This window comes from Euleptes europaea, chromosome 6 (assembly GCF_029931775.1).
Source record: "Euleptes europaea isolate rEulEur1 chromosome 6, rEulEur1.hap1, whole genome shotgun sequence".
NCBI lineage: Eukaryota > Metazoa > Chordata > Lepidosauria > Squamata > Sphaerodactylidae > Euleptes > Euleptes europaea.
Genome location: NC_079317.1, coordinates 20,402,962 through 20,691,319, shown reverse-complemented (window position 1 = coordinate 20,691,319; position 288,358 = coordinate 20,402,962). Strand labels below are relative to the sequence as shown.

At 43.7% G+C, this 288,358-nt stretch overlaps 1 protein-coding gene and 1 non-coding gene across 6 annotated transcripts; both read right to left on the bottom strand.

Annotated features, from left to right (window-relative positions):
- Positions 1–114,363: 114,363 nt before the first annotated feature.
- BCL11B (BCL11 transcription factor B) lies at positions 114,364–287,802 on the bottom strand. Of its 5 annotated transcripts, XM_056852248.1 has the most exons (5): positions 287,693–287,802; positions 268,540–268,908; positions 203,548–203,754; positions 120,337–122,139; positions 114,364–115,344 (listed from the first exon to the last, which is right to left on the bottom strand). In XM_056852248.1, coding segments are annotated over exons 1-5 (2,439 nt in total). In that variant the 5' UTR covers positions 287,751–287,802; the 3' UTR covers positions 114,364–115,342. The 5 variants fall into 5 exon arrangements, with proteins under 5 accessions (XP_056708226.1, XP_056708224.1, XP_056708225.1 ...); XM_056852246.1 differs by lacking the exon at positions 114,364–115,344 and having other exon boundaries at positions 119,625–122,139; XM_056852247.1 differs by lacking the exon at positions 114,364–115,344 and having other exon boundaries at positions 119,625–122,139; positions 268,540–268,905.
- On the bottom strand, positions 252,797–252,871 carry TRNAA-CGC (transfer RNA alanine (anticodon CGC)). The gene has a single exon. It is a non-coding gene; the product is annotated as a tRNA-Ala (tRNA).
- Positions 287,803–288,358: the final 556 nt, after the last annotated feature.

Sequence of the window (288,358 nt, the reverse complement as noted above, 5' to 3'; positions counted from 1 at the left end):
GAAGATAGTTGGTTGCCTAGACTGACTAGTTAGGGGACTTAGCGTTACCAGCACTGCCTCCGTAAAATGCCAGGAGATTAAGTGCCTGGGGAGAGTGGAGTTTGGGGAGGAATCAGTTCCAGGTGAAGCTCTAGGATTTTCCCCTAATCTCGATGGTAAAGAACATAGAGATGTGGGGAAATTCCTAGAGCATCACTGTGAAGGCCATTTTCTGGAACTTTTTTCTCCCCCTCATCAGTTTCTCAAGGGTGGAATAGTGGAGATGAGAGCAGGGGTTACACGACACAGGTAGGCAAATGACAAGACTAAGGGGACTTTTTTGCTGCTTCTCTTCAACATAGTTTAAGGCAAAGCATGTTGTATAGCCCTCCATCCAACAAGGTCACCATTTTTCGGTCAAGAAATCTTAGGCCTGACATGTGCTGACTGGCGCTAAGGAAAATCAAGGCCCTGTTAGCTAAAACAGATGTCTGTGAAAACTAATCCCAGAGCAAGAATTAAAAGCAGGAACACAGATTTGCACCTCTTCCTAAATATTTGCTTACTTCCTCCTCACTTTCTAGGGCAGTATGGTCCGAACAGTAGATGCCATAACAAAACAGGCGTGGCTCTTGCCAAGGGGGACTGAACAAGCCTGGGAGGAGGAAGGGCAAAAAAAGAGCCAGCTGGAAGAATGGTGATGCATGGCTCATGCATCTTTTTCTATTTTATTTTTTGTTACACACTCAGGAAAATGGGCCCCAAAAAACACAACCCTTCCCAGTTTCTCCATGGAAACTTTGGAAAGGCAGCTTGTTCCATGGGAATATCTACCCATCCCGACGCAAAACTCCTGTCTGGGAGCGAAGGGGAGAGCATCCCAAGCCATCAGTCATATTGCAGAATTCAGATCAATTGTAAACCAAAACAAATGTGTTCCAGTCCCTTCTCTTTGTTACCGTATCAAGGAGTTACAGACCCCAAAGGTATTTGTGTCTGCAACCCTTTCTCCTAAGGTACAAACACTAATCTTGGTGTGTTTGTGTGTGTGTGTGTGTGTGTGTGTTTTCCTGTTTCCCAAAGAAGCTTCCAACCTATCTACCTACCATAGAAAAATGCGGAAACTCATTATCGTGGTTCAGCTTTAGAGATTTACATTAGAAACAGGGAGACTTATTTCAGCACAGTGTATACAGTGAGCAATATGTTAAGAGCAGAAGTGAATTTATTCCCCAGATAAGTCATTTATTTCTCTCCTCAAAGGAAAAAAAAATCCAATATCCTCAGATCAGATGCATATTGAAGCTCGACAGAAAGGGAATAAAACCTCAGACTTGGGCTGGATTAACGTGTTCAAAATTGGACATTTCACCATCTGTATGCTCCACAGAGCTTGGTTTGTACATAGCGCTTAGAGTATACAGTGCATGAGTCTGGGAGATCTTTTTTTTCAGAGCGCGGTCTGTTGTTTCGAAATTATTTACCTAGCAAATTATTTATGAGTGCCTTGTGTTTCTTGTCATGTCAAACTTTTTATTGTCTTGTTGTTTAATGCTTTTGTCAATGACGAAGTGAATATAAAGAGGCACATTTCATGTATTATGTGTAAATGCGGGTCATGGTTGCCCACCATCTCCTTTTAGCAAGAAGAGGAAGGGGCCATTTGGGATCAAAGAAAAGTAAGTACCCTTTCTTACCCTACCATGGTAAGTACCCTACCATTTCCCCGTTTCCAATTTCCTCCTCCCTTTTGCCCCAAATAACTGGAAGGAGGGAATTGAACCAGAGAAGTGGCAGGAGGAAAAGGAGATAAATTCTCCTCCCCAAATAGGATTGCCAACTTCCAGGTGGCACCTGGAGATCTCCCGCTATTACAACTGATCTCCAGCCAATCAAGAACAGTCCTCCTGGAGAAAATGGCTGTTTTGGAGGGTGGACTCAATGGCATTATACCCTGCTGAGGTCCCTCCCCTCCCCAAACCCTCCCCTCCCCAGGCTCCACCCTCAAAATCTCCAGGTATTTACCAACCCAGAGCTGGCAACCCTATCCCCAAACCAACCCACTCTGTGCTTTTCCACTCCAGTGCATATGTATTCTTGGAAACATTTTTCATCCTATGCCTAGGGTCACCAGATCCAGCTTGGGAAATACCTGGAGATTTTGGGGGTGGACTTACAAATTTGTAAATTGATATACACCCCTACACACATACCTGGGCTTTTGTAATTTTGTTTATATATTGTGATACATTTGTATATTGTTTGTGTGTGCAATATATAGGATTGTATCTGACCACTGATGAAGGCGTTGCCTGAAACACGTATGCTGCGTGGTTTAAGTTTATCAGCCTTAATAGTTGCTTTGTTTTATCAATTTTAATGTTTTTAACCCTGATATAAGCGCCCTAACATAAATATATTTCTATATAACATTATTTTACTTTTCTCCATCCAACCTTTGGGTACCCAGCTTTTGGTTTTTCAGGTTGGGTCTTCTTTCCCCCCCCCCTTTTTTTTTTGTATGTATTGGTTTTGGGGGTGAAGCCCCAAATGGCAACATTTGGGGAGGGGAGGGACTTCAATGGGGTATAATGCCATACAAGCCCCAAATGGGAACGTTTGGGGAGGGGAGGGACTTCAATGGGGTATAATGACATACAGTCCACCTTCCAAAGCAGCCATTTTCTCCAGGTGAATGTATCTTTGTCTCCTGGAGATGAGTTTCATTTTAAGCCAAGCATTTATTTATTTTTTGCACTACTTGTTGGAGTACTTTTGATTCCTAATGGTACTTTTACCATAAATATACTCCTAGTTTCTGTGTTTTAAAAATTCTCCCTTTTCCTCCAATACCAGTGTATCTAATTTGTTTTCATGCAAATGTCTAAGTAGCATGCATAATGACATCATTCCCCCTTAGGGATGGTCAAGGAAAATGACCTTCCATTTAAAAAAAAAAAAGAAGAGGATTAATTTTTATTGTCTGCCCAAGTTAATGTGTGTTTAGACATAAAGGAGCCATCAATATGATGGAGCGCATAGCGATTTTGCTCACAGTAGTTTCTAAAAGACATTTCTTCTGAATCCATTTTTATAAATCACTTTAAAGGCCTTATTGATCTTTAATAGGGAGAGCCACCTAACCACTCTAGTGTAGGGACTTCCTAACTAGGGTTCCCCAAAACAGCTCAGATGTCAAAGTTCAGGCAGCACTGGCTCCTGCGGTCACAGAACCAAAATGGACCAGAACTTACTCTGTGATGCACATTGCTCAGCAAATCTCTAACAGAGGACAGGGACACCCTAAAGGGGTCATGATTCTCTTGCAGGAGATCTGCCGGCCAGGAAGGAGGAGGAATGGGGTGATCTGGCAACAAGCTGAGGAAGTTGGGGAGGGGGGGGATTTTGTGCTGATTTTGCACAATGTATGAAATGGCCATGAAATACAACCTGCAGATCAGTGGTGGTGGAAAGTCATGCCAAGTCGCAGGCATGGCTTTCCAAGCAGGAGACAAACAGAGGCGGTTTGCCATTGCCTGCCTCTGCAAACCTGGACTTCCTTGGTGTTCTCCCATCCAAGTACTAACCAGGGGCGACCCTGCTTAACTTCCGAAGTCTGATGAGATAGGGCTAGCCTGGGCCATCCAAGTCAAGGTAAATTTCAGTAATCCTATATGTTAATAAATACTCCAAATAAATGTATGAACTATTTCAGCATTAACTAATATGCAGTTCTAGTGTTTTATAATGGGAATGGGGAAACTAGCATGGAATTACTTTGTAAAGTGGATTCTGAAAAGTACAGCAAGTTTAACAGTTGGTCCAATTTCAAAACATCTGAGAACACTTAACATAGCTAATTTTATCTATTCATCTTGCAGTGTCCCAATGGACAAGGAACCTAATGTTCTTATGGCACTGAACATGCAGGTAACTGTTACTTGAACTAAACTTTGGACACACGGTTAAATCCTCTGAAGAAGCAGAAGCAGAAGAAGAAGAAGAAGTAGAAGAAGAAGAAGAGGAGGAGGAGGAGGAGGAGGGGCAGAGGCAGGGGAAGGAAGAGGTTTGGAATTTGGATACCCCACTGACATGCTGAATAATGCACTTTCAATCCACTTTCAATGCACTTTAACAATCGTTTGCAAGTGGATTTTGCCAAGTCACACAGTAAAATCCATCTGCAAAGTACATTGTAAATGGATTGAAAGTGCATTATTTGGCATGTGTGAAAGTGCCCTCAAAGCTGCTTACAATCGCCTTCCCTTCCCCTCCCCACAACAGGCACCTTGTGAGGTAAGTGGGGCTGAGAGGGTTCTGAGAGAACTGTGACTTGGCCAAGATCACCCAGCAGGCTTCATGTGGAGGAGTAGGGAATCAAACCCAGTTCTCCAGATTAGAGTCCACTGCTCTTAACCACTTCCACCATGCTGGCTCTCCTAGGGTTTCCTTTACAATTTTGGAAAATAAAGAGACCAATCCTAAAGAGGTCTACTCAGAACCCTACTCAGGTCTATTCTGTTGAACTTAATCCCAGAAACGCGTCCTAAGGATTGCACAGAAACTCCTTGGCTGGGATCCTATGAACAAGTTTTGAGCACACTATGGCCAAAAATGCATGGTCGCTTAGCCAACTTTATTCCCTGTTTCAGCCAGGATCAAAATAATGCGGGTTGGAGAAGAAACTGTATGCATTACCTGGAATGAGCAAGGACGAAACTGTGTACAAACAGATTCATGTAAACAGAAAATGAGGGTTCCGTGGAATTCCTGCTGAGTAAGCCCTCCCCCCCCTTGCCCCAGCTCCTAGTGATTGGACCTTTCGAATTGACCAATGAAGGCTTTTCTCAACCAGCTTGTAATTTAAAAAGCATTTTAAGAACAAAAAACACAAAACGGAACAATCTGAAAGGGGGGGATGCAAGCCTCGTTTTAAAAAAGCCTTTTTTTTTCTTAGAAAGAGCTCCGAGGTAGCAGGAAGCAAGAAGCGCTTTAATCCCTGCTTCGTGATTGGCTGTGAGAGATGCCAATCTTCTGTGCTTCCCCTGGTTGGCTGCCAGAAGAGGAATGGGAAAAGCCGGGTTCATTTTGCCTTGAAACAGGGTTGAGCCAACAAGGGATGAGGTAACGTTAGTTCAAAAAGATTTAATCCAGGGCTGAGACGAGATAACTCCTGGCTGAAACAGGGAATAAAGTGGGCTAAGCGACCATGCATTTTTGGCCTATATCTCTGCCTCTTCCTCTTCCACTAAACATCCGTGAAAAGCATTGATGTTGCACAAACAGATGTTTCGGCAGAACAGGAAATACCCTGCACAGCAGAGATTATCTAGCATGCACAGAATTCACTGATATGATCCAAGCCATATAGATATATAATGTGATCCCAGATTCAGAATCCTTCAGAATACTATCCACCCAGCCAATGTTTTATTCTTTGTGAATGTGCATGCGCGGCAGCCAAGAACACCTATAAAAAAAATAACAGGACGGGTTCCATACAGTACATGTTTATACAAAAGGCTAGCCAATCCATTGTGACGGAATCTTCATTTCTAAGGGCTTCTACAAACCGGGAGGTCAGAGTAACAGAGCACCTAATATAGTGGGGAATGCTCTCACCATAACAGGGAGATAGACTGTATGGCAATTGTTATTTTCTGCCTCACATTTCTATGAATCTCTGATCGCCAGAGCTGAGACGTGTTTCCCATTTTTATTAAGCATCAGCAGAATTTGCTGGTGTGTGTGTGTCTGTGTGAAGATGGTGATGTCAAATTTTATTTATTTAATTTATTTTATTCAATTTATACCCCGCCCTTTCCCAACCAAGCTGGGCTCAGGACAGCTTCCAACAGTTAATATATATAATACAATTTTTTTAAAAAGGTAAAGGTCCCCTGTGCAAGCACCAGGTCATTCCTGACCCATCGGGTGATGTCACATCCCGACATTTACTAGGCAGACTATGTTTCCAATATGGTTTGCCATTGCCTTCCCCAGTCATCTACACTTTCCCCCAGCAAGCTGGGTGCTCATTTTACCGACCTCGGAAGGATGGAAGGCTGAGTCAACCTTGACCGGCTACTAGGGCTGTTGAAAAAAAAATTCAGCAAAGTTCAGCTTTGGCAAAATTCGGCCCATTTAAATTCGGGCTGTGCCGAAGTCCAAACTCCCCCGCTTCAGATCCGCAAACTTTGGCGCGAGATCCGGAGTTCGGGGGAAAATTCGGCCCTTCCCACGGGCCTTCACGGGGTTTCCATGAAGGCGTGCGGGGGCTCTTTAAACAGATCTGTGCCTTCCAGCTGGAAGCCCCCTGAAGGCGTGCGGGGGGGGTGTGTGGAACAGATGTGTGCCTCCCGGCTGGGAGGCACAGATCTGTTTAAAGAGCCCAACCCGTGCGTCTTCATGGAAGCCCCGTGAAGGCGCACGGGGGGGAACCCCGAATCTGCCGGATTTATTCGCCGAACCTCCGAAGTCGGCAAACTCGGCTCCCGCCTTTTTTTTTAGTTCGGTTTTTAGTTGGGGGAATTCGGCTGTTTTTCAGTTCGGGACGAACCGAATCGACAGCCCTACCGGCTACCTGAAACCAACTTCTGTTGGGATCAAACTCAGGTCGTGAGCAGAGCTTGGCCTGCAGTACTGCAGCTTACCACTCTGCGCCACAGGGCTCCTTTGATATAATATAATACAATATAATTAAAACACAAGTTAAAATAATTACAAAAAATGCTAAATTATGCTTCAGATGACTATCCAACAAGGGAAGTTGCTGATCAGCATAGAAAGCTCTCACACATTACAAAATGAAAGGAACTCTTCACCATGCTGGTCAAGCAATAGATCCAGAATTATGTATCTGTACCCATATGCATATAAGAGATTTCATATTGATCTGCTTGAAAAGACATGGAGGATAGTTGAGATGGCAAAGTCAAGGATTGGCCATTCACCGAAATGAAGAATCTAGTAACTTCCTTGCAAAGCAGATGCAGCTTTACAATGCCATTTAAAAGTTCAACATTTATAAGTTCAAAAACACCCACATTGCAAATTATGGGTCAGATGCACGGCGATTACATAGGCGGCAAACTCTGCTTCTTTATCTGTTTACACGTATCCCCATTCCTATCCCTGGGGTTCACGATAAGGGCTATCGTACCAAAACAGCAGCCCTAATAGCCCAGACTAGCCTGATCTCATCAGAGATTGGAAGCTAAGTTCTTGGTGGGAGACCAACCAGGAAGAACCACCAAGGAAGAACAGAATGCTATGCAGAGGAAAGTGACAGCAAACCACTTCTGCTCACCTCTTACTTGAAAACCCCATGAGATGGAACTTTATGTGGCCAAAATATTGTCGAAGGCTTTCACAGTCAGTCTTCATTGGTTCTTGTAGGTTATCCAGGCTGTGTGACCGTGGTCTTGGTATTTTCTTCCTGACATTTTGCCAGCAGCTGTGGCAGGCATCTTCAGAGGAGTAACACTGAAGGACAGTGTCTCTCCTGAAGGACACTGAAGGACAGTGTCTTTATGTGGCCAGTTGGCCACCATGAGTCAGTTGCAACTTGATGGCACACTTTACCATTACTAAAATGTTTCCAAAATATTACACTACCTTTATGTATTTTGCCCGTCTCTATGTATCGGTCAGCCTACCTGCTATCCAACCGTTGCACAAACAATGATGTCCTCAACAGAATTATATCCTTTTGCATCCACTGAAGGCTAGGGGCTTTGAACTGTGCTTAGGACGGCTCTGCCAGTACTTGTGACCTGGTGTGATGTAGTAAATTGAAAGCCGGCCCGGAACTGAAACCTGGACTTCAGCTATGAAGCTTGACAAATCACTGTCTCTTAGCCTAAGATAACCTTATGGGAATTTTTTGAGACCCTACATTGAGATCCTTGTAACCGACTAGGAAGCAAATCCTGATGAAATGGTACTTTATCATTGGCACCAAATATTTAGATTAAAACATGTTATTTTTATACTTGCTACCCATTCTTTGCCCTGACCTGGATGGCCCAGGCTAGCCTGATCTCGCAGATCTCAGAAGCTAAGCAGGGTCAGCCCTGGTTAGTATTTGGATGGGAGACCACCAAGGAATACCAGGGTTGCTGTGCAGAGGAAGGCAATGGCAAACCACCTCTGTTAGTCTCTTGCCATGAAAACCCCAAAAAGGGGTCGCCATAAGTCGGCTGCGACTTGACAGCACTTTACACACACACACACACACACACACACACACACACACACACACATTCTTTATTTTAAAGAACTATTCCTTACTTAATTTTAACAAAAGAGGGGCCATGAGATGGATTGGCTCCGTAAAAGAAGCTACTGCCTTCAGTCTGCAAGACCTGAGCAAGGCTGTTAATGATAGGACCTTTCGGAGGTCATTAATTCATAGGGTCGTCATAAGTCACAAGCTACTTGAAGGCACATAGCACACATACACACATGGGCTTGCAGGGAAGGGGAAATCCCAATTCCCTGTGCTTGGCTTGCTCCCTATCACTGCCATTCACTCTTGGTCAGTTCTCCTCCACCTAGGGTTGCCAGGTCCCCCTGGCGGGGGATGAAAAGTAGGGTTGCCATATCCAGGTTGGGAAACTCCTAAGGATTTAGGGATGGAGCCTGGGGAAAGCAGGGACCTCAGTGGGGTACAGTGCCACAGAGTCCACCCTCCAAGGCATCTAGTTTCTCCTGGGGAACTGATCTCTGTAGTCTGGAGATAAGCTGTAATTCCAGGGGATCCCCAGGTCCCATCCCTACCTCCACCAGACCACTCCTCCCAGTAATGGCAAACTACCTCTGCTTCTCACTGGCCTTGGAAGCCCCTCGCTGGGGACACCATAAGTCACCTGAGACTTGACAGTACTTTACACACATAGTCTTAATAAGATAGATCATGCTGGGTAGCCATGGTAGTCTGTCTGTAGCAGTATAAATGAGCAAGTGTCCAGTAGCACCTTAAAGACTAACAACATTTCTGGCAGAGTATGAGCTTTCGTGAGTCACAGGTATCTGAAGAAGTAAACTCACAAAAGTTCATACCCTGCCAGAAATTTTGTTAGACTTTAAGGTGCTACTGGACTCTTGCTCTTTTCTACTGCTATAGTCTAATAAATCACTGTCAACATTCTGACCAATGTAAAACAGCATTTCCTGAACAAACACAATACTGCCAAGTTCTCCTGATGGTTTGCTCGCTACTTTCCACGGATCCAGTTTCTTGCTCTACTCCTGACTTCTGTCCTGCTCCTCATTCTGATTCTGTCCTTCGTCCCTTCTACAGAATGACATTTAGCATTTAAATAGCCCTTTCAATAACAGGCCTGTTATATTATCCCTGTAGTATAGATACAAAACTTCCACTGATGGAGAATGAGTTTGTGGCTGAAATGAGACTCGAACCAGCAACCTCCCTGGTCACAACACATTATCTTACCTTCTGTGTTAACCCATCTACTGACCTCCATGGAACATGGATTCCTCTTGTGGTTGCCGGCCCCTATTCCTAACGTCCTTGTGGCCAGTGCCTTGTGCCTTTGAAGAGACACTTGTTTCTGCCTAATACAGCCAACATATCAGAATGGCACCCATTAATACTTCTCACTAATCCTCGTCTTGCGAAGCGTACATGAACGACGACTATAAAAAGATAGCATAACAAGCCAACTGTCCTATGAACCCTTGCAGTCAGATTGCAGATACTGACAACAGACTAGTTCTGTGATGAAAACAATGAAAAATATGTAATGTATAAGCTGTCAAACACTTCAGGAATCTTAAAAACAGAGCCAGAAAAAATTGATAAATGTTGTTACTGTTGTCATTATTACATATTTTCTCAACATTCCAGCCCTTGTGCATACCCGGGAGCCTGCCAACAGTGCTGATTGGGAATCCATGCTACCCATAATCCTCCTAATATGCACAATCGCCATGTTGTTGGAAAGGGGCAATGTGCAGATCTTGCATGCATGTACAGAGTCTGCACATGGTGTATGAAACACTGGTTTGGTCTGCACATGGCGTATGAAACACTGGTTTTTCAGGGTTCTGGTTTGCATAATCTGTGCTTTGCCTCTTTTAGACAGCATAGCGACATGCATACAAGGAGGATCTCTATGTGGTTGCTGCCCACCCAGTGCACATGGACTGTAATGTGTGAAAAGAGTTAGCTTAGATATTGTGGGAATGGGAAGTGCTGTCAAGGAACAGGCTACTTCTGGCGACCCTAGAAAGGAGCTTTCAAGGCAAGAAGAAGAAGAGTTGGTTTTTATATGCCGACTTTCTCTACCACTTACAATCACCTTCCCTAACCCTCCCCATAACAGGAAGGTGGGGCTGAGAGAGCTGGGACTAGCCTAAGGTCACCCAGCTGGCTTCATGTGGAGGAGTGGGGAAACAAATCCAGTTCACCAGATTAGCGTCATGTGGAGGAGTGGGGAACCAAACCCGGTTCTCCAGATCAGAGTCCACTGCTCCAAACCAACTCTCTTAACCACTACACCACACTGGCAAGTGAGAAGCAGAGCTGGTTCGCCATCACCTTTCTCTGCAGTCTACCTTAATGGTTGCCCTTCGAAGTACCAACACCACTTAGCTTCTGAGATCTGAGAAGATCATGCTATAACTGGACCACTTTCCCTCCCAGCCTAGCTATTACATGGTACAAATTAATTACTCAAACCATACTTGTGGCATGTTCCTTTCTGATTTATTCATCTCAGATATTCAGGAGACCTCTTAGTAAAACAATAGGACCAAAACCTGGTGACTGCATCTGAGGGGAAATTAGAAGGATATCTTCTTTACTTATATTCTTCTTCAGCTAGCTGGCTATTATTCTTATGGTGATTTCTATTGCACTGTTCTGAGGTCTGGATGAAGGATGAGCTGATATGGTCGTTCTTGTTTTGCTGTGATTCTGTACGTTATCCTTACCACTCATTTTGGTCCACCTCATTTTTTGTTGCTGATTATTCTTTTGTCTGTTTGGCAGCATTTCAAACCACTCCTGTGCCATTTCAACACATCATACCTATCATTCAAAAAATGCATACATTTTAACAAGAAAAACTGACACAAGGAAACAGAAAATGGTTCAAAACTAATGACTCATAGGCTCATTTCTCTCAAAAGCAAGGCAAAATCAGACAAAGCGATGTTTGACTTGAAGCTGCAAGCTTGCAAAATTCACTCATCCCTACTTTGGATCTCTTTTCAAGCTTTCTACATTATGTGCTAGGCAGAATGCAGCATCTCATTATTCCATGGTCCTTTTGTCTATATATTTACTTCTGGTTTGTTATGATCAATTGTTTGGGCAGCATTTGTAAGCTTGTTCCAATAGATCAGTGGTTCCCAAAGTGGGCAGTACCACCCCCCAGGGGTGCCGATTTTAAAAAAAGAATTGTCTCCTGCAGGTATGCAGTGGGCTGGTGGTAGGGATGCCAGCCTCCAGGAGGGACCTTAGGATCCTCCGGAATTACAGTTCATCTCCAGACTACAGAGATCAGTTCCTCTGGATAAAATGGATGCTTTGGAGGGTAGACTATGGCATTGCACACCACTGAGGTCCCTGTCCTGCCCAGGCTCCATCCCCAAATCTCCAGGACTTTCCCAACCTGAATCTGGCAACTCTACCCACCATCCCCCACAGGTGGCCAGGTGGGGCCTGGCAACCCTAGCTGGTGGGCAACAAAAATTGAAAGACCAGTAGGTCTCCCTAGTCCTACTTCAATTACCTACCCCAGCATTCATCACCGTAAGCAAGTGTTATAAGTGAACCACCTTAAAACTAAAACAATCTTATGCAAGCCATCACCAACCAATGTATTCTCAAATTATGGCAATACGGTGCTGCTTTTTGCCCAACTGAGTGGGGGGGAAGGTTCCATCTCCAGGACATTTCTGCTGTACAAGTTTAATTCACCTCTACGGTGTATGTGCAGGAGCCCCGTGGCGCAGAGTGGTAAGCTGCAGTACTTCAGTCCAAGCTCTGCTCACGACCTGAGTTCGATCCCAACGGAAGTTGGTTTCAGGTAGCCGGCTCAAGGTTGACTCAGTCTTCCATCCTTCCGAGAGCGGTAAAATGAGTCCCCAGCTTGCTGGGGGTAAAGGGAAGATGACTGGGGAAGGCACTGGCAAACCACCTTGTAAACAAAGTCTGCCTAGTAAACGTCGGGATGTGATGTCACCCCATGGGTCAGGAATGACCTGGTGCTTACACAGGGGAGCTTTACCTTACCTTATAGTGTATGTGCAGGAAACTCGTACAATATCAAGACTTGCTATGTTGACCCTTTGTGCCCGAGCAATGCAACAAATATCTATCAGTTTCATGGCCTCTCTCAGAGAATCCTGGATATTGTAGTTTGACGAGAGTGCAGGTTGTTAGACATTCCAGCCACCCTCACAGGAGTACAGCTGCCAGGATCCCCTGTAGAAAGGGAATGAATTACCAGTTTAAATTTCTGGTGTAAAGATGTGCTGGGTGTCTCCACATCATGATCACGACGGGTGTAGAATCAGAAGAGAATTCATCCCCAACCTTGCTTGTTCAAGAATGCGAAACTGCGCGATGCAAATTGGCTTCACAGTCCACGATGCTTGGAGCGCCACTGCAGTGAAAGGAATGACAAATGAAAGGGGGGGGGATATAAATAATAGAAATGACTAATTATAATAAGGGGAAGGGGAGGGGAAAGAAAGAGCTGAAAAAGAAAAGCTCACAACAAAGATCTCTAATATTACTGGTTAAAAACCAATTGGACAGTAAACTTTAATTCATCTACTAAATGTCATGCGCTATTGGATGTAGCAGCGGTTGCCTCACCTCTCTGTGTTATTAATATACGCTTAGCTACAGTGGAAATTAGAAGGTCCGTAATAATAGCCTTCCAAAAACACTTCAGATGGAAATTTCAGTTTGAAATTTGCCGAGAATTCTATTACTGTAGTAACGAGCTCTATAAAAGCTAAATGTTAGGATAGAAAGGCCTTTCATTTAGATCAGCTTAGTTTGTGACATTATACGTTTGTGTTCCTTTTTTCTTTCTTTCTTTCTTTTTTTCCCCCCAGGAGACATTGAATTTCACCAGTGTGCAGTCCGGTTCGACAAGAAACATCTAACCCAGGGGTCCCCGTTTCTTTGAAAGCCGTTTCATTTCCTTAATACGGAGAAAGGCGGTGTTTGACATATGTGCCACGGGGCTTTGTCGCAACGACCTTTTGTGAAAAGTGAGCCAAACATTACTATGGGGGGGGAGTTGCCTCACCAGTATATAGAAACCTATGTGTCTTGATGCCCCCCACAAATGCAATTGAAAGCTGCTTAAATTATGATTCATACATTAAATTCCTCACTTCCCCCCACCCCAAGGCACACTAAGGTTTCAGAGGCTCCGGACAAAGGTCCTGTATGTAATTGTGTGTGTTTGGGTATCAGTGGAAATGGGCTAGGGTTGCCAACCTCCAGGTGGTGGCTGGAGATCTCCCAGCAACAGGGATCAGGAGAAAATGGCCGCTTCAGAAATTGGACTCTATGGCATTGAAGTCCCTCCCCTCCTTTCCTTTTATTTCAAGCTCATCCGACCAAAGATCTTGAGCAAAACATACATTAGAAAGTCTCTCCCCTCTTCAAACCCCGCCCTCCTCAGGCTCCACCCCCAAAATCTCCAGGTATTTCCCAACCTGGAGCTGGCAACCCAAAAATGGATAGAGACAAGGGGAAAGCTAAATGTTATTGAACTGGAAAGGATAGTGCGCCAGGTAAAAATAGTCTAATTTAGTTATGAGTTCAGTGTTCCAGTTAAGTTTTAACCTACAACCTTGCGGAGGGAAGCAAAAGTAAAACGCAAAGATCGTTGACGGGGGTCAAAGGAGGAGGGAACAGTACAATAACAGTCTAAGCCATATAGCTGTTTAATCGCGTTAAAGTCACTGACAGATGGCTCCAGAAGAGGAAAAAATAAATAAAAATCCCCTAACTAGAGGAGAGGTAAACAGCACATTGTTTATGATAACTCAGGCATAACGAAAACCGAGGGGAATATTTCAATTTCGTATTGAGGACTGCGTGATTAAAAACAAAACCAAACACCCCACCTTGAATATCAAAACAGAAGGAGCGGAACAGAAAGATGACTGGAGAAGTGAGAACTCTGATTTTGCCCTGCAGGCATATTCTGGAGTTGGGTGGTTTCACCCTAGACCACCTTTGGTGCTGAAGAGGGCCACAGACCATGATGAACCCATTCCTGTGGTTCACAAACAGGAAGAGAATGAAGGGGCTGTTGCTACAGAAACAAAGAGAAGCCAGGCTACAGGCAACGGATCAAAGACGCAGTGGTAATGGCCGTGGCTGGAAGAAGGTAGCCACAAGATGACTATGAATGCATCACTCTGAGGCCATTTATGCTTGGGAATTAGCACCGCGTTCCAGGCTGAATTACCCCGCATGGTTTTTTTAGTTTCTCAAGGTGAACCGTCGTTCAGGAAGTGACTGCAAAGCCGTCGCATACCTGCTTCGCATCACTTAAGAGCCCCTTTAACAAGACCTTTTGTGTTTGCTCCGCAGCCGCTGCGAAGAATCCCCTCAAGGAAACATGCGAAATCACAGCTGTGTGTTAGCTATGCAACTGGCGATTGCTAATGGCTATGCAAACAAGGAGCAGGCGAGTGTGTGGGGGGGTGGAATTTCTCCTTTTGCATCGGGACCGTGAATAGTCATTTTAAAGGTCGCATTCAAAAAAAGAGCTTTGAGCAAGCTTCAAAATTGACCCTGCATAAATGGCCTGAGAGTGGTGCTGATTGTTTCACTGTGTTGAGAACAAGTGTATGATTCTGTGGCAAAAAAAAAAAAACATGCAGTTTAGGTTTCCAATGCAATGGAAACTGAGTGTGCCATATCTGCCTGTGAAGAGCACCTCTTGTTTGGTGTCCTATGATGTCACAAGTTTACCTCTCCCACACAAGTTTGGCTCAAGGCATTACTGTGTCAGAGTCTCTGGAGCTCATCTTGAACCAAGATGGTGTGGTTGTGGGATAATTCTGAGAGGTGACAATAGGCATAAGCCACACCTACTGCCTCTTGCCATGTTTGCTGCCCTCCTCCAGCTGTGGCACCTCAAGCAGCCAATTGGATCACTTGTGCTGTGAGGCGGCCATACCTGGGTCTGAAAGAATCACCATGTTTAGATGCTGGAGATTCCTCTTCCTTTTTATACATAGAGAAGAAATTGAGGGTCCATCATCTGTCCTCTCCTGGTTGTAGACCACATGCTGGTTCAAACCATAATGGGCTTTAAAGGGCAACATCAGCACCTTGAACTGAGCCTGGAAATTAATTGGTAGCCACCGTAGATGGACCAAGAATGGAGTCATATAGACCTTGCAACCCACTCCAGTCAACAGTCCAATAACATTATGCTGGCTTGTGTCAAGCAATGGCTAAATTAATTAAATGGTGTTGTTGGTCCATTTGCCTTAGTAGTTCTTTTTCCCACAGCAGGAACCAGAGCTCCCCTTTTTGTTTTCAAGCTGAGTGCCTTTTCCCCAGTGAGATCTTTTAGACAAAACAGGGCTGCTTGTGTAACACGGTGCAGTTATGTCTTCTCTCCTTGCTTACCATGGTGTCTCTGTTCCCCCATGCCTTAGCCTTTTGCTTCTCAAGGCTTCAGTCCCACAATGAGACTTAAACCCTCACTTGGGATGTCCAGTAATTACCACCCTTTGCGCTGGTTTACCTTCAGCATGAGGTTTATTGGAATTTAAAAATGAGAAGCACATGATGATATTGTTAGACATGGACCTTTAAGGCTAGGTTTTAAAAAATTTCATCACTCCGCCTTAATCTAGACTCACTGTGTAATTTTGACCGAGTCACTATAGCCTGAACTGACCCTAGAAGCTAAAATGACTAAACTGAGGCTATTGTATTTTGGTCACATTATGAGAAGGCAAGAGTCACCAGAAAAGACAGTCATGCTAGGAAACGTTGAGGACAGCAGGGAAAGAGGAAGACCCAACAAGAGATGGATGGACTCAATAAAGGAAGCCACAGCCCTCAATTTGCAAGACCTGAGCAAGGCTGTCAAAGATAGGACATTTTGGAGGACGTTGATTCATAGGGTGGCCATGAGTCGGAAGCGACTTCACGGCACTTAACACAGACACACTATAGTTTTTTCTAACCTACCTATCAGCGTTCTTTTGAGATATCCATTTACTTCGTTTGTACCCGTTCTTCCCTACAGGAACTCAAACCTTATAGTCGCTTAGCTATGGCCTACGAAAAACTGGAATCAGCCATGTGCACAATACAGTTGTTTGGTCTTGTCTATCATCCTATGATGATCTTATGAAAGATCTCAAACCTGTTTTCCTGAAGGTCCAACTTAATTCTTTCAGGCTAAGGAAGCAACCACAGAATGCCATCGCAATTAGTGGCAGCGCTAAAATTGCATAAATGATCGCAATAATGTCCATAAAACTAAAACCACACTGACGTTCCACTTTTATGGAGTTACACCAATACTGGTTGCTATAATGTTGGGGGCCAGATCTATAATAGGATATTACATAATGACCTGAAATCTATGAATATAGCTATCTGGAGATGAAGTTAGGGTTTAGCCCTTCCTGGCTCTCCCAGGCACTAAGTTAATAACACCCACACACTCTTCTGTAGCCTGAATTTTTACTACATGCTCTGCTTTTCAGAGGTCAACAACATCTCAGCCTATAAACATTTGCCAGGAGCTGAAGCTTGGTGCTCATAATGTCACCACAAGAGAAGCACTCTTTTTGTGAAATATGGTTTACATTATTTGGCAATAGTTTTTAGGTTACAAGAGTAGCAAAAAATACAAAGCATTGTGGTTTCACACTTTTAAAAATGGTTTCAAAGAAAAAAAACTTTTAAAGCCATGCATGTTTTCCGAATATATTGTCTGAATATTATGGAGGATGAATGGGGAAAAACCTGCCTCATTTGTACCAAATGCTCCTGCAATTCCTTGGGTTTGAGACAGCAAGATAGACTTCCTCTGAATGTGGAGGATCCACTTAAGTATTCTGATTTAATAATCTGTGATAACCTCTTTTCCTTTCTGTAAATGAATTGAAATGTATTAAGACAGCAAGGGAATAGGTTGTTGCTGGGCAGGATAACTCTGTGTGTGTGTGTGCTAAGTTAGTAGGGTAAATGTCATGGAGAAGTCAGAGTGAACAATAACATAACTGGATGGAACCGCTGAAGCTCTTAGGCTCCAGACTATGTAAAACAACCAGATAGGCATGGAATGTTGACACGTCCTGTCAGGGCATGGAAATGGAATAAAAGTTCTCGCCCCAGTATAATCGGGGCCCAGTTATTTTTGCTTGTTAGAGTGACTGGGTGACCAGCTGGAATAAAACTGTTTTTCTTGATAATGATCTCTGGGTCTCTTTCCCACCTCCCCCGAACCCCTGTTTTCTGCAATAGGTTGGACTAGATTTTATGAGAAACTCAGGGCTGCCGCCAAAAAGGGCAGTCCCATGTCATTTCTTCCCCCCCCTTCTCAATAGTGCTCTGATTTCATTATGCGGTACACGTCACCATCCCCAATCCATATCATTACCTCTTGATGGCTGGGTTGTGAAAATATCAAGAATAATGATACCTAGACAAAAGATAAGTTGCACACAGGGCTGCTGCCTTCAGTGGCAATCCTGGGTTACTTACATAACCCCACCCAACATTTCAGACTGTAATGGCTATTGGGGGTGTGCACCGAGGGGTTTTTGGTAAATTTTTGGGTTCAGGTTTATTAAACCTGAACATTTTTTAAAAAATCTGGAAAACCTGGATTATTCAAACAATTTCCGGTTAATAAACCCGAACCCAGAAAATGGCGAAAAAATTCAGCTCAGATAGGAAGGCAGGGGCATTCCTTTCTCCACCACATGCCTGGGAGATTTTCTCCACAATATTGCAGCCCATTTGGAAGTGACAGGTAGGAATACCTCTGAAGTTTGTAATTACCAGCTTCAGAAGGTATATATGTATGGCACATAATGCTCAGATGCATCCATTTCCATCTTCAGCTGGGAATGTTAACAAAACTAAGAATGTGTGGGTCAGAAAGCAACCATAGATCAGGTAGCTTCCAAGGAGCCTAGATATCTAGACATGCCAGAAACCAGGTGGGGCCCGGAGTTCTCCTAGAATTACAAGTGATCTCCAGATGACAAACATCAGTTCCCCTGGACAAAATAGCAGCTTCACAGAGCAAGCTTTCTGGTATACCATAGATTCTAGGTGAACTCTCTCCTGGCATGACCATTATCCTAGACAGTTAAATGGGTTTATGTGATAAGTGTGCATTTCAAAGGCACAAATCCCTTTTGCTTAAAAAAACAGACTGAGCCAGCCTGCACTATAGTTATTATAAGAAATGGAAGACATTAATTAAAATGAATTTTCTTACATCCATTGCTTTTATTTTTTTAATCATCTTAACCTTGAATGTGTCCACAAGCATTGCTGAGGATCTTGATCCCTTGCCGTGTGCATAAAACCAAAAAAAAAATGGCACCCCTGACTGAGAGATGGTAACAAGGAGCGCTTACTGCATGAAAACAGCTGCCACAGATGGCAGTACGAAGCAGCCTGTGCATGGTGAAATCTGCATGCCCCGAGAATATTCTGGAAGCTCCTGTCACATAAATGATCTTCATTAATAAGCTGAGGTTGACACTCTGTCTCTGAATTCCACCTCCCCACCCCCCCGTGAACATTCACGCAAAAAAAAACCATAACTTTATATTTCTTGGCACTCCTCTCACTTGTAAAATGATTTAAATTAATGAAATGATTAAAAACAGATCCGCGCATCCTTTTCTTAGAAGCCAAGGCTTCTGGCTTGCCCTTTTTTGTTTGTTTCTTTCTTCTCCTCCGACCCATTGTCTTCAATTATTACCCACACCACGAACAATAACCAACGAAGCAGCAAAAATCCAGTGCAATTGTCTGGAAAGCAGCAGCAAACCCCGCCGTACTTCGAAGGATAAGCAGGCCGCGGCGTCAACATCTGCACGGCAACTTTATCAACAGTTGGAAAGGGAAAACAGAGACATACGCACTCCCTGACCTTTCCTCTGGAAAAAGGCAGTAAGGCTTCCATTTAAAAACCCAACACAAAAACATATACATAAAGGTGAAGGTGGCAGAGAGACTGAATTGAACATCTGGGTCACCTCTGCGAGCAAATGCTCTGTACCACCATGGCTTGCCTTGTCTGAATTGTTCACAACAATGCACACAGACCAAGAGCAAAGCATAACAAAAATGGATTGATTTTGGGGGGACATATATATACACACACGAAAGATCTCAAAGGAAAGCAAGAAATCAATAGCTTCACATCTAAAATGCCAAAGAAGACAGAAGAATGGTGTACCTCTTCCTCCTCCACCTTGTCTTCTTCCTCTTCCTTGTGTACCTCCACAAGTCAATGTTCCTTACTGAGCATAATAAGAAGGAGGGGAGAAAAGGTAAAGCATCAGCAGTTGTTTCACTGAGACATACTTTGTGTTTATGGTCACAGGCATTCGGAGCAATATACGCACCTCACTCTCCAGGACCTAATTGGTTTGTCAGCAGACGGTGTTGATGGTCACACATCTTTCCCGAGTTCCCCTCCACCCAGCGTAGGGTTGCCAGGTCCCTCTTCACCACCGGCTGGAGGTTTTTGGGGCAGAGCCTGAGGAAGGTGGGGTTTGGGGAGGCGAGGGACTTCAATGCCATAGAGTCCAATTGCCGAAACAGCCGTTTTGTCCAGATGAGCTAATATCTATCGGCTGGAGATCAGTTGTAATAGCAGGAGATCTCCAGCTAGTTCCTGGAGGTTGGCAACCCTAACCCAGCGGTCCTTTGTGACCCCCCCCCCCAGGAAACTTCATTCTCAAGGTTGTGGGATCAGGAAGCTGGTCAGGCGGCTGCAGTGGGGAGGAGAAGAGGACAAAAAGCACCTTTTGTGCCTCTTCCGTCAACACGGCTCCAGTGAAAGAAGAGAAAAGCGAGGCTGGTTTCTCAACGCTATGATTTCTCAACACCCCTTCGCACTGCAGCCTCCTAACCAGAAAGCAGACGGTCAGGTCATGTAATTAAATGACACAGGGACGGTGGAGGGACTACATCTCCCATAAGTCTGTGAAAAAATGTGCATATGCAAAATAACCTCGATTAGCACACATTTGGCTAAATTCTAAATAGTAAGACTTTTCTAAAAACGCAGGATTTATAATCACTGGCTGACCGACTAGTTTGCTCCCTCTTTATTTGATTTATTGTTTTTTAGTCTTATATCCTGCCCTCTTCCAGCCAAAGCCAGCACAGAGCAGCTCACAACAGATAAAACAGCATCAAGACAGAGTAAAAACACACAAAATTACCCCAATTAAAACTGAACCATCTCTGGATTCAAAACAGATGGGGCTCATTTACCAGCACACAGGGGCCAAGGCCGGCTCGGGTCCCCTGTTCCAGGTCTAATAGAAAGCAGCAAGTGGAACAGGAACGGAGGCCAGCTATGCTGGGATTTATTTAAACGATTTATTTAAATGACTGACTACCGAATGGGTGATGACAAAGACCACAGAAATAACTAGGCTAATCAAAACACAAGTAAAGGAGTTGGACTCCAATGGTACATTTGTTAGGGCTAGTAGGGTATGCTCCACATCCTTTTTGAGTATTGCCCTCCAAAAACAACTGCTGAAATATTTCTATCATCCAACAATACTAAAGCTAAGGTTGCCAGATCCCTCGTTGCCACCGGCGGGAGGTTTTTGGGATGGAGCCTGAGGAGAGTGGGGTTTGGGGAGGGGAGGGACTTCAATGTCATAGAGTCCAGTGGCCAAAGCGGCCATTTTCTCCGGGTGAACTGATCTCTATTGGCTGGAGATCAGTTGTAATAGCAGGAGATCTCCAGCTAACGCGTGGAGGTTGGCAATCCTAACTAAAGCTCAGAAGAGCTTTTACTTTGGCAAGAATGAATGCCCTTCCTTTGGCAGTTCTGGAGGGCAGATATAACAAAGTGCCATACTCAGATAGAACATGTAGGTGCTCACATGACTATCAAACATATTATCATGGAGCGTCCAATATTTAATGAGCTGAGGTCCAGTTTAATATCTCCTTTATTTAAAAATTTGGAAATGTCCAACAAGACATCTGGCAGTACAAGGGCGCAGGTGACGTGGCTTTATTGGACATAAATGATTTTGTTACTCTATCTGCGGCAAAAATTATAGGAGCAATAATTAAACATCAGAAGAATAGCATTAATTCAATAAGTAAGGCATTTTTTGTGTCTTTGTTTTCTGCTGAAGGCGATGGATGGATGGATGGATGGATGGATGGATGGATGGATGGATGGATGGATAGATAGATAGATAGATAGATAGATAGATAGATAGATAGATAGATAGATAGATAGATGATAGACAGACAGACAGGCAAGCAGGCAGGCAAGCAGGCAGGCAGGCAGGCAGGCAGAGAGCAGTTCCTCAGTGGAACAGGCTTCCTCGGGAGGTGCTAAGTGCTCCTTCCCTGGAGGTTTTTAAGCAGAGGCTAGATGGCCATCTGTCAGCAATGCTGATTCTATGACCTTAGGCAGATCATGAGAGGGAGGGCATCTTGGCCATCTTCTGGGCATGGAGTAGGGGTCGCTGGATGTGTGTGGGGGAGGTAGTTGTGAAATTCCTGCATTGTTCAGGGGGTTGGACTAGATGACCTTGGTGGTCCCTTCCAACGCTATGATTCTATGATTCTATAGATAGATAGAGATAGACTGCTGAATGGCACTCAACAATAAGTGGAGGGGACTAGGACTCTCATTAGACTATGTGAAAACACGCAGGCATGAAACACTGCCTATTGCACCATGCTGCAAAACAAGTGAGCCGCCCATACAGGCTTCAGCTCCTCACAAACAGCCAGACTTCTCAGTGAAAACCTGCTCCCTGCTCGCTACTGGTGAACAGAACATGAGCCGAACCGATGGGTGTTTGGAAATCATTAGCTGGCCGCAAACTAGAAAAATGGAGTGGGTTTGTTCTTGTGCCCTTAACTGGGGGTTCACTGAGCCCAGTTGCAGAGGAGGGGCTGTGGCTCAGTGGTCAAGCATCTGCTTGGCATGCAGAGGGTCCCAGGTTCAATCCCCAGCATCTCCACTTAAAGGGACTAGGCAAGTAGGTGATGTGAAAGACCTCAGCCTGAGACCCTGGAGAGCCACTGCCAGTCTGAGCAGACAATACTGACTTTGATGGACCAAGGGTCTACTTCAGTATAAGGCAGCTTCATGTGTTCACCTGAAAGATCAACAAGATTTCCAGGCTAGAAATTTTCAAGAGTCAAAGTTTCCTTCGTCAGATAAAAGTGAGCTTTGATTCTGGAAAGTTTATACCCTGGAAATCTTGTCTGTCTTTAAGGTGCTACTGGACTTGAATCTTGCTCTTCTACTGCAGACCACCATGGCTACCCAAGTGAAATTAACAGTGGCTTGATACAGAAGAATTATTGGATGAGGCTTTTCCTCTCATGGTGGTACCCAATGTCACATATCAAAATCCTCACAGTAAGCTGATGTTCAAGACACAGGCACAGTGACCCATTGAAAAACTGGTCAAAGGCCATGGGTTTCGAAGGGTATCGTTTTTGCGCTCTGAAAAGTCAGATAGCAAAAACTTCTGCTGTCTCAGGAAATAGCCATAGCAAGCTCTTTCTTTCTCATTCTACCTTTTTGACATTCTTTTTGCTCGCACTTTTCAAAACAAGATTTTCCTCCTAATAAAGTCTTTTATTAGTATTATTCACCTGTCATTACACAGCATTAGACAATTATGCAACAGAGAATGAGTCCTAGAAGAAGAAAAAAATCCTCTTCTTTGACTCTTCAGAAAAGGGAGGAGGAGGATCAGGACAAAGGAAAAGCGCATTTCATCCAAAAGTACAGATGAAGCTTTCTCTCTCTTTTTTTTTAAAAGTATTGGCAATGCTGCCACCTATGCTTTTAAAAACTTTGTTATCAGAAGTCATTGGTGTGAGCCAAAAAAAAAAAAAAAAGCAGGGTGGGGGTGGGAGGAAAGGAAATGGGCATGAAACAATCTCCACTCCCGTTTTGATTGCCAGGCGATTGACAAAATAATTTGTACCCGTCGATTTTCATGAAGGAATTTTTTTTTTACAATGGATTTGCCAAGCAGATTTTTAATTTTAATCAGTAATGAAAAAATGACAACACGGATCACAACAAGGCATCAGCCGTTAAATGGGCTTCTGCGGCTGCTGTCAGGACGGCTCCATTAGAGAGCCGTACCTTTGCAGGCATCAATCACGTTCTTCAAACTCTTGTACATCTTCGAGATCTAATTAGACATTTAAGTTCTTTACTAGCAATTTGCAAAACTGTCACTTGCTAACAGGGCAAAACACTAAAAGAAAATAGATATGTCTATATGTTTCTTAAGAGCCCGGGGAGAGATTGTTTATCTCATCCCTGCGAAAGGTTTCTAAATTAACATTAACACTCACAAAGAATCTGACCAGTGACAGTGCTTTTACTTACTAAACACTTTTCGCGCTGATCTTTACAGATCTGTGTAGAGGACTGGCAAACAGAAAAAGCTGGGAATCAGGAATCTATTGATTACATTTTTAGGCTGCTTCTCCTGTAAAGAGTTCAAGATTACCATGTAAAGTCAGTAAGGCTGTAAGATGGTGCCTGACCAAGGTTACCCTTGGCTTCATGTCTAAGAGGCATTTGACTGGGTCTCCCAGAACCCAGGGTCTCCCAGACTCAAGTTGGACACCCTAACCATTATAGCAGTGGTCTTCCGCCTTTCCAGACCTGGGACCCATCCTTCCTTGGACCCACTGAGATGCCAGCAGGTCACAGGAAGTCATGTGACACCAGATCCATGCGACAGGAACAGAAGGAAGCAGAAGTATGACCACGGTAGTATTATGGGCAGCGGGGCCAGGGACATAGGCAGCAGACAAGGAGAGCTGTGGACAAGTATCGCCAGGAGCTGCACTGTGGTGAGGAACAGTGGAATCCTTTTCAATGCTGGGTGACTTCACCTTGTTGACCAGCTGATCCTCTCAGCAGGCATGCAGAGAGAGGCTGGCAGCATACTGTTGCTGCTCTCTAGGCATTAGGGTCACCAACCTCCAGGTAGTAGCTGGAGATCACCTGCTATTACAACTGATCTCCAGCAAATAGAGATCAGTTCACCTGGAGAAAATGGCCACTTTGGCAATTGGACTCTATGGCATTGAAGTCCCTCCCCTCCCCAAACCCCACCCTGCTCAGGCTCCGCCCCAAAAACCTCCTGCCAGTGTCGAACAGGGACCTGGCAAGCCTACTAGGTGTCTGTAGTAGCAGTAGAGTCTTCAAAGAAAATGCTGAAAAGAGAGGCCCTGTGACTAGGGTTGCCAACCTCCAGGTAACAGCTGGAGCTCTGCTATTACAATAGATCTCCAGCTGATAGAGATCAGTTCACCTGGAAAAAATAGCCACTTTGGCAATTAGACTCTATGGCATTAAAGTCCCTCCCCTCCCCAAACCCTGCCCTCGTCAGGCTTTGCCCCTAAAATCTCCAGGTATTTCCCAATGCCTAGGCCTTTTTTTGCTGATGGTAAGTCCCCCACCAGCCAGCTAATCAACACTGGGGTGAAGGGCCCTGGAGCAGGGGATCCCCTGCCCCTGGGTACTAGCTGGAGATCTCCTGCTATTACAACTGATCTCCAGCCAATAGAGATCAGTTCACCTGGAGAAAACAGCCGCTTTGGCGACTGGACTCAATGGCATTGAAGTCCCTTCCCTCCCCAAACCCCACCCTCCTCAGGCTCCACCCAAAAAATCTCCAGGTATTTCCCAACCTGGAGCTGGCAACCCTAATTACAACTGATCTCCAGTCGCCAGAGGTCAGTTCACCAGGAGAAAAGGGCCACTTTTGAAGGGGGACTCTATGGAATTATGCTGCACTGAAGTCCCTCCCCTCCCCAAACCCTGCCCTCCTCAGGCTCCACCCTGTACATCCTCCAATATGGCAATGGCTCAAACCCTAATCCTATACAAGGGAACATGTAAGTATAATTCATTTTCTTTCTTTATGGAACTTATTTCCAAATCAGTGTCCATAAGAGTGTAGTTTGGCACTGTAATCATAAATGCAATTACTTGCAAGTAAGCTCAAAATTGTCACTACGAGCCCCAAAGGAACAAGATCGGTTTCTAGCATATTTCATTCCAAAGTGTTCTAGAGACAAATTAATGACCATTTCTCAAGTGTTTAGGATAATTGTCTAACACATTTAGTCAATCAATTTTCTGCTAGTGTCATAATTCTACATTTCTTTCTTCTTTATACTTGATTCGTTCACGTCTTGCTCTGGACATGGGAAATGGCCCTATTATTTCCAATTTGATTAGGCCCAAACTCAATGTGAATCTACCACATGCCCAACAACAACAAACCTCAGTAAACAGTATCTGACTTCTCCCTTCCTTTCCATACCTTCTGCAAGTAGATACATATCATGATGTCCTGGTACTCCTCATATCTGATATTAGAGTATCATCATTTCACAACACCAGTAACTCCTATTAGTATTTATATATATGTAAAACATGCAATTTGCCCTGACCTGGATGGCCCAGGCTAGCCTGATCTCGTCAGATCTCAGACGTTAAGCAGGGTCAGCCCTGGTTAGTATTTGGATGGGAGACCACCAAGGAATACCAGGGTTGCTGTGCAGAGGAAGGCACTGGCAAACCACCTCTGTTAGTCTCTTGCCTTGAAAACCCCCAAAGGGGTCACCATAAGTCAGCTGCGATTCAATGGCACTTTACACACACACACACACACACACAAAACATGCAGTTTAGGCCTACAGGCCTGTGACCACTCCAGCAGCCATTTTATGGCATCGACTAGTGGTTCTTTCTCCCAGACTCTTCCAGGAGGCAGGTGTTTATTAATGATATACTCTGTATATATACTGTATACTTTTTACCATACTTAAGAAAAGTTCCTACTAGGCCTTTTCTGCATGGTCTGTTTCTGTTGGATCTGCTGCTCTCTAACTGCACAGTATTTGCAGTCGAATTCTCAAAACATTATGCACAGGGGATTTTTGCCCCGAAGAAATTCCAGAAGTATTTTGTGGTCAATTATGCATTCTCAGTGAAAATGCAGAGCTTCTGAATCACATGTGAGTCCCTCCTCTCTGAAAACACTGCTTTGTAATTGGCTGTGGTGCATTTTTTTTTAATACGTCACCAGCCCCAGCCAGCCCCGTAGCGGGATTCTTTCATTTGATCTGAACCGAGTGGCCATTTTACAGCCAAAACAAAGAAGGGTACGGATACTCACAAAAAACAGCAACAACAAAAGGCTTTCATGCCGATAAAAGGATGTGCATAAGGGGAGGGTGGCAAATCTGCCCGGCCCTGTTCCATCCTGCCGAGAACTGAAATTAACCCACATTCACTATGAAATCCAGCATTATTCTCTCACTATTGCACTCGTAAATGGCTTCAAGGGGAGGGGTTGGATGAGGGGGACAGACATGTGGGAGGAAGAAGAGAGAATGGGCGTGGGGAGAAAAACCTGAAGTGACAAGTATGCATAGGACCGGCTTTCGATTTGGGATCAAGGCAGACTTTAAAGTTGGGGTAAAGCAGCATCCTGAAAACATTGGGAAAATGTGAGGGGACAGCGAGGCAACTTCTGAAGGTTGGAAAATACAAGCATAATTAAAACAAAGCCCTGAGGTTGCTGGGGGGTGACAACAATGGGAACAGCCCATGTATGGGCTGGCTAGACAATGGTCTAACTCAGGCAGTATGGGACAGTGCCATGTATTTCCCGGTCACCATAGATTGAAAAAGGGTCATATGACTCCACCATGAATTGAAAAAGAAACAAAGAAATTTTGCTTATTACCAAATCATTCCAATCCCTTAGTTTGTCTTTTATGACAGAAAACAACAAGGCAGATTTTAGCCTCACCAGTTACTTTTGTCAGCATTTCTCAAAATGGATCCTCTCCAGATCAGATCTATTTTCCAGCCAGCGCGAGGCCTCCAGCTATGAATGCAATCCTTAATTAAGGCCTCTTCCTAAGCAACATGTTCAAGTTTTACTGCTGTCCCTTCAGGACAGCCAAACGGCTTTTTGTGTTTCAAAATCTAGGGAGGTTCTTCACTCAGCAGTGAATGACACATGTAAGGGGCCGAAAGCCGTTGAGGGACTCTTGCACAAGGGAGGCGTAAGCTTCTTATGCACCTGATGTAACTGGCAGCCTTTGCACTCTGCCAGCCGTCGAAATAGTGGGAATAGTCAGGCGCTCAGGTGAAAAACGGAACGAGTAGCATGGAACCCCCGCCTACACGGCACACTTTGGGTTATACAAGACAGCAACTATGTCAGGCAAAAGTTAGAGCTGGGATCAGCAGCCTTTCGTAATGAAAGAGCCAAGCAACCATCAAACTCAAAACAAGAGGTCAGGAAGAGCCTATGCACAACTTAAAGGTTTTTTATCATTGACAAGCTGATTAATAATCGATGAAGTTTCTATAGCCCAAACACTGGTTGTTTATGAATCCTTTATTAGGAAGTGGGACACATGAGGTCTCACAAGAATTCATCATCATCATCATCATCATCATCATCATTTTATTTTATTTTATTTATACCCCAGCCTCCCCAGCCAAAGGCCTAGGATTGCCAGGCTGAGCATGGCAACCAGTGGGAGGGGTGGGGGTGGGGGGCCTGGTGGGGGCGAGCATCATAACCATGATGACATCACTTCCAGGGGAAATCAAGAAGCAACAGTAGCAGCTGTAGGAACTGCTAGAAGATCTATGGTTTTAGGGTTCTCAGTCCCCAGGTAGTGACTGGAGATCTCTCAGAACTACAAGTGGTCTCCAGGTTACAGAGATCAGTTCCTCTGAAGAAAATGGCTGTTTTGGAAGGTGGAGTGTATGGTATTATTCCCCACTGAGGTTGCTTCCCTCCCCAAAGCCCAATCTTCTCATGCTCCACCCCCAAAAACTCTAGGTATTTCCCAAGCTGGAGTTGGCAACCCTAACTGAAGCCATAGGGAGAAGCAGAGGCACGGGGAGAGGCAAGCCAGCCCTCTGTTAAAACACACACTGACCCTTCAAGAGATCTTGAGGGGGTAGCTCAAATGCCAACACAACATGAAAATGACTTCCAACGAAAGAGCATTCGTCACTGCTGGAATGCCCCAATTGCATAAAGCCAGACTAATAGGTGCGCTCTGAGGGATAGGTGGTTCTCACCCCTTCCTAGTCTCTCTGGCAGCTGGCAGAATACCATGGATTGATGCAATGGTGTGTCCACCCTTTGGGCTTTTTATGGCCAAATCCTGAGGTCCCAAGCAAAATTCCCCTTGAGTCAGTAGGAAGCTTTGCCTGAATCATAAGCTGAATAAGATTGTTGAGAAACCACCACGCCTTTGGCTTAATGGACTAGATGACCCTGAAGGCCTTTCCTTCTTTGGTTTCAGTGGGCCAAAGGAGGAGGCCTGGGAGAATAGGCTGGATTATTTGGAAGGGAAGATCAAGGTGAGGTGCCTCTAGGCTTCCAGTCATTTGAACATCATAATTTTTGTTTCTCCACTGGCAGTGGGAGGGGTGCATTAGGAAGTTGTGTTTTGTTTCATCTGAGAACAATTTCACTCAGCAATGTTTCCATAACAGATGGCCATTGCTTCAGCCCACACAGATCTAGCTCTTTCTCTCTGTCAAGGCCACAGGCAATTTTGGATGGCTTCCCTTCCTTGACATTTCAGTTGCACCTTAATAGCAAACTCGGTTGAGTGCTGGTGACTCACCAGGTCTGTTGGGAGCCAGCGTTCCAGCTCCTGATTTCTGAACACTTAATCACTGAACATTTAAGGACTGGCCACTTAACGTGTGAACAGAGAGGACAAATATCTTGGATCTCCATCAGACTGAAAACAAAAACCTAAACTGAGTGAGTGCACCGTTGCAAGATGGATCGGATCGCAGGAGAAGAGGAGACCAGATTTAACCTTTAAGCCCCTACTTGGTTTCACTAATTGAAACTGAGCTCTTCTTATAGGCTTTCTAAGGGGGGAAAGATGTCCCAATTAAATCCTGCCTTTTTCTCCTATAAAATGCTAGTAATAGCACAGGGAACCTGATTTAGATTAGTAAAACCAAGGAGAGGTTAAATCCTCTCTTCCCTTCCCACATGGCCCTGAAGGTATATGTAAACTGTTTTGCAAACTGACATAGATCCATGATCTTCACTATGTCTACTTGTGCCTTGAAAAGCATAGCACTTGAAGATATATGAAAATCTCACATGTATCTGGGACAACGTTCTCCGCTTAATGCTGCAAGACATCTAGTGAGGGGCCTGTTTTCTTAAACCATCCCTTAGTATGGGCAAAATGTGAGAGCAGTGAAATGGCCTGTCAGAGTGTTCTACTACATGGTCAGACTTGCACAGGCGTTGAATTCTAGAAACATGTTGAATACATAAGAACTTGAGAGTTAGAGCGCATTTAGGCCCCAGAGCTCCCCCACCCAAAAGGTAAAACAGAATTGTGCCTGAGGGTTGACACGCAGTTACTCCCACAATCCCTTCTTCCCTGTGACATTCGTGTATGCCATTTCACTATCCCTACTAATAGCAGCCAGTGTTTTGAAGTGCAGACCTGGAAATGATATGGATAAATCCGGCAGGAGGTTATGAGGAAAACGTCCTGGCTGCTACCTGTCAAGTGCCACATGTGGTTCGCTCTGGAGACAGATGCTTCCTAGGCATACCAGGCAGTAGCTCTAGGAATCACTGTTAACTAGGGTTGTGCAAAAAAAAAAAAAAAAAAAAAAAGGTCAATTATGGGTTTATTGGGCCCAATTTTTTCCCCGTAAACCTGAAATAAGCCAAATACCTATACTGGTAAATTTCGGAATTCAGCTTATTTTTGGGTTTACCAAAACATTCAGGCCCATTATAGTCTATGGGGATTTTTTTCAAAGCTCCTGGGGGCGGGGGCGTTTTTGGAGGTAGAGTTCCCAAATTTGCAGTGTGGCTGCAAGGGCCTCTCTTTAGATGGTCACCAAAGTTTGGTGAACTTTGGGACAGTGGGTCCAATTTTATGGGTCTCTTTTTATGGGCCTCTTTTCAAGCCGCGTGGGTTCACTTTGAACTGTGCTACTGCTTTAGGAGCGTTCATGGATTCTTTGGATAGTTTAGGACTTTCCTAGGGCACTTCTGATGTCTGTTGATGTTCCTTTGTATTGTTCTGTTGTGTTGTTTCACTATTGTTCTGTTGTGTTGTCATTTCCTTATGCTGCTTACACTGTATTATCTCTTGTATACTTTATATAATTTTTGTATTTGAATTTGAGCCTGCGTGCTGTTTTGTTATTTGAGCATTACCTGGAGGTTGGCAACCCTAGCTGGGGATAAAGCTGCTTGCTTCCTCAGTGTCAGGCCAACCACTCGAGATGACATAGCCCTCATCTGCTCTGGGACTTCTATGCTTGTTGGTATCAGGAGCAGCCCTTGGGCTCTTGTCCTTCTCACCCTAACTAGAATGTATCAGCTGAATTGGGAGATACTGTGTGAATCTGAATGCAGAATCTTGCTGATCCCGTGAGATAAAGCCGTGGGGCCTTGATCATGGGTTCAGAAAGATTCCAGGTTCAACAAAGGCAGAAGGCATTCATGTGCCCGAGACCTGCTTCTCATCTCACCCTGCCTAGAGGTTCCCAGGGGTAGGTGGAGTATTGCCTGCACACGTTTTCAAGGGCCTTGTTTAATCACACTGACCGTCTCTGCTGCTTCCAAGGGAAAACCCTGGAGGAGATCTAGGAAGAGCAAGTTTGATGACAAAGATTGCTGTCACCGGAGTATGAAAGAGGTTAATATGGCAGTAATAAGACATGCAGTCTCCATCGGTAGAGCAATGCAGATTGTGTACAGGTGAGAACAAGTCATCTCTGTGAGGGTGTAATTGCAAAATGTGAAAAACTTCCTATGTCAACTCAGACCGGTGACTAATAACAAAATAGCCCTAATGCTCTCCTGTCTGAAGTTTGATGCACCAGTTCTTTGTGCCAAAGGGCCTATATGAAAGTTGAGAATCCCTCCCCTTTGCCTCACCATGAAAGAAGGAAGGGGGAAAATCACTTCTAAGGAAACCTTCAACTTGAAAATAACTCTGAGCTGTGCATTTTTTGCCCCGGGCACATTTTTTCAGCGTTGAGTAATGGCTTTTCTCACAATCCACCTTTCATATTAATTCCTATAAGGTTACACGGCAAGCTAAGGTTCCCTTAAAGGAGACGACAGCATTTGTTCCTGGAAATATTCTAAGCCAAAGGAGAATAACTTTCTTCAGATAACAATATCCTTAAATACATGAATTAGAAATGAGCCCTGATGATTTCAATGGGATTAACTTCCAAGTAATATTTGTAGGCTTCCAGTTACCAGGGCCAAAAAGAGCTAGATTTGAGTCCAAGTGCACCTTAGAGACTAACAAGATTTTCAGGGTATAAACTTTCGAGATAGGGGTGCCAGTTCCTTCCTGTCACTGGCAGGGGATTTGGGGGCGGGGCTAAGGTTACCAGATCCAGGCTGGGAAACTCCTGGAGATTTGGGGATGGAGCCTGGGGAGGACAGGGACCTCAGTGGGATACAATGCCATAGAGTCCACCCTCCAAAGCATCCATTTTCTCTGTAGTCTGGAGATGAGCTGTAATTCCATGGAATCCCCAGGTTCCTCCTGAAGGCTGGCATCCCTGTTTCAATACTCAAACCTACCATGTCAGAGAGCTTTGACTCTTGAAAGCTTGTACCCTGAAACTCTTGTTAGTCTCTAAGACCCTATGAGACTTGAATCCAGCTCTTGTACTGCAGACCAACATGGCTACCCTTCTGAAACTGTCTGCAGGGACTTAAAAAAACCCACAATAAAGATCATTAGGATTGCCAACCTCCAGGTACTAGCTGGAGATCTCCTGCTATTACAACTGATCTCCAGCCTCTAGAGATCAGTTCACCCGAGAAAATGGCCCTTTCGGCAATTGGACTCTATGGCATTGAAGTCCCTCCCCAAACCCCAACCTCCTCAGGCTCCGCCCCCAAAAACCTCCGGCCAATGGCAAAGAGGGACCTGGCAACCCTAAAAGATCATGGATCTCTGTCTGTCTGTAAAAACATGCAGAAATAAGTTGGATCAGGGCCCATGGGAAGGGGAGAGAGGATCTAACCCTTCAACACCCCAAAAAACAGAGAGGGGCCATGGCTCAGTAGCAGAGCATTTGCTTTGTATGCGAAAACTCACAGGTTTAATCCACAGCATCTCCTGTTGAAATGACCAGGTAGCAAGTGAAGGGAAAGATCTGTGCCCAAGACCCTGGAGAAAAAAAATGGGGTGGGGGTGGTTTTGATGAAAAAAGATGAAGGGTTCCTAATGATTTTTATTATTATTATTACAGATGATCTTTTATAGTAATGCCAGTCAGGTTACACAATACTGACCTTGATAGATCAATGATCTAGGTCAGTATAAAGTAGCGTCATGGATTTAATATAAGCCCCTAAAGAGGTCCTATGAACCCCTGTCTGAGGTCAATGCCTCTGCCCCCAAGCTTAACCCAGGGGACTGCAAGCCCCACCAAAGGCGGGCTGCACTAGCAAGTCCCAAGGCTGGGGAAGTCGCCCGTCAGGTTGCAGCAGGTGTGGCCTTGGAGCCTACTAAGGAGCCAACTAGCTTGAAGGAACCCAGCCGGTTCTCAACAGCAGGCTCAGCAGCAGAAGCCAACCCACCCGAGTTCCTACCAGAGATTACCCTAGCACTGAGATCCAGGGGAGTTCTGACACAGGGGCAGGAAGAGCAGGCAGCACTGACTTTTTTAGAGGGGGTTGGGCAGGGCAGCCAACTGCTTAAAGAAGTCCAGGGGGAAGCTCCAGTGAGTTCATCTCTCCAAGAAAAGTATCCATTGGTTCGGGGGCTTGTCAGTCCCCAGGAATGGATTGGGGAAGGAGGATTGGCTGAGCTCAGGGTTGGCCCGCCCTTGGGGGAAGCATTTAAAGGGCATGCCCAGGAGCAGCCAGGGAGGAAGAGACAGATCTATTCCAACGCAGGTGGGAATAGGGCCGGACAGGGCAGAGAAATAGGGTGAAGAGAAATTCTGTGCTCTTGCTCTAATCTGATGCTTGATCCTGGGGCACTTGCCCAATTAAAAGCAACCCTGGAGTTGGAGAATGAGACAGCCCTGGACTCAGACCTGGCTCCAGCAGAACCTGACAACCCCCTGTAGGGCTGCCAATATATTTAAATTACCAACCTTCTTCCCATTTGATACATAACATCTCCATTTAATGTCTGGCATCTTGTATGTGTGTGTAGTTGTCAAGTCACAGCCGATTTATGGCGGCCCCAACAGTGGGCTTTCAAGTTGAGTGAGAAGCAGAGGTGGTTAGCTGTTGCCTTCCTCTGCAGAGTCTTCTTGGGTGGCCTCCCTTACGATCCTGCTTAGCTTCCAAGATCTGATGAGATGAGGCTACATACCATGCTGCATTCCCTCCCGCTAGTATCTTGTACTCTGTATTAATTATGGTTGGAGGGTACCCGGGGTGGGAGCTTTTTCTAGTGCCAGTCATAAACTGTAGTAATCCCACCCTTTAGAGCTGAAGTTGGCGATATCCATGGAGGCCTCCCAAACTGTGATAAAAAACCTGGACGGACTTCAGTTTGGATTAAGGTTGAAGTGTCTGTTTTCCATTGATTTTGAGCAGTTAATTATTCCTGTGGTTTCATGAACTTAGTTTTTATTAATCCCATGTATAATGGAGAAGTTTATATACCCCATGTACACTTCTTTGAGCACCAGTTCTGCTCAAGCAGTTAATAAACTAAAAGAAAACAAAGTAATCTACATTAGCAATCACCCTACTTTAGGACCCACAATCACACAAACATACTCTATCCATTTACATGGATCCAAAGTTGTGGCAAATAAATAATCCAACCATTTTTCTAGCTTCTCACTTTCTACATCTTTAATTGCCTCCCCCCCCCCCCATCACAGCTACAAAAGATCCGGCTATTACATATGCAGAACCAGAACTTCTGGAAAATGAAGCACAAAGCAGTGTTGAATCTCCAAGGCCAATTACAACCCCTCTGATTTTAAAGGATTACAGTGAAGCCGACTTTGTGCAATAATTTCCAGACTAATTACAATTGAGAAAGCATCTTCATTGTTGTCAAAAAATGTTTAATGTGCCTTGGCATTAGCAAATAATCTAATTCATTTTTTATTATTATTGTATTTTACGCGGTCACACAGCATGATCACATACAATTCCCAGAGCTATTAAACAAGAGAGAACGTTTTCATTTGCAACTGTGATCTCCGGCTTGTTCGGAACTGGTAATCAAATGTGATTATGATTTTGCCGAAGTTCGGCAAGTCCACGTTCGCTAATCATCAGCCTATGGGAGTGGAGCAAACTCTTTATGAATAAAATCCAACCAGAGGGAAAGAAGGAGGGGGGATGGCCTGTCTTTAGTAAGGATTATTTGCTGTCTAATAGAGGTCAGCACCCCAATACGGTTAAACAATATAACAGGAATGCACCTAAATGGATATGTCAGTTTTTACAGTATTAAATTATTTAGCAATAATTACCCCAGCATGTTGATACTATAAAATGTAGGTCTTAGGAGGATAAGAAAACAATCTGCTTTGTTCATTCAAATTGATGTTTGCCAGCCCAGTTGTAGAAGGCAGTGAACGACATACGCAACGGACAGTCCGCGGACAGGGACTCGCAAGCTTAGCTTCACAATAAGTACTAGAAACTTGTCGATATTTAATTAGCAAGAGTTGAAATTATCAGGATGCCGAGTTCTAATATCAGAATCCCAGGGTGCACACAACCTGCACAAATTCATCTTAACAAAAAAAAAATTTTTAACGGTGGCTCACTTTATGACGTGACAACTATCCAGCTCTTCAGGCGAGCTTTTCCTCCCCTTTACCCTGTATGCTTCTCTGAGCTGTCAAGTAATTGGACAACCATTGCCCTTTCTTCGTGTTACAAGTTTGATTGAAATGGCACAGGCCAGATGCCCAGTTCTCTCACAGATTCTTTAATTAGAGGGTCTCCTGAACCTCCGAACCACTAGCATAAAAAAGAGCAATTAACACTTTTCCAGGGCCCCCTTCGTCCATCTGTCACAGCACAGGTGGGAAAAGAAAAAAGATAATGGATCTTTTCTAAACAAAACGCTGGACTCCAAGTCTCTGTCCCCCACCTCCCCTTCTTTCCCTTCATTCTTCCAACCATCAACAGCACTCCTGTTTGAGCCCCTCCCTTCGCAAGATATGGCATGAAAAATGAGATACCATGCCTGTAGTTTTCATAATATGCTAAGTAAACTCAGTGTCATCTTTGGGAGAAATGTGTGTGGAAAGTAGAGAGATCGGCACAAGTTTGTCCTCTGTCAGGCAGAGGGAAACCCTGGCCTGTTTGGAGAGATATGATGTCTCGACATCGGAGGGCATTTGACGCCCCCGCTCCCTTCTCTAGCCATGTTGAGTGCCAAATGAGTGCATCAGCCTTAGTCTGATGATAACAAAATAATTATGTGAGTTGACTGAGAATGGCCGCAGTAGATCAGTTAGATGAATGAATTCTCCTGGCCACAACACAAATGTGCCATCCCTGGTCTTTGTGAAGCCTGTCAATATTTTTTTTCTGTAGGGATGTCTGATTCCAGGAAACAAATCATTCAATCAGAAGCATCATTAAAAATAATGACAATGAAAACAGTGATAAGGAATGGACATCTTTTTGGCTCAGATGTATAGACAACCTGGACTGTAGAAATTAGGACTCTATGGATACGTTGGTCCAAGGCATTCTCCAGGAAACATCATGTATAATCTTCCTAATATAGACCTACCTGACCAAAGAGACCAAATACAGTGCAAGAATTTGTTTTAATTAATTAAAAACATTTTGTGCCACCTTTCCACTTGCAGGAAAAATTAAAACGAGTTTTAAAAATACATAATATAGAAAATGATTTAAAATAATTAAAACACATACACAGTTAAAATACATACAGTATTAACACATATACACAGGAAGGAGGGTCATTATACAAAACCAAATGAAACAAATAAGTCTTCACCTACTGGCAGAAGACAATGATAGAGAGGGGGCAGATGGATGTATCTGGTGTCACAACTGAGAAGACCCTTTCTCATGTTTGTACCCATCTGGCCTCAGATGGTGAGAAGATGACTGCAGGGTTGGATAGGTTTATATGAGAGTAGGAGGTCCCTAAGTTATTTTGGCCCCAAGAAATATAGGGCTTTAAAGGACAATACCAGCTCTTTAAATTGGACCTAGAAGCTGATTGGGAGCCAGCATAGACCTCTACACCCATTCCAGTCAGCATTATGGCTGCCACATTCAGTACCAATTGTAGCTTCTGAACAATCTTCAAAGGCAGCCCCACAAACAGCACATTGCAATAGCCTAATTTAGATGTTACCAGGGCAAGCAGCACCACAGTGGCAAGATCTTTTTTTGCCCAAGAAAAGCTGCAGCTGGCTCACCAGCCAAAGCTGATGAAAGGCAGCTCTGGCCACCACTGTCACCTGTTTATCCAACAGGAGCAGGAAGAGGAAGAAGAAATGGGTGATCTCTGTCATTGGTTTTTATTTGTCAACTTTCTCTACCACTTAAGGAAGAATCAAACCGGCTTACAATCACCTTCTCTTCCCCATAACAGTCACCCTGTGAGGTAGGTGGGGCTCAGAGAGCTCTAAGAGAGCTGTGACTAGCTGAAGGTCACCCAGCTGGCTTTATGTGTAGGAGTAAAGCCATTTGTACCCTGCCTTTCTCCCCAGTGAGGGCATGTAGTGGCTTACATTGTTCCCCTCTACTTCATTTTACCCACAAAACAACTGGGAGTGGTAGGTTAGGCGGAGAATGTATGACTAGCCCAAGGTCACCCAGCAAGCTTCCATGGCAGAGTGGGGATTCAAACTTTGGTCTCCTAGATCCTAGTCTGACCCTCTAAACACTACCCTACACTGGCTCTCTGGAGTAGGTCTGGAACTCAGATCACCTTATCCATTGTTTAATCCTTAGTCCACTGCTATCTTGGGTACCTTTTCGTAGATGTGTAGGAACGTTTGTGCTATAAAAGTGGAGGATCAACTTATAAAGCAAAACTTAATGTTTACTGGAATTAGAAGTCAACTCCTGGGTTCCGTGGGTCCAAACTTTTGCTTCACCCTTCCTGACAGGTGCTCATCTTTGTCAAGAAACAAAATTATAAAGCACCAAAACAGATCTAAAGCTAATATGTATTTCTCTCTCCACAGAGGCTTTTACCAGTAAATGTCACCTTAAGCCTCAACCTGGAAGCTCTTAATTATGGAGTAATAGACACAAGTAGCTAACACTCCCTTAACGATTCTCTATCTGTGGGTTTCTTCCTTAACAGCCTTTCAAATCGAGTCGTCTCAAAGGTTCCCCACAGCCACTTGTAACCAGCTGGGATGGGGATGAGTGATCATCAGGAACCCTTGCCTCAATCTCCGCAATCGTCAACATCAAGATTCACTCATAAATTGAGGCCTTCCAGCATATCTTCCCCGCAATACCCCACAGAGAGCAGGATCCTTCGCCAGGCACCGGTAAGGATTCTTCAGAAGCACATTTAGTCAACGGCACTCTATACTGTGTCACTCAGATGACTCACTAGATAATATACCCGCACGTGTTTCACTGGCAGGGGATTTGATCATCAATGTACTGCTTACTTATTTCTAGTCAGGGGGCCATTTTGGTTTATCCAATGACAGAGATCACCCGCTTGGGTGTATTGAGTTGGGAGGAGGAGGGAGAAAGAAGCAAATCTTCGCATTCGAGATTAATCATTACGATTCTTACTTTAGAAGTAGGTGATGGTTTAATCAGAAGTGGAGTGGCAGCTGCCTCTTAAAAGAAAAAAAAATCCTGTGTTGATGAATTTTTGTTTCTTCCTGTGTAGTGTTTTGTGTCATCCTAAAAGCCTGATCCTTTAAAGCCACAGTGATATCTGTATTTATTTATTTTTAACCTCCGGACCAGAGCGCAAGCATAAATTCACTCAGCCTGGTACAGATTTCTTAAACTGCTGCTATTGTACTGCCCTTGTACAAATCTATGGTGAGGCCACACTTGGAATACTGTGTACAGTTCTGGTTACCATACAGAAAAAAGGATATTGCAGAGCGTGAGAAGGTGCAGAAAAGACCAACCAAAATTATCAGAGGGCTAGAGCAACTGCCCTATGAGGAGCAGTTAAAACACTTAAGACTGTTTAGCTTAGAAAGAAGGCGATTAAGAGGAGATATGATAGAGGCCTATAAAGTCATGTATTGTATGGAGAGAGTGGACATGGAGAGGCTTTTCTCCCTCTTTTATAATACCAGAACCCAGGGTCATCTGCTGAAGCTGGAGGGTGAGAGATTCAAAACAGATAAAAGGAAGTATTTTCACACAACACATAGTTAAACTGTGGAACTCCCTGCCCCAGGATGTGATGATGGCTACCAACGTGGAAGGCTTTAAGAGGGGAGCGGACATGTTCATGGAGGAGAGGGATATTCATGGCTACTAGTCACAATGAATGCTAGTCATGATGGTTTTTGGGGTGGATCCTGAGGAGGGTGGGGTTTGGGGAGGGGAGGGACTTCAATGCCATAGAGTCCAATTGCCAAAGCGGCCATTTTCTCCAGGTGAACTGAACTCTGTCGGCTGGAGATCAGTTGTAATAGCAGATCTCCAGCTAGCACCTGGAGGTTGGCAACACTATATATATATAAAAGCACAAATCATCAGACCCCGGTAAATGGTACCCATTTTCCTGCCCCATGCTTGAGATCTCTAGGGACACATGAAATAATTTGTGTTATTTCACTTATTTACTTTAATTGTAGCATACTTTTCTTGCTGAGATACAAGGTGGATTACAAAATAAACAAAAAACCCAATCCAATCATACAGCATAAGATATCCAATGAACAATGCAAATGGAAAAGGATAAGAAGACAATGCAAACAACAAACTGCCTACACAAGTATAGTAGAATTACAAAGGTAGAAGATAATGCAATAAAACAAGATGATACAATTTATTCTATTATAAGGGCTCCCCCTGAACTGTTCCATTCTATTATAGTTCTAACCAGCTCTCTCCTAGCCACCAGCAGGGAACAGGGGGGAGGGAGGGTTGCCAGATCCAGATTGGGAAATCTGGGGAGGACAGGAACCTCAGTGGGGTACAATGCCACAGAGTCCACCCTCCAAAGAATTCATTTTCTCCAGAGAAGCTGATCTCTGTAGTCTGGAGATGAACAGTAATTCTGGGGGATCCCCAGGTCCCACCTGGAGGCTGGTATCCCTAACTGCGTACACATGAACACATGAAGCTGCCTTATACTGAATCAGACCCTTGGTCCATCAAAGTCAGTATTGTCTACTCAGACGGGCAGTGGCTCTCCAGGGTCTCAGGCAGAGGTCGTTCACATCACCTACTCGCCTAGTCCCTTTAACTGGAGATGCAGGGGATTGAACCTGGGATCTCCTGCATGCCAAGCAGAGGCTCAACCACTGAGCCACAGCCCCTCCCCTACCTCCAAAGCCAGGCAAGGCCAGAGTAAAGGGGTGCTACAGAAAATCTAGACATGGAAGATATTTTTCCATCTCAGGATTCCTCAAGTCCCTGGCTGGATGCTGGAAAACAGTGAGCAGATGATACCGTTCTTCAGATATAGCAGGCCGGGCTATGTTTACACTTGGCCTGACCAATCTAGAGACTTCATACTGCTTGCCTATTACAGGGGCAATATTGCACAGCTCTTATTCCCTTCCGTATTTGAGGCCTGCACATAACAAAGTCCCTGAAAAAAGCCCAAAGCTACAGTCCTCTCAAGCTACCTGGATCTCCACCTGTTAAACTGTAGTTGAAGGTAACTTTTCCAGCACAACACCATGGCCACTTGTTCAACATAGAGTTAGGTGGCAACAACTAAGAAATTTAACTGAGAATAAATACTAAAGGAAAATAACTTGTGCACATACACTCTCAGTCTGGTTGTCCTTTTAGGAGTTATTTATAATTCCCCCCTCCTCTGCCTAACCTCGCTTCTTATTTTTCCATCTGACACACCAATCTTTGCTTTAGAAAACGACTTCAGATTGTTACAGGGCTTGGAGCTATGAGAACTGGGATGCGGATTGTTCTATAAATGGCAGGAATGCTGATTGCTGATATCATGTGTTAATTGGTAATATCTGTGTTCAGTAGGTTCCAGCAATATGTGTTATATCACATTAACTAGCCACATGCCCATGATATCTGATATTAACTATTTGGGTAGGGGGGGGGATCAGTGCGCCTAAGAAGGTAGCATTTGGACCTGGGAGATTTGTTTAATTAGCCTTTATAGACTGTCAAAATGTGGGATGTGAAACAGCCTCCATCCAATGTGACAGACTGTCAAAAACAGGCAAAGCAAAAATCCCTCTCTCTCTCTCTCTCTCTCCCTTAAATAATATCGCCAGGAATAATTCTTTTCTTTTTAGCCTCAACAACATCAATTCCACTTTTGGGCCATACCTGCTGTAACACATTGGAACCCTTCCCAGAGCCTACCAATCAGGAGCGAGTACTACCTAATATCATCCTGACAGGCACAGTTCCCATGTTGTGTGAACGGGGTCAATGTGCATCTTTACTTTGTGCATAAAGCCTTGGTATGCGTGAATGGAAACCTTAAACAATCCAGGGATCAGGTTGCATGTACCAGAGCTTTACGCGCATGTCAATATACACCTTGCCCCTTAGGAAGATCTATGCCTAGTTGGTAGACTCCAGGAATGCATGATTATAATGTCTGCACTGGGCTTGGGTGTTTCTCATTTGGAATCAGGTTCAGAACCAGACTGTTTTTCTGCTAGTACAAGTAGTACTTGTAGTAGTAGGGTAGTAGCATTATTACTCGCTAATGAGAGTGGAGATGGGACTTGTAGCGTCATCTGAGGTATACCATTCTAATCCCATTGATTTCCATTCAACAGACTGGGAAGGGTGTATCTCTGCTTAGGATGGCACTGTAAATGAAGTAATAGTATGCTCTTCCTTCAGCCATTTGCCTGGCACCAAGTCTTAAGGCACCCTCTGAAAACATATTTCTTTGCCTAGTCTTGCTGCTGCTGTTTGTAAAATCAGATTCTCACCCTTTAGCCTGACATTTCATAACTTTGTTTTTTTCACACTCAGTGTTTTCTCAATTTTTTCTCAATATTTTATTAAGCGGATATGTGTGTGTGTGTGTGTTAAGTGCCGTCAAGTCGCTTCCGACTCATGGCGACCCTATGAATGAAAGTCCTCCAGAATGTCCTATCTTTGACAGCCTTGCTCAGATCTTGCAAACTGAAGGCTGTGGCTTCCTTTATTGAGTCCATCCATCTCTTGTTGGGTCTTCCTCTTTTCCTGCTGCCCTCAACTTTTCCTAGCATGACTGTCTTTTCCAGTGACTCTTGCCATCTCATGACGTGACCAAAAGCGGACATAAGCTACATTAATATGTATTAGTGCTTACTGCTGGTTTTTGTGCATTTTGGTTCAGATGGTTATTGTGATGCCAATACATTTGTATGGTATTTTCCTGCTCATTGGTTGTTTAAAAAATGGAATAGCTTTGTGAACTGCCCCAAAAACAAATTTCAGTTGAAGAGTTAATAGAGCAGCCTTAATAGAGCCTCATTTTAGTCTGCTGAATGCTGTTTTATACTTTTTTGTATGTCATGGCTTGTTTTCATGTTATTGGTTTTATAATTTTATTGTTTTTACCTTGTGAGCAGCTTGGAGGAGGACTCTGGAGAGGTGAACTATAAATTTTCTCAATAAATAAATACTTATATAGATTAATAAAATCATAAGACGGGGCTAAATTCTACAGCTGGATTTGAGAGGATAAAGAATAACACATGGAGCTATCTGATACTAAATTAGACCCTTTCCTTCTCAAGTCATCAATCCCCCAATGACACTCAGGACGAGAGACCATAGCTCTGTGGTAGAGCATCTGTTTGGTATGCAGAAGGTCCCAGGTTCAATCCCAAGAATTTCCAGCTAAAAGGATGAGATGATAGATTATGTCAAAAGACCTCTAACTGGAACCCTGAAGGGCTGCTGCCAGTCTGAGTAGACGATACTGATCTTAATGGACCAATGCTCGTATTCAGTATAATGCAGCTTTGTGTGAGTGTAAGGTTGCCAGCTCCAGGTTAGGAAATACCTGGAGATTTGGGGGGGTGGAGCCTGAGGAGGGCAGGGTTTGGTGAGGGGAGGGACTTCAATGGGGTATAGAGTCCACCTTCCAAAGCGGCCATTTTCTCCAGATGAACTGATATCTGTCGCCTGGAGAGCAGATGTAATAACAGGAGATCTCCAGCTACAACCTGGAGGCTGGCAACCCTATGTGTGTGACTTGGGGTGGCCATTTTTTTCCTGGTAGATTCTCTTGTAAGTGATTTGTGAACACACATGCACACATGCATGAAGCTCTCTTATACAGAATGAGATCATTGGTCTATCAAGGTCAGTACTGTCTGTTTTGACTGGCAATGGCTCTCCAGAGATCTTTCATACCACCATCTCCCTGAGCTCCTTAATGGGAGATGGCAGGGATTGAACACATGAAGCTGCCTTATACTGAATCAGACCCTTGGTCCATCAAGTCAGTATTGTCTACTCAGAGCAGCAGTGGCTCTCCAGGGTCTCAGGTAGAGGTCTATTCACATCACCTACTTGCCTAGTCCCTTTAACTGGATATGCCGAGGATTGAACCTGGGACCTTCTGCATGCCAAGCAGATGCTCTACCACTGAGCCACGGCCCCCTCCCCTAAACCCGGTACCTTCTGCAAACAAAGCAGATGCTTGGCCACTGAGCCACTTCCCCACCCTGACAAGTTATGTGTGAACTGTATTCCTGTAGTTGACAAACCATGACTGCGGCAAGGATTTGTCACCAGCTTATACTGTCTTGTGCAGACTGGTTTGTACAAAAGGAACATCCTTATGGCACATTAGTTGATGCCTTCCATACATAGAAGAAAATGGGAACTGGGGATGGGGAGTGTTAAAAACTACACTGTCCTTGAGCATAGCCCACCTCATTCTGGACACAGCTCTCTCTCCTCTGCATCAGCATTCGCTCAAGTACCTTTCCGGGAGTCAGGGAGACCTAGTGGGTGAAAACTGCTTAGTACCTGCTGAGCATTCTCCAGTTTCCCACTGTCTTTCAAATGTCTTTTGGTGTCAGAAGCAGACGCGTGAGGTTAAACCCTATCAAGCTCCGTGAGGGTATTAACATTTCATATAGCATCTGTTTATTATGGGACTACAAAGGTGGGAGGGAGGAAAGGCAGCGGAACCTTGTGCCTTGCCAGCAAGAGTTAAGGTTTTACTCTGTGCATAAGCCTTATTTGCATAAGGACATGCTGGAGAGAAAAGACTCATATAACTACTCTTGTCACTCATCTTTCTATGGTTCAGCCCTCACAGGTCTCTCTCTCCCCCCGCCCCCAATGTCATTCTCCACCTTCCATTCATTGTTCATACAACCAACGCTAAGGCACGGTTTGAGCAAAACCACAACTTCCACGCCCCTCGTCTCCATTGTGATTCATGTGCTCCCTTTGACTGTTGTCACACGAATTACCCCATAAATCGCATCGTTCTATAACCGTTTCCAATTACACATCACTAATTCAGTTTTCCCCCTCGCTTTCCCTTTATTTTAAACGGCGCCAAATTAATTGCGTCGATTATCACTTAAAAAGATATTCACTTCCGTCTGCCAAGCTCACCAAATGCCTTTTTTAAAAAAAATAAAAAATGTTAGCTTGGTAATGTTATCAGCATCTTAAACTGTATTTAATACTTTGGAGTGGGGCAGAGAGAGAGGGGGAGACAACAAAAGTCAAAATAATTAATTGTGTGGCACAAATCTGTCTAATAAGGAGTTCTGCTTTTCTAATAAGCTGATTTATTTGCCGCCTGATGGCTTTTGCACATCAGGGTATATTGAACAACAGCAGTATTAGAAAACATTATTAATGGTGGAATTGAAATCAAAGTTAGGCAAAGAAAGTTAGGCATGCTTAAATGCCATTAACATCAATAATATTAATAATACTTAACAGTGCTCTCCTAAACAGAGTTACACCCTTTATAAGCCCACTGATTTCAGTGGATTTTAAAGGGTATAACTCTGCTTGGAATAGCTCTTTTAGCTTTTAGAGTTCAGAATATTGAAATCATTGCACACATATTTTCAAAATAGTCCTTGTAAGATAGTTTGCCAGGAAAAGTTGAAGGCAGCAGGAAAAGAGGAAAACCCGGCATGAGAGGGATTGACTCAATAAAGGAAGCCACGGCCCTCAGTCTGCAAGACCTGAGCAAGGCTGTTAACAATAGGACATTTTGGAAGACATTGATTCATAGGATCGCCATAAGTCGGAAGCGACTTAACAGCACATAACACGCACAAGTTAATAAGTCGTTAATTATTATATTTTATCCTGCCTCTTCCCCACGGTACTTGGAGTGGTATATATGGATCCCTCCCAACATTATCCTCACAACATGGACTCATCCACATGAAGCTGCCCTATCCTGAATCAGACCATTGGTCCACCAAGCTCAGTATTGTCTACTCAGACTGACAGCAGCTCTCCAGACTCTCAGGCATAGGTCTTTCACGTCACCTTCTCCCAGATCCTTTTAACTGGTGATGCCAGGGATTGAATCTGGGGCCTTCTGCATGCCATGCCGAGGTTGTACCACTGAGCCAAGCCCCCTCCCCATGTCTCTGAAAGACTGTGACTGACCTAGAAGAAAAAGGAGTGTACCACCCAGGAACCATCTGGCCTTGAGTCTGTACTTACGGTTGCCAGGTCCCTCTTCGCCACCGGCAGGAGGTTTGGAGGGCAGAGCCTGAAGAAGGCGGGTTTTGGGGAGGGGAGGTACTTCAATGTCATAGAGTCCAATTGTCAAAGTGGCCATTTTCTCCAGGGGAACTGATCTCTGTCGGCTGGAGATCAGTTCTAATAGCAGGAGATCTCCAGCTAATACCTGGAGGTTGGCAACCCTGTCTGTACTCAGGAGCCACTCAGCTCAGATGTAGGGCTGTCGATTCAGTTTGTCCCAAACTGAAAAACAGCCAAATTTCCCCTGATTCGGTAGTTTCTAGTTCGGGACGAAACGAACTCAAAAAAGGAGGGAAAACAGGGAGCCGAATTCAGCGGGTTCGGGGTGTTCGGGAATAAATTCAGCAAATTCGGGGTTTGGGGCAGCAGCAGAGGAGTGGGGGTCTTTAAACCCCTCTGCGCTGCCTGCGCAGACAGCGCAGAGGGGCTTGGCAACCCATCCCCTCTTCCCGGGAGTCCCGGGAAGAGGGACGGGGGGTCTTTAAACCACTCTGGGCTGCCTGCGCAGACAGCGCAGAGGGGCTTGACAACCCACCGCCCCTCTTCCTGGGAGTCCTGGGAAGAGGGGCGGGGGTCTTTAACCCCCTCTGCGCTGCCTGCGCAGACAGCGCAGAGGGGCTTGACAACCCATCCCCCCTCTTCCCAGGAGTCCCGGGAAGAGGGACGGGGGGTCTTTAAACCGCTCTGCGCTGCCTGCGCAGACAGTGCAGAGGGGCTTGACAACCCACCGCCCCTCTTCCTGGGAGTCCTGGGAAGAGGGGTGGGGGTCTTTAACCCCCTCTGCGCTGCCTGCGCAGACAGCGCAGAGGGGCTTGACAACCCATCCCCCCTCTTCCCGGGAGTCCCGGGAAGAGGGGCGGGGGTCTTTAAACCGCTCTGCGCTGCCTGCGCAGACAGCACAGAGGGGCTTGTCAACCCACCGCCCCTCTTCCCGGGACTCCCGGGACTCCCGGGAAGAGGGGCGGGGGTCTTTAAACCCCTCTGGGGGCCCCAGCGCCTTCACGGAGCTTCCCTGAAGGCGTGTGGGGGGGCCCTTTAAACAGATCTGCGCCTTCCAGCTGGAAGGCGCAGATCTGTTTAAAGAGCCCCCCGCGCGCCTTCAGGGAAGCCCCGTGAAGGCCCGCGGGGGGGCTCTTTAAAGACCCCCGCCCCTTCCAGACTCTTTGAAGTGTAGGGTGCCACCTGGGCAGGCGGCACCCAGCACTTCAAAGACCCGGCCGAATTTTTCTCCGAACTCCGGATCTCCCTCCGAATTTCGGGGATCCGAAGCAGAGAGTTCGGACTTCGGCACGGCCCAAATTTAAAAGGGCCGAATTTTGCCAAAGCCGAACTTTACCGATTTTTTTTTTTAACAGCCCTACTCAGATGTGTTCAGCAATAGCAACAATTGACACTGGAGAAGGCAACTAGTAAGCTGACACTAATTAGTGCTGCTCCTGAATGGTCTGAGCCAATCAACTCCTGTAATGCTGGTGGGTCTTGGCTCTGCATGTGTTTGGCTGCCAGCAGCCCTCCAGGGCAGGGGCCCACCAGGAATTGTCCTGAGCAGGTAGATGGCCAGTCAACCATCCCAGCAGGAGCACAGATTCTGCTCCCCGAAGTCTTGTTCCAAGGACAGGCATTTTAATTTGTGTCATGTAGGCCTTTCTTTAAGGAATGAGATGTTGTTTTTAGAATTGGAAAAGTTTCTGTTAAAAATAATGTACGACAGCTGGCAGACCCCAAAAATGGTAGCACACCAAACCGCCCACCCAACACATCCAGTTCTGCCCACCTAAAATTCTCACTGGTTCAGATCACTATTGCCCTTATTATTAGAGTTGCCAACTGCCAGGTAGTAGCATAGGGTTGCCAACTGCCAGGTAGTAGCAGGAGATCTCCTGCTAATACAACTGATCTCCAGCCGATAGAGATCAGATCACCTGGAGGAAAATGGCCACTTTGGCAATTGAACTCTACGACATTGAAGTCCCTCCCCACCTTAAACCCTGCCCTCCTCAGGCTCCACCCCAAAAATCTCCCGCCAAGGGCGAAGAGGGACCTGGCAACCCTATATAGCAGGAGATCTCCTGCTAATACAACTGATATCCAGCCGATAGAGATCACTAACCTATTAGAGTTTTTTGAAAGCATCAATAAGCATATGGACAGGAATGAGCCTGTGGACATGGTGTATTTGGATTTCCAAAAAGCTTTTGACAAAGTCCCCCACCAAAGACTGCTAAACAAACTTCATAGTCATGGGATAAGAGGACAAGTCCTCTTTAGGGCTGTCGATTCGGTTCGTCCCGAACCGAAAAACAGCTGGATTTTCCCCGATTCGGCAGTTTCTAGTTTGGATGGAACCGAATTTAAAAAGGGGGGGGACAACGAGCCAAATTCAGCAAGTTCAGGGCAATCACCAAATAAATTCAGCAAATTTGGGGGCTCCGAATCAGCAGCATAACCATAAAGGCATTTAAAACACATTCGCTTCTTTCCACGGCTCTGGGGGGGCATGTTTGGAGGTAGAGGTCCCAATATTTCAGCGTAGCTTGAGGTGACCCTTCTTGCAAGAACCCCCAAGTTTGGTGATGATTGGGGCAGAGGGTCCTGTGTTATGGGGCCTGGAAGGGGTCCCCCCCAAAATCATCCACAGGAATAAAGATATTAAAAACACATTCGCACTTTTCCGTGGCTCCGGGGGGGGGGTATTTTTGGAGATAGAGGCCCCAAACTTTCAGTGTTGCTTGAGGTGACCTTTCTTGCAAGAACCCCCAGGTTTGGTGATGATTGGGGCAGGGGGTCCCGTGTTATGGGGCCCGGAAGGGGTCCCCCCACCCATCTGCCCATTACAGCTTTTCTCTATAATTCTCTATAATTTTTTTCCTGTGTGTGTGTATGTGGGGGGGGGGGAGATTCTGTATGTGTGGGGGGGAATCCAAAGGGGGTGGGTTTACCTGTTCTGCTGTGGGGTGGGCTTGATTGCCTCTGTGTGGGACTGTGCTTTCTTTTTTTTTTATTATAATTTTGTATTGAATTTTACAATATAAAAAAAAAAAAAAAGAAAAGAAAAAAGAAACAAGAAAAAAAGAAAGAAAAAAAATACATATATAGATATAAAAGGGTATTCACATAACATATTGAATACATTTCATTTTTTAATACATTCATCAAAAGAAAAATACCCTTTCCCCCCACCCACCAAAAGTGACCCATCACCATGACTTCCATAGAAGTGTCCGGTAGCTTTATTTATTTATCTAAATTCTAATATTGCTTAAAGAATAATTTTCTATAGCTCACTAAATAACAAAGTAAAATCCATTTTTGCCAACTTATCCCAATATGAGGTAGCCTTAAACCATGTTAACTTAAATTCTTCCAAATCATTTCCATGCAGAATTTCTGTTAATCTGGCCATCCTCATATATAACCACACTTTCTCTCTCCATTCTGTAATTGAGGGTTTACTTGTTTGTTTCCATACTCTCGCTATCACAATCCTTGCAGCAGCAAAACTATATTGACAAATAATCCTATCCCGATCATGAATATCGTTTGTGGGTATTCCCAATAAACAAAATAATGGTTTTCTTTTCACTTTACTATTAATCAAATTATTTGTTTCTTTTATTATTTTTTTCCAAAAATTTTTGATTTTTTTACAAGTCCACCAGACATGCATATAAGTTCCTCTTTCTTTTCCACATTTCCAACAGATTCCTTTATCTTGACTGTTCATTTTGGATATCATAAATGGGGTTATATGCCATCTATAAAACATTTTATAGAGATTTTCTCTAATTTCATTAGTTATTGTAAATTTAAACTCCCTCTTCCATAAATTTTCCCATTTATCCAGGTCTATATTGAATCCTAAATCCTGCATCCATTTGATCATGACTGGTTTAATTCTTTCTTGTTCTAAATTAATAGTCATCAATAATTTATACATCCTACCAATCAATCCTTTATTTCCTTTATCTAATATCTTTTCTAACTCGGATTTATTTTTACTGAATCCAAGTTTACTATCTTTATTAAAAATATCTTGTAGTTTATAATATAAAAACCAGTCTTTTATATTTAACTCTTCCCTGCTTTTTAAAGCCCATTTACTCTCCTTCCATTCAATAATACCCCTATATATCTCTATATCTAAGTTTAATTGTTTTCCCCTCTTCATATAAGCTTCTATTGGATTAATCCACCCCGGGGTCGTATTTTCTAAAGTCTTCTTATATTTTGTCCAAATTTGAAATAACCCAGCTCTAATAATATGAATTTTAAAATCTCTGTTTACCTTTTCCTTTTCATACCACAGATATGCATGCCAGCCATATCGAAGATTATACCCTTCTAACTCTAATAATCGATAATTTTCTAATTTAATCCAGGTTTTTAACCAGAGAAAGCAGGAAGCCTCATAATATTGTTGCAAGTCAGGTAAACCTAATCCTCCTGTTTCTCTTAATTGAATCAAATTTTTATACGCTATTCTATGTTTTCCTTTTCCCCACAAAAATTTTTGAATATCCTTCTTCCAAATTTTAAAAACTTTGAACCCCTTAATAATCGGTAAATTTTGAAATAAAAAAAGCATCCTGGGTAATACCATCATTTTAATCACCGATACTCTACCCCACAATGATAAGGGTATTTTTTCCCAATTTGTCAAATCGGTATTTATTTGTTGCCATGTTTTTTCATAATTATTTTTAAATAGGTTAAAGTTGTTAGGAGTTAACCATATTCCCAGATATTTTACTTTATGTTCTATACCAAAACCTGTTACTCTCGCTAATTCCTGCTGCTGCAAGAGTGTAATATTTTTGACCAATATTTTAGTTTTATTTTTGTTTATTTTAAAGCCTGCAAGTTTTCCGTAAACCTCAATCATTTTGCTCCATTCAGCTATCTGAGTAATAGGATCAGTTAAAAAACACACTAAATCATCTGCATATGCCTTAACTTTATAATGATTTCTCCCTATTTTATAACCTACAATCTCTGCATTCATTCTAATTTTTCTCATCAATACCTCTAAAATAATAATAAACAACAGTGGTGAAAGAGGGCACCCTTGTCTGGTGCCCTTTTGTATTTCAAATTGTGATGATAATTCTCCATTAATTATTAGCTTAGCAGTTTGACAAGTATAAATATTTCCAATAACCTTTTGAAATTTATCACCAAAACCCATATATTCTAACACTTTCCTCATAAAATTCCAATTTACATTGTCAAACGCTTTTTCTGCATCTAAAAATATCATTGCAAAAGGTGTATTATCAAATTCTGCATATTCTAGTAAGTCTAACACAACTCTAACATTTTGATTGATTAACCTCCCCGGAAGGAATCCTGCTTGGTCTTCATGTATAATACTATTAAGAATTTTCTTCAATCTATTCGCTAAAATCATCACAAACATTTTATAATCATTGTTTAATAATGATATTGGTCTATAGTTTTTAACTTCCATTAAATCAGCGTTTGGTTTAGGTATTAAAACTATATTTGCTTTCTTCCAGGTATTTGGAATGGATCCTCCCTGTATACAATTATTCATAACTCTCAATAAATTTGGTGATAGTTGATCCATAAAAGTTTTGTAATAAAGATTTGTGAAGCCATCTTCTCCTGGTGCTTTGTTTAATTTACTTTTCTTTATTACTGATTTTAACTCCTCTAATGTTATTTCTGCATCTAATAATTCTTTCTGTTCCTGTGAGATTTTATCCCATACAAATTGTGTTAAATATTTTTCTATCTCTTTTTCTAAAACTATTCCCTGTGTATAAAGATTAGAATAATAATCTATAAAAGTTTCTGTAATTTTTTGTTTATCTAATAAAATTTTTCCATCCTTCCTTATTTTCAATATTGGCTTTCTCCTCTCTTTATGTTTAAGTTGCCATGCTAACATTTTGCCTGGTTTATTTGAATGTTCAAAAAATCTTTGTCTATTATATAATATTTTTCTTTCTATATCGGTAGTTAATAAAATCTCATATTGTTGTTGCCAAGTTTTTATTTTATCAATCTGTTCTTGTTTAAGTAATTTGGTTTGTGCTTTTCTTAACTGTATTTCCGCCTGTTTAATTTCCTCCAGTATTTTTTTCTTTTTTGACTCTCTTTCTCTAAACCACCGCGAGTTTTGTTGTATTAAAATGCCTCTTATCACTGCTTTCCCCGCATCCCAGACAACATCTTCAGATGTGCCTTTATTTATGTTATCTTGAAAATAATGTTGTATTTCTACTTTTATTTTGTCTGTAATTTTCTTATTTTTTAATAAATATTCATTAATATGCCAAGATTTGTTTTTCTTAATTCCCAAATTCATTTGCAACAACAGTGCATTATGATCTGAAAGAACCTTCGGTAAAATTTCAAGGTCATCTAGTTTGCATATAATATCTTTAGATAGCCAAATCATATCTATTCTAGAGTGAGATTTATGTCTTGAAGAGTAAAAAGTATATCCCTTTTTATTACCTTTTTTCATTCTCCACGCATCAAACATTTCCCATTGTTCTGTTAAATGATCAAAAATACCAGGTATTTTACCTTCAAATTTCCCCTGTTTTTTTTTTGCTGATCTATCTAAACGAGGATCTGTTACTCCATTGAAATCACCCATCCATAACATATTTTCCGTAGCATATTCAGCCAATGTCGATATTAGATCCATATAAAATAATTTTTGGTTATTATTAGGTGCATATATACCGACTAATACTATTTTTTGGTAACCACACAGAACCTCTACCATCAAAATCCTCCCTTCCCTGTCTTTATACAACATCTTTGGTTCAAATATTAAAGGAATGTACATAGCTTGTGTGGGACTGTGCTTTCTACTGTTTTCACTGGTTGCCAACTTCGTGTGGAGTTAACGGTGGGTCAGTGAGTCTCTCTCTGGCTGGTTCCTATTGTTTCCAATGGGCTGTGCAACCGCTCCTGTTGTTTCAAATGGCTAGCCTGTAATTCGTTTTAGTACATCCCCTGTAATGTATTTCAGCGGAGTCAATGCAAGTCAACCGACATTCCCCTCTCCCATTATCTTCAATGGGCTGGGTCCTCTCCCATTGCTTCCAATGGGCTGACTTGTCATTCGTTTTAGTACATCCCTTTTAATGGCTTTATTCCAATGGGCAGATGGGGGGACCCCTTTCGGGCCCCATAACTCGGGGGGGCCTGACCCAATCTTTACAAAACTTGGGGGTTCTTGCAAGAAGGGCCCCCTCAAGCTATGCTGAAATTTTGGGACCTCTACCTCCAAACCCCCCCTTCCCCGGAGCCACGGAAAGGCGCGAATGTGTTTTTAATGGCTTTATTCGGCCGAATATTTTCCCGAACTCAGAACTTGGCGCCAAATTCCATGGATCCGAATCGGAGGAGTTCAGACTTCAGCATTTCCCGAATCAAAACAGGCCAAATTTTGCCGAATCCAAATTTTACCGAATTTTTTTTTCAACAGCCCTAGTCCTCTTATGGATTGAGAGCTGGCTGAAAAATAGAAAGCTGAGAGTAGGAATCAATGGTCAGTTCTCACAATGGTGGGATGTGAGCAGTGGGGTGCCTCAGGAATCTGTGTTGGGACCGGAGCTTTTCAACCTGTTCATCAATGTCCTGGAGTTGAGGTTAAACAGTGAAGTAGCCAAGTTTGCAGATGACACCAAATTATTTAGGGTGGTTAAAACAAAATCGGACTGTGAAGAGCTCCAGAAGGATCTCTGCATACTGGAAGAACGGGCATTAAAATGGCAAATGAGATTCAATGTGAGTAAGTGTAAAGTGATCCATATTGGGGCAAAAAATCCCAACTTCACATATACACTGATGGGATCTGTGCTGGCAGCGACAGACCAAGGAAGGGATCTTGGGGTGGTAGTGGATAGCTCAATGAAGATGTCAACCCAGTGTGTGGCTGCTGTAAAAAAGGCAAATTCCATGCTAGCCATAATTAGACGAAGAATAGAGAATAAAATTGCTGATATCATACTGCCCTTGTACAAATCTATGGTGAGACCACACTTGGAATACTTTGTACAGTTCTGGTCACTCACCACACCTAAAAAAGGATATTACAGAGCTTGAGAAGGTGCAGAAGCGAGCAACCAAAATGATTAGGGAACTAGAGCATCTGTCCTATGGGGAACGGTTAAGACACTTAGGGCTGTTTAGCTTGGAAAGAAGGCGGCTAAGGGGAAACATGATAGAGGTCTATAAAATTATGCACGGTTTAAAGAGAGTGGACAGAGAGAAGCTTTTCTCCCTCTCCCATAATACTAGAACGTGGGGTCATCTGCTGAAGCTGGAGGGTGAGAGATTCAAAACTGATAAAAGGAAGTATTTTTTCATACAACGCATAGTTAAATTGTGGAACTCCCTGCCCCAGGATGTGGTGATGGCTGCCAGCTTGGAGGGCTTTAAGAGGGGAGTGGATATATTCATGGAGGAAAGGGGTATTCATGGCTATTAGTGAGAATGGATACTAGTCATGCTGCATACCTATTCTCTCTAGTATCAGAGGAGCATGCCTATTATATTGGGTGCAGTGGAACACAGGCAGGATGGTGCTGCTGCAGTCGTCTTGTTTGTGGCTTCCTGGAGGCACCTGGAGGCACCTGGTTCACTGTGTGAACTGGCTGCTGGACTTGATGGGCCTTGGTCTGATCCAGCAGGGCCTTTCTTATGTTCTTATGAGATCACCTGAAGAAAAATGGCTGCTTTGGCAATTGAACTCTATGGCATTGAAGTCCCTCCCCTCCCCAAACCCCGCTCTCCTCAGGCTCCATCCCAAAAATATCCCGCCATTGGCGAAGAGGGACCGGGCAACCCTACTTATGATGAAGATCACTATAATGCTTGTTCCCGCCCCCCCCCCAAAAGTCATCTTTGGCTGCTCTCTGTTAGCATGCTAGAATGCTTAAAGTGCATGACCAACCACTTCACCCGAGAGCCAGACCCTTCCAAACCCTTTCATACCATTCACCATTGTTCCTGATTGGCATTTGACTACACAGAATTTTAATAAGTTTTTTTTTAAATTAAAGTTTTGAAAAGTTCCAAAAGGGAAACACACAAAGGCAATGTGAGATGAGAGGAGAATGAGAATAACGGAAGAGGTGGTCATAGGGAAGGAAAACCCACTCCCTCCTGTGCCTTATGCTGAACAAAGCATTCAATGTTCTCCAAGCAAGCCCACTGATTCTTCAACGGAGAAAGGGCTTCACTTCAAAAAGGATGTGGCCAGAATGGAGCAGGTGCAGAGGAGAGTGATCAGGGGCATGGAGGCCAAGCCCTATGAGGAAAGGTTGAGGGACTTGGGAATGTTTAGTCTGGAGAAGAGAAAGTTGAGGAGGAACATGATTGCTCTCTTTAAGTATTTTAAGGGCTCTCAATTAGAGGGCAGGGAGCTGTTCCTGTTGGTACCAGAGGATAGGACTCACAATTATGGGTTTAAATTGTGGGCGGAAAGGTACCAGCTGGATATAAGGAAAAACATTTTTTACAGTAAGAGTAGTTCAACAGTGGAATCAGCCGCCTAGTTACCCAACCTGAATTTCTTTATTTATTTATTTTTGCCATCCAGTCACAGCTGACTTATGGTGACCTCGTAGGGTTTTCAAGGCAAGAGACATGTGGAAGTGGTTTTTCACTTCCTGTCTCTGCCATCGCCCTGGTATTCCTTGGAGGCTTCCCATCCAAATACTAGCAAAGGTCAGAACTGAGAGTGTGTGACTGGCCCAAGGTCACCCAGCAAGCTTCCATGGCACAAGGAGGGATTTGACCTGGGTTTCCCACATCCTAGTCTGACATCTTAACCACTACACCACGCTGGTTCTCATACCCAATCTGAATGCTGCCATTTTAAAGAGTGGAACCCTCACCCGATTAACCTTTTCATGCTCATCCTCGTTGGCTGAAATGTGGGTGGTTGCTCCCCCCCCACAAGTAAAACTCCTAATGAACGAGCAAGTAAAAGATGGGTTTTTCTAAAGCTTGCTCAAGAATGGTAGTGATCAGCAAGAGTGACTGAGTACTATTATCACCCTTATGTTACAAAACAAAATATGTAGACACCAGTCATTCAGTTCAAGGTGTTTGTAATTAGTTTTCTGAGTTAGCTGATTTTCATATGACCTGCATAATTACCTCCATAAATCTGTCTTTTTAACCCGTTTTTGTTCACTTAACGAAAGTGTCCCTTATAAGTAGGTAAAAGCTTCTGACCTTAAAAGCAGTGGGGGGGGGGGGAAATCTCACATTTTTGCCATGAACAATTCATAGTTAGTAAGGGTAGAACTATGTGCAATTCCATGACTATTACAAAAAATCTCCCCCGCCCCCTCGTTGAAGAGCAATAAAGGCAGTGGAGCAGTCTAAGGCCCTTCCCAGCGAAAGCTACAAGGCAATGGCAGAGGACACTGCTACTTTAGCCATGTGCATAGGTTTACCAACCTCCAGGTGGGGCCTGGAGATTTCCCGGAATTACACCTGATCTCCAGGCTACAGAGATCAGTTCCCCTAGAGAAAATGGAAGCTTTAGAAGGAGGGCTCTGCGGCATTATACCCAGTCCACACCCTCCTCAAATTTCACTCCCTCCAGGCTCCGCCCCCAAAATCTGCAGCAACTTTCCCACCCAGAAATGGCAATCCTAACCAGTGCACAGATGCAAGGTTGCTGATTGGCTACCAGTAAGCTGGGTGGGCTTTTTAATGCTAGGCACCACCAGACACTCAGCAACCACCTGCCTGCATGGTGCTGGTGCAAGGCAGCTGATTGGCTAGCAATGGCTGTGAGGGCCTTTGATGCTGGGTACTTCTAGATGCTCAGCAGCCACCTGCCTCCATGGTATTGACACAAGGCAGCTGATTGGCTAGCAGTGGCTGGGTGGACCTTTGATGCTAGGTCCTGCTAGACGCTCAGCAACCACTTGTCCTCCAGGATGTTGTGCTAGTGACCACCTTGCAATCTTTTAGGGTCTGCTGACCTCTTGAGCAGTAAGCAGCATATCAGCGCAGCCTGATCGAAACTGGATCGGTGGAGATTGGTCATCTCTTTCCTTCTTGGATTTCTATACTGATAAAGGCTGAGATGAACAGAAGCAGAACCAAGTAGTTGCATCTGGACCAGCCAAAGTCTTTTCATGCTGCTCTGTAATCTCAGAACTGTAATGCATCAGGGACATGTTTCACCAGGCAATAATATATTGTTTGGTGCTTAACATTTATGAACTAACCAGATACACACAGAGTAGGTGCACAGCTACATTGTGAACAACAATATCTTATTTCTCATTTTGTTTTTAATTAGAAAATGTATTTGTTGCATTTATTTTTATGCGTTTGTGTATTTTTTTATGGTCTAGCCTTTCGCCAGGGGAAATCAAGCTCTCAAACAAAGACTGATCCTGCACACTTCCTTATGGTGGGTTGGGGAGTGAGTTGTGGAAGCACAGCTGTATAAACAATGAGGATGTACGTACATGTTTCTCATGCCACCAACTTTCTTCAAAACTATTATGCATTTCCAGTCTATCAAGTGCCGCTGAGCTTGTCACGTGGTGGCGGAAAGGGCCATCAAGTCGCAGCCAACTTGTGGAGACCCCACAGGGTTTCCAAGGCAAGAGACTAACAGAGGTGGTTTGCCATTGCCTGCCTCTGTGTAGTGCTGGACTTCCTTGGTGGTCTCCCATCCAAGTACTCACCAGGGCCAACCCTGCTTAGCTTCTGAGATCTGACAAAAGTAGGCTAGCTTGGGCCATTTAGGTCAGGAGAAGACACCAGTTCAATATCTGAATGTTGACAATCATAGGGCTTAAGTTGCTTCCAGATGGAGCTCTTCATCCACATCCACATCACACACACACACACACACACACACACACACACACCCCTCCGCAAACAGCAGTAGTCTTCTTTTGGGCTTCTGCACAATCACCCACCAGGTTTTCATAGAATCATAGAGTTGGAAGGGACCACCAGGGTCATCAAGTCCAACCCCCTGCACAATGCAGGAAATTCACAACTACCTCCCCCACACTGTGGGTTTGCTCTGGTTGTTTCAGAAATGTGCTTTAGATCTTTCCTGAAACACTGGTCTTGATCAGCCCTGGTTCAGCTTGGGGGTATAGATCATCATCAGAGTCTTCACTGCCCACTGGTGGGGGATGGGGGGGTAGGGTTTCCAGATCCAGGTTGGGAAACTCCTGGAGATATAGGGATGGAGTCCGGGGAGGACAGGGACTTCCATGGGGTGCAATGCCATAGTGTCCACCCTTCAAAGCAGCCATTTTCTCTAAGGGAACTGATCTCTGTAGTATGGAGATGAGTTGTAATTCCAGGGGGTCTCCAGGTCCCACCTGGAGGCTGGCATCCCAGCAAGTTGTAGTGGTTAAGAGTGGCAGACTCTAATCTGGAGAACCAGGTTTGATTCCCTGCTCCACTACATGAAGCCTGCTGGGTGACCTTGAGCCAGTCACAGTTCTCTCAAGAACTCTCTCAGACTCATCTACCTCAAAAGGTGTCTGTTGTGGAGAGGGGAAGGTGATTGTAAGCCATTTTGAGACTCCTTAAAGAAGAAGGAGGTTTGCCATTGCCTGCCTCTGCATCATGACCCTGATATTCCTTGGAGGTTGCCCATCCAAATACTAACCAGGGCTGACCCTGCTTAGCTTCTGAGATCTGCTGAGATCAAGCTAGCTTGAGGCCATCCAGGTTAGGGTTAACAATATACCTATCATCTATTTTTTTTAATGGCAAAAGCTTGTTAAAGGTGAGGCTGGGATGGCATGTGCAAGGGGAAAGCAAGGGGGAAATCCCTATGCAGAAGTTCCACTACCCCTATGAACGCTTTTGCACTTGAGGTGGAACTGAGAGCAAAGAGAGGCATCGCCCACTGCAGAAGCCACTGTATAGTCTTTACATAGCAGTTCAGAATGTTCAAAAAATGAAAATTGCCTTGAGCACGATCATTGTTTCTGGAGTCGAGCACCCCTGATAATCACACATTCATAATTTAAAATGGGCATTGTTGTGAGCTGTATTTTGTATCTGCACCATTTTTAGGACTCAGCAGGGCAACCGGCCAGGTAGGCGCTGCCCAGGCAAGCTTGCAATTTGCCAGGTTGCTGGATTAACTGTGCCCCTGAGTCATCTCTGAAAGGTCACGGATAATGTAAAATCAGCTACATTTTGAGTGTACGTTCTGCTGTTGCGCTTGTGCAGACGGAAGCGCGCATCCGGCGACAGCCCGCTAATGCACACTCCAAACTTACCGGATTGAACTATGGCTCCCAGAAGGGAGCAAAAGAACACACAACATATTTACAATCAAGTTTTGAACACTTGCAGTCCAATCATACAGAGGGGTACTCCAGTCTAAGCCCTACTGGAATCAGTGGGTTTAGACTGGAGTCATTTCGTATAGGACAGCTCTGTTAATGAACAGGAACATTCTCAGTGTTGGGAGTCTGCCAGGCAAAATGAACAATACATCCCGGTTCCCCACAAAGAATAGTACCCCAGCAAGATGGAAGCCCTGCACAGATGACACACACACATACCGTGTGTTGACTGAATGCACAAAGAGGGAAAGTGGGCATGAATGTACTGGTCCCTACCCCTACCCCCCCCACCTCACATGTTCACACCTGAAGCCGCCTGACACTGAATTGGAGCATCGGTCCATCAAGGTCAGTATTGTCTACTCAGAACACCATGAAACATTTTCAGTACAACTTAGAACAATTCTGAGAGCTCAGTTAAAAATGTTTTTCAAGCATTCGAGATACTGTATGCAGGTTGCAATCAATGGGCCAAGCTACACGTTTGGGTTTTTAATGAGGGTATATCCTTCTTTTTAGTTGGAGGGTATATCCTTCTGGATGAGACTTGGTGAGCCCTGTCTTTTTTTAAAAAAAAAACCTTATGCTTGATCCAGATCAATCCACTGAAAGGTTGGTCAGACCAAGTTGGCTCCAATTACACAACCTCAAAAGGGCCCCAACTATGGTGCCCTATCAAAACCGGTCAAAAAAAGATAGGAAAATGAGAGAAAGCACAGAGCAATGCATCTGAGCCAAGGCTAATAACCGAACCTGAAAAAGCTGAATATGTATTCAGGTTTTTCGGGAATTGCCTATTCGGCTTCAGGGAGAGCCCCAAGTTTTGGCATTCGGTAAAACCAAAACCTGAATATTGCCAAAATGGCTAATTTCAGTTTTATTTTTGGTTTGGGTATATTGATATGCACAACCCTAGTGTTCGCACATAGCTGGTTCTAATACATTATCTCTGTATTGCAGATGGGAAATAGCCTGAGAGAATAGTGGCTCACCTAAGGACAGAAGACGAGTGTACAGGGCAGATGACTTTTGAACTGGGGGCTTCTGGGTTCAGAGCTCAGATGCCTAGCCATACTTGTTTTCAAGGCCAAATTAAAATGTAGAGGTAAGATCTAACATGTGCGAGAGTACGTTTAACCTTTGCACTATAGACCGATTTGAGCACACAATTATTTAACCCTCCTGTGTGAATATATACAAAATGTATATGTATTATGCTCAGCAATTAAACACCCCGGGTGAACATGGCTGCCCCCTGCCTTTCCCAACAATGCCAGTGCTCAGATTGTTCCCAAAAGAACTCTGGGGAGCTGAATGCCGGCGCAGATTGTTTTGCATCTATAGAGGAACAGTGGAGTGAATGGCGGTTCAAAAGCTTAAAGACAGAGAGGGCCTTTTATCCCAGCATATCCAAGGTCAGAGTAGAGCTTTGCAGCCACTCTTGGAGTGACAAAAAGCCCACCCATGGCCTTTACACATTTGCATATGTAAATGCATGTTAACATGTATATAGAGGTTTTAGAGCTGTTCCCTGTTTGCCATTGAAGCTAAGCTCGAAAGGGGGGTGGGAATTGCAAAAACAAATCTCTATCTATCCAGCGGATAGATTGGCAGGGCTGGCACCAGCATGTCCTGAGGTGGGGCATCTGCCAGAGCCAAGAGTAGGGTTGCCAGGTCACTCTTCACCATCGCCGGGAGGATTTTGGGTCAGAGACTGCGGAGGGTGGGGTTTGAGGAGGGGAGGGTCTTCAATGACATAGAGTCCAATTGCCAAAGCAGTCTTTTTCTCCAGGTGAACTGATCTCTATCAACTGGAAATCAATTGTAATCACAGGAGATCTCCAGCTAGTACCTGGAGGTTGGCAACCCTAGACAAGAGCTTCTTGCAGGAACCACTTCCACCGTCCCCTGCTTGCAGACCTATCCCTTTCCCATGCTCACTTGCAAATTATCCCCCCTCCTGTGCTCCTGGCTACCTGGGCTACCCAACAACTAGGGTTGCCTCCTGAAAAGGGCAGGGTTTGGGGAGGGAAGGGACTTCAATGCCATAGAGTCCAATTGCAAAAGCAGCCATTTTCTCCAGGGGAACTGATCTCTATCGGCTGGACATCAGTTGTAATAGCAGGAGATCTCCAGTTAGTACCTGGAGGTTGGCAACCTTATCAACATCATCAGAGAAGAGTGTGATGGTCTCAGCCACGGCACTCCCAGCCACACACACAGCCCGGTGCTATTGAGGAAAAGGCATGCAGGTGGCAGAGAGTGTGGGTGGCAGGAGGGGTCATGAGCAGGAAGGGGAAGGACACACAGGCAGGTGCAGGGTACATGGTGGGTGCAAGAAGGAAGGTATGAATGGGGGTCCCGGTGGTGATCAGAGGAAGGGAGAACATTCTCTGTCCTGGGCCCTTCAAAACCTGGAACTGACTAGATAGTTAGATGGATGGCTATCCCAAGCTGATACAGTTCCAGGTGCTCACGACTTGGGGCAACTTGCTTGCTCCCAGTGGATACACATAGGTTTCTCCAGCAACCCCAATAATACCTCCCACAGAGTGTTCAGGTTGGGGAAATGGTACAGGAGGGGAAGGCGGAAGCCCCTTCTCCACCTGCACCATTGTCCTGAGCCCAATCAGGAACCATGCATGTAAGAATACAGGTGAACCCACCATTCACGCATGACTCTGTTACTTCCAATGCAAGCTGGGGACCCAGATCCAAACTGTATACTCCAAAAGAGTACCTTTGAGTTCATTAGATCTTGCGTAGATCTTGTGCAGGCATACATATGATCAACATAGAATCCAATTCAAACCCTCTCCAAAAAAAAAAAAAAAGCCAGAGGGGTGATCTGGTGAGGGGTTCAACTCGGGTTTCCATGATCACAGCCACTTCAAATGCTGACGGCATTTCTTGCAAAGTTCACAGCTTCTCCAGTTTCGATGCACCCCAATAGGGACAATATCTGTATCTTCTAAAATCGGCTACCTTTTATCTTCCCTTCAACAGCTAATCTACTTAAATAGCCATTATTTAAGGAAATTTTATACTGCTTCTGACCTGCTCGATGTGGCTTACAAGTAAAAACAATACCACAAGACCATAAAAACAGCATAAATTATCAATATTAAAGGCAAGTCATTAAAAATAAGCCATGGATAAAAACAGCAGGCTAAAAGATCCAGAGAAAAGACTACAGGCTAGAAGTAGATCATAAAACAGTTAAAATTATAAGACCCTCCACTTAAGTTAACAGCCTCAGGAATAAAGAAATGTTTTGGCTCGGTGCCTAAAAGATAGTATCGTTCGGCATCAGGCAAGCTTCAGTGAGGAGGACATTCCAAAGACGAGGCGCCACCACTGAAAATGCCCTGTCTCTAGTCATCACCGACCTGGTTTCTTCAGGCAGGGACACAGTCCGCAAAGCTTGGGAGGCAGATCTGAACTGGTGGGCTGGACAGTACCAGAGGGGACTATTGTGCACTGCCTCTTTAAGACGCTATCTTAGAAAGCCTCAGTGCGAGTAGGAGAGAAACAACAGTACTTCATTTTCTGGTAACCTCCAGGAGCGACGGCCCTACACATAAGTGCTCAAATGAAGCCAGGACAATCCTGGGCCTACTGGAAAACAAGGAAAGCTTTAAGTTAAGTGTTATTTCCTTTTCAAGCCAAGTTGTCTGCCCTGAAGTTTTCAGTGGTGTTAAAAACAAACCATTCCGTTAAGAAAGCTTGTTGCTCCACTGTGAAATAGAAACAATGCCCCCCTCTTCTCTATTTTAAGGATGTTACCGATGGCTGGGGTTACCAACCTCCAAGGGACTGGGACAGGTAGAGTAGGAATTTCCTCCCTCTGCCCATCAGAGCAGGAGCTAGGGGTGGGAGACCACGAGCCCCTAGTGGGAAACTGGAAACCCTAGCGGGAGGACATACCCAAACAACATCCCATGATATCATGGCATCGCTTCTGGCCGTGTAAACAGAAGTGACATCACCGCCCTGAGGGATCTCTAGGATTCAATGGAAACTCTAAGGTTTCTACCTTTTTCTTTTCTCTCTCCCTAAGATGAGTTCCCCAATGGATGCTAGCCGCATTCCATTTTCTCCTCCATTCCCCGCTCCAGAAAAGTGACTTTTGGGCCCTTAATCTCATTATTTGTTTTGCTTTACTACTATTAACTTTCTGTAAATCGCACATGACTGTGCCTTTTGATTGCACTATTTCAGCTAAGCCTAGATCACTTGAAATTTAATAGTTCAACACCGCTGCTTAGATTTCTTTTACAAAATGGCTGAACCCGTTTAAAAGTTTATGACTCTCTCTCTCTCTACCGATCATAAACATTTCTAATGCCGCTCCAACACTTCAAATTTGGTTTAAACCACTTCAGTTTCAAAGTGATTAGAGGCTTGAAATGTGTAGTTTAAAATTTAAATTAACCAGCTTAAAATTACTAGAGCACTTCACACATCTTAAGCAAATAATTATAATTTTTTTAACAAACATCTCAGAAATCTCTGTATATATACATGTTTATTAACCATCTACTGGATAAAATATCCAGGAATGATATTCCAGTGCAGTGAAGGGTATTATCTGGTAGCAGAAAGTTCCTGAAGTTCCATTAGGGCAAAGATTACCCCCCCAAAAAAAAGTCAGTAGATATGCAAAGATGAGATGCTACGGTTGTATAATTATCACGCATGGTTTAAGCTTCCATATTAAGATATTAGTTTAACCCTCAGATTGTCAGCCCCCTTCCTTTAAAGATGTGTGAAGACTAGAGCAAAATACATAAAGTTACAAAAGTCTTGTGCATATGTTATATATATGATAACCATCTTCAAGTACTTGAAGGGCTGTCATATAGAGGAGGGTGCCGAGTTGTTTTCTGCTACCCCAGAAGGTCGGACAAGAACCAACGGGTTGAAATTAAATCAAAAGAGTTTCCATCTAGACATTAGGAAGAATTTTCTAAGTCAGAGTGGTTCCTCAGTGGAACAGACTTCCTCGGGAGGTGGTAAGTGCTCCTTCCCTGGAGGTTCTTAATAGGGCTGTTGAAAAAAAAATTGGTATAGTTCGGCTTCAGCTAAATTCGGCCCGTTTTTATTCGGGCCATGCCGAAGTCCGAACCCCCCCGCTTCGGATCCCCGGAAATTCGGGGGGATCCGGAGTTCGGGGAAAAATTCGGCCCCCCACGCGCCTTCAGGGGGCCCTTTAAACAAGCCCCTCTGCGCTGTCTGCGCAGGCAGTGCAGAGGGTTTCCAGACCACCCCCCAGCCCTGCTGGGACTCCCGGCAGGGCTGGCGGGGGGCTGGCAAGCCCCTCTGTGCTGTCTGCGCAGACAGCACAGAGGGGCTTGCCAGCCCCCCGCCAGCCCTGCCGGGAGTCCCAGCAGGGCGGGGGGGGGCTTTAAATAGATCTGTGCCTCCCGGCCGGGAGGCACAGATCTATTTAAAGGGCCCGCCGCGTGCCTCCAGGGAAGCTCCCTGGAGGCGCACGGGGGGGGGGGAAACAGATCTGTGCCTCCCGGTCGGGAGGCACAAATCTGTTTAAAGGGCCCGCTGCCCTCTGTTTAAAGGGCCCGCCGCCCTTTAAAGGGCTCACCACGCGCCTCTAGGGAAGCTCCCTGGAGGCGTGCGGGGGGGGGGGAAACAGATCTGCGCCTTCCAGTTGGAAGGCGCAGATCTGTTTAAAGGGGGGCTGGCAAGACCCTCTGCGCTGTCTGCGCAGGCAGAGCAGAGGGTTTCCAGGGGCCCCCCCAGCCGGCAGGGCTGGCGGGGGGCTGGCGGGGGCTTTAAATAGATCTGTGCCTCCCAGCCGGGAGGCACAGATCTATTTAAAGGGCCCGCCGCACACCTCCGAATTCGCCAAATTTATTTGGGAACACCCCGAACTCGGCAAATTCGGCTCCCCGGTGTCTCCCCTTTTTGAGTTCGGTTCGTCCAAACCGAAAAACCGCCAAATTGCGGGACCGAACCGAATCAACAGTCCTAGTTCTTAAGCTAGATGGCCATCTGTCTGCAATGCTGATTCTATGACCTTAGGCAGTTCATGAGAGGGAGGGCATCTTTACCATCTTCTGGACCTGAAGTAGGGGTCACTGGGGGAGTAGTGGGGAGGTAGTTGTGAATTTCCTGCATTGTGCAGGGGGTTGGACTAGACGACCCTGGTCGTTCCTCCCAACTCTATGATTCTATGATCTTATGATAAATGCATGAGAAGAGGCTAGTGCCCATGGTCATCAACCCCTAGCCACACTCATTCAATCGAATGTCTGTATATTCACACATCAAGTATACAAGTGCAAGTTTATGCACATAAAGACTACCTGGGAGAGTGCAACCTTATGCATAGCATAATACTAGAATGCGGGGACATCTGCTGAAGCTGGAGGGCAAGAGTTTCAAAACAGATCAAATGAAGTATTTCTTCACACAATGCTTAGTTAAATTGTGGAACTCCGTGCCCCAGGATGTGGTGATGGCTGCCAACTTGGAAGGCTTTCAGAGGGGAGCGGACATGTTCATGGAGGAGAGGGGTAATCATGGCTACTAGTAAAAATTGATGCTAGTCATGTTGCATACTTATTATCTCCAGGATCAGAGGAGCATGCCTAATATATGCTGCAGTGGTCTTGCTTGTTGGCTTCCTAGAGGCACCTGATTGGCCACTGTGTGAACAGACTGCTGGACTTGATGGGCCTTGGTCTGATCCAGCATGACTTTTCTTATGTTTCTTATGTGACATGGCCCCCTTCCTGCCCCATGATCCCATCTTATATATACAATAGCACAAATCATCAGGCCCTAGTAAATGGTACCCATTTTCCCTCCCCATGCTTGAGGTGTCTAGGGACACATGAAATAATTTGTGTTATTTCACTTATTTACTTTAATTGTAGCATACTTTTCTTGCTGAGATACAAGGTGGATTACAAAATAAACAAACCAAAAATGCCTATGTTGATGCGAATTTAAAATGAATGCAGGTAAGCATAATATGATTGTGCAAACTGTATGGAACAACTGGTTGCATTTGACAGTTCTCTTTTTTCAACACAAAGAACATCTGTGCTTAATTCTGCAAAGGTGCCCCCTCCATCTTCATATCCCACCCAGCTTTTTAATACATGGACTTTGGGTGTCCAAAAAAATAGAAGCCTTATGTTTAACCATTTTGTCTGACTGCTCACAGTAAGTAGAAAAAGTCCATAGGCAACTATGTAAAGACGTTTTTCAAAAACTGGGTTTTCTTGCCTTTTTAGATCCCAAATCACTGGCATACTTCCCTCTTTACACATGCTGAGTAGTTTTTTTAAAAAAAGGCTAGTAACAGTTGGGGGTCTATTTTTATGCTCTATTGTAACTAGGGTTGCCAACTTCCAGGTAGTAGCTGGAGAGCTCCTGCTATTACAACTGATCTCCAGCCGATAGAGATCAGTTCCCCTGGAGAAAATGGCCGCTTTGGAAATTGGACTCTATGGCATTGAAGTCCCTCCCCTCCCCAAACTCCGCCCTCCTCAGGCTCTGCCCCGAAAACCTCCCACCAGTGGCGAAGAGGGACCTGGCAACCCTAATCGTATCTTTTCTAGTCAAGGCATTGATTCTGAAGAATATTTAACATGGTATGTATTTCAAAACTGGTAGAGGTAGCAAGTGTGTGTGTGTGTGTGTGTGCCATCAAGTTGCTTCAAACCCTATGAATTAACAACCTCCAAACCATCCTATCATGGACAGCCTTGATTAGGTCTTGCAAACTGAAGGCTGTGGCTTCTTTTACTAAGTCAATCCATCTCATCTTGGGTCTTCCTTTTTTCCTGCGGCCTTCCACCTTTCCTTGCACTCCTGTCTTTTCCAGTGAGTCTTGTCTTCTCATAAAGTGACCAAAGTATGATAGCCTCAGTTTGGTCATTTTAGCTTCTAGGGAGAGTTCATGTACCAATTATTTTATGTTAAATACTTTGTCCCCAAATCAAAAGTTTATTTGCATAATCTGAACACTGTGTTGTTACTTAACTCCGTATTTTGATATTTAAGCTGTATATTTATTTCTTGTCAAAAACAAATCCTGTAATGCCAAACTATTTTTTGTCCTCCTCTTGATCAGTATTCTTTCAGGTCTCAAGCACAACATGATGCTGTAGTGCAGCCATAATTTATTTCAAGACCTGAAAACTACCAATGGGACACGGTTGAAAGAGAACACTAGACATTCTTGTAGTGGCTTCAACTTTGTTTGGGGTGTTTTGGCATTGTAATGCTCAAAAAACCCTGACCTGGATGGCCCAGGCTAGCACAGTCTCATCAGATCTCAGAAGATAAGCAGGGTTGGCCCTGGAATTCTAGGGTTCCAATGGCCATTTATGCATGGAAGGTTTTGCCTTGGATTTGCCGCTCTCTAGATGCACATTTTCCCCATCCAAATTCTCAAAACTCTGCATGGGGGGCTTATTGTTGAGTTTTGAGAATTTGGATGGGAAAAATGTGAATCTAAAGAGTGGCAAATCCATGGCAAAACCTCCCATGCATAAATGACCTATGCCAGGGTCGCTATGCCGAGGCAGGCAATGGCAAATCTCCTCTGAACTACTTTTGTCTTGAGAACCGCATGAGGGATCACCATAAGTCGGCTGTGACTTGATAGCAGTTCCTACTAACAATGCTTAAAAGCAGGTAGTCTGCTTTTAAGCTATCAAAAAAGACCTAACTCTGAAGATAAGGAACATTCATCCAGAAATAATCCTAGTGAGTCTCAAGGTTAATGGCTTATTACTTGGCATTTTGACTTGTATAATTGCAGTTACAGCTATGGTTAATAATGCCAATGAAGAAATTATCTATAGCCCTATTTTTGGGGGGTGGGGGTGGGGAATAGAATTTGTGTTGAGTCCTTGTCTGTAGAGGGGATGTTAGCATCACACTTTAAGTGGGTGCCCTTCTAGGAAGCCCTGCTCACCTGGGCTGGTCACAGGGCCAAGGGCAATCTTGTCTTGTAACATTCTGTGATATACCAGTTTCACTCCTTTTTCTGAAATATTATTGGTACCCTGCTATCATTGCCTAGCAAAGAGACGTACCCTCCCTTGTTCATGAATAAAAGCTCAAGAACTTCTCCATTATCTCCACAGACATAATAAACTGCACGTCTTTTGCAACGTTTAATGTTCTATTTCTACTGAGACTTCCTTCTTGGCCTCAAATAGTTGCACACAGAGAGACACACAATCTGATATCTGTGAGTACATCAAACCTAAGGGTAGCCATTGTTGAGCTACAGTTATGTTTTCTACAAAGAAATACAGGTTGTTGGAACCTACCAGGTCAGCATCCGATAGTGCAGTTTTCATTGCATGCCAGTCATATTAATGGGTCTGCCAAACTGCAATCATTATTGGGAACACAATCTGACTAAAGGAGCTCTGACTGATGAAAACCGATGCTGAAAGAAATGCTGTTAGTCTTTAAGGTACCACCAGACTCCTGTTGTATTTTGCTGCACTAGATAGTTACCCCTGTGGAATTAGCAACCCACAAAGCTCCTCCTTTATATCTTTTGTATTTATTTACATTTGCATTCTCAGCCCCCAATCTGAAGGGTCAGAGAACAGCATATTCAAAAATGGATGTACTGTTAATATATATATATATATATATGCTCAGATTCAGTTAAATATAGCTAAAAATGGGGGAGGGGGGATCCTACATCCCCAATCCTCTGATGGCTTCACCTCAGTTTGCCGGACCAAATATAGAAACCTAAACGAGGCTTCTGAAAGACGATCAGACATAGACTTTGATGACTGGATGTAACTTAATGAAATTCTGAATATTTTAGTATATGGGGAGTGAGATGTCATGTGACAACGGAAATGTGCACATTTATGGCAGCTCTGTTTGCCACAAGGAAACGTGTGCGTCGAAAGCCCTTGACAGGGCATGTTGTTAGACCACATAGAGGATTGCCTGGTTCATGTGACCTGATCTTTCTCATACCAGAGACCCTTGCGCACGGTACGTACCTATTTCTGCCCATCAAAATCCCAGAGGTATTAACCTTATTGAACCATTGCCAGCTCACTGACAGGAGCCCTGCGTTAATGCCACTCTCGATTCTGTTGACATTAATCTCGGTAGGGTTGAAATGCGGCTAATACTCACTTCCTAAGCGAGGTAACCCCTTCAAAGGCTGACATGCACCACCTCGCCATGTTCATCAAACATATAATCTTACTAAATGCTGTAATCTTAAATCCCAACCTAGAGTAACTACTAGCACTGCTTACATTATCTTCCTTTTTTAAATTTAAAGTTCATCTAAGAGTCGGCAGTGAGCCTCCTTAATAGTTCCAGACATTAAAGATAACCCAACCTCAACTGAGGAAGCCCTTCGCGCTTTTTAAGACCCCTAAGTAAACTGCTCATTTGGCACCATCTCCCGTGTGCCGCGTGTTTAATTAATATTCATGTGTGTTCTGCTGCAGAGGTCAGCCACTTCTGAATTAGACTCTAGTATGATTTTCAACTCTTTATGTGTCCATCTTTCCAAGGGTCCCATCGAACCTTAATCGAGTCCTTGTACTTGTTAAATTTCCCAATACGACATCTTCCAAATACAATAAAAAGGTAAAGGTAAAGGTCCCCTGTGCAAGTACCGGGTCATTCCCTCCCCGCGCCATGCAGGATCCCACAATCAAAGCACTCCCAACAGATGGCCATCTAGCCTCTGTTTAAGACCTCCAAAGACGGATACCACCACCCTCAAAGGCAGCACTTTCCACCGTCGAACAGCCCTCACCCTCAGAAAGTTCTTCCTAATGTTTAGGTGGAATCGCTTTTCTATTAGTTTAAATCCATTACTCCGTGACCTAGTCTCTGGAGCAACAGAGAACAAGCTAGTTCCCTCATCAACATGACATCCCTTCAGATATTTAAACATGGCTATCATGTCTCCCCTCAACCTTCTCTTCTCCAAACTAAACAAACCCAACTCCCTAAGTCTCTCCTCATAGGGCATGGATTCCAGACCTCTGACCATTCTGGTCGCCCGCCTCTGGACACGTTCCAACTTGTCAACATCCTTCTTAAATTGTAGAGCCCAAAACTGGACACAGTATTCCAAGTGAGGTCTGACCAATGCAGAATACAGTGGTAGTATTACTTCCCTTGATCTAGACACAATACTCCTATTGATGCAGCCCAGAATTGCATTGGCCTTCTTAGCTGCCATATCACACTGTTGACTCATGTTCAGTTTGTGGTCCACTAAGACTTCCAAATCTCTTTCACATGATTGACTTGTCCTTGGACTGTACTATTTCTGGTTGCCAGCTAGGGTTGCCTGCTCTGGGCTGAGAAATACCTGGAGATTTTGAGGGTGGAGCCTGAGGAGGGTGGGGTTTGAAGAGGGGAAGGATGTCATAGAGTCCAATTGTCAAAGCCCCCGTTTTCTCCAGGGGAACTGATCTCTGTTGCCTGGAGATCAGTTGTAATAGCAGGAGATCTCCAACCACCACCTGGAGGTTGGCAACCCTACTGCCAGCATAGGGGTGTGCATGTTCTCCCTGCTAAAAAGAAAACTTACAGGACATATAATCTAGGATGGCAGGGAGAAATATCAAGAACTCTTCTGACAGAACTCTTATTCTAAATGTAAACAGATTTTTTTAAATGAATAAAGCATTCAAATATGCACCATATATACACCTTTGCAGCCTGAAGAACTACCGTCTAGGGAAAATGTATGAGGAGTTTTTAACCCTCCATCTTCAGCAGTAACGAGAAAAGAACCAAGTAATGAATTGATTCATTTAGTATTTCTTGGCCCGCCTTTCTCCCAAGCAACTGGGACCCTGGGCAGATAACAAAATAAAACCATTTAAAATCAGGTTCTCCAATCAGGAGGACACATATGAAATGATAAATTACATATTTTTCTTGTAATTTATCATTTCATTTCAGCATGGAATGAGAGTGGGAGACATGAACTAAGAAATAAGATGGATAATTAATCTGTGATCATAACTTCACCCAAACAATCATGTGCTAGCTGCAATGTCACATGTGTACACACAAGGAGGAAAAAGGGGGGATTCACATTTCAAAGAGGTATTTGAGCTCATGCAAGAATTTTGTACTAGCCAAGACAACCAGCATGGTGTGGTGGTTAAGAGTGGTGGACTCTAATCTGGAGAACCGGGTTTGATTCCCCACTCCTCCACATGAAGCCAGCTGGGTGACCTTGGGCTAGTCACAGTTCTCTTCAAGCTCTCTGAGCCTCACCTACCTCACAAGGTGTCTGTTGTGGGGAGGGGGAGGGAAGGCGATTGTAAGCCAGTTTGATTCTTCTTAAAAGGTAGAGAAAATTAGCATATTAAAAAAAAAACCCAAGAGGAATTTTGAACTGTTGTTCTTCGAACATCTGACACACGGATCTTTCCTTGCCACTTACCATATAACAAGAGCTCTTGAAACTCCCATTAGTTTCAAACAATTATATCTTGCTGCATGGGAATAGGGGCTGGAAAAACTCCAAAACGAATGTTGTGATTCTTTGGATCCTTAGCTTTGTTCTGTGACCGCCTGTGACTTCATGTCACAACTTAAAGCCCAGCCTTTGTCAACTCTATCTAGGGTTGCCAGCTCCAGCCTGAGAAATTCCTAGAGATTTGGCAGTGGAGCCTGAGGAAGCCAGAGTTTGGGGATATGAGGAAGCTCAACAGGGATGCGAAGCCATACAGTCTGCCCTCCGAAGCTGTCATTTTCTCCAAGGGAACTGCTCTCTGTAGCCCGGAGATCAGTTGTAATCCCAGGAGAACTCCAGGCCCCACCTAGATGATGGCAACCTTAGCATCTGATTGGGTAAAGACACCACAAAGTGGTTTTTGACTGGACATTTCACAGGATGGGAGATACTGCCCCAATACAGTAAAAACCCATCCCTGGCCAAGGGAGAGACGATGGGCTACACAGCTGACAACAGAAGAGCGGAGAAATATACAGCGCTTTAAACATGTCCGCTCCTCGGGGGAAATCAACCCTAAAACAGAGGAAGCAGAAACATCGAGCTATAAGTGGTTGCAGATATCACAGAGATTAAGCAACTGCAAACCGGTTCCACCCCCAAAGAGGGAGGGGGATTGTGGACATGAATAAATAAAATGTCTCATCAAACGTTTTAAAAGGCTGGTGCGGTAACAACCATAGTAAGCTATTGCTTCTCCCACAGGCTTCCCATACAGACCAACCCTTAGATTAGAATGACATTGATGGAACCTGAGAGTCCTTATGGGGCAAAAGCAATCCATAGATATGCCGCCATAGGTCCAGAATGTGGGAACAACCTTAAATTCCAAGACCCTTACTTCATACGTGCCATTGCCATAAAAAGGCAGACTGTGAGGAAAGAGAGGTACGCTAGCTCTTGGAGGTAAAGACTGCTGGCACAAAGGGCTGTGGAGAAGGGGAGGGTATCTCCGCTGTGGATCCCTCCAAGATGTTTCGTACAATCACATAATCAAGCAATAACTGTAATTATCACATAAAAACCCTTACTTAAAGTAACACGTGGGGGGGGGATACCACTCTTTGCCTCTACTGAAGCTGGCTCATTACAGACTACCTAATTCATATTAAGCATCTCTGGTCTATTAACACGAACACACACTTTGGATCCCAATTTCTAAATCAGCTGGCTTTCAGGAAGGGTTAAGGGTTCTCTTTGGGAGAATCGTTTGGTAGTTTGTTGCTTGGGGTCCGGAATGTGGGGTTGCCCTGCCACTGTTGCAGTTCGAGCCGTGCATCTCTGTGATCCCTAAGGTATCTGAAGAAGTGAGCAGTGACTCACGAAAGCTCACACCCTGCCAGAAATTTTGTTAGTCTTTAAGGTGCTACCGGACTCTTGCTCTTTTCTACTGCTACAGACAGGCTAACACGGCTACCTCTCATCTATGCCCCTGAGGGATTTCTTTCTATGCCGTCCTGGTCTTTTAACACACACACCCCACACACACAGAGGGAGAGAGTTTTGATTGGGGTGTGTTCCTTTGTCTATTCCTTTCCTCGGGTCCCTTTTGAGCGAAGGGCTGTGCTCAGTTATCCTATGCATTAAGTAGCACTCTTCGTCAAATTGTTCTATAAGTTCGTTATGATTAGGATTCAGCATAAAAGTCATTTTGGCCATACTGGCGTAGTCTAGCAGTTTTTTCTGGGTTTTCAAACAGTATAATACACTTTCAAGATGCAATAGGTAGATACTCTGATTGACTGTTATATTTTTACAATTACATACTGAGATATATTTTATTTTACTTGATTAATATTCATGCTTGTTATATGATATTGTATTCGACGAAGTCTATTTTTCTATTGAATCTGCTATATTGTTTTTGTATATCAAACGGTTTTTACTCTTTCCCTCTTTTCCCTTTTGTATCCCCTTAAATATAAAAATAAACCTTAAAAAAAAAAAAGTAGCACTCTTAAAGACCAGTCAGGAAAACAGCTGCAGGTACGACGTCACATGCTTTAAAGGACTTAAGCTGGTCAATAAACATCTTGGTGTGGTGTGAGAACAATATATGCTGGTTTTCATAGCTGCAAGTTGTTCTGTGTTAAAATAGACAAGAAATTGTATGCAACCAACCACCGCTTTTGTGAGGGAGCGTTTCTCTCTCACCAACGCACCTTTTCTATCATTAGCTCAACTCTGGTCCTTGGATTGTATTCCTGTTCGTTGTATTTCCACGTGTGTTCCCTCTTTTATTTCACGTGGCTTATCATTATTATTAATTTCTCGGTTGCTTTTTTATGTCGGCTGCCCTTCCCTTGTTCGCATCAAACGTCTTTGCAAGTCGAATAATTTTATCTCACTCGTTTTCTAATACCTCAGTCTAGGTTTTAAATGGGGAGGGGGGACAACAAGAAGAAGCCGGATCTTCAGATAGCTTTTTTTATATATAATGGAGTATGAGTGGCAAGTGTCATTTAGAGGGGGGAAAAATAAAAGAGTTACTGGCAGCTTTAATAAATTTAATCCACTTCTGATTACAGAGGAAGAAAGCTCCTTTTTTTAATCTTACAGGGATGGAATATTGCAATAACTGTTCCATCAGATTTTTTTAAAAAATAAGATTTGCTAAAGGTCAGCGTATCTCTTGGTCACATATGCAGCAACATTGAAATTTCTTTGGCCAGGGAATAAAAAAGATTCTATCATTAAAAATAAAAAGTGCGAGGACATCTTGCAAGCCCACAGGTTTTTTTCCCCCTTCAGAAAGAGGAGACATTTCGTTATCGGCTAGCAATCATAAGATTTTTAAGCAATATCTCTAATCTGCTTCTCCCCCCTTCCCTCCCCTTTCCTTTTCACATCAAGGTCTTTTTATCTTTCAATTTTGCATCTAAAGATGAGGTGAATGCCATTAGCTCAATTCAACCTCAAGTGTAGTCAGATGTGCCTGTGATTTCTGAAAAGCACTGTCTAAGGTCACATTAAAATGTATAAGAGCTTTTTCTGTTTCTGAGAAGGGGGCTTATTATCCATCCATGGTGTAAGAAAGCAGTGGCAGTGGTTATAGTCTTGGGGGAAACAAAAGGGGTGTTGGGGCTTTGGGTTTTTTGTTTTGTTTTATTTTGGAACTTAAGTTCTGAGGTCTACTTTCACCGTTCTCTGAAGCTCTGCTCAGAACAGTAAACTTCAGCATCCTTTAGGAGGGGGGGAAAAAACCCAGGCTCATCCCCTCATTTAACCACAGGTTTTTTTATGCTTCCATTTTAGAATTTAAACAAAAGGAAATAGTGGTGCATTTTCAAACAAATCACGATTTGTGCAAAAATCCAACTCTGGGATTTGGAAAGCAGATTTGTTAGGGTTGCCAACCTCCAGGTAGTAGCTGGGGATCTCCCGCCATTACAACTGATCTCCAGCCGATAGAGATCAGTTCCCCTGGAGAAAATGGCCACTTTGGCAATTGGACTCTATGGCGTTGAAGTCCCTCCCCTCCCCAAACCCCGCCCACATCAAGCTCCTCCCCAAAAACCTCCCACCAGTGGTGAAGAGGGATCTGGCAACCCTAGATATGTACGCATTAGGACTAACCAAAGTCTTCTTCTGTTTTTTCTGTGTAGCTGTTTGACTCGTATCATGGACAATCTCATTGGGGGATCAGCCAAAATATGTACTGACAAGAACTCAGTGATGTGATCATAATTCTCCATCAGCAAACAATGAAATAGAGTTATACCTAAGAATACTCTTGCTTCGCTATGGCAGAACTAGATATTATGGAAAACAGGAGGTTACAACCAAAACTCTCCCCTAGTCCCTCATAACATCCAGTCAAATTCACTCCATGGTATGATATCATCACACTGTCATTTCACCCCCTGCCCTTAATAACTGGCTGCCAACGGGCGAGAGAAATCACAACATGATGATATCGCACCATGCCTTGAATTTCACTAGATGTTAGAGGGGATCAGGACCGAACTGAATACAGAGTTGCCATTTTCAGTGGCAGCCCTGTGTCTTCCATCCTGAGAGACAGGGCTGGGTTAAATACTCCATGAACCAGCTAGATTCAAGTCCAGTAGCACCTTACAGACCAACAAGATTTAGGGGGTATGAGCTTTCGAGAGTCAAAGAAAGCGAGGAACCTGACAGGTGCGCAGCATCAGGGAACAGTTGTGTCATAATACATGATATGAATGCATCTGTTTCCTGCAATCACCCGAATTTTTTTTTGTGTGTAAAAATCTGAGTCATGTGTCTATGTTCTGCCCACACAACACAATATGTACATCCAAGTGCCCAATTGTGCATCCAGGATTCCCAGTTCAGTAAGTATAGATCAGAGCCCACTATTTCTATTCTCGCTTCTCTACTGATGAGGCAAGTTCATCCATTACATTAATCAGATTATAATTATAGCTTTTCATTTGATAATCGGCCTGTATGACACTACTAACAATGGATCACTGATTTTTAACTTGGAACATTATAGCTCTTTTAAATCCAAGCTCCAAAAGAGCTGCAAGAAACTCTGCATTAGGTAAACAAGATATTGATATCCAAAATTTCATCCCAGTTTCAGCAGCTAGGAAAACAGCAGCTGTGAAGGGCTGACAGAAGGGAAATGGCACCATTGTGGACAGGGCCAACAAAAGCACACAGCTTCCCTTTCAGAGTGTTAACACACCTGTAATGTGTTCTTTCAGAAAACATTGCATGTTTGAGAAAGTGTGTGTCCAGGTCATGACAAACCTGCAAAGTGGGCAATGAGAGGACAATATTGTGTGGGAGGAGCTGTGACTCAGTGGTAGAATATCTGTTCGGCTTGCAGAAGGTCCCCGGTTCAATCCCTAGCATCGCTACCTAAAAGGGTCAGACCTCGGCTTTATGGAAATGGGAAGGAAATACATTTTTGGTGAAGTACAGGATTAAGAAGATGAAGAAGAAAAGTTGGTTTTTATATGCTGACTTCCTCTGCCACTTAAGGGAGAATCAAACTGGCTTACAATCACCTTTTCTTCCCCTCCCCACAACAGACACCCTGTGAGGTAGGTGGGGCTGAGAGAGCTGAGCTCTAAGAGCTGTGACCAGCCCAAGGTCACCCAGCTGGCTTCATGTGTAGGAGTGGGGAAACCAACCCAGTACACCAGATTAGCGCCCACCGCTCATGTGGAGGAGTGGGGAATCAAACCCAGTTCTCCAGATCAGACTCCACCGCTCCAAACCACTGCTTTTAACCACTACACCATGCTGAGGCATTAGGGATTCAAGTAATAAGACAGATTTTTCTGCGGCCTACCTGATTGCAATGAACCATTTCCAGCTACTCAATTACAAAACTAGATAGGAGTAATAATTACTGGGACATTTAACTATAAATTGGAGTCACCTTTTCTAAACTGTTCCATGTATCTTACAAAAATGTGATTAAAAGCTGTAACAAAGAATATAAGTGATCAAACTGTTGTCTTTTTTCATTTTGTTAGTTTTAACAATAAAATCAGACATTAGTTTTAAAAAATGGAAGTTATACTATGCATATGTCTCTTAACCATGTAAAATTGGAAAGGAAAATGTTTAGATATAAGGCTACAATGGAAAAATATACAATATAATCCAATGGATATATTCAAATATATCTAAACAATTAGAATGATTTAATAATGGTTAGCTTACTTATGCAAGCTTAAAGCATTTATACCATGAGAGAGAAAGATTGATTATAAAGTAACAGATTTAACGTTATGAAGCTATGACAGTATTTACAGGGAAGACAGCTAGAGGGAAACAAAAAATTTTTAGACGTCCATACAGTTAAAGATCAGTTTACTTTAGTTTAATTTAGATATTATATAAGTATTGTGTTGTTTGTGCATGTGTTGCATTGGGCATGTATTGTGTGTGTCTATTCTGTTATATTTGTTTCTATGTTAGTATGTTTAGGCTTATATGAAATAAAAATAAAAAATTATCAAAAGTCAGATATTAAAGAATTAACGCTGGCCTTCAGACTGAAATGTTTCCCAAATGAGTCAGCTTTTTTTTTTTTACAAATAAAACGCACGTCAAATATTGGCTAGCCAAGTTTAGTCTTGATTCCCCCCGCTACTCTGAGAGAGTGCTGGGCGGAAGGATGTAACAGCTTTCATTCGGCGGTAGATTTCCCTTCAGGGCCAAGGGCATTGTTGAATTACAGAAGTCTGATGTCTTTAAGAGACTGCAGGCGTGCTCTTTCTACTATACAACTCTCCGCTGAACTCCCATGACCTAGCACAGAAGCTACACTCTCTTGGTGATCGTACAGCCAAAGTTAGCAGCAGGCCTTTACCGCATAAAACAAAGGAGAATTTCCTTAACTTTAACAGTGCCGTCCCTCATTCTAAAGAATGAATAAACCAAAAGGTAGGAAAAGAGGGAGGATTTCCCCCCCCTCTGACAGGGCTATGAGATATATATATATATATATCTCATATATATATATATATATATCTCATATCTCTCATATCTCTCATATCTCTCATATATATATATATATATATATATATATATATATATATATATATATTAAAGAAGTGCTGTGTTGGCAGTGCAACTGAGGCGGCGGCTTCAGGTTATGGAGAAGGTTGCAAACTTCCAGGTACTAGCTGGAGATCTGCTGCTATTACAACTGATCTCCAGCCGATAAGAGATCAGTTCACCTGGAGAAAATGACCGCTTTGGCAATTGGACTCTATGGCATTGAAGACCTCCCCCTCCCCAAACCCTGCCCTCCTCAGGCTCTGCCCTAAAAACCTCCTGCCGGTGGCGAAGAGGGACCTGGCAACCCTAGTTATTGAGCGCACCTGGCTTCCACAGAAACCAGCAGTCCCATCATGTCTCCTCCTGCTACAATATCTCTACAACAGGCAAGGTGAGGCAGAGGCCTCAGGCAGCAGATTTCGGGAGACATTAGAGTTGCCAACCTCCAGGTACTAAGCAAAATTGAAAGGAATATAACAGCAGTGCAGACCACAAACAAACACGATTCTTAAATGCTACACTGTACTAGTAACATATCCCTTCTAGTACATAAATTTACAAGGCATTCATAAAGCAAAGTATCCCCAAACATATATAAATTAAATGCAGGTGGGACTGAGAATAATAAAGGACAACTCAGCTTGACTCAAAGTCCGAAGGAATGCAGGAACAAAGTCCGATGGAATGCCCATGCCGCTCAGTCATGCAATTAGTGAGTTCATGAGTTCGCAGACTCGCTCCACACTCCTCCGCTCGATAGTAAATCTTGTGTCACAATGAGCTAAGCCTGTTCCAAAAAACGCCACAACGAGAGACTCTGGATCGGAAGGACCACATCCAGGATACTCAGCACAAGGCCATGAATGCAGATGCACGTTGGATCAGAGGAACCTGATCCTGCGTGCTTGAGAGAAACTGACAAGCCCCTGTTTGAGGAAGAATTCGAAACAAGGCAGAGTTCCATATTACATATAACCGGACTGCAAATTTCACAGTTCATGACAAGACTCATATGGCAGTATGACCTCCAGGTACTAGCTGGAGATCTCCTGCTATTACAACTGATCTCCAGCTGATAGAGGTCAGTTCACCTGGAATAAATGGCCACTTTGGCAATTGGACTCTATGGCATTGAAGTCCCTCCCCTCCCCAAACCCCGCCCTCCTCAGCCTCCACCCCAAAAATGTCCAGGTATTTCTAAATCCAGAACTGGCAAACCTAGGAGACATAGAAACATAGAGCTGGAAGATATCCTGAAGGTCATCTAGTCCAACCCCGTTCACAATGCAGAAAATTCACAGCTACCTCTTCCACCCCTGCTCCTTGCCCAGAGGAAGGCAAAAACCCTCCATGATCCCCGGGGCAATCTGGCATGGAGGAAAATTCCTTCCTGATTGCAAAGTGACGATGGGTCTAGACAGAAACTCTTTTGATTTAATTTCAACCCGTTGATGTGGAAGACCTCTACCTGAGACCCTGAAGAGCCGCTGCCAGTCTGAGTAGACAAGACTGACTTTGATGGACCCAGGGTCTGATTCAGTAGAAGGCAGCTTCATGTGTTCATGTGTTCACTGCAGACAAGGCCATCAATCGCGATCCATTCTGGCCCACATCCTTGCCTGCACAACATTCCTACTGGCACTTGGCTCAGTTACAGGAGAGTGAGCTAAGGAGGTGGTCAAAGGTTTTAGAGCCAGGAGACCACTTAGTTAGTTTGAGCAGCCTGTGTGCCAAATACATGATCTAAACACCTTTCCTGTTTGTCATTTATATGCTTTTGAAGTATAATGAATTGTTCTGACTAGGCCTGCCAAATTACTATATTCATAGAAAGCTGGCATTTCACAAATATCAAAGAGTATTGTGAGGCGAGCCAGGCTTCCAGAAATTCGGTTAGCATCCCTAGAGCTCCCTGTTAAGTTGCGAGAAAAGCTAAATACCATTTTGATGTTGTAGGTGTGGGAAGAAGACCCATCCTGTTATCTTTTTTGATAATGTGGCATTGCGCTGAGTCTCCTCTTCCTTTCGCATTCCACGTGCGCTGGTGGTTGGACAGAGTCCCACTTCCAGCACAGCAACAAGCGGTGTTGGACTTAAAAGCAGAGGGCCCTATCCTGAACCTGGGCACGCTGGCAACCAAGTCCTCTGGGTGGCAAAGAACAGAAGCAAACTCGGTCCCCATTTTAGATATTTACATTAGCTTGGACCCAGTGTTACCGTGAGCACAACAGACTTCCTGGGAGAGATATTTGCTGCAAGCACATTTGCCCTATAACCCCCAGGTTATTATATACTGATAGTAGTAGTAGTAGTAGTAGTAGTAGTAGTAGTAGTAGTAGTAGTAGTAGTAGTAGAAGAAGAAGAAGAAGAAGAAGAAGAAGAAGAAGAAGAAGAAGAAGAAGAAGAAGAAGAAGAAGAAGAAGAAGAAGAAGAAGAGCTGGTTTTTTATATGCTGACTTTCTCTACCACTTAAGGAAGAATCAAACCAGCTTACAATCACCTTCCCTTCCCCTCCCCACAACAGACACCCTGTGAGGTAGGTGAGGCTGAGAGAGCTCTAACAGAGCTGTGACTTGCCCAAGGCCACCCAGCTGGCTTCTTGTGTAGAAGTGGGGAAACAAATCCAGTTCACCAGATTAGCCTCCACAGCTCATGTGGAGGAATGGGGAATCAAACCTGGTTCTCCAGATCAGACTCCACCGCTCCAAACCACCGCTCTTAACCACTACACAATGCTGGCTCTATGTAGGTCCCACATATGGCCTACTTGGGGGAACAGTATAGGATGCTTCATAGGAGACTCTTTGGACAGCAGCCTGGTGCACCAAACTGTAATAACCAACCCTTTTCTCATTGCCTATCTCCATGGTAGGAAAAAAACCTTCATATGCTAAACTTCAGGGCACTTTCACACATGCCAAATAATGCACTTTTAATCCACTTTCAGTGCACTTTGCAGCTGGATTTTACTGTGTGAAACAGCAAAATCCACTTGCAAACCATCAAGGGTTGAAAGTGCATTATTCAGTATGTGTGAAAGCACCCTGTGTGTCTGGCTGCTACTAATAGGGACTAGTAACATGGCTGCTGTTACCTACATGTATAACTTAACAATGATACCTTAGAACCCAGACTCTAGAAATACCCTTTACAGAGTTACTCCAGCCTAAGCCCATTGAAATGACTGGGTTTAGACTAGAATAATTCTCTTTACGATTGCACTGTTAATAGTGCCATTTAAGGAAGAATCAAACCGGCTTACAATCACCTTCCCTTCCCATCCCCACAACAGACAGCCTGTGAGGTGGGTGGGGCTGAGAGAGCTCTAGAGACTCTCTTAGAGCTCTAAGAGACTGTGACTAGCCCAAGTCACCCAGCTGGCTTCATGTGTAGGAGTGGGGAAACCAACCCGGTTCTCCAGATTAGCGTCCACTGCTCATGTGGAGGAGCGGGGAATCAAATCCGGTTCTCCAGATTAGAGTCCACCGCTCCAAACAACCGCTCTTAACCACTACACCTCACTGGCTCTCACAATGGCTAAGTAGCTCCTTTAAGATTATTAATAATTGAGGAAAAACATTTTTCATGATTTAAAAATGTATTTATTTTATTTGTGTGTGTGTAAAATGCCATCAAGTCACAGCTGACTTATGGTGACCCCGTAGGGTTTTCAAGGCAAGAGACATTCGGAAGTGGCTTGCCATTGCCTGCCTCCGTGTGGGCTGAGAGAGTCCTGAGAGAACAGTGACTGGCCCAAGGTCACCCAGCAGGCTTCATGTGGAGGAGTGGGGAATCAAACCTGGTTCTCCAGATTAGAGCATGGCGCTTGCAGGAGGCCCCGCTCTGATGAGCAAAGCTGTCATAGTGGAACATAAAGGAAGAGGTGGTTTTCATTTTTTAAATAGATTTCTCCAGTGTTGATTCTTAAGTGTAAGGATGTGTCACTGGCAACCAAAATCAAGTTAGAATCATAGAATCATAGAGTTGGAAGGGACCACCAGAGTCATCTAGTCCAACCCCCTGCCCAATGCAGGAAATTAACAACTACCTCCCCCCGCCCACATCCCCAGTGACCCCAACCCTCCCCCCACCATGCTGGATCCCACAATCAAAGCACTCCCAACAGATGGATACATGAAGTTAATTCATGTCATAATATTCCCTGTTACTATGTATGGGTGTGAAAGGTGGACAATGAAGAAAGCTGACAGGAAGAACATAAGAAAAGCCATGCTGGATCATACCAAGGTCCATCAAGTCCAGCAGTCTGTTCACACAGTGACCAGCCAGGTAAATACCTTTGAAATGTGGTGTTGGAGGAGAGTTTTGAAGATACCATAGGTCGCCAAAAAGACAAATCAGTGGGCTCTAGATCAAATCAGAGCCCGTACTGTCCCTAGAAGCTAAAATGATAAACTGAGGCTATCGTATGTACTTTGGTCACATCATGAGAAGACAACAGTCACTGGAAAAGACAATAATGCCAGGAAAAGTTGAAGGCAGCAGGAAAAGTGGAAGACCCAACATGAGGTGGATTGACTCTATAAAGCAGGGGTGGGGAACGTCAGGCCCGGGGGCCGTATAAGGCTCGCGAAACCCTTTGGTCTGGCCCTCCATGGGTCCTGGCTTATCTCTAGCTCAGAAGGATGCTGCCCTGCCTGAATCTCTTGGGCCCAGCTGGGGACGGCAGAGCTCAAAAGCAAGTCGCTCTACGTGGCAGACACTTCGAGCCGTCTCCGGTCGTGCCTCTTGGCTAAATGTTTGACCAAATATAGCAGGCTAATTTTTAAGTTGATAATTTTGTATGGCCCGCGAATGATTTCATAAATATCAAAATGGCCCTTGGCAGAAAAAAGGTTCCCCACCCCTGCTATAAAGGAAGCCACGGTCCTCAGTTTGCAAGATCTAAGCAAGGCTGTTAACAATATGGCATTTTGGAGGACATTAATTCATAGGGTCGCCATGAGTTGGAAGCAACTTGATGGCACTTAACACTCTTAACACACACAGTGTTGTGTATTACTGTTCCCCACAGTTGCATCAAAGAAGGTAATGTGAGCTAACTGGATATTAGCCTGTTTAGTTTACCTTGCACCATTGGTCAGTTCCTGAAATCCAAGTCGTCAGTCAGATTGTATGACCAAGCATCCAGCACCTGTGATGGTAGAGGTGTCACAGATATTCTGACTGTTCCAGTCCTGTGGTGCAACATGTTTTTCATCAGACAGCATAGCACATCGAGCTGAAATGTGCTGATAATGATCCATTCACAACCACAGAGTTCAACTGTACCATTTTGTTTGAATTTTTATATCATCTCCTAATTAAATGATTTTACTTCACAGGTCAGCCAGATAGTCATTTGGGGTTGTAAATAAAAGATCTTCGCTTCCACGATCTTTTAGATCTCTTTGCATTTGTGTGGTCCTCACATTTATCATATAGCCTGCAGCACACACACAAAAGAGAAAACATCTTTGTTATTGCCAGAGCAAACAAAGGACGCTAACCAACAAGGAGTGCAAACAATTGCAGAGTGGCAATTTGTATTCCATGGAACAAATTCCAGGATGATCCAAAAAACGGGAACACGCAGACAGGAGAGAGGCAGAGAAAAAGGGAGAAGGAAAGGGAGGGGCATGCTCAACCCAATGGAATACAATAGGACAAAATCTCCATTCTGGGCATATAGCAGAGTGATAGACGAAGACAGAAGAAGAAGAAGAAGAAGAAGAAGAAGAAGAAGAAGAAGAAGAAGAAGAAGAAGAAGAAGAAGAAGAAGAAGAAGAAGAAGAAGAAGAAGAGTTGATTTTTTTATGCCGACTTTCTCCACCACTTAAGGAAGAATCAAACCGGTTTACAATCCCCTCCCCACTACAGACACCCTGTGAGGTAGGTGGAGCTGAGAGAGCTCGAAGAGAGCTGTGAGTAGCCCAAGGTCATCCAGCTGGCTTCATGTGTAGGAGTGGGGAAACCAACCCGGTTCACCAGATTAGAGTCCGCCGCTCATGTGGAGGAGTGAGGAATCAAACCCAATTCTCCAGATTTGAGTCCACCGCTCCTAACCACCGCTCTTAGCCACTAGACCATGCTGGCTCTCCACATAGAGGTGGTGACAAGACAGAAAAGCTATTCAGGGAAATGGTATGCTTGGCAACCAGACTGAAGTAACCACCCCTCAACTGCTCAGCCCATTCCAAGGAGAATGAATCGCCCAGCACAGAACTGTCACAGAAGCTGGGTAGGAAAGTTCCTTACAGGCCAATACATGGAGAGTATTCTACCCAGAATGCAATTCACAGTCACCCCAGTTCTCTGATGCTTCTCACTGTCCATTGTCACCAGTTGTCCATGGAGACTTGAACAACAGCTCCAGCCAAGTCCATTCTTCAAAAAGTTCCTTTGCATTGTATTTTTCACTCTTGAGAGCCACATCCTACCTTCAACTACGTGATTCAGACATTAGGAGGAAGCTCAAGTCATGCACCATTTCCAAAATGCATGTTCAGAATGGTGGAAGTGAGACTGCTTCTCACATTTAAGTGCTCATGAAAGTCGATCACTTTGGTGATCAAAATGAGTAAATCTATTTTACACCTGCTCAAGGTTGCTTTTTACACCTAGCAGCAAAGTTCTAAACACGTGTTTAGCATCCTTTGTTGAAGGCCTTCAGATCGATCAATCCTGCTTTGCCTTCAGACTTCATGTAGCCTTCACTTGCTCACTACTCAGAGGAATTTTACAGACAAAAGATGAGATTCACACACATGGATGGCATTAATAAGCGTCACAATGTATGGGGGTTTTTGGCACTAGGAATTGGTTCCTATACACATGATGCAACTTATGGTATGTCTCTCTATATCTTAAAAGAAGAAGAAGAGTTGGTTTTTATATGCCAATTTTCTCTACCACTTAAGGAAGAATCAAACCGGCTTACAATCGCCTTCCCTTGCCCTCCCCACAACAGACACCCTGGGAGATAGGTGGGGCTGAGAAAGCTCTAAGAGAGCTGTGACTAGCCCAAAGTCACTCAGCTGGCTTCATACGTAGAAGTGGGGAAACAAATCCAGTTCGCCAGATTAGCCTCCACAGCTCATGTGGAAGAGTGGGGAAACAAACTCGGTTCTCCAGATCATCAGAGTCTAATCTGATCTGGACATATCTTTTATCTAACAGCCATTAGTGGTTAGGGTTACCAGTTCCGGGTTGGGAAATACCTCGAGATTTTGGGGGTGGAGCCTGGGGAGGGCAGGGTTTGGGAAGGGAAGGGACCTCAGCAGGGTATAACGCCCTCCAAAGCAGCCATTTTCTTCAGGGCGACTGATCTCTGTCATCTGGATGTCACGTGTAATAGCAAGACATCTCCAGGCTCCACCTGGAGGGTGGCAACCCTGTTCATGGTTGAGGCTGCAAGATAATCATTCTTCCCCCAAGGGTCAAAGTTCATTCCTGCCACAACACCATAAACCTCACAACAAATTTGTCTAATTGGTAAAATGACTTTTTCAGCCTCATCGTCCATCCGTGCACACGGAATCATACTTTTGCAATTTACTGGCAGCCCATATGAGAGAGAGGGAGGGAGGGAGGGAGGGAGGGAGGGAGAGAGAGAAAGAGAAAGAGAGAGAGTTGCCAGCTCCATTTACAGTGCAGAATGACACACTCCGTTTTCCAAAGGTTTCCCCTAAAGGAGGGCCATCAAGTTGCAAGAGACCCGGGAGACTTACAAATTAAAGCCAACTAGACTGCCTGTTCCAAAAGCTGAAATGATTAACTTAGACCCTTCATAATATATTTATTGTGAGAGCTTTGTTCTGCCAATTCCAGCCATGAGTTCGGAACAGCAGAACATACACACACACTCACACACACACACACTTCCAGACCCCCACTTGCCTCCTCTTAGCAAAAATTATGGAGATTTTGCTCCTTCGTTGTAATCCTCTCTGCAAATTCTTGGACCTCTATAGAAAAAAAAAAGGAGATTGTTACCACTTCTAACAAGATCAAAAGTTTAAACAAAAAATGGAAAGTTTACTTGGGCCAGTGAAAGAAAGGCTTCTTTAAAAAAAAAAAAAACTATTCAAGTGACTCCTCTGCAAAAGCTGCAGTCTTTAAGAACTTGGAAAGACAGAACCACGGTCCCCATAGCTGTGACCTAAATAAACGCCTTTTAGTAATTATCGTCTACAGGGTTTTGCCAAGCATCAACATTTTCAAACACTTCCAGAGGCAGAATACAGAAAGAATGAGAGCTGGGGGGGGGGGGGGGCGGGTAGGGGGGAATGAAATGAAGAGGGCATTTCCTGTGCCCGCTCCGCTTGAAATGCATATGAGGCTAAGCCTACATCCGCAGAGCGTGCCGTTTCCCCCAAAAAAGTCAAAGCTCCATCATCAACCTTGACATTCTAAAGTCACAGTTTGTGCCTGCCTGACTCAGAGGCTGGCTACACATTCCATCCCAAGTTGTCAAAATTAGCCACGTGCAAGCCAGGCTTTCTTTCCCCAGTCATTGTTTAGAGTGATGCCATCAATGTTTGCAATTACCAAGCTGGAGTGGAAACATGAACTTCAGCAGCTGATCATGCTTGCCTGTAATCTGTGGCAAACCTTATGGCCTCGCGGGTTCTTCTCTGACTCTCATCAGAATCCGAGCCAAAGAAGAAGCCCTCCTTAACTATGCAGCCTTTCCCCGACTGCACCAGGGCAAGGTCTGTCCCTGGAAGCCTTAGCCCCCTTCCCTCTCTCTGGTATGTAGAATGCTGCAAGAGCGACATCCCAAGCACCAGTGGGGTCCCTGTAGGGTTGCCAACCTCCAGGTACTCGCTGGAGATCTCCTGCTATTACAACTGATCTCCAGGCAATAGAGATCAGTTCCCCTGGAGAAAATGGCTGCTTTGGCAATTGGACTCTATGGCATTGAAGTCCCTCCCCTCCCCAAATCCCACCCTCCTCAGTCTCCGCCCCAAAAACCTCCTGCCAGTGGCGAAGAAGGACCTGGCAACCCTAGGTCCCTGGAATTCTCCTGGAACTATACCTGATATCCCGGCAACAAAGATCAATCCCCCTGTAGGAACCATAGAGCCTGGAAGAAATGGAAGCCCTAGAGTGTCTACACAGGGTAGACTTTATTGTCTCCCATCCAAATACTAGCCAGGGCTGATTCTACTTCTTGGCTACTCTCCAGATTAGAATCCGCTGCTCTTAACCACTACACCATGCTGGCATTTGAGTCCAGTACCACCTTAGAGACAAACAGGATTTTCAGGGTATAAACTTGTCTAACAAAGGTAGATCTGATGAAGGGAACTTTGAATCTTGAAAGCTTATACCCTGAAAATCATGTTAGTCTCTAAAGGGCTACTGGACTTGAATCTAACTCTTCAGGTGCTGTAACAGTATATGATTAAATTTATAAAATCAAGGCAATTATTAAAATATTGTACTTGGAAATGTAATATGTGTACCTCAGCCAAGCATGGTAATCTAGGCTACCTAGATGTGCTCCACATTCAAAGCAAGGGTGTAGTAAAACCCAGCTTGGCTGGACCACAACTCTGGGTGGGGATATCACCAAACAGAGCTCCAACCCTCTGGCAGGACTAGCAACTCCACACCAATGGGTGCTCTACTTCACAGGTAAGCAATGTTTCTGCTCCATGAGCTCAGACTGCGTATTAGATGCAAGAGGTTTCCACCTGCACATGTGGTACCATTGCCTCTCTGGAGAGCAGAAGCCATGCCTGCCATTATTCCCTCGGGCGGCTACGAGGCCAGCATCTCTCCTCCACTTTGGTTCCTAGCACACTTACATCTTCATGGGTGGACATCGTGTTTCATTCAGCCCAAAATGATTGCCTGTCCTGAATAAAAACTTTCTGACAGAGCTGTTCCTCAGTGGAACAGGCTTCCTCGGGAGGTGATGGGATCTCCTTCTTTGGAGGTTTTTAAGCAGAGGCCAGATGGCCATCTGACAGCAGTGCTGATTCTGTGAACTTAGGCAGATCATGAGAGGGTGGGCAGGAAGGGTTGTGCCGGTGTTTGGCTCTCGTGGCCCTCTCATAAATGCCCAGCGTAATGCTGATCGCTACTTTGGGGTCAGGAAGCAGTTTTCCTCCAGGACAGATTGGCCAGGAATCCTGAAGGGTTTTTTTACCATCTTCTGGGCACGGAGTAGGGGTCACTGTGGGTGTGGGGGGGAGGTAGTTGTGAATTTCCTGCGTTGTTTAGGGTTGGGCTAGATTACCCTAGAGGTCTTTTCCAACTCTATGTTTCTATGATTCTGTGATTGTATGAGTTGAGAAGGAACATCCTCATTTACCACTGCCTTCTTTAATTGGATCCACTATTGTAATATGCCAAGATGTACATAGTAACTAGGATTTCATTGTTGTTGTCATTTTGCCACACTGTCAATACCAGAGATTTTGATGATTTGCTATCTGTTCCACAAACATAGCCAGGAGATGAACGCTATGCAACGCAATGCCTTGTATGTGTCAATCTAGCTGCAACCAATTGATTCAGTGCAAACTTCTGAAATTTTCAAATAATACATTTTTAATGTGTACACAAGGTACACATTTGCATATACCACGAAAACAAGACTTCAGAAGAAAACAAAGCATGCATTCTTTTATTACATTATGCACGTGCATGTCATAGCACGTACCTTCTTAGGAAAAGCATCACTACATCATTGGGAAACAGAACAGACCTTTGGATCAAAGAACAGTTACACCATTCAAAAGTCCTTTGAGAGATATGATTACCATTTTAAAAAAAATCAGTGTGAGTTACCCCTGTTGTCCCCAAGTGGACACCTATGTACACAATTATGCCTCTGCATAAGAACATAAGAAAAGCCATGCTGAATCAGACCAAGGCCCATCAAGTCCAGCAGTCTGTTCACACAGTGGCCAACCAGGTGCCTCCAGGAAGCCCACAAGCATGACGACTGCAGCAGCATTTCACAGCACCTGATATATTCGGCATGCTCCTCTGATCCTAGAGAGAATAGGTATGCATCATGACTGATGTCCATTTTTACTAGTAGCCATGAAAACCCCTCTCCTCCATGAACATGTCCACTCCCCTCTTAAAGCCTTCCAAGTTGGCAGCCATCACCACATACTGGGGCAGGAAGTTCCACAATGTAACAATGCATTGTGTGAACTTCCTTGGTGGTCTCCCATCCAAGTACTAATCAGGGCAGATTCTACTTCCTGGCTACTTGGCCACTGTGTGAACAGACTGCTGGACTTGATGGGCCCTGGGTTGATCCAGCATGGTTTTTCTTATGTTCTTATGTTCTTACTTAGCTTTCGAAATCAGACAACATTGGGCTAGCCTGGGCCATCTGGATCAGGGCACAGATAAAGATAAAGGATGAACAACATAGCTAGGAACAGGAGGCTACAAACATTTTTATTAATGTAAGGGTGTTTCGGATTAATTGGGAAAGTGATTTTTTTAAAGTTAATTGTGTTTGGCTCAACTTACAAAAACCACAGGTTGTAGGGGCATCTTAGAAAAGTAATTTCCCCTTCACTCATAAAGATGGACATACCTTTCTAATTAGAAACCTCCTGTGAAATTGTGCATGCATCCTCTAAGACAGAGTTTCCCAAACTTTTTGAGTCATGGAGCACTTTTCAGGAGAGAAATTCATCACGCACTAATTTTCTCCTAGCACCTTAATACTAAACCAAATGCCAGTAGTATTTTTCTTTCCAGTCTCTTCATAGAGCACTAGGAGATGCTTTGCGGAGCACAGTTTGGGAACCTCTGCTCTAAGGAAACGTTTTTCCCCTTCAGGAATATTTTTTATATGTGTAAGCATATGCTTATTATTAAAACTTATACAAGCAACCTACTGCAGCTTTTTTGACTGAGTAACAACCCTAAACAACAGTTTTTCCAATGGCGTCACCCCATCTTGAGAATGTTTCCAGTTTTCTTCACCACCACCATCATTTGGTGATAGATCACGATGGGTAGACGTGTCAGTTTGTCTGTAGCAGTAGAAAAGAATCATAGAATCATAAATTTGGAAGAGACCTCTAGGATCATCTAGTCCAATCCCCTGCACAATGCAGGAAATTCACAACTACCCCTCCACACCCCCAGTGGCCCCTACTCCATGCCCAGAAGATGGCAACAAAAACCCTTCAGGATTCCTGGCCAATCTGGCTTGGAGGAAAATCACTTTCTGACCCCAAAGTGGCGATCCGCATTGCCCTGGGCATGTAAGAAAGAACCATGAAACCCAAACACTGACACAATCCTTCCTTCCTTCCTTTTCATGATTTGCCTAAGTTCACAGAATCAGCATTGTTTTAGGATGGCCATCTAGCCTCTGCTTAAAAACTCTACCACCTTCCGAGGAAGCCTGTTCCACTGAGGAGCTGTTCTAACTGTCAGGAAGTTCTTCCTAATATTTAGTCGAAAATGCTTTTGATTTAATTTCAACCTGTTGGTTCTGGTTCAACCTTCTGGGGCAACAGAAAACTACTCTGCACCATCCTCATTATGACAGCCCTTCAAGTACTTGAAGATGGTTATCATATCACTTCTCAGTTGTCTCCTCTCCAGGCTAAACATACCGAGTTTCCTCAACCTTTCCACTCAGGACTTGGTCTCCAGACCCCTCATAATCTTTATTGCCCTCCTCTGGACACGTTCCAGCTTGTCTTCATCCTTCTTAAATTATGGTACTCAAAACTGAACACAATACTCCAGGTGAGGTCTAACCAGAGTAGAGTAAAGTGATACCATCATTTTGCGTGATCTGGCCACAATACTTCTGTTGATACAGCCCAAAAGCGCATTTTCCTTTTTAGCTACCGCATCACACTGCTGACTCATGTCCAGTGTATGGTCAACTAAGACCCCTAGATCCTTTTCGTACCTACTACGACGTCTCCCCCATCCTATAATCATGTATTTGATTTTTCCTACCTAAATGCAGAACTTTACATTTATCTCAGTTAAAATTCATTTTATTAGTTTTAGCCCGGTTTTGCAGCCTATCAAGATTGTCCTGTATCCTGGCTCTGTCTTCTACTATAGTTGCCACTTCTCCCAATTTAGTATCATCTGCAAATTTAATAAGCATCCATTCTATTCTTTCATCCAAATCATTTACAAAGATGTTGAACAACACAGGTCCCAGGACAGATCCCTGAGGCACTCCACTTGTCACTCCTCTCCAAGAGGATGAGGAACCATTAACAAGCACTCTTTGGGTGTGATCTGTCAACCTGTTACAGATCCACCTAACAGTAATAGGATATAAAACACATTTTACCAACTTGTCAACAAGAATATTATGTGGAATCTTATCAAAAGCCTTACTGCAATCAAGATAAAGCATGTCCACAGCATTCCCCTGATCCAGCAAGGGAGTAGCTTTCTCAAAAAAGGAGATAAGGTTAGCTGTCATGACTTGTTCTTGAGAAACCCATGCTGGCTCTTAGTAATCAGATCCATCCTTTCTAAATGCTCAAGGACTGACTGATGATTTGTTTGAAAAATTTTCCAGGTATAAACGTGAAGCTGATGGGTCAGTAGTTACCCGGATCCTCCTTTTCCCCCTTCTTGAAGATGGAGACAACATTTTCCCACCTCCAAGCTTCTGGCACCTTACCTGTTCTCCAAGAATTCTCAAAAATAATACAGAGGCTCAGAAATTACATCCATGAGTGTTTTTTTAAGTACCCTTAAAAGACCAAGACTCCAGTAGCACCTTAAAGACTAACAAAATGTCTGGCAGGGTAAGAGCTTTCGTGAGTCACGGCTCACTTCTTCAGATACACTGGGAAACAAAACAGACCTTTGGATCAAAGGACAGTCACACCATTTGGTGAGTTGTTCTTCCCCTGGCTGATCTGTGTAATGACTCTGATGGCTCAGAAACAAAAATCTGGTGTTATTATAAATCTGTCTGAGGAAAAAGAATTGGGACAAGAAGAGGGATAAACATTTTTAATTATCCGATTAAATCCTTTGTGACGCTCCACAGATTGCAAGTAAGAAAGCTTGCAATTAAGACAATGAAAGGGGTGTCAGGCCACAGTGGCCCAGCAGCGAATCGTATTTGTAGGATAGGAATATCAAGGTTCCGAATGTCATCGAGCTCTATCAAGAAACATAACACATCCTGATTCCGCTCATGCCGAAACATTCCTTTAGAAATGTTAATTGGCAAACTGAAGATCGAGACCAGGGGAGCTTTGTAGATCAGGCTTCAAAAGCGGGCAATTTGATCACGGCCATTTAAAGGTGGAGTCCTCTTCCACATTTACGTTTCAACGTTTTCTCCAATGCTACCCATTCTTCAGTCTCCGTGTTTTTGTTTTTCCCTTAATACTTCGCACAATTTAAACCAACATGAAACGTCCTCCTTATATTCTTCTTCACGAAGTTGTTTGGACAGAAGGGTTAATTGGAAGCTAACCAGTTGTATATTACAAACAAAATGTTGACAATAAAACAAGAGACAGAAGATCAATATGATGTCAGACAAATTAATTATCAATGGTGTACAGAGTTAAAAATAATGGAATGAGATCATCCACTTAGTTCTTTTTGATGGACTGCATTTCTATGAGCCTGTCTTCGGTTTATGGCTTCCACAGCCTCTCTCTGGAACAAGAATACTAAGCTAGGGGATTTGACAATATCTCTCTCACAACCTTAGGTACAGAATTCTTTCCCCAACATATATGTTCAGATACATCTTTCCTTTCCCACACAGCCAACCATTCCATATTTCTGTAAAGAGAAACATATTTCTGTTTCTCCCTGACCCTGAGACATATGCAGCACTGGACTCAGATGCCAATGAAAAAGTATGAGGTGAATGGCTGGGGAGGGGCTGTGACTCAGTGGAAGAGCATCTGCTTGGCATGCAGATGGTCTCAGGTTCAAACCCTGGCATCTCCATTTAAAAGGATCAGGTAGTATGTGATGTGAAACACCTCCACCTGAGACCTTGGGAAGCCACTGCTAGTCTGAGTAGACAATACTGACCTTGATGGACCAAGGGTCTGATTCAGTACAAGACAGCTTCATGAGTTCATGTGGAAGTTCTGTTACATGAAAATATCAGGCAATCCATAGAGTATATATTTTTTTTATTTTTCCCTTCCTCCAACAATTTCAAGGTGGCATACACAGATCTCCAGCAGTCTCAGGAGAGGCAGCATATACATTTTCTAAACAAATCAGTCACCCTTTCCAATTTTATGACAATTTTGTGATGAAGATTAGGATAAGAGAGTGTGACAGGCCCACAGACATCCAGTGAGCTTTATGGTAGTGCAGGGATTTATTTACTAATTTTATAGCCCATCTTTCTTGTTGAAACTCAAGGTGGATTACAGAATATAAAACAATGCAATCTGACTGAGGAGGGGCTCAGTGGTAGAGTATCTGCTTGGCATGCAGAAGGTGCCAGGTTCAAGCCCTGGCAGTTAAAGGGACTAGGCAAGTAGGAGATGTGAAAGACCACTGCCTGAGACTCTGGAGAGCCACTGCCGGTCTGAGTAGACAAGACTGACTTCAATGGACCAAGAGTCTGATTCAATATAAGGCAGCTTCATGTGTTCATGTGACAGCATAAAACAACCAATGAGCAATGCAACAGACAAGAATTACAGAGCCCCAGGTCCTAGCTAACCGTCTAACCACTTCACTGACAGTGTATACCTTGTCAGATTAAGGTTGCCTGCTATCATCTGCTCTGACTGGCAGTGGCTCTCCAGAACTTCAGGCAGAGGTTTCAACCCCAAGATGTGAGAATGTTAAACTGTAGATGCCAGGGACTGATCCTGGAGCCTTCTACATGCAGAACACATATTTTACCATTAACACTTAACTATGGCCACCTCCAACCTATACTCCCCCATGAAGTTACATTACAAATATAGCCCAGAACCATTTACTGCAGGGGTGTTGAACTCATTTGTTACGAGGGCCAGATATCACACAAATGTCACTTGGTTGGGCTGGACCATACCTCGCCAGCCCAGATCGGGACTGGGAGAGGTGGCTGGCAAGACTGCAGCAGGCTCGCCAGCCCAGATCGAGAGTGGGGGGATGACTGGCTCACGGGTCAGATAAGAGCTCCCCTGGGGGGTATGTTTGACACCCCTGATCTACTGTAACTGGCATCACTTTTTCAAGATGTCAGCCAGAGGTCTTTCCCAGCTCTACCACCCTGAGGTGCTTTTCTGTGTGTGCTGATGGCTTGTACAGTTATAATCTGATTCTAATGACGAAAATACGGATGGGAAATTGCACTTGGGTTCCTACCCATTTCCTCGCTGATTTTCTCTCAGTGTATGAATAAGTGCGGATTTTATTGTTGGAAGGACATTGTGCGTATATTTTATATGTGGATCCTAGGGACTGTCAAGGGAAGAAGACTAGATCTCTTCCTCTGAAGTCTCTTTAAAAAAAAGGTACTCCAGAACATCAGGGCACTAGGATGGAGCGCAAAGGTTTGCATTAAACAAGGGGCTCAGCAGGTATCACCTATAGACATGGGCAAGTACTCACTTCATTCAGAGAAGAGATTGTGCAACAAGGAATAAGTGGTGATTTCTGCAGGCTTCTGCAAAGTGAGCCAGCTTTAGCTCAGTTGCTGGACTCTTAAGGAAGACAAATTATGACCAATTCCAACCTCAAATGCATGGATGAAGAAGTCAAATATTGATAGAAAAATCTGGAAAGAAGATAGGTCAGGGGGGATATCAAAGAAAACAAGAAATGATAGAGCAGGTAAGAACAGAGACCTACGGCTGATTTTTTAAACCCAAGAAAGTGAAACAAGTTTCTTTAGATCTACAGAAGGCTATGAAGAAAGAGACATCAGGAAAAAAACAACCTCCAAAAGACTAGTGGCCTTTTTCAGGCAATGGTGATCAAAGAAGACTTCTTTAAAACAGACTACCATGAAGAAAAGAAAACATCAGTTCCCAGCAGGATAGCACACGTAGTGAGGGTTCAAAGTTCTAGGGGTGCTGAGCTCAGCGGGTTCTGACATGCATTGCACACCCCAGAAATCAATACATCTAAAGGATTCTGGATTAGAAGATCCTGCCAGCAGCCCTGGTTATCAGCAACACCCCACCACCCAACACAGTGTTTGCCAATCTTTTTTCACTTGCGTAACCCTCGGCAGCCCATTTCCGTACATTTCCCTTCATATTACCAAAATGTTTGTAATTAATATAGTTACTGTTCTTTCAAATGCATTTTTCCACCATTATTCAGGTTTTTTTTTCACATACCCCTGAATTTCCTGGTTCATACCCCTAGGGGTACGTGTACCCCAGGTTGGGAACCACGAACCTAGCAGAACAAATAAGTATTAACCAACCTCCTGAAAATCAGTAATCTATATATTGATAAGCCCCTTTCCATAACTGCAGGACAACCTTAGGAAAGTTATACCCAACATTCTCAAAGCATGAATTTCCCCAAGAAGAGGCAAGACCCCCCTGGATGATTTCAACAGCCCTTTGTTTTTATGAGAGATTATTTCCTAAGGACCTAGGACAGGACGCAACCTGTTTTATACCTCAATGCCAATAGTTTGAATCAGATTCAGTAGTCTGTACAAGCACTGGTAAAATACACTCACTGGCTTGGGTCCAAACCAACTGGAAGGGCTTATGCAAGAAGGAGTCATTTCCACCAATTAAGAACATAAGAAGAACTCTGCTGTACCAGACCAGTGGCCCATCCAACAGACCAAAGACTGCTAAGCAAACTTCATAGCCATGGGATAAGAGGACAAGTTCTCTTATGGATTGAGAGCTGGCTGAAAAATAGGAAGAAGAGAGTAGGAATCATGGTCAGTTCTCACAATGGATGGATGTGAGCAGTGGGGTCCCTCGGGGATCTGTGTTGGGACTGGTGCTTTTCAACCTGTTCATCAATGACCTTGAGTTGGGGGTGAACAGTGAGGTGGCCAGGTTTGCAGATTAGTTAGGGTGGTTAAAACAACATTGGACTGTGAAGAGCTCCAAAATGATCTCTTCAAACTGGAGGAATGGGCATTAAAATTGCAAATGAGACTCAATTTGAGCAAGTGTAAAATAATGCATATTGGGGCAAAAAATCCCAGCTTCACATATAAGCTCATGGGATCTGTGCTGGCAGTGATAGACCAAGAAAAGGATCTTGGGGTGGCAGTGGATAGCTTGATGAAGATGTCAACCAAGTGTGCAGCTACTGTGAAAAAGGCAAATTCCATGCTGGGCATAATTAGACAAGGAATAGAGAATAAAACTGCTGCTATCAAACTGCCCTTGTACAAATCTATGGTGAGACCACACTTGGAATACTGCATTCAGTTCTGGTCACTTCACTGAAAAAAGGGATATTGCAGAGCTTGAGAAGGTGCAGAAAAAAGCCACCAAAATGATCAGAGGACTACAGCAACTGCCCTATGGGGAGTGGTTAAAACACTTAGGGCTATTTAGGCCGGAAAGAAGGTGGTTAAGGGGAGACATGATAGAGGTCTATAAAATTATGCATGGTTTGGAGAGAGTGGACAGGGACAAGCTTTTCTCCCTCTCTCATAATACTAGAATGTGGGGTCATCTGCTGAAGCTGGAGGGTGAGAGATTCAAAACTGATAAAAGGAAGTATTTCTTTACACAACACATAGTTTAATTGTGGAACTTCCTGTCCCAGGATGTGGTGATGGATACCAACCTGGAAGGCTTTAAGAGGGGAGTGGTCATGTTCATGGAGGATAGGATTATCCAGGGCTACTAGTCAAAATGAATACGAGTCATGATGCATACCTATTATCTCCTATTAAATACATAATATATAATAGCATGCCTATCATATAAGGTGCTTTGGAACACAGGCAGGACAATGCTGCTGCAGTCATCTTGTTTGTGGGTCTCCTAGAGGTAACTGGTTGGCCACTTTGTGAATAGACTGCTGGACTTGATGGACCTTGGCCTTATCCAGAATGGCTTTTCTTATGTTCTTGTGTTCTTATGTCTCACACAGTGGCCAACCAGTTACTGTGGAGGGCCAAGAAACAGGGCATAGAGGCTGAGGTCTCCCCCCAATGTTGCCTCCCAGCAATGGGATTCAGAGGTTTCCTGCCTCTGAATATGGAGGTTCCCTTTTTGTGTTTTGCCTGGCTGGTTGAACACATGAAGCTGCCTTATACTGAATCAGGCCCTTGGTCCATCTAAGTCAGTATTGTCTACTCAGGCTGGCAACGGCTCTCCAGGGTCTCAGGCAGAGGTCTTTCACATCACCTTCTTGCCTAGTCCCTTTAACTGGAGATGCCAGGGCTTGAACCTGGGACCTTCTGCATGTCAAGCAGATGCTCTATCACTGAGCCACAGCCCCTCCCCTGCAGTCACTATGGCTAGTACCTGCTGTTAGACTTATCCTCCACGAATCTGTCTAATCCCCTTTTAAAGTTGTCTATGCCTGTGGCCATCACTACATCCCCGGGTAGTCAATTCCACATTGTAATCACTCAATTCTCACTTCTTATCCCAGTTTTGTCCCAATCGAATCTGGAGGGACTCATAACCCGCAGAAGCAGAACATGGGACTGAGGTGGGAAAGGGGAGGTAAGAAACCCAGTTTCCATGAATGGAGCTGTGCTTGCTGAGCCAAGTTCCCATGTCCAACTCCTGTTGAAAGACAAGTTGCAACATTCTGCACCAGCTGGTGCTTCCGGCCAGACTTTTGGCCAGCCCTGCGTAGATAACCAGATTTTCTTTTATGGCCAAACAACGACAACAAAAAAGCTACTTCGAAATTAGTACTTTCTGTCTCCTCTTCCCCATCTCATTTATCCTTTTCAAGAGGCAAAACTATTTGTTTTTAATGCATATTATGTAAGCATGTTTGTTCCCAGATTGAGCGTTGGAGTGCCAACATGCACCCAGGGAACACAGAGACGCTGGCGCAACCTTAATGATCGGATGCATTTATATCCAACCAAAAAGAGAGGGGGAAGAAAAACTTGTCAGTTACATCTCGTTTCAGCATTTCCTGTAGCGTGCTCCCATAAATCTCTTAATAACTGCTCACACTTGAGAAGTGTTCATACGGCGTAGTCTTTATTTGCTGCACAAAAGATGGCATGTAGCAGAGACAAACCAAAGAAGAGGCTTTGCGTACAACAAGCCATGCTGATCAGACCAATGGCCCATCTAGCCCTGCATCCTGTTTCCAACAGAGGTAGACCAGATACCCTGCCTTTCTCCCCTTTGGGGACCCAAAGCAGCTCACACTGATCTCCTTTCCTCCATTTGATCCTCACAACAACCCTGCGAGATAGGTGAGGAAGTATTTCTTCACCCAACACAGTTAAATTGTGGAACTTCCTGACCCAGGATGTGGTGATGGCTGCCAACCAGGAAGGCTTTAAGAGGGGACATGTTCATGGAGGAGAGGGCTATTACTCATGGCTACTAGTCGAAATGGATACTAATCATGATGCATACCTATTCTCTCCAGAATCAGATGAGCATGCCTATTACATTAGGTGCTGTGGGACACAGGCAGGATAGTGCTGCAGTCGTCTTGCTTGTGGACTTCCTAGAGGCACCTGGTTAGCCACTGTGTGAACAGACTGCTGGGCTTGATGGACCTTGGTCTGATCCAGCATGGCCTTATATTCTAATGAGTGTGTGACTGCTGGTCCAAGGTCCCCCAGCAAGCTTCCATGGCAGAATGGGGATTTGAACCTGGGTCTACCAGATTCTCGTCTGACACTCTAATGACTATACCGCACTGCCTTTCAGTGCATCTAAAGTCTAATGCTCTAATAATGTCATTAAAGAGGACTCTTGTGGGTGGGATTAGTGGATGAATGACAGTTCCTTCCCATGGAAACCTCATAGTTCCCTATGGGGCAGCAACATTAGCATGGGAAACACTCGTTCATTTTCCCAGAGCATGAAGATATTATCGAAATAAGGGCTTGTCACATGAAAGCATCAACCACACTGCAATGCTAGCAAAGGAATTGGCAGATTGTTCAGTATATGGTTAGATTCTCAGGCAACATGCAAATATTAAAGTGCAGATTCTTCGGATGTGCATAAATTTAGGATGACCGTACCTTTGAAAGGAGCCTGCTTTATTTGGTCCTCTTTGAGGTCAAGATGAAAGGCGAGACATGACTATTTAAATAAATACATATATAAAGAAATAGATAACTTCTCATACATTTGCTCCCTGCCCTAGAATCATTCACCCTAATTATTTATTGTGGTCTTTCACTGGGATATCTAGGGTGGGATCTTCCCACATGAATACCTAAGTATGCATATTCATAAGTAAATATCAGCTTTTGCATCATAATGTATTTTAAGATAGCAGCATTATTCCATTACAAAACTAACCACTTAGAGTGTTTAAAGCCTTATAAAGGATGTGTTAAACAAGTAAGGAATATGTATCAATAATACTGAGGAATAACAAAATATTCATAAAGAAATAGAATGTATGGGGCAATAAAGGAACTACCAGACATATTTTTTTGTAGAGGAAAATTACACTTTCCAAAAATATGCTTTATAAGCTGAATGCAAAAAAAGAGAGAAATTAACATTTTGAATTAGATAGATTGACTTGACATTTGTTTCCAATATGTATTTTGGTACTCATTAAAATCAGGGCCTGATCCTCAACTGGTTTCAATCAAGCAGAAAGTCAAAAGACAAAAAAAGGGGGGACACTAAAAATAGGCATTGGTGAGGTGAGAGAAAAAGAGGAAGCCACGTTTAAGTGAAATGCTACAGTTGGCCCTGCCAATTCACGGCTCCGTGGCTTGCCGCTTATCGGAGACAAAGGCAAAAACAAAACGACGTTCCTCCACTTCTTCTGAGCATTTGAGCAAACAATTGTGTTTAATATTAGAAGCCGGCTCCTCCTGCGGTTGCTTAGGAATGAGGAACATTCCTTGATGCCCTCCGATATACACCAGATTGCTCTGGGATGTTTTGTGCATTCAACTTGAGCAGTTTACCGGGGTCTAGAGTCCACGGGAACATGACATTGTAATCTTGGTCATGTTTTATTTATACGGAGCGGCACAGCCGATAGGGTGTGTTAACAAACAAAGATGATTGCTTCGGGGGCAGTCTCTCGTCCTAAGGTAATTAAGACAAAGTAGCTTCCCTGGCTGGGGGATACCCACTGCAGACAACCTTTCTCCCCCCGCCCTTTTCCTCCTTTGCAAAAATGATCCGCCTCAACCAGGCCAGGAGGGCTAAATCGAAACACGGTGGCATTTTATCTTTTTTGGTTAAACGGTGCATCGTTGAAGGACAGGGGCATGTATTATACTTCTCACAAACCCACGTATCTTTAAAAAGCCACTGGGTCGATAATGTCAAATCGGTTCCAAGATAGGGCTATATTTGCAGGGAGGAAAACAAGCAAGCAAATAAATGAGAGAGGTGAAGTCGCCACAAAGCCCCTCAATTGAAAACATTGACGACAGTCACCAACACTCTCACTTGGTAACAAACTAGGGTTGCCAACCTCCAGGTGGTTCAACAAGACAAAAAAACGACAGCAATAAGCTCTATCAATACTATATTCTGAGACAATATACAACTTTGAAAAAGATGCACAACAGTAAGAACACTAAAGGAAACTTAATCCAAGCACTACAAAACCATCTATGGTCCTGCTTGCTCCTGGCCACCAGCAGCCCACCAGGAAATTCCCGTGTAAATTTAATGGCCAGTCCGCCTTTGCTTTCCCCCATATGTCCCACTGGTAACCTAAAAGAACCACATGATATGACATCACATTCTGTGTCTTCCTAGCCGCAATTCATTGGCTGCTGCTTAGAAGAGACAGGGGAATGACATGATAGAGGTTTAGAAATGAAATTAAGATCTTTTTCCTGAAATTATATAATCCCTTTGCAGGGAGGGCACTGAGCTAGTGACTATCACCACGTGTTCTAGCAATAAATTCTGTGTTACTTTGACTCCAAGTTCTAATAGTGCAAAACAGGATGGGGAAAAAATCCTATTTCTTCCTTCCACACTATTTATAACTTGTACACCCCTTATTTGTTTTTCCTGTATTTAAAAGTCACAAGGAAGATGCTCCAATCCTTTGGTCATTTCTGTTGTTCTTTGCTATATCTTCTGAGAGTGCTGGAGTGGTTTGAGGATTGGACTAGGACTTGGAAGACTCCGGTTCAAATCTTCACTCGACCATGAACCTAGCAGCATTACCTTGGGCCAGTCACTCTTTCTCAGCCTAAACTACATCAGAGGGTTGTTGTGGGCCAAAATGAAAGAAGGGAGAACCACAGACACCACCCTGAGCTCCTTGAAGAAATGATGGGATAGAAATGCAATAGGCAGATAAAATACCCTTTTAAGCCCTGTTCATGCATGTACAACCCACATGCATGTACAACCAACATGTATGAGTACACACCTATTTGTGATAAAAAGCCAATGCACATTCACTTTACAAATGAAACTGGGGACCAGTAACTTGGATAAATAGGATAAATGTTCACATTACATTCAACGCATGTATGGATGAATGGATGACTGAAACCCCACATTTCTCCAGATATATGAATGTGAATTGGCTCTTTCTAACAAACAGGTGTAAACACGTATTTGCAGGTTGTACATGTGCTCACTGTAACTTGTGAATAGGGCTCTTGAGACAGGGTGATCAGAATTATACACACTGTTCAGAGGTTCCTCTCCCAAGACTGTTTTCTGCAACAACAATTTAATCTGATCACTTATGGGGCAATTTTAAAAATTATTGGAGAGTATCTACTCTGGCAGTAGCCAGCCAGGGCGGACAATAGTGATTCTGATGGATCAGTAGGCTGACTCAGTATAAGGTAGTTTAGAGACAGTCCTTATCCTAGGCCATGCATAGAATCATAGAATCATAGAGCTGGAAGGGACCACCACAGTCATCTAGTCCAAACCCCTGCACAATGCAGGAAATTCACAACTACCTCCCTCACACACACCCAGTGACCCCTACTCCATACTCAGAAGATGGCCAAGATGCCCTCCCACTCATGAACTGCCTAAATCCATAGAATCAGCATTGCTAACAGATGGCCAACTAGCCTCATCTAGCATAAGAACATAAGAAAGGCCATGCTGGATCAGACCAAGGTTCACCAATTCCAGCAGTCTGTTCACACAGTGGCCAACCAGGTGCCTCTAGGAAGCCCACAAACAAGACAACTGCAGGACCATTATCCTGCCTGTGTTCCAAAGCACCTAATATAATAGGCATGCTCCTCTGATCCTGAAGAGAATACATGTGCAGGGCTTTAATGTTCATAACCAGCACCTTGAGTTGAACTCAGATACAAATTGACAGTCAATATAACTGTTCTTAAAATACTTGGGGGGGGGAGGCAGCATGCTATAGCCCACTCTTGACAGATCTTGGAAGCTAAGCAGGGTCAGTACTGGGATGGGAGACCACCAAGGAAGACTCTGCAGAGGAAGGCAATGGCACATTACCTTTGCTTCTCACTTGCCAAGAAAGCCCCTTGCTTGGAGTCACCTTAAGTTGGTTGTGACTCGAGGGCACTTATGTACATAAAATAATTAAAATATGTTCCTCATAGCTAGCCCCTTTGTATCGTTTAGAAAGGGAAATTGCCTTATAAGAAGCTATCTTTGATAGGGAGCAGTTGGGGGCAGCGTTGGTTTCAAAGGGAAGCCTTGTTGGTCTGCAGTAGAAAAGCAAAATTCAAGTCCAGCTGCACCATAAAGTCCAATAAGATTTTCCGGGTAGAAGCTTTCAAGAGCCAAAGCTCCTTTCATCAGAGCCAGCACTGGGTTGCCCATCTTTTTAATGATCCTATGGTTTTCCCCTTCACAGTGTAGTGGAAATATGTTCAACCCTATCTGTGTAATGTAACATATAGAAAATATACTGTAAGAAACAAGCTTGCCTGGGTTGTGGGGATATGCAAGGGGAACTATACACTCTTTATCTTCAGCATGTCGGATCCTTTTCAAAATAGAACAGGCTGTCTTCTCTCAGAAGAATAGAAATCATGGTGTCATTTACTAACTAAAGGTCTCTGTTTAGAAAAGCTGGTGGTATAATTAAGAGAAAATCACTTTTCCTTTGTGGGGGGCTGGTAATTGTCTGCAAACACACATATTATGAAAGAATTAACAGCAATACAAAAATTCTCTTCCTGCATGTGTTTTATTATCATCCAAATTTCCATTTGTTGGGAATGTGCATTGCACAGGACAATGAACTTTTGCTATTTTTGAACTCAAAACGTGTTTCCCAACTTGTTTGGCAAATATCCCTTTAAGATCTGGCAAGGAAGGCCTTTTTTAAAAAAATACTGATCCAGCTTCTGTCACTAAAGGAGCATGCTAGCTTTCAAGGGAGAAAGCAGAAAGTGCTGCCTACAGCAAAGCCGAAGCATACATATTGGTTTAATTCAGAGCCAATTCACATTCCCACTCCCATAATACTCTGGTATGCAACGCCAGCAATTCTGTGCACATGGTATAACCTCAAGGTTGCATACACAGTTGTACATGCAAACATTTACTCACGTGCGTCTCTTTGATACTTCTCCCATAAATGGGGTTGCCAGGGCCCTCTTTGCCACCGGCAGGAGGTTTTTGGGGTGGAGCCTGAGGAGGGTGGGGTTTGGGGAGGGGAGGGACTTCAATGCCATGGAGTCCAATTGCCAAAGCGGCCATTTTCTCCAGGTGATCTCTATCGGCTGAAGATCACTTTTAATAACAGGAGATCTCCAGCTAGTACCTGGAGGTTGACAACCCTACCCATAAAACTGAGCATGTAGGTGGGCATGCTCCCTGTCATATGTTTTATACTCTTCAGTCATGTATCTGTAACATCAACAGTCCCAGCCCATATACAGAACTACCCTAGGGTTGCCAGGTCCCTCTTCACCACCAACTGGAGGTTTTTGGGGCAGAGCCTGAGGAGGGCAGGGTTTGGGAAGGGGAGGACTTCAGTGTCATAGAGTCCAATTGCCAAAGCAGCCATTTTCTCCAGGTGAACTGATCTCTAGCCGCTGGAGATCAGTTGTAATAGTGGGAGATCTCCAGCCACTACCTGGAGGTTTAGCTAGAGAGAATGAATTATATTTTATGTAAATGTGGATTTTCTTGTATTGGCAGCACAATTAGACCTATTAGAACAAGAATCTCTGAGCATCGTTCCAGGATTCACTCTGGTAATCTTGAGGCTCCGCTCACTCCGCACTTTCTTGACAAAGGACACCGAGATAATGACATGTCTTTCTGCGTCTTGTGGCAGTACCAAGGTCGACCTTATGATTCCCAAAATATACAAAAAATATTACACCAAATGGAAACGAAACTTATTTTTCTCATGGGATCCTTGTCTCCCAATGGTTTAAATAATGAACTGGATTATTCTTGTTTTTTATAAGGAGTTTTCTCCTTTAAGTATTTTTTACTGCTCCACCAGCTGTAGGTCATTTCCTTGCTTTGCTTTCTACTTGAACTCGCATCTTGTCAGTTTCATTATATGCTTTGGAGACCTAGATAGAAATCCGTTTGGTCCCTCGTTGAATTTGATATGATTGTCATGAACTTCTTTGGTAAGACTTTTTAATTAATTTATATTTATGATGATAGTTGCATAGTTTTTTTAATATTTATAACATATTTGATATAATCCGAAATAAAGGTTTAACTCTTCATATTTTTAAACAGTTATTTATTGACATGAAATTTTTGTATTAGCATGGTATATTTTGTTGATCATGATATGCAGATACGTGGAGCTGATGAAGCCATGTGCGAAACGTGTGTATGATCTAGACGACACGTCCGGGCACCTCTTCTGGCACCTCCTCGCTGTGGTCCTTGTTTTTGACATCTTGTGTCCAGCTACTGAGAAGCACAGGAAAGTCTATTATGGACAGCTATATTGTTTTTATGTGATCCAATGGACAATTTCCTTAGTTATATTGCATATCTTGCTGGACCATTTGTGCTAATTGTATAGAAAAACTTTGATTGTGTTTCCCTTTAATTCTTGTATATATGTTCACTTCTTGCACTTACCTGCACTCTTATAAATTTATCTTTTGTTAACATTACCTTGTAGTGCTGTTTGGATCTCTTCCACTACATGGAGGTTGGCAACCCTATCTTACCCAGAACTGTATGTGCACAGAGCCAATGGGGTTGCCAGGTTCCCCCCTGGACACCGGCGGGGGGTAGGGGGTTTCGGGTTGCCTGCTCCAGGTTGGGAAATGCCTGGAGATTTGGGGTGGAACCTGGGGAAGACAAGAACCTCAGTGGGATACAATGCCATAGAGTCCACCCTCCAAAGCATCCATTTTATCCCATGGAACTGATCTCTGTAGTCCGGAGATGAGCTGTAATTCCTCAGGATCCCTAGGTCCCACCAGGAGGCTGGCATCCCTAGGAGCAGACCTTAAAATCATAGAAGTCACAGTACTCTGGTTTTGAACTTTTGAGGATGAGCAGTTGAAGTCATTCTTCTAGGGCTGGACTTATCTTCAGCCACAGATGAGCATGCCCAGAATTGCAATGGTGGGGGGAAAACCAAGCATGAGATAGGGCGAGCCAAGGAAGGTGATTAATTCTTTAAAGAGGAAGAGAGACAAAGAGAAAAGTAAATTACCTTGGCCTTTTCCAAGGTAGGAATGGGTAGGGCAATGGTACTCACTCTGTGGCTTGCAGAGAGCCATGCTGGCAATTTATCATAAACCGAAAGAGCTATATTTACTTTCCTCTTTTACAAGAGGCCTACACCTCAGGGAGGCCTGCTCCTCTGGGAGCACCTATTTCCAGGTGGGAACCATCTGCCAACCTTGCAGGGCAAGATACCAGTGTGGTGTAGTGGTTAGGAGCGGCGGACTCTGATCTGGTGAACCTGGTTTGATTCCCCACTCCTCCACATGAGCAGAGGATGCTAATCTGGTGAACTGGGTTGGTTTCCCCACTTCTGCACATGAAGCTGGCTGGGTGACCTTGGGCTAGTCACAGTTCTCTTAGAGCTCTCTGAGCCCCACCTACCTCACAAGGTGTCTGTTGTGGGGAGAGGAAGGGAAGGAGATTGTAAGCTGGTTTGATTATCCTTTTAAAAAAAGGTAGAGAAAGCCGGCATATAAAAACCAACTCTTCTTTTTCAAGGACCATTCCCACTTTCCTGGAAATTCAGGCAGATTTGGGGAATGGAGCTCAGAAGAGCCGCAGGTGGCATGTCAAAGAGCTGCATGTGGCTCTTGAGCCACTGAGTGTCAGTGGAGTAGGGGAATTGTATACCATAATGACTGGAAGCCCCTGTGATATCTATCTTTAAGAAGCATGAAGGGTGGGGTAGTGAGGGATGCCAACCTATAGGTAGAACCTGGGGATCCCCCAAAATGACAGCTCATCTCCAGACTAGGGCTGTCAAAAAAAAAAAATTCGGTACAGTTCGGATTTGGCCGAATTTGGCCCTTGTGGGTTCGGTACGTGTCGAAGTCCGAACTCCCCCACTTCGGATCCGTTCAATTCAGCGGGAATTCAAAGTTCGGAAACAAATTCGGCCGAATAAAGCCATTAAAAACACAATCGCGCCTTTCCGCGGCTCTGGGGGGGCATTTTTGGGGTTAGAGGTCCCAAACTTTCGGCAGAGCTTCAAAGGACGTTTATTGAAAGACTCCCCAAGTTTTGTAAAGATTGGGTCAGGGGGGGCTGAGATATGGGCCCTGAAAGGGGTCCCCCCCACCCTTAATGTGCATCTCTCAGCAGAGCTTGCCGCCCACGCACAAAGCTCCCAGCCCCGACAACAGCTGAGAAATTTGCAAAACAACACAACCTTGTTAAACAACACCTTTGCAACACACAACTGAAACCTCCCCCTTCAAACCAGGGAGCGAGAGACTCGAGGGGGAACACACACCCCAGGCAGAACCGATGAAAGCCCCCTTTGGCTTCCCCCCCACCCACAGAAACTGCTCCCTCCCCCCACACACACAGACTCTGCTTTCCCCCCCACACACACACATACACAGGAGAAAAATTATAGATTAAAGCCCCCAAAGGGGTCTTACTGTGGCTGTCTTCTGTTCCATCAAGAGGGGCTGAAGAGGACTTGTAAATAATCCAAGATGATTCCAATTAGGCACGGAACGTTTTGCTCTGGAGATGCACAGGATCGGCTGATCCATTCATCCCAATAGGGAAAAGGGGAAAGGGGAAAGCCCATATCTCGGGACCCCCTGACCCAATGTTCACAAAGCTTGGGGGGTATCTTAAGAATACTGGTCTGAAACTCCGCTCAAAGTTTGGGATCACCCCCAAAAATGCGCCCCCTGCAGCCATGGAAAGAGAAAAGGGGGGGAGGCGATATTTCTGCCCCCACTGAACCCATCTTTACAAAACTTGGGTAGTATCTTAAGAATAATTGACTGAAGCTATGCTAAAGGTTTGGGGGCTATATCCCCAAAAAAGCACCCCCTGCAGCCACATAAATGGAAAAAGGGGGGAGGGAAAAGGGGGAGAGCCCATATCTCGAGACCCCCTGACCCAATGTTTACAAAACTTGGGGGGTATCTTAAGAACACTGGCCTGAAACTCCACTCAAAGTTTGGGATCTGTACCCCCAAAAATGCGCCCCCTGCAGCCATGGAAAGAAAAAGGGGGGAGCCCATATCTCGGGACCCCCTGACCCAATGTTTACAAAACTTGGGGGGTATCTTAAGAAGCTTCATCTGAAGCTCCAGTGAAAGTTTTGTGTCTGTACCCCAAAAAATATGCCCCCTGCAGCCACAGAAAGGAGCGAATGTGCACAAGCACCCCCCCACACACACACGAGGATTTCGCTCTCTCTCTCTCTCTCCCTGGCCGGGCCGCACATCAGCTGATTCCTCCAGTACTCAATCCTGACTGATTGGCCAGAAGAAGACCCAGCTTGCCCACTGATTGGCCGGGGGAGGAGAATGCTGCTTACTGACGGTTATGCTGCTTACTGACAGCCGAATTTGCCAAATTTATTCGCAAACTCCCGAACTCGCTGAATTCGGCCCCACCGGTTGCCCGCCAGTTTTGAGTTCGGTTCCTCCCGAACTAAAAACCACCGAATCAGGGGAAATTCGGCTGATTTTGTTCGGGCCAAACCGAATTGACAGCCCTACTCCAGACTACAGAGATGAGTTCCCGAGAGAAAATGGATGCTTTGGAGGGTGGACTCTATGGCATTCTTCCCCACTGTGGTCCCTGTCTTCCCCAGGCTCCATCCCCAAATCTCCAGGACTTTCCCAACCTGGATCTGGCAACCCAACCTGTGGCCGGGGGGGCACCTGGCAACCCTAGGGATAGTCCAGTTCTGACCTCTCCCCTATATGTCATTACCCAGTCCACCCTGAAAAAACAGTGTGGTGCAGTTGGAGACTTCGGCTCAATCCCCCCACTCAGCCGTGTACTTCACTGGATGGCCTTGGATCCCTCGCTCTTTCTTAGCACAACTTATTTCACACTGTTGCTGGGAGAATAACATCAGCAGAGAAGAGCTTTGTGACAGCCCTGGGCTTGTTGCAAGAAAGATGGGATGAAAATATATCGATTCATAGAATGCATGTGTGAATCCAAGGCCAGGGGAAATAAACCCATGTGCAATCTGGTTATTATGTCCTCGGTGCCAGGAGTCAGGCAGATGTGTTAGGATCTCAGAACAATGGCCTTTATTCCAGTTACAGCACATAGAGCGTGGTTGAAAGAAAGAGTTGCACATCACCAATAAGCTTGGGCTATTCAAATTTTGATTGGCTCTCCAATGGAAGAGGAGGGGAAATGGTGGAATTAGTTCCCCTTCCCCTATGATGGCAGTGTTGGGATTGTTGTCTTCCTCAAGAGCAGGATGATAAAGGATCTTAAAGCATATTATTTCTCTTCCCACAAACTGGGCTGGGATAATGGATTTGGAATTATTACTACAAATAGCTTGCAAAAAAATTAGTAATTGGGGGAGAGGCAGGGATGAAAACATAAGAGGTAGCAAGGTGACAGTGATGGCTATTGCCTCTCATAGGAGTCCTATAGGTCCATCAGTAGCTACTAGTCAAGAGGACAAAAGGGAATCTCTGCATCCACATGGGAATCACAGTCAAGGGAATATCACAGTCAAGGGGATGTCTTGCCTTTTATGCCCTGTTTGTTGTCACACACCCCAGAGCAACGAGTTGATCACTGAATGAGGCAGGATGCTGGCCTAGATGGACCACTGGTCTGATCCAGGAGGTTGTCTCTTATGCTCCACCTTCAAATGCTGGATAGATTTGGCTTCAATAACCCATAGACACTATGCCAATTTCTGTTATGGAAACAGATTGAGCGGAATGGCATGCATATGTGAGAGGAAGAGTGCGTTACGAGATGTGCTTGTGCATGATGGTATGGAAAATAGGTACCAAGATATTGTTTTTTTAAAGAACTGTGCATGTTCACTTTGATCCTGATTGTCAACCTCACCCCATCAGGTGGACACGACGCTTACCCAGGTTGAAGAGATTTCATTCAGAGTTCCTTGGAGAGTTGCATGCAATGGCAGCCTGGTATTTGGGAGTAGTTTCTGACACCCGCAGTGCGTTCTTGCACCCCACCCTGCACACATGCCATCATCAATTCCCATGATACAAACTTACTAGGTGCATGGTTGGCTGCACAAATCATCTTCTTAGACAAATTGTGGAACTCCCTGCCCCAGGATGTGATGATGGCTGCCAACCTGGAAGGCTTTAAGAGGGGAGTGGACATGTCCATGGAGGAGAGGGATATTCATGGCTACTAGTCAAAATGGATACTAGTCATGATGCATACCTATTCTCTCTTGGATCAGAGGAGCATGCCTATTATATTAGGTGCTGTGGAACAGAGGCAGGATGGTGCAGCTGCAGTCGTCTTGTTTGTGGGCTTCCTAGAGGCACCTGGTTGGCCACTGTATGAACAGACTGCTGGACTCGATGGGCCTTGGTCTGATCCAGAATGGCTTTTCTTATGTGAGTCAGCTGATCTGTGACAGCCAATTGCACATATAGTGGCAGCTCCATGCTATCTGCTGACATTTGGAGGGGCCAGGGGTAGAGCACCTACTTTGCATGCACAAGATCCTAGGTTTGATCCCTGCCAGCTCTATTTAAAAATTCAGGTAGCAGGTGATGTGAAAGACCCTGCACACAGTCCATCCACACAGTGAATACTGAGCTAGGTAGATCTTCAGTACAGGTATTAGTTATTCCAAGTGGTCACTACACGTGTGGCTTGATTGACTTAACCAAAGTTTATAGTTGCTGAAAGCAGACCTGCTGGAAGAAAGCATGGTGCTCAAGCACGTACAAAGTGGAGCAATGGCTACATTATCTCTGTAACATGAACACATGAAGCTGAATCAGACCCTTGGCCCATCAAAGTCAGTACTGCCTACTCAGATTGGCAGCGGCACTCCAGGTCTCAGGCAGGGGTCTTTCACATCACCTCCTTGACTAGTCCCTTTAACTGGAGATGCTGGGGATTGAACCTAGGACCTTCTGCATGCCAAGCAGATGCTCTACCACTGAGCCACAGCCCCTCCACTGAGCCGTCAGCACATGCTGGTATTTCACTTGCAGTGTTAAGGTTGATGCATACAAGGCCCAGAGGTCCACATAGTTTACTGGCAATCAACCACTGTCTACATACACAACTCATGAAATAGCAAATCATATGAACCCCAGCCATGCATGTTTCTGAAGCAGAAGAGCAATGGCTAAGTTAGCATACCAAGCATATTGGCCCAAGGGGAGAAAGCAAGAGTTGGCCTAAGAAATGACCCAAGAGCCATCTGCCAAGAAGAAAAAATGAATTCTCGCTCCTGGGTGACCTTAGACATTTAACTATAGTTTAAAATGCAGAAGGTCATATTTAGTTTCACATTCTACGAAGGTTCGCTTCCTGATCTCTGCATATCAAACTCATTCAAAATACAGGAGGCCAATGGTTTTTTGTGGACAAAAGAGCCATCCTCCAAGAAGCAACGTTCTTTATGCACAGCCAAAACGTCATTGTGAGCCCTAGGTTTCTTGGAAATATCAAGCCTTGGATTTCAGACATCCTCTGTACACAGCGCTCTGAAATGGTAGACCTCATCTTTTTTAGGCCTGCCCCAATTGTGGGACCACATGACCTGAGGCCCTTAGCTTTCCTGTACTTTCTATCCCTCTAGCTGGCCAACCACTAGTAGATCCCCCCAAAATTTATTTCCACATCTGTTACAGGCATCCCTCCCATACACACACATTATTCCCTGACCCAACTTTTACCCTTCATAATTCTCAGGGTTGTACCCAAGTGCCACCAGGCTGTTACTGGTCACTTACCATTGCTGAGGCCAGTCTAGCACACCTTGGGTCTTCTAGTGGTTATTTTTACCCTACCTCTCTTCATAAAGCATGTCCACTATGAAAACACCTAATTTAGTGTAAGTGCTCACCCACATAATGGCTGATCTTATGTAATTGGTACTCCCAGCTTGTAACTTTACCATATTCCAAGAGATGAGAACAACAAGTGGCAGACATGTGATACAGCAAGAAGAAAAAGAAGAGTTGGTTTTTATATGCCGACTTTATCTTTTAAGGAGAATCAAACCAGCTTACAATCGCCTGCCTTTCCTCTCCCCACCATAGACACCTTGTGAGGCAGGTGGGGCTGAGAGAGTTCTGAGAGAACTGTGACTAAACCCAGCTGGCTTCATGTGCTGGAGTGGGGAAACCAACCCCGCTGATTCACCAGATTAGAGTCCGCTGCTCATGTGGAGGAGTGGGAAATCAAATCCGGTTTTCCAGGTTAGAGCCCACTGTTCTTAACCACTACACCACGCCGGTTCTAGAACAGATCCCTCCCAGTTGGGACAATGTATACTAAAATCTACTAAGATCTACCCAGGATGACTCAAACAGCCATTGTAATAAAACAGGCCTGAGGCCCACACTTTTTATTCCAAGGCTGTATCCACACATAATTGAATATTGCACTATCATGATGCTATCTGGATTGGGCTTGTCCACAATGGAATGGTGTGAATGCTTGCTGCAGAGCAATGATAGCATAATATCCAGTGATATCTGTATGCAGCCCATGTTTGTAAAAGTAATAGTTGAGCAAGTTGGTTATGGGATTGGCAAGAAGAGGACATAACAGTTTGCCTGATGTTTAGTTTAATCAGCCCTTGGTGTCTGTGAGCTCTGATTCTACTTTTAAACATGGGTTTTCGAACACTGTCTGGTCTTACGTAGCCCTTAGTGCTTGTATGGAACAAGAAATTATTTCCCTGAACTGGGGCCTAACCAGAGTGATTTCTTTTTTCCAATAAACAAAATGTCAGTCTTAAAATAATTCAAACTCCTTCTGATTCCAAATAAGCAGTAAAAGACAATCTTTGGAGATCAAGTCAAATGTCCAATTTATTATTTTTTAATATAACTTGAAACTGGAACAAACGTTGTTTTGAACGAGTGTACAAATGAAATGGTAGACACATGCTGAACTCAACAATGTGACAGTAAAGGGGGGGAAAGAGGCCAAAAGTCTTGTACAGAGAATTAAAAGGAACAATAAATATTTCACTAAGTGATATTGAAATGACTTCCCGCCATCTCAACATTTTATCCATAATAATAATAAAAAATGTGCTCCTTTTTCCTTTTATTTTATTTTTAGCAGAGCACAAATACCAAGCAATAATAAATAGTTCCAAACTTGTAGTAAAAGACAAAACCTCCAAGTAAACAACGAAAGCTCATACAATAAGTAATAGAAAAAGGTAATAAAAATAGTTTGCCTTGCCAGTACAAATGCAAACAACCTAAATCAATGTGACTTTTGCTTTGCAGTTCTAAAATACAAAGAGCACCATAAAATGAGTTTGCCTGTGAAAAACAGAACCTTGGACTGTACTGAGTCAGGACTAGGATGAAATGCTGAAGTGTGCAACTAGGGTGTTGTTTTTTTAATGTTACATCCTAAAAAAGAAAAAAAAAACCCCCACTATCACTCCAGTAATGTCCCAAACATTGATTTTAAGTAGAAAAGGACTAGGCTCCCTGGAATAATTCTGGCTTAACACCATTAATTTTGCTGATCCTAGCACTGTAACAATCATCATGACAGCAGAGATAACTATGGTAACGTCTGCCATATTGTGCTTATGGCCTTGCAAAGCAGGATTCCTAAGAAGCAAGAAGGAAGAGAGGGCCATCGCGGTTTCACTAAACACAGTGTTTGTGCTTCAGAGTGACTTATGTTGGTTGCTCTGCAACTAAAGCCACGACCTAAGACAACTGCTGGTGGTTCAAACCTTAGTTTGTCGAGCACAAAAAGGGTTGTGCGGAGCTCTTAAGCCAATTCACTGCAGTATAAAATGTGAATTCATCGTTTTGCTGAATTGGTTTGGATAAAATGGACATCTAATGAGGGTCACAATTCTACACATGAATTTACCCCACAATGGATTCCCTGGATTTATGCCAGGATAAGGGAAAGCAGAATTTGCATGATATTGTGGAATACGCCCTTAAGAAGCTGAGCTTGCTATCTTAGGGCTGCTAACTTATCCCAAATTTTGAAGAGCTGGAAGAAGGCCAAGATGGGAAATAGTTATTCCAAGTTCTGCAACACACCCTTGACATTGGGATGGCTCCATGGTTTTGGCATAAACTGTCATTTGTTCACACAACGTTGATCATTCCTCAACATTTTCCCCTTCTTTAAAATAATCAACCGTGTTTCATCACCACTCGTGATTTTTCTCATGCCCTGACCCCCTCCAACCCCCACCCCAAACAAACAAACAAACAAACAAATAAACAGAGTAGGGAAGTAGAAGTGTTAATTGGCTAAAAAGCACAGAATTTCATCCCAGTCCTTCAAATATTCAGGAATTTATGGAATGTACAATTAGGAGTCAACAGCAGCAAAGCAGACAGAAGAACATGGACTAGCAAAACTGTTCTGGTCCCATTCTGACAGGGAGGGAAAAGAATCATGGGGTGTGCCTGGACCAATTTTCACTTCAATCCAATTTGCAGTCGTATTAACAGTACATTTTCTTCTCCCGCTCCCCAATCAATTGTTAAACTGCATCATCTGAAGGGGGCGGGGGGCAAAGGGGCAATGGGGTGATGATGCCCTGGTCCAGCAAGGGCTCCAATTTGAACTCTGCTCAAGCGAAGGAGTGTGATATGGAGTACAAAACCTTGCAGGATTGGGTACCCCAACAGGTAGCTGGCACAGTGAAGGATGACCGTGAGAGTCACCTGTTTGGCGATGGCAGAAAGACTGAATGCGTAACCTTCCACCCCTCAAGTAGGTGATCAGAGCTTTCAAGCCAGTAGCATTGTGAGCTTTGGGCACGGGGGCGCAGTTTGCTGGATCGGGGCCAGAAAGCTTACATTTGTCGAGGAAAACTGCCTCCCTGTCTCTATAAAGGGGCATTTGTGGAATGTCAAATGTCGTCACAAAATTTTAATTTCGTTGAACAATAACAGGCAACAGCCATCCATCCTAGTTCAACTATACCTGGGAAGGCCTTGATACAAGGGGTCCAGGCAGCTTCTAAGTAATTACTGCCCTGTAGGAACAGCACTTTTTTTTGTGTGTAGGCCATTTCTGACAGAACAAAATATACATACACACAACTAAAATTGTGAACAAAAAACCTCAAAAGAAAAACAAAACCTGACAACCCCCCCCCAAATAATAATTAAAAATCAATTATTGTTTTGTTTCTTTTACTCAAAGGTCGTCAAACAACCCTTTTATTTCCCCCCTTCTTCTTCTGTACAATAAGATCTTGACATACAAATTATTTTTTTGCACTATTTTATCCTGCCAAATTAAAAAATATATTATGGCAGCCTGTTTGTTTGTTTTTATTTTTATTTCCAAATTCACTAACAAAAAAAGTACATTAAATCCCTTTAAAAGGACAAGCGTACAGTTAAAAAATTACAAGTTCCAGTAAAAATACAGCAAGTGCCTACATTATATGAATCAACCAATATCAATATCCATTCCAGAAGAGGGAGGATGGGAGGGGGGAGAGAGAGATAAAAATAGGTACAGGTCAGAAATGTGATTTTTTTTAATTCTGCAAAGCAATAACAATATTAAGCACTTTTTTTCTACATACTTTTTCTACATGGTGTAGCAGTCACCTTTTAATCCCCAAATACAAGTTTCTATACATTTTTCTTGAAATAAAAATTCAACACCCAAGGCAGAAAAAAATTTACTAAAACTCAGACTTTACAGTTACAGTGACAAGAACAAATTTATAGACCCACCATTTAAATTTTACTGCAACATTTTCAAGGAAAAAAGAGAAAAAGTTTTTTTTTTCTTTCTGGTTTTGTAAAATGCCCAGGCATTCTCCATTATTACAAATACTGGTCCACTTTTACAGTAATCAAGAAATTTTAATATATATAATATATACTAAAACCCCGTCACCAAAAGAAAACAATATACACATGGCCATTATGGCATTTTTAATAACCTATTAAGCAAACTTTGAGGAGGAAAAAAAAAGAGATTGCTCAAACACACAATACACACAATGTTTTACCCTTGTATGTATTCAATACTGTAAACGTATTTTAAGACAGAGTGCACTAAATTTAACTTTTAAAAAAATTAACCGTTGTTCCTGAATTTTTTTCATTCAATGATAACCACTTGCAATTTTGTGTCATTTGAGTTTTAATTCAGCAGTAAATCATTTCCATTCCATTTCCTAAGCAGCGTTGTCCTGAAAAGAAAAAGAGAGGCTGAAAACAATTCAGCAAATGGACGTCCGAAGTTGTGCTGGATATACATCTTCATTTGATTGGGTCTTATGTCATTTTCATGTCCACTATCTTCAACCAGGATTTTTTTTTAAGTAAATGTGGCTCTTTTGTTTGTTTTTACCCTACAGAACATACTTTTCTTGTTCTACCTTTTTTTTAAAGTCTTTTCATTTCACAAAAATGTTTGCATTTGTCTCAAGAGACTCAAATAGGAAGATCAGTTTTCAAGGCACTCACATCAAATTGAATGGCAGTAGAAAAACTGTCCAATAAATTATTATTTTTTCTTTATAGTGCCAGTATTGTGAATGCCACGCTTAGCAACACTGACACTTAATCTCAGATGTCCTCTTTAACAGTTTCACCCACCTCTGGGCCAAGCAAAGACATAAATGCTATAATTTCTTGTTCAGAAGCCGCTGGTCTTAAATGCAAACAAAAACAATTTTTTTTAAAGTGCGGGTCAACAGAACCAAAATGTATAATTCTTAAATTGTCCTGACTTGATAGATTAATCTGGGAGTTCTCAAACCATGGCATAAAAAGATTTATCTAGAGGTCATAAAAAATACATATGTTTGGGCTTCCCTAAGATCAACGAAGTTGCAAGGAAAGATGGGCAATTCGATCGGGGGGGGGGCTACTCTCGTCTGGCAGATTAAAAAAAGAAAAAGTCTCAGAGTCATATAGGCCCAAAATATTCTCTAAGTGCATGAGAGAGATATTTAAGGAGTCCCATTGGTCCACAGCATTGTCAGACAGATTGCAAGAGAAATACACAACTCAGAAGTGGAAAGTGGAAGAAGGTTCAGAGAGAATTTGTGCCCAATGCTTGAATTACTGGGGGGAGGGGAAACAGGAGCTCCCAATAAAATCCACAAACTGAAATGTTTAACACCCCCCCAAGCCCCAAAGTGGCCTTCACTGTAACTTTCTAGAAACAGTAGGAGTAGATGCCATTACAAAAGGAGAGGGTGGGATTTCATGTCTTTCCTAACAGTGGCCATCCCTAAGGAGGCAAGGACCACCTAACAGTGGTCCTTGCCTCCTTAGGGATGGCCACTATGAGGCATATGATTACATAATCATAACATTTAGTTATTAGGATTAAACTACTATTAGTCGTGAGAAGGTTCAGAATGCAGAGGGCTGCCAGGTAACAAATTTTTATTAGAAGAAACAAAGGCGCTCTAAATCTTCAATAAAATTCCAAAAGACTTTGAGCATTCCCTGTGAAGGAATGCTATATGGGATTCAAACTACTGTACGGGATTCAAACTACTATTATGCTATACGGGATTCAAACTACTGTCATAAATGATGTAAGGTAACTAAGGGGCATTCAGGAACCCTAACCAACAGGGACTGGTGTTTAATTAGAACTGAAAATAAATGTTCAAAAAATTGAAAATATGATTTCCAGAATACTAAATAAACAACCAGAAGAAACGAAAACTTTCAAATCTCTTCTCTCGGTTTTTAGTTAATGAAATCAATTTTTTCAGTCCAAATCTTTAGGAAGTTTTCACAAAGAAAAAAAAAGGGAAGTTTTCAGCCCGGGAATATCAGTTTTGAAAGTTTGTTATGGGACTCAAATTCAGGAATTTCAAAAGCAGGAAGAAGTTGTGCATTATATGAGACAATTTTCATTTCACCATCAAAATGTCTGAAATCATCTGGTCTAGCACACAGCCTATGTATAATAGCTGTGAGTGTAACTGTTTCTTTTTCTGGAGGATTATTTAAATAACTGGTATGTATGGAAGTCTTAGACTGAGGCCAGGTTCACAATTCTGAAGTAAGGAAACTACTAACTGGCTGCGTTCAGACATCAGGCCAAACCACGGTTGCATCAAACACCAGTTAGACATGATGCTTGGATGCAGACAGTCCGATAAACCAGGACTCTGCTATCCAGTCCACAGTGATTATTATTGTTCTAATGCCATCTTGTTTTAATTGCTACGCTTGTTGCGTTTTTAATATTGAAGTTTTATGGTTTATGTTGGTTTTAGAAGTTGTAACCCGCCCTGAGCCCAGTCTGACTGGGAATGAGGGCGGTCTATAAATGTGAAAAATAAATTTAAAAAATAAAATAAATAAATAGTACCAAATTGGAATTTCAGTCTAGGGCCTGTAGTTGTTTCACTAACTACAGCTTGTACTAACTGTGGTTTGTTGTGACAGCTGAATTCACTAACCAGTTTGCTGAGTAGTGCCCCTCAAGGCAGGAGAGCTGCCAGTGTGAGGAGGATACTTCTCTATCTGGGGAGGCAATTTGTTTCAGAAACTCTGGTTTATTATAATATCTGAATACACCAGCACTGCTACACCTATATGACCTAGTACGCAATCACACAGGAGCACATGTCTTATTCCATTCACATTCCTCAAATGTTGAGCTAATATTCTTTACAAGAATTCCCATGAGTGTTCAAACTGTGGTGGTTGCCTACCAGCATTGTTGGCCACCCCGTCTGATATTAAACTTTTCCACTTTAAATAGTATGATAGCTGTGACTAACCAGCTCAAGACAGATCACCAGCCGTGGATTGTGGCCTGCTCAGATTTCTCACAACCCTCATGCTGCAGCCCCATTAAAGTGGCATCAACTGGTTGTTTAGCTCTTGGTAGAACACCACATGTGGCTGCTGGGCTATGTTCCATTTGTTGGTAGTAAGGCAACAATAGTCATGGTATGTGTCTAGTGTCTCTTGTATATTGGGCCAGTGGAATGATAGCAACCGCATACTCCTACTTTTCCATCAATACCTCTCAATGCCTGACCATTGTAATACAGATGTATGTAATGATCTCAGTGAGTAAACATCTACAAGTGGGTCACAGAATGGTCCCTGTGGCTGGCTAACTGGTACTGGGGCAATGAAGGTTAAGATTTCTCCTAGGACTGCATTTGAAACTATCTTACACGATTATGACATTCAGAGTAGGGAAGGATATACTGAGCCTACGGAAATATAAAGTTTGGCTCACTTGACTGTGTCGATCTAGATCTATCTGTTCTGCAGGCACGGCTGCAACTTACAGCACAATTCTATGCAGAGCTACTCCAGTCTAAGCCATAGAAATGAATTGGCTTCTACTGGAGTAACTCTCCTTAGGATTGCACTGTTATTTACTCTCTGCTTGTGGCGCACCACAATGTGGATTCTGAGTCTACTGAGATGGCCTGGCATTGTGGTGAGGAACTGGCCTTGATGGCATTTCAGTACCTGAAATGCCATCAACAAGAACACATGAAAAGATCCACGACCTTAGAATTTAGTGAAAGCTCCATGTGGCAGTAGGAGAATTTGGTTTAAAGTGTCATCTGCACCAGTACATTTTTTTTACCATAGAGTTTTACCATAGAGTTTCTGACAATTCCTAGAACCACCCTACAGCACTTCTGGGGAAAACCCAGAAGTGACATAGTGGTGCAGATGAAGTCCTTAAATACATTTTGCCCAGTTTAATATGTGATCAGAGAGTCAACTTGTGAGAGAATTAACATCTCTTACTGTTGCCTAATTGGCTGTTATGACATAGGGAGGGCAACCTGGGACAAGTAATCTATCAAAATAATACTTTAGCCCTATTAAGCCCATAGAGCAACAAAAAATGTATAATGAATAATATCAGTTACTCTAATAAAGGGCATTGCAGATCTTGCTCTGGATAGACAGTTATAATCATTTCACATATCCAGGTAATTAACTGATAACTGCAGTTTTGTGCGCATAATGTTTTATGTGAACGAGTTCTCAAATAAGTTTGATGTATGTGTGAAAAATCATAAAGCAAAGCTTCCTTTTGGTCGTGTTTTCCAAAAACTGTGCATGCAGCTGTGGGGCTCTCAAATTGTTTTAAGGATTTAAAAAAAAAATGTCAGAAAGGTGAAAATATGCCACTAGTAACTACAGCAAATTTCCTTACTAATAATGCACAATTCTTGCTATTGCTTCCGTGAATGTAGCTGCTATCAAAAATACCTGTGCCCATCATTTCAGCTCTTGCAGTATCTACACTGAAAGTTCGTAAAAAGATCTTTTTAAAGGCCTCTAGTTTTAGTGGCAGCCTCAGTGCTACATATTAGATTCAAATCCAAAAGAAGGTGCTACAATGTTTAAGATTGTTATCCGCCATACTACTTCATCTTCTCTAGCGTCCAAATTATTTTCTTTCTTTTTTTTAAAAAAGGGACACCGCAAAGGGGTAAAAAAAAAACAATAGAAAAAGAGAACAAATGATTACTTAAAATGTTGGCTTCTTCACAAGAAATTACAGATGCTCAGCGTAAGATTCACCAAAGCAGCGGCCTTCTAAAATTATAATTTAAATTGATATGCATCTCCCCCTGTAATGCAAATAATCTCAGGTTACTACTGGGGAAAATTAGAATGGGATACCCAACAAAAATGTAAAAGGAAATCTAAAACAGAAAAAAATGTCTTTAAAAAAATACCTGCACATGCCAAAAAAAAATTACAAAATAACCCAATAAATACAGAAATTATTGCACAGTTAAAAGGCTTCACAATTTTTACTGCCTTAACCAATCCTCAGGTTTACTAGAACTTTGTAGACACAGGTTATATTTAAGTGCCGAATTCTGGCACTTGCCATAGTTATGCTAAGTTACGTTTATGGAGGCAAGTTAGGTCAGCTTTTCTCAGTTGGCAATAGTTAAACTGTACAACTTAAATGTTACCTAGACCCCTGATTTTAACCCGGTGGGGGCCTTAGCTTCTTTCTGCCTGCTCAATTTTGACATCATTTGTCAGCAAATGTTCGCCATGCCACTTTTTCATGTGTTTCTCCAGGGTGCTGTAAACACTGAAGGGCATCTGGCAAATGTCGCAGCGGTAGACCTCCTTCCCTATCTGGCCATGTGTTTTCATATGACGCGTCAGCTTACTGCTCTGGGCACATGCATAGTTGCAGAGCTCACATTTGTAAGGCCGCTCTCCCGTGTGGCTCCGGCGATGCACCGTTAAGTTGCTGCAATTCTTAAACACCTTGCCACAGTACTCGCACGTATCGCTCCGCCGCCCTTCCTTTGAACTGGGTCGACCGGGGCCAGGTCCGCTGATATGGGGCGTACTGCCTCCGCTCGCCGTCCCGCTGCGCCCTGAGAGACCGCCATCCAGCATATCACCTGGTGGAGTGGAGAAACGCAGGCTTCCGTTTTCTGAGGAGTGCTCAGAAGAAGTAGCAAAGGGGGATTGTCGGGAGTCTGTGAATCCTAGAAACGGATCCTTCATGAAGTGCCTTGATGCTGCATATCCTACCAGCCACTGTGAGTAAACATTTTCAGAAGGTATTATTGTTGCTGGTGGTAAGTCCAAATCTTTCTCTATCTTTATTCTTTTCGATGAGTTGTTTAAACTGGGGCTTGTAATAGGGGTTGGCTTACGAGGGAACAGGCCTGGAAAGGGTTCGCCTGGACCAAAGTTTCTCCCATTGACTGTCCCTTCCTCAGTGCGGTCAAGTTCTCCCACCACTGAGTCTTCGTCGCCAGTGTCTCTCTGACAGAGGTCTCGAGGACAGAGGTCTCGTTGATCAGAAGACCTTTTCATGAAGCCACCTCTTTTCTGCTTTTCGGCCAGCATGTCATTGTATTGCTGGATGGTACCGAGGCTTACATTCTCTATCACTTTTCCTAGGACGAGGGATTTTTCATCTGGCAGCGATTTGGAGCCATTTTCTCGGTTACGACTTAGCTCCGAGTCCATGCTGAAGCTCGACTCGGGCCTACTTTCGTTTTCCAGCTCCTCTTCCTCCTCCTCCTCTTCCTCCTCTTCTTCGTTGTCATGCCCGAGGGAAGGATCACTCTCATTCCTGAAATCTGCATCCCTAGACTTTAGTCCTTCTCCAGTGAGCTCACTTGTGCCAGGCTCAGGGGAGCTTGTAGCAGACAGTCCATCATCTGACCTCCCTGTCATGGACCCAGCTTTGTGCATATGTGTTTTCATATGGCGTTTTAATTTGCTGGCTTGGGAACAAGCATGGTCACAGAGCTGGCATTTATAGGGCTTCTCTCCCGTGTGACTGCGTCGGTGAACAATGAGATTGCTCTGGAACTTGAAAGTTTTCCCACAAAATTCACAGGACTTACTTTTAGCCTGAGGCTGGGGAGGCGTAGTGCTGCTTGGGGGCATCGGTGGCAATGGCGGAGTGCTCAAAAAAGGTGATTTAGGGCTTGGCTGGAAAGGATTCAACAAGCGATGCATAGGGTTGTTGCGATTGGGAGAGACTGGCGGAGGGGTGGAGTTGTTCCCTGCCAGTTCTCGAAGCCTTCTAGAGAAATCCATCGCTGGCGACTCAATTGCCATGGGGTTTAAACGCATGACTCTGTCAAAGGCACTGGGATGCTGGGCAACTAACCCCATTTCTTCGGCACTAAGGCGATGTGGATCCAGATGATGACGAGGCGGAGGGCTGAAGAGGGGAGGTGTGTTGGGGAGCCGACCTTCGCCGAAGCCAGGGTGATCACGCAGGATGGGACCTGTCATTCGCAAGAGACTAAAAGGGTTGTTGTCGCCAAGGAAATTCATCAACGGGGACTGTGCAACAGTCTCGGGTCCCAGAGGAGGAGGGATGGTGATGCGTGGAGTAAGGGAGCTATTTGAAGGGCTTGTTTCCAAGTAGATGCGGAATCCATGTGTGTTCTGGGCATGCTGAAGCAAAAACCAAGCGCTATTAAAAGGCTGCTTGCATGTTGTGCAAATATAGCTTGAAGGCTCATCTTTACCTAGAGGGGGAAAAAACAGAGAAAGAGAGAGAACAAACCGTCAGAAAAAATGTCACACATGAGAGCTTCTAAATACCATTATTTTTTCTGCATGATATTTCTGGTGTGTTTTTTTTAAATACTAGAAATAACCTTTCCTGCCTATCCATAATCTGTGTATAGTATAGCAAACAAATCAACTATAGTTGGCTGGAATCCAGCAAGTCTGCTCCAATAGAGTCCCAACTTAGTTTCAAAACTAAGTGTTCAAATCCTCACTCAGCCTGGGTCAGTCACAGGGTTGCCAACCTCCAGGTAGTAGCTGCCAATCTCCCGCTATTACAGCTGATCTCCAGCCAATAGAGATCAGTTCCCCCGGACAAAATGGCCACTTTGGCAATTGGACAAAAAATGTAGCCAATAGACAAAAGGTGTTTTTTCCATATCAAAGAAAATATGTAAACCACCACCAGCCTGCTTTCTTGCAGGATAAGGCAGACTAAAATTCTTGTAATAAATAAAATTAATTATAAGTGCTTAAGAAGCATGTGGGAATTTAGCCCAGTATTTCACTTAATACTATTGGCCATCAAGAGAAGCGTTAGGAATCCATGTATGTAGAGAGAATGCACCCTTAAAAGAATCTGTCCTGCAATTCTTTATCAGAAGCCCTAAACATACCAGAAGATAGGTCTGACCATGAAGCCATCAAAACAGATTAATTTAACTGTGAAAAAGCTACTGTGGCCATCTATCAAGTACCTGATACCTAACCCATCCTTCAATAGAGAAATGTTAAGTAAAATTAGAACTTTGATTCTTCTGTTTTTCTTCTCCATTTCTCGATATCTCCTCTCAGTTCCGTTTCAGATTTCTACAACAGGCAGACACAGGCAAGTTGCAGCTACATTCATTAACTTTGAAAATGGTCACAATGAAAACTTATTTGATCCTCTTCTTCCTTATGTATAGTACCACAATGAGCTATGAGCCAGCATGGTGTAGTGGTTAAGAGTGGTGGTTTGGAGTGGTGGATTCTGATCTGGAGAACCGGGCTTGATTCCCCACTCCTCCACATGAGCGGCAGAGGTTAATCTGGTGAACTGGATTTGTTTCCCCACTCCTACTCATAAAGCCATCTGGGTGATCTTGGGCAAGTCATGCTCTCTCAGCCCCACCTACCTCACAGGGTGTCTGTTGTGGGGAGGGGAAGGGGAAGGGAAGGGGGCTGTAAGCCAGTTCAAGTCTCCCTTAAGTGGTAGAGAAAGTTGGCATATAAAAACCAACTCTTCTTCTTCATCATCATCCCTGGCAAATTTCTAGGGTTTTGGGAAGGAAAGGTACCTCGGCGGGGAATACTTCCACAGGGTCCACCCTACAAAGTGGCCCGTTTTTTCCAGGGGGTCTGATCTTTTAGTCTGGAGATCACTTGTAATTCCAGAAGATTTCCAGGTCCCACCTGGAAGCTGGCAACCCTATTGGTCAGTTAGGTTAGCCCCCCCCCCAAATGCACTGTGGTGGGCCAGATAGGTATCCATGGCTATCAATGAACAATCCCCCACTTAAATACCCCCACAGCATTAATGCACTGGTATCATGCAAGAACTCGGTGTGTGTGTGTTTATTTGTTTCGATATAATCTTGTTCACCTGTAACTATATCTATTGATTCCAAACCTGTTGGAATATTACCCCAGAATAAATGACATAATTAAAAATTCCTAGCAGCAATGGCTACCCAATTTATACCCAGATTCTGCACAGAAGGAGCTGCTTAGGACTGAGGCACCGGAGAAGAAAGGAATTCCTCTCAGTATGTGCATATGTGCAATATTCTGAAGACGAATCAACAGCCAGTTATCCCATTTTTACTTTAAATAGTTAATTTTTTTTCCTTCTTGAGACTAAGTGTGACAAAAAAAGTCCAGACCTTTAATATTTCTAAAACAATACCATGTGCAGTATAAAAAGTGACAGGTCACTGAGGCAGGCTAAAATATAGACCACATTCTGTCAAAAGCTTTTTAAAAACAATATGTTTCACCTCAGCTCACCCTTGAATAGGCTTCCATAAAGCCCTTTCTGAAGTATGAACTAATAGCAAACTAGGAGCAAAATCTTACAAGGTCATACAGCTTCACATTAAAGAGGGCTCAGTGCCCTTTACCTCCATTTTAGCCCCACTTAATTGATTAACCACAGCTGATTGGGGCTTCCATTTTTACAGCCACGGTCTGAATTATCTGTATGTTTTTCTTCAGCCTTCCCGCTTAATGAAGGCATTTCCCACCACACACAAAACAACGGCCATTAACGCACGTCCGATTTGGTCTGCTTCACCCCCCTCCCCCCAATGAAGCGGTTTTCTAGTGGTCACACGCACGCTGGCCCCGCTCTGCGGATCAAATCTACTACGAGAGCGGTTGACTTGCGTGTCTTCCAAAGCCCGTCTTATTGCGAAATAGAGATCACAGTCGAGATAAAGCCGGTTGTTTCGTCATGCATGAGCTTCCGGGTCGATATTCCATCAGTCCTTGCCGCCCAAAACTCTTATAGCCACTCCCACCGCCCCTCCCATCAGCATTCGCGGCATCCCGCTCTCTGATCTCTTTCCGCTCCGTCCTGCATGAAACTCTTCCTCAGTGCCTGACTGACCAACGGCAGCTGTCCTTACTGCGTTTACATTTCTTCCGTGGCCCAAGCTACTCGCCACACGTGGCCACATAAAAGGAGAAAAACCAACGTCAGGAATTGAGGTACGTTGGTATACCGGCATATCATTCTAGGGGCGGGGGGAGGAAGACGCCAAGCACGCACAGTCGCGTGACTGTGATGTAATGACGTCGGTAGCAACGAACACTCCCCGAATATCCCACGTTATCCCATGCCCCAAACGCATGGAACATCGGGTGGTGCACATAGTGTGGGATGGGAAACGGACATGTGTTTGCTTTTATGATCCCAGATTAAAATAGTGTGAGATGAGAGAGAGATTAACCGGTGACATCTTGCCCATGCGTTAATGGCCAACGTCTATCTTTGAAGGGCTACATCAGGAAACGCAAGAGTGCTATGGATTAAGCTGAAGACCAAGGGCAGACTAGTCGTTCATTGAAGGGGCTTTTTTAAAATGTTGCCTTTAAATGGTAGATAGCCGCCCATTTGCATTTCTGTCACAGAGCAGAGACATTTTGTTTTTATTCCTTACCCCCCAAAAAATTTCACCTCTGTGAAAGAATAAATCTTTTTTTTCTCTCCTGCTTTCTGATTCCCTTTCAAAATCAACTTATTAGGGTGTTTTACTGGCACAAGACACTGATATGACAGGTTATCGGTCCTATCAATGGCAATTTCACTCTCTCTTTTTGTTTTACTTCACTTTCATGCCCCCAAACTCTCCTGTTCGGCAGTCCCCTGTTCACAATGGCAAAATTGTCTGCAGGCTACTCAGCTACGAAGGCAGTGACAGAATTGCTTATTTCTTCTTCTTTTTTCCCCTCGTTTCACTTTCACAGCCCTCAAAGACTCCCCCTAGACTCTCTTTTATTTTATTTTTTAAAAATTGAATAAAAAAAATGTTCATTTCCATATTATCACTTCATGGTTATCTTGCCGCAAAGTTGCCCTGAGCAGTGTAGATGCTCACTTTTAAGAACAGAAGAATGTCAAAAAGTCTTTGAAATCACACTCTGAACATTTTTATATTCTAAAATTTGCTAAGTATTTTAACCATACCCAGGAATGGTCAGATACTGCTATAAAGTGATCCCCATAGTTAATAATGCTAAGTGCCTATGCTTGAAAACACTCTTCTATAAGAGTAGTTTCACGAAAGTCCACTTTCTTCAGTGGCTCACAGTGCTATCCTAAATGGAGTTACATCCTTCTTAGCCCACTAACTTCAGTGGTCTTAGAAGGGTGTAACTCTGCTTTGGCTGACACTGTCGGTGTGCTACACTCAAATGGGAAAAAAAAACTTCCTGTTGTCACACTTCCAGTGTTAAGCCTGAGTGGAGAACTCCAGATCCATCGGAGTTTGAGCATCTCACTCTGTGGAAGATGAAGGGGTTCACATCTAAGGGAGCAGATCTTAATATAGCGATTTGAGTCCCTTCCATTTTACCAAACCCCAACCAAACCTAATTACTCCTGTCTCCAACTCTGAGGACCTAGCTTTATCACTGATGAACGGAGATATTTACCAAAAAATATGACATGGTTTTCAATGTGTTGCTGTTTTCACACACACACCCTTCACAAATACCCATATATTCAGCCCTTAGACCTATGGCACATGCAGGACTACATTTCCCAGCAGGGTTCAGAAATCCAATAGAGCAGCAGCCAACTTTTCAAATAGAGTGCAGATTTTTTTAAAAAAATTCCCTATATGGGCAATATATGATTCCAATAGAACCTTAAACACCAACAAGATTTTCAGGATATAAGTTTTCAAGAGTCAAAGCTCCTTTGACTAAAATGGCTACCCATCTGCAACTATCTTCCTATATGTTTTCATCTCCCCACAGTGTTTTTGATCTCTCTAAATTAGGGTTGCCAGGTCCCTCTTCGCCACCAGTGGGAGGTTTTGGGGGCAGAGCCTGAGGAAAGCAGGGTTTGGGGAAGGGAGGGACTTCAGTGCCATCGAGTCCAATTGCCAAAGCGGCCATTTTCTCCAGGTGAATTGATCTTGATTGGCTGATTGGCTGGAGATCAGCTGTTAATAGCAGGAGATCTCCAGCTAGTACCTGGAGGTTGGCAACCCTACTTCAAGTGTTAAAAAGGGTCCTCCCCCCCCCCCCCAGTTTCAGTAAGGAGTAGCTTCTAAAGCTTCTCTACTATCTGTACCCTTGTTTCCATCTATCGCATTAGAATAAAAACAGTCAAAAAGGAAGGGTGAGTCTCTCCTCAGTTTTTGTAATGTGCAAGCCTGCCTTTGCCTATAGTGGAAATGTCTGTCTAAATTACTTCTCTCTGATAATTAATTTTGCAGTTTATCTTATCTTTTTAAAATTAAATATTTCACAGTTTTAAAACTTTTTTTAAAAAAAAATAGTGTTGATATTCTTATTCAAAGCAGGAATAGTAACTTTTGTTCCCAACCACATTTACAGATTATGCACAATGCAATTCTAGTATTTCTCCACAATTTGCAAATGCTATGAAGCATATGAGGGAAGCATCAAATAGTGTTCCAAAGATTCAACGAGACAGAAAAATGCACGAACCATAGCGAGATTGATCAAGGACTCTGCAGTGTTCTTTTCTTCTAGGTGCTGAATTTATTAGACTTCATAACATGATCATCATGACAATTAAATGCTGTCAAATCACACCTGACTCATGGCGACTCCATGAAATTTCACCTCATGGGGTTTTCAAGGCAAGACATGAGCAGAGGTGGTTTGCCATTGCCATGCCATTGGTTCCCATCCAAGTATTAATCATGGCCGACCCTGCTTAGCTTAGCTCTGGCTAGGCAGGGCTATTCACAACTTCATAGTGAGTCAGAATGGGATTATAATAAATACGACCAACCAGAGGAGACTGTTGAAGCAGCATGCCAGTCCATAATATTAACTCTCTAGGCACCAACTGGGTTCACTGGCATCCCATTAAGCAAGGGTAGAAAGAGATGAGCCAAGTTCACCAATCCCTCCAAAGCATACACCCTGAAAAACTGCATGAATAAAATGAGTACTTCCTCTACATGCCCCTCTTGCATTTAGATTGGCATACAGAGTAGGGTTGCCAGCTCCATGTTGGGAAATACCGGGAGATTTTGGAGATGGAGCCTGAGGAGGGTGGGGTTTGGGGGAGGGATTTCAACAAGGTATAATGCCATAGAGTCTACATTCCACAGAGGCCATTTTATCTAGGTGAACTGATCTTTGTCTCCTGGAGATCAGTTGTAATAGCGGGAGATCTCAGCCACCACCTGGAGCTTGGGAACCCTAATACAGAGGGCCCTCAAGAGGTGGATCTGTCACAGGAGACAAAGTTGCTTATCCCTAGTCTATTAGGAGGATCAGTCACTCCTGTAGATTACCTCAGCCTCCTGCCCCAAGGCCTTTCCTGCCCAAATCAACTGTTATAATAGACATCACTAATCTGCACTGGCATACTTAAGAGGTTTAACAAATGGATCTTGCTAGATTAAATAACAAGCACTTGAGTATCCCACAGTTTAAACCAACGCAAGTAATTATAGACAGTGCATTTGCTGAACCCACCTGCCTATTCTTAAACTTTTTTCCCCCTGGAAATAAATAACTGTTCTCTCTCTTACTTGGTGATAGACTACATTGTGTTCAAAATGTGTGTGTGTGTGTTAAGGAACAAAGCAAAATATAGTTGAAGTTGGTACTCCCACACACAGCAGTTTCTCACTGAGACTTTGTCCTGGGTGCAAAGCAGTTTTTACAATGGGCACTCATTGAAGGAGGCAGGATACATTCCACCGTTCCGATTTCCAACTCCAATTAAATGTCTATCTTTCTACTGAGGGACAGATTCCTGCTGTAGGCACAGTTCTGGTTCTAAGCTCATCCATCTTCTCTCCCCTGCCTTGCATCAGGTCTAGTCTATTTTATACAAACAAAAATATTACACACATACACAAAACATTTAAAAACAAACAAACAAAACCCTAAGTACTTTATATGGAAATTTAAAACAGGCTTTTTTCTGCTGTCGAGTCATATATGACTTATAGCGACCCCACAGGATTGTCGAGGGAAGAGACCTACCGAGGTGGTTTGCCATTGCCTGCTTTCGCATCACAACCCTGATATTCCTTGGTGGTCTCCCATCCAAATACTGCTCAGCTTTTGAGATCTGACGAGATCAGGCTAACCTGGGCTATCCAGGTCTGGGCAGACATACAATGCATCTTAATTCATCCCCCCGATAAGTGTTTCATTTTTCAAGCAAATTTGCCTCCCAAAGCTATTCAACGTCAACGGAAATTCAATATACTGGTAGCATGCATTGAACATGAATGAAAATAAGTCACGGGCTTAAAAGACATCACACACAAGGGAATGGGAGGAAAAGGTAGAGAGCAGAGAGCAGTCTGACCATGCAGCGAGAGGAATGATGGCAGGCAGGGTAGCTGAGATGAGGATGGGGGAAGGGAAGGAACAGGCCAACCCCAGAGGAGGACTTTCATGTCCCTCATCCCAGGTACCAGGGAAGTGGGGGAGACAGGAAGAGATTGGGTGGGAGTTGGAGGGATGGGCCTGGCCAGGCAGGGGGTGAGGCTTTAAGACAGAGGGTCTCCTGGCGTGCCTGATTGGCCGGACGTCGATTGGGGAAAGAGTTGATTGGGCAAAGGAAGATGGGAGGGGTTAAGCTGGGCCTGCTTGTCTAGAGTTGCCAACCTCCAGGTGGTGGCTGGAGATCTCCTGTTTTTCAACTGATCTCCAGTCAATAGAAATCAGTTCACCTGGAGAAAATACCACTTTGGCCATTGGACTCTATGGCATTGAAGTCCCTCCCTTCCTCAGACTCCACCCCCCAAATCTCCAGGTATTTCCCAACCCTGAGCTGGCAACCCTCCCTCCTCCCTTCTCCAAAGGCCACAGTAGGAGGCATATACCAAGAAACATTTATTTAGCTCTCTTTTACAAAACATTTCACCCTCGCTTTACAAAACTTCAACAAAGGCAATGAAAACACAAGGAATTTTAATGCTGCTTTGGCACCACTTTAGAAATTCAAGGATATAGCGACTTGCAATATTTTACAGCAAGGATTTGGTTATTATTAACACTCAGGAGCAGACACGAATCTGCGTCCTCCATAACTACCTCCACTGCTCTTTTATATAATGAACATTTAAATAATTTCCCCACTTTTTTATTCTAATACCCCCTTAATGGTAATGTGGGTGCTCAGTTAAAAAAAAAAAACACCTTTAATTGAATTATTATTGAATTAAAATGCTTTAATTGAAAGCACTGGTTTAACAGGTTTTCTGTAAGATTTAATCATAAGATCTGTAGAAAAAGGAATTAAACCATGAAATGGTTTTGTGTGAGGAACAGCTAAGAAAAATTGAGTATTGGACAAGAAATCCCCATAAAGTTTCTGGAAACTTAACTTTTACTCCACGTGGGACTGCAAAATGGATGCAGCATTTGCCCAAAAGTATCAGATGTTTTACAAGTAAAAAGCACAATCCATAAACCAGTCATCCCCTAAATATTAGGATTCAAATCTAATCAGGACTGAATGACACAACCATGTTTATTTTTCAATAACTTTAACTGTGTCTTGATGACTTAATTGAATTGAATAGATATTGCAGATTAATTACCATGCTGAAACCTGGAGATTTTGTTATTTAAAATCCTACACTGAAATAGGTCACAAAGATGTTGTGGCTTTTCTAGGGTGTTTGTATCTGACCTCACTCTCTCCTGTAGCAACTACAAAATGTTCTAGTTGAGAGCCACACAGCTTTTAAAAGAGCCTGGGTAAAAATGGGCATAAGAAGCTAAATCCGCCTTGTCCTGCTCGATGGGTGGATGTAATAGTTAAGGAGAGCCAGCGTGGTGTAGTGGTTAAGGTGTTGGGAAACCCAGGTTCAAATCTCTACTCATGCCATGGAAGCTTGCTGGGTGACCTTAGGCCAGTCACACACTCTTAGTCCTGACACCGGCTAGGATTTGAATGGGGGACCTCGAATGAATACCAGGGTCATGACACAGAGGCAGGCAATGGCAAACTACCTCTTAACCAGTGCCCGCAGAGGACCTACCAGTGATACTCCTCCTGCTCTTGCTCAATGGAGCGGGGGGAGGAAATGGGGAAAAAGTAATCGATCAATGCCTGGATGTCATTTGCTGTTTTGACATCATGGCACACTAGGAATTTGAACTTCCAAAACAGGAAGTGACATCCCAGAAGTCTGTACCCCAACAGTGCACCAGAGGATTGCCAGCCAAAGGCTGGCAACCCTACAATTGGACAAGTTTACTATTACACACCTTACCAGAGACACATCAATCATTGGTGTTAATTTAACTTTGATCCCATGACAAGTAACCCAAGTACATGTTAAAAACTGGGAGAAGGACATATGTTGTCTCATGACCCTAATAAAAATTGTAGAGTCAAAGTGGAGTAACAGTTATAGCGTTAGAATAGGACTCAATCTTGACCCAGCTGAAATTCCTACTTAGCCATGAAGTTTACTGGGTGACACTGCATCAGTCACTTTTTCTCAGCATAATCTACTTCGCAATGTTATTGTGAGGACAAAATAAGAGACATCAGTTCCCACAAACGTGGAGCAATGTGGATTTCTAGGTCCTAAAAAAGCTCCAATCTGACATGTACAATAACGCACACTGGTCACACCAGCAAAGGCTCACTTGCATAATCCATTTAGAGTTTATTTGTCCTACAAACACAGAGGATGCTGTGGTTTGCTTCTGTGTACATTCCTGAACATGGCTTGTGGTACACTGCAGTCTGGATGATATGGATTCAGGTGGAAGGCTGATGTGTGTAGGACATGAAAGGACAGGACAGATCTGATGATTTTCTGGCCCACTGCAGTTCTCTGATTCAATGTATTTGGAAATGTTACATGCCATCTACTATGCCAACAGAAGGTCCCAAAACAAGGCCTTTCATCACCATAACAAATATTTCCACCACCAATGAAGAAACCCTGGTTTCATGATGCAAGCAAACAAGTTGTAACAAATGTCTAGAAAGAGATTGCTAGTAAAGCCCTAGAACAGGTTTGCACAACTTGTGACCCAGATCCACCAAGCCAAAAGTAGCTCACTAACAATTTAGAGTGACCCACAAATGAATTTAATAAACATAAGAACATAAGAAAAGCCCTGCTGGATCAGACCAAGGCCCATCAAGTCTAGCAGTCTCTTCACACAGTGGCCGACCAGGTGTCTCTAGAAATCCCCCAAACAAGACGACTGCAGCAGCAGCATCCTGCCTGAGTTCCACAGCACCTAAGATAATAGGCATGCTCCTCTGATCCTGGAGAGAATATGTATGCATCATGACTAGTATCCATTTTAACTAGTAGCCATGAATACCCCTTTCCTCCATGAACATGTCCACTCCCCTCTTAAAGCCTTCCAACCTGGGGTACCCGGGGCCACAAGACTGAAGATGAAAAGACTGAAAAATGGGAGTATGGAAAAATTTTAGGAGGAGCAATGAGGTATGACAGTAGTATAAATTAAGGGAAACTGGAAAATGGAGAGCTTGAGATGGAAGAAGCATTGAAACACTTTGGCTAGCCAGACACTGATGGGAACTGGATGCTGGACTACATGCATGTTTAGTCTGATCCATCAGGGATCTTCTGATAGTCACATAGGCATGTGGGAAATGAAATAATGCAGCAGGTATAAGTAAAAGAGGAGATTCCACAGGGTATCACGATTCAGGAACTTTGTGGATTTGTACATTAGAGGGCTTTCAAATAAATGAAATAACACCGTCTATTTCACTCAGATGGAAAGCAACAAATCATTAGTTTTATGGCCTCTCACTCACAACGCTGGGTATTTTTGTGCACCTGGCCCAATCATGGCCCCACTGAAGGCCTGAGCAGAACTGTGTACTTTGGCGTGATAGAAGAGGGACAACTAATGGCATTATAGTCTCCAACGTCCAAGAACATCTTTCTTTTCATTGAGTTCAGTGGGATTGAATTCAACCAGCAACATATATCCAGCCAGATTACTGTCTTCTTACTGTATATGTCTTTGTTTTATGATTGCAAACTCTGGAAGGGGAAATTGCTGGAGATTTGGGGTGGGAGCCTGAGGAGGGTGGAGTTTGGGGAAGGGAGGAAGCTCAGCAGTGATGTCATGCCAAAAAACCTACCTTCCAAAGCTGACATTTTCTCTAGAGGAACTGATCTTTGTTGTCTGGAGATCAGTTATAATTCTGAGAGAACTCCGGGCTGCACATGGAGGTTTGGAATGGGAACCCCATTTCCTTTCTTAGTAATCATAATAATCAAATTACTTATTATATTGTGTTGAAAAATAAAGGCATGGAAACACAAATCAGTTTCTTAGTCTGAGTTGGGCCTTTGGATGGCTATGGTACTGTTACTTCAGCCTTTGTTAGAAACAGATAGCATAGATAACCACTGGCAATCAGAAGGGTTAAGCAAAATGTATGTGAGCAAATATTACCCAATGGATCATACTTTGATCTGAACCATGACAGTGTAAATATAAAATAAATCCATTAACCTCCATCCTAGTCCTTAGCAAGTAAATCAGGATAATTTGTGTGTGAACAGTGCTGTCAAGTCACAGCCAAACTATGGCAACCCATTAGGGTTTTCAAGGCAAGAGACCTTAAGAGGTGGTTTGCCATTGCCTTCCTCTACATAATGACCCTGGTATTGGCGGTCTCCCATCCAAATACTTGCCAGGGCCGATTCTGCTTAGCTTCTGAGTTCTGACAAAATCAGGATAGCCTGGGCCATCCAGGCCAGAGCCAGGATAGTTTACACCACACAAATTCCCAAATAATAAAAACCACTTGACATGTTGATTAGAACTCACCAGCATTTCCAATGCATGCTTCTATCAACTAAAAAAAATGCAAATTCAATTTGAATGTCATTTGGAAGTTTCAAAACATTTCACCAATACTAGTAGTTGCTATTGAGAACATCTTTACTAACAGTAGAGTTTCCCTTATGGAATTCTGCTATGCATTGTGGGAAATGTAGATGACCTTTATATTTCCCCAGCCACACAGGTTCTGTTCAGATAAGCAACTCCCATACAGAGGGGGAGACACCTAAAGGGAACCGTAGTCAGGAAAGATAGTGAGAATAAGGACAACCAACCCTGGCTAATTAAGGTATGGTCTCCTTCCTTGTCACCACCAGTCTACATAAACAGCAGAAAACTGCACCAATTATGCTCAGAAGTAGGGTTGCCAGGTCGCCACCGGCGGGAGGTTTTTGGGGCAGAGCCTAAGGAAGGCGGGATTTGGGAGGGGAGGGACTTCAATGCCATGGAGTCCGATGGCCAAAGCGGCCATTTTCTCCAGGTGAACTGATCTCTATCAGCTGGAGATCAGTTGTAATAGCAGATCTCCAGCTAGTACCTGGAGGCTGGCAACCCTACTCAGAAGTTTGGCTCAGACTATTCAGAGGTAATCTCATGAACCCTACAGATGAACTTCTCTAGCTTGGGGGGTGGGGAGTCTTAGCAAGGCTAAATTTTAAAGCCTGCGATTCTAGGTTCTTCGTTTACCAAACTGAAAAACAGGACTCAGCTTTCAAGAGCTCTGAATACTGAGACACTTAAAACTATTTTAACAAGTTTGGAAACGTAACTACATTCTCCATATCCTTTGAAGAGGAGGAAACTATGAATTCCATTTCATCTTCATAGATGCCTCTAATCCATATTAATCGCTAAAACTAACAGCAGTTGTTCCATCACAGAGAAAGAAGAAGAAAAATTCAGGAGCAGAAAGGCCAATATATAATAAAACAATGAGCTAACTTTTCAGTTACCCTTTTGTTATCTTAACAACTGCAATCAAATCCATATAATTAGCTCCCAAATAGATTGATACAGGTTGCGTATACCTTATCTGGACATCCACTATATCCGGACTGATCCAAAAACTGGACCTTTTGAGCTGGCGTTCAGGCATTACTCACAGGTCCTAAGCCGTGCCACTGATGGTTCAATGTACATAAAATTATTTTAAAATATTGTTTAAAATTACATTCAGGCTATGTGTATTAAGTATATATAAAACATAAATGAATTTTGTGTTTACACTTGGGTCCCATCGCCAAGGTATCTCTTTATGTATATGAAAAAATTCCAAAATGTTCCAAAATATGGAAAGATCCGAAATATGGACCACTTCTGGTCCCAAAGCAGTCCAGATAAGGGATACTCAACCTGTACTCCCCCTATTTTCTTTTAAAGGAAAATTCTAGGTATGAATGCTAGATTCTCTACCAACACAAGACAGATGGATAGATGGGCACTACAAACCAGGAAGAATCACCGGGTTGGTTTTTTTTTTTTTTAAAAAATAAGCACATTAACATGAGGTCGAAAAGATGTGCCCATTAGTGAAATGAAAAGGCCACAGGATGTACCTGTGGTATGGTGGGTTTTTCAAAAAAATATAGAACCGCATTTATAGCCTTTGAGAAGAAACATCACACTTCTCAAGGACGTTTCAGGCTTCTTCTTTGCATAAGGCATTCAAATGCATTTGAAATAATGTCAGTCTTTGCTACAATATATGAAATAAGCCAGCAGCTTGCCTTTAAAATCTAGCTCTTGTACAGTAGTTTGTTTGAAAGCTGGCAAAAGGATCCCCCCCCCCTTTTCTTTCCAGGCAGTTTTTCTGAGATTCTGATCTTACTGAACCACAATTCCAGGTTTCTATAGTTAGTGGAGAAAAGGAGGGGTGAATATTAAGAAGAAATGTTTTGAATTATAGGATGGAAAAGATGCAGTGTCCATTTAATTTTTTTAAAAAAACTTATAAAAGACATCAGAAAGTAAAAAAAAAAAGAATGTTTTTTTTCTCCCCTGCTTTTGTGTATGTGTGTTTATTTTAACAGAACACACTCCAGGGAATATTAAATACCTATTCCTAGTTATTAAATGAGAGAGTGGTTTTTGTTTATTTTAATTCATTACTTCTTTTAACAAACATGAACTCACCATCCCTGCTTCTTGAAATCCATGAAATCTCTACGTTGAAGCCGAAGAAGTATTGTAAAGGCTGTAAATCTTGTTTTAATGGAATGTACATTTAGCTATGAGGAGATAATTGACATTATGGAGAGCCTGGATGCTGAATTATATAGGTTATCTAATACAAAGGGGACTCATTATAGAAGCACTACAAACAAGCAGTAATATATGTATATTGTTCAGAGTGGCATTATAGCAAAAGTGTTCAGGTCCACAGGGATTTATAAAACACAAGAAAACAGCAGACACGCACTTGTAAATTTGTCTCATTTGTTTCTGAAGTTAAAGGTTATTCCCTTGATCTGAATTTGTAATAAAAACATGCTAGGCTAAGGTTTGTCGGGAATGTTTGAATATGTAAATCGTGTGCAACGATAGGAAATTATAGGTTAAAAAACTGGAACTTGAGAATTGGTACAGGATTGCCGAGATTAGACTATTCCCTCCCCCTCCTTTTAGAATAAATGCTCGATTTTTTAAAAACGTATGTTCTCAGCAAGGTTTTAATCAATTTATTTGAAGGGAAGTTAGTCCCATCATTAAAGCATCCTAACCCATGGTATCCTTTAAATAATGGAGTGTCTTAGGTGCATACAAAACATATACAATAAATCTCTTGAATGAATGGTTTAGGGCGGTGGATCCTTAAGAACAAGTTACACTGATTATGATCCCTACCAATGAATTCTAGGCAGATTATTCATAAACATGATATCAATTAATGGCCTGAAAGAACTTTCATTTCAATGAACTAATCTCCTATTTGACTTTAAACAAAGGATGAGCTGCTGCTTCTGTTGTTGTTGTTTTTCTCAAAAAAGATCCTTCCATTGCTTCCCCCTTCCCAAACGAGAAAATACAGCATTGAGAAGATGTACTTTATGTGGCTGAAGATAAGATTTTTCCTCCTTCTCTGAGCACCACAGTCTGCTCAGGTTAACCAACTGCAGTGTTAGAATAACTCCAGCCGACTTGTCACAGAGTACAAAAGTCATCGGCGACTGAATGTTCTTTTCTGCACCGCAATTAAGACGAATCAATACGACGTGCCACAAATGGTATTTTACTCTCAATAAGAACTCGGGCTGAGTTTATTCAGAATATTTTAGCGCTTCCCCGGGGGATTTTGGTCCGACGCAGATGGCAAATAAAGTACTCAGCCTAGGGCTAGAGCACATTATGCTAATTCTAATGTCAGATGTACTTTAATATACAGCTCTATTTAATCACCCCATTATTTCACATTTCCATATGAAAAAACCTGCGGCACTTCTGCAGAGCTTTCACTCTGCGACAAAGCCAAGCTTCCTTCAACTAGCTCTCTGTGAAATGGGGGGGGGAGAGGGGGGAGAGAGAGCGGGAGAAGGTGGGGGGAGAGAGAAGCCTGGTCATTCTTGCCCGTCAAAATGTTACAGTTTCAAAGTTGCAGTGGTTCCTGTATTTAAAGTGAATCCCCCCCCCCGATATAATTAGCAAAATCGTTTGCTTAGGATGTGGATGATACACACAACATGAAGGAGGTGCCGGAATTGAAACACAAGATAGCCCCCACCTTTTCTGTTCCCAGATGTGCATGCGCGCACACACCAAAAACATATGCAAAGGAGGGGGAGGGGAAAGTGCTGTCACAGTGCAGCGTAACCAATATTCACAACACTGTCACTAACAAAAACACCGAGGTTCTTGGCTTTGCCGATTCTGTTATCTGACATGACTGCCACAGCTGCCAACCTACAGATGTCTCAGAATAAAAACCTTCCTACAGGACTCTCCCCCCCCCTTCTCTGGCTATATCAAACTGCTGTAATTAAAAAGCTTTCAGTAAAGATTACTAGTCTTTCTTTTTTCCTACATCTCAGGATACACTCTGAGAACCCTGTTGGTTTAAATGGGTTTATCCACGGCCTCGGTCAATTGGGAGCACAGTGTAACCCCAAGTGATTCTCCATATGCACCCCCCAACCCCTCGATACGTCACTATGTAATTTGTTTGCATGCTAACCTAAGGAGATGTCATATTCAAGATCACTTAATACGGATTAACAGTTCCTTAACGACTCTGACATAATCGTCACCAACAAGGTTGTTAGATGAGTCCGTCCTTTTGATGCATGTGAATATTCTAATCTGAATTAGCGACTGCAAACAGTGAACCACAAGGTGCTAGAAATTAGCACAGAACATAAAAGTCTGAATTTATGTGGGCGGCAAACAATACATGTGCATTGAGGTTCATCATGCTTTCACTTGTATAAAAGAGTGATCAGCTCTATTACTCCACAATCCTGCTTGTACCCAATCAACCGCACCATATTTATAATGCAGAAAATCCAGCATGGAGGAGATCTGGCCACAATCAGTGTGTGTTCCGTTTTCAACAATACTGGCAGGTTACTGGCATTTCAATTATACTCAAGTTACCACTACAGATTTCATTGGAACTTGCATCTCAGCCAGTATGCTTAGGCCTGCAGCCAGCGTGGGCTACATGACAGATTTGGGTTTGAATCAATACCATGTTGAAGTCCAGCTTCTGTCATGGTGTCATATCATTGCCTTAGGCAAGTCGCTGGTCCCATTCAGATGCTGTAAAAATCTTCCACACCAAGTGACCTGGCGCACACAGACGGCTATCAGAACTAATATCTGAACAGGTGCAACTGCACCTGTTGTGCCAGGCACAAGTTTGTCTTACAAACAATGGTTTGGATGGTTTTATTTTGGGCGGGAGGGGGACAGTAGATGGCACCACCCCCACCCCGCTTTTCTACCAATTGCCTGCTTTTGAGGACACTTTACATAAGAGAAGCAGGCTAGCTTTACACAAAGGAGTTTTGTAATGGGTTGTTTGGGCCTTAGACACCTACTTTACAGAGCTGTTGTGAAGATCAATGCAATAAAGACTGTAACACCCTTTAAAGCCACCATATAAACAGTAAGTGGTAGGGATACCTTAGATATTTAGTGGGCAGCTTCCCTTCTGAGTTTTGTAAAAAGCCTAGCACATTCCTTGCAATAAATAACAATTTCATGAAATAATAATCGATGCATGAATTCCGAACAATTAGGGCCTTTCTCTTTCTGTAGTGATAGGTCGGCTCCCAGAAGATAAAGGAGCTTTGGATCATGGAATGCAGTTCACTGATGTGGATACATCTGATGTCCCACTGAGTCTCTCCACATTCTGTTGTTGACATTAAAATCCACCAAAATACATGAATAAAAAGGAAAGGCCTATTTTTCCCTCTCTTCTCTCTGTTCTTCAACCCAACCTAACATTCGTGTCCTAAAATTGCTCAGTAATGCATGCAACAGCCAGCACCTGGGGCCAGACCTCACCTGGTTCCACGGCTATGCGTCAGTTTTGAAAGATGCAGATCTCTAGTGCTATGACATGGCGAGGCATATGTCACACAAATTTAATGCTCAGATATGAACATATTGGATTGCAGTCCTTACATCTGAAGCAGAAGAGGTTATTCATCAAAGCTATCTGATCTTTAAAAAAAAATTAAAAGACCAGGTTGCAAAGAGCTAAGTTAGGCACACCCATGGGTTTGGGCAAACCCAGTGGGATCCCCCCCCCTTTTGAACAGCCCCATAATTTTTGAAAGCAGTTTGCTGTGTGACATGGAGGGATGTTGTTTGAAAAAACGCAAAGCCAAAGCCCCATGGGGCCACATGGCATCAGTGGTATGGTTTGTTGCTTCCCAGCCAAATCTGTATTTTGCCTACTGCAACCTGGCTGAAATTCAGTGTATAGTATGGAACAGATCAAGAAGAGGATCCTGTAAACTGCAAAAGACAGTAAACCTTTTACATCAAGCTTCCATGCATCCCATTCTTTGGCCTGCAATCCATATTCTACTCATAATGACACTTAAAAACCAATTCATATGGCCCATGGACGCTACTGGAAACGTCTTCAAAGCCTTGTTTACTCCGCTTTTACTGGTGTGTGCAGAAAAGCTTGGTCCTATACATGGCAGCAGTTGCCCTTCAACAGCTGGATGCAGACAGGGAACTGAGGTGAGTAGGAAATTCGAGGGTCTACTAAGGATCACAAATATGCACTAGTTAGCAGAAAGCTAACAAAAATGTTTCTAACAATTTTTCCCCTTTGCAGTTTTTTTTTGTTATGAAGAGTTCTGTGTTACCTAAGAGCTTGTATGCTCCTTTACCAACTTATGTTCACCCAATGACAATTACATCACCTGTTCTTTACGGAAAATGGAAACAACCACTTGCACCAATGTTTTCCCCCACTCCAAATTACTTTATCCCACAATGCAGTGAGTTCTTGTGTGTGTTAAGTGCCGTCAAGTCGCTTCCAACTCATGGCGACCCTATGAATCAATGTCCTCCAAAATGTCCTATCTTTGACAGCCTTGCTCAGATCTTGTAAATTGAAGGCTGTAGCTTCCTTTATTGTGTCAATCCATCTCTTGTTGGGTCTTCCTCTTTTCCTGCTGCCCTCAACTTTTCCTAGCATGACTGTCTTTTCCAGTGACTCTTGTCATCTCATGACATGACCAAAATATGATAGCCTCAGTTTAGTCATTTTAGCTTCTAGGGTCAGTTCAGGTGAGTTCTTAGCTTTGTTCATTTTTTTTGTACATTCCCCCACTAAAGCTATTAAATAGTGCCTAGCAGAGTACATGTTCTTCTCTTTGCATTTACAGGTAGCCCCTAAGGACTGTTCTCAATGCAGATTACTTATTGCCACCGGTAACAATTTTAGACTGCATAGGACATTTTTGCCTTTGTGTTTACTTCATTTATATCCCATTTTTCTCCCCAGTGGGGACGCAAAGTGGCTTACAACATTCTCCCTTTTATCCTCACATCAACCCTCTAGGCAGATTAGGCGGAGAGTATGTGACTGGCCCAAGGTCACCCAGCAAACTTCCATGCCAAAGTGGGGATTCGAACCTGGGTTTACCAGATCATCCTCTGACACACTAACTGTGCAGTCCTGAAGGAAGGGACTGAAGCGCCTTAGGAGACGGCATGACCCCTGCAGCAATAGAAGTGCCACTTGCACCATCCAGATGGGCACTTACGTCGCCGCGAGGGCAAATATGTCACTGCTGGGGAGCCACAGGCACGAGTGCAGCCTCGCCAGCAGCCTTTCTCCAGCGCAAGTGCTCTTGCCGGCATCAAAGAAGGCATTCCCAAAGCCCTTTCAACCTGGAAACACCCTCTTTAGCCAGCGCAAACTTGTATCAGCAAAAAGGCAGGTGTAGCCCCATGAAACTCAGCGGAGGAGTTTCATGGTTTTTTTTTTAGAAATTGCCTTTTTAACTTGTATTTTTGGCCCTGGAAGCCGCTCAGGAGATGGTGCGGCTGTGCCGTCCCTGGGCGCCCTCCAACTACTCCCCCCTTAAGATTTCTCTGCCCCTGCTACACCACGTTGGCTCTTACACCACTAAAACATGCTGACCTGTGGCACTAGATCAGACTACTAGTTTCCACTCAGTTTTTAAGTTCTAACAAAGTTTAAACTTTCAGGAACAAGTTTCATGTATGACAATAACAGCTGTGCCAATTTTTACCATCTAAACATCTACAGATGCAAACATGATTCCAGGGCCATAAGAAATATTACATTGCCCTGGTGCAGGATAAGTTAGAACTCCCTTCTGCCATCTCAACTTGTGTATTTACTCTGTACATTTTATTCATTCTTCTCCATCATCTGTGATGATCAACACAAGACATTTTATTTTTAAAAAATTATTTATTTATACCCTGCTTTTCTTCTTCATTGGGACTGACAGCAGCTCACAGTCTCTTTCTCTCTTCTTCCATTTTATGCTCTCAACAATCCTGTGAGGCAGGTGAGGCTGGGAGATAATACCTGGCCCAAGGTAATCAAGTGAGCTTCCGTGGCACTAGACATTCGAACCTGGCTCTCCTAGATCCTGGTCTGAGTCACCTGCATGCCTGAAAAGGGGCTGTAACATCACTCGTTCATAAAACATTTGGTCTTGCTGATGAATTCTAACTGGCTAGGACTGGACAGACCAGGGATCAACTGCCCCTTAGCGATGAAGCGCACAGGTTGACTCTGGTCAAGTACTGTCAGTTGTAATTCCAGGAGAACTCAAGGCCCCATTTGGAGGTTGGCAATCCTACCACCAACAGTTCTGGGGAGGTAGAGTTGCCAGGTTCCTCTTCGCCACCAATGGGAGGTTTTTGGGGTGGAGCGTGAGGAGGGAGGGGAGGGACTTCAATGCTATAGAGTCCAATTGCCAAAGCGGCCATTTACTCCAGGTGAACTGATCTCTATTGGCTGGAGATCAGTTGTAATAGCAGGAGATCTCCAGCTAGTACCTGGAGGCTGGCAACCCTATGGGAAGTCAGGTCCACTGCCTAGCAGAAGAACCATTTCAGGGGCACAGAGGGCCTCAGGAGGAGTAGAGAAGCTGTTCAAGCTCTCCATGGTTGCGATCCAAGCCAGTGTTTTTAGAAGCACCGTGTAATCCAAAGGGCATCTCAGGATGCTCTGTGATATTGCAAAGGATCCTGGGATGTAAGTCTTGTACTGTGGTACAGCTTGGGGTGGGAGTATACCTACTCTCATCTGTTAAAATGTATGCCTATTCTCATCTGATAAAATGCAGGCTTTTACCAAGGCCACTGAAATAAGATTTGACTCGTAGTTTTATTTAAATATTTATACTCTGCTTTTCTCCCTAATGAGGACCCAAAGCAGCTAATACAGTTCTTCTTTTTATCCTCACAAGAACCCTGATAGGCTGAGAGTGTAACTGGCCCAAGGTCACCCAAAGCAAGTTCCCATAGCAGCATATGGATCTGAACCTGGTTCTCCAAGATCCTAAGTCCAACACACTAACCACCATACCACACTATTTGAAAGATTACATCACAGACACATCTGAAGCAGAACTAGATCTGATTGGGGGGGGGGGGGTTCACCCTACAGGAGAGGATGTTGAATCACTGTTTCATCTGCCCCTCTTTCCCCAGCCACTTTTCTCTCATCCATGTCCTGACTAGAAATAAACCCATCTGTGAGAATATTTGAGAGGAGAAGCTGCAGGGAGGTTGTATCATGGGAGTCACCTCCAGTTCCATGACCACCAGTTTACAGCTTGAAATCGCTCCCCATTAGGGTTGGCAACCTCCGGGTAGTAGCTGGAGATCTCCTGCTATTACAACTTATCTCCAGCCTATAGAGATCAGTTCACCTGGATAAAAATGGCCACTTTGGCAATTGGACTCTATGGCATTGAAGTCCCTCCCCAAACCCCACCCTCCTCAGTCTCTGCCCCCCAAACCTCCCACTGGCGGCAAAGAGGGACCTGGCAACCCTACTCCCAGTTACAATATGTATGGAGGCAGCCTATTTTCAAAGAGAGGAGTCCGCACTAGTTACCTACAGCCCTCTTCCGAAACCCTTCTGTTAAGTACTTGTGTATAACTTCAGTAAACATGCGGACTGAAATACAGAGAGAGAGAGAGAGAGAGAGAGAGAGAGAGAGAGAGAGAGAGAGAGAGAGAGAGAGAGATCTGCTGAAATTAGGCTTGGGGGATTTTGCTGTCTTCTCCAACTACATTATTATATTCAGAGGAAAAATAATACTCTCAGCATCTCTTTTCTTTTCCTTCATTTTAGATAAATGGACACCATTGCTAAGCCTCTCTTATTAAGTCTTCCTTGTATGAATAGTAGCTGAAACTAGCAAAACAGTGTATTTAAAAAAAAAAATCCCATACATTATTTATTCTGGGACATAGAGGGAGAAAAAGTGGAATCCCAGACGTTCTCCATCATTATGGAAATTATTTGAAAGCCGGAAGGCCGACAGTTGCCTTTTAGAGTTAACACAGCTCTTGTAAGACTCTGAATCCTGTAACAGGAAATTCGTACCGCGAGAGGAAAGAACAGTCTAGTTAGTAAGCAACCCCACCTCCCACCCCCCCAAAAAAAAAACATTAGAACTGTAATCCTGCCTATAATTGTTGAACAGGACTAAAAACCCCACTGAGTTCAAACAGTCTGACCCTTATATAAAAAACAAGCAGGATCACAGCTTGAAATGGGAAACATTTTAAGAAAATGAGAGGGGGGGGGGGCTTATAAGCCACTCTGGGTTCCCTGGAGAAAAGGCAGGATAAAGATACACAGATAGATATGTTTCGTTGCAAATTATGTACCTGAAAGTAGATTTTACACACAAATGCATTTCCCAGAGGTGCTCCTTAAATGTAGCATTTTAAAGTCGCCAAACAATCGCAGGCTGTAACAACTTATGTCGCGGGTTTAAAACAAAAATCTAAACTTTAGTTCAGTATTGCCCAGATTAATCACCTCAAGTGAAGCACGATGAAAAAACGGTAAGCATCTCAAACCCTTGAAGAATGCACTGCCTGATATTATTTTTAGAACAATTCCCGCAGCATTGCTTCTGAGTTGTAGAAACACTCCAAAGCAGAAAGTCAATTTTTCCTCTATTTGCAGAAGTGTGCTGGTTTTCACTGGAAGGCGCCTGTGTTTTGTTTGGCTGCCGTTCACATACTGCCTTGGCAGGCTTCCCTTGGAGAGCTTACAGTGGATATTTGCTCTTGCATACAGTAGCGCTCCCATTTTAAGCGTCCCAGCCACCCGTTTTCTAACAACACGAGAGAGAGAGAGAGAGAGAGAGAGAGAGAGAGAGAGAGAGAGAGAGAGAGAGAGAGAGAGAGAGAGAGAGAGAGAGAGAGAGAGAGAGAGAGAGAGAGAGAGAGAGAGAGAGAGAGAGAGAGAGAGAGAGAGAGAGTGAGATGGAAGAATATAAAATCTCTTTGGGTATCATTCTCTAGAGTGTCAATAGAAGAAAGGCAAAGCTGGGGGAGTTCTCTCTTATCAGAGCTAGAAATGGACATTTAAAGCTCTATAAAGATCCATTTTTTTAAACGGAGGATCTAAGAGAGGGGGAAAACACCAAATTAGCTGGGTCACTGGGACCAAAGTTGCCAGGTACCAGCAAAGACTTTGCAATCCCTCCCAGAATATTCCCACAAAACCTTCCACTGCCTACAGTTACTTCCCTGGATAATTATGAATGCTCTGAGATCCGGTTATATTTACAATGTGTAGTCTATTAAGTGTGCAATAGCATTATGTCTTAAAAAATGTACTGTAATAATAATGGAAAAGTTTGAAATATTGCGAGAATTACCAAAATGTGACAGAAACACGAAGTGAGCAGATGCTGTTGGAAAAATGGCGGCGATAGACTTGCTCAAAAACACAATATCTGTGAAGCACAATGAAGCAAAGCACAATAAAATAAAGTATGCCTGTATTATTATTAATTATTATTATCATCCTCGTTATTATTGATGTTGCTATATTATTGTTGTTGTTGTTGTTGTTGTTATATGTTTACATTAGCAGCATTTCAAAAAGCCCCTTTGTCACCAGTTTATAACAGTTATTAATTGTTGTTGTTGTTAATAATAGTAGTAGTAGTAGCAGCAGCAGCAGCAGTACGAATAGTAAAGAACCCCTAACATCTAGCAGGACCATGAGGGATGATTAAGTAGACAAGGACCCTCCCAACAGGAGATTAATATAAAGCTTAATATAAAGATTAATATAAAGTCTTCAGTTGTGAGCTGGGACCCTCAGACGGCTCATGAGCCACTACGAGTTGCCATTTGTTTGGCTGCTTTTTGAAAACACCTGAGATGTAGAGAGCAAAGGTGTATGCATGCTAAGAAGAGCAGCAGGTGAGCTCACTCAGTGGTTGAGAGAATTCTTCCATGGCTCTGTCCCATGGCTTTGGTACATCTTGGCATATGCTTCCTGTTGCTACCTCCTTTGGCTTGGTGCCCACCGTAAGGTCACCTGAGGGTCCCACTCACAAACTGAAGACCACTGCTTTATACTATTCACCTGTCGGAGGGTCTTTTTCTACTTAATCATCCCTTAATACTTAATCATCATGCACCTGGTAGATTATCCCCTCCACCACTTACCTATCACATGCTTTTCTCCTCCTTCTCCCCAAAAACTGAGGGAAGTGTATCTGGGAAGTATCTTCCCTGCTATCTTTTTTATCCTGACAGCAACTCTGTGAGGTAGGGTAAACCCAGAGAGACAGAGGTTAATTAGCCCAAATTGACCTGGGTGAGCTTCATCCCTTTGAGGGGTACAGTCTGGAAAGCCACCCCCCATGTTCTAAGTTCTGTTATCTGTTCTGAGCATCAATGTTACTTTTTCAAGCACAAGTAGAAACACCAAGTTTTCGAGCCTTACTTTTTCCCAAGCTTTCCCTTCACACCTCACTTGTACGCTTTGCTTTTCATCCTCTATGTACTTCTTTCTTTTTCTTGTTTACAAAGGTTTCATTATGTTTTCAACTAATCAGGAAGGCTTGCTAATACACAATTAACATGTGATTATGAAAAAAACAGCTTTCAGAAGAAGGAGAAGTAATTAAGTACAGAACACTTTTCAATAAGTGCTCACTTTAACCCATTGTCAGAGCACCATCTAGGTTAGTCCACAATGGATAGAACAGATGCCAAGGGCAAAATGTTAAAAGCAAATAAAAAGGACATTATTTTCTTTGGGAAAAATAATCATCAGCTCCACAAAAACCCTACAGAGGAACAACAGATTTCAGTTGTTTCTGTTATGACCTCCTGCTCTTTCCCCCCTTCGCTTTTCTGAAGTGTTCTTTTTAATCTTTTCTTTGTGAAGGCATTATTCATTCTACCCTCACGGCGGGGCTAAGTGGGTGACTTGTCGTCAAAACGTAAAGGTGTTATAAATGATTCATGGGATGCTCCCATCGCCAGCTCATCCACTCACAGTGAATCGGGGCGAACTCTGGCCCACGGAAGACGAGATTACGGCCACCGTACACGGGGAGCTCAGACGTGGCTTTTCCACAAGGTGGATACGAAACAGCTTACGTTCATCTTTGCTTTCTGTAGTTGACAATGGGGAACTGGTTGTCCATGAGCAACTGTGGAATTACAGTACAATGGACTGCACATGAAAAGCTCCATAAACCCTAACGGTGGACCTCCAGGTGGCATGACGGCTATAAGGTTCAGGAAAGTCAACTGGCATATATCCCACCAAGCGGTTCGTCTGACAGAATGACATTTCTATTGGCGGAAGGGGTGGTGATTTCCACCTATCTTTCCCTCCCTTTGCCAGCTATGTTATTCTTCAGCGTCCCCTGACCCCCCCCCAACGCAAAATATGGGAGGAGACTACAATTGCCAACTTCCAGGTACTAGCTGGAGACCTCCTGCTATTACAACTGATCTCCAGCCAATAGAGATCAGTTGCCTTGAGAAAATGGCCGCTTTGGCAATTGGACTCTATGGCATTGGAGTCCCTCCCCTCCCCAAACCCCGCCCTCCTCAGGCTCCACCCCAAAAATCTCCTGCTGGTGGTGAAGAGGGACCTGGCAACCCTAGAGGAGACAGTGGGCTGCTGCAGGAAAGAGAAGCAGAGTATCCTACTATATGAAGTCCATGATTGTAGTTATCACTGACCCCTGTCAGCCGACCAAGCAGGGGGAAAATAATCCGGGCACACAGCTGGCCTGGTAGTACTTTCCCTTGTAGGTCAGCTTCTGTACGGTGCCTCTCTGCCTACATGTTGTCACATGATAAAAGTCAATAGCTGTTAGTAATTTTTCTTACGCTGCATTATAGCAGCCATCTGTAGGACTGTTAATAGCTAAAAGGTTCATTGTTGACCTTGCTTTCTTCCAGAGTTCAAAATCCATCTGCCTACGGTGTCCTCATCCCACAAGTTGAGGACACATCCCACAGACACAGGTTGGCAGCCTGCAGCTATTCTCTCTCTCTGTCTTTTTTTAAAAAAAAAAACACCTCAGTGTTTTATCTAAATAGGTTTGGCCATTTTGGATCTAGCTGTTGTCAAAACACATCCAAGCGCACCCCACATTCTTGATGCTTTCTGCCAACCTTCTATGGCAAAACTGGCTCCCTTTGGAAAAATACAAATTCTTCTCGATGGCTGCCCTTGAAGGGGAATCTTACAGTGGAGAGGGCAGTTCTCTTTTCCCTCCAAGTTTAAATACGTTTTGAACTAAACAAGACAAGCACCATTGGACAGGAAATCAGAGTTACTGCTTCATTGCAAGGTGCTAGGGCCTCCCTGAGAAAAACAGGAACTGAAAGGCACGTCGCGCTGCAGAACTGCCGGGACCAAATTGGGTTGAAGCTTCTCTCCAAGGAGACCAGAATGATCCAACGATTCACCTTCATATGTTAATTCATGTAAATGTATGCACTCATATAATGGCTCTTTCCTTAGCAGAGAAGCTAAGCTTTTAAAAAAGTGGTCAGGCTGGTTTAAAGCTGGCCAGATGACAATACTAATCGCAACCGAGCACATACAGCAGGCAGTTCGTTTCCTTAATTTCATATTCCAAACTGTGCATCACATTGCAGAGAATTTTTTTTTCAACCACTCCAAATCCCATTAGTTTCATTGGCAGTTTAGGTAATACGATTTGCATGGTGAAAATTCCACTTATATTAGATTGGGTCCAAAGGACTTGAAGGACTGATACTATTGTCAGCAGAAGGGGTGGATCTGGAGGGATGGTTCCTACAGAACGGTTTCATTCATTTCCTCTTACAAAGCTGGTAAGGGTTATACAGCCAAATCCTAAATCCTTACCAAGGGCCACATCACAATCACTGGAGTTAATCGCCCACTCGAGGACTGAATCTACGATGCATCCTCAGGCTGATTACAGTGGGAAATTGTGGAAGTAAGTTCCTCACAAGAGAAGCCATGCTAGTACACAGAGCCAGACCAAGACCAATATTCTTTTCCAATGAAAAATGGACGGTCTTATGGAATGATATGATTTCTATACCCCACATCTGTACAAATAAGAAAAAACAGCGAATCATGGGCCTTAGAAAGTGCCCCTGGAAAAAAGAGGACAGGTTAGTTCTAGTTTAAGGCACTGATTTTCCAATGTTAAAACTGTTCTTTCTTTCGTTCCTCCTATCCATCCATCCATCCATCCATCCAAGCTTAAACTTTTAAAAAATGTGCAAATAAAAGTAAGAACATAGGAACATAAGAAAGGCCATGCTGGATCAGACCAGGGTCAATCAAGTCCAGCACTCTGTTAACACAGTGGCCAACCAGATGCCTCTAGGAAGCCCACAAACAAGATGACCACAGCAGCACCATCCTGCCTGTGTTCCACAGCACTTAATATAAGTAATTTTTTAAAGTTTTACTACTATAAGTAAAACTCTGTCATAAATATTTAGAACTGAAAACCTAAACATGCTCATTATTTGCAAATATGTTGTTTGACTCTCCCCCCAAGAAGTTATAACATTAAAAAGTGAAAGCTCTTGTGACACATATGTAAACAAATCCAAAACACTTACTATTTAGCTGATGTGTCATTGTTTTAACAAATCTGATGGCTAACTTTGGGAGACATGCTTTAACACAGGAATTTCAAAAGTAGGTACCAGAACTATGATAGAAATGCTTAGGTAAAATCTTGGTAACAGCAGTAGGTATTAATTCTATGAGGTCATAGCCCTTAACTGAAGAATGAGTAAAAAAACAACTCCCTCACCAGCAGTTTGAAGTGGTACAGCCATTCTACCACTTCATAAGAACATAAGAAAAGCTATGATGGACCAGACCAAGGTCCATCAAGTCCAGCAGTCTATTCACACAGTGGCCAACCAGGTGCCTCTAGGAAGCCCACAAACAAGACGACTGCAGCAGCATTATCCTGCCTGTGTTCCAAAGCACCTAATGTAATAGGCATGCTCCTCTGATCCTGGAGATAATACGTATGCATCATGACTAGTAGCCCATTTTTACTAGTAGCCATGAATATCCCTCTCCTCCGTGAACATGTCCACTCCCCTCTTAAAGCCTTCCAAGTTGGCAGCCATCCCCACATCCTGGGGCAGGGAGTTCCACAATTTAACTATGTGCTGTGTAGATCAGGCTTCAGGCTAGGACCCTAACAATGAGTTCCATGGAGTGGGCTTCCTCTTCCTCTGAAACTTCCCTTTGCACAAGATCAATGGTTTTCAACGGGCCTTTGCATAAATGGAAGATTTAGCAGTAGAAGAAGTGTACTCTGTGGCAGAGACTGTATGGACCTCGTTCTTACGATCCAAGCCAATCTCTCCACAATCCAAGGAAATAAGGGATCCATCATTAGGATACTACAAGAACAAGACAGACTACAAAGAAGATGTGGGCAAAACTTGCCTAACAATTCTTGCGCTCTGGACAGTCTTCGATGTACAATGCTGATTCTATGACCTTAGCAATGCTGATTCTATGACCTTAGGCAGATCATGAGAGGGAGGGCACCTTGGCCATCTTCTGGGCATGGAGTAGGGGACACTGGGGGTGTGGGGGGGAGGTAGTTTGGAATGTCCTGCATTGTGCAGGGGGTTGGACTAGATGACCCTGGTAGTCCCTTCCAACTCTATGATTCTATGATACAATGAACTGGCAACATCCCACCACCACTTCCCATCCAGACCGAAACGCTCCTTTCCCTGTGTTATCGTAAGTGATATCTGCTGCCTTCGCACTGTAGAAGGCAGGGCTAGGCTCCAGAGTGCTTGGAGGTATATCTAAATATGAAAACAAACTATACATGGGGCAAGGTAAATCGATGATGGAGACAGCTCTCTTAGTAATGAGAGGTTGTATTCTTCCTCTGTCCCAAGACAACTAGTCCCCATGCAGGCCAGTTTCAAAGACTGGGCAGAGAACTCAGTATATTTCTGTGGGGAACGACCCTTTTATTTCCACAGTTGGCAACGTAAGGAAAGGCTGCTCGCCTAATTCCAAAGCACAAGAGGCCTTTCTGGTTGGAAACAGAACGGAGCGGGAATCATATGAATTTTCACGTGCGTTTGGGGGAGGAGAAGCTAAGACTATATTTCTCAAAGGTATACGAGAAATCTGAATACCTGATGGCAGGCAGAACAAGAGCACACCGGGCAGGAGAGATGGTTCTGAGAAAGAACAAACCTGCCAAAGTTTTTGAGGAGAACACGTCGTTTGCCAAGATCTTCTCTTATTTCTACTCTGGTGAGTCCCATGAGCCATTCCACACGGCACAGAGAATCCCATATATTGCTACTGCCTTACAGCTGTGAAAACTTTGAGGTAAGGACAGAGACTTTAAAAACGCACATGCAGACAAACAGCCAACAGCTTGTTATGCATCACAACCAGATATAATGCCAAAGCAGACATCATTGCTTACATATTTTTTGTAAGTAGGTTCCCTCCCTCCCCCCCATCCACCCATTATGTTTTAAAAGGTGCTAAAGTTAACAAGTGGGTGCTAGTTACCATCTGCAGCTATTAAAATAAGTTGTACCCTGACAGGATAAGAGTAACAGAAATACTGAGGGGGTCGCACCAAGTTATACGATGCTTATATAAATTTTATTCATACATGTAATATGTAATTTTTAGGTTTAGATTATTTGTAGTAGCAGAAGTAGCTGTTGTGGGTTTTTTTATTATCTGTTGTGGCTGTTTTTTTTTTTTTTGCTGGTCAGTGACCGTATTAATAAATTATTATTATTATTATTACACATGCAGACAAACAACCAAACAACTTATTATGCATCACAACTGGATAAAATGCCAAAGCAGACATCATTACTTACTTATTTGTAGCTTCCCTCCCCCCTCCCTCCCCCACCCACCCATTTTGGTTTAAAAGGTGCTAAAGTTAACAAGTGGGTGCTAGTTACCACCTCTTGTACCTGTGCGTTATCATACAATTCCTCCCAGATAAACGTCTCGCAAGATGCGGGGAAACAATTAAAAACAACTTGGAAGGTTATAAATGATGCGAGCGGCCGAGGTAGAGAATTCTGGCCCAGTGGCCCCATCTTCGTTTGTGCCAAAAAAAACCATATAAATCTGAGCCTTGCAACAGGGCAGCTGGACAGTAGGCTTGTCCACAGTAAAATGAATGGGAATTAGATATGATCGAATGGGCTCATTGCATTTTCAACAGCACATCCAATCTTATCCCGAGCTCTCCCCCCCCTTCCTAATGGAATACATGACAAGTGATACTGTAACCAAGCAACCAGACAGATGAAGGGTTTCGAAGTTCCAGCACACGATCGCATTCCTGCTGATCATTTAGGTGAGCAGGATCCAACCGAGCAGACGAGCACCCATTTTCCAACGCACCCAACATACTCCTCAATCGCTAGCATTCCCTCCCAGCCCTGGAATTCAGAGACTACCAAATTTCTACCGGGCTTCAAATTAAGTTTTCTTTTTGTGCATAATTTCACCTGTTCAGTGACATATACGGGTTTCTATTGAGGCTGACACTGGCTGTTAAGTTTTTGGCACCTGCTTCAACCAAAGCTTTTAAGCTAAATTTCACTCTGCCGTCCTTTTAAACATCTTTCTGAAATGTTGTGGTTCTTAAAACTCTTTCTGAATCATTGATGTCTGTAAGTCCTTTTAGACTGTTGCTGCATATTAGATGATGCTTTAATTCCCCCCCCTTATAGCTATTATTTCTTTGATTCTTTTTTAAATTCTTTCTTTTACACACTCAAGGTTTTCTTTGCTGCTCCTTTATTAATTTTATCGGCTGATAATTTTATATTTTGATATTGTTCTGAGATAGTTTTTAATTGAGCCTTGTAAGATTTCACAAGAGCCTTTGACTAAGAGGCAGGCTAGAGTTAACTTCAATCAATCAATTGATTGATATATAGTCAAAGTAGATCTGCCAGACAGCTGCATATCAGTAATTAACTCTACCCGTCCCTCCCTCCACCTCTTTCTCACATACAGAGAAAATTGGTATAACATCAACCCCACCCCACCCACCAGAATACCAGACTCCTAGGAACATCCTCCATATATCCTCTTAAATGTACACCAGAAAAACAGAGGAATGTTCTAAATCACTTTACAAATGAGTAACTGATCCCATTTCAGTGGCTAGGGACTTCACCTGGTTTGTGACAGCTACATCGATGGCAAAGCCTTCCTTCTAAACACCCAGTTTTAAACCAACACTCTAATTTTTGACCACAAGTTCCTAGCAAACTTCACCATTCTGTGTGGTCTCTTTCCTTATAAGCCCAGGGAAGAATAAGTATGCTGCTTTTAAGTGTGTTGGGAGCCAGTGTGGTGTCGTGTGCTGGGAGCCAGCGTGGTGTAGTGGTTAAGAGTGGTGGTTTGGATCAGTGGACTCTGATCTGGAGCATCCGGGTTTGATTCCCCACTCCTACACGAGTGGCAGACACTAATCTGGTGAACTGGGTTGGTTTCCCCACTCCTACACATGAAACCAGCTGGGTGACTTTGGGCTAGTCACAATTCTATTAAGAGCTCTCTCAGCCCCACCTACCTCACAGGGTGTCTGTTATGGGGAGAGGGAAGGTGATTGTAAGCCGGTTTGATTCTCCCTTAAGTGGCAGAGAAATTCGGCTTATAAAAACCAACTCTTCTTCTTCCTTTTTAACTCCCCCACCCCTGGGATATGATACAATACTGGCAGAGCTTTTCTCTGCATTGCTTTCCCGTTTGTGCGCGGGTGAAGTGCAATCTAGTCGCAGCTGACTTATGGCAACCCCAGCAAGGGGCTTTCAAGGCAAGTGAGAAGCAGAGGTGGTTTGCCATTGCTTTCCTCTGCAGAGCTTTCTTGGTGGTTTCCCTTCCCAAGCACTGACCCTGCTTAGCTTCCGAGATCTGATGAGACCAGGCTACAACAATGCCGTTTTCCCTCCATGACACAATATTACCTTGTACCTAACTGCACTCCTCTCATCTTGTCACGCTCTCCTCCGCACCTCCACTTCAGCCCACCCTTTATGGGACAGACTGTGAGACCACTGAACTTGGTGGCACTTGTTTTCAATCCAGGCTACACAATTTGCACAGAGGTCAATTATGTGAGAATCCTCAGGGAAAGCCTCTGAAAGATTGTGAGCCATTGAAATGCACAGTTACCACTCAGGCCACCTTATTTTCAGTGAGTGGACATCTATACCTACCAAAACAATATCTCCTACTTCCGCCACTGCACTTCTAATAGGGAGGGCCTATTTTTTTGCGCAACCTTTTTCTCTTTCCCGTTTGACAATATCTCTTTATCAGTTTCCTTATAATAGTTGTGAATTACCAAACACAACCACTCTTTTCAATTAAGCTTATAGTGCACCCCTTCTTCATATTAGTTTAGTTTTCAACACAGTCAAAGCGGGTTGGACTCACAGATCTGTTCCACTAGGGAAGGCATTTTTCTCTGGGATAAGACCCTTTCTGTGTCAGGGGAAGACCGGAGAAAAGCGCCTCCGCTAGCACAACGAATCTCCTGGACCCAACCCTATTGTAGTATCTAAATTTAATGCAAATACTGAAGTTCCGGCACTGGTTTTATCAGCCATATTTTCAGCAAAGGACAAACTTAATTGCAAAGGGAATGATTACTATCTCCAGACAAAGAGCCTAAAATCTTCAGGATTGTGAAATATTTGCTACTGAGGTGGGAGAGTAGGAGGAGGCAGGCATTGAGAAAGATGGATTGATAATCTGAAGAGTTCATTCTAATCACAGTCTAAATTGGAATGTCAGAGGCTAAACCATTCCATGTGTGCACACACTCTCTCGCCCTAAAAAAAAAAAGGCACATCTGCTTGCCTTTTGCCTTTTTGAATTCTGAATTAGAAGCCTGTAGCCTGCCCGTATGATGACTGCAAGAGAAACTGGATTCAGCAACTGCCGAGTCAGAAACAGTATATTTATTTATTTTGATACCTGCTCGAGGGTAACACCCCTTCCTAAAAAAAAAAGCAGAAAAGAATAGAATTCTATCCAATGCATTGAAACTGCCCAACTCCAAGCAGGTCTTACCCTGCTTCCGAAAAGTGCTCAGTCTGGGAGCTGAATTACACCTCCAGTAATTCATGAATATATACCTGTATTATACAATAACCGTAATTGCATGTAATTAACATGGATATTCCTTGGGGCCCTTTCCTAATATTAGTTAGGATTATCATGCCCTCAGGTGATGAAGACATGCCTGGGGGAATTTCAAAAAGCTTATCAACTTTCTTTTTTAAAAAAAAATAGCAAGCAAGCCAGATTTCTCATCTCAATTGCGCCTTGTCAGGGAGGCTGTTACAAGGTTCATTTTCAAACATTTATTCCATTGCATTTGTTCATGTGTAAAGCTCAGCCTATTTGAAAGGCTTGGGTAGGGTTGCCAACCTCCAGGTAGTAGCTGGAGATCTCCTGTTACTACAACTGATCTCCAGCAGATAGAGATCAGTTCACCTGAAGAAAACGGCTGCTTTGACAATTGGACCCTATGGCATTGAAGCCCTTCCCCTCCCCAAACCCCACCCTCCTCAGGCTCCACCCCAAAAATATTTTGGGGATATGTTAGATTGCAAGCACACAGCAAGGGAGTACAACTCATGTCTACTTCCCTTTAACATGAAAAGCCTTCCTTGGTCAGTGCTGGTTGGTTTTTTTCTCCCCAGCATAAAAAATACCTAGCCTCCTGCTACCCTGTGGCAATGAGTCCCACAGGCTGAGTTGCACAGATTGGGTTGCCAGCTCCAAGTTGGGAAATACCTGGAGATTTTGAGGGGCTGAGCCTGAGGAGAGTGGGGTTTGGGGAGGGAAGGGACTTCAATGCCATAGAGTCCAATTGCCAAAGCGGCCATTTTCTCCAGGGGAACTGATTTCTATCGGCTGGAGATCAATTGTAATAGCAGATTTCTAGCTAGTACCTGGAGGTCGACAACCCTATGCACAGACCACCTAAAATTTTGTTTTATCCGTTAAGTCATTCAAGGGCTCCACAACCCTACCTTGCTTTGCATTGTGTTGGCTTTGAATGCTATACTTGCTAATGCTGCTCTCTTGCATGCATGCTCTTGCACCAAGCAATCCCCATGAAGCAAAAAAAAAAAAAATCAGATAAGTCACCTTGTAAGTCAGAAGCAATCATAAAGAAATTTTGCTACTATGGATCAATATATACTGTGCCAACCTAGTCAGGGCGTATTAATAAAAAGCATTTCCTACGAACAAATCCTCGTGGCCGGGGGTTTACCTATAAGTTAATTAACACAAACATTTCATGTGAATCTACCCTTCTGCCCCGCTCTATAATTGATGAGGCTACAGTGAAAGTAAAGCAGTGTTCTATATGATTCCCAGTGACCTTTGAGGATCCATTCTTCTTGAGTGGCTGACGTGTCTGAATGCGAAAAAGCCTGCTTTAATAAACATGGCACATCCTAGCTTTGAATCTCTGCAACTAGCCTGTCCCTCTGTTTCGCTGGTACGTTTCCTGTTCAATTTGCAAACAGCTATGTCTCCCGGAGTGTACTATGAAAGCCGGGATATGCTGCATATTGAACGCCACCGGCCCATCAATTTAGCATGACACAAATTCGCCCAGTGGAAAGATGTTTTGCACTGGGCTATTGTCCACAAACCATTATTAGTCGAAAAACAAACAAAAGGGGGAGAGCGTCCGCTGGCCCTCTTAGACGAGACTTCCCCGCTTCCTGAAAATGTGAGATAATGAATAAAAATGTTCATTACAGAATTATTCACTTTTCTCCATGATTCATGTCCCGGTAATTACGTACCATGACCAGTCTAATAAAAACTGCTACAAAACGAAGGTCAACTAGCAGTTAGAAGTGTTCATTTTCATTTCAATGTATTCATCTCTGGCTCCTAATGGCCTCATTTTCTCCTATGCTCTTTAATAAATACCACTGAATTACAGGTTAAATAGCTAAATTAAATTATTGCAATTACAGCGCGCAGAGCGCTGAAGCTGGTTTACCTTTCCCAGTTCAATTAGAGGGGAAGTTTCAATGGCCCGAGAATCCTGATTGCTGTCAATACGCCGAATCGTTTGGAATCCACACTTAAATGGCCAGCTATTGGATTATAGTCCCCCTCCCCTCTTCCAGGAGGGTGGACCACAGTATTTGCAGTACTTGCAGAAACCAAGTAGCTGGGCTGGATTCGCCATCATCACTGTATTCTGCAGAGTACAACCCAGCCACATCAGAGCCCTGGCTAGCAACATAATTAACAATATAGAAAACGTATCCTTCTAGCACTTTGCACAGGGTTTCTTTAATATTTTCTGAAGCTTGGAATGTATTTGCCCAAATCCTTGTCCATCTGGAGCTTCAATGGAGCTCCATAAGAAATGGAGGATTTTTTTGGGGGGGGTCTTCTGGGCATGGAGTAGGGGTCACTGGGGATGTGGGAGGGAGGCGGTTGTGAATTTCCTGCATTGTGGAGAGGGTTGGACTAGATGACCAATTCAATTCCAATTTAATCCAAAGGACTAGATGACCCTGATGGTCCCTTCCAACTCTATGATTCTATAATTCTAAGAACAAAGGACTAGTTTGTTTACTCCAAAGACAACAACAGTCTGTACGCACACCTGAGGTTGTGTGTGCAAATCTTTTTCCAGCACTGAGCACATCCTGTAGTAATGGAAACCCACATTGAGAGTGCAATTCCAAACACAGTTGTTGAGTTCAATGGATTTAGAATGGTGTAACTCTTCTTAGGATTTTGCCCTGTACTCCTCACAATGTTTGGGACGGTGGCCAGTGACTTTGCCTCCTCATTAAAACTGAAATTATGTTTCAACAGAAAACTAGATTCTAGATTGTCAACTCCATATTGGGAAACTCCTGAATATTTAGGGGTGGAGCCTGGGGAAGATGGAAGCTCAGCAGGGTATAATACTATACAGTTCATCCTCCAAAGCATCCATTTTCTCCAGGGGAACAGGTCTCTGTAGTCTGGACATCAGTTCTAGCTCTGGGAGATCTCCAGACCCCACTTTAAGAAGAATGAAAAAGACTGTGTATGTAGGATTTGTCCTGTTTGAATGATGGCAAAGAAAAACGTAGCTTGCACTAACCAGTAAAAGTGGTGGACTGGGAGAGCTGGGGAACTCTATTCACTAAGTAATGTAGCTAACTGAGCGACAATGGGCCGCCATTGTCTCTCAGCCTAACCTCTACCTCACAGGTTTGTTGTGAGGGCATCTCATCTATTAATGCCCTGCTTGGAGGGAAGGTGGGATATAAATAAGAGCTTGAACTTTTAACACCAACTTTGTAGTGTATTCATTTTCAGCTATTCAGTGATTTTTAAGGCATCACTGATATATATTATTAGCTCAGATTTGACTTCATGGAGAAGAGTTGGTTTTTATATGCTGACTTTCTCTACCACTTAAGGAAGAATCACACCGGCTTACAATCACCTTTCCTTCCCCTCCCCACAACAGACACCCTATGAGGTAGGTGGAGCTGAGAGAGTGTGACTAGCCCAAGGTCACCCAGATGGCTTCATGTGTAGGAATGGGGAAACCAACCCAGTTCACCAGATTAGCGCCTGCCGCTCATGTGGAGGAGTGGGGAATCAAACCTGGTTCTCCAGATTAGAGTCCACTGCTCCTAACCACCTCTCTTAACCACTACACCATGCTGACGCTCTTTATATATGTCTGTATTTATATGGCTGAGGAAGGCACTTGCAAACCACCCCGTAAACAAAGTCTGCCTAGTAAACGTAGGGGTGTGACGTCACCCCATGGGTCAGGAATGACTTGGTGCTTGCACAGGGGACTTTTACCTTTTTATTTATATGTTGCTAGCTGCCCTGAGCCCAGCTTTGCCGGAGTAGGGTGGGGTACAAATCAAATAAATAAAATTAAACAAATAAATAAAATCCATGGTTTTACACTCTGGCTGGGTTTTTAATGCTGGGTTTTCATTAACAACTTTTAACGTTTTGTGTTTTTACTATGTTTATTGTGTTAAGCCACTGCAGGCATGTTCCCTGGAGACACAGCATGTTTTTTTTAAACAAATAAACAAATAAATATGAGGAACTAACACATCAAAGCTGAAGGATTCCTTTTGCCATACCCTGGTTCTGCCAATGGCTTACTGGAAACAAATGTTAGAAGAAGCTTATTCTAATCAACAAAAAAAGGAGAATGGGCGGGGGGGGGACTCGATCCGGCTTTGGACTGATGCAGCCGAGGAGAGAGAGGCAACCTCTACTCCCTTGGAAAGTGAGAGGAAAGAACAGCTCAATAAATTTGAAGGCTTAACCTGCCATCAGCCCACAATTATTTTACACGGGCAAATTAAAGATGTTCTTCATTATTTAAATATATTCCAGCGTTTGTTTACACTGCCCCCCTCCACCAGCTTAATTATTTAGCATCCTCTTATAAGAATGAATATCTTAATAATAAAGGCTGCCGAAGAGAACTTTATTCTTTCTTTTTTTCCCCCAGGGTTCGCTTCCGAAAGATCCCGTAGAATTCAGCTACATTTGTTGTGGAACAGCTCCCCCTGACTACCTCGTTCCTGTGTCTGTAAAATACAACACAAATATAGTGGAATGCTGAACGGGGAGGGGGAGAGATTCTTTTGTAACGTTATCATAGCCACACACAAACACCACTGTGCTATTAATAGCAACAGACACACACACATACACAAACACGGGTCCCTTTCCCCTCCAGAAATATACCTGGACTATTTGGCTGTCTCACCTTTTCCTTACGTCTTTGTCCCTAATCCCCCCCCCAAAAAGAAGAAGCCTGTTCCAAATTGTCGTTCTTAGGTTCCCAGCGCGCTCGGCTCTGGGGAAATTATGGGCACATCACATTTTCACCTGCCTGATGTTTTACATGTGTAGCATGTAAAAAAGTAATGCACAACACCTGTTTGCAAATGCCTGTGTTGGACAGGTATGTTTGCCACGGATTCATGATTCACCTTGAAATTCCTGCCGTTCTTTAGCAAGTAGGGTCAACGAACACAAGATGCTGGCAGTCTGTCAGCGGAGCTCCCTACAATACTTATTCTCTGAAAACCAGGCATGCAGGGGCCAAGTCTAAATGCAGCTGCAGCGCAAGAACATGGGAAGTTTGAGCCTCTCCCCCTGCACGGTTGCTCGCCTGAAATGATGCTGGGGAACAGTCATTTCCCTGTTGGGAGTATGTTCTTTAGAAAGTATGGCTTTGAACCTATGTAACGAGTTGCCCCAAGGAAAATGGGCAGCACAACTTAATCCTTCTTGACTTTTTCAAACTTTTTATATTACCTAAGAGGACTTGGGTAGTGTTGAGAAAGTGAGGCTCAAGAATCTAAATCTAAAGTAAGTTTTGAACGTGGGCAGGAACAACCGTTCCTGCCCAAGTTCAAGACTTAGATTGTCTTACATAAATTGAATCTGAAACAATTTGTACTTAGCCACCATTTCACTGTCTCTGGACTCACAGGGCACTCATTGACATGACACGTTACCCTACTGAGGTCAACGGGGTTCAGAACGCAATTCTGCAAGGATTAAAATAATCGATCACAGGAGATCAATTCACACAACCAACGCAAGGCATCCCAAGCTGAGTCTTTTGATGGCTATTTTGGCATCACAGTTTTGTGAGTGTTCCAATGTATGTTTAGGCCATGGTTCATCACACCTTGAAAATCCTACCAAAACCAGGATACGGCAAGATGTGAAACTGGACATACTTCAGTGTGTTAACAAGAACCGTTCAACAAGACTTTACACACACAAAAAGGCAACTAAGACTGCCTACTCTACAACTCGAAAGGTTGCACGAATATAAATCGGGCTCAGAAGGGTCAAGGAAAAAGATTATTTCTTCCCCTACCAGTTTTATCATGCTGTCCTTTCAAAATACAACACAAGAGATTTGAAAATCACAAGATGCATGGGAGCACAGCAATCACAAATGGAAGTAATTAGAACCATTGGAATTCTCTGCTCACTATAATATATATATTTCCCGCACAACAACCCATAGTAAGTACATCAAGAGTGGCTGATCTGCTAGTCTGATGCTGTCACAGCAATCTTATGTAAAGCAGAGACTCGTTCCTGCCAAGTGGCCTTCCTAGACCTGTGCATGCAGATCTCACTGTGGAAAACAGTAACAAATCTGCCCTTGAGCCAGACACGGTCTAGACTTGTCCATTTGTACTCTCCCAAACTGACTCCCTATTCATTCTCCCTCCCCCCAATGTCATAAAACACACCTGTTTATGAGCTTGGTGCAGAAGTGTGCTAGGGGAGAGACAGGAAGAACAAGAGAAAGACAGAAAGGGAGAGGGGGGACAGGTAACATTCAGGCAAAATGTATTACTTGTCCCCCCCCCCCAGTTGTATAATCTGACAGTGAGGTTCTCTACCGCTAGGGTGGCCACCCTCCAGCTGCTGGGTGGACATCTCCTGCTATTACAACTGACCTCCAGCCAACAGTGAGAGATCAGTTGCCCTGGAGAAAATGGCTGCTTGGCAATTGGAGTCTCCCCTCCCCAAACCCTACCCTCCTCAGGCTCCACCCCCCAAAATCTCCAGGTATTTCCTAACCCGGAACTGGAAACCCAATCTACCTCTGTCATAGGAGGACCCTGCTGGTTAGCAGACAAATGGTTCGAGCCTCCTGCAAGTGTCGTTCAAAAAGAACAAAAATGAACCAGCTAGCAGAGACCGCTCTTGTTCCAAGCAAAGATCCAGGTGGATCAACGGAAAAAGGGAGAGAAGCGGGTCACGTGGACGTTTGGCTCCTGGAACACAAAAGTGCTACAAAAAGGATGAAATTGCTCCATCAGTTCCCCACACTATCAATCAACAGCTGGAGCACTCATACCTGCCCAGGCTAAATTGGGATATGGAAAGGGAAAGGCATGCCTGTACTTGCCTGTTGCCCCAATCTAGATATATATGAAATCTAAGTTGCAAGGTGGGTGGGTCAGCTCACACCTACGGGAGCAATTTCCCTAGGGAAATTAGCACTTGGAAAATGGGCGTCCATATGCACCTTCCGTCACACCCTTGGCCGCATATGAAAGACTTACTCACACAATTGTTCGTATCCTTTATATGCATGTGCTCTGGCGTTCTGGATCGAATACACCAGATTATGGTCCAAAAGAGACATTATGATAAACACATGCCTGACATGTTTGTGTGTAGTTCCTCCCTGCCCCATCATGCCTAGTACAATTTACCTGCATCCTGTTGTCTGCAACCATATCAGCCAATGATGAGCAATGCAAGACCATGAAGCTGCTTTAATACTGAATCAGACGATTTGGCTATGAAGATCAGTACTGTCTACTCAGACTGGTAGCGGCTCTCCAGGGTCTCAGGTAGAGGTCTTTCACATTACCTCCTGCCTCTTAACTGGAGATGCCATGGACTGAATTGGGGACCTTCTGCATGCAAAGCAGATGCTCTACCATTGAGCCATGGCCCCGCCCCATGCAGAGATTGTCCTAGATATACAATTTCTACTTTGAGAAGTATCAACATGAAATCTATTTTGATCCTCTGTTTTTACAAATGCTACACGTTCTTGATAGGCTCTTCCACTCTCCCTATGTATGCCAACCTCCAGGCGGTGGCTAGAGATCTCCTGCTATTACAACTGATCTCCAGCCAATAGAGATCAGTTCACCTGGAGAAAATGGACTCTATGGCATTTAAGTCCCTCCCCTCTCCAAACCCTTCCCTCCTCAGGCTCCACCCCCAAAATCTCCAGGTTATTCCCCCCCCCTTTGCATAGCACTAAATAAGGGCCAAACTAGATGTGACCGCATCATTTTGGCCACCACGAGGACACCACCAGCATTTTAAAGTCATTTAAAAATGCAACAGCATGGCACTTTTGTCCCTCCCCAGCACCTTGTAAAGGACTGAAAAAGCTACGGGGGGGGGGGGGCACAGCCATTTTGGCACTTGATAAGGTGCAGGAGGGGGGAACAAGAGTGTTTCAGCCCACTATACAACAGTGACTTGAAAATGGCGGCAGTGTCTTTGTGGCAGCCGCAAGGATCATAGAATCATAGAGTTGGAACGGACCACCAGGATAATCTAGTCCATCCCCTTGCACAATGCAGGAAATTCACAACTACATCCCCTTCACACCCCCAGTGACCCCTACTCCATGCACTGAAGATGCCCTCCCTCTCATGATCTGCCTAAGGTCACAGAATCAGCATTGCTGACAGATGGCCATCTAGCCTCTGCCTAAAAACCTCCAGGGAAGGAGAGCTCATCATCCCCTGAGGATGCCTAGTTTAGCTCTAAGGAGAATGGGCAGTTGGGGAAATTATCAAGGTGGTCCTCCTTGGGAGTTGCGCGCACAGGTACCAAAGAGTAGGAAACCAACAGCCCATTCCTCAAAGCCACTGCAGCTGGGGATGGCTTGGCCATAGGGTTGCCAGATACCTCTTCGCCACCGGCGGGAAGTTTTGGGGGCGGAGCCTGAGGAGGGCAGGGTTTGGGGAGGGACTTCAATGCCATAGAGTCCAATTGCCAAAGCGGCCATTTTCTTCGGCGGAACAGATCTCTATTGGCTGGACATCAGTTGTAATAGCAGGAGATCACCAGCTACTACCTGGAGGTTGGCAACCCTAGGACCAGTGGTTTAGTTCTACAAACTCAAGTGGTGATCTGTTTCTTTGGCAGATGGCATAAACATGTTCCAGAGTTATTTAAACACATATGTATGGACAAGGCTAAAGGAAGCAAAGCACCCTGCAAATGCCTTGGTATTTCTGTTCATCTGGGACAGTTCGTCTTGCAATTCCACACCACGAACAGACAGTACAGAGAGCAGCTACTGACCATCCTCCCCATCAATCCCCAAAATCTTGAGACGGAACAGGGCAGGAGACACCATTCCCTCCTGAAAAACAGCAAGGGGGGGGGGAGAATGAGGGAGTGCCTCATAGGATTTAGATTTATCCGGCTCAGTCTCCAAGCAGACTTGACAGGCTTTAGTTGACCGTCAAACTCTTGCGAGCCTAACAGCGAACTTCACTTCAAACACACCGTTGTGAACTGAACCCTGCAGGGATTGAACAGCTCTGGCCAAAAGTGCAGCCACGGAAGGAAAATGAGAGAGTGTTCAGCGAAAACTGACAAAGCGAGTTACATCTCGGCAACAGTCAAGTGTCACTCACTATCCAAGGTAGGCTTCTGCTATTTTCCTCCCAGGTCTCCGAGACCATCCTTCCCAGCTTAGGGCTCAATGACTCCTTTTCACATTGGACTCTGGACTTTCACATTCTATTTGGAATCTAGCTGGAACATGCAAGGTATAAGCCTAGGTGACTGCAATGTACGGCTTTGTTCCATCAAATTAGTAACAGTTTCAGGACATCTGCATCATGCAATGTTATGCACATTTCTCGTTTTTGAAAGATCCTATTGCATACACACACGTTAAGACAAACTCCTATGATCAGAAAATATTTTTCCCCTGTTCAACTTACAATCCCCCAAGTTTTGCTAACAATGTATGAGACAACTTCCAGCCTTCAATTCTTGTCCTGTAATGAGATTTGCTTTATTTGCGTTTATTTAAAGAGAGGCTATAACTCACTGTTGGAGCATAAGTTTTGCATACAAAAGGTTCTAGGTTCAACCACCAGTATCTCTAGCTGGGTATCAGGTGATGAGAAAGATCACATTCTGGGAACTCAAAGAATCCCTTGTAGTTACAGTGGGCCATACTGGGCTAGATGGCCCTACGGTCTGATTCCGTACAAGACAGCTCCACAGGTCTGAAGAATTCATCAGCCTCATTCAGAAATGAAAGGAACTTTTTGATTACTAGTCCCACATCCTTCATTCATTTCTAAAGAAAACTATACAAACTGTCTTGCCGTAAGCATTTTGGAAACACAGGCAAAGTAATAAAACTGAATTGCTCCCTTCTGTTTCAGCCCCCTAGCTTGGCATTTGTCCTTCAGGGCTCTCCTTCGGGGCCGTAGCTCAGTGGTAGAGCATCTGCTTGGCATGCAGAAGGTCCCAGGTTCAAGCCCCGGGATCTCCAGTTAAAGGGACTAGGCAAGTAAGTGATGTGAAAGACCCTTGCCCGAGACCTTGGAGAGCTGCTGCAGGTCTGAGTAAACAATACTGACTTTGATGGACCAAGGGCCTGATTCAGTAGAAGGCAGCTTCATGTGTTTATGTGTTCACTGTGCATGATATTGATTACTGCATACTGTTTGCTTGTTCAGTCCCCAACTTTCAGTCTCAAGTGGCATGGTCCAGTAAAAGACATATACCATGCAAGCTTGCTAGCTGAACAGACATTCAATACAAGAATATGAGAATGTTTGTGTAAGAAAATCAAGGGTCTTCATGCAAGGTATGAAACCCTTCACACCCTTGTTTGCAAACAGGTGAGAATGCAGGTTTTGTGCAGTGCAGTGCCAACTCCAGCAGCAAGATAGTTTGTGAGGCCAGCAGCATATCTCAAGCAAGAGCATGAGAAGAAGAATGTTCTGGATAGCCAAAGAGGGGTTCTCTCTGATTTAGGGTGGTTGTTGCTTTCCAAAATGAGATTTCCAGTCACATATCCCCTTTTCTAAAGAGTAGCACCTATAGCAGTGGAAGGAGGCTAGATGGCCATCTGTCAGCAATGCCGATTCTATGACCTTAGGCAGATCATGAGCGGGAGGACATCTTGGCCAACTTCTGGGCATGGAGTAGGGGTCACTGGGGGTGTGGGAGGGAGGTAGTTGTGAATTTCCTGCATTGTGCATGGGGTTGGACTAGATGACCCTGGTGGTCCCTTCCAACTCTGTGATTCTATGAGAGCAATGGACCGCCTTCCCCTTTCTTTCCCTTCTCTGTTTATTTGGCATAAGGAGAGAAAGGGAGAGCGGGTGCAAGAGGAGAAGGTTGACCAATTCCCTCTTCAAATATGAAATGAAGGAGTCTGAGGCTCAGAGAAACTGGCAGCACGATCCTGTAACCCCGTTCTTCGTGATAAGCCTCAAAAAGTACTGTCTGACTTCTACATGTTGGCTCTAGCTATATTGTTGACTGCAATTAATCAGTGTCCCGGAGAGCTTCTCAGTTGTACAAAAAACACACAAACCCACTCCACAAATCACGAGCAAATGTCCATGGGTAATGGATAACCAAAAAAAAAATGTACCTGCAGCTTCACAGGGACAGCTATTATTAAGTTATTTTTCTTTCCACAGCGATTGTAGGTTCAGTCTCCCCCCCTGAGCTAAACGGCTCTACCATTGTGTCAACTATGCCACTAAGTCAACAGCCACTAAGTCAACTGGGTCAAAATTACATCCTCGTGGCCTGTGTTTTGTTTGATGCTGTGATTTCTTTCTTTCTTTTTAAAAGAAAACAGATAGCTTCCTTTTGGCAGTCAGCCAGATGAGGTAACTTCTCCCAGGAACAGCCCTGTCCCTGACAGAAAGGGAATAATATGACCCCAAAGAAGAATTTTGAACAATATCACAGAGCAGTAACCTGGTTCCAATATGCCAATAAAGGTCTTGAATTGAATTGAATTAAAACCTGGTTCCAAGAAAAGGTGGCAACTGATGGGAGCTATAACAGGGGTTGGAACAAGAGCACTGTTGGAATTACAGCTCAGGAAGGCTATCCTTAGGGCCAAGGGTGGTGGTGGTGGTGGAGGAGGAGGAGGAGGAGGAAGAAGAAGAGTTGGTTTTTATATCCTGCTTTTCTCCACCTTTAAAGAACCTCAAAGCGGCTTAAATTCCCTTCCTCTAGTGAGGCAGGTGAGGCTGAGAGAGATCTGAGAGAACTGTGACTGGCCCAAGGTCACCCCGCAGGCTTCATGTGCAGGAGTGGGGAATCAAACCCGGTTCTCCAGATTAGAGTCCGCCTTTCTTAACCACTACACCACACTGGCTCTGAAGAGAGAGTGACAGAGAAGTTAGGGACCGAGGTAACGCAGAAGCAGCTGTCATGCCTGGGGCAAAATTAGGGGGAAGCACTTCTGGTAGAGGTACTAATTGGTTAACAAGTTAAGAGCGTTTAATACAATGCCACATAATGCTCCAACTTGACTTTATGAACCTTTATGAACCTCCTGTCTTCAGGACACATCCACACATTCCAAAATGGAATCCTATTATGCTATAACTTCTTGCAAAGTGTAGACATGCTTTGAGCTATATATTGTTTGTTTAAAAAATCAGTATGGAGTGAATGCCCATGGATACACACACACACACACACACAAGAAAAGGCAAAAAGCATTCACACATTTTGTTTGTTTAAAAAATCAGTATAAAGTAGCCATGACGGGTTGGCAGTGCTTATAGGTAAGAAAGCATTCCTCTTTTTATTCTGATGTAGAGGTTAGGGTTTCTTTGTAAAAGGAAAGCTTGAGGCCTGAACTATTATAACACTGAATATACAAAATAGATTAACCAACTAACAGCTTATTCCTGAGCTGACAGCATACGCAGATGGCGGGGAAGAGGCGCAGCGCCGCCGCCTCCTAAACCATTTCGCGTACGCTGTTAAACAAAAAAAAAGCTGTTTCGAGGCTTTTTGTTTGTTTGTTTGTTTGTTTAGGTAAAGGTAAAGGTCCCCTGTGCAAGCACCAGGTCATTCCTGACCCATGGGGTGACGTCACATCCTGACGTTTCCAAGGCAGACTTTGTTTACGGGGTGGTTTGCCAGTGCCTTCCCCAGTCATCTTCCCTTTACCCCCAGCAAGCTGGGTACTCATTTGACCGACCTCAGAAGGATGGAAGGCTGAGCCAACCTTGAGCCGGCTACCTGAAACCAACTTCCGTTGGGATCAAACTCAGGTCGTGAGCAGAGCTTTGGACTGCAGTACTGCAGCTTAACACTCTGCGCCACGGGGCTCCTTTGTTTGTTTAACCGGGGCATTTTGCCCCATAGGGAACAGCAAGGCTGAGTCTGCTAAAAAGCAGGTGCAGCACCACTGTTCCCAGTGCCGGCGTACCGGGCCGAACCGGTATAGGAAGCCGCCTAACCGGCTGCTCCTCCCCCCGGAACACCCCCCTGCGCCGGCGCAGCCACTCTACGCCATGGCCTGTACCACGGAGAGGCTGCCCCGGCGGAGGAGCGAGGTGCAGTCCCGCAGTGCTCTGCCGCCGGCGGCACTTGCCTCGCTGCCAGTGTAAGTACGTGATTACACGCACTTATGCTGGCGGGGAGGCCACGCCACCTCCTATGAGGTTTCGGCCGAAATCTCAGGAATGGGCTGTTAGTCACTGGGACGCAGACTTTTGAAGGCCTTTCTTTCCTTTCTCAATAGCAAAAAAGTACATTCCAAACTACCAAATCTAACGACATCACTACAATTTGAACTCCGCAAATATTTGAAAATATAGTGTGAATCAAACGTAAATGTCAATTCCAACAATCCTGATGTATAGTCAGTGCTGGAATTTTCAGTTACTATGTTTTCCCTGGTTTTCCTGTCAGAACGATTGTTGCATCTTCTCATGATTTTAGAATAAGATTATCAGTTCTGACAGCTTTAGGAAACCTATAATGCCATGCTATACCGAGTTACTCCAGTGTAAGCCTATTAAAGCCTATAGAGTTAGACCAGAGTAACTCTTCCTAGGGTCACATTACAAGGCACTCAGGAGATGGAAGTGGAACGTGGAACTTAGGCCAATAAATGCCAACCTTGTATTTCACACACGATCCCGTTTTTCTATGCCTTATCACTCAGTGACCTGCAATTGAGTATGTAAACTACCTCTATCAAAAAGTGCGGAGTTTGAAGCCACAAACAGGTAATGCAAAAGTTCTCTCTACAGCAATTGGCCTGAGAAGATTGTCTGGCACACGCAAGCCGTCACCTTGGCCTTGCCTTCATCAGATGAACTTGCATGTGTGGACTTACCCTTAACATCAACATTTTCAGAACCCACTGTTTCTGATCTGGTAGTCTGAACCAACAAGGCAGTGCTCTGAATTCTCACTCCCGCTTACAGGAATCGCTACTCTCCGAAGAGAACAGTTGCAAACGTACGCACGGCGTCGTTAATCTGCTCTCATCATTAGTCCTAATAGAGGCATCACAGTAGTTGCAGAACAAGTTCTGGGTTCCTGGCAGTGTGTGTTTTCCAGCTGGGTTTTTTTGCACGAGGTTGCGCTAAATAAGGGAAATCTGCCTACCTAGTCTGTCAGCGGCTTGCCAATTTCAGATAATCACCGAGTTATTTACTTGCAGTTTATTAGGCCGAAGCTGCCACTAGCCATTGGCAGGCTCTTCTGTTTATACCTTCAAGGATCCCTTCAAGGATTGCTGCAAGGTTTTTTAAAAAGACATTTATCTCAAATTAAGGAGTTAGAATCATTTCAGATTTCACGGGGGCAGGGGGGGAGAGAGAGACATCTAAGGGCCAAACTAGATGCGAGGGTGGCTACGGGCCATGCTGCCCCCCTCGCCCAGGCTGCACCTTTTAAAGGGCCAAAACAGCCAAGGAGGGGCTTTTTTCAGCATTTTAGAATGGAAAGGGCAAACAAGGTTGCTGTTGCTGCCGCGCTGTGGACCCAATCAGGATAGGGCCCTCACGGCACGCAAGTGCTCCAGAGAAATAATCACCCCTGTCACCCCTAAACAGTTCCTCGCTATGACTAGAAACCAAGTAGGAGCCCTCGCTCTGAGATCAAGCTGAGCTTTTTCACTCGCCGTGCTGAGCCTGTAAGCTTGTGTTTCAACATTGCCCGTTTAGGCATTCTTCAAAGTCCCCCCAAGCACTGTTACTAGATACGCCCTAGAAAGGTTTCGACTTGGGTATCAACAGCTCCCGCCCACTGTATGCAGTGACATCATGCTAAACCAAAGGATTTTCCTTCATCTTAGTTATAAAGGGGAAGACGGCGAGTCAGATCTTGTTTCCTGTTCCATGGCCTGTCTCTCAAGAATGAGGAATGTCTCTTTCTCTTTAGCCCTCTCTCAAATTCAAAAAAATGCCCCTCAAACCAACAATCAGAGCCTCAAACAACCCAAAACATCCACTCCATGCTCCAGAGAGCCAAGATTTGCCAGGTGTACATCTAATATTTATTCTTGACTTTTGAAAATAGAGCTTTCATTACTCCTGTTTAAAAAAAATAAAAAAAAATAAACCCTAGAAAGGGGCACTTCACTATCCAAACTTTCATTCAGAAACGATGTTTTTCAAAATCATCCCGTCAGGTTTAATATGATATTCCAATTTGACCCATGCGATTTACAGTACAATCCTATAAAGATATCAGAAAAAACAAAAACAAAAAAATGAAAATGATAATAACCTGAGCAACCTACACCTTTTACACCTACAACTCGAAGCCCAAAACTGGCATCCATTGTACATGGCATTTGCAAGTGTCATGCAAGAGGGGCAGATAGACTACAGGGAAATGGGATGTTTCCCAGTAGGCAAGTCAGTGCCTCATGACTTGCTTAAGGCAAGAGTTGTATTACTTGGGAAAAGAGACCTAAGATGCTATGATAGGCGTTTCTGAAGTTACGTCTTCTACTTTATCAGTACTGGAGTCTACCAGACATCAATGTCAGGGGCCAGTTTCAAATTACACTCCCTCCCCCATGCCAAATCCACAGGATGTCACTTCTTTGTCCTCAGTCTGCTTGACCTCTCTACCATTTGACCATTATCTCCTGCTTGACTCCCTCCCTTCATATTACAGGTTTCTGTCTTCAACTGGTTCTTTTCCTGACTGCTCAGTGCCCCTAATTCAGTTTTTCCCCAGAAGGAAGATCCTCCTCTACTTTTCTTCTCTCCATCTGGATATTCAAATGGTTTATCTTTGACCCTCTTATGTCCTGTATTAACTCACTGTCCTCATCATCTTCTATGGCTTTCAGTACTACCAATACAGGGATGACACCCTGTCTGCTCCTGCACTTTCTTTCCAACATCCTGCCTCTCCATTTGCCTATCTGATATTTCCCCTTTGATGTCTCATCACCATCTCAAATTCAGTATGTCCAAGACTGAGCTTATCTTTCCTCCCAAGTCAACTTTTCCTTATACACTCTCCATAAACCCCACTATCCAACCTGTAGAACAGGTATGAAGGCTTTTTTTTTTTTACCTTTGACTCTTCTTTCTTTTATTATTTGATCAGTCATCATCAGCAAAAACCTGTGTTACTGAGTGTGGTCATCTCTCACCTTGACCAATGCATCCTCCTCCAGCTTCACCTCGGTTCTTCTCTTTATCATCTTGCCAACAAAAATCTCTCATCTCTCTTGTTGCTCTGACCTATTTAAAAACACCCTTTGGGGGTTCTAGACCAAATGAAAAAGCGTTCGGCTCGAGAACCCTGAAAAAAACAACCCTGGGGCAGGTTCCTGGACAGGGGGGCATGAAATGTTCTAAATTTATAAAATAAAAAGTGCTAGATAAATAAATAATGTTTCTTGGGCCAATCTCAAATGGCCCTATCCGTAGAACCAAAAAAACATGCAACCAACATAACTCACAGTACAATCCAACACAGAGTTACTCCCGTCTAAACCCACTGAAATCAGACTGCAGTAACTCTGCAAAGAATTGCATGGCCTATGACTGAACTGCAGAACAGCAGATCCTTGCAGATAAACGTTGGCAATAAATCCAGGGTGTTTATTTTAGCCATCCACAGCTTTAAAAAATGCTAAGCTAAGCATTACCTGCTTGTGTATATTCCACAAACACTGAGAAGAGAAAGTTTTTTTTTAAAAAAATGGATGAAATTATCATTAATTGTTGTCTTGGCTCTTTTTCAGTGTGTGTATGAACAGTATCTGGCACCAAATATCTATCTATTGACAGATAGCTATATCTCAGCAGCCTGAGCTGTCAGCCACTGCTGATGAGGTCTGGAAGACAGTTTCATCAAAGTAACATCTGTTTTCAATTTTCATTTATAGATGTGGAAACTCTTCAGCTGGACATTAATCATTCTCAACAGCAGCAATTAGATATGTGAGACATATCAGAACAAATCAAATTAGCCCCCATTTTTCCACCTTTTTTAAAAAAAATCAGGAAGTAAGGGGGGGAGCATATGGTTTTCATGTGTGTAACAGCATTTTAAACAAAAAGAAAATTAAACAGCGTTAAACTTCTATGGCATTAAAACTTTTAGACAATTCTTTCAAACACTACACTTTCCTAATCAGACAGAAGAGGGGGTTCTATTGCAGAATGCCTAATGGGCTGCTGTTTAGAAGTAAGCTATAATTGAACGGATTAACACCAATGTACTGTTTTCCTTCAAAAAAAAATTCCAGGAATGCTCCTCTGTGCTTGTATGACTCACGGCTTTTAACGCTGAAACACAATTTCCACTTTGGAGGAATCTGGACTAGGGTAAACCCTTGCTTTCCAAAAAAACAACCTGCTTTTCACTAGCAAAACAAAATCTCCCTCCCTCTTGCTGCATGTGGTTAAAAGAATGGAGCCAGAATTTAGGAGAATCTGGATTGGCTTCATTTCAGGCAATGGATATAGTGAACGCTGGCATGAGGGAAATAGTGCTGTTTTAAACTAAAGAGGAAAGAACCAATTGGGGAAGCACTTTATAATGAACTCCTGCACAAAAAGTGCGTTTCACAAAACGCCGTTTGGTTTTTCTTGCCTTGCTGTGGCCAGCTACTGTCAACAAGTAACATGGCAGGAGGTTCAGAGAGGGTTGCGATTTTGATACGCTATGAAATCAGAGGCTTAATTTTGATTGATTTCAGTGAATGCAGAATGACGCTGGAGTCATTTGAATGCCAGGAAGAGTCATTTCCATCAAGAGGGAATTCAAGGACTGAAAGAGGCTTTGAATTTTTTTTTTTGGATAACAAAACATTATAGGAGGCACACACAAAGAAAATACACACCTGCGTTTAATATTAGAAGACTGTTTTCAGCCAACATCACCTGAACTTCCATGATATATGCAATAACTTGTATGTATCATGGGAAGATTGCAGCTATTTAACTAAATCAATATTAAAATGAGAGTAATAGCAGGGGGCAAAAAGACCTTGGTGGTAGAAGCCAAAACCTGTGGATCTTACCCATGAGAGCAGTAGCATTAAAAATAGCATGACTCATACATAATGCAAAGCAGAAAAGCCCTCTTCAACCCACCCACAAGGGCATGCCTCAAACACCTGATGCTCCTTCTTCAAAAGTTTTCAGCAGGAAAACCCAGATGTGCTATCCAGACACCAAAGCAACATGTTGCCAGTGGTCAAACTGATCTTCCCTTCTTCTATATAACAAGTTTACCAACTTCAAAGATTGCCCTTAGCAGGAAGACAGAATTTTAGCTTGATCCTTATATCTTAGAATGCATCAGGATCGGTGTTTCACCAGCTGAAGAGCCAAGATTTATGCTGGGTCTCCACATGTGGTGGAGTGTGTCGGACTAGGATCTGTGAGACTCCCTGCTCTGCCATGGAAGTTTACTGGGTGACCTTGGGCCAGTCACACACCCTTCTCAGCCTAATTTACCTTACAGGATTGTCATTATGAGGATAACATGGATATGGGGGTGTGATGCACTAAATATCTTTGGTTCCCCATTGGGGAGAAAAAGGTAAAAAGGTAAAGGTCCCCTGTGCAAGCACCAGGTCATTCCTGACCCATGGGGTGACGTCACATCCCGACGTGAAAGCATGGTACAAATATCTAAATAAATAAATACATACATATATACAGTATGACGTGAAAATGAGATGCCAGAGTGCTGAGGCAAATGGACTGTAATACTTTAGAATGTGGGCGGAGATATTACATTTGTGAGGTTTTTTTTCCTGGTCTATATGAATAATTCTCAGTAAATTGAAAACTAGCATAATATGCAAAGAACTAGGATAGAATGTTCCACCCTCATGGATAAGCATGAAAAATGTAACCTTCAAAATTCTACTACCACCTCTTTCTGTTGCATGTGCAGAACAAGCTTTGACCAACAATCCTCTCCGTACTACGCTCTGGTTAGCCCCCTCCAATAAAAGTAGAAAGAAGTGCCTCTAAAATGGTAGTGGACACTTGGCTCTATTCCTAGGCATCCTACAGCAATCGTTCTAGGATAATGTTTTTCAAAGTTCTTACATTCAGGTGAACCTTTTCAGGCCAATTTGTCTGAAAAAGAATCCGTGCATGTTGCACAGAATTCTGGCCCACACTCCAGGGCACAGTCCTCGGCCTTGTAGACCATTTGCCAGTCTAAGCATCATCCTTTATGAACTGAGACTTTCTGAGAATTCACCCAACATGATATACATTTTTGTATTTTAGAGGAAGATTAGAAAGCTCTCCTTCATTGAAGTTTTTCTGCCATTACTCAACATCTGACTGAAGAACACCTGATGATTTTCCAAATGACTCCAGAGTTCCTGCAAAGCTGGTCTGAAAACCACTGGAAGAGAAACAAGTCCTTTACACAAGATAATGGCGCCTAGAGAAATATCTCCAGGAAGTCTACATGCAATGCATGTGCCACGAACCATCTTAAAAGTCCCCACCTTCCACTGCTGCAAAGCCCTGAGCAAACCTGCGGGCACAGTGTAGCCATGGTTTAGATAAAAATTTGTCTAAAATACACCGACCTTAAATGGTGCCCTCGTGATCAGGTCACTGGATTTGCACTGCTGAATGCAGCGATTCAACAACTACAAGACTCTCTTTCAAACAACAAGCAGCCAACTGCACAACATGTCTGCAGAATGCTCCAGTTAAGCCTTCGGTGAGTCACCAAGGATAGCAAATATCATAACCGAAGAGCCACTACCAAGAATGCTATTGTATACAGCTTTACTGTCAGGACTTGCTATTGCAGAGGAGACACTGACCCCCACAAACATACCCAATCTGTTGCAGCAGTCCAGAGAAAAGTCACCACCCTTTGGTACATCCAGGGTTGCCAGCTCTGGGTTGGGAAATACCTGGATATTTGGGGGGCGGAGCGTGATGAGGGCAGGGTTTGAGGAGGGGCGGGACTTCAATGCCACAGAGTCCAATTGCTAAAGTGGCCATTTTCTCCAGGGGAACTGATCTCTATCGGCTGGAGATCAGATGTAATAGAAGGATCTCCAGCTAGTACCTGGAGGTAGGTTGGCAACCCTAGCTACACCTGAATGAAGCCCATACAGACACTGGATCCCTGGTTCAATCGGTTCCCGGTGACTCAATCATCTCAGGAGAAAGGTCGCCATCGAGGGGAACCCCACGCTGCACGTTCGACAGTGGTCAATCACCAATGTTACAAATACCCAACAGCAGCATTAGAGATAGCAGTGTAGATATGGGTGGGCTCCCCACTAGAGGTAGCCGTAACTGACATTGCCTTGGGAAGGAAACCACAAAGATTTGGCAGCGCTGCCATTGTCAAAACTGCAGAGGACACCTTTGCAGGTGTCTTGCAAAGCAGAGACTTACCCAATCCAGTTACTCCTCAGCAAAGACAGATGTTATTCCAGTCATCTATTCTTTTGTGCAAGTATTATATTCAATATTTGTTATTTAATATTTAATAAGTGTGACTTGTGGGAGAGAAAAATATGACTCTGCTCTTAATTCTTAATTTCATCTGTTCCATCAGCCAAGAGAAATGCACTAATTTATAACTTGAAAGGAGCCTGGAGATACTGTCACCCACCATTCATCCAAATTTGTCACTAGCATCCCATTAAAGCCATAATTATTTTTTAATTAAAACTAAGGAAACTGGCATGCATGCACCTACTTTATACATCTGTTATGGGTTAAAATAGTTTTTTTAATTTTTTTTTTAAAAAATGTTTTTTAGACCGCAGTCTTTTGTGGCCATAGCCCATGCCAAAGAAAACGCAAGCTTGCTTATTTTCTCTGTGGGGTGCAACAGCGCCTGTGTATGCCTGAACAGATTCGACTGGCCGTGAAAAGAATTCTAAATAAAACACAAACATGGAATTTGGCAACGCCACAGAAGCGAGCTTAAGACTAATTCCAGCATGCGAACGACTCACACAGCAAGTCTGGCTCCACTATAAATGAAACCAGGCTCTGTAAAATATCCAGTAAAGTTTGAGAGATCAGATTTAAAAGGACAGTGCCCTTATTTTTTTTCCCCTTTCCAAAAAATTAAAATAAATCTCTTGCTATAATAGCGTGTACTGGCACAGTTGTGTGTGCGTGTGTGTGTGTGTGTGTGTGTATGGAAGTGCGTTCGACAGCCATGCCTCCAGTCAGCCGAACTGTTTCACTCCCCCCACTCTACTTTTATACAATTAAAATCAAACCTATTTTGTTCAGAGGCTTGACAAAGTATTGAAGCAAAACATAATGTACACATTTTACTGGAAATAGCCAAAACAGCCTGAATGAGGGGACATATTCTTCTAAGGTGCAAAAAAGAGCAATGGGGAAGCGAGCAAGCCGAGCTGGGCAGGGTTTATTCTGTCCTCTCTTTCAGACAAGGCCACGGGCAGCTGGAGCAGGCTGGAAGTTCTGGACTAGGTCCTTTGGCAGCTACAGCTGAGGGACTGTGGGAGCCAGAGGCCTCCATTACTACCCAAGGGCCTCTGGACGTGTGCCCTTTTTAGTATTGCCAGCCTCCAGTGGGGGGCTGGAGTTCTCCCAGAATTATAAATTATCTCCAGACTACAGAGATCAGTTCCCCTGGAGAAAATGGCAACTCCTGAGGGCAGACTCCATAGTATACGTCAGAGTCTAGGAGAAATTCCTCGCCAAATTCTCCTCCACTGGCACTAGGGTTGCCAGGTCTCTCTTCGCCACCGGCAGGAGGTTTTTGGGGCACAGCCTAGGGAGGTCGGGGTTTGGGGAGGGAAGGGACTTCAATGCCATAAAGGCCAATGGCCAAAATGGCCATTTTCTCCAGGGGAACTGATATCTATCGGCTGCAGATCAGTTGTAATAGCAGGAAATCTCCAGCCAGTACCTTGAGGTTGTGCAAAGGAATAGTAACAAGCTCTTGCAATATATGCAAAATAGTGATGCTATTCAAAAAGTGCAAAAACATGCAAAGTTAAATGATATGACGAACTCACACTTATATACATAAGTCTTCCAAAAGGAAGTCAATCTTGATAGGCACAAGCTTTTCAAGATTGACTTCCTTTTGGAAGACTTATGTATATAAGTGTGAGTTCGTCATATCATTTAACTTTGCATGTTTTTGCACTTTTTGAATAACATCACTATTTTGCATATATTGCAAGAGCTTGTTACTATTCCTTTGCACAACGTGACTAGTTAGTGTAGGTGCTTCCTTCTATTAAGTACCTGGAGGTTGGTAACCCTAACTGGCACTGCCCCCATTTCCCAGGCTGGAGTTGGCAGCCCTACTTCCTTGTCCAATGGAGAACAGGCACCTTTCTCCCAAATGTGTTTTTTTTAAAACCCTTCAAGCCATTTTCATACAGGAGAACACTGAAACCAGGAATCTTCCACCTTCAGCCTGAAGTGGAAAAGCACATTTGGATTCTGCCTGTTCATTCTGCTGCATATGTAGACCAGGCCTTAGTCTGCGGAACACAGGAGATCTGATGGAGCTAATCAGCTGATGAAACAAATTCATCTCAGCTTTCAAATGCACATTTGTAACTGAATTTTAAAGGGAGCTGTTCTCTGCAGAAGATATCACGGCGACTGACTAGTAAAGACATACTAGATGCAGGGTTGCCAGGTCTTTTGCTATGGCAGGAGACCTCCGAGGTATCCTCTCTGTTGATAGCAGGGAAAAAACAAAGGGAAATTGGGGGTTGGCCTTGAGCCAGCATGTGACATTACTTCCAGCGGAAACTAGAAGTGACATCATGATGTCAAAGGCGATGCTCTAGGACTTGCCAAAAGTGGCGAATCCTATAGTATCGCCCCCAACGTCATGATGTCACTTCCAGATTTTCACCAGAAGTGATGTTGCATGCCAGTGTAATACCGGCACACTTGTCCTCACCTCCAAAATCCTCCTGGGGGTGCCAGCCAGCGTCCTGTAATTCCTACTTAGATGTGATGTCAAAAGATTCATGAATTGATCTTCTGCAGCTTTTTTTTCAGGTTTGCATTGGACTTCTTTGTCATTCATCTCTAGCATTGCTGTCTCTGTTTCTTCCCATAGAATAGGGGCTTGATTTAGACTGAGAACATGCCATTTTCCCTTTTCCCATCTTCAATCATCTCATCGGGGCATATTCTGCAACAGATGCTGAGTTCACATTGGACACAGAATGGGCTGGCACCTTAGAACAAACTAAACATTTTCCTATATCTGCCCACTTCAGAGGAAGCTCTCCTTTAGGTTACTGATCTTCTTGAGGTAGGTTCTCTGGGTCAGAGTCCAAAGACTTCTTGGAACATATTTTCAATATGTATGTGTGGGAATTGTATATGTGTCGTTTGTATGACAGTCAATATATGCACATATATTGACAATGCTAACCAAGTGCTCTTCACTGATCCTGATGTGCTGAGCCCCTTCAAAAACACAGCGAAAGCAAGGCAAATCAGGGCCTGTGAATGGTGAGCATCTCAGGCAAGCAAACACACAAGAACACACACTGTAAAGTCTCAGGGGTCATGACCCAGGAAGTGGGTCCCAGGTGCCTTAATCTTTGTACCATTAAGGTGGACGCTGACTGAAGCAGGGGACTACTTGCCTGATCTTTGTTGTGCTATAGCGCCACCACAGATGATGGATGGAAGGTGGTAATGCAGATACCAGTCCACAAGGTAAAAGAAGAAGTGTTGGCTTTTATATGCCGACTTTCTCTACTAATTAAGGAAGAATAAACCGGCTTACAATCACCTTCCCTTCCACCTCCCTACAACAGAAACTCTGTGAGGTAGGTGGGGCTGTGAGAGCTCTAAGAGAGCTGTGACTAGCCCAAGGTCACCCAGCTGGTTTCATGTGTAGGAGTGGGGAAACCAACCTGATTCACCACATTTGGTCCATCACTCATGTGGAGGAGTGGGGAAGCAAACCCAGTTCTCCAGATTAGAGTCCACCACTCCAAACCACCGCTCTTAACCACTACACTATGCACAGGATTCTACTTGGGCCTATAAACCTGCTGACTTTCACATGGCATCTCAAACTGAGCAACTCAATGCTTAAAACACAGACCGAGCTCTCAGATATGCCTGCCCCTGTGTATCTGCTTTACTATCTGACTGCTTCTCAGTTCACATAAAAACCACCAGGGCTCATAATGCTGGGCTGACACCAAAAATCAGCACAAAGAATCCACCCCCTAAGCAACTCCCCCATCCAAACTCCCTGGGATCAGAGAACTCATCTTTGATGGATAATTGTTGTAATACTGAGCCCTTGGACTGCAGGGGGTACACCCAAATAAATCAGTGACACCTACACAGAAATGGAGAAGTATACATAAAATAAAAAAAAACGATTTCAAAACCGCAGGATTTTAAAAAAAATACAATAGTGTTTATGCTGTATACCATGTATACCATGTGTAGGGTGTCACTGTATAAATAACAATAAAATACACAATCATTCAAAAGCAAGACCAGTGAATAAAATAATCATTTAATAGTCAAATGCTTCCAACCTCAAAGACGGGGGAAACACAGAATTGCCCTGCAAACTCAATATTTAATGTTTTTCAATCCTGTCTATATTTAGATAAGCCTCACAGTTCTGGAAATTATACTATGTCATCTCTGTCACATAGTATTATCTATGCTTGTGTGTATGTGTAAAGTGTTGTCAAGTCACAGTCGACTTATGGCGACCCCGTAGGGTTTTCAAGGCAAGAGACTAACAGAGGTGGTTTGCCATTGCCTGCCTCTGCATAGTGACCTTGGAATTCCTTGGTACCTATTCTAAATCCTGATAAATTAAAGTTTTTCATGTGAAGGGGAATGTACAAGCAATGAGCTGCTACCCAATGACCCTGGAAAACCTTAAGGAAGTTGAATTTAAAGTACGATTGCCAACTCTGAAAGTAAGAAATCCTAACCAAAAACAAGGGGAAAAAAGAAATGGTTTGCTGAAAAAAATGTATAGTTTATTATAATAGGAAAAGCTTACAGATTATTATAGTAAGAAAAGCTTATAACAAGAAATGCTTATAAAATATAGTAATACCAGTTAGTCCCACCATGAGCCTATTTACACTTCACGCAAACATTTCAAAAGCTGAGTTTGCTGAACCCTATAGGACCTTTTCACACACTACCCTGCTGCAAACTCGGGGGCTGGGGGGCTTGCCAACAAGTATGCCACACAACATGGAATATCTGCAGGCGCTGTGACCAAAAACAAGCATCCAAAATTGCACCACAGATTGGCTGACTACCAACAAGAGGTGTGGGGATAAAGAAAATGGTGTCTGGGAGACAGACCGCAGAGGCTGCGTGGTGGAAGAAAAGGAGAGCCATGGGAGGGGGGGAGAAAAGTGAATCAGGAGTAAGAAGGAAAGAAACGGAAAGAAAGGCAGAAAGGGATGCCAAGGTTAGTTGCAGGGAGGGGAAGCAGAATCCGGAACAAACTCAGAGGTGGAAGCAGAGCTATGAGTGGGAAAACTGGGGTCCGACAAGGGAGGAAGGAAAGCAAACACAGCAGGTTTGTTAGGTTTGACCTCATTCTTATGGCTAGGCGAGAGGTGAAGGAGGAAATTCATTGTTTAGTTTTTTTCCCAGCAGTGTTATCCAATGGGCTTTTTAAATTTTTGCACAGCTCCTGGGGTGGGGAATTTTTGCAGGTAGAGGTCCCAAATTTTCAGGGTAGCTTGAAGGGACTCTCCTTGCAAGAACCCCGAGGTTTGGTGGAGATTGGGTGAGGGGTCGGATTTTATTGTTTTCAATGGTGGGGGTGACCTCTTCCAGACTCCATAACTTTGGAACCCCTCACCCAATCTTCACCAAACTTTGGGGTTCTTGCCAGGAGAGTCCGTTCAAGCTACCCTGAAAATGTGGGACCTCTACCTGCAAAAATGCCCCCCAGGAGCCACAAAAAGCCACGAAAAACCCTGGTTTAAATGGCTGGATTTTTCAGGAAACCCGAAAATAAAGCCGAATTTCTACATTTACCGGTATAGGAAATTTGGCTTTTGGGTTTTCCTGGCGGGGGAAATGGCCAATAAACCCAAACCCGAATGTTACCGAATTATTATTATTTTTTGCTCAGCCCTAATTTTCCCTTTCTTACAAGTCTTCCTGTTGTATGATCTTGAAGTCCTAGATATTGTATATTTAGGACAGACTTGAAATGTCTTCTATTTGTGAATTTTTCAGGGGCAAGCAGCTGTCAAACTCTAGAGATCTGTTTATACACTGGGTTTTCTTTTAATTTATATGTGTTTTATGGGAAATTGTTGCTTTCAACAGAAAAATACATATAAATAAACAAATATCATATGAAGACAGCACTAATTTTGATTGTCAGAAGTTCTATCTGTAACATTCAGGAACATGAATAGAACTCTACTGCCTAAAAGTAGTCTCTACCCTAAGCCATCTAGGGAAAATTGCCAAACAACATTGAAAAACCAGTTTGGAATGTAAGTTTTTCATTGAACTTCATGGTGCCTTGACATTTATTTTTTTTAATTACAACATTTATGCCTTGCCGTTACATTTAAAATTAAATACAAGTAGACTATCCCTTATCCGGACTGCTTGGGACCAGAAGTGGTCTGCATTTTGGATCTATATGTATACTGGAATATTTTGCAATTTTTGCATATACATAATGAGATACCTTGGGGATGGGACCCAAATTCATTTACGTTTTACATACACTTTATACACATAGCCTGAATGTAATTTAAACAATATTTTAATACATTTGTGTACATTGAACTATCAGAAAGCATAGGTGTAACTATCTCACCAGAATACCTGTATCAGCTGTTAAACAAGAGCATCAACAAAGAACAAACAAACTAACAATGGCAGGCTTTCAGTCTCCACCTATGATGCAGTGTACACTGTATTTTATTTTTTATAGGTGAGAGGAAACATTGAAAGCAGGCAGCATGGATCTGCCTGCACGCCAGCTCAAAGGGTCCAGTTTTCGGATCAGTCTGAACATGGGACGTCTGGATAAGGGATACTCTACCTATAATCTATATAGTTTAAAATCCATACAGCACTGTTACAAATAGACAGCAGACATTAACATACTTACGCCAGCACTGGGGGCATATTCAAGTAAAGAAAAAAGGCCTTCTGAAATAAAATAAAAATTGTAGTTGACGTCACCGGCGGGAGGTTTTTGGGGCGGAGCCTGAGAAGGGTGGGGTTTGGGGAGGAAGTTCAATGTCATAAAGTCCAATAGCCAAAGTGGCCATTTTCTCCAGTTGAAGTGCTCTCTATCGGCTGGAGATCAGTTGTAACAGCAGATCTCCAGCTCGTATCTGGAGGTTGGCAACCCTAAGCTGACACCAGAAGGAACTGTCTGTAGTGCAGGGGGCAATGAGTTCCAAAGAGCAGAGGAGGTGTCGAGAATGTCATCGTGTAGGCTCCCACGAATCAGATTTCTGTGTGTGACTTGCCAAGGCCTGAGGTCTACCTCTTCCCCAAAAGGCTGCAACTAGAGGCAGGAAAGCATGCAGCCCCAGCTTTCTCTGTAACCCAGGCATCTAGGGTCAGTGAGGTAGCCAAGGGCATGCCCAAACTGTGCGCTTGGTCCTTTCCAGGGAGTGCAATCCTACCCACTGCAAACCGAAAGCCTATTCTCGGATTAGTTTTCAGGAAAGACACCTCACTTGTTCTAAAAACTGTCATGAGCAAATAAAACCTTTTTAGGTGAATTGGCAGTTGGCACCTTTTCATAAAGGATTGCAGTTAATTAATCTGCGTAGACCTATTTTTTTCCCCCTCCCCAATCCCACTCACATTTTAAACCATGCTATATTGTAATTTATGTCTTTATTTCTCGATCGTTTTATTAAAAAGACACACCTTAGTCACTTTTTATTACGCTAGAATACACAAAAGGAAAACCTTTTAGAAATGGCTATGGTGTGAACAGACTTGTGCGTATATATTACCTTTTCCCAGTACTCAAAAGCACAATAATTTGCAGCTTGGAACATATGATCACTTCTCAGCATAATGTGTTCAGAGGTATTCTGATTACTGGTGGGAAATGTGGTTGTGCACACATGCTAGATATAGTTCATAACAAAATTAGGGCTTGTACCCAAATCTGTGCTCTCATCATTTTGTGAACTTTTAGTCTGATTTTTTTTTAAATTAAACATTAATTTAAGGCTGCGCACCTCCTAGTTCTGGAATTCCTCCAAAGCATACACAACCGGGCAGATTGCTTTTAACCAGCACTTGCTTTGATTTCTTGTGCATTAGTATCCATCCCTTCTCCACCTTTCTCTTGTAAATAAAACAGTACCATATAAACAGATTAATAGAAAAGAATCAATATAACCATAAGAACCAATATATAATGCCTTTGGATATCCTGCCAGGTTAGGCTATGGCAAACGTTATATATGGCCATTTGTGATAGTCCTACATAATTAAAAACATGCATGGCTCAAAAGGCTAAAATCCCACCATGCGTTGTTTTGGATAGAATATTATATAAGATAGCATTAATTTGCCCTCATAATATCCAGAACAAACAATGTCAAACTTACAGTATGGTCTTTAAGGTTAAAATAATAAGCTTACTCACTTGGAAGAACATCAGGTTAAAAAATACTGAGACAAGACTGGTTCACAAGTACATTACTTGATTTTATTTCACTTGAAGAAGAGTTGGTTTTTATACCCCACTTTTCTCTACCTTTAAGGAGTCTCAAAGTGGCTTACTAGGGTTGACAACCACCAGGTACTAGCTGGAGATCTCCTGCTATTACAACTGATCTCCAGCCGACAGAGGTCAGATCACCTGGAGAAAATGGCCACTTTGGCAATTGGACTCTATGGCATTGAAGTCTTTCCCCATCCCAAACCCCACCCTCCTTAGGCTCCGTCCCAAAAACCTCCCGCCGGTGGCAAAAACGGACCTGGCAATCCTACGGCTTACAATCGCCTTCCCTTCCCCACCCCACAACAGATACCTTGTGAGTAGGTGGGGCTGAGAGAGATAGGAGTAAACTGTGACTAGCCCAAGGTCACCCACAAGACTTCACGTGTAGGAGTGGGGAAACAAGCCCGATTCACCAGATTAGAGTCCGCCACTCATGTGGAGGAGCGGGGGATCAAATCCGATTCTCCAGATGAAAGTCCACCGCTCTTAACCACTACGCCACGCTGACTGTTGCACTTGATAACTTGGGGGTGGACCTTCTCTATTAAAAAGTACTGTATCTGAGATGTAAGTGAAAGTGCTGCCTGTGATATGTGACGGCCCATTCATATGTTGTACCCACCAAGTGATGAACATTCCTTGTGCGAATCAGCCTTTATTTTGAAGTAAGTATATTGAGGCCTAACCCTGACCAGGTCAGGGGTCATGGCTCAGTGGCAGAAAACATCTGCTTTGCATGCAGAAAGTCCCACATTCAATCCCTGACATCTCCTGTTAAAAAGGATCAGGTAGTCTGAGATGTGAAAACCTTGACCTGAGACCCTGGAGAGCCACTGCTAGTCTACAGCAAACAACGCTGACCTTGACAGACCCAGAGTCTGCCTCAGTAGAAGGCAACTTAATATATTTGCAAGTGTCCAACTGCAAAAAGTGACACAGGCTGCAATCCTAAGCACACTTATTAGGGAGTAAGCCCCACTGAGCTAAATGAGACTTCTGAGAAAACATGTGTAAGGATTGCACAAACCTGCTCCTTACAAAGGCTCGGACCAGTGTCTCTGACATCTCAGATACAAAAAACACAATGTAAGAGTCGAAGGGGAGATAGAATATATATTTCAAGAAGACAGTGGCTATGATTCAGTGGACAGATGCTGGGTTTGGACACGGACATTAAGTTGTGAGGATAAATTCTAAGAATCAGAAAGTCTGTTGCACAAATTATAACTTCTGGGAAATTGTAATGCCTGTGTTTACAATTAGGCCGGCACAACTTGAGACCCAAACACAATCCGCCTGCCTGCCCTGGACTGTGACTTGCCAGGTGCCTAACAATCCCTCAGTTTCTTGCACAGTCCCAAACAGGCAACCAACAAAAACAGTTCATCCAAAACTGTTCAGGTGTGTTCCAAATCCATCTGCGACCCTCGTATCTTCGAAACCGCCTCTTTTGGTACCCCTCCCCTGAAGGTCATTACGATCATCTGATAATAATTTGCTGGAGTTCCCCAGTCCTAAGAGTGTGTGGCTGTCCGCAACGATAGCCAGGGCCTTTTTGGCCCTGGCTCCAGCCCGGTGGAATGCTCTGTCTGGTGACATCATGGCCCTGGGAGACCTTAAAGAGTTCCGCAGAGCCTTTAAGACAAAGCTATTCCGTCAGGCGTATAGTTGAGGGCAGCCACAGGTATCCTCTTTGCTGGCCTCCCTAACCCCCTTTCCTTCTATGTTAAACTCTGTTTGGTTCTGAAGGGGTATCCTGCCTGTTTGTCTCAATCTACACAATGGAAATTGGGCACCATCTCAGGATTTTAATGACTTTAAACGATAGGGTTTATTGTTAAATGTTTACTCAACTCAGTAGTTGGTGCCGGAACGAAGCGCACGTTTTCTGTTAAATGTTTACAGATTTTGATGTTATTTGTTGTATGGTTTCAAGTGATGTTACCCGCCCTGAGCCTGGCCTTGGCCGGGGAGGGTGGGTTAGAAATTGAAAATAAAATAAAATAAATCTTAAAATTGAGATATCTGAGCACAAACGGCCAGAATACTAGTAAGCAAGGACATGGATGAAAATCCTAATGAAGAAAACATACATTCAGGATGAGGGAAGATAATCATCCCGACACTAAGAGCGCACCATCCAAGAATCTTTTTTTGCCACAAATGTAAAAGGTGAGCCCAGGAGCCTAATACCGGTGGTACAACCCTTGTTGTATCCTCCAAGTGGGTCAGCCGTAGAAAGCCAAATTCACAATAAGCTGTGTAACTCGGCTTTCTTCTAGATGGAGATTCCACTTATTTCTCTGCAGAAGGATAATAAGTTTTAAAGAGCAGCTTTCTGGAAGATTTCCAAATGCCCTTGTCATTTCGAATACTCAAACCTACATTAACCTTACTCCACAAGTCCCAAGACCTCTGACTTCTATAGCAGAATTCATAAAAAATGTAAGCCTTCCCTGGGACAGATTTGGACTTGTTCTCTTCCCCGTAGACATCGCGCTGATTAGTTCTTTCATTTCCCACCTGTCATGCATGCTTTCCCCTGTCCTGAATCAAAGGCATGGGCTGCCGAACACACATGTATTAAAGGGGGGGGTTTTAAAAGGGATTGCCTGCTTCTTAACATACCAAATAATCAAATACTAAAACCGCAGCAAAGGAATGACGGCAAAGAAAATGAAGATTATGATCCAGTGATCATACTTAATGAAAAGATAACATTGCAATACTACAAAATGTATACACACACACACAAGAATTCACTGTGGTGCCTACCAGCTAGCGTGGTGTAGTGGTTAAAACAGTATCAATAAAATACAGTAAAATTATTATTTTTATTTAAAACTTTTATGTGTTGCCTTTTCACCCAAATAGGCAGTAAAACATAAACCATATAAATACCATTTAGGGATGTCAATCTCCAGAGCCAGCATGGTGTAGTGGTTAAGAGTGGCGGATGCTAATCTGGTGAACCGGGTTGGTTTCCCCACTCCTCCACATGAAGCCTGCTGGGTGACCTTGGGACAGGCACAGCTCTCTCCGAACTCTCTCAGCTCCACCTACCTCACAAGGTGTCTGTTGTGGGGAGGGGAAGGAAAGGTGATTGTAAGCTGCTTTGAGACCCCTTAAAGGTAGAGAACAGTGGGGTATAAAAACCAACTCTTCTTTTTTCTTCTTCTACCAGCTGCTAAGATTTTTTTGTTTTCCTTCATTGGACGTAATAGGAGGCAACTAAATGAGTGGTTTTCAAACATCCTGCCTTAAGGGAACCAATTCATCTTCCATTTGCTTGCCCAAGATCTCTTGCGTACCAACCACGGAATCTTTACATGTTACTGAAGATTCTAGCTTAGCTATAATAATATGCAGCGCGCCCACAAATGTGCCCAGCACGCTTTGGGCAGCCAGCTGATCTGTAATGGTGGGCGAGACATTATTCAGGCTCTTGCATATCGTTTCCCGTGAAACACTGTAAAGCTTGTGGGAAATCCCAGGGTCCGAAACACTACCAAATTAAACAATTAAAACAGTTTTGTTTTTGTAAAAAAGAAAGAAGGCAAGTCACCCTTATTCACTCTGGTGCAGTTATTTTTAATGTTGGATGAGAGATAAAGCTGCATCAGCTGGATTCTGTGTGCCAGGCTCACAGGTGACAGCAACAACCAGTACACAGAAATCTGCTGTGCCTTTCTGTTTCTGATGGAAATGTTCCTGTGAAAATATGAATCCCATCAAAACATTCAACTTATTTACCACCCTGGTTTACTTTAATGAGGCAATCAGGATTATTTGTTTTTAGCAAAGAGTAAAGTAACATGCAGAACGACTAAAGCTGCAATCCTAGGCACACTGGGACCTTCGTATCTATGGGACCACCTGTCCTGGTATCCACCCCCCCCCCCAAGAGCTTTACGCTTGATGAACAACAATTTATTTATTGGTGGTCCCCAGCCCATGGAGTGTGTAGCTGTCCTTGATGAGGGCCAGGGCTTTTTCGGCCCCGGCCTGATGGAACAGTCTCCCTAGTAACATCAGGGCTCTGTGGGACCTAAGTGAGTCCCGCAGGGCCTGTAAACGGAATTGTTCCGCCAGGCTTATAAGTGAGGGCACCCGCACGTTTTTTCACCATCATCGTTGCTGGCCTCCCCATCCTTTCCCCCCAATTTGGTTTATGGGGGGTTGTGCTGCCTCACCAGGTTCCCTGGTGGCTGCTGCTTGTGACCAATGAATGCCCCCTTGTATTGTTTTGTATGGAGAATGTAATTTTAAAGTATGTTTTAACTTGCTTGTATGATTATAATGTTGTGACCCGCTATGAGCCCGGCTTGCTGGGAACGAGGGCGGGCTACAAATGTGAGGAATAAATAAATTAATTAAATCAACACTTTCCTGAGAGGAAGCCCCATGAAATACAATGGAAATTACTTCTGAGTAAAAGTGCGTAGAACTGTGCTACAGCAGAAGTGCCCAAGTGCATCTCATGGCCCCATTCATATGTGGTACTCCCTGGTCACCAAATCACAGGCTGCCAACCCAGAGCACACGGCCTGCTCCCGAGCTCCGAGCTCCCACCGTTCCTCAAGCTCACATGTTCTTTCCACCTCAATTTCTCAGTCAGGCATAATGTTACACTTTATCATGATGTCTGAAGCAGCAGGACCACCATTACGGCATATAACCACAGGGAAACCAAGATCTAATGCTGATTTCAGTCTATGGTTTGAGCACAAACTATGGTTAGTGGTAGCGATGGTTAAGGCCAGTTCAGGCACCATGTTAAACCACAGTTACTGCAAAACCAGGAAGGAGAAGAGGAAATCTATGCATGCAGAGGCGGAAGGAGATGTGAAAAACTACATTATCTGAATTGGCCATAATATTGCCACTAATGAGCATTGTAGCCCCTTTACACAGACAAACGTATATATCTGTTTTGGCTACTAAGCAAGAATTGAAATGTTACACACAAAAGGATACCAACTTTTACACTATCGTCTGTTCGTAAGAACATAAAAGGAGTCCTGCTGGATCAGATCAGAGGTTCCATCTACTCTGTATCATGTATCCCACACTGATTGACTGTAGGGAAAACCAACAGGGCAGAGAAACCAAGGCCTTCCCCTGATAGTGCCTCCTGGCACTAGTATTCAGACGTTTGCTTCCTCTGTATATGGAAGATTCCTTTACTCATTATGGCTAATAGCCATTGATTGAGCAATCTTCCATGAATCGGTCTAACCCCCTTTAAAAGGCATCACTACATCCGCTGGCAGTGAATTCCAATTTAATTACTCATTGAGCAAAAGAGTATCTCCTGAACCAACTGTCATTTTACCTACACCTACAGCAGCACAACCAGTAAAAAAAAAGTGGCTACCCTATACATATATAACATATATTCTTCTTTTTTTTTCTTTTTTGCCATCAAGTCCCACTTGACTTCTAGCGACTGGAGTGGAGCCTGAGGAGGGCGAGGTTTGGAGAGGGGAGGGACTTCCATGCCATACAGTCCAATTGCCAAAGCGGCCATTTTCTCTAGGCGAACTGATCTCTATCGGTTAGAGATCAGTTGTAATAGCAGGAGATCTCCAGCTAGTACCTGGAGGTTGGCAACCCTACTGGTGATCCCTGGTGGGGTTTTCAAGGCAAGATACATTCAGAGGTGGTTTGCCATTGCCTGCCTCCGTGTCATGCCCTTGGCATTCCTTGGAGGTCTCCCATCCAAATACTTGCCAGAGTCAACCCTGATTAGCTTCTGAGATCTGACAAGATCAGGCTAGACAGGTCATGGCAACGCATATTCATAGGAACGTGTTAAATAACATTACAGTAGTGGACAGGGAAATGAGGAAGCTACAATGCTGGCTACAGCATTAGAACAATTCCAGTAAAAACCTGGAAGTGACATAGGATAGCTCTAGGAATCACTGAAAACTCTATGGTAAAATCTAGTGCTACCCTGTGTCACTTCCAAGATTTTACCAGAAGTGATGCAGCACCACACAACACTCCCTTTAAAAAAAATTCAGCATGGACAGTGGGAGCCAAATGCCACCTAGCTACCACACTAGAATTTATTTCAGGCAACAGAGAACACTTCCACACTCAGCTGTATCCCCTCCCAAGTTCTTCCTGAATTTTGATCCAAAAGGACCGTCCTTTTGTGCAGTACTGCCCTAGGCAGCCACTGCATTATAAAAACTAGCCAGCATGCATCGAATATAAGGCAAGCAACATAGCCAAAGCTCTAACACAGCTTAGGGCAAAACCTCTTTTTCAAATAACAGGGAACGCTCCGTCCTACACATGCCTAGTGATGTGATGCAAACAAATGGATTGGCATACGTTATGCACAATTGAATGGAATTTTATTGAGGCAATAAGAAAACAGTTGCAAACACCTAGTTATTATACGTGCATGTATAAAAACGCCGGTGCTGAACATTTGCGCTGAACACAAAGCGGGCAAGTGCACATGGGCCCCGTGTCCCCTAATTTGGCGGTTCATTTCCTAGCAGATTATTGCTTTGCACAAGCCTTCCTTCTCTGTTATTTTTAATCTTTTTTTTTATGAAGTGTTTGCAAAGAGACATTCAGCCGACTGGCTGCATTTAGCGAAATTGAGGAGTTGTAGGTGTAAGTTAGCGTGGCTGATTTTACAACACAAATCATCCATGGTGGTTTACCCTGTTGCTAAGGTGATGTTGCTGCAAAAGATGGAAATTCCTGCTCCATTTCTGCATAAGGAAGCGCACCGTGTTTACCCAAGAACTTGACTGCACCTGCTACTGACTGGAAAATATGCTTTGGACCACTGGTTTTTCTGCATACTTTACAGCCTGACCCTAACAGAACCTAAACAATTCCCACTTAGGCCCAAATTACAGATGATGGCAACTGATCCTTGTCTTTAAAAGTGGGTCTGCCCCCACTGCATATAAAGTAGGGGTCTAGGGTTGCCAGCCTCCAGATGGTGTAAAAAATACTCACAATACTGGTAACCAAAGGCTAAGGGGGGAAAAAACCAGCACAACTCAATATATTCAACAATTCATTAACAACGTGCTAACAGTGAAAAAACAACCACAAGGTGTACAAATATATACAATTATTTACAATTGATTATCACAAGCCTAATAGCAAAGTCCAAAAGTCTATCCGAGGCAAATTTTCTTCTAATCCAAATGTGGTCGACAATGTCAAAAATTAGTTGGCACGAAGTCCGATCCAAAGAAGGATAGACTCGGATAGACTTTTGGACTTTGCTATTAGGCTTGTGATAATCAATTGTAAATAACTGTATATATTTGTACACCTTGTGGTTATTTTTTCACTGTTAGCACGTTGTTAATGAATTGTTGGATATATTGAGTTGTGCTGGGTTTTTTCCCCTTAACCTCCAGATGGTGGCTGGAGATCTCCCACTATTACAACTGATCTCCAGGAGACAGAAATCAGTTGCCTTGAGAAAATGGCCGCTTTGCCGATTGGACTCTATGGCATTGAAGTCCCTCCCCTCTCCAAACCCCTCCCCCAAAATCTCCAGGTATTTCCCAACCCAGAGCTGGCAACCCTATAGGGGTATATACCCTGTGCAGCTTGGGTCTTACCTCCGGGTCATACATGCAGGAGAGTGAAGCAGCAGAGGAACGACTGGGAAGAATTCTGGAATACACTTCTGTTGAAAACTCCCTACAAACACAAAACCAGCACAGCAAGCAGAGGCGACAGAACCTTTTCCCCTACTGAGCTTTCTATTGACCTTGTTTATTCATTTATTTGCTGCATTTTCTATTTCCATGGAGTTCTCTATGCGAAGGCGTATTCACAACAGTCTACAACCTCATTGCTACTTCAATTGTCTCACATGTCTGAATCAGGCCCAAGAGTAGAAGTGTTTGGAATCTCAAAGACCTACATACCAGAGAGTGCCTCATCCCATAGGAGACCAAGATTCAAGTCCAGTAGCTCTTTAAAGGCCAATAAGATTTCCAGGGTATACGTTTTCGTGAGTCAAACTTCATCAGATAGTTTTTGTGAGCTTTGACTCAATAAAGTTTATAAGCTGGAAATCTTGTTGGTCTTTAAGGTGCGCTGGACTCAAAGATTGCTTTTCTACTGCAGACCAACACAACTGCCCACCCAAACCTATCTCCCTACATGAAATTCCCTACCTCCCTGAGATTATCATTGAGCCACCTGAAGCAAGGCCTTTTAAGCAAAGGCCCCAGGACTGTCCAAAAGATATGACTGTGTAATTGCCATTCTGGATTATGGGAGATTTTTCATACCTCTTTATTTAAGAAAGTGTTGGGTCTCTAAGAACATCTGATTGTTTTGGTGGCCTTCTTTAAGACACAGGTAGTTAAGAATAGTTCTATAGCTCCTTTTGGGATAAAGAATTTACTCCAGCGCAAGACTAAGTTTTTTTTTCCAGGCAGGCCATCAAAATGAGAGAGTTAGAGAGAGTTATCTTACATTCACTTACTAGTTACAGTTACGTCCAGTGATTAGTGTGTGTGTGTGTGTGTGTGTGTGGGTGTACAACTTTTTTTAGGGGAGATCATATTCCTATGTCTATGCATTTTACTGTTTTACTGGTTTTAATGTTGGGTTATAAATCCAGAGGACCTTTGGAAAGGGCAGGGTAAAAATGTTTAAAATGAGCTACCGTAAGTCATTTTTTAAACACTGAAACTCTGAGCAAGCAAAGTTTTCACGTTCACACATCCTGTGAAGGCACATATATTTTTAACAGTTGTCTTGAATATTACCAGGTGAGTTTTCTCCCTTCTGTAGTTTTGTGATAGGAAAAGCCATGCCTGGTGAAATCTCTGGGCCCAAGGTAGAGGAATTATCTCAGGGCTTGGACTTGACAGCCACTAACACAAGCTGTTCTAAACTCCTCCTAATCATGGAGGTTCTTTTTTGGGGGGGCCTCCTAAAAACCCTGGCCTGCGCTATAAGTCCAGGTAGAAAGAGAAGAAAACAAATAGATTTGTTACAATTCAGCCAACCATCAGAGCAAAAGATTTAGGCCTCTGCCCAATTCTTCGGCCCTCTGTCTTCCAAATTAGCAGCACTCCCAAATATGAAGGGAAGGAAATTTGGCATTTATTTTGAGTGTAACCGACCAAAAGCCACAAGAAAAGACGAAGGCTTGTATTATTTTTGAACTATTTTCCTGGAAGCAACCCAGGGTCTCCCCCCCTCTTGTTTTCTTTTGGACTTGCATCTGAATTTGCCTTTTCCCAGAGGTTCCCCCCCACACTTGATATTTATAAGCTGTGACTGGCTTTTAATACAGAGTGGTTTAAATGCCAATAAAGGTTCTGTATTCTGTTCTGTTCTGTACAGAGTGGTCAAAAGAAAGGAGGGGGGGAAATTAACTTTCTTTCGAGTCCAATGATATTCTGCTGAGAATTTTTTTTCCAGAGCCAAAGCTCCTCTTAGCACACTCTCGACTAGTAAGAAAAGCATCATCTATTTATTTGTTAAACATGTTATCTTGCCCTTCTTCCAAAGACCTGAAGGGTCGCCTTTTAGCTTTAGAACAAACGGAGGGAAGGCTAACGTTACTGACCCTTGTCGGGGCCACCCACCGAGCTTCACTACTGGGGGAGAGGCAGGATTTGAACCTGTTTTTCCCTTACCCAAGCTCAGCATCCTAGCCACTGAGCCACACCGGCTCAAGCTATTATTAAAGAATCTTTTTTTAAAAAAAGGTCCTGCCCTTTCGTGCACCTTACACATCGTTTGAAGGCCCAGGAGATGACAGCTGACGACAGCCGGCATTTCCTCTTCCACGCCTTTTAAAAAATGCAAAAAAATTAAAAAATAAAAATCGAGCCTTCTCTTTTAATATTTCTGCTGTTGCCGGCCAGTGTCGGCCCTCCCCGTACAGTAACGGCTTTAAAGCGCTGCATAGAGCACCGCATTAAAAATTAATTACACATGCTATTTTATTGATAGTGCATAATGTAATGAGCACCAGCTGTGCTAAACATCCAAACTCCTTTTTAAGATAGCTATAAAAAAAAGGGAGAGAGGAATAAAGAAACTACACTTCCAAATGTTTCTCCTGTAAGAGGAAGGAGGAAGGGAAATAGACACACACACACAGCCACATCTTGTATGGATTTGAAACAGAATTCTTTGATTTAGCTCTACATTTGGAGCGTTTGAAGACTTCAGGCACAGGGGCTCTATGTTTAGAATCGAATCCAGTTCTCTCTCTGTTGCGGCTCTTGTCTCTGCTATATCCCCACTTACATTGGATCCTTTTGTGTTTAGATTGTGTAATCGTACTTTCCACCTGATGGTATTGCAATTAACGCATGCACTTACACACACACAACACGAGGACTGGATATCTGGAAGTTGCAAAAGTGTACTTTTCAAACGTTTCCAATGCTGCTACCCCCAGCTGGTTCTTAACTTTTTGATGATAAGGTTTTTACTGCCGTTACATCTATTTGCATGTCTTTCTATAACAATGGCAACACTTAAATTAACAGAACTAGAGGCACTGTGAGAGAAGGAAACCTACCTCCAAGTGAATTCTAGCTTTCTATGGGACTTAAAATCTTCTGCCTGCTTCTCTCTGCATTCTCTGTAATATACTATAGTTTACATTTCACCTATATATAAAATATATTGCCCAATATATATATATTTTAAGTTTGCATTTATCCACATCTACTTCGGCGTTTGGCCAGAGCATAAATTGGATTGACAGATACAGTACGGTTTATGAATCACATCTCTAGCTTTGGGAAGGTATTTCCACAGAACGCGACTTTTAGGCACAAATTCCTTTCTTCCCTGCGCCATAAATATTTCATTCAAATCGATAGATATACGTAACGATAGCTAGTGGGGCTTCTTCTCCTCGAGCACAAACTTTAGTAAATTCCACCCTGGTGAAAGCGATGTTTTCACCATAGGGGGGAGAAGCGAACCGTTTATATGCAGTAGCAATTGTCAGTAGTTCTTTATCTCTGACACATGGACAGTTTCTTAGCATCTTTCTTATCCAATGTGCGCTGCCTGGGGGGCGGGGGGAGAGCAGGAGAGAAAGTGTTTTAAACCTGATTTTGGTGTCTGCTTTACTGGGCATTCAAATCTTTCTGGGCACTGTACAGTCATGTTACCATATCTGCAGTGTTCTCCTTGATGAGTATGAAGCTTCATTCTTTCTTTCTTTCTTTTTTAAACAGGATGAGTTTGCATTCTTCCCTCTGATTACTGTTTTGTTTTCCCATTGATCCTGCAGTTTTAATAAAATCCAGTCTGGAATGAAACAAAAGCTCGCTTCTTGTTTGAGTATGAAATGTGCAGAACGCATACCATATCATTAACATAAACGTTTCTAAAATAATGCTGCTTTCTAGACAGACTGTATTAATTGCATCAAGCCTTCTTTTTTTTTTCCCCCAGCAAGGGTGGTCTGATCTAGGGTTTCTCATTGGCTGACGGCTTATAAAACTAACGCCAAAAAAAAAAAATGAATACATGGATATAACTGAAGGGGGAGAGAAGAATAGAATACACAGAGCAAGAAAGACACCCGTTCTTTTACTTACAGGTACTTTATATCCCCCCCTTGTTTGCATGCTCCCTTTAACTATAATAAGAAATCCCCGAACTAGTTAAACTGTGCAGTAAACAGAAGCAAAGCAAATGGATGTGACCAGTCGAAGATCACTCACTGATTTTTCAGAGCGCCTTAATAACTAACGCCAACCTAGCTCCTTGCATTGGGCAGATACTGTTCTAAACTCTCAGAGCAAGTGCCCCGTGTTTTTCTCCGTGTTGGACCTTGAACTTCTCAGCCTTGACCATTAATCAAAGCTGTCAATGCTCACTTGCGTCTTCTTAAATATGCATAATTCCTTTCCATATTTTTTTTTCATATCTGGCGATACGCGGGAAAGATTCCATTTCACCGCTTGGCAAAAAATGGATTGTACATCAGACAGAATTAATTATTTTTCTACATGTGTAGCCGACACGAGGCTTGTAAGGCCTTGGAAAAGGTCTATATTTATCAGCAAAATCTTGCTCACAATGAAAAGTAAAGAGAAAGGGCATGATCCGCAGCCCCACAAAAGCAAAGGCTGCTTGTTCTTTCTAATAAGAAGAAGAAAAAATGCTCTGCTTGCGTAAGAGTGCTTTTCCCCCATTGCCATTTGCTAAGTACTCCCCTCTCATAGAATAAGGATCAGCAACTGGGGGCAACCAAGGCCAAATCCAGCCCCCAGAAGCTGACAGCAGAAAGACAAAAGAGTTCTCTCTTTAGGTAAGAGCATCTGAATTTGCTTATTCTCCTTCTTCCTTCCCCACTCCTTTTGTAACACGTCTGTTAGACTGTAAGCCATTGCTTTAAATTATGCACTGCCTCGAATGAAGTGGAAGACAGAGTATAGAAATGCAATTAATTCATTAAAAGCATAAAGGAATTGGGGGGTGGCATTTGTGGCAACAAGGAAAGACAGCAGGCCAGGGAGAAGATGAACTGTGTGGGCCTCATTCGACCACCATTTCTACTCCATTCCCGAAGTAGGGTTGCCAGCTCCGGGTTGCGAAATACCCGGAGATTTTGGGGGCGGAGCCTGAGGAGGGCAGGGTTTGGGGAGGGGCTTCAATTCCAGAGAGTCCAATTGCCAAAGTGGCCATTTTCTCCAGGTGAACTGATCTCTATCTGCTGGAGATCAGTTGTAATAGCAGGAGACCTCCAGCTAGTACCTGGAGGTTGGCAACCCTATCCCAAAGCGATCTTCCATGAAACCTTGTTGAACACCATGATAACAGATTATGAACACAAGCAACAAAGCTAGATCACTGAGGCCATTTATGCATGGCCATTTCCTTCCGGTCACCCTGCCAACTACTTATGGTTGCTAACCTCCAGGTAAAAGCTGCAGATCTCCTGCTGTTAACACTGATCTCCAGCTGATAGAAATCAGTTCACCTGGAGAAAATGGCCGCTTTGCCAATTGGACTCTATGTCCCTCCCCTCCCCAAACCCCGCCCTCCTCAGGCTCCGCCCCAGAAACCTCCCGTCGGTGGCAAAGAGGGATCTGGCAACCCTATGACTACTTAATGGCTTTGTTTTGATGATGCTTGCATTTTCCGACCGTCAGAGGTCACCTCACTCTCCCCGCGTGTTTCCGTGTGTTCTGCCCGTATTTTCTGGATTCGTGTTTAGCCAGCATCCAGTAGTTGGCGGGGTGACCACGAGGAAATAGCCATGCATAAATGGCCTAGATGAAGAATCACATCAGCCTGCAGTGGGACCTGAGCTGAAAGGTTTTATGAGTTTTCACTTTCTGGATGTTCTGCTTTTCCAACCCAAAGCCCATTCAGACAGGGTTTCCAACCTCCAGGAGGGGCCTGGCGATCTCCCAGAATTACAACTGACGGCCAGACTACAGAGATCAGTCCCCCTGGAGGAAATGGCTACGTTGGAGGATGGGCTTTATGGAAGTATACCCTGCTAAGGTCCCTCCCCTCCCTAAAACCCACCCTCCCCAAAACCCTCCCCCTCCAACCCCCCAGGAATCCCCCAGCTCAGAGTTGGCAACCCTACCAATAAAACTCTCTAGCAAAGATTTTGCCAGTTGGAACAATGCTCTGAATCTGCACTTAATACCTCCATATGTATGTCCATAAGGTATGGGCCATTCATCACAATGGAGGAAGATGGTCTGTACGTGCAGAAGAATGCACACACCGATGCGGTCTTGCCATTGAAATGAATGGAGCAGCCCCAGTGGACAGAAAATGACCAAGCTTCTGGAATATTACAACATTATGCCATGAGCTTTTGGAAACTGGGAATCTTCTTCAGTGGTTTTAACATAAAATCTCGACAATCATTTTGATTTAAAAAAAACAGACATCAAAGGAAAACATCAAGGTTTAAGTAAGTTTCAGGAGGAAAGATCGTGATTGTAGCATTGGTAATTATTATGCATACAAGGCATAAGGTTGAAACAAAATGGTTTAAACCATGCATGTGCAAATATATATATACATAATACATATGTTTCCCAACTATATACATGTTTTCTGTAAATATTTCCGGGTTTATTGTCTCTATCACACTTGCATGATTTTACAGTTAACATAAAATATCCGAACTGGTTCAAACATAATTTTCTTTCTTCCCCCTCCCTTTTTTTCAAAACAATACTATCAGAGCAAGTTAATCAGAAAAAGGAGCAAAGTGTTGATTTGGATCCACGGCACCACAAGTCTGTGAATTTTGTGACTCCCTTCCAGCTTCTAATTAAACAGACACTAAAAACGTTTAAGCAGGGGCATCCAAATCAGCAGACTGAAGTTTCTCCTCTGAGGCAAAAAGGGGACAGCAACAGAAATGTCTGCAGATATTTAGGAGCAACATTTTAGGAAGCATGGCCCATCCTGCAAAATTCTGCTTTTTCTGCAAACTTTATCCAGAATTCAAAGCTTGCCAAGACAACCAACCTGCCCACAGGAAAAGGGTGGAAATGGGATACTGTACAATGTGGGAGCAGCTGAATGTGAACACCGTTCCAAGTTCTGGATATGACCACTATGAAAGTTATCCTGGATGACATGGGACCACAAAGAGAGTTGACAATGCAATCCTAAGCAGAATTAAAGGTAAAGGTCCCCTGTGCAAGCACCAGGCCATTCCTGACTCATGGGTGACGTCACATCCCAACGTTTCCTAGGCAGACTTTGTTTATGGGGTGGTTTGCCAGTGCCTTCCCCAGTCATCTTCCCTTTACCCCCAGCAAGCTGGGTACTCATTTGACCGACCTCGGAAGGATGGAAGGCTGAGTCAACCTTGAGCCGGCTACCTGAAACCGACTTCCGTCAGGATCCTGAAACCAACTTCCGTTGGGATCGAACTCAGGTTGTGAGCAGAGCTTGGACTGCAGTACTGCAGCTTACCACTCTGCGCCACGGGGCTCCTGTTAGACTAAGCAGAGTTACGACTATTATAAAGTCAATTATTTCAATGGACTTAGAAGGCTGCAACTCTGCTTGGGATTGCACTGCCAAGCTACCCATACGTGGCAAAATTTCGGCTTGGGAAAAATGTACAGTTGTGGACTGTGATGTTAAATTATCGTGGCAGCCAGTACATCAGGTCTTTTGGATCAAGCTGTAAACAGAAAATGCCACACAGAAACAGTTACAGGAGACAGATATAGGCACAGATACAGATCTTGATGGCAGACTGTATGTATGAGCACTCAAACTTGCCCAGGAAACCAGGAATGCAGAATGTCTACTGCAAAACTCTTCAAGGCTCATGTTGCTTCAGTTCTGATGCCCATGCCAGTTCTGAACACTCTTACCATAAGAGGCTCTTTCCTCTACAAATTCCCCGAGTCTGTGTATGTCCCAGTTGCATTGTGAAATTTTACTGGTTTGGGTATTAGGTTAAACTTTTTACAATTTTATTGTATCTTATATTGTAACTTGGCCATTTCATATTTAAGCGCCAACGTCGCGTAGTGGTTAGTTTCAGACTAGATGTTAGGAGACCCAGGTTTGAATCCCCTCTCTGTCATGGAAGCTTGCTGGGCGATCACGGGGCAGCCTAATCTACCTCACAGGGCAATTGTAAGGATAAAATTAAGAGGGGGGGATGTTGTAAGCCACTTTGGTTACCCATTGGGCAGAATAGTGGAGTAGAAATAAATTAAATTAAAATTGTAAAAAATTAACCTGGAACCAATTGTGTGTGTGTGGGGGGGGGATTTTGGGATGCCCGTGAAAGGCAAGTTAATTCTTACAAATGGTAACACAAAAATTGTTGTTTTATTCTTTTCATTCTGGGGTGCAAATCTGAATGGCAAAGACACTTCAGATTCAAAAGTGGTTGGAAAAAAATGTCCATTTACATGAAAAATAATGTCCATTTATATAATTCCATAAAACAAGTGGGTACTTAAAAAAATTCTAAGCACATTTATAAGAAACTGAAGTTACCCAGTATAGGAAGTATAAAGAGTAAAGAGTAATGTAATAGCCAAGATTCAGAATTCCTCTGTGTTTAAAAACTCAGCTTGAGGTTTGGTGTGAGAATTACTAAATTCTTTCTGCAAAATTTCTAGTACTAGCACAGACCCGCTGTGTGAATCTTAATCTTACTGAATTCAATATTAAAACCATGACATATTCCATTCAAAGAAAAGCTACATCTAATTTTGATCTCCTTCAAAATATGGGCTCAGAGGACCCATCTTCACTATACTATGCTTGGAATGTTACCTAATTTCTTCTGTTCTGTGCACCGAAGGAAATAGTAAGGGGTTAAGCACCTCCTCTCCAAGGGAGAGAAAACGTTTCTTTGAAGCAAAACTTGACCAACTACTGTCATAAACACTTAGCATGTGCTTTGATATAACCTGTTCTCTAAGTGCTATGGACTGCAGCAAGCACTACAGGAAGCCATGATAGCACGTCTAACCCCCAACACGAAACTGGCACCGTTTGTTCGGCAAATAGATCAGTCCAAAGGCCTAACAGCGCACAATGATAAATTGGGAAGGAAGAATCATGCAAAATACAAGAGTCTCCCTTACTCTAGTGTGTGTTTTAGCAAGTTACTCTTTCCTTATCTATTCTTGATTTTATTCTTTCCATTACTACCGTATGTTTGTCTTAGAAGGGGTGAGCAAACATAGCAGCGCTTCCCTGATACACGTTCCATGTGGACGACACTCCTGTCTATAATACACCAAATAAATGCTCTCAACGTGAATATCGGCAGGGAAAACATTACCACAATAATTGCAAAGGCACTTGGTTCGTTCACAGAGGGGCGGGAGATGGCAGTAAGGGCTTTCCAAGTAACCATCGACTCACTTCATCTCTCATTTTACAGCTCTCCCCTTGAAGTCTCTTTTTTCATCTTCCACATCACATACATAACTCGTGCATTTGCACTGCATTTAATTATTTCTATGTAATTATTTCTCCCCAGTCGGGCTTAGAACATCTTTCTCCCCTCCTCCATTGTCTCACAACAACCACCCCCTCGTGAGGTAGGCTGGTTTGTGACAGGCTCAAGATCACCCAGCGAGCTTCCGTGGTAGAAGTGGGGGATTTGAACCCTGGTCTCCCGGGATCCTATTACAACCCTTCATGTCTCCGCTACACTACACTGGCTCTATCTATCGTGGTATCATTTCCCCCCCCCCATGGTTTCCAAGGTCTCAGAAAGAAGTCTTCCCCAGATTTGCTATGGGATCCTTTTCACCTTAACAGATTGAACCTTGTAGTATGTTCTATCATGAAGCTAGGGACCTTCCCTTTCTTCTGTTATGGCTGTGCGGTGCAGTTCTGTCACATGTCATTTTTATGCATCAAGTATGGTAAAGGTAGTCCCCTGTGCAAGCACCGGGTCATTACTGACCCATGGGGTGACTTCACATCCTGATGTTTACTAGGCAGACTATGTTTATGGAGTGGTTTGCCATCGCCTTCCCCAGCCATCTTCCCTTTACCCCCAGCAAGCTGGGTACTCGTTTTACTGACCCTGGAAGGATGGAAGGCTGAGTCAACCTTGAGCCAGCCACCTGAAACCGACTTCTGTCGAGATCAAACTCAAGTCGTGAGCAGAGCTTTTGACTGCAGTACTGCAGCTTACCACTCTGCGCCACAGGGCTGTTATGCATCAAGTAGGTATTAGTTAACCAAGAGGTTGGGTTTTTCCTTTTATTTTACTTCTCGAGATCGAGTAGGTATTCATAAAACTCATACAACCATCCTCCACAGGACAGTGCCATAGTAATGCACATGCTGTTTGACAGAAGAGTAGGCTTTTCGTATGAACACAGTATCTCCTGGGAAAGTATAGCAAAACAGAGCTGCAACCTCCAGGGAAGTTGCTTGGGCTGCCAGCAGCGGCTGAGTAATAACTGTGTAGTTATTGCACCATGCAAAGTGTCTTATAATAGGACTGAAACTCCTCAAACCGGCATTTTCATTTGGCAGAAATCTTTGAATTTGTTTATGTTCTGAAGCTTCTGTAGTTCTATTACTGGCCATCCTCTCACTCATTTCTCCCTCTTTTCGCTTCTTTTCTCCTTTCTTTCTCTCTCTTTCTCTCCCCCCCCCCCCGCCCCCACAGCAGCTTGTTTTTTCTTTGTGCCTCTCCTATATATTTCTCAACCATGCTCAGGGAAATGTATAGATTAATGCAGTGGTTCCCAAAGCAGGCAGTACCACCCCCCGGGGGTCGGTGGGATTACCTAGGGGGACACAAAGAGGCAAGAGAGCAGCAGAGGGGCGCTAGAGGCGGGGCCCTTCAACTGTGTTGTTCACTCATTTACAATAGATCAAGCTATGGAACTATGCTGGCAAATTTGGTAGAAACTATCAGAATTTTTTTTCCAGACTTTGAAGAGCTGGTACCACTGGATTAAGTTAATCAGTTTTGTTGAATAAATTTCAACTAAAAAGTTTTAATTTGATTTTGAATAGATGTGCAATTAATTGTGACTGTTTAGAAATTTTATTGTTATTATCTTCTTTAGTGCATCATGCAAACTCCTATTCTGAATAATGCTTTTGATAGAGTAGGGGGCACTGGGGTTGTGTTTGTGAAACCAAGGGGCAGTGGCCAAAAAGGTTTGGGAACCACTGGATTAATGTGAGGCTTGCCACATGTTCCTTATTTCAAGGAACTGTTCTTTATTTAGTATTAATAGAAATATTCTCATAGAAGAACAGATGAACTGAAACTGGCAAAAAGCAACTTTAATATATTACAAGAACGGTATGTTTTAATAAAGCACCATTTATGTTCAGACACATATCATACATCATTTTCTTACAAGATGTTCCTTATTTTTGAATTCCTCAGGTGGCAGCCCTGGTTAATGTAGCTGAATGGGACATAATTTTGTTTATATTGTATAAGTTTGTAAAAAAATTTTTGAAGCAATAGAAATCTGATTATCTGGAAATGTTCTTGTAGTAGTTTCTAGTATTTATATATAGTACAGGAAAAATGTGTAGGGTAATATATCCCTGAATATCCAATGGAACCGTCTTATAAAGATATTATACTTTATTGTCGAAGGCTTTCACGGTCAGAGTTCATTGGTTCTTGTAGGTTATCCGGGCTGTGTGACCGTGCTCTTGGTATTTTCTTTCCTGACGTTTCACCAGCAGCTGTGGCAAGCATCTTCAGAGGAGTAACACTGAAGGACAGGGTCTCTGAGAGACCCTGTCCTTCAGTGTTACTCCTCTGAAGATGCCTGCCACAGCTGCTGGCGAAACGTCAGGAAAGAAAATACCAAGACCACGGTCACACACCCCGGATAACCTACAAGAACCAATATTACACTTTACTCCACCATTTGGCCCACACAGGTTTAACTTAAGGATCTGAGCTAGTGGTACCTTTCCCTCAAGAAAAACTAAGTTGACCTTAACTGAATTTTTGTCACTCATTGGGTTTAGACTGAACTTTGACTGCCATTAGTGGCATATTCTTTCAATGGTAATTAACACGTATAATATGGTTTCCTTACACTGCCGTCCATACAAAGCATTGAGGAAACAAGGCTAGATGGAAGAAATTAGCAAGAAGCGTGTTTTGTTATAGCAGTGGAGGGAAAGTATATGGACCTCAAGTATGCCATATGCCTATGAGATCTGAAGAAAGACTTCTATATAAATCATTACACAAGGAAGACCTCAGATGTTAAACGTTATCCAGTTAAGCTTAAACAGCCCAGAGAAATCAAGTCTTGATATCTGGAGATCACATTTATGCGAGGATTCTCAGACATTTCTTCAGGAAACCAGAAAAGCAGCAACTGGTGGCATCATCTGAGGCCATCCAGGCCTCCCCCCCACCCAAAAAAAAAGAACAGGAAGAGAAGACAGATCTCCATTCCCTTCTTGGAGACGGCAGGGAATTTTGACCGGTGCTTTGGTTGCTCCCAAATGCCGACGGCGCTCCCACAAGAAAGAGAGCGCCGCGTCGGCAGCTGACCTTCAGATAGTGACAATAAAACGTTTCTATTACCTGACAACTGACAATGACATCCATATGTGCCTGACGTCTCAGTCTGAGACCAGCCAACTGAGACTGCGCGCGCACCACAGCAGGGCAGGCTAAGGCAAGGCGGGATTGAGGTCAGAGCACGGAGAGGTGGCGGTGCGATCACTGATGCGTGAGGGTGGGAGGAGGCAGTTATGGAGGCCGCCGGCAGCTTTGCAGGCCTGGACGGCCCTGAGGAAAAAACAATAGAAAAATCTGTCAGTGGTACCTAGGTCTGAAGGGAAAGTTGGAAAAAAAAATACAGGAGCAACGTACAACTGCCGGGCCTTATTCATAGCGCACAAATTCACAGGGTTGCGGGACTGGAAGTTCCCGAAGAACTGAAACGGGCCATATTACGGAGGAGACAAGGGGGCGTTTCGAACATTTTGTTTGCTACCTCTCGTTGTGTTTCTATTACCATTTTGATTCTATTTACCTGGGGACTTTTTATTGGGTGGGATACTTTTCACGCTCACCCTACGCCTTCCAGATGGAGCTGGGTATAAAATAACAAAGGAATCCATTATCTTTATTTCTTGTAAAGACCTCCCGCTCTGAATCTGTGGCCACCTGGTTCCTGTCTTTTTATGCACTGTTCATATTTTGGGATCTCTCTCAACACTCAATAGAAAATTTGTTAACGGGTGGAGTTTAGCAGAATAGCGCACATCCAGACCAACTTCGTTCCTTCTGTTTCGGAAATGCGTGCTTCGTTTCTGGAAGCATCATCCAGCAACACAAAATGTGCTTTTAAAAAAAGCAGAAGTTGTTGGGTAGAACTGCAATTCATACTATTGCTGCTTTCTCAATCAGACCAATGCTGAAAACTGAAGTAACTATGCATGGAAATAAGAGGTCACCTGTTTTTAACTGAAGTTAACTATGCAAGGAAATAAGAGGCCAATGACCGGTTTTTAACTACCTGTTCTCATCTTGCCCCTTTAACACAGTAATTAATAATTAAATAATAAATTGCCAGTTGAGAAAGTGACTACCTTCCATCTAATAAAACAGTATACCCAAAAAAATATATGCTACAGTAAACTAGGTAGAATCCCAGCACTTTCCCCTCTGTCTTTTCCTTCTGCTATGAAGTGGTACAGCTACTGATCAAGCCGTTGTCTGGAAGATCCAACAGGAAGGGGCTTGTGATGACCAATGAGAGCAGTTATTTTAGAGGCGATGCGCAAGAAAAGCGGAGGAGGCTGCCGGAGCCGTGGGGCCCACGTGCTCAGGAACCAGATCGACAGGAAGGATTATTGTTTTACGGCTATCCTAATGCAGCTGGCCATCAGAGAACTGGAGACGGCGTCTTGCCGAGCTGCCACTGAACTGGGCTCGGCACACCGGCAAAGTGCAGCCGACTGTCAGCTCAAGCAGCTTCGCGAAGGTGCCAGGAATGAAGCTCCCAGAATAAAGCATTCACAGGCCGCTGTGGCTGCCTTTGCCACTTGAGCTACAGCCAGATAGCATTTTGCATTCTCCGTTTTTATGTATTCCGTTCCCACGTACTGAGCCCACAAAGAATACAGCAACCTTTCCCCCCCTCCTTAATAGTTGGGGGGGGGAATGGATATCGTATTCCTCCAACTGTATTATTCATTCTTTAAAACGCATCTAGAAATCATCTGTTATTTAAAACAGTATTTAGTCTCTGCTCCTGCTCTGTTGGAAGCATTTTCTCTCTTGCTCTCTTGGCAGTAGTCAGTACATAGCGCTATGACTTAAGCAATTAAATAAAAGCATAAAAAATGTGTACGCAGACACACATCGCATGAAGTTAACCTTCAGTCAGCGCTAATCGGAACTCAGCCCGGCTGCTGTATATCCTGATCTTCAATCACTACGACTTCCGTTACATCTTTATTTAAAGCCAGTGTTTACCTGAAGCGTTTGAATTAGGGTAGTTAACAATCAAAAGGAGCTTGTGTCATAAATTTACAAGTCTCACGGGCGAGGGAGTTTATTCCATCGAGATTTCCATTCTACCTTATTCACAGAGCTCGGAGAGCAACAATTAAATTAAAAAAATGTATATGAGATGAACAGATAAAGCGTCTAGCAACACTACAACTAAAACAAATGAACATTTAGCTCCAACCACCAAGTGATGAAATAAAGCATGTTCCTACACAAGGATATCCAGAAGGCATCTAGTCCTGTGATTTCAAGGAGGGGGGAATTCTAGAACAGCCACTTAACAGCGCAATCCTAAAATGACTTTTCAGCGACCACGCCCCACTGAATAGACCTGAGTGGAATTCTGAGTAGAGCTGCTTAGGATTGCTGTCTACCATATCCATGCACCACTGTTATTTATATTTGACATAGAGGTGGATCCAACCACTGGTGAAAAAGGAAGCAAGGGGTCTTCTTTGACCATCAAAAAGGCTATGCTGGGGATCAGGAAACCACGGGGGATGGGGGATGTAGTAAGAGGTGTAACTGAGTGAGACTGAGTGAAAAAAACTCACTGGATCCAACTTATGGTGTTGCCAAGCAAACATGGGGGAGTGTCGTATGGGATATTGGAGAGGAGACTGTAGAATCGTTTAGAGACTGATCCTTATCACCGTGGCCATACTACAGTACATTTTTCTGACAAGTTTTCTGTGCCCACAAGGTTTCTCTACTACATTTCACCATTAATTTTCCATCACAATGCCCACAAAACACCCTTTGGCAAAGACTAGTTTTTGAATGATAACAACTCTGTGCAAAGATACAAGAACACAAACACCCGCAACAACAGATTTTTTTTTAAAGATACCTTCTCCCTACATTTCAAAGCAGTACCTATTTTCTAATGCATCCCTATTCATGTCGAGTGTCCCAGTTCAAAAGCAACAGCTAGCATGTTGAACTGACAGCTACACATGTGAATCCAATAGGGGTACTTCATCCTTGGCAGAAGTTCCAGTCCTCCAGTCTGCTCGGACTGCATGTGATTTTGTCATTTATCTTAAATGGCTAAGAGACTACAAGGGCAAAACATTTGTGTGAAGCGGTTGCCAAAACCACAAGTGAAGGGGTCTAAATTCCCGGAGTAATTCCAAAGCATCAAGGGGGGGGGGGATTGTGTGCATTTGTGAGAAGATGCTTCTTCTTTAAAAAATAAAAAATCTGCGTTTGGGGGGATTTACCCCCCTTTCACAACTTTTTGATCTCGCTTTGGATTGCTACACAAACAGGTAATAAACGCACTAAGAAGGACTATATATTGTAAACCAGAGATGACTTTTTTGCACTATGATAATGAAAGCAGATGGCAGGCACTGGATGTCTGAATAGACAGAAACAACTTTGCCTGCAGTTTGAAAAGCAAAGCAATAAAGCCAGGACCTATTAATTCAGCGAGGGCAGGCCACGAACAAGGGAAGCTTCCCAAAATTATTTCTTGAAATTCTGGGTTGTGGTGTTGTTTTTAAATATAAAGTAGGGTTACCATTGGCATGGGTCAATTCAGCCCGGCTGCCACGAGACCTGGAAATGTGTATGTTGGACAATGAAAAGTGTGGATTCATCCACATGTCCACATTCGCCACAATTAATTGCTTGGTCAGAGAGGACCAGTGGGTGATCCATCAGACACTGCGAAAGTCACGCATCAGGACAAACCGTAGTTCTAGATAGGATTGCCAACCTCCAGGTACTAGCTGGGGATCTCCTGCTATTACAACTGATCTCCAGCTGATAGAGATCAGTTCACCTGGAGAAAATGGGCGCTTTGGCAATTGGACTCTATGGCATTGAAGACCCTCCCCTCCCCAAACCCCACCCTCCCCAGGCTCCACCCCCAAAACCTCCCGCTGGTGGCGAAGAAGGACCTGGCAACCCTAGTTCTAGACAACCATAGACTGCTGCATAGGACAGAAATGTAACAATAATATTTAGGGAAAGCCCTATATAAATAGTGCGAAAAGATTTCATATGTTTCACATGCCCACTAACAGCTGTAATATAATGGATTGTTTCAGGAGGACACTTTCATATGGGAATAGGATTGTAATCTATTGCACTGTGTATGGTATGCATTATCTGTTTTTTACAGCACTGAATTTTCCCTTTGTAAACCACTCCCTGCATTACAGTGAGCCAGGCCCTAGACAGTTTGTAATCCTAGTCCTACTGCATTGTTTATTCAATCTCTTAGGCTGTCTGATTGAATTGTGCTTTATAGTTTGCAATCCACCTTGAGTCTCTGTGAGAAAGGCAGACTATAAAGTAAAAGAAAAAGCAGGCACTGGATCAACCATCTTCATCAGAACCCTAGAAGTAGGGTTGTCAACCTCCATGAACTACAGTAGCTGGAGATCTCCTGCTATTACAACTGATCTCCAGCCGATAGAGATCAGTTCCCCTGGAGAAAACGGCCGCTTTGGCAATTGGACTCTATGGCATTAAAGTCCCTCCACTCCCCAAACCCCACCCTCCTCAGGCTCCACCCCAAAAACCTCCTGCTGGTGGCAAAGAGGGACCTGGCAACCCTACCTAGAAGGGAGGCCAATATTACAGTGTTCAAATGTTTTATATAGGGTTGTGTGTGTGTTATATACACAAGGGACTGAATGACAGTGCCTTGACTGAAGTTCATTTCAGTGACTTCCTGGGTGAGATGTAGAGTTGCCAACCACCAGGTACTAGCTGGAGATCTCCTGCTATTACAACCGATCTCCAGCCAATACAGATCAGTTCCCCTGGAGAAAATGGCTACTTTGGCAATTGGACTCTATGGCATTGAAGTCCCTCCCCAAACCCTGCCCTCCTCAGGCTCTGCCCCAATAACCTCCTGCCAGTGGCGAAGAGGGACCTGATAACCCTAGTGAGGTGATATTTAATTTCTAACTCATAGCTCAATCTCCTTCCTAACCACAAGGCAACATGAGATAACCCCCAAAGCTCAAAATGAAATTTCCCTCCAGGCATGCTGCAATAGAAAGTGAAGAAGCAGAACCACAACCCATTCAAGTTTCTGATTTCCCCACTCCTTTATAGCAAGGGACCAGAAAGAACAAAAAGGCCCACAGGCCCCAACTCGTAATGCAGCCTCTTCTGACCAAGGGCTGTGCAGTCTGTCTCTAACAAACCACACCTCTATTAAAAACAAGGATGGTAGATATCTTCAACACTGAGTCACCATCCTCAGGCTCTTGAGCAGATGCCAACCTGACCCAGAGAATATCACAGGCAAAGCAAGGCCTCCCTACATTAGACCCAAGTGATACCTCGTGAAAAAGACAAGGAAGATTACTCTAAATGACAACAGATTAGAACACCAAATGAGGACCCACAAACTACACAGTCCAACATTCTGGCCAATCTCTATGGGCCACTAGCACCAAAATTCTCTTTATTTCAGGACTAGGGGTTGCCAAACTCCAGTTGAAATTTGGAGATCTCCCAGAATTACAACTGATCTCCAAACTACAGAGATCAGACCTGAGGAGAAAAGGGCTGCTTTGGAGGGTGGGCTGTATGACATTATACCATGCTTAATTCCCTCCCCTTCCCACACCCTGTCCTCCTCAGACCTCACCCCTAATCCCCAGGAATTTCTCCAACCCTGAGTTGGCAACCCTGTTTAAGGATCAATAGTAAGTATTTTCCAAGGAACTACCATGACAAATCCAGCTACATCTTCAACAATAACAGACCAAAGCAACAGAGTTTTTTATAATTACTCTCCAATAAAATAACTGATTTGCAATTTGTTTTTTTGTTTTGTTTTGTTTTTTATCACAGGTGAGCGATCCAATAGCCAAAGAACTGGGAAGATCTATTAACTAAAAGAACAAAGAAAAGAGTGTGGAAAACGGAGACACCATATTTGTCTTTTCAATGCAGAAAATATAGCGGCCAACAGGCAGTCCAGGAATATTACGTGCCCCTTGATGTCCTGCCCTCAGATGAAGGGGTTTATGCAGTATTTTTATGCAAATATCAGCACAAAAATGGGGTGGGTACGGGGGAAAGAAGTTTGCCTATTTTAACTGTACATTGATAAGGAATATTTCTTTGAAAACCTTTATCGTTGCACTGTTGGGATGATACAGCTTTAAAAGACTTCAGAGTTTCTCACATCACAGCTCTTAAGATTTATTTACCCTTGATTCTGAATAGATTTGTTATATAAGGGAATGGGAGAAGCGAGGGAGTAGGTTGGTTGGGGGTGGTTAAGAGCTTACTTTTGTCTCTCTTCCATTATATGCTAATGAACTCTCTTTCTTGTTCCATTTTCTTGCGTTCTGCAATGTGAGTTACAAAACAACACAATCTCAAAGTCAGGAGATAAAAATACAGACTGAGACGTATTCCGCACAAACTCCGTTGAGGCGCACCAAGAGGACAACTAGTTTCAGTTACATTTGCACCACTGGATTTCCTGGTACATTTGCAACCGGAACTATGTCCAGTGCTACAGTCCGTACGGAACTGCTTTTTAAGTCAGTGACCTATCACATATACCAGGTTGAATTCCTGCAGTTGTTCATCCAACCCTCACCCCCCTACCCCGCCCCCTCCACCCCAAAGAAAAGCATTCTAATCCAAACGGCATCTGGGAAATCTTGAGTTGCTGAAATGAATGACTGAGATCAATCCAGATTTTGCATTATTGCACCATTACAGTGCAGACTGTAGCGTCTCTGGTCCTTGCTGTCAAATGCTTCCAGTTGAAGAGCAAAGACTTTATGATGTTTCCACTAAAACTGCAGGTTTTGATCATGTGTCAGCCTCAAAAGGGGGCAAAATATGGAGATACTTACCAGTCCAGAAATCCAAACTGCACACATTAATAAAAGTTACAACCTAGATGAACACACATCATTTGCCAACTAAGCACAGAACGAAAGGGATCCCAACAGTTTAGCCTGGAATTTATACTAGATCTAAGGGTTGATCAACCTTATCGCAAATGAAGTGGCATTTGCTTTGATGCTCTGTTTAAAAAAAAGTCTTCCATCCCTGAATTTAGAGTCTTTTACAGACACTGTCATCCCTATTCTATTCAGATAAACTGGAACAGAGAATAAAATCTACCTGATCCATAGATAGCTATGGAACATTTAGAGCAACATAAGAAAAAAAAAACAGAATTATGTTGGCATAGTATTTTCTGAACCAGTACAATAGAAGAGCTAGCTTTTAACGCTTAATTTCAGTTGAGTGGCTTAATTTTAATCTTTTCCAGAGAGACACAAGACTTGGAACTGGAGTCTCCCTTAACAGGAGTTATCTACTATTCTTCTAAGAGCCCCCTGTTTTCATGGAAGAATGCCAATGTGTGGCTTGCATTTAAGTCTTCTTTTCAACATGTAATCTAATACTTTGATTTTCCATTTGAGAAAATAGGAGATCTCTCTCTGTGTCACAAACAGTACAATAGTGTCTTCTGCCTTCATCCTAAATATGAAGCCTGTTCCCAATAAGGTCAACTGGAATTTTAACACCGGAATTATTCCTATTATCTATTCACTGTATTTTATCCCACTTTTTAGCAACCTGATGTGACTGAATATAAAACAAACAGCCCTGGATTAAGTATCCTTTCTGCAGATGGGCGCTAAGACTTTAGGATTGTAGACACTGATGAATACCAAACACATCTAAGAATTATTTTTGTACTTCCTCTCTCCATACGTTATCCCTTCCCCCCCCCCAAAAAAAAAGAGTAAAGAGAAACAAACTGCAAAACACCACTGAAATTTAAAACATTACAAAACAAAGCCACATTTCAGGTATGGTCTTCATTTATTTTCATTTGCATCTAGGAAACAAAGAAAATAGCGCTAATGCAAAACCATACCCACTTTTTTTTTAAAAAAAGGAAAACCTTTTAGTGTTTTAATGTTCACTGTGGGATATTTACACTTCATACGATGGTTCTTGTTAAGGTATTTCTGATGTTCGGAGTGGCCTGCTAACAAAAGCCGCATTTTCTTCCTTGCTTAAAACCTTGTGCAAGAGGATTTACAATTCTCTCGAAAACCATACAAGCTATACATTATTCCTACTCTACTGATGAAGAACTGCAGGCTGCCTCACATCTTATGGCAATAACATGTACATACTTGCAAATGATGGGTCTCTGCAGCATTCTCTGTAATAGCGTGCGAGCCTGTTCTCTCTCTTTTTCCCCCTCGTATGAGCCAAAGAGACCCATAATAACCCCGGGCCCCACAACATGCATATAGTATATACATACCATTAAAAAGAGACAAGCATGGAGGAGGTTTTCCTGGTACAGAAATAAAGCTTCAAGGCAGGATACAGGTGTGTATCCGCTACCTGCCGTAACATATGATACAACCTTGGGAGTGTATTCACTTTGAGTCTTAAATCACTTTTGAGACTCCCTCTGTACTATGTGTGTTAATGGATGACCCATGGAAAATGCAGAAGATAAAACAACAACAGAGGAATGGAATTTGTACGATGAATTAGCATTCCAGCCAATGCATGTTTCCCATTCCCACTGCACACTGAAACGATAGCTGCTCTACACACCTTTTTGTGTGCAAATGCCCTAGCACTACATGACAACAGGAAGTCCAAAGCAATCCAAAAAAGCCATGCCTGGGCATTAGTCCATTAAAACAAGAGTATTTAGCGGTTCGTAGCATTTATAAACCTACATCGATGGAGGGATGGCCAGATGGAATGTGGAATTTCCGAAGCCTTTAAAAGTAGAGGTGTCCATCTTTGCCATAGTAAGACAAGGTTCAAAGCTACAATTTGAATCTCTGCCTCCAGACAGAGCTCTGTGTTTTCTGTTATTCATAGTTGTTGGGTTGTTTTTTTCACATTGACTTTGTAGCATGTCTACATAGGTGACACACACACAGCGATCATCCTTCTGCTAAACTCTCAAAGAAATGGTGCAAAGCCTTTCCAAAAAGAGGTTGACTCACTTCCTTTTCCTGTAACAATTGTTCAACAACAAAGTTGTGGATCATCTTTCTGTATTCCACTGCAGCTTCTCAACTATGATCTAATACTTTCCCTGAATCCTACATCAAAACCCAAACATAGAAATGGGTGCATGTGTATCCCCCCCCCAAAAGGCAGAAAACACCATGGTTTGAACAGTTGTAATACACACACAGTACTGCAAGAAAAAACTCAAACATATGCACACTGACTTTGCATACCAAGATGTACACAAGCAACTGCACACACAAATTAATGGCCATTTATGAATGGGAGGTTTTGCCTTGGATTTGCCACTCTCTAGATGAGCATTTTTCCCATCCGGATTCTCAAAACTCTGCAGGGGGCTTATTTTTGAGTTTTGAGAATTCGGATGGGGAAAATGTGAATCTAGAGAGCGGCAAATCCAAAGCAAAACCTCTCATGCATAAATGGCAAATGTAAAAAACTCAAATGCACATTTAGCGTGTTTTTGTGAATACACAAGATCAAACTACGATTGATTCCTACTACTCTCTTCGAGTTAAACACCACTTTAAACTTGCCGGCATTTTCTCTTTTTTTGGCAAGCAAGGATTCCTTCTGAATTGATACTTTATAGTTGTTTCTTTATAGTTAGGATTCCTACTGATATTGCATAAATGAGTCATAGATCAAGAAAAGCAATACTGAGAGCAGGAAGAGTATCCGAGAGTGAGGGACACTGGGATAGAAACTTGACAGTCCCCTTACTCCCTCCCCCTCCTCCCTCCCCCCCCCACACCAAGACATTAATTCTCACAAGTCGGAGAAAATTACTATGCATGAATGCAAAAAGCATGATCAGGAGTAATTAACATGGCTTCATATGCAAATTTTATTAATGCAGAAGTACAAAGTCATTATGCAAATGAAACTTACGTCAACTCTCTTGACAAATATTCATCTCTGCAGCTCAAGTTTCTCCCTTTTCTAAAAAAAAATTGTACTTTCAATTTTTAAAAAAATAAAATGAAATCAAGAGGGGGGGAGAGGACAAGTATTTGACAAGTTTGCCAAGTTTTTTTTTTTAAAACCAGAGAAATTTATCCTTGCATTGTTGATTGGGGGGGGTTGTTGTTGGCAGGTATACGACAGCTCATAGAGAAAGGCGGGGGGGGGGAGAGAGAAAGCTACCAGCAGCAGGCAGCCAATCAAAACGCCAGCGGCAGTAACGAGGGCGATTGATGACTGTTTGGCTTTACTGTGCAGGGTAATGAACTAGAATCCAGTCTGAGGAAGGGGAAAAAATATGAATATTCATGAAGCTGTGCTCCTGCCTTTGATGATTAAAGAAATTTTTAATATTCAAATAAGCGCTTGCCAAGTGATTAACAAAGAACAAGCACGCAGGAATATGGAAATGGAGCTGCGGAAGATTTGGGAGACCGTGCAGCAAAGTCGGCACCGAATTTTCACAAACGAGATGGGCAGATAACCCAATGGAAACTGTACCATTTTTAATCAAACGAAATAAAACCAAAAATTTGTCGGTTCGATATTTTTTATCTGCTGCTTTGTTTTGTTTTTTTCAAGGGTAGGCTAGGGAAAGGGGCCTAGGTGGGCAGCAAGATTTGGATCAGAGAAAGGGAAATCGTAATTAAATACACTGTTTGCTCACAGACTAAAAGCCCATTCGCTCACAAAGCCTACCCTGAAAAGAGGATTGGGGTGTTTTTTTAAATATATATATATATATTATTTTCTGGTTTGAAACTGATAGAGCTACAAAAGAATAATTCTGCTGGGAGACTCGAATGCATTGCTTTTCCTAATGTGATCCCGAAAGGTGTTAATTGCTTCAGGGAAGGTGTAGAGAACTTCTGTATAACTGTGATCCCAAGAAAGGAACACAGGAAACAGCTTCACACTACTACTGCTCCATCTTGCTCAGTACTTTGTACTCCAAGCAGGATAACTATCCAGACTCCCAGGCAGAAAAGGGTCTTTTGCAGCCCTGCTTCCGAGGAGATTAGGGTTGCCAGCTCCAGGTTGGGAAATATCTGGAGGTCTTGGGAGTGGAGTCTGAGGAGGGCAGGGTTTGGAGAGGGGAGGGACTTCAATGCCAGAGAGTCCAAATGCCAAAGCAGCCATTTTCTCCAGGGGAACTGATTTCTATCACCTGGAGATCAGTTGTAATAGCAGGAGATCTCCAGGCACCACCGGGAGGTTGGCAGCCCTAGAGGAGGTCCCTTTGGTGGAGAAGCCAGGGACTAAATCTTGCACCTTCTGCACAAAAATCATGGGCTCTACCACTGAGCCAGTACCTCCTGCAATCCTTGGCATCTCTGACGAAGGGAGTTTGGCTCTCAAAAACTTATATATTGAAAATTGTGTAGGTCTCTAAGGTGCTACTGAATTCAAATCTAGCTCTTCTCCCACAGACAAGCACAGCTACCCTTTGAAACTATCTCCTTGGCATCTCTTGTTCTAATAATCAGATAGTAGTTGATGTGAAAGACCTCTAACTGTGACCCTGCAGAGCCAGTATCGGTCAGAGTAGACAATACCGACCTTGATAGACCAAGGGTGAGAATCAGTATAAGGCAGCTTCATGTGCTCAGTCTTATAGGGGTAGGGGCATTGCTCAATGATAGAGAATCTGGTTTGCATGGAGAAGATCCCAAGTTCAGTCCCTGGCAAGTCCAGGTAAAAGGATCAGGTGAAAGACCTCTGCCTAAGACCCTGGAGAGCAGCTGTTGGCCTGATAAGAAAATACTTACCTTGACAGACCAACAGTCTGATTCAGTATGAGGCAGTGTCATGTGTTCGCATGACATGCACAATGAACACCATGTGCTAAATAAACCATACTTTGGTCCATCACCAGTGAATAGCAGTCTAGATAGAAGGTCCTCAATGGCGCCCACCGACACCTTTTCTGGCACCCACCAAATGTTTTTAGGAAGTGGGTGGGGCCAGCAAGGCTTCTGATTGACTACTGGAGATTTGATTGGCTGTGGAGATGTTTTTAAATGTTGCTTTGGCAGGAGCTGTGGCAATCATTTTTTGGCTGGTTCCACCTCCTGTGGCAGCCATTTTGTGGCAGCCATTTTGTTGCTGCATCCACCATGCCATATCAAAAACACAAATGAACCCACAGGCTAAAAAAGGTTGGGAACCCTTGGTCACACTATATAATATTCTACTGTGCAACTAAATATGTACAAGACTCACTCAAGGCAACATCTGCTCATGCTGTAGAGTCCCCTCTGTGTAACGTGTCCCAAGGAAATGAAATTCTACAATATAAACTCTGTGCCAGAAAGACCCTTAATTCTGCAAACTGCGTAAATGATCCAGTGTTTCCCTCTGGCATCATTCCTATGAGTTTGCTAATTCTGGTTTTACTAGCTGTGAGAAAGAGCAACAAGCTATGCAGCGCACTGAAGGCCTGCCACCAATCATTGGAGAAGTTCAATGGCAGAACATGTTTGGCTTACAAAAGATCCCAACATGCAATCTTTAGCATGAATTTATATTTAATCGGATCTCAAGTAGGCGGGCTGCAAAGACCTCGGCTGAATAGGGACAAGAACTTTGTATCAAACGCGCAATGGGAGTTTTGTGCTTCCCAGACGCAAGCTAGTCCTTCTCTGCTTGCGACTACAACATGTGAGGAGAAGCAGCTTTGGTTCCCCCCACACTCGCACACTGTTTTCACATCTTCAAACTGCCTCTGGGAACTGCTATTGGCTCTAGGGTTGCCAACTTTCAGGTAAGGCCAGGAGATCTCCCAGAACTACAGCTGGTCTTCAGACTACAGACATCAGTTCCGATTAGGATTGCCAGCTCCAAGTTGGGAAATACCTGGAGATTTTGGGGGCAGAGCCTGAGGAGGGCAGGGTTTGGGGAGGGACTTCAATGCCATAGAGTCCAATTGCCAAAGCGGCTATTTTCTCCAGGGGAACTGCTATCTATCGGCTGGAGATCAGTTGTAATAGCAGGATATCTCCAGCTAGTACCTGGAGGTTGGCAACCCTAGTTCCAATGGAGAAAATGGCTGCTTTGGAGGGTGGACTCTATGGCATTATATCCCACAAAAGTGCCTCCCTTCCCCAAACCCCACCCTCCCCAGGCTCGGCCCCCAAATCTCCAGGAATTTCCCAACCAAGAGTTGGCAGCCCTAACTGGCTCTGTTGCAAATAATTACATGTAGCCATGGAAGTAACGTGATTTTAACAGATGGACCAATGGTCTCATTCAGTATGACGTTCGGCTACCTCAGGCACATATATACAGGATGGAAAGGGTGTGGCAGTTCCTCTCCCATGGATAGGGTTGCCAACCGCCAGGGACTAGCTGAAGATCTCCTGCTATTACAACTGATCTCCAGCCGACAGAGATCAGTGCCCCTGGAGAAAATGGCCACTTTGGCAATTGGACTCTATGGCATTGAAGTCCCTCCCCTCTCCAAACCCCGTCCTCCTCAGGCTCCGCCCCCAAAACATTCCACCGGTGGCGAAGAGGGACCTGGCAGCCCTACTCATGGAGGTTTCACATTTTCCCCCAACCTTGTTTCTCGCTCCATGCAGAGTGTGGCCATATAAGGCCGCTTCCCAGGTTTATTCCTGGGGTGGCAGAGAGGACCATTCATCTGCCAATCAATGTGCTCTATCTGTAACCAACATCCAAATGTAACTGCAAGTAAGAAAGATGTTCTCCTTCTGCAGCAGTTTTCTGTACAATTTAACAGCAACGACAACAACCAAAAGCCCTATTAGCTTTACATAATGTCTGATCAATTCAGGCTCTCACAATTGAACAACTCCACTAAAGATTCATACTGAAGCACATAATAATGGCATTAGCTGCCAAATGGTTCTGCAGTTCAAATACATCTCATTAGCAGCTGACGACATCAACTTTTTGGCAATTTTGAATGTGATAAATCGAGTCCCTGTACCTTCGCTGTGCCTTGCCTGGCTGAGCATTCTTTGGCCTTCCTGAGACAAGGAACAACATTTTGATCTTTTGCACGCAGGGCAAAAACAAAACAAAACAAAAGACTTCTCAGATTTGGGAATTAAACTTCGATGCTGAATACTCATGACTGAGGGAAGCCTTTAACATTTGAACACATGAACACACGAAGCTGCCTTCTACTGAATCAGACCCTTGGTCCATCAAAGTCAGTATTGTCCACTCAGACCGGCAGCAGCTCTCCAGGGGTCTCAGGCAGAGGTCTTTCACATCACCTACTTGCCTAGTCCTTTTAACTGGAGATGCCGGGGACTGAACCTGGGACCTGCTGCATGCCAATCAGAAGCTCTACCACTGAGCCACAGCCCCTCCCCATATAAGTTTGACTCTTTGCAGGTTAACATGATAGATCCTGTATTTCCAGATCCATTCAGTTGTTCAGAGGTTGCTTTGAAAAATGTATGTATTTGGTGTTTTGCAAAAGGACACTTTGACAACAAAGCCATCAATGGCCAACACACAAACAAACCAGAAGGCTGTAACTTTCCAAAAACTTGAGAATTCAGAAACATGTCAGTCTGGAGCTGTTTTACTTTTTAAAAATATGGAAAAGCTTGGGCTTGGATCCTACGAATGAGTTCCATGCACACTAGGTAGTCTCCGCTGCAAAGCGTGCTTCCTCTTCCACTAAAACTTCAGCTTGCACAAGATCAGTGGCTCTTAGTGGGACCTTGCACAAATGAAAGTTTTAGCAGAGAAAGAGCTAGCTCTCCAGCACACACAGAACTTGTTTGTTACAGAGTTGCCAGGTCTGGCCTGGCAATCAGTGGGAGACTGGGTGGGGCAGCCAAGTTTCCCCGGAAGTGATGTCAGTCCTCTCTGGGAATCGTGATTCCTAGAGAGGTGTGATGTCACTTCCTGGTTTTCCAGCAAGTGGCATCACGCCATCACTGACAGCCCCCAGCAGGCACATTGTAACCCTATGCTCATAGGATCCCAGCCAAAATCTACAACTCTTGCCCTAATAATAAGATAAATTAACCCTGAAGGTGCTGGCTTTTTCTTTCCAAAAGATATGTCAGTCATATTCTACATACACAATAGGGTTGCCAACCTCCAGATACCAGCTGGAGATCTCCTGCTATTCCCCTGGAGAAAATGGCGGCTTTGGTCATTGGCATTGAAGTCCCTCCCCAAACCACGCCCTCTTCAGGCTCCGCCCCCCAAACCTCCCACCGGTGGAGAAGAGGGAGCTGGCATCCCTAGCACACAAGCTGTAAAAGAAGACACACAGAGACACTTTTAACAACCTTCATTCTTCTAGTCTGCAAAGCGGAAGATGCAAGGTCAATAAAGTTTAGCATTTCCATTTTGCAAAGGGTCCCCACATGCATCAATGAAGGATGACCGTCCCTTATTTTAACGGCCATGCCTGTTATTTAATAAAACAGGAGAATATTAGAACATGACAGATCTCTTACTCCTGTCACCACAGCAATTCACAGATTAGGACCCAGCCACATGTGATGTACTACCATGTCTAATTGTTCCCAGAGCATTGCTGGTTTTATTATTTATGAAGTGTACCTGGAGATCCTGCAGGACTTCCCCCTCAATTTTTGCCCCTCAACAGAAAAAAGATACTGGGACCCATATGTGTTCCCTTGTCAGGGGGGGGAATAGTGGGGAGAAGGGCTTAAGAGAAAGAATGTTGGGGAGAAAATGGTTACTAAACTGCACCTTACCAGGTACTGTACTTCAGATTAATGACTGTACCGTTGCATTTTGTATGTTGAAATACAAACTTATACAAACTGCCAATCACATGTTAGTACAGATCTTGCATAGTATCGTTTCAGACACAGAAGTCTAGCAGGCCACAGAAAAGGATTCTACCCTATCCTTCTCCCTAGCATGTGAGATTTTTATATAAAGAGATTTTTTTTGTTCCGGAGGCAGGGGGACCATCATGCATGCAAACACGCCCATACATGTGCACCCCCCTGGTAAAGTGATCCAGTCCAATAATTTTTTTTCATGCAACTCACTGTTTCTCTGGGCTGTGTCTTGGTTCATTTTCAACACCCCGTTTTAAAAACCTACACTAGCAGATTTGCCAGTAATTCTGAAGCAATGGGTCTGGGATATTGGCTGAACATGGTGGCTTATAATGTTTTTGTATACCCTTTCCTGTCTGCTGACGGGCCCTAAGACTTCTGTCAGCCTGAAGCATCTGAAATTCAGACTCACCAGCTCCACTAGTGCACGGATGGGGCTGCCTCTGCCTTTCCACCTTTTGCCCGATCCCCAATCAAAAAGAATGGGATCTTTCATCTGTTCCGGGTGTACATACAAACAAGAGCATTTAACTCCAAAGTCCATTAAGTAAGTAACAATTAACAGCAAAGTCTTTGGAACAATTACGCTGCATTGTATGAATGCCCATTTCTATAAGAGAGGGAGATTCCTCCAGTTGTTTCTTTTAAAGAGACCTCTCTGTGCTCATTACTAGACCATAATCATCTTTCCGTGGGTTCAAGAAGCCGTGCTTTCTACAGCGCGGAAGCAATTTGGGAAGCATTAGGATTATGTTTTGTTAAAAGAAATCAGCTTCTTCACTTAAGCACCCCCAAACTATGCAGGGAAAATCCTCATTGCCCACCAGCAGGGAGATACTGAGTGCTAATTCATTAATAATAATTGATACCAATGAGTTTTTCATTTCTCTAATGGATTCCATTCAAAGATACTGGAGTACCATACGAGTCTAAATGAACTTAGCTTTAAAACACCCATGTGAGGTTAGTAAATGAAGCTGTTTTGAGCATGCAAACAATTTCTGCGAACCAGTGGAGTGTAGAGGTAGTTAGCGTTTATTTATCTACTCAGATATTTATACCCCAGTTTTGGAAAGAAAGTGGCTTACAACATCATTCTCCCTCCTCCGTTTTATCCTCACAACAATTCTGTGAGGTGGGGTAGGCTGAGAGGGGAGGGGGCTAGCCCAAAGCCATTCAGTGAACTTCCTTGGCAGAGTGCAGATTTAAAACCTGAGGCTCCCAGATCCTAGCCCAGCATTTTAACCACTATTCTATGCTGAAGCTGCGACTGGATAAACTATGGTTGGAATTCAACTTAAGCCATGAAGCTCCTGACTTGGATGACCCAGGCTAGCCCGATCTCATCAGACCTCAGAAGCTAAGCAGGATCGGCCTGGTTAGTATTTGGATGGGAGACCATCAAGGAAGTCCAGGGTAGCTACGCAGAGACAGGCAATAGCAAACCACCTCTGCTCGTATCTTGCCTTGAAAGCCCTATGGTGTTTCCAAAAGTCAGCTGCGACTTGACAGCACTTTCTACCACCACCCTGGAGCTCATTGACTTCGGGCCAGTTCCCATCTTTCAGCCTAACCTAACTCACTGGAATGTTATGAGGATAATTCCTGCAGCCTTTCTTAGTAAGGCTTAGGCCATTTATGAACGGGAGGTTTTGCCTTGGATTTGCCGCTGCAGGAATTGGGAATGTTCAGCCTGGCGAAGAGAAGGTTGAGGGGGGATGTGATTACTTTCTCTTTTTTTGTATTTGAAGGGCTGTCATTTAGAGGAGAGTAGGGAGCTGTTTCAGTTGGTAGTGGAGAATAGGACTCGTAATAATGTGTTTAAATTATGGATGGGGATATATCAGTGGGATATTAGCAAAAACCTTTTTAACGATAAGGGCAGTTCATTGGTGGAATCAGTTGCCCTGGGATGTTGTGTGTTTTTCCTCCTTGGAGGTGTTTAAGTGGAGATTGGACAGTTATTTGTCAGGGATGCTTTAGGGCATCCTATATGGTACAGGGGGTCGGACTGGATGGTCTTTAGGCCCCTTCCAACTTTTAATTCTTTATTTTTTAATTCTGTAATTCTATGACAATAAACTAAGGGAGGAGAAAATCATGTCTGATGTCCTAACTTCCTAGATGGAAGGGTGAGATAAAAATTAAATAGTCAAAGAAATCAAGAGGTCATGATGACATTACCCGGCAAGCCACATCATAAATATCCAGGGGAACTCTCTTCCTCTTTAAAATTTTATATAACCTTCTTCAGTGTGCAGTATGCTCTACCTCATAACATAGTGGCTATTATCACAATTACCATTTCGCAGAAAGACACGCAGCCGACTTACAATGACACGACCAAGGTCGTCCAAAGGGCTTGGCTACCGATTTTCCAACATCCTCAGTCTCATCTAATCTATCTTTCGCTGCAGAGAAAACCTTGCTTCTGTGATGATGAGTAAGCTAAGAAGGCCCTGGCCCAACCCCATCTCCAAAAGGTAGAAGAGCAACTGAGCTCTAAAAAGTGAATGACACCCTTAGGTGTTCCAGAAGGGGAGATGTGCCCATCTATGGCAGATGCAGCAACCAAGAATCTTGTGACACCGTAAAGGCTAACGTATCGGCAGCACAATCCTATGCAGAGCTACTCCAGTGTAAGCCAAATGAAGTCAATAGCGAGGCATACCTCTGCAAAAGATTGTATTGTTATTTTTTCATGGAAAACTTTGCATTTGTAAAAAAACATTATTTCATAAAATTAACAAGCAACATAATGAGTGGGTATAATGCTGGTCCTATCTTCAAAGATAGGACTTTTGGAGGACTTTCATTCATAGGGTCGCCACGAGTCGGAAGCGACTTGATGGCACTTAACACACACACATAATGCTGGTCAAATTGAGCAATTTCAAAGTTGCAATTAACGTTTGTTCAAATGATTATTGCCAGGTAGCAAATGAATCTTTCCCATACCTACAAGGTTTAAAGTATATTAAAGTATGCCTTATTGATTTTTCTTCTTAATCCAATATTTCAGTTTGAACCCAGCTGGGGCTTTTGGAAAACCTTTTGAAATACTTATATAACACCTGTAACTATTTTTGGATGTGAAATTTAAATCTCATAAACATGCTAAATCAGATTGCAATTGAATTAGGGTATCAGGAAATTATCTGAAGGATTTTCTGAACCAAAATTTCCCAGAAAGCATTTGTCTCTGGCGGGGAGATAACTGTCTAAGCAGAAGAACTCTGCAGAAAGCTTTAGGCATTGTTGTGTGTAGGAATTTGAACATGAGTCAGCAAACTGATGCTGAAGCTTAACAGTGTTCCTACTTACTTAACTTCAGGGAATCCTTTCCAAATCATCATCTGCTGAGTAATTCCTATGCAGCTGTCATGGAATCCTGTTATACTGTAAAAGATTCTGGCACAAATTCTAGGATTCACAGCCAGTCCACAAAGATCACCCACATTTTTAGAAAACAATCCTAAACCGGTCTAACTCAGAACCGTACCCAGCTTTATTCAATGGATATTATTCCTAGGAAAGTGTTGTTAGGCTAGCAATGTAACTCTCCCAACACTGCAAGGAGATATTTAAGATGATGGTCACATTGTCTTCCAGGAAATTTTTCTGACATTAAAGAATATCTGACAATTTCTTGGAAGGGGGATTACAGGGAGGGGTCATGCCTCAGTGGTAGAGCATCTGCTTGGCATGCAGAAGGTCCCAGGTTCAATCCCCAGCATCTTCAGTTAAAAAGATCAGGTAGTAGAGGATGTGAAATACCTCATCCTGAGACTCTGGGGAGCCACTGCCAATCTAAACAGAAAATACTGACCTTGATGAACCTAGGGTCTGCTTCAGTATAAGGCAGCTTCATGTGTTCATGTGTACAGAATTTCCGCAAACACAGCCATTTTGTTAGCTTTACAAGCCAATGCTAATACACCAAGTATTATTTCTAAGACTTCCAAGTTAATATTACTGCTATGCTCGGCTTTGGTGGTAAATCCTTTTGAATACTATCTCTAGTTCCGACATAACATCAAAACAGCTGCTTGTCAATTTTAGCCAGTGGTGCCATTTTCTATTAGTCAGGGAAGAAGAAGGAGGAGGGGGAGGAGGAGGGGGGGAGGAGGAGGAGTTGGTTTTTATATGCTGACTTTCTCCACCAATTAAGGAAGAATCAAACCAGCTTATAATCACCTTCCCTTCCCCTCCCCACAACAGAAACCCTGTGAGGTAGGTGAGGCTAAGAGACCTCTAAGAGCTGTGAGTAGCCCAAGGTCAACCTGAAGGTTTCATGTGTAGGAGTAGGGAAACCAACCTGGTTCTCCAGATTAGAGTCCACCGCTTCAAACCACCATTCTTAACCACTAAACCTAGTGGCAAATGGCTTCACTTGTGGTTGTTAAGCATGTTCTTTTGAAATGAGCATGCTCAGTGCTGGTTAGGTGCAAAACCCGACAAGTGGCTGTTTGTGTTGTTACTCTAGCTAACACCATTCAAGATGTATGTACACTAGACAGAAAGAATCTAAAACAGAGCGATGAAGTGATAAAGAACATCCTGAAGGACATGGAAAAAATGGATCTGCTTAGTCTACACAGAAAAAGATACCAGGAAGAGGTGGTGTTGATGTTATTTAAACATGGGCTATCATCTGATTAAGCAAATCTTGGTCAATGAATCATATGAATTTTAATCAACAGATTATTCAATCTGTATATATTTGCATATGAATAAAATAACAATTCTGAAGAAAGAAGGGATTTCTTTTTTAGATGACCCGTACAACATACCAAGCACAAACTTGGAAGAGGCACTCCCTCCTATGAGAGAATGGAGAATGCCTCTCTTAAAATGCTGAAAATAATCATATTAAATAACACGGGAGAAAAAAGCTTGTCAATTAATCAGGGTTACCGTTGATCAGCTAATCTACCCAATTAATCAACAAATCCTGAAATCCTCCACAGGCACACTTACTCTGGAGCAAGTGCCATTAGACCCAATGAGACTTAAGTACCAAAGAACAAGTACAAAATTGGCCTGGCATATGTTTAGAGTTGCCATCTCCAGGGTGGGAAATACCTAGATATTTTGGGGGTGGAGCCTGAGGAGGGCGGGGTTTGGGGAAGGGAGGGACTTTAATGGAGTATAATGCCATAGAGTCCACCTTCAAAAGAAGCCCTTTTCTCCAAGTGAACTGATTGCTGTTGCCTGGAGATTAGTTTTAATCCCAGGAGATCTTCAGCCATCACCTGGAGATTGGCAGCCCTACATATGTTGCCAGAGTCAATGTAATGATTACAGTGTTGGACGAGGATCAGGGACATTCAGGTTAAAGACCCCTCTCTTCCGTAAAGCTCAACAGCTTACTCTGGCCAACCACTGACCTTCACACTATTTTTGGGACAATCAAATAGTGGCAGAGGAAGACAATGGACTATATATGCCAACGTGAGCTTCTTCGAGGAAGAGCAGGACCCAAAAGAAACTATGAAATGAAATAAGCAAATAATTTAAAGGCATGTCAGATACGAGTACAGAAATAGATAATAAGTATTATTACAAACATTTTAGAATTATAAGCTCAGAAGAAACTGTAGTTCAACTTCCTACTTTAAAAGAGGGCACTCTATGTCCTGTGCCCAAGCAACCCCATAAACATTTCTGCAATGCTGATTTTTATGGCTTACAAACTGTTTCAAGCAGAATTCGTTTGTGAAGAAGCGGTATTGAAACGATTAAAGTAAATTAATCAATATTCACCGTATCCACTCTGGACAGGAAAAGGAGCCATGTTTTTTAAATCACGTGGGCCCAGACTTAAGTGAAACGTTAATGAATACTTATCTACCAAGCACTTTGTTCCCTTTGGCTGGTACAGAATCATATATAATGCAATTTTCTGGAAAAGGCTGGAAAGCCATGTGAACTTGAGTACTGGGATTTCTAGCTTTAAAGAAGTTTGTTAAGCTCAAATTCATTCTGATCTTATGATTCCTGAGACATCTGCTATAGTAATTAATAATTAGGGCCATTCTGAACTAAAATAGATCTTGATGATTAATTATAAGAGAATGACTTCATATACACAGCGAGTGACCACTGACATATCTGATCTTCTGCCCATAGCAAGTGGCTCTGATTATCTTAATGTTTATTTACATGTATTAAGGGATATTCAACTTATTATTAAAACAGCAGTACAGAAGATGACATTCAAAAATTCAAAACATCCACAGAAGACAACCAGTCTGAACCTTATTTTTAAAATCCCTAAAATCCCTAAATGTCTGTGTACAACCAAAGAAAAAAAATTTTAAAATCAGGAGTGTACCAGTCTCCTTCGGGGAAAAAGTAATTTCTAGTTTTATCATCCATATGCTATCCTGTTGACATCAATCTTTACAATTTGGTATTGACTGTGTTTCTTGGCCGAGATACAGGAACGTACATGATGTTGGTTACTCATACCCCAAATGGATGGATGGATGGATGGATGGATGGATGGATGGATGGATGGATGGATGGATGGACAGATAAAAACACAAGCAAAACCAAAATACTGTACTGTCAGATGTCAAACAGACTGAAAAAGGACACATTCCATTCATCTTTATAATCTTGGTGAAATAAATTAATCTGGGTTTCTGTTTTGCTTTGGCATTAAGGAAAACTGTCTATATATGCTTGGACTGGGAACTCACTGCTTTATGTCACAATGTACAAAAGAGAGAGAAAGAACATTTCTGTGGCCTCTTGTGTTGCAAGCCAAGTTTCTAAAATGTCAGTTTAAAAAAAACACTGAACAGGGCTGTAATTAGTTTCAACAAAGTGGCCCTTTTAACCCTAATTCTGAGGCTGTAGATGGCATTTCAATTTAAGCATCATGGGTCTTCTTTAAAAGAAAAACAGGATCCGATTGCAAAAATCATCAATAGCCTTCCAATTTAGCATTCTAAACAGCTTCCTCAGTTGTTCTTTCCCCTTAACAGAATTCAATCCCCTTTCAGGCTTTTTAACGAGTGATAAGAGGAAAATGTGCAGGCATATTAGAATTTGTAATAAAAAAAAACAGTAGCACTTCAAATTACTAATTTAATAAAGATTGTTATAATACGTTTCACTAGGCTAGTTATTCCTTATGATTCAATATTCAAGTAACTGGATTTAGCAGAGGTTTAGTTTCTACTGAGGGTTATACCACTACTTAATGTAATTAAACAAACTGGCAGGGAAAACCTCCATGGGTATGTCATTTCTATCGCAAAGTATTCCCACCAGAAATTTGAGGGAATCATAACATATAAACTTTGAATTTTGTCTTAATTTCTTCGCCGCAAAATCCCACTATGAAATTCATTGAGTATTTTCAGGGCTTAGTGAAGGGAAAAGGAGGGATTCATTTGGCTTTCAGAAGACACAAAGGGTCGTTGCAATAAACGATCATCTATGGCAAATAACTGGCTCATTAAAAACATATGTTCAAGTAAAGAGGTTCAGGAGGGAGGGGACATTTTATATTCTTCTCCCCACTGGCAATCTTGGACCTGGGGGGGGGGCAGTGTTCTCCATCTTTGGCTCATTCTTTCCTATATTTTGAAACACACGAACATATGAAGCTGCCTTGTAATGAATCAGAGCATTGGTCCACCAAGGTCAGTACTGTCCACTCAGCCAGGTAGCAACTCTTCAGGATCCCAAGCCCAAGATTATTCACATCTCCTACTATCCAATCTGACCACCTGATCTTTTTAACTGGAGATGGTGAGGATTAAACCTGAGACCACCTGCATACCAAACATGTGCTCTACCACTCAGTCACGGCACCCACCCATCTCTTGCTACAGTTAAAGCTTCTGGGAAGATCACAAAGCACAACTATGGCCTTTTATGCATGGCTGTTTCCCTCGCCATCACCCCTCCGACGACTTTGGGTCTTTGTTTGGATTATGCATGCCATTTCCGACCGTCAGAGGTCACCTCGCTCCCCCCCTGCATTTCCCTGCATTTTGCCCACATTTTCAGAGACCTATTTTATCTCAAATTTGAAAATGTGGGGAAACACAGGGGGAGAGCAAGGCGACCTCAGACGGTCGGAAACAGCATGGTAATCAAAATAAAGACCCAAAGTCGTCGAAGGGGTGACCAAGAGCGAAACAGCCATGCATAAAAGGCCTATATGGATCCACTGATTGTTGTTCTTTCATGAGACAAACACTGAAGGAGAGCAATCAGCCTCAGAATATAAACACAGGAAGGATCCAAAGGCTCAAACAAATCTGTATCAAAAATATCTAGAGATTATATGTTGCAACACTATTGTATTCCTGGGCAAGCTTTATAAAAGCTGGAGAGGAGGAGGAAAAGAAGGAGAAGAGGAGGAGGAGTTGGAGTTGTTTTTTATATGCCGACTTTCTTGACCACTTCAGGAAGAATCAAACTGGCTTGCAATCACCTTCCCTTCCCTTCCCCCACAAGTTCCCATGCCTACCCAAAAAGGCTAAGCTGGAGATCATGGGATCCACATGTCCAAAAGCCACGTCTGATAGGACTGTAGTAACAAAGAAAAATGGGCAAGTTTGAGCAAAAAACTTAGCGAGATCCAACCTACTGGTGTCATAATGTCAAAGTCAAGCTGCCGTATGTGGAAATGAGAACAACCAGTTTATAACCCAAGCCAGCCCACCTAACCTGACCAACAGAGCAAACCAAGCGATCGCAATTTAAAGTAGGCAGTTTCCTCATAATTACTACTAATGCTTCCTTGCCTGAGGCCTCATACATGCAAAGTGCAAGTCTACCAGTAAGTAAAGTCCACCTACTGAAATACCCCTTTCTTCACAATTTGTGGAGGTGTAGAATTGTAATCATATTGCACACAGCTATCCCTAGGGCTAGATAACCTCGGTAATTATGTCACTCCCTGCAAGTCTATGAATCTGTCAAGAACCTGATTGCGGAACTGGCCCCACCCAGAACCCGAAGTCAAAGGGTACCACAAATAGTGTTGAAATCAACTCAGAGAAAAGACGGAGAGTCCTTTTGTACCTCTTTACATTTTACATGCTTAAAATTGTTAGTCCCCAATACTTAACAGTTGTGCGCTCCTAGAAATACAAAAAAGAATGGACGGATGGAACAAATTAAAAATATTTTTAAGGGGGTATAAAGCTCTGATTATGGGGAAGAGCCTATAAGCTAGGCCGAAAGACATCACAAAATGTTTGTCAAAAGAAAAAAGTGATTTATGAAGTACCAACTTTGACAGAACAAAACCAAGACATAGAGCCAGTTAGGATAAGACACACGAAGAGGTATGTTTTCGGCAAAACGGAGTTTTCTGCTACCATCCACATGGAAATTAGCTGGAGCAGGCATACCCAAACAAACCCCCCACCATACCTGAAACAACAGAGCACATTTGAGCATAACATGAGAAGCCAGGACTCATTACACCAATGGCTTTAATCAACTTTGTCTTGTGGCTGCGAGAGCTATTTGCACATAAAGCCCCAAATTCTCCACTTCTCTGGGGGGAAAGGCGAGGGAGAGTAAACGAAAATATATCTGACTCTTATTGCCTCTATTAAGTCCTACAATTGACACAAACACAGTCATTAAAAATTGGGGGGGGGGCTGCCATCTATGATCTAATTTTTTTCTGCTGGTCTGACCACACATATATTGTGACATTTTTCATTTTAGAGATTTTAAGGCCCTCACCTCTACATCCTTATTTCTTTTGTTAACGGGGCGGAGGGGGGAGGGAAATCTTTCAGTTTCACTGGGGGGAAAAGCGCCAGGTTTTCCAATCCAGCGGCTTAGTTGGCAGAAGGAACTACTGGTTGGCATAATCTACTCGCTTGACAAAAAATACTATTTCTGGGCACGCGCTCAAAAACAGGTAGGAAGCAAACACTGAGAAATAAGTTAAAAACAGCCAACAGATACCTCCCCCCCTCCCCTGTGAAGTACACCAACAGTAAATATGATTTATTTAGCTGTGTTTAAAGTGCATCTTCTGCACTAGGTTGCAGAAATCTGCTGATTTTGCGAAGAGTGTAGCAGAGGAAACAGGGGAAGAGGGGAACTTGCTGTGTTTTTTTTAAAAGGAATCAATTCTCGGGCTACTTCCCCCCCCCCCGAATTGTTCAGCCGCACAATTGTACTGCGCACAAGAATTTTTCAACACTCCCCCCCCCAAAAAAATGCATTCCTGTGTCAGGAGAAAAGTGGCAGTAATGTGCTGTTAATTAACAAGCTGCCGCCTAATAAAAGAGGAAGGTCCCAATTCATACCACCAATGTTTATATGGGCATAGTGTAAAAGGGTTTTCCCTCCCTCCTCCTCCTCTCGCTTGCCACTCTCCCAACCCTGGCCCTGAACACACACAGACACAAAATTCTCAACACCCTTTCTTTTCCAGTGGGGTTATGGGGGTGTCGTTCAATTCAAGAGCAGGAGCTTCTAGTCTAATTATGTGGGTCAAAGAGGGGTGGGGGGAGAATAGTCTAAGAACAGTGTAAAATATTCCAGTTTTGCTCCGACCGCAGCAAAGCTCAATGTCTGGTCACATGATCGCAAGTGAAATTTACTTAGATCTTGATTCAATTAGGGAGCCAGCAGCCATCTTCTGGCAGCGAGCCCGAAACTGCAACAAAGGCGTGGTGCTGAGAAATGGCACCCACTCCCCATACAAATATAACCAGTGGAGTCACGGCACGACTCCCATAGCTGGGAAGGGAGTGGGGGCACACACATACCTTTGGCATGTGCGTGCCCCCTCCAAATTGCTCTGGCCTCAAAACAGCAAACTGAAAACAAAAGAAAAGTTTATTTGGGGTGTTTCCTTTTTTGTTTGGGGGCTTAAAAAAATGCTGCTGCCAGAACAGCTTGCCAGTTGTCAGAATGTTGCCACCTCCCCTTTTAGATTACAAGGAAGGAGTGGGGGTACACTCGCCAACCTCCAAGTAGCAGCTGGAGATCTCCTGCTATTACAACTGATCTCCAGCTGTTAGAGATCAGTTCACCTGGAGGAAATGGCTGCTTTGGCAATTGGACTCTATGGCATTGAAGTCCCTCCCCTCCCCAAACCCCACCCTCTTCAGGCTCCGCCCCAAAAACCTTCCACCGGTGGCCAAGAGGGACCTGGCAACCCTAAGTAGGCGCGGGGGGGAAGGTATCTAGTACACTGGCTCAACTGCTAGCCAAAGCAAGGAATTTAGGAGCACCTGCCAAAGTGGTACAGTCTGCATGACAGATTTGTGTACAGTCCTGCACAACTCCCCCCCCCCCACTTCTTCGTCAGATGTGCCTTCAAAAATTGTGGTTTAATACTAAGTATCGCAACCAATGGCGAAATGAGTGTTGGGGGATATGATTCCACAGTTGAAGCGAAGCCCTTTATGACTGAGTGAACTATAATGAGAAGAGTAATACTTAGGTAGGGTTGCCAACTGGAGGTAGGGTTGCCACCAGGTACCAACTGGAGATCTCCTGCAATTACAACTGATCTCCACCCGATAGAGATCAGTTCACCTGGAGAAAATGGCCACTTTGGCAACTGGACTCTATGGCACTGAAGTCCCTCCCCTCACCAAACTCCGCCCTCCTCAGGCTCTGCCCCAAAAACATCCCACCGATGGCAAAGAGGGACCTGGCAACCCTAGTAATACTCAATCTCACCTGTATACTAAAGGTACCATTGCTATACCAGCTATACTCTGGCAATCTATGTCTTACGAAGCAGGTGAGACATGCATGCTCTCTCTCCTCAGTACAGGCATACATTTCTCTGCAATGATATTGTCTACAGAATACATCATTTCCCCTGAAAACAAGTTGTTCCTTATGTTGCCAACTCCAGCTTGGGAAACTCCTGGAGATTTGGGGGCGGTGCCTGGGGAGGGTAGAGTTTGAGGAGGGAACTTAGCGGGGGATGTGATGCCCTAGAGCCCGCCCTCCAGTCGTTTTCTCCAGGGGAACCGATCTCTGTAGTCTGGAGATCAGTTGTAATTCCGGAACAGTTCCTACCTGGAGATCAGTAGCCCTAATTCTACCTCTATTCCACAAACTCTGGTCATGCAACTATACAGCGGATGCTTCCCAATTATAATCCACAGCTCCTCCTCCTCAACACATACTTGCTCAAGACATTTCCTCCATTCATCCTCCTCTTCTGTGTTCCAGTCCTCATCTTCCCTCCATTCACTCCAGCTTATCCACGCCATTTTTAAGTGTTTCTGGTCAACATTCCTTGCAAGTGTCTGACAGGACCATGCTTTCGATGCAAACTCACAGGAATGCACAACACCCATACACACGAGGACTACGGTCTCAAATCCTGCTCAAAGTCACATCTCTGAGAAGGGAAACATATTTTTTTTAACTCTACAGAAACATGTTTTTCCTCTGTGATCAGTGGCTTTAAAAGAGACAGAATCCTTCTCCTGCAACCGCTAAAAAAAGTAGCACAGCGGTAGGAGAAGGCCGTCCACGTTCGCAATCCTGAATTTCTGCACAGTTGCTTACAATAAACATTATGGAAGCATTAGAAGGTAAACATACACATGTGGCTCTCAAAAGAAAGAAATGCCCACCTGGCAGATTGGGCCAGGACACCGTCAATGCTCACAGCCATTCAGCGACTAATTGTTTTTTTCCGTTTGTTTTGGTTTTTGTCTGGGTTTTTTATTTTTGTTTTCGAATTTGAAATCGTAACACATTCCAGCAACAAAGAGTCCTAAATAAAGAACCAGGACCTGTTTTACAAAGACATGAATCTTTAGCATTATAAAGCTGAAAAGTGAGATCTCACAAATGAGTTCTTGTCAGCAGGACATAGTATTACTATACATTACTATACATTATGCCACTTTCCCAAATAAACATGCAATAAAACTATTTTTTGTTTTGTTTTTGTGTGTGCATGTATATCCCCTGACCTGCATGGCCCAGGCTGGCCTGATCTCATCAGATCTCAGAAGCTAAGCAGGGTCAGCCCTGGTTAGTAGTTAGTTTTTATTTTACGGTCATTTAACCAAAGCCCTGGTTAGTATTTGGATGGGAGACCTCCAGGAATACAGGTTATGCATAGGAAGGCAATGGTAAACAACCTCTGTTAGTCTCTTGCCTTGAAACCCCTACTGGGTTGCCTAAGTTGGCTGCGACTTGATGGCTTTTTACACACACATGCATGTGTTTGTTTGTTTGTGTGTGTGTATATATATATATATATATACAAATATATACATATATATATATATAGAGAGAGAGAGAGAGAGAGAGAGAGAGAGAGAGAGAGAGAGAGAGAGAGAGAGAGAGAGAGAGTCTTATACCATTTTCTTTTACATATTCTGTGTGTGAAAAAAATGGGAACCATTTTTCTAAGAAACCTGAGGCATAATTGGGATTTTCCATATTTTTCAGTTGCATCAAGATCTTGTAACTTCATTTAAAAAAAAAACTGAACAGATAAAATGTGTCTCCTTGGGTGGGGAAAGCAACAGATGGAATACAGCTTCACAACAGGGGACAGGTATATGTGTCGCACAAGCTGTGAAGTCAGGATGGTGGGAAAGACTGTACTGACTTATCGAAAAATGTACCTCTGTACACACCTTAAGGCACTCTTGCTAATGAAGCATCTGTACTGTTACCTCATTCTATTCCAACAGGACAGTCTGGGACTAGGGAGAGGCTAGCAAGGAGACACTCGGTGGCTAGGCAGATGCTTTGCATGCAGATCTCAGCTTTGGCCCCTGGTATCTCCCTAGTTAAAAGATATCAAGCAGCAGGTATTATAAAACCTATCCATGTTCCAGATTGCAGAGCACTGCTGCTGCTGGTCAGAGTGGTCAATACTAAGCTACATGAGAAACTTCTTTGGAAGACAAGAAAAAGGAGATAAAGATATTCTCAGCTCTCAGACCAGTGGCTCCTTCCTGGGATCCAGGAAGAGTTGATGGGCTGTGCCTGGCAACTGGTGGGAACTTAGGGGGAGGCAACATGGAGGGCAAATGGTGTCACCGCATGTGTATCATGGCACTTCCAGAAAACCCAAGAAGTAACACCAGGTAGCTCAAGGAATCACCCGAAACTCTAGGGTAAAACCTTAGAGTTTCCAGCGATTTTGCTAGTTTCCTGATGTCACTTCCTGGTTTTCCCCCAGAAGTGACATCACAACACACGTAACACGAACAGGTTTTTAGATCTTTTCCTCCTGCCACCACTCCAAGCCCTGTTGCAGCAGGAGGTCTCCTGCTATAGCTGGAGGCCTAGCAACCCTAGATCTAGGACATGAGCTTTCAGGAGTTTTCTTTCTTTCTTTCTTTCTTTCTTTCTTTCTTTCTTTCTTTCTTTCTTTCTTTCTTTCTTTCTTTCTTTCTTTCTTTCTTTCTTTCCAAAACTGTATGCTGACAAGCATCCCCTGGATTGGAGGGCAGCTACACTTGACTAAAATGAGAGGCGCAATAACATTTTGGTGTCTCGTCAGTGAATGGAGAAAAGGAACCAACAAAAGCCTACTCGTAAGTGCTCGTAAAGATGGGAAGGACCATCAGCTCGCCCAAGTTCAAAAAAAGGCTTGCTAACTTTTCCAAGCCATACAAAACTCTAGTCTCCAAAACACTAACAGAAAGAGCACTGCCAGACTTCGGGGTTTCAAGGCCCACGCTGTCTTTTAAGCAGGTAGCTAAAGGTGTTTTAAGGCATTGCTAATGTGAATCTTAAATTTGCTATAACAGTGATTTGTTTGAAAAATATTGGGCTGGATCCTATGTATCGTGACCACAAAGCTTGCTAATGAACCTTTTCTACTTTCCTCTGCCCACTGTAGCTTGCAGTCCTCTCCGAAACAGACACTCAGGAACATGGGGGGGGGGGGGGTCTTACAAAAGAAGAAGAGTCAGTGCTGTGCAAACCTATGTACAACCCATAGGATTCAGCCTCTTTATGTGATACAAAAATTCATCACTTCATGACCCTACAGAGCAAAAGAAGGATTCCTTTCACACAGATGCAAAATTTAATAATTACACAATTACAAAGGTTTTCATACCGCCAGGGATCTAAACTGTAGCATTAAGAAAGTTACAGTTAATCCAGCCCTGACATGGGATGTTTTCTTCAATAGCCAGATATAGCATAACCATCCTGTGAACAGGAAGTTATAACAGGGATTCCAGATGATGTCATCATCAAGCCACTGTTTTCCCATTCTTTCACAATTATGGTCCCGTTTTCTCTAGCAGCTGATCCATTATTTATTTATTTTATTTTTTTGCTTTCATGTGGTGTAGGAGTGTAATCTCAGTGGTGTGTAGATGGTCTTTGCACTATGATGTCACCATATTCTCACGATGACATGTATTTCAGCACATGTTAGAAACAGTACCGTCAATATCCAAACTGCTCGCCACGGTCACCCATTTTTTAGTTTACCTATTTTGACAGTTTACTTATTTTCTAACAGTTACAGCGGTTTCTCAGTGGAACAGGCTTCCTCTGGAGGTGGTAAGCTCTCCTTCCCTGGAGGTTTTTAAGAAGAGGTTAGATGGCCATCTGTCAGCAATGCTGATTCTATGACCTAAAGCAGATGATGAGAGGGAGGGCATCTTGGCCATCTTCTGGGCATGGAGTAGGGGTCACTGGATGTGTGTGGGGGGGAGGTAGTTGTGAATTTCCTGCATTGTGCAGGGGGTTGGACTAGATGACCCTGGTAGTCCTTTACAACTCTTATGATTCTATGACACTGGCACTATTACAAAATTGGGGATCCACACCATTTATATTTCTAACATTAGGCAACATTCCTGGTGTCATGACATAATGGCGCTAATTCTCTCAAACTGAAAAAAAATGTACAGAATTATACCTCCGGCAGCATCAGTAAGTATATGGGGAAGTAGATTCGTGATCGAAATGGATCTGAACCCCCTGAGTAGATTTTTAAAAATCTGAGAATTCACCATGACATTTCTGCACAGGAATTCTTCAACATCTGAAGCAGCTTTCAGTTTTATACCCAAGCAACCCAAATTCTCCATTGTGTATCTTCGGCATGGTCACTTATTAACTGACAATACTACTATTGTATTTCGCATTTGTGGTACTCCAATGCACTGTCTGAAGTCCTCATCATAAATATTTATAGTCGGTAAATGCTGTTAAGCCTTATGATACAGAGGCATCATGGCCAGCTGACCAATGGTTCTTGCACCCCTCCGCTATTGCGACATCCAATTCAGTGTGTCAAAAGAAGTGAAAAAAGGAGCATATCTCTTCCCCAAGTCCTTTCTTTACTGTTCGTCCCACTCTTCCATCATAGCCTCATGCCACGCATGGTTGGCTCGGGGGCATTTTTTTGCTTTCTCCTTCCCTCAGATCTCGCCACGATGAGGTATATTCAACAAAGCAACAAGTGAACCTTTGAAAGGGGCCGTAAGGAAATGGCTGCACGTATGACATTGCTTATCACAGCTGAGGAAGCACAGCTCGCCTAGGCTGCCCAGCAAGATCATGACTGAGGCAAGATTTGAAGCTGAGATTGCCTAGCAGCTCACCCCACCACAGCTCACACACCAGCTCTCATATCCATGGAGCTGGCATCTTGCCTCGGTTTCGCCATTCTGCTAGCTGAGTCTAGGTTTCTTCAACAACGCCCAACTTCTCCAGACAGTCATTTTGCTGCCCGGGGCCAAAGCCTGTGTTTTCACAGGCAGACAACTGCAGGGGTGAATAAGCAGATAATTGGACATAATGTTGCATAAACCTAACCCTAACATCATTATCATGATTACTATGTGGCTTATCTTTTTATACAGATATGTTCTTCAATGCAAACTCTCGGCCAGCTTAATCAAGTCAAAACAAAGGCGCCTCCAGAAGCACCCCAAACTGGAACGTCCTTCTGGGATTAATCCCGGAGGGTAACGCTCCCACTCATTTAAAGAAGAAAAATTCTTGGCCATTGATATTTTTACTGCTCGAAGTAATTTATTACTGAGGGATCAAAGCTAGGCTTTTTACAAGATGTATTTAAATTAAATTATTCAGCAGAAGGCCGGGTCTGTGACGCTTGAATTCTTGGACACTCACCAATCGAAAGTAATTCAATAATAAAAAAAGGTGTCACCTTGCATACGTTATGCCTCTTTCGTTTTCGCACAGAGAGGCTGAACTCTCATTCGCGCTTCTCACCTCTTGCCCCCAAAGATAGTTCGAGGTATCTTAACGATTAAGACAAGAAACAGTTCTGATTTGAAAATCCAACTTTCATGAAGACATAATTGATTTAGAATATACCCATCTCTGTATCTAACTTCAAACACAAGTTAGTTTCAAGCTGGTTTAACCATCACAGTTCCCTAACAAGGACCACTGGCAATTATAATTCCACGGTTAGGGAATCTATCAAAGGACAAGAATCAGCTTCTTTTCAGAGGAAGCCCTGACAGTTAAACCAGATTCAAACTGGTTGAAGTATGTGGTGTAGATGTGCTCATAGTCACTCCAATTCAGAAGTCTACTAGAGCAATTCAGTGAGAGGGGACGGCTGCAAGGGATCCTAATCAGGGGTTAGAGGGGCAGGTACAGTAAATGGTTCGAGAGGTATACAGCTAGTTCCATGGACATTTCTAAGGGCTGGGACAAGAGTTGCTAACACATGTCAGTTGGCTGGGCGGAGGGGATTTCCTGGAAAAATACTGCCTGGCAAGGCGGCAGGTAATTTTGTTTCACTGAATCAAAGCCAGGAACTTTCCCAGTGCCACCCACTGAGATTTGGGCATTTGAAAGGAACTGAACGTGGTTCTTCCATATCCAGCCTAAATACTGTAATTCTTGCACCCCACAGTCCTGTGTGACCCTCTATAAACTCTATTGCTGGCTTTTGAAAATTACCAGTTCTTAGCATCGCTCCCCCCCACACATTTAAAAAAAATGGAAACTAGACTTTTATAATATTATGAAAGTACAAATGAATGTTAAATAATATCAGCACATGCCGTGTGATCCTAAGCAGAGTTATACCCTTCTAAGTCCATAGAAAGCGATGAGCTTAGAAAGATACCGTGTTTACTCAAGAGCCACGGCCCTCGGTTTGCAAGACCTAAGCAAGGCTGTAACTACAGGATGTTTTGGAGGACACTGATTCATAGGGTCGCCATGAGTCAGAAGCGACTTGACGGCACTTAACACACAGTATTTTTTCCACAGGTATGCCATCAAAAAATAAAAGAAGAGGGGGTTGTCTTAGATTTATATACAAGTTACAGTTATGCTCAAAAACAATTCATGAGTGTGTGTATATAACATTACTTTTTTAAATAGAATTTTATTGGTTTTATAAAGCACATGCAATCCATACACATCACACACTCCTCAAACTCTTATGTTCACAACAAGATCCTGCTCAAATAACTAGCAGAGTGGTCTTAGTACATTCTATACCAATTAATTCTATTCTTTTAATCTGGACCCAAGTGTGTGTATATAACATTTCAAAGGCGCTGTCCTACATTCAGGGTTGTCTTCCCTCCAAGTCAATATAGCATAATGCTGTTTAGGCTTGCGCAATTAGGCACTTTTGATCGGACGCACACTGAGTTGCCTGTGAAATTTCAAAGATCATCTTGGCATTTCTCCTCTTTCCATAATAAAAGTTTAGTGACCACACAGGGTTCAGACTGAGCACCCTAAAGACTGCTATCCACCAAGGAAACCTTGCAAAGAGGATATAGAGTATTGTTTCTTCACTACATTCAGGTAACACAACTTGACCCCTGCTCAGAAAATAACTGGACAACTTATTGGACCAAAGTCGGAAAATCACAATCTAGGCCTCACAAAATGAACATGGTTGTGGGGGTAAAAGTAACTAAAAATTTGTTCATGTGCATTTGAGAAGGCAAAGGTTGCTTTGCATTTGTGTGTTTCCTCTTGCGTTGCGTATTTCTTCTTCCCTCCCGTTAAAGAAAATTAGTACCATAAACATTAATGAAACACTATTTTCTGCCTTTTAGACTTGAACAATTATGAGTACAGTTTTGTGATCTTTAGCCATATTTACTGACATTCAAAGGCAGGTTCTATCTTATTAGATTGTTATAAATGGGACCCTAGGGATTCAACACACACAAGCTTCAGCAGATGTGAAAGCTTTCTTTTCCTTTGTAAATGCTCCTCTTTCAGGCTTTAGATACATTCTGAGTTTCCAGTGTGAAAATAACACACAGTAACTTTAAAAAAAATCAAATTCCTTTTACCAGATTATTACAGCCATAGGGTACAATCTCCCAGAATCTTCTACTAAACAAATTTCTCAGTGTTCCTGTGCGGCTCCCATTAAATTTAATGGGGCTTGTGGAGGTGATTTCCCTAGCAGATTGTGGCCATAGATAGAACAACAAACAGTTTGGTTTCTCCAATTGATTTGCACACATGCGCGCACACACACACACAACCAAAAAGTTATGAGACTGATGAAGAAAAGAGCAGGGATTACAAACCATTCTTATTTTTTTGTTTTTAAAGAACAAAACTCCCTTGTTCTCATTATGTTTAAAACAGATTGTCTGGTCTAGACCTGTTTCTGTATACCACAAAACATCAACATGCTTCCAGCTACACTACAGTGGGTTCATTTCCAAAGGTAAACTCTTAATCTGTTACAGGCAAACAGTTTTTTAAAAAAAAAAAAATTTCCGGAATAACTTTGGAGAAATGTTTGAACAAGAATTTAAGAGCTTTGTGGTAAGGGCATATACGTTTCTTTATTTTTCTGGCTCTTGAAGTACTGTTTAAGTAACTATTTAAAAGAGGAGAGAGGGGGGAGCTGTGGTAAGGAGGGAAAGGATCGCAGACCCACAACAAAGAGAGTATTTACACGCGTTTTTATTTCTGGTTAATATAAAAGAAATATGGTAATGAAAAACAGCTCTAAACTTTCAAGCCATTTGTCCCAATCATTAGTTTTCCTGGGAATCATTGCGGAAATCTGTGAAGAGCTTCATTTCGTCACCATTTTATAATTCTTTTATCATTTTATAATTCTTTTATAATTTTATAATTGTAATTTTATAATTCTTGGGCTTTTTTTTTTAATAACTCATTATTTCTCCCCAAAGTGCTTTAACAATCCAACGTACTTTCCTTTTTCTAATCCTTTTTCAACTACTGTCACTTAGATTTGGGATGGGCAACTTTGTTCAGCATCAGTTCAGAAACACACTGGGAGTCAGATGACCTTAACTCAGTTGCCCAGCGAGAAACTTGATCCTACAGGTGCCTGCAGGGGTCTTTTGCTGAACCAACATTAGATCCGGTACAAGCTAGTCAACTTTGTATGTGAACCAAACACTGTCAGAAATAATAATAATGATAATTCCCAGCCATTTTCAGGAAGGCTTCTCTATCAGATACACATTTTTGTTTCAGTAGCCTGTTTACGAATGTGCTTTGGTTTTAATTGTTCAGCTATATTTAGGTATCTTGACAGCCTAAAGCCATCATCTGGAGCCTATTCGTGGCATCTGAATACCATTCACACAGGCTAGTCATCCCAACTTGACTAATCTGGTAGATTCTGATGAGTCATGGATCTTGACACATGCTGAAGCGTCTAGAGATCACAGCTCGCCATTTCCTTATTCAGCTTACTGCAAGAATAAATTTGAGCTGGCGTTGCTAAGGCAGAGAAAAGAAGGTTCAGGTTTGTTATCTGGGAAGTTTTATTTTCACATGTAAAAATGCCGAACAGCTGTTTAAAAAAAAAATCTGTATTCAAGTGTCAGGAACAAACTCCAGTTTGTCAGAGTGTCAGACTAGGATATAGGAAACTGAAGTCTGACTCCCTAATCTGTCATGGAGGCTTCCTGGGTGACCTTGGGCCAGTCACACACTCTCCACCTAACCTACCTCACAGGATTGTTGTGAGGATAAAACAGGACAGGGTCCCCACTGGGTAGGCAGTTGGGATATAAAGGAAGTAAATAAATAAATAACTGCAAGTTGACGTGATATATAACTGGGGTGCTTTAACAAATTGGTGTTTGTGTGTGATCCACAGTAGAACCCCAGATGTGAAATGCCTGGAGATTTCGGAGGTGGAACCTGGGGAGGGCAGGGTTTGGGGAGGGAGGGAGCTCAGTGGGGTATAATACCATAGAGTCCACCCTCTTGAGCAGCCATTTTCTCCAGGGGAACTGATCTCTGTAGTCTGCAGAATACTTGTAATTCTGGGAGATTTCCAGCCTCACCTGGATACTGGCAACCCTACTTACAAGCCATCTAAGAAGCTACTAAGGCAACTAATTGTGACATTTAGCCAAAATATCCGACCTTAGAAATTTTTTGTCTGTTTCAAAATTCGTATGACCAATTTCAAGAAGCAGAATCATCTGGATTTTTTTTTATATTATGATGCAGATTATTTGCAAGCATAACTCTACCTTCTATTCAAGGGCATCACTCATTTGCACAAATTAAAGGTGAATTTGGGGTGACTGCTCAGCTATCTTAAAGCGAAGCCCTCATCAGGTGTCTGCCAAAAGTCTGGCCCGGTATGTTCAAGTTACATTTCAGAGAACTGCGCTTCAATGTCTACACTGCCCTTCTCCACCCCTTGCTTCCCATGCCCGGGCCAAAAAGAGCAGGGCTTCTCAGTGGCATGCCTGAAAGCTCTCGTTTTGTCCCAGCCCAGCGCTTTGAGTAAACCCTGAGCCTCCCAGCCTCCTCAGGAGAAGGGAAACAGGAAAACCCCAAACACCTCGGCAAGCATGCAGCCAGGCGAAGAATTTACTGAAAGACTTCAGCCCTCAAGTGGCTGAAAAGGGAAAGAAAGAAAGGAAGGGCTGCATGTTAAAGAGAAGGAAACAAGAAAGGGAGACGCAGCAGCTGGAGGACTTTTTCTTTGCTTGTTAGGAAAAGAGGCCGCGCCGAGAGAGGAGACGGAGGTGACCAAACCAGATGAACTGCTCGCAGCATTAATCAGTAACAAAGAGGCCGGGGCAGCCGGCGGGCTCCAGCCCTTGAACCTGGACTCTGCTCTATAAATTGCAACTTGCAAATGTCTCTCTCTCTCTCTTTTTTTTTTTTTTGCTGGAAAGACAGGTTGGCAAGGGGCCAAGTCTAGCTACCACCGCTGGAAAAGAAAAAGAAGGGTGGCGGGGGGCGGGGGAGACAGGAAGGGGGGAGGAAAGGAAACCATCCCATTCAGGGAAACTTCCCTTCGCTTTCGAGACCCTATTTTGTTTTTAATGAGCTAATAACAGGCCTCTGCAGAAAACAACAGTAGGGGGCCAGGTGAAAATTAATTGGGCGGGGGGAGCGGGAGAGAGAGAGAGACTCCAACAAAAAATGTAACAATCCGAGGGCTGTTTTTAGTCCCTGAGCCTGGACTTTGTCTGCGCACGGATGGAGCGGCGGCTCCTGGCCTCTGAGATTTCGGGCCCCACCTCCAGCCAAAGAGTCCGAGCAGACACTTTATGGCATCGGCCTCCAGGGCAGCGCTGAAAATAATGGCGCACGTTTTGGATTTGGAAATAAAAAGGTTGGGCAAGGCACGCTTAGGGCCTGTCCCTATTTCCGTGATTCCCGTTAGCCCCACTCTTTTACGGGGTCGCTCCAAAATAGAAATCAGCAAGGCATCAAATCCAGTGTAGTTATTACTTCATAAACATGTATGGTTTGTGTGTGTGTGTTTTTTTTTTAAGACGGTGGAAATGAATCTCTGTCTACCTCTGTTCTTTAGTGATGTCGCTTGATTCAGAAGTTCTGGGAATGCTATTAATAGAATGGGGATGCGGTCACGATCTAGTAGCAATACTCACAAATATACCTCAAGAATCAAGAATTCTGTGGCACTTCAAAAGTCCAGTTCACATATTTGCATCTTCACAAGTCTCCATATAGGGGAATGCTATGATCCTCCAAGCAGTTGGTTTCACAAGCAGGAGCTTTCCCCCAATTCACACGATCGCTATCCCTCAGAAAAGAAGTGTCCATGGTGTGTGATAGAGGGAAGGGATTCGTTGCATGCTTCCAACCGTGCAAAAGTGCAAACAAATTTCTGAGTTAAGGCTCTGAAATTTATTGTGAAATGTAATTTCACAGGCTAGAGCCTGCTTCAAAAAGTGTCTGAAAGTTTGGCAACTATATAGACTGCAGGCAACACTGGTTTTACACAGGTTGAGTTCGGATGTAACACCTAGGGTTGCCAGTTCCAGGTTACACACATGCACATACACATGAAGGTGTGCTATACCGAACCAGACCATTGGTCCATCAAAGTCATTACTGTCTATTCAGACTGGCAGCGGCTCTCCAGGGTCTCAGGCAGCAGTCTTTCACATCACCTACTTGCCTAGTCCCTTTAACTTGAGATGCCGGCAACTGAACCTGGAACCTTCTGCATGCAAAACCGAGGCTCTCCCATTCAGCCACAATCCCTCCCTTGAAGAGTGGGAAATTCCTGCAGATTTGGGGATAGAGCCTAAGGAGGGTGGGTTTTGGGGAGGGGAGAGACCTCAGTCCACCCTCCAAAGCAGCCATGTTTTCCAGGGGAACTGATCTCTGTAGTCTGGAGGTCAGCTGTAATTCTGAGAGATCTACAGACCCCACCCAGAGACTGGCAACCTTAGTACCCACCCACCAAAGGCTTGAAGTTACATGCATGAGCTTTACAGTCAAAGGTACTCTCCTACACTTCCTGGTTGTCAGCAAACCATAGTTTGTCATTTCTTCCAAAATGGAAAATTATGGATTGTAGTTATCCTCTGGACCAGATAGGGTTGCCAGGTCCCTCTTCACCACTGGCGGGAGGTTTTTGGGATGAAACCTAAGGAGGGCGGGGTTTGGAGAGGAGAGGGACTTCAATGCTATAGAGTTCAATTGCAAAATGGCCATTTTCTCCAGGTGAACTGATCTCTGTTGGCTGGAGATCAGTTGTAATAGCAGGAGATCTCCAGCTACTACCTGAAGTTGGCAACCCTATGACCAGAACTTCAACTCACAAACAAATAATTCAGAGGGCAACTACTGACCAATGGTTTGGATCCAGTGTTGCTGTGGGCAGAAGGACTCCCACCCACAGACGGCAGCTTTCTCACATCCCCTCTGCAGCAACAGCTCCAAATGCCCCCCAAAATGCTTCAGTTTGGGCTGCAGCCAGAGGGAGCAAATGAGAAAGTCACAGTATGTGAGTGGAAGTCCTCCACTAGACCCAATTCATAGCTGGTGGCCCAAATAACACAGCAAACTATGGTTTGCCAACCATCAAAAAATACATGACAGCATGAAGGAAGTGGAACAGGGAATGCACAAGGCCTCAGTTTAGTGTTATGTCTTAACTGTCTCACAGTTTCAGGTGTCACAATTCTAATACACATACAGATCCTGGCCAAGACATTTTGAAGTCTCAGAAAACAGCCAAATGGTTTCTTTCTCCCCCTGGCCCCAACCAAATCTACCCTGATACTTGTGGTAAAAAAGAACAACACCAAATCAAATACTTGATAAAACATCTGTTTTTTGGTGAGATCGGAACATGCCACCTCAGTTCCTCATTGCAGGCCCGACACCTTTCCCTACGTACGCTAAAACAGAATGTGCATAAGTACCAAGGAATGTTTAATGAACCTAACCAAAGTACCTAGGGTTTTGTCATGTCTCCCTGTGACACTTATGCACCAGTGGGAAACATATCTTTGCAGCTGGATAGGGTACAAAGTGGTCCCAAGGAGTAGGGTTGCCAACGTTTAAGCTGGTTCCCCCTTGCTGTCCCTTTTACATCACTTTATTCTGTAGCAAATGCCAGGTGATGCTCTTTACCTCGATGCCACTGGCCCATTTCCACACATTAAGCCTCTTTTCAAGAGATAGGAAGTTCTTCTCCTGGCCAGTTGGCAACCCTACCTAAAAGTCTTTGGGGGGTTATCCTAAGGGTGACTGAGATAAACACTAATCTTCTTTTTAAAATGCTATAAATTTATTTGTGTTGCTTATCAGCGTAAGCATCGTTGTTAGTCCAGCACTTTTTCGCCATACGTGGGTGCTGTGCGAATCTTTATCTTACCTTCTTGAACAACCACAGAGTTGTGTTTTTTTTATAAAAATGAGAACTGAGACGGAGTGTGCTGAGGGAACAGTGTGTATGTAGTGGGTAAAAACAGAGGGAGGGAGGGAGCTGTCAAGGGGGGGGGGAAGGCAGAGCATCTATTCAAGGACCAGGCGTGCTGACCAAGGTCAGCTGGGGAGACATGGCCCCTCGCGGCAGCTGCGCAATTATGCCTAAATTATGCATGGCACTGAAATTCCAAAGATCAAGCCTGGTAAACCCAGACAGGAAGACACAGGCTTGTGGGATACCAGAAAGGAGATGCTGAATGATTTTAATTGCTCGGCGATTTTCTAAAGGCTAGATTAAGACGCTCTCCAGTTAAAGGCTTGATGCGCCATACAATTTTGCTGGCATAAATGCAAATAAAAGATCCTAATGAGAAAAGGCGCTTAAGCGGTGGCCGTGATCAAAAGGTTAAAGAAAAATACAAAACAAAACTAAACAATCTGGAGAATGGAGGTTCCCCCAGTCTTTTTTAAAAAACATATAAAACAGGCATGAAAACTCTAGCCTAATTAAATTATTTGCCCCCTCCCCCCGCTTCAAAAAAGCAAAAGTGTACCTTGTTTGTAAAAATCAATATATAAGCAACATGCAAACATCTTATATTGGCAAAAACGGTCTTTAATCTGACTTTGCTGAGTGAGGAAACATTTTGCCGCCCCCCCTTTCCCCCCCTTTTCAGATGCATCAAAGTAAAAAACACATTTTGTGTTGTTAACAAATATAAAATATTATGGCTGCAGTAACCGGAGCAAAATTTTGTTTGTTCAGATTCCTTTCCTTTAAAAAAAAAAAAAAAAAGGCAAAGGCATGAATGAAAAAGAGTGGGCTGGAGGGGCGGATGGAGAAAGGCCCAAGGGAAAGCAGCTGCTACACACACACACACACACACACACACACACACACACACACACACACACCTGATCTGCCCGACTTGTTGGTAAAAGAAATCCCCCTCCCCCCTCCACCGCCATCGGCTGCCCTCAGTTCTCCAGCAGGGCTACGGAAAGCCAAAAACCCCACTGCCACGGCAGCCGCTGTCTACGCTGCTGTTACAGGCATTTATTCCAGTTAAGGGGTTAACGATTCGTTTCCACTACTTCTCTCGAGAAAACCTACAATGAAAACATTGGCACACGAAGGCACTCTGACTGCCAGAATGCCACAGCGCGAGTGAAAAGTCCGTTTTGTTTTCATTACATTGCTGGGATTTCCGGCTTAGCTCCTTAGCTTAGATACTAAATCCCAAGATATTCCACCCACTTTAAAAAAAAAAAAAAGACTCCCCCCCCCCTTTGGATGTATGCAACTTATTCCACTGATTTTACTTTGGGTTGTTTGTATGTATGTTTTTTTTTTCCCCTTTAAAAAAAAAAGAGGCAAAAGTATAGGGACAGAAATGTTTCTGAAAATGATGGTTTTGCTGAAGCGGGTACGTTCTCCCAAGCTGCAGAGATCAGATATTTCTATTCAATTGCAGTCTGGCTCAATTAAGAAATGCAATTTCAAAGACATTTGTCTGGGGAGGGGGGATCCCCCATCCTTCTTTGCTCCCCTTCCCCTCTCTTCCTTTGCAAGCATTCTCTCCGTAACCCCCGCCCGCCCACCCACCCACCGAGGCAACACCAAAAACCCAGGGTGAACCCATGCCTTTCTGAATCATAGGATGTGAACTTTGAGCCTCCCTTATGCAAAATCGTATGAGCGTATGCATAAGGGTACGCATTCAAGCGCTGACACAAAACCGTTCCAATGTCAGAAACCTCTTAGGGGGAAGGGGGGCACATTGTGTCACGGTGTATATAGGCAGCATCAGCTCATCCGGCACGGGTTCAAACAGAAAGCTGTGTTCCAGCAGCTTCTCCTTCCTCCTGCCATGGCAAAGGGGCGGAGAGAGGGGAGCAGCAGAGTCTTTCTGTCCCCTTTATTTATTTATATATGATAAAGCCCAGTCAGAGTGACTGTTATTGATCATGCACCGGTCTCCAGCTGTCAAATCATTTGTACTTGCAGTCTTGGCTTTTCTGATGGGAGGGGGAGGGCAACGCTACTGTCCTTTTCAACCGCTTTCCCTTGCGACCTCAAATTCCCCGGCAAAACGTGTATGACTTGTCTCTTACAATCAATACTCCACTGACTGTAAAAAGTAGCTGGTATTTCTTTCTCTTGTTCTTTTTTTTTTCTTTTTAAACTTACATCCTAACAAATGCCAGAGCTTCTTTTCTTCTCCCTTCTATTTTTCATTACAGTCCCCTCCGTGACTTTTGTTTATGCTTTATTTGTAAGAGCGCCGATTTTGGCTACTGTATTTGTGTCAAAACTGGGGGGGTCAATTTGTCAATACTTGTAATTACAATACACACTCGTACACACACAAAAAACAAAATTTCTGAAAAGACTGCAGAAAAGACTGCCTTGTCTGGGGACATAGGGAAGGATACAAACCGATAAATAAATAAACAGACAAATAAAAAGTTAGGAGTCAAAGTCAAAAGTTTGCGGCGGCTTACACATTCGATACCAATTCAGATCACTTTTTTCTTCTTCTAAGGCTTCCTATTAAAATAAAATCCCCTTCTCACCTTGCATAGAACATTATCATGTCACGGAGAGGATCAGGCCCAATATATTCCCTGATATGCTAGCTCTTTTTATGCAGGGAGATCTTTTCATGAGATAGCACGCAAATGTTCAACTTGCCCCCACGCACGCACACACACTTACTTACAGCCTGAAGTGGTATAATCCAGAAAAAGCTGTATGTCTAGCATACAGCATCACAGGTTCTAAGGACCTGTTGAATATCGAACGGTTTTCTACAACAGTCGCTCACACTAAAGTAGGGTCCTTTGTATACCCTTTCCATGACACACATAAAACTCTGACAATTAACCCATGCCATCACCCTGGATGGGGCATGAACATGAATGCCTCTCACCATATGAGACTTCATGCCAATGACATGGGGCTCAAACATTAACAGTGCAGTCTTAAGCAGAGTTACACTCTTTAAAAGCCCACGGAATCCAATAGACAGAAGGGTGTAACTCTGTTTAGGATTGTGCTGTAAGGCAGCCTTGTTTGCCAAGCTTATGCATACCCTCCTTAGGTGAGGTTAAAACAACTGTAATCAGCAGGGCTTTTCCAATCGCTGCAAGGTTTCGGAAGATCTTCCTAACAGGGGGTTGTATCCAGACTAGATACTGCCATGGACACAAGAACTTCCTCCCATGGAGCACAAATTTCCTGCCTCCTTCCTCCCATGGCAGTCCCAAATGACCCCAAAATACTGTTCCTGAGATCTCCATTGTCTCCCCAGGAACAGGATTCCCAGAGTCATTTGAGACTGTTCCGGGGGGGTGGGGGTGTAGGAAACTTTTACACACCATGAACAGAAGTCCTTGCACCCATGGAAGTCTCTAGGCTGGATCCAGCCCTAGGTGAGAAACAGGGTTAAAACCCAACCCACCCCTTTTAATGGGTACATGCGATTTGTAGGTTGCCAAAAATTAACCGGGGTCTGTCTAGAATCATAGAGTTGGAAGGGACCACCAGGGTCATCTAGCCCAACCCCCTGCACAATGCAGGAAATTCACAACTACCTCCCCCACACACACACACCCAGTGGCCCCTACTCCATGCCCAGAAAATGGCCAAGATGCACTCCCATCTGTGTACTTTGCAGAGCAGGATGTTCCCATTTTCCCTCCCATTGCAGTCCACTGAGCACCCCAAAATTTGCCTCTTGGGGATCAGCAGACCCTCAGGAACAATGTCAGGGGCAGAGTGAGGGGGGAGGGGAAATTGACAGCAATTGCTGCCCTGCCTTCCAAAGACAAAACTGTCATTAAGTCTTTGGAACTGCATGGTTGGACACATGCCATTTTATTGCTGATGACTGCTGAACATCTCAGGTTTTGATTGCTGTTTCTAAAATGTTTTATTATGTTTTCCATGGGATGGCTCCAAAGTTCAGTTTTTATTAACAGAAGGCACTTCCATCAGTGGAACAGAACTTTTCTGCCTCTCTTCTCTCATTGCAGCTCAGCATTTTGGGGAGTTCATGCGGATGCAGAAGATGGGAGGATAAAAGAAAGTTCCATTCTGCTGACAGCAGTGACACCCATTAACATAAAATTTAGTCTGGCTCTAATACTACATCTTTAAGTAACCCTGTTTGAATATGGGGAAAGCAGCATATAAATATTTTAAATGAGTAGATAAAATAAAAATCTCTGTCGACATCTATGGAGTACCACTGCTGAAACAATCAAAATGCAAGAGGGGGTAAGCCAACCAAATCTTTTAACATAGTTGTACACCTTCTATTCAAACCATTTGTATACCTTCTATTCAAACTATCAAGGTCAGTACTGTCTACTCTGACTGCAGTTCTCCAGGGTCTCAGGAAGAGGTTTTTTCATATGACCCACTGTGTAAGGTGCCAAGTCGCAGCTGACTTATGGTGACCCCTCATTGAGGTTTCAAGGCAAGAGACAAACAGAGGTGGTTTCCCCCTGCCTGTCTCCACACAGTGGTCCTGAAGTTCCTTGGTGGTCTCCCATCCAAGTACTAACCAGGGCCGATCCCACCTAGCTTCCGAGATCTGATGACTTCGGGTTAGCCTGGGTCATCCAGATCAGGTCATCGCTCAGTGAACACTCCTTTTAACTGGAGATGCCAGGGACTGAATCTGAGACATTCTGCCAGCCACATGCTCTACCCCAAACTACGGCCCCTCCCCTGGGCCACACAGTTCATGGCTTAATCTAGTCTTGCCAGTTTTTGCAACCTCTATTTTGTCTGCCAGGTTGGTTTAGTCAAGAGATAAACTGTGTGAACTGAAGCCTTGACCGTTTCCCATTGTGACAAATGGCTACTAGTATAAGCAGCTGTCTGCCGTTATGCATATAAAGGCATGAATGGTGTGTGCTTTTGCTATTAAAATGAATGCAAACAAAAGGGGTCAAAAGCATGAACAAATGCGTTTCTCTATTTTTAATCTGCTTTCTACTGTTTTGCATTGTATAGCTGGTCCTTGTTTGGCATGATTCATTTGCTTGTCTGGATTCACAGAAAATTTACAATCATAAAAGCCTGCATCTCCTTCTGGCTTCAGTGGGACGACCCTGGAAGGACTGCTTGGAGGATTTACACTACCCTTCATCACCAATTTCAGCTGTACTCATGACAAAGCCCTATCAAAGTTCTACACTAGCAGTTCTATCTCCTGGAAAGTAATCACTGGACCATCATTCCAAGACCAGCCAACCTCCGAATAGCCAAGCATCTTCCACTGGCACTGCCATGACCCTGGGACCCATACAAATCAACAAAACTCTGCTGTGGCACTATAGAATGTCCAGTAATGCAGGCAGACATATGTATTCAGTGACCCACAAGGAAGGGCAAATGAAGAGGGGAGAAAGAAAGAAGCCAGGAGGCATCTACCAGCGTGGTGTAGTGGTTAAGAGCGGTGGTTTGGAGCGGTGGAGTCCGATCTGGAGAACAGGGTTTGATTCCCCACTCCTCCACATGAGCGGCGGAGGCTAATCTGGTGAACCAGGTTTGTTTCCCCACTCCTACATATGAAGCCAGCTGGGTGACCTTGGGCAAGTTACAGCTCTGTTAGAGCTCTCTCAGCCCCACCTACCTCATAGGGTGCCTGTTGTGGGGAGGGGAAGGGAAGGTGATTGTAAGCTGGTTTGAGTCTCCCTTAAGTGATAGAGAAAGTCGGCATATAAAAACCAACTCTTCTTCTTCTTCTTCTACCACCAGTTCTAAACCCTCCAAATGCCTGCCCATTGGCTCCCAGTCTGATAACTAAGAACATTTCAGCTCTGTTATGCAGGAGCAGACTGGGATGTTAAAACACTACTGAGTCAAGTGGCCCTTGCAGTACAGATAATGCCACTGAGGCCATTCAGCTCAGACCTCAATGATGATGATGATGACACCCATTGCCATCACTAACATGGCCCAGGTTCGAGATGAGCAGCCACCCCCCACCCCCCAGCACTGCCTACATTGCTTAGGGTCAGTCTGCCTATGACGTTATGGAACATCAAGCTTCTCAATTTGCCTCCCGCTGTGACACTCTGCAACTGCATCCACACATCATTGGGTTGCGATAAAGCAATAATTGGCCATTGGGTTTCCCAGGCAAGCCAACATTACAATATCCTGTCTTATGTGGATGCAGCCTCTCTCCAGAAAGGGTGGTAGATTAAAGCCAGGCCAGAAAACGAAGTTGCCTTTTTCTTACGGCCGAATTATTTTTTTAATAACGTTTTTATTGGATTTTATGGGGTACAGAATTAACAAAGAAATGGGGAAGGGAAAAACGGGGGAAGAATTAGGCTTCTGTGTCCAAGTTTAGTCAATACATTCATAACATATCTCAGAAGTCAGTTTAGCTTACAATGCGCCCTACAGCTTTTCTAACATTAAAATGTACAATATTCCATCTAATAATCGTTACATAAACCCATACTAATAATGTCACTAGGAATATCAATTATTAAACTTTATTCCGTTAAAGGCCTGAAATGAGTCCATCCTGGCACCACGAAGTTTAAATAACAGTGAAGTCCCATTAGGTAAAAAGTAAATGCCAACATTAATCTAGTTACCAGTAGACCCGAATTAAAACAAATGCCAGCAAATCCTACCTAAGTTTCACATACCCAATTGACCAAGTTTGTAATGCTGGCAACCTTACAGCAGACCAACAATCTGTCCACGAGGCTTCCCAGGTTAAGCAAAGTACCACTTGCAAGCCTTCCAGAGGAAAGGGTAAGAATACTGAAGCTTCTAATTTCATCAGATCTCAGAAGCTAAGCAGGGTCAGCCCTGGTTAGTACTTGGATGGGAGATCACCACGGAAGTCCAGAGTTGCTATGCAGAGGCAGGCAATGGCAAACCCCCTCTGTTCATCTCTTCCCTTGAAAACCCTACAGGGTCTCCATAAGTCAGTTGCAACTTGATCACAAAATCAGAGTTGGAAGGGGCCCTACAGGCCATCTAGTCCAACCTCCTGATCAGTGCAGGATCAACATAGAGCATCCCTGACAAGCATTCGTCCAGCCACTGCTTGACGACTGCCAGAGAGGGGGAGCGCACCACCTCCCTAGGTAGCCAATTTCCACTGCTGAACCTACTCTTGCCACTGATGGCACTGTCCATCACTGCAAAGAGAAATGTCTGAGACTTTGTAAACTAAAGAGTAAATTGCAATGGTAAGGGGTGGGGGGATATTTCCCCCCCCCTTTTAGAAGAAGATGAAAGCCAAATCAATTAAGGCGCAACACTGAAAAGAGAAAGCGCCATAGGAAGTTTTAAAAGTAATGACCAGTAGCACACATCAGCTCCTGAATGTTCACATCTCATGCGGTATTGGGGGGGAGACAACCTTTCCTTCTGCCCAGGCATTCTGTGTGGCCAAGCCAATGGGCTATTACCACTGGACTGCTGCTAATGATTATGCACAGCTAAGAAGAAAATCACGGGGGAGGTATTAATCGCCAGGATAAGTGCTTTGTCTCCTTGCAGCGTGTTGTGGCGAAAGCACTCATGCATCATACGAATAAGCTTTTCTACTATTATGATATTGTTACAGAGAACCAACCACCCTCAACACACACCATCGCACTACACACCCCTTTCCCACTAGCTTCCATGCCCAGGTATCAAGTTTTCCCCCACAAACTGGGAGATGAAAGCATGTCCTTATAAAATGGAAACGAAAAGCTTGTTTGAAAGCTACAAATCCCGATGAAAACAGGTGTGAAGTGAAGTGGGGAACAACTGATCTGGCCAAGTTCTCTTCATAAGGAAGCTGAGGGTATAGAGGGGTAATTTAGGAGAATGCTCAAGAAGGTATATGGTCACATACAGGAGGCGTCCACATAATACGACGGAGAACAAGAATGCATCCTACCCTGACCCACAGAAACCAGAGAACAAGAGTGCATCCTTCCTGACCTGTGGAAACCAGCACATATCTGATCTGAAGAAGAAAAAGGGTGCATAAATACACTGGGGAGTCACCAATCCGTGGATGGCTCACTTCAGCTACAAAGAAGAAAAACTGGTTTGCCCCAAACCCAATCATTACAAAACATCATACATCTTAATTAAATATGGTGAGTATGCTATCACAGTGTGCTCACTATTCTTGGATGTTGGGATATATTCCAAGGCTACATCCACAAATCATTGGGATATTTGTACCTGGATTCTCCCACATGGACCAGGCAACTTTCTTGAACACCCGAAGCTGCCATATACTCAATCAGACCATCGGTCCATCAGGATCAGTGTTGTCTACTCAGACAGGCAGTGGCTCTCCAGGGTCTCAGACAGAGGCCTTTCACATCACCTACTCCCTGATCTTCTTAACTGGAGATGCCAGGGATTGAACCTGGGACTTTCTGCATGCGAAGCAGATGCTCTACCACTGAGCTATGACGACTCCCCTCTTGTAATTGTTATAGAGCAGGAACAGTACCGTATGCAATGTGTGGATGCAGCCCAGTTCCAGCTAGCACTATTTTTGCCACAGGTTAAGAGTTTCAGTCTCTCATGGTTTTGGAAGCATTGTCTGCAATTTGGAACTTCATAAAAATATACTCTTGAGTAATAGCAATGAAGGCCCACTGACATCTACGGAAGGCAGCATCAATGGGGCCACCATGAGAGGGAGGGCATCTTGGCCATCTTTGGGGCATGGAGTATGGGGTCACTGGGGGTGTAGTACTGGGCATGGAGTAGGGGTCACTGGGAGTGTGGGGGGAGAGGTAGCTGTGAATTTTCTGCATTGTGCAGGGGGTTGGACTAGATGACCCTGGTGATCCCTTACAACTCTATGATTCTAAGTGTGGGTATCAGCAGATCAATAAACAAACCGTCCCTGACATACTTTATATGCAGGCTTAGAACATGGGACATTTTAATGGCTTACTGCGAAATAGTGACTTAATCCTACTGAAAATCGCAGAAAAGGAAAATAATGGAAGATGCGCATAGGTATTTTTTAAATTACCAAGGAAAAAAATGCAAGCAGAGCCTCTGCACTAATGTGTCACCTTTTTCCCCACCTGCCTCAGATGACATGGTAATGAGTAATACTTGCTCTAATAAACTTTTAAGTGGATGACATATTCTGGGATGCACTGATTATACAACAGCTACTTAGCGTGCGCAGCCAGTGAACCGGCCAGAGATACAGGTGGAGGGCCAGATAAAGGCATGCTGAGGCCCTAGGCAAAGTCAATCTTTAAAAGCCAGGTAGCATTCCCCCCCTTTCCCAGGAAAGGTAATTTAGTTTTTTGATTTTTTTTACATTAAAGGCCCCCTCATAATCTGAGGCCCTGAACTGTAGCTTGTTTAGTTTGCACATAAATCCGGCTCTGGGTGCTCTCGACACATAATTGGCTGTCATCTGCAAACTCAGCGGGGGGCTTCGCTCCCCTCACTCAAAAGGTGCCTCTAATTTCAACGGGGTTTGATAAACCAAGAGGTTCGATGGCCCCTTAATGACTGGTAATGTTTATTTCCACACGAGTTTCGTGAGTCACAGCTCGTGAGCCGTGACTCACAAAAGCTCGTATGGAGATAAATGTTGTTAAGTCTTTCAGGTACCACAGGGCTTTTTTTTTTCTTTTTGTTATACCGACCGACAGGGCTACCCATCCTGCAATCGTCAATGGGGCTTGCATACCTAGGTGAACAGCGCCTATTGCAACTTTACTCTCTCCTTGTGGAAAGAGGACAGCTGGCTTCCCCCCCACACACACTTTTTTTTTGAGGCCAGAGGAAAATTTGGGTAACTTCCAAGCACGGGACAATTTCACTTAGGAGATTATGAGAGAAATCCTAAGCAGCTCTTCAGAGAATCCTACTCAGGTTTGTTCAATGGGGCTTAGTCCCAGGAAAGGACTCTTAGGATTGCACTCTCCGTCACCTTCCTGTGGCTGGTATATTTTGCACAGTGAATATAAATCTGTTGCATGCATGTGGGAGACAGCAGCTCATTAGCCGTTTTCAGTGCTCCCACGCACAACTTACCAACGGGTACTCAACTCTACGTCTCTGGAGGAACATCTTAAAAGGAGGTATTTTATCTCAGAGCTTTCTTCGCACTCGGATACCAGTCCAGGGACTTGCTTCGGCCACAAGGGTCACGGTTTCACTTTGGTTTCTCTGCTCCTCTCTGTCTCTGTCTCTCTCTCTCTCTTTCACTCTTTGTCCATTTATGGGTATATATATGAGAGCTGGTGTAACGCAGCGGCTAAGAGAAGGCACTAGGAAACAGGATGTCAACCAGTTTGAAATCTTGAGTCAGCCATATATGCTCATTTACACATTCTTCACAGAGTGACTGATTCTCACTGTTGCTCCAATGATTCTTAATGGCTACCACATGCCCCCGAGGAAGGGGAGCAATCTACACATATCAGGGGGCATTCAGAACTTTTGGGGACACATGCAGGGCGTCTGAAACTTTAAACAGCCCCTTACCTGCAACTATTTCTCAGAGCCAGTGGAAGAATGTTGTTTTGTACTGCTCACGTAGTGTTGCCAACCTCCAGGTACTAGCTGGAGATCTCCTGCTATTACAACTGATCTCCAGCCGATAGAGATCAGTTCACCTGGAGAAAATGGCTGCTTTGGCAAATGGACTATATGGCATTGAAGTCCCTCCCCAAACCCAGCCCTCCTCAGGCTCCACCCCAAAAACCTCCCACCGGTGGCGAAGAGGGACCTGGCAACCCTACGCTCACACCACCCTGATAATATTATAATTAATTCAGTATACTTTCATACTTCCTCCCAGGAGCTCAGGGCAAAGTACATGGCTCTCTCCTCCTCCATGTTATGCTCACAACTATTTTGCCAGGTTAGGCTGAAAGAAAGTGACTAGCTCAAAGTTATTCAGCAAGCTTCTATAGCAGAGTGGAAATGTGAAGCTGGGGCTACCAGATCCTAGTTTTAACATGCTAACCACTATGTCAATCCCAGGCTCAGTCCCAGATGCTGGACTTTTCTCCCGGTCCTTCAAAAAAGTGATGCGCAGCGGAAAGGAATCAAACTCAACGTTAAGGAGCCAGCTGATGGCTACGAGGAACAATAGTTTTACTGAAAGGACTTCTGGGATCCAGGTGTATCATAAATATCTATATAATTCCCAAGTGTGGCTCCCATCTGCAGATACCCAAATCCACGGATCAGACCGCATTTACCCCAAACAGATGTTTCTGCAGACTTGGGGGACCCCCTAGGTCTGCAAAAAAAATATCTGTCATTAAAAAAAAATCATTGGGGAGAGGGTTGAATTCCCCCTCAAAATAAAAAAGCGTTCTCTGTGCAAGCTCAGAGAATGCACTTACCTTTCAAATGGCAGCAGCCAGTGCCATAGGGATCCACTCCAGGGACTGGCCGCCTCTGCAGCAGATGCTTGGAGCAGCTACGGGCCCAGCGGGGGCAGGGCGAGCTTAAGGTAGGGGGAGCCTGGAGCAGCGATGGGGGGGGATGGGATCCCCTACTCGCAAACTGTGGGCCTTCCAATTGTATACATGTATAAAGCTGCCTCATGTGAAGTGCTGTTTTTATGTCTTTTTAACTTGGGGGGGGGATTTGATGATAATCTTACCTCCTGGGGGGGGTAGCAGATTAAAGGTTGTGAACAACTATCCCAAAAGAGCGGTCTGCAGGGGCTCAAGTGAAAACAGAGACCCACCATAGGACATCCACTGGAACAGCTCTGGCCAAAGCACAGCGCCAGGGACAAAGGCTAGCGGGTCAGTACACAGTATAAAATCTGGGACATAACTTGCCAGTTCTTTGCACCCAATTATTATTATCATTGGAAAGCAATGTAAAACTACAGCGGCACAAAATAATTTCCAAACACGAGCAAAGAAAACTTTTCAACGGCACAGAGAGCCAGTGATTCGAATGCCCAACCAGAATCTGGGAGACCCAGGTCTGAATCCCCACTCTACCAAGGAAGCTTGCTGGATGACCTTGGGCCAGTCTCACTGTGATGGACAGGAGGCCGTGAAGGGAAAATCAGCCGCTCAGATGGCACCCACAGGAGTGCTGCTCCAGCATCCAGTCACCTTCGAGAAGGGGGAATGAGATGTTGGAGGGAACACAGGAGAAGGGGAAGTGGAGTTCTGCCCCATGGGGAGAGCAGGGACAGCTCAGGTCTGGCTCAGGAAAAAGAGCAGACAGAAGGTTAGCTCTATCTCTGGGAGAGAAGTTAGGGTTGCCAGGTCCCTCTTCGCCACCGGCAGGAGGTTTTGGGGGCGGAGCCTGAAGAGGGTGGGTTTGGGGAGGGACTTCAATGCCATAGAGTCCAATTGCCAAAGCGGCCATTTTCTCCAGGAGAACTGATCTCTATCGGCTGGAGATCAGTTGTAATAGCAGGAGATCTCCAGCTAGTACCTGGAGGCTGGCAACCCTACTCACACGGTTATTGTGAGATAAAATGGAGAAGACAATGGTGTAAGCTGTTAGGAGTCCCCATTCCGGGGGGGAACGGCAGGGTATAAATTAAGTAAACAAATAAAATGGAACTTTTTGTTTCTGGTTTCTGTGCCACCCGGAATCTTGCATACTGCTACAACAATAAAACCTTCCCGAGTTTAAGCGACTGGTTCTCTGGGCATCACTTTTAACTATCTCTTTTTCTGCCACTCACACTGAAGGGCAGCTGGTGTTGGGATCGGTGCTTTTCCTAAGGAACATTCCTTCCCCCTCGCCCGATGCCAGCCATTTTCTCAGTGTCGGTTTGGTGCGGTTTCAACCACCTGTCCCAAACCTGCCTGTTGTCGCCTGCAACCAAAGAGGGGTCCTTTCGGTGGCAGCGAACAACCCGCCCGTCCCTGCCTCCTTCCCTTCTCCCACTTAAGATGCCACAGTGGCTTGTCTTACTCCTAGCGTTAATAGGGGGTGCCCGGATCCATAATGGTACACAGTGTAAGCAAATGTCTCTGGGTGAACAGCAATAATAATTAGCTGTCACGATGTGAAGAAAGGATAATCCATGCCATTGAGTTAACAATCACTCACGCAACACACACACGGATTTTAACTAATCTTAATTTGGAGGGAAAATAACAATTCTAAATATATCAAACCGCTTCTTTTCACAGCAAACCTGTGGCAGTTTTTTTATCTCTCGCCTCCAGCACATGCGAGTCATTTCGTTGCTCTCCCTGGCATTTTTACCATTTAAAAGGCCAAAATGAACATTCATGGAAACGTTTAATCCTCTGTTTGACAGGAAGTCATACTCACTCTTCCCCCCCCAGCACACACACACACACACACCCCTTTCCAACTCCACCATATATATCAAGTTCAAGTACATGAAGTACAGAATGCCACTTTGGTGGGCGCAGGTGAATAGATGTCGGCGTCAAATACTATCTTCTGCAACCTTTTGCGGCAATTAGCACCGCTGCCTAATGAATTTCCACTACTAGTTTGGTCATCAACGTTTGGAGATCTGTAAATGTGGTTTGGCCATTTTGTTGCTGCTACTGCTGCTTAGCATTTATGCAGCATCCGCAGAGTGCCAGGAGCTGTACAGGACGAACCTTGGATTACTTACCGTGAAGGTTCCTTCTGCTCTGAGGTAAGGAGGGCGTCTTGAAACATTGGGTTATTCCCACTGGTTGTTCGGGGAGGCCTCTGAGAAACCAGTGGGAATAACCCAATGTTTCAAGATGCCCTCCTCCTCGGAGCGAGAAGAGACACAATATTCACCCTCAGGTCTTAAAGAATAAGACTCCAAAAATGCTCCCTCCAAGGAATCACACAGTGGATACAACCATCTCATTGTTGAACAATCCACAGTACTGAAATATCCTTGTACTAGTATGTCAGGGGTTACAACCCTTTTCCTTGATATATATGACATTTTGGATGTATGTGGAGGTTAATGCATTGGGGAAGCATTCCCTATCTGCTGTCTGAAACATGCAAACCCCCACCATCTTTGCGGCAGAGATAAAATGGAGGAGGGGACCATCAATGCTGCCCTCAGCTCCTGAGAGGGAGGGCGGGAAAATATATGACAGGCAGAAATGAAGAAGAAGAAGAATTGGTTTTCATATGCCAACTTTCTCTACCACTTAAGGAAGAATCAAACCGGCTTACAATCACCTTCCCTTCCTCTCCCCACAACAGACACCCTGTGAGGTAGGTGGGGCTGAGAGAGCTGTGACTAGCCCAAGGTCACCCAGCTGGCTTTGTGTGTAGGAGTGGGGAAACCAGCCCAGTTCACCAGATTAGCCTCCGCCACTCATGTGGAGGAGAGAGGAATCAAACCCGGTTCTCCAGATCAGAGTCCACCACTCCAAACCACCAATAAAGGTCCAAGGGAACAAGGAAGAAAGTAGATGGAATTACAGAAATTCTTTCTTGAAGTTAAGAATGTAAAGGAAAAAGGTCACTGTATTTCTCAAATGCACTGAAAATCAGCTGATGTGTATTTTAAAACACTGGAGTGTCCAATCGTAGCCCTTGCAGAAGGATTTTTGGGGTGGAGAGACAAGTTCCTCAGCATCAGGCCGAGGCAAGATGTCACATCAGTGCAAAATCAGAAGTGACATCATTGTGCCACTTTAGGATTCACCCTGAACTCTATGGTAAGATCACAGAGTTTGGGGTGAATCCTACAGCATCGGCCCAATGAGATGGCATCACTTCCAGCTTTGCACTACGGAACATTTGGTCTTCTGGGTGATGGAGGGGATGGCAGTTCGCTGAGCCACTTTGGACAAAATACAAGAACACTGCAACATAAGCTTACAGCTTATACATAGCTTCATACTAATTCTCACCCACAGACTAGGCAGTGGCTCATCTGCTTTGCATACAGAAGGCCCCATATTCAATCCATGGAGCCTTAAGTTAAAGGATCTCAGGTAGCAGGTACTGAAAGAAACTCTCTCAACCTGAGATCCTAGATACCCACTGCTAGTGAAAGTAGATAATACCAAGCCTATGGTCTGACTCAACTTCATAGGGTCTGAAATTCTCAAATAAAAGATGACAGAATTTTGTCATCAGAAAATACTGGAGTTGTCTTGATTCAAGGATGTAAGGTGAAGTAAGTGCTGATTCTCAGAATGGCAGGGGATATACGGCACGGGGCATACAGCCATAGTTATGAAGACCAGGAGCCATAACAGAGCTCCACATCCCCTGATAATGTGCCATGTTCAAGCACTGAGCCACTGACAGATAGCATCATGCAACAACTGCCAGCTCAATCTCTTGTTTGAGCGGCTGGAGTTGCGGTGATTGTGCCACTTCCCATAGCATGCCATTAGTTTTATACAGGACACAAACTACTTCCTTCTGCTTTCTGCAACATCAAAAGGGTTAAGCAACAAAGACTTCCACGTTAAAAAAAAATGAAACTGTAGAGGGCTTTTACGATATAACTGAAAAAATAATGCCCAACTGTTAATCAAGTGACTACAAAGGAGAAAAAAATGAATTCCAGATCATCATAAATTAAGACTCCCTTTCACACGATCGAGTCTTTTACCAGATACATATGGTGTCAAAAAAGTCAACATCAATGGGCATCTAACCATTTTCCCATAGGTCCCACCCATTACTGACCTCACAACTCAACCATTGGTAAAAAAAAATTGCAAGGATGTAGGACCCTTTCACGCAAGAGTTGGTTAAGGGGAATAACAACACAGGTGACAACCCTGGGATGACCCTTGGAAGGATTCTAGGAATCCTTCCTGCCTCGGCCAGCTCAGAGTTGGCTGGTGGTATAAGACGATCTCTAGATAGTTCAAGACCATCCCTGCACAACCATAGAAAACTACCGATGTGCCCTGAAGGATCCTGGGACACAGTTTTTAGGGGAGCTAGCCATGCCAGAAGAAAAGGAGTAGGGCTGCAGCTCTGTGGTAGATCATCTGCACCTTCAGTTAAAAGGATCCCATAGCAGGGACATGAAAGACCTGGTCCTGAGATCCTGGATAGCAGCTGTCAGAGTAGACAACATCGGCCTTGGTGGACCAACCTGACTTGGTATACGGCCACTTCTTATTCATTAGGGAGGGGCTATGGCTGAGTGGTAGAGCATCTTCTTGGCATGCGGAAGATCCCAGGTTTAGTCTCGGCCAGGGAGGGAGGGCTATAAATTGAAATAATAAATAAATAAACCCCCAACATCTCCAGCTAAAAGGATCGAGTAGTCGGTGATGTGAAAAAACTCCACCTGAGACTTTGGAGAGCTGCTGCCAGTCAGAGAAGGCAATACTGACTTTGATGGGCCAAATATCTGATTCAGTATAAGGATGCTTGCATGCGCAAGTCCAGATTTGGTATATGAAGCGACAGGTACTGCTTGAATTCTGCCTCAGCTAGGATGGCCAAGATGGCTCTGCTCCCCACTTTCCTTGCCCGCGTAAAGACTCAGCCTTGCACGATCCAAGAGAAAAAAGCCAGGATGTCTACAGAACTTGGCTAAGTTCTGCGCTTGACTTACCGCAGTGACACACAGTCAGGAAAGATACAGTATTGTGACGGGGCAGAAGGGTGTGCGAACCATTCCAAGTGAAAAGGGAGGTCCCTGAGATGGGACTGGAAGAAGTAACTGGGAGCCCCTCTGAGAGCATCTGAATATTTTAAGGGGGCAGGATCAGACAGCGGGTGATTTCTCTCCCTGCCCCCTTTCGAAAATGTAAAGGCTCAATTATCTTGGAACAGTTTGCGCTACACGTGAATTGACACATTTATTTTACAGTAAATAAGTGAAAGTTATCTGTGTTTCCTTTACTGTTAATCTACACACAAAGAAATAATAAACAGAGCTTGTCTACAAAAAATGCAACGGCGGCAGTCCTCAGAATTCAATTAAGCTAAAATAATTAATGCTTCCGCCATATTAAATTACTTTTACACATTTGAGCCACTGAAGGTTTGTTCTCCCCTCCTTTATTCTTTAATCTTTATTTCTCTTCTTTTCCTGTTCATTTTCTTTTTTTAAAAAATGTTTCAAAGTGCTGGGGAAGGAAGGAAAAGAGGTTGATTGTGGGGGGGGGGCGAAGGGGGAATAAAATAAAAAGATGAGTACGGTTTGCAGTTCAAATGTAACAGCCTCTTTCTAGCTGACATAGCATGTTGGCTGTTGCGTGCCTTTGATTAAAATAACATTTTAAATGCTTTGAACAAACATATCTCCCCCCATTCTTCTAAAGGATTATTTTACATATTTCTTGATGGAATAAAGAAATTTTCATTCTTCCTGTCGCAGCGCCGGGGAGAAGGGGGGGGGGAAACTAAGAATATCTTTCGTCACATAGAAAGTGAAAATACTGTATGCTGTTGCATTATTACCAAAGAGAGAGAGAGAGAGAGAGAGAGAGAGAGAGGAGGTGGAGAGAAAGCTGCCTTAGAGATTAAGTTTCCCTTTTATGAAATCGTATTTAGACTCTTTTTTTAACAAATCTAACAACAATGCTCTACAGCCTCTCACTGGGAAATACCTTTAATGTTAAATACAGATTCTGATTTTCTTGGCTAATGCAGAAAGCCCTTCTATTGAAATATAAATAAGGGGCTTGGTATATCCCACTAAAGCCTTTGTGAATGACTTCTGTAGCGTTTTCTTTTTTTTTTTTCCATGGCTACCCTCCATGGCAGTAATATGAAGCTTTTATCCTACTATTGAAAACTATCCTCTGCTATTTGGGGGGGAAAAAAGAAAGAAATATAGAAAAGAAAAGGGGGAGCTTGTGCGGAAGGAGTCAAAACTCAACAGTAAAACAGAGGGACACTACGACCCCTTTTTATCTAAAAATGCAATCCCTAATTTGAAAAAGTGTTATTACCACCATATTTACTGGGGCATTCCTGGCCCGTGTCAGGGAAAAAATACCATTCAAATGCCCCCTCCCTTTTTTTTTTTTTTTTTTTGCAGATTCAAAATTCTCCAATTCATTTTTTCTCCTATTTGATCTTTGTGTTTGCACGGGAAAAGATTAAGAGCTCTGGCCTGTCTTCCTTTCTTTTGACTATTATGATTATTGCTATTATTCTTGCCTTATGAGTGAACAATGATTTGGTTTTTTTCTTAAAAAGCCATTTGCCAAGTCTAGAAATTAAAGGCAACGAGAAAGCCGCTTCAGTAAAACAGCTCAGGTGAGAACGGAGAGGGGACAGGAGGGGACATACAGGAAGTTCACAATTTTGCCGTCTACTTGTTTTTCATCTGATGACCCAATTGCTCATTGTTGGACCGATGAAAGCGTGCAGATGGAAGGTGGTGCGTGACGGACAGGAGGCCGTCCAGCCCCGAAGGGAAAATCAGCCACTCGGCTGAACCCATAGAAGTGCTGCTCCAGCATCCAGCCACCTTCGAGAAGGGGGATGAGATGTTGAAGGGAACACAGAAGGGGAAGTTGAGGTCTGCCTCAGGGGGTAGGGTTGCCAACCTCCAGGTACTAGCTGGAGACCTCTTGCTGTTACAACTGATCTCCAGCCCATCGATATCAGTTCCCCTGGAGAAAATGGCCGCTTTGGCAATTGGACTCTATGGCATTGAAGTCCCTCCCCTCTCCAAACTCCGCCCTCCTCAGGCTCCGCCCCAAAAACCTCCCGCTGGTGGCAAAGAGGGACCTGGCAGCCCTATCAGGGGGACAGCAGGGACAGCTCAGGTCTGGCTCAGGAAAAAGAGCAGACAGAGGAAAGGGTGGCTCTGCCTGGTAATGTAGCAGAGGGGGGTTTAGCTCCATCTCTGGGAGAGAAGGCCGGTGTAGGGAGAATCCTGTGCATGAGAGAGGACCCAACCTAGTGGCTAGTCAATAAAAGTCTGCTTGTGCCTGAAAGCATTGTAGAGAAGTCTAACTACTCTCTGAAGACATAACCCGTTTACATTTTTGTGCCTCGGCCAGGTTTCTACTTTGTCTTCCTGGAGACCTGCGCTGCTGGTTTGTTCCTTTAAAACCAACCTGTAAATAAATAAATCTTCTTAGTTGTTTATATATTAACCCAGCCTCAGCGATCTCAATAATCTCCTTGTGCATCACAAAACGTACCTCACAGTAGCGAACCCAAAGCCTATACACTCACTACCTGTAGAACACCTGGAAATTGTTTAAAGTTTGAAACGAACCTAGATCAGAAACACCTTAGGAGGCTGGGCGACCCCTCTGAAGGGGGGGGAGGCTTGTCCACAGTGGTGCACTGCAAGAATTCATGGTGTTGTAGTGGTTAGTGTCAGGGTGAAACTGGAGTAGGGTTAGGACTGCCCTGCCTCCCACTACGGCAGCCCGAGTTGTCCAGGGGCGTTGAGATGCTAGGCCTTCCACTAGGAGCCTTGTTTGCCTGCCACCACTCCAAAAGGCGATGCGGGGGGGAGGACTTTTGTAAAAAAAAAAAAACCCAGCAACATTGGCTATGTCACAATATCACTTCCAGGGGAAAACCAGAAGTGACAGAGGGTAGCTCTCGCAATTGCTGAAAACGTTACAATTTTTCCACAGGGCTTCTGGCAATTCCTAGAGCTACTCTGCATCACTTCTGGGCTTTTCCCAGAAGTAACAGAGCAGAGAAGATGATGCCCCCCCTGCACTGGCAACGGTGTAACATCACTTCCTGGGGAAATCTGGAAGTTACATCATGCATCTCTAGGATTCGCCGGAAACTCTATGACATTAAAAAAAACAGGTTTTGCTCTCACTGCAAGTCTCCAAGTGTAGCATTTTACCTTTACTCCACGTGAATGAATGGTAAACATTTATTTAGCCCACAGAAAATAGACTGCAGGAACAGCATTAAGGTAGTGAGGTACACCTGCGCCTTATTTGTGGTGACCACAACCAGTAAGAAACGCCTGTTCCCATCTTGCATAGCCCCTATTCCAGGCCCTGGTCATGCTGGAGTGTGCTGGAAATGGGTTTTGACAGATAGAGAGATATGAGAATGAACAAGGCATGTGGGTGTGACTTCTTTGAAAGACAGATCAGATTTAGAAAAGCGGAGGACCTGTTCCTTTAGCAGTCCCATATCTCCTGCTACACACTGAAAGCCGAATCCCAGCACATTGCAAGAATATTCAGAAATCACAGTGTCCATGCCCGAGATTATCATGGGACAACTGCAAACATGACATCACGGCTAGATATGTGTGGAAAACCCCCAATCATGGCTTTGTTCAGAACTAGGCACGCATTGCATTGATTAAAAACCCCAAATCTCTATCAAAAACTATATGAATTTATCGGTGTACATCTTCAGGTATTTGCTTATAGTGCACAATGTGTTCTGCTTCTGCTAGTCACGGGAAGAGGCAAAGAGAACGGCAGTCTTTTTCCCTTATCACCTTCCTGTAGAAATCATGCTCCACCCAATTCCAGCCTTCTGAGATTCCACCAAGCCTTCAACAGGCATCCCTCCCTTCTGAAACACTGGGAAAAAATCCAAAACCCGACTTTGTGGCATGCGGGTATGAAAGCTGCAGTCCCCAAACTAATTATACAACCATAATAACCCTGCAACTGATGCAGTAACTTTTGTCAGAGGCCTTTGAAGACGGTCGCCTAAAGGGCAGGTGCACGCAACCACTTCTCCAGCTGCAAGAAGAATCTTTGGTGAACCTCACAGCAGTGACAATCCTCGCTGGCGCTTGGTGAATGGCTCAGCAAATTATCTGACTGCAACACAACCTTAAGCCTGCAAAATTTGCACTGGTTACTGATGAAGCCACTTGCCAAACCATTCGTAAGATCAGGATATACATGACTGCCGTCAAGAGATGACTGCAAAAATTCATTTGACAGAGGAAAATGTGCCTATCATGTAACCTCAACCTAAGATAGGTTTCTCATGGACTACGCTATAGAGATTGCTGGCCAGCCAATGTTCGAAGTCCAACACAAGAACTTTCATATCCATATATCAAAGGCCTTCTCTTCATGAAGCATAACCCCAAATCTACTATCCACTCTTTCCTTTCAAGCACAGAAATTATATCAGTGTGAACACTTTATGTCCAAAACAGAAACAGCCACACTGAGCATACTCAAAGTATGCAGGTTCCAACCGAATGTCTCCGTCAATACAAATACTTTTTTGCTTTGAAGATCCATCTGGATCTTCTGTGGAAAGATCTGCAAGCAAGAACTGCAAGGAATCTGGGCAGGCTTCTCATAAGTTTTTCCAACAAAAAACGATGTGGGTTTTCTGCCTGATAAAATGTTTTTCGCTTGTGTACCTCATCCACAAGAGACATTCCAAAAGGACGCCTGGTGAGGAATCATGTCTCAGCAAAGGAGAAGAGAGTAATCCAAATTCTGCACCAAAGTGCTCCAAATTCTGCACTCAGAATATAGTATACAAATGTGCATAATATCTTATTGCGCAATTTGTTTCAATTTGCTTGTGTCTTGGCCTGGGGTGGCTGAAAGACACGGCTGCAGACAGGAAGGCGATAAGGAGCTACACTCTTAGGCCTTTGCTTTAGGGCGCAAGCACAGTGATCCCCAAACTGGTGCCTGTGGGCAACATGGTACCCACCAATGTGTTTCACGGTGCCCAGCTGCTTCTTCCTAAAAACACCTCTTCTCCAAAGCAAAGAACCAGTCCTTGTGTTCTTCACCTCAACGGAGCACAATGTGCTTCAAAAACCCAGGAAGTATCCTTTTTGGGTCTGCAGGGTGCAGCCATTCGCAAATAGCTGCCCATATCACAGAATGACACTTCGCTTGGAACCTCCCAATCTTTCATAAATGTCCCCCCTGGCGTCAATTTTGTGACTGGCCCCACCTCCCATGGCTAGGGCTCCAGGTGGTGGCTGGAGATTTCATGGGATTACAAGTGATCTCCGGGTGACAGAGATCAGTTCCCCTGGAGAAGATGGCCACTTTGGAAGTTTGACTCTATGACATTATACCCCATTGAAGTCCCTCCCCTTTCCCAAAAAACACCCTCCTCAGGCTCCACCCCCACAAAATCTCCAGGTATTTCCCAACTAGGAGCTGGCAACCCTACTCATGGCGGCCATTTCTCGGTGGCACTTATTACTTTTTCTCACAATTCCAGAAGTCTCCAAGGCCAATGAAGGTTGGGGGCCACTGCTCTAGGAAGTTCCTCTTTTCAACTAACAACTATAAATGCTGATGTTCCCAAAAGCCAATGCACAAAGCAAGAACTTTTCCACAGAGTAGCTCTTCCAGGTGGATATAGTCCCTTTCGGTAATGCCCCTGTTATGAGACTGCTGGTGATCTGCTGAGTAAGGGCTGGCTATATACACTGAAAGTTGGCTCAGGACAGTTTTAACTTATACATCCAATTTCCCCAAGATGTCCAAGCTTTAAGAATGAAAACACAGGCTACTTGTCAAACGCTGGCCTCGGACTGGCTCTTTTCTCTCCACTTGCAGAAACTACTTTATGAGGTGAAACATTTCTGTGGTGATCTCCTTTTCTCCCTCTATATTTAAGAACAATTTGGTGCACGGGAGTTATCAGGAACTGCAGTTGCCACTCACTTGCATACAAAAGGAAATATTTCTTTACTGAATGCTTTATTCTATTGTGGAGTTCACTAACAGGGGACATAATGATAACTGTGAGTATAGGTGGCTTTAAAAAGAAAACTGATCAGATCCGTGGAGAAGAGGTCCACCAAGGGCTAGTAGCCATGGTCACTAAAGAGAACCTCCATGCTCAGGGGCAGTAAATCTCTGAATACCAGTGCTAGGAGGCAACTTCATGAGAAGGCCTTGGCCTCGTTTGGCCCTCCAGAGCAACTGATGGGTTGCTGTGTGAAACACAATGTTGGATTAAATGGACCACTGGTCTGATCCAACATGACTCTTAGCCAGCGAGAACCATTATTTCCAAGCGAGATGAGCAACACATCTCTTAAAAGCGTAGCAGTTTAATTTTGTATTGCTCTATCTGCAACACAAGCCTAAACCAGTTTTTAAAATGAATTTAGCAGACCTCTGACAATAACAGATCCCTGAAGGCGCTAAGAATCCTTTCTTAGATCCATAGATTCCTCAGGGGAATTATAGCACCCAAGATTCACATAGAGGAAAGCTGAACCTCTTTTACTTTTGCGCTACGCATTCCTTTCACTTCTTCCCTTTCAACCCTTACTCCCACTGAAGGTAACCACATTTCCATCTGATTACTGCATGCAAGATTTTTGTTTTCTTAATCTCCCTTGCTGTTATCGCATAGACAAAGTAAATGCATCTACATTAATGGCCAAGATGAGATACCTCAGGTTTTAGGCAAGATTTGTCTTCTTACCTAATCCAGACATGAGTCTGCTTCGGCATTGTGGGATGGCTTTTACCCTGAGGGAGGAATCCTGGGCAATGATTAGTCTGTGGGAAAAGCTACCTCAACCACTGTTAGCACATTTTTCTGGCTACAGCCTAGACAGGGTAAAGGAAATGCTGTCCTTCCCCAGTGGCTCTACAGATGGATAATTCAAAGAAGAAATCTGCCCCACGTTTACCTCTGGCCTTGTGATTTGCCTGCAAATGCCAGGTTTGAAAGCCAGGATTCAGCAGTTTGAGCCCTTAAAAGCCCAGACTTATAATAGTCCATGTCAGTTCACGCACCTGATAAACATCAATAGGAGGCTAGGGTAGGATGAACAATCTAGACGGTTCACATCCCGGAGTAATTACAGGATAAGCAAACACTTCTTCCAGGGGAGAGACCAGTGTGTGTGTGGGGAGGGGGGTACTCGTCCTTCTACAAACTCTATCCATCCTCCCAGAGCAGCATCACACTGGCAAAATGGAGGCACAGGAACCAGTTGATGGGACTGGATGCTCCCATACTCTAGTGGTTTCCCTCAGAACAGTCAGATCTGCAAAGGGTGCTCATTAGCCCCAGGAACTAAACCTTCCACAGAAGAGAATCAACGGAGGCCTACAAAGCAAGACATTTCCTCACAGTTCCCTCAGCTTCAACCATGTGATTCCCCCACCCCACCCCACTAATAAAGGATTGTGTTCTCGGATCTTTCCAGAAGCATCTTTCCCGCTTTTAAAAGGAAAGGAAGGAAGAGACAGACAGACACACAGACACACAGATGGGCCATCCCGGCAGTTGACAACGCAAAACATGCTGTACCTGCAAGGTTCTCCTGCTTGGGGCAAATTCCTTTTGTAGGCGTGAGAAGACGGTCTTCTTCATCGGGTGTGACTTGGATCCCGATTTCCACTGGCTCTGACACTTTCCTGAGCTCGGCGCGCGACGAAGGGGGAGGACTGCTCTTATCCAGGTTCTTTTCGTAGCAGATGCCACCCGTGCCATTGCACTGTTTCTTCTTGTGCTCTATAAAAACCAAGATGTCTCCCAGGGGGAAGTTCATCTGACACTGTCCACAGGTTAATAAGTCGGGGTCTGCTCCACCCGCTGCAATGCTGAGGCCGACCGGCTCCCCGAGCACTAGGCTCTCTTCCTCGTGGGTGATGGCCGTTTCCACATGGTCAGCCTCTGCTTTATGTGGGTAAGCAGAAGAAAAGGTGAGGGTCAGGGAGAAGGGGTGGGGGAGGAGAAAGAAAAAAAAGGGGAAAGAATTGAGAGCGATTTGTTTAAAGATTTATATGACCTGAATCAGAACAGGAATTTTTTTAAAAAAAACGATAATATCTGTACTCTATTCCCCTCCCTCCCTTGTCTCCACAAATGATTTAAATACATTTTGCAACCAAGTCTGTCTGCAAAACAAAACAGGTAGATCTGATGCGGCTTTCCTGTCTGAACCTTCTATCTACCCCACAGCAATGCATAAACAAGTAGTAAAGACCTTGAGAACCGTAACTGGTGTGATCTGGTGGACAGGAAAATGGACTGGAACAACGGTTCAAGTCCTAACAGTTCAGAGTAATGGATCTTATTGCACAACCCCTACCCAAGTTACTAGTTCTCAGCTTCTGTTCTTTTATCTGTAAAATGGAAACAAAACTAGTATACTTGATAGGCTTGTTGTGCGATACATGAGGGTTTTTTTTTTAAATGTATTTTGCATATTTAAAAAATTACTAATACAGAAACTGCCTTGGGTATTCCTGGAACAGCAGACTTCTAAATAAACCACTTTGCAACACCTTTCTTTCCCTTTTTATAACGGACAGTGCAATCCAACACAAAGTTCTGCCTTTCTAAAGCAACTGAAATCAATGGGCTTAGAAGGACATTAACTCTGCTTAGGTCTGTAGTATAAGTCTCATTCCACTGATCATCCTAGGGTTGCCAGGTCCCCGCTTGCCAATGGCGGGGATGTGGGGAGGGGGGGACAGGGTTGCCAGGTCCAGGTTGGGAAACGCCTGGAGATTTGGAGATGGACAACAACAAAAAAGGGGGGAATGAACTCAACCAAAAAAAGTACAGAGAACCTAAGGGCTGAGCTGAGAACTAAAAATTATTTTAAAATATATTTATTTATTAGGAGTGCACAATATAATGGATAAAAACACTGGGCCTGGACTACACGCTACATATAAAATCACAAGTATAAACCATTACAAAAAAAATCAACACCATTGATGATATGCAAAATATAAATGACCAATAGACCATACACGTTTCAGCCTCTTGGGTCTTCCTCAGTGGTCAAATTATACAAAACATGGTTATTCAAAAACATATCCAGAAATGCAATTTACAAGGTATTCTATCAGAAATTTGTAAACCTTATATTCTGTGTGGCTAGATGTGAATTAATAATACCAATCATAAGTCTTTCAACATGGTATTTTGCTCATACAAGTATCTGGTGCAAAAATTGTACGTCTCCAGATGTGTTGTAACATCAACAAGTGACAAAATCTATGTCGCTTGTTGGTGTTACAACACATCTGGAGTCATAAATATTTTTGCACCAGATACTCCTGAATGGAGATGGAGCCTGGGGAGGACAGGGACCTTAGTGGGGTACAATGTTGTAAAGTCCACCCTCCAAAGCAGCCATTTTCTCCAGGATAACTTATCTCTGTAGCCTGGAGATGAGCTGTAATTCCCCAGGTCCGACCTGGAGGCTAACATCCCTATTCATCCTTTTACAGTTTGTCCCATCTTCCTGTTTCTGTTATCCCTCCCTCCTTCTCACCAACCCCAAAATGTCTGTTAAAGTGGATGCACTCCCACCGCTGCCACCGCCGACCCAGGCCGGTAGAAAGTGTGTGGCCAAAGCAGAGGAGGCAGGATCGCACCCCCAGAAATAGCCTCAGGGCTGAAAGAAAAGGAATTGGTGCTGGAGTGTCCAACAAGAATGGAGAAAGCTTTTAGTGAAAAGTAAGCACCTGTCAAAAACACCTGGGTGGGAAAGGCCACCTCCGAACATCTGCGGAGGCCTCACTGAAATATACAGGCCACGGGCTTTTCTGTTGCTGAACAAGTCCCATTCATTTACAACTTCAAAGCAGACTGCTGCTATCTTTAGGCCTGAACTCATTGGACATGCAGGCCTCATTCAAAAGGATGTTCGGCCTGAACTTCCATTGTGAACACAGAAGGCCACATTGCTTTTATGGCTGTCTGGGCCTGCCTTTCCTCACAGGAGACAATCCCAGGGAGATTGTCCCAGGGAGATTGCCTACGCAGATGAACCTGTGTTGTGGGAAGATGGAGGGGAAGTCTCCCGGGGCTAAGCTCCCCTAGAAGGGCACGGCCAGCTTCAGGAATGAGTCCCCACCCAGTTGCCAGGGTAGGCAATCTTGACAGGTAGTCGGTGCTTGCTGGATACACCTTGGGTGGGAAAAGACTCTCTTTTTCATCTTCGCTTTGCCCCCAAAGCACACACATACACAAAACACAAAAATAAGCCTGGCTGAGCTACAGCCTAAACGGGAAGGAAAGATGCCCGTCGCTCATCATGGGCTGCAAACAGTGGCCATTTGGCAGCCCCCCTCAGGAGGAACGGCATCTCATCCAACTAAGCTACCTGAGTACTTTCTCTATTGACAGCTGGGATGAAAATATATCTTTCAAACTCTGATGGGCTCTAGCTCGTCCGAATATACTGGTTGGTTTTTAAATGTTACAAGCACAAGACTGCATATACTGCTGCATAATTTGCAGATCACAAGTGCCTTACGTACAAGCATGCACACAGGTTTCTGCAGCTAGTTTTATAAGGAGAAGGTGCATGGTCCCTGGAGGTCAGAGTCACCACCAAGCACACACAGACGACCATTAAGCATATCCAAAAACCTCATCCAACTGCTGAAACCTGTTTCCCAATCAGATACCATTTCAATATGACTGCAATCCTAGTCGCGAGTGAGCCCCGTTGAAATCAATGGGACTTACTTCTGCGTAAACATGAGACAGCTAAGCTGTAAAGACTGCAGGTACCAACTGGAGCATGCTGGCAGTTACTAAGCATTTCCCTGTTAGGCGGCAGTTCTGCTGTGTCACATGCACTCGTTTCCCCCCAGTATCTGCTGAACCCAAAACAGCAACAGTCTCTCAAGCACCCGTTTTTCAACCTCCTTTTCAGTTAATCTGCAGGCAACCCTGATGGCTCTGGAAGGAGTTAGCTTGAACAAATAGCTGAGCTGAGCAACCACATTTAATCAACTGAAAGCAAAAATTAACAAAAATGCAGAAGATATTGCCCATTTAACCTTTTTAAAAAAAACAACAACAATGGAATTCAGCTCAATTTTATTCTACAAACCTACAGCCCAACCCTGTGTATATTTAAGGTGAGAAGTAAGTCATACAGAACTCAACAGAACATACAGATGACAGCTTCCATTTCTTGGCAGTATCAAATTATCTTGAGATTCAGTGCAAGCAACGCTGTTAATTTCCAGATCAAAATTTGCAACAGGTTTTGCAAGGCTTAAACATCACGTAAAGCCCCAATTATCTAAATGATCTGGAGGAACCCCCAAAATGACTGTATGTTTGCTCTGAAAGAGGGCTATGTGATACCTCTTGGTTGATTGGAACAACCAGGAATTTGGGAAAACTCAAGTTCACATAACACACTATTGCAAACTATGCAGCTTATTCACTGACCGCCGTTCGACAAACTTTAAGGGGGTATTTATTTCCACCGCAGCGTAATTGAAAAACCTCATATTACCCAGTCTTCAATATGGCACAATTCCCATTGGCGGAGAGGGTTTTGCTTTGAACAAAAAATTTTATCGTTTGGCCTGATCAATACGCAGAGAACTAACAGCATGTAAATAAAAGAGATGAGCCACTGAAGAGAGAACAGGAGAAGGGAACAGCAAAGCTCTGCGGGGCGAAAAACCAACAGTGGCATTGGTGATTTGTTTCCGAATTTCCTGGAGACTGGAAAGCAGCAGGACAAAGCAGAACGCTTGTCATAATTCTGAACTCCCATTGCTGAAACTAACACAGGAATTTGGCCCTAAGTATCAGATCTTGGCGCTCGTTACATTCACAGTGGTTCACGTTACGGGCCACCCCATCACCCCTTACAATAAACAGAGGTGTACGAACCTACAGAATAGAAGACACACTTACAAAGGCTTTTGAGTTTTCTGCACTTGCTTGCAGCCAAACTAATCCACTAGGTAACTCAACTCCAGGCATAATGCACGGTGTGTGAAACCCATTAATTACTTCCCCCCCCCCCATCCCTTCCTCTAAGTTTACTGTAAAAGCAGTCGGTAGACAATGCAACGTAATTAATTTACCAATTTATTTTATGAAAAGACGCTTTGCCATCGTGAAAATGTAATCATAACCCTGGCGCTGAGCGGGAAGTGAGTGGATTTCTGTGCGAACGGTTTGTCACAATGCAAAAGGTAATTATTTAGTGCTTCTGTTCCCTTTAATGATCTAACATTGAGCAATACTGTTTATATTGAAGAGAGCTTGCACCTTTAATTACCAATTACATATACATAATTTTAGAGCCAAAATGGAAAGGGGGGAAAATACCAGAGTGCCGTGAAAAGGCTCCTTTAGACATCGTGTGCACTATTTCTCTCCTTTTAGGTGGGAGCAGACTGTCAAAATATTAAAACACGCACACCCTAGAAAAGATAAGGTAAGGAACTGCAAGGAATAAAGTCAGCAGCACAGCTGAACTGAGCCAAGGTACAGGGAAGGAACACAGCACAGTGCCCAGGGGGGCCAGGGGGCAGGTGAGAAGAAATCCAAAAATGCCTCTTAGCGAGTTCTTGTAACCATCTTGCCCAGCAGTTCGATATGCATATCAAATTACAGCGGCTTGATTATAGCATGTATAGGGTTCGGGATGGGGATTTTTTAAATCCTTTTTTTTAACATTAGAATTATTTTTCTGTACAGGGAAGGAAACTGAGGGGGGGGGAGAGCAAAACAAAAACAAAAAGCCCCGCGACCCTTGCTAAGCTTCTAGACCCGCTCTGTGTAAAAACGCTGAAGTCGTCTTCATTTGTCAGCAACTGAAAGGTTTAAATTTTCTTTTTTCCTCTAACTAATCATTTAAGTTGCCTCGGAAGGATTTTATAAATAAATAAGTAAATAAATAAATAAATAAATATACACGCACACATATATACAAACATTTAAAAAAAAAAGAACGCCTGCCCCATTTTGCAAGATGGTTCAGGAATCAAGAGTTCCTAAGCTCTCCAGTAGCTACCCCCCTCCCTTTATCTACCCAACTTGGCATCTCATACTGCAATGGTCTCACGCGCGTTTGACCGTAATTAGTTAAATCTGCCTGTGCCCATTCATATGGAATCTTCTCCTCCCCCTCTGCCCCCACCCAAGCAGTCTGCAATGGCATTTTTTAAAAAAAATAACATCTGGTATCCCTTTCATTCTTTGGCAGTCTTCACGTTTGAGGAAATCAGCTTTACGTTTTCTCCCAGCACAAAGTTCTCTCAAATGGTTTCTAAAAAAATCCCTCCTCCCCAAAAAAAGTTTTTTAAAATTTTAATTTTATTTTAGTTTAATAACTTATTTTTTAAAAACTGACAAATTTAATTATGTCATAAATAAATTACATCTGTAGCATAAATGCATCTGCAGCTACAGTCTATAACCTGCTCACTCCAGAGCAGGTCTATAGACTTTGATGGGATCGCTCTAGAATGGGTTCTGGAAGGTGTATTTCCACATCAACAAGTCCCCTGGCCTAATAAAGAAAAGGGTCATCCATTTGGAGGAAAGTACACTTGCACTTGTACAAATACTTGCGTCCTGACACCCTGATGCAAATTCCCATTTGTTAACCCTTTCATGTTCATTCAGTCCAGCCACCCAAAAATGCTGCTTTCAGATACGGACACAAAAATATATAAGAATGTATGAAGTATACTGACTTAGGCCATTGCTCCATTCTGTGCATGACTGTCTATCCTGAGTAACAATGGCTATCCGGGGTATCAGGCAGAGAAAGGTCTTTTCTAGCATCTGCTACGAGAGATCCTTTTAACCAGAGATGCCAAGAATTGAACCTGGGGCATTCAGCACATGCTCTTCATTTGAGCCATAACCTGATGAGGGGCACAAAAACTGCAAAAGCAGTACTCGGTGATCTGTGCCCCAAACGGCTAAGTCCACACTGAAGTCAACACACCGTGCCTGGGGACCAATACACAAAGCTCACTACAATTTCCAACAGGCTGGATTTGAGTCTAACTTCTCTGGGCTACAATCATGAATTCAAAGGTATCAGAGGCTTTAAAATTTGCTCTTGTATGAAGAAAGAATGAAATAGTCACTTCAGGTTTTCCTTCAAAAATTTTAAGACGGCTTGCTTTGGCTTCCCAGAGTCAACTGAAATCAAGAGTAGTGTGCATGCACAAAACCTCTTAAGGCCTCATAGGGAAGATTATCTGTTTTGGGGTCAACTTAGAAGATACTACATACCCGCCTTATATTCACACAGAGAGAAACAGAAAATACTTCCACTGTGCACATTCTATTATTTTAAAAAAAACCATTTAACAGAAAATCATCTAGTTACATTTCAAAATATCTTGTAGCACATATGGCTCAGACTGGCATGAAAGGAGTGGTCCTGGAGAAAATCTGGGTAGCATTCCTATTAGACTAGGGCTCCAGAGCCTGTCAATAAAGTCGCCTCCTCTTCTTCCTCCCTAAAATAATTCCTTGCAAATTCTACGCCCGACTCTGGCACAACAGAAGTATTAACAATGTGCCTTCCATTTCAACGGATTGAAAAAGGCTGCAGTTCAAAAGGTTAATCATCATAGCACTCTTCATCAGAAGTTGCGAAAATTGGTCATGCTAACAGCCCTACTTTTAGGCGGTGACATATATACAATTAGGATGAGGTAAGAGGACAAAATCATCAGTGGCCAACTTGTAGCTTAACACAGTTTCAGGTGGGTAGCCGTGTTAGTCTGCAGTACACATGAACACATGAAGCTGCTTTATACTGAATCAGACCCTTGGTCCATCGAAGTCAGTATTGTCTTTCCTGACGTTTCGCCAGAAGCTGTGGCAGGCATCTTCAGAGGAGTAACACTGAAGGCACTGTCCTTCAGTGTTACTTCTCTGAAGATGCCTGCCACAGCTGCTGGCGAAACGTCAAGAAAGAAAATACCAAGACCACGGTTACACAGTCCGGATAACCTACAAGAACCAATGAACTCTGACCGTGAAAGCCTTCGACAATATTCAGTATTGTCTACTCAGACCGGCAGCGGCTCTCTAGGGTCTCATGCAAAGGTCTGTCACATCACCTACTTGTCTGGTCCCTTTAACTGGAGATGCCGGGGATGGAACCTGGGACCTTCTGCATGCCAAGCGGAGGCTCTACCACTGAGCCACAGCCCCTCCCCAACACAACAAATTCAAGTCCACAACAAATTCGAGCACAACAAATTCAAGTCCAGTAGCACCATAAAGACCAGTAGAATTTTCCAGAGTATAAGCTTATACCTTGGGAAATTTTGCTGGTCTTTAAGGTACTACTGGACTCCAGTTTTGTTCTCTTAGCACAGTTTCAATTTCTTTCACAGGGAGCAGACCAGTTTAGAGGGGCTACCAGTCATGGGTCACGGTTTGAGTGTCACTGAAAATATATTGGCTACTACAGACTTTGAATCAAGTTCCTTATGACCATTTCAGATACAACGCAGGAGCAAACCCGGCAGTGCCTCCAAGCATACACTTAACAGGCAGCTACAGCCGATTGCAGGTCCCTGACAAACATACCTGTACAGTGCATGTGTTCGATCCTTTTTCATTTTCAGGTGCATACCTCAAAACTGTGATATATGAACTGAGGTCATATTTAAGCTATATAGTGGCAGAAATTTAAATGGGGGGAAATTACACCTACCCCCATTTCCAGCCTAGAAACATGGGGGGGTTGTAATTTTTTTAAGGAAGGGAACACGATAATGTGTTGTTTTGGGGAGACAATATTTTGTGGCTTCCTCCCCTAGGTCCAAGTTCTGCATGGCATTACAAGCATGGGAGAGGCCAGAGGCTGATAAGAACGTCGCCGCTATGGTTATGTGCGGAGGCACCAGCGGGTGCTGCAATCGCCATGGGTACTGTAAGGTTGGTTACCATGTAAATCTCTTCACAGACCCAGATGAGCAGGCTGCAGATTAACCGGATCTGACTGCGTTTTGTAATGATGAACTGATGAATCATGCAGCAGTTGCCAGCTGCACCCCTCTACAGGGAAATCCTAACTTCAAAAGGTATATTAGGCAGTCTCCCAATCTGCCCCATGCAAGGGTCTCCCAGTACACTCAGGATCTCCCAGCTGTTACGCCCAGAATTCTCCATCTCGGTTATGCAGAGACCAAAAAGCCCTCCGATGAAAAGTTTTACTCTGACGCTCTCTTGGGGTAAGGGAAGCGGCCGAGTCTTTCCAAACGGTGCCTCCAGCAGAAATGACAACTCCTGCCCCAACCCATCTCTTTGGAATGACACTACAGAAACTAGGGGTATCAGCCATGTGGTGACCGTTCTGAAGATATCACAAAACCGAACATGGAAAGCTTTGATCTATCTGCTGCCCCACCTGTACCAATGTTCAGCCTGAAAATTCTTCTCATACTGGGAAATTTAACGTTTAGAGATTTCGTTAGGTCTGAACTTCACAGCACGATAACGTGTCTTTCCCCCCCCCCACTTCTTTATGCCCCCAAAATGTTGGGGTTTTGTTTTTGTTTGTTCATTTAAGAAATATTCTGATCTGCCAAAATGGACAATTTCTATAAATCCAAAAGAAAAAGCAGAGATGTCACCCATAGACAGGGTTGTACGGAGCCAAGCTAAGGTATAATGCTCAAAACTGTTTTATTCCAGTCATGTGAAGAACAGAACAGGTGTGTAAGCAGACGCATAAAGACCGGACCATCCGGCACAGAACAGCTCAAAGAGCATTTTTTTCCACACAAGAATCTTAAAAAACTGCTTAAAAATAGCCACTGAGTCACTTGTGGCAAACAAAGAATATTTCCCTGGACAACAGGAGGGAAGTTGTAGAAAAGTTGCTGCTGCTTTTTAAAATTACATCACAAATTATTGACAACTGGCAGACTCGTATCTGAATGTAATCTGTTTTTGTGGACTTGTAAATTCTGCAGAATAAAGGTGGTATCAATAAAGAACGCACTAGGAAGAACGTGCCATTCGCTTCTCTTCAGCATTCCATCTCCCATTCAACGGCATTCACACGTGGCACCAATCTGAGCACAAGACTTGTTACTGCCATGTGTGAAAACTGGTACAGCAGCAAGAGAGACAGTCATTTGGTCTCCATCCCTCATTTATCCTTTTGGTCTTCCCCACTGAAGTTGTGGCACCCAGGGGCCAATCGCCTCTAGCTCTGGACGGGGCTGCGGCGTAAAACTGGCAATCTTTTGGCACAAGCCCTGCTTCGAGACCAAGCTGCTTTGCAAAGGTCAGGCTTCAGATGTTAATGACTTCTAATTACGAAAGAAAGCCGACGGACCGACCAGCATTGAGGGTTTTTTTTTCTTTTCTTTTTTTTTAAGGAACTGCCTTCTCCTTTACATGGGAAGCGTTTGCAAGAACCGCACATTCCGGCACTGCTTTGCAAACCTGTAAGAACGAACACCTTTTGTTGAACTGGCCTCAATCTTGGGGAGGGGGAACATAATCCCACCACACAACTAAACCCAAGATGAATGTTTCAAAAATCAGAATAACCTCGGGGTTAAAAAAAAAAAGATGAAACAAAATGTGTGAAAAGTTTTTAAAAATAGCTAGCATGCTCCAATATGAATGTTTTAGAACAAAATCGAAAGCCCAGCTGACCAAGTGGTGGTCCTAACTCTATGGAGAGTTGGGTTTCTATGCCCCCTGGTAAACCCAAGATTACCCCCTGCTCCGCTTCCCTGAATTCCCAGCCTGAGATGGGTCTCTGCCCTTATTTAAATCAAAATCTACAGAACATACAGTGTAAATGGAACAAGAGTGATGTCTGTTTTGCTAAATAAACTAGCTGTTTGGGGTGGGGGAGAGAAAGAAAAGGAAAAAAAAGATTTATTGCAACAGGGAGGCTAAAATGTATAGGTTCTCGTATAGACCACGAAAGCCGTAAATCTTTGCAGATAAATACGGGATTCAGATGATGTGATACAAAAGCTTCCTTTGTCCCGGTGTGAATAGATTTGTTTTAGTTAAAACTAAATAGAAAAGGGAGGGTGGATGCTCCAAGAGGAGGAAGAATACACATAAAGCGGAATGTCTCATGTTGCGTTGGAAGAGGCTGTGTATGGATTACAGATTCTCAACAATATGGGGGGGGGGGAACCATCCCTCTAAGAAATTCAAATGAGAACAATCAATGCATTTGATTTCTTGCTGTGGATTGAAACACAGGTGGAACCGTTTTGTCAAAACGCCTGTCTCAAAAGAGGGATTCGGGGAGGTTGTAAATCACCACTGTTCCTCACACCTGAACTCTCCTGGGCAGTTTTTCAAGTCCCACAGAAAGCTTTGGGGGGTACCACCACTCAATAGATTATGCCGGTTCATTGCAGCACCGTACAGGGAGCAGAGTTGACTTTCTGCATACGAGCCCCTCTGTTTATCCCTACCACATCATCTCACACACACCAACACACAAACACACAGCCCTTGACACACATTATCCTCACCCCAAAAAATACAAGCCTCAGTGCCCCCCTAACCTTCCAAATCGTTAGCTCCTTTACATAAAAAAGGAAACGGATTCTTTGCACGAAAGTCTGGCGTATGCAAAATAAATTAATAAATACTCAAGCCAGTCCCTTGGAATGCCACACCATTCATCAACTCTCCGATCTGGTGTCACTTGTGCTAGAAAATGATGGTATTCTTCTAATATTGCTGCTGCCGCTGCCACCACCCATCCCCCCACCCCCACCGGTGCATGTTTGTGCAGGATGTAGTTTGTCCTTCTTTCATTTGTTTTAAAAAACGAGGCAACTTTAGGCATTTAAATTTATATTTCTTGGTAGAAGAGGAGGGGAGGGAGGGGAGAAGAGGAAGAAAAATGCCCTGCTTCTGAAGAGCCCACCCTGAATAAAGAGTTAGATGACAAGGGTTTTTTTTGTAAAAAAAAAATATTTATTCTTTCAACAGGAGGGAACCAAATCTAACCAACGATGTTGAGGAACTGCAGCTTGCTGTGAATGCACACCCGCCTTCGAAACTGATGGGGGAGAGGGAATGCTTCGAGACCGCATGAGGACACTTTATAAAAGGAAATATGCAAAAAAAGGAGGAAGGTGTCACTAGAACCACCGCTGGATAAATCGCACATTTATCAGTAAGTTGCCCACTCTGTCTGAGCTGGGTTTTTCCTCCCTTGTCTTGTTACACAGATACGTACGCATACTTTTCATGTGCCTGTGCACTTCACTCCCACCAAAGTCCTGGACCGGCATAACCGGATGTAGGGCTGCATTCCTAAGGGCAGCGTCCACCGGGGAAGTTACCCTACACGAGGGCTATGGAAACGAATGGGAACCACGCACCCACAAAGTAGCGACACGCGTCCCGGGTCTTTGCATTTGGATATGATGCCTGCTAAAGAGCTCTCATGATTATTCCGGCCTCACTACACTCTAAGATACGTCATCATAAAGACCCCCCTCTTTCCCCTGACAAGTCCCTTCTTATTTTTCTAGTCTTATTTGTCTCTTTAATTGCAACTATAAAAGCAATTTAAAAAAAAAAAAAAAAAGGTCAGCATCTAAAAACCACAAAGGGACTCCCCAAGCAATAAGCAAAGGGGGAATACCATTCCAGAAAGAAAACAGAGAACCACTGGCATACACAAATGTCATCGTAAGAGATACAAAATGTAGAACGATTTCTTCTTGATAATTAAGTGCTATTTTTATTTATTTTGTATACATACGTGTATGTACGTGTGTGTGTGTACACATATATGCAGGGCTTTTTTGTGCTGGTACTGACTGGTACTGAATACAGGCACCTTTGGGGGGGCTTTCCCAAGTTCTGAGAGGGGAACTGGTAAAAAATCAGAGCCACTTTATATATGAGTACCGGCACCTTTTTTTATTTTAAAAAAAGCACTGTACAGATAGTTTTCACATGCTAGGACTGAAGTAAAGTTAATGGACTAGGTTGAGGTTTTTACAACAAAGGGACTTCCCCAAAATTATAAGGATGAAGCGAGTATTCTAAACTTCGGACTGGTTCATCTTTCAAGTCCATCCAGCAAACTGCCCACTGTCTCTGCCCTTCCAACAAGCCGGACGCGGAGACCGAGCGAAGAAGAGGAATCATCGGATAAATTGCAAGCTCTGTCTAGTTGAGAGTGAAGTCTTTCCCTATAGTGGGTGACAGGCCTTCTCTTTTGTCTGACCTCATTTATTTCTCTTTCAAGTTCCAGCGCAGCCCTCTACCCTGACACTGGAGAACAACCACCCACAGACTATGCCCTAAAATGAGAACATCAGCAGAAGAGTTAACAGTGCCACAACCTGACAAACTTCTTCACGAACATTCGCTCCCGGCATTCCCACGGAAGTGGGCCCTTCTCTGTATAGCCCATTCAATTACATCCATTTGGACTAGGAAGAGTTCCCCCTAACAAGGTGTGCGTAAGCCACAGAAAGCATGCAGACAAGGATTTTTTTTTTCATCCGACAGGAACTTTTGTGTACAGGGGAGAGATGGATTTCTATTTTTTCCTAGGAGGAAACGTCTGTGTTCGGTTATGATTCTCACATGATACAAGGATTAAAAGAAAGGCCACCTGTCCCAAATCTGATTCTAACACTCCGTGTGGATTTTTGACCTTCACAGCAATGAAAGGGTGTAGGCGCATACCTCTCCCATGCACCTTCTGAACGCTTTGCACCTTTACTGATCAAATTCATCCGATACCTATTTTTATCTCTTACTGTACTGCTCGTCTAAATATGAAGTCATAGCAAAACAAAAAACCCTGTGTCTAGATGTGTCAGTTTGCACTAGCACACGAACTTTGAAATATCGGTTATATCTGGTTATATACTCATTACTATGGACTATATTCGTATTCTGCAACAGTGATATTCACACACGTAGAAATCTGTGTGCATCAGTTTTGACTAGCACACAACTCAGTTTGATCACCCCATCTCTGCTGTTTGCAACATGCATTTTGTTCGTTTATACATAAATATCCACTAAAATCGAGGGGACATATACATATTCACACCCTGTTTTCTGAAGGGTTTAGATGGGCTGGCCTTTTCTTAATGGTTCACAAGATTTGTATTTTATACATGCTACTGTAAGAATCTTGCAGGCTCAGCACGAAAAAGGAAAATTAAAAACTGTATACATATACGCTTTCCTACTCGGGCACAAGCTACCCTTCACTCACAGCAAATCCAGAGACTCCAACCTGAGAAAGCAAACAGAAGCCGTTGGCAGTCAGGGACACCGTTAAAAACTAATTTTAATTAAAGGCATCTATCTTGCCGATGCTGCTTAATCAGTCATAATTTGCTTAGAAAATAGATTTATCTAACTTGCAATCTCTCTCATCTTGTACCATATAGATCTCGGCATAAAAATCAATACCACAACTTTACACCTAAAAACCATTTTGCAGCGATGGAAACTGACTGGCCTCTACCTAGATTATTTCCTCTCCTCATGGGTGCTGGGGAACCCGACTCTTCTATGAGACAGGCTATGAGTGCCCCCTAGCTGTTACGGCCCGCTACTGGCAGCACCACAAGGCACAAACGTGACTTGCAATTCAGCTGAAAGCTCGCAAAGTTTATTTCGGAAAGTATCTGGCATCAACAAACAAGGGGGCACAGGGCAATCGAGATAGGAAATGTTTAAAAGGAGGGGGAAAAGAAAAGCATTGTGCAAGACATTTTAAGCCAGCACAGCCAGCTCCGAGCACGTTTCGTTCAGATAAGGGAGGCAGCATAGGTGCCAATGTGGCCAGCCCATTACCTCTTATTTGGCCTCCTTCACCTGGACCACGTTCATTCCCATTAACGTTCTCGTCGCCTGCCCTACAAGACAGTCCTTTGTTCGACACAGCCCTCCAATACGCAAGACGGCGGGCTCCTGCCAACACTTGCCATTAAAGCACAAACCACATTGCAAAACAAAACAAAACACACACAAAAAGAAGAAAGCTTTTAAAAGCCATGCTTACTAAAATGCTTCAGCAAGCTTGACAAAATATGCTCCTCTGTGTTTGCCTACCACGGAAGAGCCAAGCTGTTTCGGAGTCCACCCTCGGTTCGCAAAGCTGTTTCCCTTATCCTGAGCAAATCAACGCAAAACAAGCATTTTCCTAAGAGAGGACAGAAGGCTAGGAAGTGTCCAAAAATGGGGGGGGGGAGACAGAAGGGGGGCATGGATCCAGCTTTAATTCTGCAATGTTAAGCTAAGAAATCCATGTGCCTGGCTTAGTCAGATGAAGCTCCAGTTTACAGTACAATCTTTTCACAGCGCTTTCTTAAGTCATAATGCAACACCTGCTGCCAACACTAGTAGGTAGACCCCCCCCCCCAAAAAAAAAATACAAGTTCCCCAGCCCTTACTTACATTCAGTATTGGAACCTATGCACTGGGACTATCTTTTTTAGTTTCCTCAATTGCCTCTTAATGGCAGAGAATCTCCCTACTAAAAGAAAGCCGTATGCATGTACGTAAATATATTTGGAGTATGTAAGTAAGTATGTATGTTTGTATGTATGAATATATCTTCTGTCTGTCTGTCTATCTGGGTGTTTTCTCCATATCGTGATGACCAGGACACAAAGTGGACAGGGTCAGATCAAGGAAGCTTTGCTTATAACCTGTTGTGCAGGGATTCAAGTTTGATTGCAGGGAGGTGGGGTGCCCAAGAATGTCTGATGCGTTTTCTCAATTGCTCATTCCTCATGAAGTTTCTTCAGATGGACTCAAGCCTCTGTCTATGAATGAAGGTGATTTTGCCAGCAGAGAAGGGGCTACCTCTACTCCATTCAAATACGCCTTTTCATTCTAAAATCCTGAACTAGTGCTCAAAACTCCATTTCTAGCTGGAAAGACACAAACCATTAAACTAAACTAAACAAAAACTATTGTGGAAATCAAACCAGTGTTACCTTCTTTCACACAGTAAGGCCCTACATCTACGTCTGCTTTTCACACACAGCTCTCATTTTCACTTTCTAAATGTTACATAATTTGCTGTATTTTCCACAGCGACCCATCACTGGAGACAAACTTAAGACAGTTCATTCATCAGCTTCTTGTCTATCACAAGCAGAGAGTCTGATTCATTTGGGGGGGGGAATGATACAAGCTACACAAGCCAGTGGACTGTACTTGGAAATTTAATAAATTATACATATTTTTAAAGCCTGCTGTAAAATCAGAGAGCATCCCAAGGAGACTGTAACAAAAAACCCTCCACTGATCTGAACTAAATCTGGACTGTACCCTCAAGCCTGCAATTCTATGCTTACTGGACTTACTTCTGAGCAATCATGCACAGGATCAGACTGAGCCCCCCCTCCCCGCCTGTGTTTGCCTGTTTGCCATTCAGGATCAGGCCCCTTTTCAGTACCCCCAGAGCCTTGAAATCCAATAAATTCCGACAAAGGGAGTTAAGGATGAAACCAATTCTTTTCCCTACGCCCCCATGCCACTTAGCCACGTACCCTGAAAACGCCAGGCGATTCTCCTGACAAGTGCTTCACAATGAAGCATCAAATAGCTTGAAGATCTCAGAGAGAAAAAACAACAGCAGCAAATTCATTCAAGAAAACAGGGGAGGGTGGGTGGGCGTTTGTGGTGAATGGCAGGAGAGAGATTTCCCATTTTATATTTATGGGGATCCTTCTGCTTTGTGCTTCTCCTGGAAAACTTCTCAGGGGCAGCTCTGCTTCCTCCCTTTCCCTTTTTGTTTAAACAGGCTCCTCTTTTAATAATTTATCACTCCTGCCTGGAAACTGGTCCAACTTACTGCTGCCTGGTTAAAAAAAAATCTCTTTCTGCTCAAACCTGGATATTGCATGTCTGGATGGTTTCGCTGGGATCTACAGAGGAACCCACACACACCCTCTTTGATGCCCACTGCCTCTCTGGGTTCTCTTTCTCCCCCCCCCCCCCCGCAGTTCAAGAGGGTATCTCTTGGACGCCTCTCTTCCAGAGAAAGAGGACTGGAAGAAACAGGAAAGAATCCCACAAACCAGCCAAACCAGCACTTCACGCAAGCCACCCTATACAAGAAAGCTCCTAAGATCCTCAGGGTAACCCTTCCATTACACCCCACAGCCCCCTATGGGGGGGGGGGTTACCCCCAGGTCGAATAGTACACTCTGGATTTTCACTAGACCAAAAGAGTTGAAATTCGCCAACAGTCCCATCCGCCTGGCCTCATCCTAAAAAGGTTATACGAAACCATATTTGCAAGCATGTTTCTTCCTGCCACCCTCATCACTAAATTGCCTTCCTCCTCTTTTTCTTTCCTCCCCATCTCAAATGCCAAACTCTTTGCAAACAAGGGGGGGGGAGAGAGAAGAGCTACATTAAATAATCTGGATTTACTGAAACACCCGCCCCCTCCTCCTCTGCTCCCTCCCTGAAAGAAAAGGTAATTTACAAACCAGCTGGCTTGTCTAAGCAGGGCAAATATATATATATATATATATATATATATATATATATATATATATATATATATATATATATATATATATATATATATATATTGCAATGAACCCCAAGGATGTTTGTTTTTCAATTGTTTTTTAATCCACTTTTTTCGGTGCTGTCAGGAGCAAAACAGCCACTCCGAATCAATTAAAAAGCCGGCACCAAATGCATCTTCATTGGTACTGTAGCCGGTGATGGTTAATGGGGGGGGGGGGGCGGCAGAGGAGAGAGAAAGATAAGAAGGGAAGAAAGAAGGAGAGGAAAAGAAGAAATAACAATGAAGTAGCCAGGGAAAGGGGGGAGAGAGGAACCGTCACAAGCCAAGCCCTGCCTTCACCCATCAATATAATCCCGAGGAATTCTTGTTTTAAAAAATAACATTTTTATCAGATGTAACAAAGGGCATGGGGGGGGGGAGAGGGAGAGAAAGCGCTGTCACCCAACGCTGCTGGCAGATGGCTGCTAGGTTTTGGGGGGGAGGGGAGCTTTTCAGCGCTCTCCTTCCCCATATATGTTTATGTATTTAATTTTTAAAAAAATATAGTAAGATTTCTTTTGCACAGCCTGGACGAGCAGGCTCCCTCTTCTCTCCCTCTCTCTCTGCCCCCTCCTTTTCTCTCCCTGTCTAGCTCCACGCGCAAAGGCAAGGTTGTGTTTTTTTTTTTGCAAAAAGCTGGGCTTTTGCACGGGAGCTGTTCTTTTTGGCGTTTTGCATGGGTTTGTTTGGGCTTGCAATGCCTGTTGGCTTCCCCACCACCACCACCTCTTCTTCTTCCCCCTCCCCAATTTTCACCAGCACCACTTCGGATGTTTTCTTTTTGTTTTGTTTCTTTCTTTCAATCCCCCATCAGCCAGGATTCCCCCCCCTCCCCTTTCTAAAGCTATTCAGGCAAGCAAACTGCAAACCCTCCTGCAATCTTTAGGGCACCGCAGAGGTGAAAGATTCCGGATTGCATTTCAGTGTTGGGGGCAGCAAACAAACAAAACAAAACAAAAAGTGAACCCAAGGCCTGCGGCTATTCTTTGAGATATTATATATAGATATATACACGCAGACAGAAAAGGAGGAGGTTTTGCACAAGGAAACTGCAACTATTGCAAACTGCCTCCTCCGGAGCTCCTGGACGAGCGACTGGCTGGGTCTCCCCCCACCCATCTTCGGACCCTCTGCACGCCTCTCGCCCTCCCCGCCTGCCTCTCCCTTCTCTCCCCACGCCTTTCCCGCGGCGATCCGGGGTCAAGAAAGATCCCCATCGCCTCGGGGGCCGAAGCAGGACTCCGGCCGCTTTGCAAAGTGCGCGCTCTCCGGCCGTGCAAAACGGGGGGGGCACCTGCCTCCGCGAGCCCTTTCCCCCTTTGCACGCCCTTCTCTTTTTTGGGGGGGGGATCCACTATTGGCATGCACGCACAGCCACCCTACACTTTCGGGCTGGACAGCCAGACCTGGGGACGCGGTGGGGGGGGGTCGAGGCAAGGGAGGCTCCGGCGTGGCCAGCCGGCTACCTGCGCTTTAACACCCCCCCCCCACCAAGGCCGGCGTGTCCTGCTTCTGCTGGCCAGCTCGCCTTCCCTGGGCATCGGGGGGGGTGGGAGAGGCAGCCTCGGTTGCAGCATCCCCTCTCCTCCTGCCCGGCTCCCCGCTCCAGCCCGGCCCAGGCGTCCTTCCTCCATGTGGTTCCCATTAGGCGTCCCCCCCCACCTCCACCTCCACCTCCAGCCACCTCGATGCCCCCTTTTTTGCAAACCGGGCTCGGCGGCGTCCTCCGCTCCCTCCGCGCTCGCCTGCAAAAAGAAATTCGCCTCCAAACTTTGCATTTTTTGTTCCCCGCCGCCCCCCTTTTTCCGCTCGCTCTCCCCCCACCCACCCGGCTCTCCTGCCTCTCTCCCCCCGTCCTCCGAGCCAGCAGCTCGCGGTAGTCTCAAATTAGTCCCCATTAGTCATATAAAATGCTGGGTCAATGGCACGCGGTCGCAACAGGGGCAGCGCCGCGCACGTGGCTTCAACGGGGGATAAAAAAAATCTCTCCTGGTCAATGGCACGCGGCGCACCAGGGATGCGCGCGCCCGGCTTCTCCCGGGCTGGCTTGCCGGATCGCAACCCCAACCCCAACCCCCGTCCCCACATGCAGACTTTCCCTTTCCGACCCGGCTTGTTCGGAGAGTCGCCACTTACGCGTGATAATTTCCCGTTGAGACAAGTGCTGCGGGTTCCCCTGCTTGCGACGGGACATTGCCCCAGCATTTACTTGGTCATCGCCCGGAGAGCTGGACTCGGGTCGGGGAGTGAGGCTGGAGGAGGAAGGGGGGGGGAGGCGATCTTCTTCCTCCTCTTCGTCTCCCTCCTCTTCTTCTCCTTTTTTTCTTCTCGGCCGATCTCTTCTTTCTTTAAAAAGAAAAACTTGGGGGGAAAGAAACTCTCGTCCGTTGTGTTTTGCTTTTTCTCCTTGGCCGTCCTCAAGATGAGATTCTGCCTTCAGTGGCAAAAATCATCGCAGGAGAGGAGTGGGGGGAGGCTGGTTTTATTTTCGCAAAACGGTCTCTCTTTTTTTTCCCCCCCTCTTCTTTCTCCTCTTTCCACCGCTTCCGAGTCTTTTTCTTCAACTTCAGGAGAGGAGGACGGTTGCTCTCTCCCCCCCTCCCGACCCCACTAAGCACTGACACTTTTATGTTTCCAAAAGTGCTTAGCAAAAAGAGAGAGAGAGAGTCAAAAAGCAAAGTGCACTTCTTCCACCAGGTCTTTTTTTTTAAAAAAAAAAAATTGGATTATACACGCACGCGTTTGCCCCAAAAGTAGGAAAAATGGGATTTGCCACACGCAGAGGGAAAAAAAAAAACGCAG

What these genes read in the sequence shown, in the direction of transcription:
- BCL11B (XM_056852246.1), bottom strand. Translation starts at nt 287,750, where the DNA reads ATGTCCCGTCGCAAGCAGGGGAACCCGCAGCACTTGTCTCAACGGGAA. An exon ending in CAAGCAGGAGAACCTTGCAG is followed by an intron (nt 203,755 to 268,539) that starts GTACAGCATGTT and finishes TTTTTTCCTCAG; the next exon opens with GGCCGTCCAGGCCTGCAAAG. An exon ending in ATGTCATTGTCAGTTGTCAG is followed by an intron (nt 122,140 to 203,547) that starts GTAATAGAAACG and finishes TTCCCCCTCTAG; the next exon opens with GTAAAGATGAGCCTTCAAGC.